Source organism: Pipistrellus hanaki, assembly GCF_964339955.1.
Source record: "Pipistrellus hanaki genome assembly, chromosome: 11".
NCBI lineage: Eukaryota > Metazoa > Chordata > Mammalia > Chiroptera > Vespertilionidae > Pipistrellus > Pipistrellus hanaki.
The window spans coordinates 25,282,673-25,534,567 of record NC_140513.1 but is presented as its reverse complement, the minus strand read 5'-3'; the positions used below and the strand labels follow the sequence as shown (position 1 = coordinate 25,534,567).

At 51.8% G+C, this 251,895-nt stretch overlaps 1 protein-coding gene across 4 annotated transcripts; it reads right to left on the bottom strand.

The window, feature by feature from the left end:
* Nucleotides 1-100,985: 100,985 nt before the first annotated feature.
* PAX5 (paired box 5) lies at nucleotides 100,986-245,607 on the bottom strand. 4 transcript variants are annotated; one of them, XM_084898762.1, is made up of 10 exons: nucleotides 245,425-245,607; nucleotides 231,893-232,058; nucleotides 226,326-226,523; nucleotides 220,148-220,212; nucleotides 215,939-216,067; nucleotides 186,152-186,327; nucleotides 156,295-156,424; nucleotides 127,817-127,918; nucleotides 104,639-104,725; nucleotides 100,986-103,270 (listed from the first exon to the last, which is right to left on the bottom strand). In XM_084898762.1, exons 1-10 carry the CDS (start codon nucleotides 245,468-245,470, stop codon nucleotides 103,194-103,196), a joined length of 1,176 nt encoding a protein of 391 aa, XP_084754888.1. In that variant the 5' UTR covers nucleotides 245,471-245,607; the 3' UTR covers nucleotides 100,986-103,193. The 4 variants fall into 4 exon arrangements, with proteins under 4 accessions (XP_084754888.1, XP_084754889.1, XP_084754890.1 ...); XM_084898763.1 differs by lacking the exon at nucleotides 245,425-245,607 and adding an exon at nucleotides 238,090-239,433; XM_084898764.1 differs by lacking the exon at nucleotides 245,425-245,607 and adding an exon at nucleotides 238,120-239,433.
* Nucleotides 245,608-251,895: the final 6,288 nt, after the last annotated feature.

Below are 251,895 nucleotides of genomic sequence, written 5' to 3'. Positions count from 1 at the left end.
TGTTAATGCCACCACCACCCACATTGGTGGGAGAATCATTAAGTGGAAGAGAACTCAGGGTTGTTAGCCGATTTTTAGAAATTTAAGGTGTTTGAAAGGGCGGTTGTTAAAAAACTCTGTTACATCCTACCTGGGAGACCTTGAGCAATTGCTTGGCTTCTAAAACCTTCAGGTTGTCAACTGTATAACAGAATCAATATGCCCTCCTCAGAGAGTGGTTATAAGAATTGCCAGAATACGTGTGCAGCTCACAGCACAGGATCTGCCCAGAGTAAGCCCCGAAAGATGAGCTTCACAATATTCTCCTAACCAGTCTGCACATGGAGTCATCTTGTCAAAACAAATGCTATCTGATTGGTACGCCTGCCCACTCCTAGTCCTTCCACTGCCAAACTCAATGCCCCCTAATGATTACCCAGTTGACCCAATGCCATTTGTTGAATATTTAGTCATTCTTGTCTCATTTTTAGCTTCATTGAGTTCAGTTACTCAACATTTACTGAATTTGAACTTCATAGTTGGTGTGAGGTGGGATATGGGTAAGAATACATGTTATGATCCTGCCATCAAGATGTTAAGGCCTTCAACCAGAAACACTGGCCAGCAATAAGATTTATAGAAGTTTACTCCTGGGTGTTTGTTTATTTATTTATTTATTTATTTTGGTGGGAGTGGCTGTCTCCTTTCTCTAAGTCAACTTTCATAGGCATCTGAGGAGATAGTTTGAGGTAGGACTTTTTTTTTTTTTTTTTTAATATGTTTTATTGATTTTATTTTACAGAGAGAAAGGGAGAGGGATAGAGAGTTAGAAACATCAATGAGAAAGGAAACATTGATCAGCTGCCTCCAGCACACCCCCTACTGGGGATGTGCCCGCAACCAATGTACATGCCCTTAACCGGAATCGAACCCGGGACCCGCCAGCCTGCAGGCTGACACTCTATCCATTGAGCCAAACCAGTCAGGCTGGGGTAGGACTTCTTAATCCTGGTTTGAGGCGTTAGAAAGACGCCCCTAAGACCAGCTATGCCATCTTGTGTCACTGCCAATGAGACTGCATTTTAGTAGAAAGAGCCCTGGGTTCTGGGACTCAGACACTTGGACTCAAGACCTAGTCCTGCTGTCTGATCTTGGGTCATTGCCTGTCTCCAGGCTTGTTTCTATAAACATGATACACATGGGACAACATACTAACCTTATTTAGGGTCCCTTCTAGCCGACACCACAAATGACATCAAAGTTTGATGTATAATTTGGTTGATGGATTCAAGTGTCAGCCAGGGTAAGTAGCTCCAACATTGTAGCTACAAACACCTCACCATGTAATGTAAGTCTACACCCGAAACACAGGGCGCCCTGGCCTGGAAAACTCAACTTCTGCATTTAGATGTCCATTCTGCTGACCTGCTTGGTGTTTTAAAGTTCCACTGGTTTATACATTGAAAAGCTTCAGGCATTTGTTTGATGGAGAGAAATAATATTTTGAATTACCAAGCAGGAAGGTATAATTCTACAGGAGACACTTTCAAAGAGGTTTTGTGGCTGATGGGAAATTTCTTACATTTGTCCTAAGAGATGTAAACCGTACAGAAGGCCAGGGTGTACCCAGAGGCAGGAGTGGTGTACTTGGCTATTTTAGAGTCAGGGGAAGAAAAACAGGTCTTTGGGGAAGGGAGTGTCTCTCATGATTTCACATTTGTATTTTATTTTTATATTTTAATGTATTTTTAAAATAAAATTTGATTTTATTTGGGGCTAGATATTTGAATTAGGAAACATTGATTTGTAGAATTTCAGAGTCCAAAGGGGTCCTTGAGATAAAAGTCTACTTCCCTTCCCCCCACCCCCTCCCGTCCCCATCCCTGCTATGTCCTTAGCTGAGAGGAGGATCTTTTTTTAGAGAGAGAGAGAGAGAGAGAGAGAGATGGAAAGAAATCATAGGGGACAAGTCCAGGGTGACAAGATCCACCATCCATCATGGCTCCTGACTACGAACAGTTGGAGCCTTTCTCTTTACTCTGTGGGTTTTTTTTTTAATTAACCTTTTTTCATTTTTCCTACTTTAGAAGTTCACATTATAGTCCTTTGTTCATTCTCCTCTTTTCTCTCGATAATGAAAATGGATATAATATGAACTTAAACTCACTTGCCCTGGGTCATTGCCAGTGCTTAATAAAAGTGTATTAGTATTTGTAGTAATGATAATAACCCGCAGATAATGATGTCGCTAAAGACCAAAGGGTCCCCTTGCATGAGAAGCCCCCCCCGTCCCCATCCCTCCAGTTGCCTAGCTTTGCTGGATTTAACGGAGACCTTGACTGCTTCAGATAGTCATTGTCCTTTTTAAATTATCAAGGTTTCATGGAGACAAGCATTCTTCACTTAAGGGTTTTCCAGACTGTCTGATGTGCTGGGCTCTGGATAACCTTGTTCCTATGTCATCATATGTCATGCTGCCTCTCGGAAATTGTTTCCTGATGTTTGCAAAAATGAGCTACTTAAAGGAAAACTAAAAGAAATTCCCTTTGTTCATTTCACTCACATACACACACACACACACTTCACTATTGTAAATGGTTACACTCAAATAAGGTCAAGGTCATGAGGGGATTTGAAGCTGTGTGATGTGAGGAGAGGAGGAAGGAATGGAGGTGACCAGGCTTTCCAGAGATGAGGCTGAGGAGGACATGTGACAGGCATCTTAACAAATCTGATGTTATGTGGAAGAGGGATTTGACCTTTTTTGGAGGACCCATTGGCTATAAGGAAAACGGGGATGAGAAGCTGGGTGTGGTTTGAAACAAGGTAGGACTTTCTTCTCAGATGTCTGGGAAGGGACGATGCTTGTCCAGGAAGTGGCCAGTTCCTTGTCCCTGGAGTGGTCCAGCAGAGGCAGGGGAGTCCCTCAGCAGGGACCGTTGGGAAGTGGTGATGAGGATTAGGTGAGGTTTGAGTTGAATCACATGAGGTTCCTTTGTAATCCTGTAAGCAATCATTCTATCAGGTTCTGGACATGAGAATCTATTGATAGTATCTGAATTCTGCCTTGCAAAGTGGAAGCCCCAGGGGTTTCTTGATGGAAAACTCAAGTGTAGCACCTGGCTTTAGAAAGAGGGAAATGGCCCGGTCAGTGCGGCTCAGTGGCTGAGCGTGGACCTATGAACCAAGAGGTCACGGTTTGATTCCCAGTCAGGGCACATGCCTGGATTATGGGCTCGATCCCCATCGTGGGGCATGCAGGAGGCAGCCAAATAATGATTCTCTCTCATCATTGATGTTTCTATCTCTCTTTTCCTCTCCCTTCCTCTCTGAAATCAATAAAATATGTACTAGTATATGTTTTGAAAAGGAAGGTTGAAAATGAGTTTTTAACCTACGGATCAGGTGCTGGGAAACACCCTCAGCACTGCAGGAGGCCATGACATCATTTATTGCTCGGTCTTATGCCATGTTGGTAGACACAGGGATTCTGGAAAAGAGGGTGTCTGGCTGCCTTTAGTAGAATCCTCCCCTTCCTCTGTTAGTTCACTTCGGAGTCTTCTCTTAGCCTGATCTTGGCCACTAACATCATTTGGTTTTAAAAAAATTCATTCCATTTTCTGAACTTTGTGTTCCTCTTTTGTAAAATGAGTAGGTTAGACTAATAGTCCAGTGTTTCCCAAACTTTTGGCATATGTGTACCCCTTCTATAATTTTCATAACGCTGAGTACCCCTCATACTCATGAGAACGTAGGATTAGGCGCAGCTAAACATGGTGCAGTGCATATCCCCACCAAACTGGTGCAACGCGTACCCCCACCAAACTCCTCCCGTACCCTTGGGGTACACGTACCACACTTTGGGAAGCACTGGGCTAGATCCTCTCAGAGTGGCAGCCAGCCCTGATTTCCAGCATGCGGAAGCCTCCTCTACCCGTGGCTGGAGCAGACAGACGTTCACATCTACCATCGATATCAAAATCTGTGTCTGTGCCTTGTTCATGGCCAGGCTGAGTATCTCTCCTACTCTTACACTTGATACTTATACTCATCATCCCTTAAATGTCTAATTCTCTTTCTTTTCCAAACACTCTAATAAGCTACATTAAAGTTTAATTATGAAGTTGTTAACCATAGAAAATTATTAAATAAGTGAGTTTGGGATGAGCGTGGAACAGCTGAAACACAATGAGTGACTATTTCAGAATGAGCACTTTGGAAAAGAAATTTATGCATAGAAAACAATGGAGAATTACAATTAAGAGCTCTGGGGATCTCACACTGATTTGTCCAGCTATTACATAGTCATTTCAATTTAAATTAAAATTGTAACTATTTTCTAGTCTACTCAAAATATGAGGTGTCACATTAAGAGTTTTAATGGTGCGTTCTCTGGGGAATGCAAAAATGCGAGGTTGTAGCACATAAATAACTATATAGCGAAGAGTGAATAAATCCTCTGCCAAAACTGAATATGATAAAAACAGAAATGACAGTGGATTATTTTATTCCCTCTAGTGAAGCGCAGCTCACATATTAGAGCAAAGAAACAGTTCACAGGGTGTCTAATTCCATATCACTTTGTCAGAGTTGATGAAAAGAACAACACAAAAAATTTTAACTGGTTGATGAACTCTGGCATCAATGAGGCCACATATTTTGTTCCCAAAGTAAAAAAAAAAAAATTTTCTTTAGTCACAGAAAGTTGGTTGATATTAAGATTTGATAGCCCCGATTCGTAGAAAATTGGATTAGTCAAGGTTTTAACCACTGAAGAACATGCTTAAGGCAATCAAGCTTCTGGAGGAGGAGGAAAGATTAAGTCAAAAGCAGGAGGTGTGGCTTACAGGAGTAGGCTAAACCCTGTGTGTGTGTTTGTCATGTATACTAGAATGATTGGTTAGAATGGGTAAAAGGTCTGATGATAGCACACAAAGATTTGGAATTTTATCGTCATACAAGTGAATTAAGATTTTATCAAAGCAGCATTTGGACACCGGAAGAAATAAAAGAATTAAGTACCAGGCACAGAAGGGTTACCATAACTAACTGGCTGAGCTTCCTGGTAGCCAAGAAGAACAGGAAACTCGTAGTAGATTTCATAATTCTTGGAGGTATCAATGTTTTCCCTACTCCTAAGTTCTTGGAGAAAGTTGTTGTTCAGAGAAGTGGTCTCAAATTTGAGTACACTTTAGAATTATCTGGGGAGCCCTAGCCAGTTTGGCTCAGTGAATAGAGCATTGGCCTATGGACTGAAGGGTCCTGGGTCTGGGCTCAATTCCAGTCAAGGGCACATACCCGGATTGCAGATTTGATCCCCGGTCGGGGCCTTGCAGGAGGCAGCTGACCAGTTATTATCTCTCCTCATTTGGTGTTTCCATCTCTCTCTTCTTCTCCCTTCCTCTCTGGGGGGGGAATATATATATATATATATATATATATATATATATATATATATATATATATATATATTTAAAAAAGAATAAGAATTATCTGGGGAATTAAAAAAAATACTGCTGCATGAATCCTGCCTCTAGAGAGTCTCTTGAATTTGTCTGGAGTAGGACATACACATCTATATATTTTATTATATATTTTTATTGATTTCAGAGAGGAAGGGAGAGGGAGAGAGATAGAGAAACATCAATGATGAGAGAGAATCATCAATCAGCTGCCTACTGGGGATCAAGCCTGAAACCCAGGCATGTGCCCTGACTGGAAAGGGAACCGTGACCTCCTAGTTCATAGGTCCAAGCTCAATCACTGAGCCACACTCGCCAGGCTACATCTATATATTTTAAAACCTCAGGTGGGTTTGATGCACAGCCAGGCTTGTGGCTCAGTGGTATAGAACCTTATGGGAAATAAATGAGTAATCATTGCTTTCCAGAAGATGAAAAAACTCTTAATACAACCAATTATATTGGTCCTTAAAACAAGAGGAGTATTGATTTGTAGATTAGTGAAGGCATTTCTAAAACAATTTAAATTCAGTTTTCCTGCCACATAAAACAATAGGCATCTGTACTTTCAGTAATCAATTCCTGACATTTTGCACATGAATTGGGAGCCAATTTTCCATTCTTTTAAATAGAAAAAAATAATTCAGTGTGTTACATGTCAACCCCAAACCCTCTACCAGGTCTTACTAAAACATAAGCAAAATTAAACGCCTTTTATTTAAGTTACAAGTTATCATAACAGGATGTAAAAAGGCTTACAACATTCTTTCCTGTCATTAAACAATAAACTGGTTTTTAACAGTTGTTTGTACCCAGTGACAGCTACGTTTAGTGTCAGCCCCTCCAGAGACACGCCTCCCTATGGTATTTCTGTGTACCTTTCAGATTTTTCCATGTGATGCTGATGGTTTACCAATTATAGTTGCATCCAATGTTCTACAGAACTCTTCAGGAAACACAGCTGTTCCATTGACATTTCTTGAAAACAGGGTCTTCCTCTTTGAACAGAGTTTCCAAATAACTGCTACTCATCCTTCAGCCATAGCTTCAGACTTCTTCAGGGAAGACATCTGATCCTCCCAAACCACATCAGAGGATTCACATATATCCTGCCCTCCTCCCTTATCACACCCCAATTGCAATAAATTACAGAGTATAATTATGTATTGCCTATCTTGCCAGATAGTCTTTAAACTCCCCGAGAACGAGGTATGTCTTGTTCCAGTGCCTATCACAGTGGCTAGCACATGGTAGGGGCTCAATACATGTTTTGAATGAATGAGGGCCTCACACATGACAGAGTACAGAGGCATTTGTGTGATGGACACCTTGTGTGATGGACCCCTTGTGATTAGTTTCCCAGCACTAATCCCCTCACTATATTCTAGGATTGACCTCTCCACTGCATTCTATTCATATGGTGGTTCCAACGAGTCCAGAAGTAGTGGGTACCTGGGCCAGTAGGCCCCTCTTGAGGTTTTTAAAATTCAGGATAGAAGGAAGGCCAGTTTCTTTATATATATATATTTTCTTCTCTTTGAACCAGAGAACTGGCGAAGATTGATCTCGGAAGAGAGAGAGGGGGAGAACCACAGGAACTCAGCCAGAGAAGGAGGTGAAGGCTGTGGTCATCAGGACTGGGCTCCGAGGTTGTGCACCTGGGACCCAGCCACATTCCTGTTCTTGGGTTTCATGAGATTCTCTTTGATCCTCACAATAACTTCCTCTTTCTTGCTTAAGGGCATTTGAGTTGGTTTTCTGCTTCTTGTGAATCCTAACTAATACGATCTGCTAAATGAATTAATGATTGAGCATGGGTCAGATGGGAAAAGAAAGGGGACATAGGGCATTTGGGTTCATAATCGTATGTAAAACAGTGAGCAGAGGGGCCGCGTTGTATTCAGACTCGGTAACTTAGGACACAGAGTGTGCTAGGTTCAATGGAAGGAAACAGTTAAGCTATTTATGTACAAGGTGGTTTTGAGGATCAAAAGAGTTAAGAAGTGTAACTGTGCTTTAAAAACTGAAATAGAAGGAACCTTTTCGGTAAACCCCAAATATGCATTCTGGTGAGGTAACAGAACACAAAACCCTAAACCACAGCATTACCGTGAAAATGCAGCCACTCCCCTCCTCCCCTCTAACACGCAGACCTCTCCCGCCTTCCCGCAAAGAGCACTCAGCCCCACGCTGCCACAGCACCTGGCTCATCTGCACGCTGTAGGTGTGTTCAAAGTCACTCCGCTTCTTGTTCCTTGTCTGCCCCACCTGGAGACGGCCTCAGACTGTGTGAAGGACACCATCAGGGCCACTGTGAGGTGACGCTAGTGACTGAATAATGCATGAAACCAGCAGTGGCCCAGGAGGAGCCTCTTTAAGTGGGTGGTGGGTTGAGGACAGGTGCTGGTCTCCATCTGTGGGGACCTGACTTTCCCATCCACGGGGCCTTTCAGATTGATGGCTCAGTCCATATGGATGAGGTGCCTTTAGTAGGATTCCTGACATGTTTCTTAGCAGAGCTGGAAGCTGGGATGAATTGACAAATTAGGTAACAGTGCTTAATAGTTTATAAAGGATGCTCACATCCCATTCATCTCGTGTGGGCCTCACCATAGCTCTCAGAGGTAGAGGGGCCGGGAGTTAGTCTGTCAGCCAGTAAAACAGACCACAAGAAAGCATGACTTGCCCAGGGAAGATCAATCTTTTGGGAATAAGATGTTTTGTTCTTTTTTTAAAAAAATATATTTTATTGATTTTTTACAGAGAGGAAGAGAGAGGGATAGAGAGTTAGAAACATCGATGAGAGAGAATCATCGATCAGCTGCCTCTTGCACACCCCCCACTGGGGATGTGCCCACAACCAAGGTACATGCCCTTGACCGGAATCGAACTCGGGACCTTTCAGTCCATAGGCCGACGCTCTATCCGCTGAGCCAAACCGGTTTCGGCAAGATCAGAATGATTTCTCTAGAAAAAAGCGTGGTATTCTGGTTCCCAAAACTGTATTTGAAACAGAATAAACTAAGGACATTTTAAAAAACATAGATGCTGGGCTCCACTTTCAAGAGATTCTGATTTAATCAGATTGGGGCAGGCTCTGGAAGCTGTATTGCTAGAAGTCTCCCCAGGTGTTTCTGATGAGCAAGCGGCAAGCTGTGGGAACCACTGGTAGGCTGAGGGAGGCAGGGTGTGTGGATTATGCCCCTCTGTTCTAGTCTCGGCTTCACCAGTCCTTGGTGGCCTTGGGCCTTACCTTCCATACAATAAAGGGATTGGCTTAGAACAGATGAACTCAAAAGTCTCTTCCAGTCCTTACCTTCCACATGTCCTTTAAAAAAATTGCCCACAAAGGGCTGGGCTTGCCAGAGTTCTGGCCCTTAGTAGCTGTAGAATGAAGAGAAACTTGTTAGAAGTGTGAGATCAGATGGTGGTTCCATTCCCGACATCTGCTTCTCCTCTTATCTAACAAACTTCCGATTTTATTCAGACAGCCCTTCCTCCAGTGTGGAGCCACATGCTTGGGGGAAAATGGACTCACGTTGGTTATGTAAGTCAATCAGAATAACTCCTTTCCCCAGTCATGGTGATTGATGTGACCCATTCCTGACCAATGAAACATGAAGGGAGGTTCACTGGGGGATTCTGGGAAAGGAGGGTGCTCTCGTCATTCTTAGAGAGCTTCTGGAAGTGACCCTCTCTTTCCCAATGGATGTAAAAGAGGAAGCAGACACCCCTGATTCTCTTGGCATCCATCTTTCATCCAGCCTTAGGACGACGCTCACTACTAACTGCTGAACAGACCAGCAGGGAAATTATCTTTCCCTATTAAATAAACAGCCCCCCTCATCCCAGTGCCTTAACACAACAGACATTTATTTCTTGATCATGTGAACTTCTATCGGCTTCTGGAAATGGCTTTTCACATGCTGTTATGGGCTTAATTGTGTATCCCCTCCCTCAATTCATTCACTGAAGCCTTAACCCCCAATATATCAGAATGTGAATGGTATTTGGTGATAGGGCCTTTAAAGAGATGATGAAGTTAGAATGAGCTTGTTAGGGTGAGTCCTATCCAATCTGACTTGTACCCTCCTAAGAAATTTGGATACACAGAGGCACCAGGGTGTGAGTGCACGAGGGAAAGCCCACGTGAGAACACAGAGGAGGTGGTCATCTGCAAGCAAGGAGAGAAGCCTCAGGAGAAACCAAACTTGATGACAGTTTCATCCTGGACTTCCAGCCTCCACACTGAGAAAGTAAGTCTCTGCTGTTTAAGCCCCTCACTTTGTGATATCCTGTTATGTCAGCCCTTAAAACGGATGCACATGGCGATTCAGGGACTCACGCTCCCTCCTCCAGGTGGTGCTGCCAGGCCCTTGGACTTCGGGTCCTCCAGTTCTGGTTGGCAGATGAGAAGAGACACAATGGAGAATTGTGTGTGGAAGGTTTCTATGCTTCAGGCTTGGAGGTGGTACACACTTGCACCCACATTCTATTGGCTAGAAGTTATTCACATGGCCATACCCAACTGCAAGGGAGGCCGGGAAATATCGTCTAGATTGGACACTCTGTGTGCTCTGGAAAAGGAGAAAATGGGGCAGTGAATATCTAGTCTCTACTACGGACAGAAAGGTCTTGGATATGTGCTGGCATGGGCAGGCCTCCAGATCAGCCAACCCAGGAGTATGTTCTACCTCTGACTGTCCTGTGAGCCAATCCATCTCCTGACTGTGTGGGCTGACTTGAGCCAGTCTCCCTGTTCATTGCTGCTGAAAGCATCCTGACTGCTGCTGTGCCATCTCCTCTCCCCTCCTCCTCCCTGCTGGCCATAGTTGGTTTTATTGGGGGTGGAGGGGTAGGGATAAGGGTACAGGTGCTGCTTTTACTTGGAGTGAAAAGCATAAGTTAGAATTCAAGGTAAAGTGGTCTTGGGCCTTTCTTTCCCAATGGCGTGGGGGGTGGGGGCAGAATGTGGTGTCTTAGAAATTGATTCTTAAATCTGATATTATAAAGCTAAGTAAGCAGAAATGACTGACAAATTAAAATTTTAATGTTCTATACCCATATCTCTCTTCCACAGACCCCAGTATCTAGCATATCATAATAATTAACAAATGTTTATAGAATGAATGAACAACAAATGAATGAAGGCTTTCCTTGACTACCTCCAACCTCATTTTCCACATCATCTTCCATTCCTTCCCTTCACGTGCCCTCCTCTCCAGCTAAATAGGTGTGCCCTGTGTCTTTCCCTTTCTCTGTATTCTTCCGTCTGCCTGGAGAACCTTCACTGTCTGTCCTTCAGCCAGATCTTGCCTGTTCTCTGCACTCCAGCTCAAGGGCTTTCCTATGATCAGTGTCTTTGCTGCTCTATTGGGTCCCATCTCTCCTTCCTTGGGGTGCCAAGGACACCTTGCTCCTCTCTCTGCCACTTCCCAAATTCTGCTGGGTCTTTGTGCATGTGTCTGTCCCCTCCATGGGGACAGCACAGGCTGGCGAGTGTACATGCTACCGAGCCTAGGACTTTGTTCTACGCAGAGGAGGGTGGTGGCTGCTTCTTGGCATTGAAGGAAGCAGATGGTTTGCAAAACCTTATCTTGCAGGAAATAACCAAACAGCTCCTACCCGCTGAGTGCAGTGTTTGCCATTTGAGCAGATTCTGAATGTTTTGCTTGCTCTCTCGTTTCTATTTAAAATTAAAAAAAAAATTGTGGCAAAATATACATAACATAATATTTACCATTTTAACCATTTGTAAGTGTACAATTAATTCAAGGGCTGAAGTACATTCACAGTGTTTACAACCATCACCTCTATCTAATTCCAGAACTTTTTCATTATCCCACATAGAAACTCTTTAAAGTAAACAATAGCTCCCCTATTCCGCTGTCCCTCCAGCCCCGGCTAGCCACCATTCTACTTTCTGTCTGTACAAATTTACCTATTCTAAGTACCTCACTCAAATGGAATCATCCAATATTTGTCCTTTTGTATCTAGCTTATTTGTCTTAGCATAATATCCTCCGGGTTCATCCCTGGGTAAGAATATCCTTCCTTTTTAAGGTCGACTTTTTAAAATATTCTATTGCAGGTATATATCACCTTTTGTTTATCCATCCACTCACTGATGGACCCTTGGGTTGCTTCCACTTTTGGGCTACTGTGAATAATGCTTCTATGAATATTGGTGTCTAAGTATCTGTTTGAGTCTCTACTTTCAATTCTTTTGGGGATCTCCCAGGAGTGGAATTGCTGGATCATGTAGCCATTCTATGCTTCACCTTCGGAGGGACCTCCGTACTGTTTTTTTTTCACAGCAGCTCTATGGCATGTTACACTCCCACCGTCCCTTCCTATTTTTAAGCTGGAATTCATCCTCTGCCACCGCTCCCCGGCATCTCCCATTCATCTTCACTTCCCAAACACCCACCCTGTGTGCCGAGTGGATGTGCCTGTCTCACTTATTAGAGGAGGGGGGGAAAAAAGTTGCATTAATAGTTAAAAGTATGGTATCACGGCCGGGAATGGCAGCAGGTGATTGATGGCCTCCATTACACCCCATTAGATATTTTATTCTTGTTAAATGAAGAGCAGCCAACTTTGTCAAGTATTTTTAGTTCCCTCTGGTCTTATTGGTCCAGGCTATTCTTCAGGACGGCCTGTAAATGGCCACATATGGCGGAGTGTCTGCAGGACGGATGGCCGTGCAGCTGGCGTTCATTGGCCACCAATTTACCTCGGCCCCCTTCATTGTGAGCCTGACAGCGCCGGGGAGCCTTGTAGATCTAACCAAATATATCTATTTTCTAATTGTCTATTTATCACCTTCTGGGGATTTGTGGGCCTCCTCTCTGACGGCGAAGGGGAGGATGGCCTTGAACAATGACCCTTGTCAAGGCGCTTGCTCGCTCTAAATTAGGGCCTAGTTGCTAAATAACTAATTTAGCCCTGCTATCAAGCTGAAAAAGTGGGTATTCAGCGCAAAGTGCCAGCTGGGGAATTGATTATGTCTTCTCTCAGCGAGTGTGATAAACCTGCCGCCACGCCACCGTGGAAGGCCGGGGACGGCTCCCCGGGGGCGGTGGCATTTCATCACGGAGAACTGGCAGAGGTGCCCGGTCCACTCCCCGCGTGGCAGCTGAAGGCTGGGGGCACCGGGCCTGCCCACCGGGGTGCCCACGGGGAGTCTGGCCTCTGCGACACCCTCCTGGTCTGTGTCTTCTGCTTGGAACCTTGGGGACATGGCATCTGTCAGACACAGGATCAAGTGGAGAATTGGGGAGAGGGGAGGAAGGTCCGTCTGACAGCCCCAATTCCCAATTAGAGTGAGATTATTGAAGGTATCTCAGGCCTGGGGCCGGGGAGGTGGGTGGAAATAAATAAATGGGAACCGGAGGTTCTTAGGAAAATGTATTAATAACAGCCACCAGATTTTGAGTAGAGAAGAGGGCCGGGTAGCTGAAAATAGAGAGTTACGGTTTACTGCTTGAGAAATCTAACCACAAAACAACAGCAGCCATCAATTATTCAGCTCCCTGCTATCAAGCTCCCACCTTGCCCTCTGCCAGAAACTGTGCCAGGGTCTTCAGATCTGTGACCTCTTTGAATCTCTTCAACGTCCAGGCAGACCAGGGTTCCTACACCAATTAGTACTTGGAGAAAAAGATTTTCAGAAAGGTTTGAGTTATGAAGGCTGAATCTTCCCATAAATATTTCCCCCACCCAAATTTTTCTACAATGTCTGGAATGCCTCCATCATTCCTTCATTCAATTGGTCTTTACTGAGTACTCTTCTGGGTGCTAGGGCCTGAAGGGGGGACTCGGTCAGACCAGGCCCTGCCTCCATGGAGTGGATCTCCTGATGGGGGGACAGACCACATGAGTGGCTCTCCACACAGTGGGGCCCAAAGGCCCCTTCATAACTCAAATCTTTTGAATGGCTCCTTTATCATTCTGAAATTGAGTTCACAGATAATAAGCTCTACCTGTTCACAGAATTTAAACAATCAATATAGCATTTTCACTGAATTATAATAGAAAAATAAAAGGAAAGTGCTTTAAGAAAATAATGTGTATTTTAATGTTCAAATGTTCACTCATAAGTATACCAGAAAGCATCATAAAATATTCAGATGCTTATGTTTACTTTTAATGAATACTTAAATTTAAGAAAAATGATATAATAGCCAACTGAATGTTGATGACATTTTATCTTGCCAATTTGAAATAGGGTTAAAAAAAGATATTGATAAATATACTTAGAATTTCGTTGAAGGTGACAGCTATAAATGCAGACTGATACAAGAGTAGTAATGATGACTAAAATACCAGGAACTGTGTTGGCTCTGATGATATCATTTTCTGAAATGTGAACACTCCAAACTGAAGAAAGTAAAATAATCTCTCAATTTCCATGGTGATTGTATTTCTGGAAAAGTCAGTGTGAATTACACCTATTATACTTTCCCTTTGTGCCCATGTACAAGATGAAGTTCGCATCTGGATTGAAATAATTATAAATGGCTTTGACCTACATGGATATGTGGTTAAAATTCAGGTGATGTAGGGATGTGAGACAGCACAGGCCTTCCCTCCAATCACTAGGGGTTGGTTCTGCCCCACTGAGAATCCTTGAACTATATGAAAGACAAGTAAGTAAACAAGAAAATAACAAGTAACGATAACTACAATGATCAAAATAAAACTAGGTGATGGGCTAGAGTAGTGGTGGGCAAACTCATTAGTCAACAGAGCTAAATATCAAAAGTATGACTGAAAATTCTTTTGAGAGCCGAAAACCGACTTCTGCGCACGGGCCACGAAGTTTCAATCCCACTGTCCATGCGCGCCCGCGCATGGTATTTTGTGGAAGAGCCACAGTCAAGGGGCCAAAGAGCCGCAAGTGGCTGGAGAGCCGCAGTTTGCCGACCACTGGGCTAGAGAACCTGTGGTTAGCTACTTTGGATTGGGAGTCAGGGTTTCTGGTTTGGACTAAGTGGTCTCTTTAAGGCCAGACGCTCCTGGGCAGGAAGAAGCAGAAGGAGCACAAACATCCTTTGGAGGATTCACTGTTCTATGAAGCAAAGAAACATGGAAGGGCAGGAAGTTGGCCAGCCTGGCAGCCCAAACGGCTCAGGCTGGGAGCTGCACTACCGACTGCTGACCTGGGGCAAGCCCGTTCCTTCTTCAGGAGCCTCGGTTTTCTCATCTGTCTAATTGGGAGAATGGTGATCCCATTTCCCTCCTTCCAAGTTAATGAGAAGATTCAAAGTGATGGGAGCAAGGGCTTCGCACACTGCGAAGTTCTGGCAGGCCTCATTTGTAACGGGGAAAATTAGGGACAAACCAAAAGCCTCCACAAAGGGTCTGGTTTAGAAAAAGAATGGCACCGTCACTGACTGGAGCATTGCATATTTATCCCAATGGTGGGAAATGATAGTTAATGCTGTAGAGAGATGTTCACAGGCTTAGCTAAGTGGGAAAAGCAAGTTACAAATAAAACAGAGAGTATGGCCCTATGCTCGCCATTAAAAGAGGGACAGCAAGCAAACAACAGGAACTGGAAGGATGCATGCCGAAATAACTGAGGCTATCCCTGGGAATTAGAGTTCATTGTAATTTTTCTTTGTACCTCTGTATGATGGCTTCAATAAGAGACAGAAGCCATGAACAGGATTTTTAAGATGCTTGTCGCACACATCACTGGTACTCGTTTGGGTGGGTGGCCAGTTCACTGTAATTTTCCTTGCATTTCACGTGTGCAAAGAGAAGCGGTGTGGCCACTTGTCCAGGAGAAGCTATCTGACGCTCAGGAGCAGCTGGTTCTTTTTTCACATCATGTTCTCAGAGACGGAGTCTGGTGAGTTCAGGTTCTTACAGGCAGCGCCTACCATGTACCTGGTTCTGGACTAGGTGCCATTATTTTAACCCTCATGACGCTATTACTCCCATTTTATAGGTAATAAAAGTGAAGTCCAGAAAGATTAAGTGACTCACTACTGGACATAGGTCTTCTCAGTGGAAGAACAAGGGTTTAAACCCATGGTGTCTAACTCCAAAGCCAGCTCTGAGCCTCTGGGCATAAGTTTGCAACTCTTGCAGAATAGTTTTTGGCCAGGTGTTCATGCCTCTGTAAATGAAGTTGGAAAGTGCCCAGAGCTTCCGTTTCCTCTCAGCTGAACACCCACCTCACAGCCGGGCTGGGCGACAGTCAGGTAGCAGAGAAGAAGGCGCTGATGTTACAGAGGAGCCCATAGCAAACATGACTCCCTTCCTCTGGCTTGGGTCTGGGGTGGGGTCACAGCACTGCCACCAGCCTCTGCCCAAATGGAAACTCATCAGGCAGGTGGGTCAGTCTTGGGGGAGATTCCAAAGAGGGATCTGGGGGGCAGCCCCCAGGGAGCCCCAACCTGGGAAGGAGGGTCTAGAATTTAGCCAGACTTGACTATCCAACTATTCCTCCACCAGCCACTCACCCATTATTTCTCAGAAAGGAGAGATTTACCTTCTATTCAAGGCCTTTCTAAGTCTCTCATGTTATAAGGCTCACTCTCAGTCACTTAATTTTGACCCACACAGCACTCTTTGGGGATGACATATTAGCCTCCCGATAACCTCAATCAACGCTGCGCTGCGAGCGCGTATAAAGGTCACTCACTGGAGCAAAAATGGAGACAAAAGCACTAGGCACAGATTTAGTTATTTTTCCTTATAATTGCAAGTGTTGGATGTTGTAAACAAGCCTTTTAAAGATCCCTTTAAAAAACAATGCAGTAAGTGGCTGCTTTGCAGAACTCATGAATAGAGAATGGGAACTCGGGGCTGGGAGTATAATTTCCAGTGACAGCATCATCCTGGGAAGCAAAGCATCCCGTGTCTGAAATAGCTGAGACGGGAGTGGAGATGATGCTCTCCGGGAAGCTGTGTGAGATGACTCCAGCGGTGGCTCTGGTGGTGTCAGAGACGCCAAAGTCAGAGATGCATGCGAAGAGAATGAATATGATTGCTTCATGAATTAAACGCGGGCATGGAAAGAAAGCCATGTTCCTAAATGCACTTGTAATTCACCAGACTATAGTATTCGGTTACCGTTCAACACACACATTCCAGTGAACATTATCTATAATTACTAAATCAGTATATTAACATGTTTTATTTTATTTTATTTATTTTTTAAAAAACAATATATTTTATTGATTTTTCACAGAGAGGAAGAGAGAATGATAGAGAGTTAGAAACATCGATGAGAGAGAATCATTGATCAGCTGCCTCTTGCACACCCCCTACTGGGGATGTGCCGGCAACCAAGGTACATGCCCTTGACCAGAATCGAACCCGGGACCTTTCAGTCCGCAGGCTGACGCTCTATCCACTGAGCCAAACCGGTCCCGGCTTAACATGTTTTCTATACATTGCTTTACATAGATGTGAAGCTGAGTGTTTACATTTTATGGAGTAGCTAGACCTCTGACTATCTCATCTCTATTCCTCAAAGTTTATATAGGCAAGTTGGTCAGAGGCTTTGCCCGCAGCGAAGCAGCCGTGGTGGAGGAGTAACAGGAGAACCAAAGGACCCCCTGAGTGCCAGGGTCTGTGCGGGGAGAGGTCAGATTGACCCTGCAGCTTTCTGATAGTCAGCCTGCTGGGCCCAAAGGGGAGTGAGCACTTGCCCAAGGTCACCCAGAATGAAGCCCAAGTTCTGTGGCGAGGAGAGGAATGACAAGAGACAGGCAGGCGAATCCCCTCTGGCAGCCAAAGACCTCCCTTCGGACCACCCTTCACAGCACGGTCCCTGCTCAGAGCGGAGCCCAGCCTAAAGCAAAGCAGAGAGCAAACACGCCCCACTGCGGATGCGTGCACTGCGGCGGAGAGCATGTATCCACCTGCTGGCACAGGCTGCTGGCTCAAATGGTGCTGGCTTCAGTGGGGTTAACCATTTTAAAAATATATTTTTATTGTGTGTTTTATTTCTTAGAGAGAGAGGAAGGGAGAGAGGGAAAGAAGGAAAAACATCCATGTGAGGGCGAAACGTCAAATGGCTGCTTCCTACGTGCTCCTTCCAGGGATCGAACCCACAGCCAGGCATGTGCCCTGACTCGGTGGGAACTAAACTGGCAACCCTTCAGCACACAGGACATCATCCAACCACCTGAGCCACATCCGCCAGGGCTGGGGTTAACCATTTTTGCTCAATGTTTCCTAAAGTAATTTTGAAAATCTACGTTATTTCTTGAACATTTTAAAGTTGACATCTAGAATATCTTAAACAATTTTAAATAATTGGAAAGCCTGTAATGTCTGGTGTATTATAAATACAGAAATTGTAAGATAAAGCTCTCACATCGCCGTTTTTAAATGTGTCCAATAAAACACAACTATCAGAGCAATTTGATAACTGCCACCATCCTTTTAAAAAATACACGAATGAGCTCTTATTTAACAGTAGGAAATTGTATTTCCAATCCACTTCTCCCGCAGAATTTAATTCTAATATAATGTATTTTTATGCTTGAAAGTCTTTTATTGATTTTCCTATCATACTTCTCTGCAACAAAAAGATGTATATAAATTGAAATTTTTTTTTAGATTTCTTGTGACCATAAGTCTCTAAAAAGAACAACAACAACAAAAAAAAGCCCTTCTAAATGGAGTTATTTCAAGTGTTAGTAGTACAAATTTGATAAAAGTAACAGGAATGCACTGCAAATGGTTGACAGATAATTATTAAATAGTTAAAATTGTTCGGAAATGTTTCTCTTACTGAAATGGGCAGGGCCACGACCCCTCACACAGCCAGGCGGGGGTGCCCCGGGGAACTCCAGGGAGCGCCGTTCCCCGAGGATGGTGTCCATGGCGGCCCTGGGATGCCGCCGTGAGCACCCTGCACAGCTGTGTGTGTCAGCCCTGGACCGGGGAGCGGGCGTGATAGTGCCTCAATGAAAAGTGACATGAGAATGCCATCTGTTGAATTGCCCCTTTATTTGATGCCCCAGAAGTTTGTACTCAACAGGACACTGCCCTAAGATTCAGGGTGAAAAGAAGGGGACCGTGTGAGAGAAGGTGAGGATGGAAAACGGAAAGGATGCTTTCCGCACCGGCAGGCCAGCTGTAGGAGGGAATTCTCATGGAAGCTGAGAACCGGGGAGTGTATTCCCTTGAAGCACCTGTTCTGGGCATCCCCTGGGAAGTCTTTCTTCCCCCAGTCCAGCCCACAGTGCCCCGGGGCTGACCAGGTCAGAGGCTTTCTGCCCCATCCTCTGCCCTTTGGTCTTGGCAGGCCCTCTCAGTAGGACCAGCCTGATGGCGGGCCTGGCAGATGCTTCATACCAGCGTAAGAAAGAGCAAAATAAGAGTGATCACTTGTTTAGAATTGACTATGTTTCAGGCAATTCTTGTTTTTTTGTTAATCTCATTTAATCTTCCCTCAAATCCAATAAAGTGGGTACTATTTTCATTTCACAGATGAGAAGACAGACCTGAGTAGATTAGGTAACTTGCTCAAAGACACAAGTGCATGTGGAGAAGGCAGCTTTCACACATGGTCCCGGTCAGCCAAACTCTAAAGCCCAAGCCCTTTCCTATCCCAGGTCTCTTTGAGACATGACAGCAGAATGGAAAGATTGTACTCATGGGCCTGCTCTGAGCCAGGCGCTTTGCACATAATTGCATTTAAATCTAACTACTATCCTGGCAGGTAAGCACTATCATCTTCTTGTTACAGATGAGGAAAACGAAGCCCCAGGTAGTAAACAGTAAGAGCTGGAGTTGGATCCCGGGTCCATCCACTTTCAAAGAATAGCCTCCTTCGTCCCCATGAGGCATCCCCCTGGGCTGGGATGCCGGCTCTCCAGCCACTGCCAAGTTCTTGGACACAGAGTCCATTACTTCTTACTCTAAGTTATTTGGTATAAACTATCTTGGGTTTCCTTACAAATAACACAGGCTATGAAAACAATAAAACCACTGTTGGGAAGTTTGGCTTATGAGTCCATGTGGCCCTGCCCCTAATTTCCCACAATCATTTCATTTAATATAATTCCAAGAATGCTCTGAGCCATGTCTCTGTGGCAGGTGCCCAGCTAGGTGCTGCCAAAAGCGTTGGAAATAAAGGAAAAGGTGGTTTCTGACCATAGTTGCTGCCACATGGCATGCAGTCTTGTCCAGAAATATGGGGGCCAGCATGGAGTCACAAGAGCCAGAGGAGGAAGTTGATTCAATAGGGGGATTGGGAAGGCATTATGAACAAGGCGGAATTTGAGCTAGGATGGCGTTACTGTTTAGTTAATTGGGTCAAAAAAGGGAGTGTAAGCTGAAGGATTTACAGAGCGGTGGCTGCGTGGTCTTAGTTTGGAGTGTCTGGGCCTGTCTGGTCTGTGCAGAGCTCCTCATAGGATATTCTGTGAAAATCATTCTAGCTAAGGACACTTCGGCTTCTCATAGGAATACAACAAGAATTACTCTGTAACCAGGCCCCTCTCCTCTTTTCCCTTGCACGTGGGATTGGTACTTGGAACTGCTTAAGTGGAATCACCTCAGGGCTCTGCAGATTTCAGAAATCACATGGACCTCCATAGAATTCTTAGCCAGACAGCTCCTGTGGATTGTTCCAGGGACAGCCCAGGAGGCAGTGCCTTCCTGGTGGCCCCTCATGGAGGGAAGTAGAGCTTCCTCCCAGGGCCCTTCTGGTCCCTTTTCCCTGAACCACACGGAGACAAGTAATGGGTGGGGAAAGGGGGCTGCCAGAACCCACTCCTCTGTAGAGAGGGCACTATTAATTTTGGGGCCAGTGTTCTGTAGAGGGACCCTCCTGGGCATTGCTAATCTTCAAGAGCAGGTGGAGAACCAAACTGGGCAAGAGGTGCCAGCACTTCCCAGCCAGCACCCTCTGCCCGAGTTTAATTTTCTCTGTAATCCTGGGCCAGCTGACTTCTCCGAGGAAAGATAAGAAGCATTGGGGCCACACTCCATTCCTAATTTCTGTCTGACAAACCTCGCATTTTGTCATGACGTTTTGTTTTCCTTTTATTGTCATTAACTTTTTTTTTTCCTTTTTGAATAAGATTAAAATTTCAAGGCAATGAATTCTGGTCATGCCTGTAACATTAGCATCATTTATCTAGTTCCTACCATGTACTGGGAGATCGCATTTCATTCTGTAGGAAATGTTGGCCCCGTTTTACTGATGAGGAGACCGAGGCCCACCTGCAAGATCACAGCTGGCAAGTGGTGCAGTCAGGATTCGAACCCAGGTTTCTCTGATCCTACAAAGTTTGCTCTCGGCATGGAGACTCTTGAGCTCCTGTAGCCTGTCCCCTAGTTATCAGCACCTCTAAGGTATGGTGTCTGCCACTAAACACAGCTGAGAGGAGAGGGAAGCACAACTTCTCTAGGTCCACACGTGGCATTGATGCCGCCGGCAGCCTGGTACCCACTTCGCTGTGTGCCTTGGGGCAAGTCACTCGGTCTCTCTAGACCCGAGGCTCCTCCTCTGGAGAAGAAGAGCTTGGAGTGGGTGATTTCTTGGGGACTCTGTACTCCCAAAGTCCCGTGCTTCAAATGCCACAGTAAATTCAGGGGCGTTGTGGAGCTGCAGCCCATCAGATATTCTCCCCAACTTGACCTTTTCTTAAATTCATTTCATTAATTCCCTTATTCATAGGAATGCGTTTTCATTTCATGGTTCCTATGTTTAGTGCTTTCTCCTGATGATGCTTTCTCTTCCTCGGCATAATTTTTTGTTCCATTAATTTCCAAGGACCATTTTGCCAGATCAGAGTGTTAAGAATCGTTCACACCTCTTCCATTTATCTAACCAACCGCTCATCCATTTCTCTCCGGAAATAATTGTATATGGTTCAATAAGTTTATTGTTCAAATCTGTTTACACTTTAGGATGCATCTCATCAGGATTTTCTATAAAGGGTAGAAGCAGGTTTCCAATTATCATTATTATATCTGTTTCTCCACGTTTCCCAAATAATTCTTTTTCTTCATCTGTAGGAACTGTTTTTTTTTTGTTGTTGTTTTTTTTTTAATGTATCTTTCCTTTATATTGAAGAAAGACTTTAAAAGAAAAAAACACACCACTAATTCTTTTCTATATTTATTTACCTCTGTCTCCCCACCTCACCTGGGCTAGAGAATCACCTGGGCATGATGCTGTTTTTTTTTTTTTTTTCTGTCGCCAGCACAATTCAATCTTTATTTTGAGACGTTCCCTTTAAGGCTCACTGGTCTTTGTGACTCGGATAGTCCGTGCCAGTCCCCAGGTGAACTCTCTGAGCCTGAGGTGTAGACCCAGCTCTGAGGCCCTTCAAGGCCCCATCGGTTACAGAGCAGCTAGGCCTCCTCCCCCAAGTCTAGGAATCCTTCCCACCACACGGATGGGCTGAGGAGGGAATGCAGCCTTCACGCACTGCCTGGGGGTTGGGGGGTGGGAGGTGGGGGTGGGGAAGCTGCAGGGGTTCGAGAGCTCCACTGGGATTGGGTGGGAACTAGTGACAGCATCCTACTGCCTTCACCTCTCTGTTCCCACCGCTGTTTTCTTGAAAGAAACCCAGGGTTTTCCCTCATTGTTTGTCCCCTGTATGGGGAAATCCCTCTGCCGGGTTCAGGAATTGATCTACAAACTCTAGCAGCCCCACCGCAGTACGCTCGGTCACCGCAGTATGCTTGGGCATCTTCCAGAGGACGCTTCTGGAAGGCCAGGTGTGGGTATTTCTGCGCTGCCGTGGGGGAGATTGGTCAGCCTCACCCGGGGGAAGGTGCCAGTGTCTACCCTGTACCCAAGCAGCACTGAGGGGGAGGGCACAGCCTGAGAATGCTGTTTGCCGGGAGTGTGGCCCATGGGGGGTGGGGGGACCTCAGGGGCAGCTTGAAGTATCTTGTTAAGGGACACGGATGCCAGCAAGGGGGGACAGCACTCAGGGTGAGCTTGGGGTCCTTCCTGCTGGAAATCTGGGTATTTGTGGGAGCAAAGGGTCCGAATCAGAAACCTGGGCCTGGCCGGCGTGGCTCAGTGGTTGAGCATCAACCTATGAACCAGGAGGTTATGGTTCGATTCCCAGTCAGGGCACATGCCCGGGTTGCAGGCTTGTTAACCAGTGTGGGGCGTGTAGGTGGCAGCCAATCAATGTTTCTCTCCCATCATTGGTGTTTCTATCTCTGGCTCCCTCTACCTTCCTCTCTGATCAATAAAAATATATTTAAAAAACCTGTCACAAGACCCTGGTTGAGATGGGATTGGAGAGCTGACCTGGTAAAGATGCAACACTTGAAAATATACACTTAATGGTGGTGGTGGTGGTGGTGGTGGTGGTGGTGGTGTGTGTGTGTGTGTGTTTTCTAAGTAGATATATTTTTCATTGTAGAAAATCTGGAAAAATACAAGGGAAAAGTAAAAGAATAAAAATTTTAAAAAGCATGGCAATTTCACAATCTAGAGTCCACCTTCTTTAAAATTTTGGTATATTTTTCTCTCTGAATCTTTTTCTGAACACAGGCCTAACCCTTAGATTTGAGAGGCCCAGGACAAGAGTTCAACTGGAGTCCCACAGGCCACAGGTTTAAATATTTGACACTGAAGTAATTTTTTTTTCTGTAAAAGTCACTTTCTTCTAAAATATTAAAAATTGTTAAGATAAAAAGGCAAAATTCAAATTATAATTAGTAAATAATAAAACTTGGATTAAAGTGTTCCCAATAAAGCTGAAAGTTTTAATTTAACTTTAAACAAAATTAAACATTTAAAATAGTAAAATTCTATGCTAGTCTCATGGCTAATGTACATCCAGTTGCCAGTTGAGCATCTTTTGTCTCGCTGTACACATATACATATTTAAGAATAAAATAAATTATTGGCTGTTGCAAGGTATTCCTCAGCTGCTATGTGCAGCTGTTGTGCTAATTAGTGCCTCTGGAACCATGAATGAGGACAGGGAGAAAAGCAAGGACGCGGACACTTGGCACTACTGGGAGATGGCGTTTTGTTATGCAAGAAGAGGCTGCATTTCATGCTCTCGGAGAGGAAGTATTTGACAAATTAATTTGTCTTTTCTCGTGCTGAAGCAGGTCCACTGCTCACATCTCCCCCGTCCCCTGAAGCAGTGTCTGTCTCTGATGGCGGCGGCGGGACAGCCATGCAGTGCGGTGGCATGGGGATCAGCCCGCCTTTGTCTCACAGACAGAGGGCAAGCGATGGAGCCGTGTTTCTTGGGGCTTGAAGGCTGTTAGCTGCAAAGTGATGTTTAGGGCTCTGCAAGGCAGTAATCACCAGATCTCAAGGAACCGAAGTGCCCGTGTCTGCTTCTGTAATATACGGTGTGTGTGTGTGTGTGTGTGTGTGTGTGTGTGTGTGTGTGTATGAAATGCAGACCACCCTAAATTGTGGACCCAAGGCAGGGGTCACCTTGCACAAGCATAAAGTCTAACTAATGCAGTGGTTCTCAACCTTCCTAATGCCGCGACCCTTTAACACAGTTCCTCATGTTGTGGTGACCCCCAACCATATAATTATCCTGCACTGGCCCTCTGGCGCTGAGATGGGTACATTTTATGTCAAATGATTGAGGGCAACAATCCAGAAGTGAGTCACTTTCTTTACTTGACAGGAAGGTCTGTTTAACCCTCTAGGTTTACAAGCATGGCGTCACAGAACTTCCCCTTGGACTCAGAGGGGGCTCTGAGTTTCTTGTGGCTGCGGTAACAACTTACCACAGATTTGGTGGCTTCAAACAAAGTTTTAGTTTCTCACAGTTCTGGAGGCCAGAAGTCCAAAATCTGGTTTTGTGAATGGTTTTGGACAACTACATGTTAACTTGGGTACAAAATATTTGCCAGATGGTTGTGTCATACTTTAACCACTCCCTAGAATAACATGCTTTAAATTCTTACATCTTTGTTCACGCAGTTAATTATTTTCCCGGGATAAGTTCCTGGGTTTGGAGTGGCAGTGTCAGAAGGTAAGCTCATTTGAACAGTCAAATTTGCCCTCCTCAAAGGTCGTTTTGATTTGTATTCTCAGCAACAGTATTAGAAAGTGTCCGTATCTCTCCACATTTACCAATGCTGGCTTTTATCATCTGGTGATCTTTGTTAGCTTGATAGTCAAAAGGTGTTCTCCAGCAGGCTTACCCTGGATCTCTCCGATGATTTAGGGATTTTGAGCATTTTTCTTTTGTTTTCAGGCAGTGTGTGTATCTTTCCTGGTAAAATGTCAGCTTTGTGTTTCCCTGATGTATTTGTGAGATCATTTGATGTACCGGGACAGAAGATAACCCCCCCCCCCCCCCCCGCCCTTTACTGATGAGGAAGCAGGGGTTCCGGGAGGGTAAGTGACTTGCCCAAGGTCACTTGGGCAAATAAGTGCTGGAACTGAGACCTCTGCTTGGGCTCTGCAGTCACTCTCCAGTCCTTCGCCCGCTGCGTCATGCTGATAGATTACCCTCTCCTATGGTTCTGAGTGTGTGTGTGTGTGTGTGTGTGTGTGTGTGTGTGTGTATGGGGGGGAATCAAGCCTGCCTTGTTTCAATTTAGCCTTGATTCTTAAAATAATCTATCCTATAACATACAGTGTGTTAGCAGAGAAAATATGTTCCTCCACTTACTGCTAACGGAGCTGGAGATCCTCTGTGGGCTGTCACCCTGTGCGCGCGTGCCCTCCATTCTGGTAAATCAGGTCCCGGGAGGCCGTGTGGGAGGTGAGCGCTGACATGTGTGCGGACAGTTAGCACGATTACTAACTAACAGGACACGGTGGCTGCAGACAGCGGGTGGAGTGCGCCTTCGAGCTCTGGAGATCCAAGTCACAGCTGGACTCTGAGAGTAGTCTGGACGGGGAGATAGTCCATCCATCCAGCCACACCCCACGGATGGCTCTTCAGTGCCCATCATTCCCCTACTCTGGCTGTTGGACTTGTGGTCACTTGCAATGCAGGGGGTTAGAAAGAGCAAATCCCAAGCCTGTCCTGCCATGAGCTCAACTGTGACCCTAAGCACGTCCTTGCTCCTCTCTGCCTTAGTTTCCCCACCTGTCCAGCTTGAGTGTTGGTCACAATAGTCTCCAAGGGCTCTTCTGAGTCTAGGTTGGCCTGCCCACCCCTGGCCTTTTCTGCCTCTTGGCTGTCTCAACACCTGAGAAGATGCAGACCCACAGGATGTGGTGCTCAGTGGGACCTTACCAACCTCTCATATAATCTCAGGCCACACCCTTGAGTTTGTAAGAAAGAAGACTTTATATTGTCTTTTGAGCTATTATTCAATGAATTCCAAGTGGTCTCATTACGTTAGGGTCTTTCCCTGCTTTTCATCAGCCCGATTGTGTCTAAATAGTCAGTGGGAGCTCACTTGGTACCATGAAAAAATAAGTGGGGGGATATCTGCATTCTGGGAGAGACCCACCCTGGCTGTCAGCCCTGGGACACCTCAGCCCTCGGGCCCTCCCTCTCTAGAAGTGGCGCAGTCTCAGCTACAGGAGAGGCTGCCTGGGACATGGGACAGCCCAGCTGCTCTCTCCTGGGGCAGGAAGCTACATGAGGCTCAAGCACATCACACACAGCTGTTCCTATCCTTCCGCTCCTGCCCATACTTACACATGAGAACTCTTCCAGCTGTGCCTCCCTGCCCCAGCCCTCAGCCCTCAGCCCCCGAGGAGGCCCAGCTACCCCTCACTTTCAGATCTCTCCAAACCCACCTGAGACTTCTGTTATCCCTGTCACTCCAGGCTGAACCTGAGGAAGAGCAGGGTTCCAGGCCCTTCCTAAGAACCTCTCCACAGTCTCATCTCTGACCCTCTCTCTCTCCCCCAGCAGAGGGAGTAGTCAATGTCCTTTGGGATAGAAAACAATGACTTTGACAAATGATGCATTGTTCCCAATCCTTTTGTCATATACCTTTCCTCCTGTTCTTCTTTTTAAAAAAATCCTCATGCAAAAATATGTTTAGTGTATATATATATATATATATATATATATATATATATAATTAAAATATATTTTAATGACTTTTTACAGAGAGGAAAGGAGAGGGATAGAGAGTTAGAAACATTGATGAGAGAGAATCGTCAATCAGCTGCCTCTTGCACACCCCCTACTGGGGATGTGCCTGCAACCAAGGAACATGCCCTTGACCGGAATCAAACCTGGGACATTTCAGTCCGCAGGCTGACACTCTATCCACTGAGATATATATATATATATATATATATATATATATATATATATATATATATATATATATATATTTATTTATTTTTAAATTATATTTTATTGATTTTTTACAGAGAGCAAGGGAGAGAGATAGAGAGCTAGAAACGTTGATGAGCCAAACTTTATATTGTTATTGTATTTTTAAACTCTTTATTATTATACTAGAAATACATATTTGATAATAGAAATCAGAAAGTACAGATAAACAAAAGAATAAGAAAAAAAGATCATGCCAACCCTTTTTTAACTTCTTGGGATCTACCCTTATCTCTGCATATTTATTTTTCATTTTTATAGAAAAGGGATTTGACTGGATGCATTATTTTTCATTTAAAACAATTCCGAAATTGTTACATTATACCCAGTATACTTCGGGAACATCATTTCCAACAGCTCCATAATATTCCAATAGGCACTGAAATGCAGCCAACCACCCCTACCAATGGGCATTTAGGGGTTTCATTCATATATATATATATATATATATATATATATATATATATAAAATTATTATTATTATTAAACTGAACAGCATGATATTTGGCTATTCTTGACCTAAGAAATGGCCATTTCATATGGTTTGACCTAATGTAAATAACACCATGATGAATTATCATTAAGACTCAACTTGGCACATTTTTTTCAATGACTTAATTGCGTTCCTAGAATGTGTGAGTCAGAAGGGATGCATGCTTTTAAGCAGACCTACACTTTATTACACTGACCTCGGGCGGGTGTCCCAGCAGACCACGAGGACGGAGGGATGGCACGGAGCAGCTTTAGGCTGTTGGGTATCCCTTAAAGAGGCCTGCCTGGCCTCAGAGGTTGGGGCAGAAGTCCCAGCTGCTCCCCTCACTCAGGCTGACCCCGGCCCGCACTGAGGTGGGACTCACTCTGCAGAGCAGTCAGCAGGGTTTTCCTAACAGGACAGCCGGTGCCTGGTTTCAGAGTTACTTGGTGTTTTGGCCGAGGCCTGGGCGATCCGAACCCTGTCTGACTTCGATCACCCTTGGAAACGCTGCCTGAGCTCAGGAGCCTCCAAGAAACCCTTCTCCTGGGAAAGGGGACTCAGAGAGGAAGGCTTTTACAGCCACTCACAACTGCCTCCGCGGTGTTGTACTTTAAGAACGCGGCTTGGCATTGAGGACGGCCCCGGCCTGGCTGTGGGGACGCTCTGACGGGTTCTGTGGCAGCAGACCTCCCAAACCATCGAAGCGTGCAGGCTGGGATTTTAAGAAATAATTGTCCTTTTTAATGATGTAAAACATGTCATCTAGATTAAAAAATAAATAAACACTTTATTACTTCCCCAGTCCTTTCTTCCTGCCTCCCAGGGCCAGATGGGGATGGCTTGAAGATTTCTGGCGCATTTCACACAGTTAATAACGCCCTTGGAGGTTCTTCCAGATCTGATGGAAATGTGGGATTGAACTCTACCCATAGACTGCTCACAGAGAGGAGAGCTGGCGGTGAGTGCGTGCGTGCGTGCTTGTGTGTGTGTGTGTGAGAGAGAGTGTGGGGTGTGTGTGTGGGGTGTGTGTGTGTGTGTGTGTGTGTCTTTGTGTGTGTGTTTGTGTGTGTGAGTGTGTGTGTGTGTGTTTGTGTGTGTGAGTGTGTGTGTGCTGGGGATGGGGATGCATTCTGCTTTGGAAGCTGCTGGGTCTGCAAGTCAAAAGGCCTGTACTTTTTTTTTAATCTTGAGCAACAAAGGACATTGTTTCTCTGTCCCCACCCCCACGCACACCCATGCTGCTTGCGGGAGAGAGAGAAAAAAAGGAGAAAAAAAAGAAAAAAGAAACCACCACAGCGAAGCCAGCTAGAGCAGCTCCTGGAGGGGCTCGGGCCTTCCCCGAGACGGCTTCCCGCCAGCTCTCTTGAGTTGCAGCGAATCCAAGAAAATAATTACAGCTTTAATTTATGTATACATCTCCTTTACAGATAGTATAGACCCAGCCATGGCCGCCTCCTCATATATGCATCGGAGGTCTCCTGGAGCGGCCTGGGCGGCCGCCCGGAGGAGGGAGAGAGCGGGAACTCCGGTCCGCCCCGCGGCGGCAGAGGCAGAACAATGGGCGGTGCGGGGTGCGGGGTGCGGGTGCGGGTGCGGAGCGCCGGGCGGCGGGCAGCGGGGCACGGGCGCACCTGGACGATGGGGCGATGGGGCGATGGGGCGATGGGCGATGGGGTGATGGGGTGATGGACGATGGGGAGATGGGGTGATGGGCGAAGAGGTGATGGGCGATGGGCGATGGGTGATGGGGTGATGGGCACCTCCCGGGGCGCCCGGGCTGCCGGCCTGACAGGCGGCGGCGGCTGCGGCTCCTTAATGGACTGGCGAGCGCTCTCCGCAGCGGCCCGCGCGGTCCCCGAGGAGAGATCATCAGGCGGAGCGGTCCCCGGAGCAGGATTTATTAGCAGACAGGATGGGGAAGTTGATTAGCCTCCGCGGCTGAACGGACACCCTGTCAGACAGGCCTCTTAATCCAATCACTTACCTGTCGAGAGAGAGGGAGCCTCCCGCCGGCGCTGGGCACCCGGCCTCCCCCCCCCCCCCCCCCCCCCCCCCGCCCGCCGCCGCCCCAGAGCCCGAGGCTGCGGGCCTGGGCTCATCCCGCACCGCACAGGCTCGTGTCTGGGACCAGGGGACTCATGAGCAAGTCTCTCCACCCCTCCTCGGCTCTCTGAGTCTGTCTTGTTAGTGAGACAGCCCCCAGGTTGCTTCTGCACCGCCACCTTCCCTTCCCTGCTCCCTACTCCCCACTCAGGAAAACGCCTGCTCTGGGGTGTTGTCTCGTTTGGCCCCGCACCACCTTTCCCGGCACCCCTGCTGGTCCCGCTCCCTGAGGCCTCTGCTGTAGGCAAGCCCAGCTTTCCCGTTTCTCCAGCTGCTCCTGCCTGCCTCCCCAGCCCTTGCTCCAGGAATAGGGTCTGGCTAGCATGCTCCCACCCCCACCAGGCCCCAAGTCCAACAGTCCGTGGGGGTCTTGCCACAAGCCTAAACTTCCCTGATTACCGCCCTCCTTCCACACCTGGGGAGTCTCTCTCTTCTGTGAAACGTTATCTGAGTGAGGGTGAGGACTCCCCCCCAACCCTCCTCAGTCCTGTGTCCACCACTTCCTAGCTCTGTGACCTTGGCAGATGACCTCATCGGGGCCTCCTCCTGCTGTGAAACAGGATGATAGCAAGAAGTTCGTTCCTCGTAGGGGTGTTGAGGGCAAATGAGAGATGTGTGCAGAGAGCTGGGGCTGCTGCCTGGTGCATAGCTCAGCATCTGTCTGACCCTGCGACAGGAAGGATGGGCGCGCTCCTTCACTGTGCCAAACGCCTTACGACAGGGGCCAGGCCTTCACTGTCACCCTCCACCTCTGCTGTCTCTGCCCGGCTCCCAACACCAAGGACACAGGGTCTTACAGGTGAGACAGCTAAATGTTCGTTGAGTGAATGAAAGATCAAGTATGATGTGCCACCTCCCGAGGCCCCATTTCTGGCTGACCGGATCGTGGGAGAAGCAAGAAGGTGAGGGACAGGGCCCCCGTCTGCTTCTGTGTGGCAGGCATTGAGATGTGTGTTCTCTCCAGCTCTTGTCAAGAGTTTAGGAATTCAGACTCTATTGATCCGCTGCATCTTCAAAGCCATCAATCATCATTAAGAAACAGGACCTGAGCCCCTGGATAGGGCGGCTGGTATTGGGTAATTTACAGGATTTTACACACACACACACACACACACACACACACACACACGGATGTGACTAAAAGAAGTTAGCAGGCAGGGAGGGGGAAAACCCAGGAAACTTAGACACCAAAGGTAACTGACCAGGGAATACCTCAGATCCCACTTCCTGGTGGAATCACACGTTTTTGTGGCTGGCTGCAACTGTCTGGTGAGCATTTCAGTTTGGTAAGTGTGGAGGCTGAGGTCTCACCCAGGCCCTGCCACCTCCTACTAATGTCTGCTCTTCTCACAGCTCGTCAGGTTTGCCTGGATCCATGTCAAGGTCACTGGTCTTTGGCTTGGGCCATCTTCCTTTCTTTAAAAAACAGAAACAGCCAAAACCGGTTTGGCTCACTGGTAGAGCGTCGGTCTGTGGACTGAAAGGTCCCGGGTTCGATTCCGGTCAAGGGCATGTACGTTGGTTGCGGGCACATCCCCGGTAGGTGGGTGTGCAAGAGGCAGCTGGTCGATGTTTCTCTCTCATCGATGTTTCTAACTCTCTATCTATCTCCCTTCCTCTCTGTAAAAAATCAATAAAAATATATTTAAAAACAAAAACAAAAACAAAACAGAATAGCTTTTTCTTGGCCACAGTCATCAGGCGAGGTCCCCAGGCCTCAGTGGTTGTCAGACATTTCTAACAGGCCTGGGTGATCTCGGTGTAGCAGAGCCCACTGTTGGCCTGGGCTTCCGAACATGTGGAGCCTGGTCAAGCCCTGCTCCTGATTTAATTGTGTGATGTTGGGGAGGCTGGAGGCGGAGAAGGACATTTAACCTTACTGAACTTTAGTTTCTTGATCCATCAAATGGCAATGATATTTAGCTCACCATCATGGGAGGGGACATTTAAGGGTAAAATGAGGTTAATAGATAGGAATGTGCTTTTAGAAATACAGCAGGACACAAAATTAAGGCAGAAATTACATAATGAAATTGTTTATAAATATTGATTGCCTTCAATGCCGGGTGCTGGGGAGTAGAGATGGCCAAGCCTCAGACTGCCCCTAGTAGATTTAAAATAGGGGAGAGAGACAGACGTGGGGACACTGGCTAAGGAACCAGGCAGGAGGAAGTAAGTCTTGAGACAAGAGGATGGCAACGAAACCTCCCCTTCCCTAGCCCTGGGGCTGGCAAGGCTTCAAGGAGGAAGCGGTTGGAAAAGTTGGAAAAGCGGGTGGCAGGGGGAGGGAACAGCAAGGGGAAAGGCCCAGGGAGGAGGAAGTAGATTGTGTGGTGGACAGGGAAAGATGAGGTGGGAAAAGCCGATGGGCTCAGCATGTAGGGCCTCATGGCTGATGAGCACAGCTCACATGGAAGGGCTCTTGGCAGGGAAGGGACAAAGCCAGGTGCATGCTGGGACTTTGGGAAGATGGTGGATGTGCATGGAGCATGGGCTGGAGGGGAGGCAGGGGGCAGAGAGGAAGCTCCTGCAATATCCAGACAAAGCCTGGGAGCAGAGGCAGGGGTGAGGTGACTGGGCGAGCCTTCTGGAACAGAATTGAAGAAACCCTGGTCTATGTTATAATCTAAGTGGATAATAGTTCATTTGCATAGAGGCCTCTCTGTCTATTCAGAGGTCAGGGACTCCACTCTGGTTCCAAAGTGAACATTCATAAATGCCCGTGTGTCTGGGAAGAGGACTTTTTTAATAACATGACTGTCTCAGAACTCTGCCATCAAACCAGGGTACAAGAAAGAACTTGTATCCTCAGAACCATCAGTACAGCTTAGAGGGTTCCTCCACTTCCTATGGAACCCCACACAAGGGGTGTGACTTTCAGCATCCCAACTTTTACAACGGGGATGATAATAATAACAAAAAATGTATTAAGTACTTACATGAGTCCCAGCCCTTCCCATTCCGAGGTTCCCTCAGCCCAGACTGTGGGCGCCTCCTTGGGTAGGCAGAAGTAGGTAGGATGTGACACCAATGAGGAGAATAAATGTGCTCAGGTTAAAATCCCATTGTTGTGGAAACTTCACAAGTTTCTAAGATGATTATGGCTTTGAACTCCTCCTGGAGTTCCAGCAGCAGTCTTCCAGGATGTATGCGGGCTGCACTTGAATGCCTCTGGAGTCAGGGTGCTCACCTTCCACTGGAATTCCTTTGTATCTTAGAGCATCCCTGGCTGTGAAAAAAGGAACTTCTTAAGCAAGTGGATATTGGTTCTTCTAGTCTAAACCAAGCACTGATTCTTTTAGTGGCCTCTACTGCTCCTCAAACTGCCTGCCTCTCTGGTGCAACATTGCCGAGAGCCTTGAGGTCCAGGCCCAGGGGTTTGGTCTTTAGTAGGCGTGCAGAGGGAGTCCTGGGAGGCCCCTAGGTAGGACTATGAACAGGCAGAACTCTGCTTGGGGCAATGACTCTGCTGACTGGGCTGGGTTTTTGGGTCCTCATGCCAAGGCAATCTGACAGCTGTCTCTGCATTTACCAATGGACTTGAGGGCAGATACTCAGTGATAACCATTTTTCTTCCCAGGCAGGTCCAAGGCCAGTGGCCATGGATATGGACTGAAAGGAGGCACATGTACAAGTTCTATCTTAGGGTCATCCCAAGTCTGGGTACTATGAAAGCCAGTGTCTCCCAAACCTTGTTGGCCCTCTGGAGTCTGTCTTTCTACAGAACCAAAGATCACAGGCAGATGCAGGAACCCAAAGGAAGTCTCCAGCTCTCCTTTGGACCAGAAGCAGCCGGAGGGCTGTAGCAGATGGCCATGGCAAGCACTGGTGCTCAGAGTGAGAGATGGTCAGCTCTCTGCCCTGAGATCAGGGCTTCATTTGCCCCAGGATTCCTTCGACCTTTGCATTCTCCAAAAAAAGTCAAGGTGATGACAAGACACATCTATCGCATCTAAGCTATCATTGCAGTTGAAAGATGGGCCCGGAGCAGGTGGACTGCTTCAATTATGATGGATGAGGACAGTGACAGCTCTCGGGAGAGCCGCGGGAACCTGGCAAGTGCTCACTCAGCTATGACTCCTCTAGTAGCAATTTGACAAGATCAGAGCACTTTATGGAAGTGGAAAGTTTGGGGACCTCAGGGTTTGCTTGGCTCAGGGACTCTGTCTGATGATGCCCTCTTCCAGCAATACCAGGTGGGCAGCTACCCTAGGAGGCCCAATGTTGGAGGCAGGAGCAGTCTTAGGGAGGGGCTCTGCCTCATGAGGCCTCTTGGCCCTGAGCCCCAGGGCGTGGGACTTGCCTGCTTCACTCTCTGCCAGTTGCTGATCAAGCGACACCAGCATAGGTATAGCCACAACCTCATGGCCAACTGGGTATCTCTTCTGAGCCAGGTCCTGTGCTGGGCACTGGGAGATAACAGTGGACAAGAGAGTCACATCCTTCTGTGCAGACTTTGAGTTAAGAGAGGGTCTGGGACCAAAAAGCCCCCTCTGTCTTTGGCTGTGAAGCTCCTCTTTGAGCTTTGGTTGTGTCATCTCTTTTTGGGCAACATGGTCGGGGGTTAAGTGAAATAACCTATGAAGAGTGCTCAGCTTGTCACAGGTAGTCCATCAATGCTGGTTTTCTTCTTTTACCAATTCTGTTGTCCTTCAGTGCATTTCTTCATTCAAGCAGCAAATGCGGTGGAGTACTTCCTGTGCTTGGCCCTAGAAATTAGATGTGGTTCAGTAGATGAGGGGCTCACAGCTTCATCCACTCAGAGAATGAGATGCAGTTGGATCAGGCAGTATCTTGGCCTCACTGTCCCTTGCAGAATGATGGCCAGCATGGCTCTTACCATAGTGCTCCTGGACCCCTGTGCTTTCCAGTCATGAAGCTTCTATCAGGTCAACAGAGTTCAGCAGGGAGACCTACCCTACAGCTTATCACAGGCCAGATCCCATGGAGCTCAGAGGAGCCTGCAGAATCAAGGCTTTACTTGGGCTTTTGCCTTTTCTCTTTTCACCTAGTCTCCACCCTAACAATTCTTTCCGGACAAATAGAGAAGACCCAATCCAGTTGCTGCAGGCCAGGCTTGTGGACTGAGAGGACTCTAGTCTCACTTTCACAACCTCATCCTGTCACCTACTCTTCTTGTCTATGAGCCTAACTGCCTAAGGCTAAGGAGGTTTTATGAAGTCTCTTTCCACTTCATGTTTCATAAGTGGAGGTAAATAAAGAGTACGTGCTTTAGGATCCAGCTGACCTATAGTTGATCCCTGGCTTTTCTAATTTCTAGCTGGGTGACTTCGGACAAATCACCTGATCTTCCTGAGCCTCAATTTCCTCATCTGCAAATGGGATTGGAATAGTGCCCATTTCATGGGGTGGTTGTAAGGGAAAATGAGACAATGTGTGTGACATTTGAAGGACCTTTATGTTTCTGGCCGGGGAAGCATCCCTTTCCTCTGGGAAGTGCTCCCTGTTGTTTCCTAGAGCAGGTGACCAAGTGTAGCTAATCAGAGTCCGTCCTTGGGATGTTAGACTGGCTGGGGCAAGAAGGCTCTTTCTCTCTGTTGTAAAGATGTAAGATGGAAGCTTGAAGTTACTGGCAGATACAGTTCTGGCCTTGGGGGACAGCTGACTCATTAGGAAAACCAACCTGGAGAGAAGCAGAGAGAGAGAGAGAGAGAGAGAGAGAGAGAGAGAGAGAGAGAGAGAGAGAGAGAGAGAGAGAGAGAGAGAGAGAGAGAGAGCCCTGATTGTACTTGAATCCTTAGTCCAGTGTCATCCCTGTCCTTTCTGTGTCTTTACTATTTGAGCGACTGCCTATACCATTTACCTTTTGGATGAAGCTGGTTGGAGCTGGGTTTCTGACACCTGGGAACCAAAGGATTCCAACTCATCTAAATACACTTAATATAGATCCCGACTCACTACGTGATCGCTGTCAGGATTATTAACTCAAGGCAGGCTCTCTGTAGCTTGACATTAGTGCGGCATTTCCATCTCTTTTTACCCCTGGCCACCTTGTCATGAGAACTTGTGTATCCTCCCTGCCACCCAGCCCAGACTCTAAGGCTGTCTGCATGAGGCCAGGGAGCCGAGGCTGGCATGAGGTCCGAGCCTGGCTGCTGATGAAGACAGCAGCGCCAGCCCACGTAAAACAGCACCATGGACAGTGGCAGCCCAGCACGCAAACGCCTGCCACAGGACACAGACACAATCAAGCAGCCAACATCCTTAGCCCATGTCCGGGCTTGATAATGAACAAGTAATTTATGTCGAGAAGTCAGTGGAGCCTGTCGCAGGCTGGGACTGAAATGTTACTACGAGGGATTCCTATGAAGGTCATTGCCCTGCTTGTCGCTGTTCAGGGTTGACTGTAAATGGCGTCCTCTTAAAGACGGCCCGGTGCTCTCTGGGCTCCTTTGTGGGGAGAGAGGTACACCTCTGAAAAGCTGAGTGCGGACAAGTGCTGGGCTTCTTCTGAGCCGTGCCCTTGAAGTGGCCCTGGAATCTTTGCAAAGTCTGGCCTCCGGTTGCTCATGGGTAAGAAGGGGAGATTCGGGGTGGACTGGTGCTTCAGTGGCTGTGCAGGGTCTCTGAGTGGGGAGAGCAGGATTGGGCATCCCTCTGGGGACAAAAAAGGACTCCAAAGACCTCTGTGTGAATTAATTTGACTCCAAAGCCAGATGTGACAGGAACAGTGTTCTGGAGAGAAGGTAACGGAGTATGTTTTACGTTCACGGAAAGAGAAGAGATAAAGGAGAAGGTGCTGGGCTAGTGAGTAGGTGAACCATCCAAATCCTTCCTGTGGGCCTAGCTTCCTTACCTGTTACTGGACTACATAGTCTTCACCATTCTGGATGTAGACAGAGCATGTTTTAGTTGTCCCATTTCATGGATGAGGAAACTGAGTCGAAGAGGTTAAGTCACACAGCCTCTCTGTTCCAGAATTGGGCCTTTGGACAACCAGTGCTCCATCCATTGCCCAGCTTTTCCTGCTATTCACAGAAATTGCTGGACAAGCAGTCTCATGGGGCCCTCCCCTGCAGAGACCCAGGCCCCTTCTGTTCCTCCATCATGTCCAGGGTTCCTTGGGAAGTAGTCAGGCTGACTTCTGTTGGAAGGGGGAAGGCACCCCTAGAGAAAGGGTCTGTCTCCCAGCAGAGATTTGGCTGTTTATGTGCGTGTGTGTGTGTGTGTGTGTGTGTGTGTTGTCTCAGCTCAGCTGGTCCAGCATCCATGGAGGGTCTGCAAGTGGGATCCTCGCCCCCTTCCTGAACCAAAGGGTCCCTTGTCAATAGTCTCCTTGCAGCTCCATTTCTCCTTTCCACATAGGATGCTGGGGTTTCCGGCCTGAAACATGATTGATTAATACAGCCTGAGCTAAGTGCTGCTGTTTTCTTTTCCTTCGAGGAAAAGAAATTTTAAATTTGCTTGAAAGTCCTAGGAGGGGAACATATGAAAAATAAAGAATGGAGCAGGAACATTCTACTAAAGAGAGAACATGCCAACTCAAGCCAATGAATCCTGCTGGCTGCTCACCTCACAGTTGTGAGTCTCGCCTGCTCTGAGCACAGGGGTCCTGGGTGACCACATCACAGGCGCTGGGCAATGCCCACTGGGTAGAGAGGAGTGAGTGACAGCTTGGTTAGCCCTGTGGCCTGGGCTTGTAGAAAATATTCCTAAACCCAGATTTCCCCCTCAGATACTGTTGTCGGAACTCTGGAAGGCAAGCAGGACTTGGATCACCCCACCCGTTTTACAGGTGAGGAGATGTAGCTCAGAGGGAGAGTGGAGGGAACCAGAAGCTGGGCTGCCAGACCCGGATGCAAGCCCTTTCTGCTGTGTCTCTGCCCACCGAGCTCCCAGCAGCCAGTGCAGAGGGGACTGCCCAGGAGCTCAGGGCTTTGGGGCACCGGGTCAGAGCCTCCCTGAGCAGGGCTGGGGCGGCACCATCCTTCTAACAAGCACTCTTCTTGACAGCAAGAGCATCCCCATTACAAATTGGGTATATTTTTACGGAGATATCTGTAAAATATTTGCATGTTTGCTTTAAGGTATTGGGAAAATAAAGCTGAAAGGGAGCAGGATCTGACCCCTGCTTCTGTGTCTGGCAGACCAGGTCCAACTCTCAGCCTCACCACATTCTAGCTGTGTGACCTGGGGAAGTTCTCTAACCTCCCTTAGCCTCCATACCTTTATCTATAAAAGGAGAATAATAATTAAGGTGACTATTGAGGCCATCCAGACTGGGACACTACGTGGGGACGGCAGGCACAACCCGGGACTGTCCTGGCAAACCAGGATACGTGGGCACGCAGTGGGAGAGGAGTACCGATTCTGGGCTGTTGTAAGAACGAGATGATAAAATGCATGGAGTAACTAGCATGGAGCCAAGTCCTCGCTATGACAGCTTTACTCTTATTACTGCACATTCTCTTCATCCCAGGACACTCTGTGACCTTCCTTTGAGACGGAGGGACGATAAACGAGCTGTGATTTCTTACCTCGTGCACATGTATCATTCCGCACAATGTTGGTGCTTGACGTCTCTTGTAAGGCTGGGCTTTGGGAGTGATCCTGAGGGCTCTGAAGTGTCCCGGCCCGGAGGCCTCTGACCTTGAAGGAGTGCGGTCATATGTGGGGTACAAAGTCACTGGCCAAGAAACGGGAAGGCAAATATCTCTGAATTGGGGGTGAAGGTCACATTTGTAGGTTTAGCCCTCTAGCTTCGTCTGCTAATACTCCCTTTTGCTTATTATAGGGTGTAGGTTATTGGGGTGATGGGTGGGTAGCAGGAAAGGTGGTGCTGCTCAGAGAGAGTTGAGCCCAGACAACCCTTCTTGAAAGCTCACTTCTGGGAGGTGGCCCTGACATCATACTCTGGAGAATGAGAAGCTCTTGAGGGGTTCCGATAACTCAGAAAAACACACAGAAGAATATTAAAACAAGTAGGAACTCTGCCATCCCTGGGTGCTGTTAACCACGCGACCACTCAGGCCAGGACTCCCATCTGGTGTGAATGTGTATGTGCGCTCCACAGAAAGGCGTTCCTTAGGTAGATGCACCCAAATGTACATTTATTTTTTTATGAGTGGGCTTTCCTTCTATTTTGTGTCCCTGTTGTGCCTAATGCAGGAAAACCAATCTAGTGACTTCTTACTGAAGCCATTATCATTCAGGGACTTCTGTCAGTCACTCTCAGGATTGCTCCCCGCTCAGGGTGTTCTTTCCGGTAGACCCTAACGGGTGGGGAACGCACTGTTACTGTGCCTTAATATCCCTCGTTTTGTGCCCTTATCCCTTCCATTTTCATGTTTCTTGTTCCATTAAAATGGAAGGCAGAGCATGGCGGGAAAACGAGGAGCCAGGCACCATTGAGTGGGTGTAACAGGGTCACCAACCTGCTATCCCAGCGCCAGGGCTCGGGGGCTCATCTTCACCTTAAAGGACAGTGTGGAAGCCCTTCCTCACTCTGTGCTTGGGCTCCTGCGGCAGGGTGGGGAGGTGCCCTCCAGGGGACCCTGGCAGAGAGTTGGGCAAAGGCTGCCCCTCACTCAGTTAGAAAATGCATGTGCCATCAATCAGAACAAGTGGTAATCTGAAGGAGCAAAGTCTGGTGAATACAGCAGTGGGTTAATACTTCCCAGGCAAGATCTTTTATCGTGTCTTTCACTGGTTTTGAAGTGTGTGACGGTGTGTCATCATGAAGCAAAATTACTTTGCCGTGTCTTCTGACCCATTATAGTTGTTTCACGATCAAAGCATGGTTCAAATTGGTTATTTGTTGTCTGTAGTGATCAGTATTAACGGTTTCACCTGGTTTTAGAAGCTCATAATACACCACACCTTTCTGATCCCACCAAACGCAGAGCATTGTCTTCTTTCCGAAGTGATTTGGCCTTGCAGTCTATGTTGATGGTTGACCTGGATAAACCCATGATTTTGTGCATTTGGGATTCTCAAAATAAATCCACTTTGCATCGCCAGTCACAATTCGATGCAAAAAAAAGGCTTTCTTTCGTACTGTTGAAGCAACATTTTACTGATGACTTTTTGGTTTTCTATTTGTCTTTTGTTCAGTTGATGTGGCACCCGTTTTCCTTCCTTTAAAATCTTTCCCATTGCTTGTAAATGATCGGAAAGTGTTTGCTGAGCAATGCTTAATCTTCCTGCAAGATTTGAGTTTGACACACACCTTCATTCAATAATGTTTGTAATTGTTGGCTTTCAAACTTTTTCAGTTCATCTGGACGTTCTTTGTCTTTCCCATTGAAATAATCACTTTTAAAGCATTTCAACCAGCGTTCACAAGTATCTTGAGATGGAGCATGTTCACCATAAGCTTCCCGAGGTATATGATAACTTTCAGCAGCATTTTTCTTCAAAATAAAGTAATGAATTAAAACTTCCTGTAAATACTCTTTTTTTGGCACAAAATTCAACATTTAAAAAATATATATACTTTATTGATTTTTTATAAGAGAGGAAGGAGGAGGGATAGAGAGTTTGAAACATGGATGAGAGAGAAACATCAATTAGCTGCCTCCTGCACACTCCCCACTGGGGATGTGCCTGCAACCAAGGTACATGCCCTTGACCGGAATCGAACTTGGGACCCTTCAGTCCACAGGCCAACGCTCTATCCACTGAGCCAAACCAGTTTCGGCAAAATTCAACATTTTTAAGTATAAAAATATCTCAGCAAATTTGACATGAAGTTTTGAAGCTTGTTGTCAACACAAAATAGCATACATATCAAATCGCATATAAATCAACATATATAACTCCATCTATTGAGAAAAATCCTCATTATTAACTGGTACAACTAGTACTTTACATAAACATTTGAGGACCTCCACTCCTCATCCCGAAACAAGATCTTGTGCACACAACACATGCAGAAACATACAGAGACACACACAGACTTGAGACTGTGTCTGGCAGAGAGCTTGGCACAGAACAGCTGCTCCAAGGAAAGTGATCAGTGACCTAGGAGTGTGGCGGGCACCAGGCAGTAGAAGGTCAGAGGAAAGAGGAATCCATTGGCGGGGAAGCTTAGCTGGTTTGTGGCCTGGGAACTTGGCTTTGAAGGAAGAGGGAGGATAGGAAATAAACAGACAGAAGAAAGGATGAACCAGGCAGTAGAAATGGTGTGGGCAGAGGCCTGGGGGAAAGTAGGAGTCTTGTTACGGAAAGGTAGGATGGGTGCAGATGTCAGAGAAAGGCAGGCTGGAATCTGGCCAAGGAGGGAGGTGCCTGCAGTGCTTGTCTGACTTTGAAAACTTTCTAGGTGGGCATGACCCAGTTGCATCAGGAGGACAGGTGCGTAAAGTTGGCAGATAAAATACAGGACACCCCGTTGAACTTGAATTTCAGATAAATTGGAGTAGTTATTTTCATGTAAGTATGTCCCAAATAAGTGTGGGGCATATTTACATTAAAAAAAATAATTCATTATTTACCTGTAATTCAAACGTGACTAGGAGACCTGTGTTTTTATTTGCTAAACCGGGCAACCCCATATGTAAAGAATGCAGTAATGCTGCAGCGTCAGAGGCCTCATTACCATTTTTTGGGCCATTGCTTCATGAGCAAAGACGGATCGAAGTGTGCGAATCCCCACCGCACCAAAGTGCAGATAAACATGACGAACGGTAATGGCTCCAGAGGCGCCGACGGGAGCGTTTCCAGGAGCAGGTGAGTGATGGGCTGCTGGAAATGAGCATCTGGGCCCTGATGCCTCACCTGCCATCCCTGGAATTCGAGGCTCACGGGGGCGTCGCTTCTGAAGGAGTGAGACTCAGCCTGGAGAAACAGGGCTGGAAGTAGGGATTGGGTTCCGAGGCCAGCCCACTTAAAGCCCGGCCTGCTAAGGAGAGGCAGAGTTGTAGCAATATTATGAGAGAGGCTGGGGAGGGGGCTGGTCTGGAGCCCAACTTCTGTTTCCGTGGTGATGGGAGCTCTGTGGTCATGGGCTGGGAGAAAGGCGGGGGCATCAGAAACATACCTTCTTCAGCCTGGCTGCAGTGATCTCCGGGCCATGGGGCCTGGGGGGAAGGAAGGAGAGAGAACCTGCATATTTTTTTATTTTATTTTATTTTATATTTTATTGATTTTTTACAGAGAGGAAGGGAGTGAGATAGAGAGCTAGAAACGTCGATGAGAGAGAAACATCGACCAGCTGCCTCTTGCACACCCCCCACCGGGGATGTGCCCGCAACCAATGTACATGCCCTTGACCGTAATTGAACCTGGGACCTTTCAGTTCCGCAGACCGACGCTCTATCCACTGAGCCAAACCGGTTTCGGCGAGAACCGGCATATTAATGGGGAGTGATAAAGAAGATGAGCTTCCCCTCACCTCTGTTTTCCCAACCGACAGACCCTGAGGGGAGGAAGTATCATTTGCTATGTACCAACCAGGAGTTTTGGGTACATTATCTCAGGTGATTTCACAGCGCTTGTTGGGTGCGATGCCATTTTATAGAACGGAAATGGAGAGTCAGAGAGGTAAAATAACCTGCCGAGGCGCACACAATTAAAAAGCAGCAAAGCTAGGGCTTGACTAGTCTATGTGACTCCAAAAACTTTGTTCTTTTTTTTTTTTTTTTTCTGGGCCACATTGGAAATAACTCCCTGGGAGGACCCCACTTCAGGATTCCACATTCCTGAATCTCTGAGCTGCACACAGCTCCTGATCCAGACAGTTCCAGCATGGACTGACCAGCCATTTATTACCCACCAAGGCTCGCTCTCAGTAGGTGCCAGGGCTGGTGGGTATGGTCATTTTCCCAGGAGGGGCTCAGTGTTGCTGCTACTTCTCCCCGAAGCCTTCCTGCACAGAGGAGAACCAGACCCACAAAGTCAGCGTGGCAACAAGCCTGGAGTCATCCGCCAGGTGGAGTATTTATCTGAGAAGGTTTCCCCTGGTCCACGTGCATCAGGGACTCCTGTCTGGGGCCTGTGGGGAAGGGGGTTGCGATGGGTAAACATGGAAAGGCCTGCCCTGATCAAACCTCTGCAAACCATTGGGACACGAACCTCCCTGCAGCACCAACGTGAGAGAGAGGCTGCGGGCCACCCGGAGCTCTGGAACACCAGGGTGGAGGTGACGCTGTCTGTTGGAAGGTGGCCTCAAGGTGGCCCCACGGCAGTGGTGGGGTGTCTTCCCATGACTTGCAGGAGCTGAAGGAGGAGGAGGAGGAGAAGTGGTGGCTGACAGGGCTTGCTGGGAAAAATACACGAGCTCCCCAGAACTAATTATGGAGCCTCGAGTGCTGGAAGCCCCTAGAAATTCAGAAGTATCACGTGGAGGGAAGCACAGTGGAAGTGAAACACTGGTTACCAGGAATGAAGTGAATCTGTTTTAAACCCGGAGTTGGTGTAACTGGGGCAACCCAGGTTAAATCATCTGATTGAAGAATAGCTCCCCCGACTAAATATGATTCCTTTTTTGCATGGTGTGTCCCCTGAATTCCCCATCCCCTGAGTTGGTTTGCCTTCCCTTTGTGGGAGAGGGAGTTCCTTTTAGTGGAACGTGGTTTGCCGCCCTTGATTCCGACTCAGCCTCTCCGTTCTCTCCCTGCCTGCGTCCCACACCCCTCCGATTAGGGAGAGATTGTCTTCTGGTCTCTGAATCATTAATTTCGGTTGTGTGGCTCTTGCCCGGCAGAGGTTTTTTCTGCTCTGAAAAACTCCGATTATAAATAGTTCAATAATGCATGTCCTCCTGAGTTTAAGACTCGGGCTTATGTAATTGGAAATCTGGATGGGAAGCAAGTTAAAGTTGATGCCACAAAGACAGTAAAATAATTAATCACTTTGCTCTGTTTAATAGATTCAAGGGCACCGGAACAGCCTCACGGCCAGGGGGAGTCCTCAGGAGCGGCGTTGGCTGTCACGGTGATCTTGGCAGGCACCGGGGGGGAAGGGCTCCAGAAGTCAGCATCGAGGCTCAGAGGATGGAGCTTCCCCAGGGTGTGCCCCCAAAGCTCACCGAGGCCCTGCTTGAAAGGATGTCAGGTGTCTGTCACCCTCTGCTCACCATCCCCTCCCCACCTGGCGGTGGCTTCCAGTCCCTGGGTTCCGGGGTAGTGAGTTCGTCCGCACGCACACCGGAGCCTGGTCCAGCCCTCCCAGCTGACCCCCCGGGTGCAGTGCTCTGACTGGAATAATCCCTCTGCAGCCCACAAAGGCCTCTCACACCCACTGTCTTGTTTTATCCTCACAATGCTCCGTGAAGCAGGCAGAGCAGTCGTTCTTCCCTTCTACCTGTCCTAGGGGAAAACAGAGGCTCGGCTGGGTTCTGGGGAAATGGTCCGTTTCACATGCATCTTTCTCGAAGTCACACAGATTCACGGAGCAGTGGAGTCAGGTCTCGCCTTCCCATCGGGGGGACTCCTCCGCCTGCACTCTCTTGGCTCTGCCTCCCTGGCTCCCCGAGGGGCCAGGAGCACGAGGGTATGTATGGGCGTCCTTCTGGGGCAGGCTGCCCCAGGCCAGAGACCAGCCACGAGCAGGGAGAGCTGACATGACTTGCTCTTGTGTAATGTGCCAGGCACTATTCTAACCGCTGTCACACAGCGCTTCATTTGTTTTCCAAATCACCCTCTGAGACGGTGGCTGTTACTGTCCCGTTTTATAAATGCAACAACTGAGGCACAGAAAGGATGGGGAACTCGTGCCAGGTCACAGAGCTAATAGGTGGTGGAGATGGAGTTTGAACCTCTGCTCTTAACCACTGTGCCCTATGGGCTCCTTAGAAGCCTGCGAGGAACCTGGAGGCAGAGCTGTTCTCACACTTGACTTTTGCCTCCGTATCGAGCTCAGGGTCTGGCACAGAGACGGGGTTTATGAGTTGTTTGTTGAAGGACTGGAAAGCCTAGCCGGGTGGGGTCAGCTCCTAACTGTCATCATTCAGTTGATTCCTATCACACGTGTTTGCTGACTGGGACCGGGCCCTGTCCCTGTCCGAGCCCTGGGGCTACCGTGGTGGGCCTGCCAGTCCCTGCCTCCGTGGAGGCAGGTGGAGTGTGGTGGGCAGATAACACTAAAGGCTCTACTCTGACTTTGTGTGTAGCATGAACTGGGAAAGAGCAAGAAGCCTCTTACTGGGGTGGCCTGGTTTTCCTCTCCATGGTAACGGGAAACTAAAGGCGGCATGAGACAAAGCGATGTTCACAACTTTGAGTCCTCATGCCCTCCAGAAATATATGAACTCGCCATGTGGCCTTGAGCAAGCAACTTTGAGGACAGCCCAGGGGAGGAGGGAAGAGAGAAAGGACATGGAGTGTGTCACAGGCCTCCGCCCAGGTGTTCCCCCCCCTGCCCCCCCCCTCTCCCCCGACCACACACACTCCCTGGGGCATCTCTTATCTCCTGTGGAAGCCATTTTCCCTTTCCTACTGTAATCTTGTCCCCCATGTTCCCAGCTGGGCTCTTCTCCCCTCCTGGATGCCTGTGAGACAGAACTCAAATTCCTGAATTCCTCTATTCCCTGCTGTAAGCCCCAGCCTCCGGCTCTGATGTTCTGGTTTTTGAGAGGCATTTGCCTGCCAGCAATCTGGCTACCCGAACCTATAGTTGCAACAGGATTCTAACAGCCCACAGCGAATGAAAAGGGTCGGTGGCCAGCCGTGGTTGCACAGGAGATGGTGGGGACCGCTGGAGCAGGGATTGGCTAGTTCCTAGTCATCACTGCAGTCCCGGCACCTTGCCAGGAATGTAGTAGGTGCTCACTAAATATTTGTTGTATGGATGATGATACTCTTACCATGTCTTCTCAAACCTAAGGTGCCATCACCTTTAACAAAACACTGTCCATTCATAACTTTTCAGGAAAGACAAAAGGCAGACATGACATTAAATATGCACATCCACTGTAGGATACATCCTGGTGATAGGAATGCTAAAATGTGAACAAACAGGACATGCAGTTGAGACTCTAGGCCTTTGTGTGAGAACAGCCACCCAAGGGATTCCAGGTTGCAGACGGACTCTTGTGGCCCATTCAGCTGTGAGGGGCCCGTTGTTTTTCATTCTCTTGCCTGTGCTGCTTTTCTGTAGACACATCCCCAGGCCTGTGGATTTCTCCAGCCCAGTTTTCCTTTCCTCAAGCAAGTAGCCAGGACTCGCGCCCCCCCCCCCCCCCCCCCCCGCCCCAGCTGCTGCACTCGGATGAGCTCCTCACGCCACCTCGCCATGACTTTGTAAATGACCAACATATTTTCTTTGGCGTTTATAGGAATAATGGGAGTGACACGAAACCGTGCAGCCAGACTCAAATGAAAGGACAAACGTAGTTGGCCAAAATGAACAATTATAGGAAACAAAGGGAAAATAACGATTAAAGATCTTTCATTACAGCCAGCTAATTATCATGAGTTCTGGACTTAACTGTTCAGGCATAGAATTAAAAACCTTAATTATATTGTCACCTTTGTCTCTCAGCTCCCATTGCCACAAATGAATCCATTTACTGTAAGTGCCGCTGATGAGCAGAAATTGATGGCAGTCCCAGCGAGGTGGGAGAGGGGGCTCTCGGGTGGGGGCGGGGGGCGCCCCGGGCGGCAGGACCAGGCCCGCACAGCTGGGCGGCATCGTCATTCCGGGACGTTATAAATTAGAGACACTTTTAATGAGACAAATGCAGGTTTGATGGATTTTGTGATTTCTTCCCCCCTTCAAACCTCTAACAACGCTCCTCCTCTTTCTCCCTCTCTGTGAGAGCTGGCTCCTGGTTAAGCGATTGCGTTAATGGTCTTTGGGGACAGGCTGAGTGTGAGAGGACGAGGGGACTTCCCCGGTGAGGGGCCTGGAAAGCTCCTCTCTCCAAAGGAAGACAATTCCTGGCTGTTCCAAATGGGGGCCCTTCAGAGCCCAGAGCAGAGAGTGGAAACGTGAGATTACTTTGCGAGAGGGAGGGGGAAATTGGAGAAGAAAGCTGCAGGAGGGTTAGGGAGATAAAACCCTCAAAACCAGCCCGTTGCTGTGTGTGAGAGGCCGGCCAGTGCAGTGAGGGAAGCAGGCGTGGCCACTGGTGGTGGTGGTGGTGTGTGTGGGGGGGCAAGTGGTTAAGTTCTTGACTTCAGGGTGGGGTGGAAGTGTGGCTGGAAGTGAGGAGCCCTAGAATTATATAATCGAACATCGCAGTCAGTGGTTATGGACACCAACTCATGAGCCAGACTGCCGGGACTTGAATCCAGGCTCCACCTCTTTCTGTGTGACTCTGGGCAAGTTACCTAACCTCTCTGGGCCTTGATACCCTCGTCTGTAAGGTGGAGCTATTGAGAGTATCCACCCCATAGGGCTGTCATGCGGATGAAAAGAGTGAACACGCATAAAGCCTGTGCTGTGAGAACCACGTGAATGTCAAGTAAGCCAAGTAAAAAAACTGCCCCGAATTCAAATGTCGTCTCCCGCTGAATGTCGGCGTGACCTTGGGCGTGTTACTTAACCTCTCTGAGCTTTGACTTCCTTCCTGTTACATGGGAGGAACCGCCATATATTCGATGGAAGTTTACACTAAAAAGTCAATGAGAAAATGTGAGCCAGCTCAGATTTCCGTGCCGTGGCGAGAAAAGGCAAGTACATAGTCAGGGAGGAACTTAACCTAACATTGGTGACAGCCGTCTGCTAACTCAGTCAGTGGCTGAGGGTGTCGTGGTTTGGGGATTTTCTGGAAGCAAGACCTGGGTGCATAGTAGGAGCGCAGGCACTGGGGCTAAGCTGTCCGGCCCTCCTGCATGTCTGGGGAGAGGGAACCCCTGGTCTTGGTACTGCCATCTCCTTTCTCTGGGAGAGTGGGAGCCCGTGTTGCCATGGTGATGTGTAGGAGTTAATGGGATGGAACTCCTCGCCGGCTGGCAGCGGGACAGCAGGAGCCACTGCCCAGTGTTAAGATGCCCAACACAGAAGGGTGAGCGCCTCGGCTGCACAGGGGCCCAGCCCAGCCCGCGCGTGTGGACATTTCTGGTTCTGCTGCCCGGAGAGCAGGAATGAGAGCTGATGCCAAAGACCTTCCCTCCATATCTGCCTGCCTCTGCCCCCAGGGCAAAGACAAGGACCGGGAGGTGGCACAGAGGCTGGGCAGAGAGGGGAAAAGCGGTACCGATGAGAGAGAGGAAACAAGGGGCGAGAGAGAGAAAGGCCCCTCCTGAGTGTGTGGAAGGGCCTCCCCCCACCCTCCCCATTCCTCAAGTCAGCACTCCAGGCAGATGGGTCTCCTGGGTGACCTCTAAGCCTCTGCGCTGTCACCAGTGCAACTGCCTTCCTAACAGCGCTGCTGCCAGGGTCGTGGTGAGGATTAAGAGAGACACAGTCCATGCCAAGTGCTTGGCACAGTACCTAGTACTCAGTACAGGCTCCACAAACATCAGCTCCACTGCCATCCCTGTCTGTGCTTCCAACCAGTGTCCCTGTGGGTGTGTCACCCGGCGTGCCACCACCCCTCTGCCTCTCCTTGCGAGGGCCGCTCCTGAGCTTACCACATCAGCCATGTGCTAGCCACTTAGAGCCTGACCAGGAGCTGCCCACGGGGTCTGAGGAAAGGAATGGCCAAGTGCACAAACTGGGCTGGAGCTTCTCGGGCCTGGCGGCACACTGAGACATACTGGTGCCAGCTCTGTCGGCAGAGATGGCGTGTCATTAGTCCCGCCTGGGGCCACGGCATCATGCTGTGTTTATTTTTCATCTTACGGCTCCTCAGAGATGCTGACGTGCAATGGGGGCTGGGACACACTGGACCAGGTGTCCTGCTGCGATCTGATTGGTCAGGACAGAATGAGGGCCCTTCCACGCTACCAGTGCCTATCCTAGGTGGCTTCTCTGAACCTTTGCAGGATGGGAATTAAGATCCCCTCTTGATGGATGAGGAAACAAAGGCGTGTGGGTTTGGGCAACCCTGACCCAGGCGTCTGGACGGACAACGAGGAGGTGGAAGAAGATAACTTCGTGGTCTTGCTTTGTCAACATTCCCAGGAAGAATTCCCAGCAACAGAATCTCTCTTATGGCCCATGGAGCTCTTCGGGAGCTGAGGGTCTGGACGGTCTGGCAGGGGGCAGGCTTGCCTGTCCGGCCTTGCTCTGATCCCAGCTAGCTCTTGCCTCTTGCGGCAGGGGACCTGGATGGGGCCCTGCCACTCTCTGAGGGAGCCTTCAGCTCGTGCGGCCCAGGAGCTGCCCCTGGGGTCCGGAGTGGGGAGGAAAGAATTCCCCCTTGGAACTGAGTGCAGGTCTTTCCAGGGGCCCCATCCCGTGTGGTGGCTTCCTGACCGCAGCGTGCCTGCGAGCAGGTTGTCCCGGGGGCTTGGCCTACGATGGGCCCGTGGGACCTCCCAGGGAGGATTTCACCGCTCACCTCCTAACTGGGGCACATCCATCACCCGGAGTGTCTCCAGCATCGAGAGAGATGGGATTATAGACGGCGCCGGGAGAAAAATGGAGATGGAGCTCCCGCGTAAATGAATTTATCTATTCCCAGGCCCAGGTCAGACAACGACGGCCGGGGAGAGTCATTTATCTCTTTGAGAGATGATGTTAGAAATACAGTCGTGGATGTGTCAGATCCGTGCTCTCCGACGTCAGGGCGAGACGGAGGGGTCCCTGCCGGTGGACGACAGCAGGAGGCCCGCGGTGGCCAGCGCGCTGCCTGACAGCGGGAGCGGGCGCCGGGCGCCAATTACCGCGTCCTCCTCCGGATGGGAGTCCGTGCTGTTCCCCTCCACTTCCTTTTGATTATCTCAGGGTGATTCCGAGAGAGCTGGGGACGAATTTAAGCAGAGCCAGTGCGCACATTATGATGGCTTCTCCCTGGGCTTCAATGGCCCGCTCGAAATGGGCCTTTTTATTTATCTTCTCTTTGCCTCTCTTTAAATCTCGGCCCAGCCCTGAAGGCGTGGATTGATGGTGCGTTTCCTTTGCCTTGTAAAGAGCCTATTTATGGGGGAGGGGGTGGGAATGCTGGAGACACAGCTCCTCACACTGACCTCCCCTGCTCGTTCAGACCAAAGGCAGCTCTGCCTCCAGCTCTGATCTTGAAAAAAGCCACTAGGGCACTTGGGTAATACTTGTAACAATAAAGATTTAAAAAAAAACAAAAACATTTCAGTGCCAAGGGAAAAAAAAGTGGAACAGAAATATTCATGAGAATCTTGTAATAAAGGAAATTAAAAAAATAAATAATATATATTATTTTATTTATTTATATATATATGGGGGGGGGGGAAGCCACTTACAGTTTGCATTAGGGACTGGTTGGTGCAGGTGTGTGTGGCGGCAGTCTGTGTGTATTTCCTTGCAGGAGGATGAATCTGGGCTCCAGGACAGGTGCTGTTACAGGTCGGTTTAGATGAGGGAAGCCGCAGCCATTAACCTCCTGGCCACGGGCTGATGGCACTGTCAGAATGAATGGGTCCCACACCCGGGGAGGAGGCTGGCCCGGGGCCCTATCATCAGCCGGGACCTAGGGATTTCGTTCCAGGACAGTGATGTTGCCCCTGACGTCTGATCTGAGCGTTAATGGCAAAGCTGGGAGGAGAGGCTGGGTAACTACCCCTTCCAGAGCATTCTTCCATCTCTCCTTGATCTTCACGTTGTCACTCCTTGACAACTTGGGGGCTAGGACGCAGGGTCAGAGAGAGCAGAGGCCACACGGCGCCTCGGCCTGTGTCCTTCCTGATACCGGGGGTCCTACAGGCCCAGGCCTGGCTCAGGGCACCGTGGGTGGACTTCGGGTCAGAGGGAGCAATGCCTGCTGGGTCTGGGGGATGTTTTCTGGACGGCCCTCTGCCATTGCCCTGGGGTTGGCCAACCTATTTCTCATTTGCCCACATTCCGGCCTCTCCACGAATACCAGCCTGTAATGTAGCCCATCGAACTGCCCTTCACTGCAGCCTGCAGGGCCCATCCTCAAACAGCTTTCCTCCACACCACTCCCCTTGGAGCCTCCCAGCCCCTTTTCCTGCTCCCAGGCACCGGATCCCGGGGCCTCCTGGTCCCTCTTGTCTGGCCTCCCACCATACCTCTCACAGATCCTAAGCAACCAAACAGAAGTATCCGCCATCTTTTCCATGCACGTTTTCCTGTCTCCACCCTCTAGCCGAGCACTTCCTCCTGCCTCTAATTCCTATTCTCTTCCCCCATCTGGTTCTCTCCTCCATCGCACCTTCTCAGGCTCCAAAAATGGCAGGTACTCACCAACTGGGTGCTGTGTGTGAATGCTGCTTTCTTTGTAAAGGAAGTTTTATTTTTTTTAATCTTAAAATGAGTAGCCTTTATGTACTGGAATTTAAGTACATTTTAGAAAATTTGGAAATATAGACAACCTCTCAGGACAAAATAAAGAATAACCTGGAATCCTACATCTGCTGTCAATAGTTTGGTGTATATCTTTTCAATCTTTTTCTTTCATTATTTTTTACTGTGAAATCTTTCAAATGCCCACCCATCAAAATGAGGTACTACTACCCCACACCATCAAAGCACCATCTTTTCTCCTCTTTGTAGCACTTCCCTCCGTGCATGATTACTTAGCCATTTGATTGACACAGAATAAAGAATAAATTCAACATTCTCCTATGTACCCACCCCCTCTTTTATCAATTTCGTAGTTTTTCTATTTTTGCAAATTTAGATTTAAATATTTAGGGATGAGATTATATAAATTCTCCACACTGTTTTTAAAACTGCTCCCCCTTATCCTCCACTTAATAAGTCGCAGTTCCTTTTCTTTCTTTCTTTCTTTCTTTCTTTCTTTCTTTCTTTTCTTTTCTTTTTTTTTTTTTAAATATATTTTATTGATTTTCTTACAGAGAGGAAGGGAGAGAGATAGAGAACTAGAAACATTGATGAGAGAGAAACATCAACCAGCTGCGTCTTGCACACCTCCTACCGGGGATGTGCCCGCAACCAATGTATATGCCCTTGACTGGAATCGAACCTGGGACCTTTCAGTCCGCAGACCGACACTCTACCACTGAGCCAAACTGGTTTTGGCTCGCAGGTCCTTTTCTATGGCTGAAGAGTATTCTTTGTAAAAATGTAAAATAGCTTATTCAGTTAACCTAGTGGTCAGCATACTTAGCCAAATATCAACAGTACAACAATTGAAATTTCTTTTGAGTCAAATTTTTAAAACTTAAACTTCTTCTAATGCCACTTCTTCAAAATAGACTTGCCCAGGCCGTGGTATTTTGTGGAAGAGCCACATTCAAGGGGCCGAAGAGCCGCATGTGGCTCGCGAGCTGCAGTTTGCCGATCACAGAGTTAACCAACCTCCTATTTTTGGACTTTTATACTTATTATAAACATCCATAACTATTACTAAGAAAAATTCAGAGAAGTGGAATTATAGGGTCAGAGAATATGGACATTGATATGTCCCTTCTAGTTGGCTTTTCAAATGATTAAGCTCATTTACTTTTCCATAGCAGCCTATGAGAACATCGATTGTAATGCATCTCAGCGAGCATTGAGTATTTTCGTTTTTAGAAGACATTGTCAGTTATGAATGAATGAAGGAATGAATGATGAGAGCCCTTTTAGGCAGTGATAAGGCCTCTTTGAGATGCTGCCATCACACACCTTGTGTCTAGCTGAGATCCCACTTCCTGTGTGAGTGTGCGTGGGAGGGGGTGGGTTGGAGGGCGGGCAGAGGGCTCCCTTCCAGACCATCTCAGTGTGGCTTTTAGACTTCAGCCAAGTCTGCGAAGTGACCATGCAGCCAAAGTAATCACCCTTCTGTGGGCCGGGCTAATGTGCGCCTCCCTTGCTGCTCGGATCAATACCGTACTTACTGCAGATTCGCTAAATGAGCCAGCGCAGCTGGGAATGAGCTTCTAGAGACAATTACTTTGGGAAATGCAGCCATATTTTAGTGGGCACCACATGCATGAAGCTCTTTGCAAATATCAATATATATTTGCTTGCCTGACAAAAACAGATCAAACCCAAGTCAAGAGATTAATCCAAATGATTGGACTGTAAATGATTCTTATTGTGCAAAGTGGGCTGAAGCCTTGACCTTTCCCATGGTTGCCATTGTGCAAGCGGTGCTGGAAATAACCAGCCTGGCAACACTGGCTGGTGGCTGGCTCATGCTGTCTTCTGCAGGTTTATGGCAGGTGGAAACAGTTGATGCTGTTGATGACAACCGTTCATATTTGCATGGCGTTACCTCACTTGATCTTTAATCATGACCTGTGACAGTCAATAAATGCTTAGTTAATCAATCAATTCATCCATTGAACAAATAAGTATCGAGTAGCCTTTATGTACTGGCATTGTTCTAGAACTCGGAGCCTAGCGGAGCAAGACTTATAATAAACAAGAGAACAATCCGATGGCTCAGTAATCATGCACGGAGGGGAATGCTACAGAGAGGAGGAAAATGGTGCTTTGATGTTGTGGGGTGGTGGGACTTCATTTTGATGGGTGGGCGGAAAAGGCTTCTGTGAGGAGGTGACATTTCATTTGAAATTTGGAGGATGAGAAGAAGCGGGCCTTGGCCAGGGGAGCTGGGTGTTCTAGGCGGAGGGACCAGTGTGTACAAGGGGGTCTGAGCTGGGAATGAGAAGGCTGCCATGTAGGGCTGGAGTGGAGTGGTGAGAAAGGGAAGAACAGCACATTACCGGATGGGAGAAGCAGCCAGCAGCCAGACCACACAGGGTCCTGTGGGGCACGGTAAGGAATTTAGATTTTATTTTATGGGGGACCAGGAGCCATCAAAGGGTTTTATAAAGGGGAGGGCATGACCCAATTTACATTTTGAAGAGATCATTCTAGATCCTTGGTAGGGAATGAAAAATACTCTGTTCATTTTGATGGCTGGTTGGGGAAGAATAGCACGTGTGAGCAGGCAGGCTGGCAAGGTGGGGAGTCTTGGGTAGAGCCCCTGACGGGCTCTCGGGGTGCGAGGACCTGCCTAGGCTGGAGGCTCTGGTTCTGAATTTTTTCTGATTTCACATTTCATCTCCTACTTCCTCTCTCCCTTAAGGGGGCTTGTCACTGGCATGATTCTTGTCCTATGAAAATGGAAGGCAAAGCGTGGCAGGAAAACGAGGGAGCCAGGCACCGCTGAGTGGGTGTAACAGGGTCATCAACCTGCTAGCCCAGCCCGGGGGCTCAGGGGCTCCTCTTCACCCTAAAGGACAGTGTGGGAGCCCTTCCTCACTCTGTGCTTGGGCCCCTGCGGCAGGGTGGGGAGGTGCCCTCCAGGGGACCCTGGCAGAGAGTTGGGCAAAGGCTGCCCCTCACTCAGTCATGGGCTGTTGGTGGACGGGCTCAGGGAGCAGGTGGACGCATCTTTCTCCTCCTCCTTCTACACCTCTCTCTTTCTCCATCTCCTTTTGTCTTCTCTTTGGCATTTCCCCTGGGGAGTATAAGAAACTCAAGGGCTTCTATTGCATTCTCTCTGTTCGCAGAGCCCGGAGGGACCACGTGAGACCTGTGCCACCCCAGAGCTCCCCTGACGATGGCAATGCCCATCGCTCTCGGAGCCTTAGCGAGGCATCACGGAGCCGGCTCCCACCCGGGTGACCTCCAGCCAGGCAGGCCGGCGGGCGGCGGGCTCATGCTCTGGGCTGGAAAGTGCGTCCGCTCATCACCCGACCTTCGCTAAGTACACCAACTAATGGAGCGAGAGACAGGAGGGAGCCGGCAGGCCATGTGGAAAGGTAATTCAAGCCCAGCCCGAGGAGGTCAGTCAGCGAGATTAATCTCCAGCTGCCTCTCCTTCCAGAGCTAACCTCTGCCTCACAGGAAAGTTCTCTGAAAGGGAGCAGGCAGTGTTTCCCCAGCATGTGAAGGCGTATCCATCCCAGCAACCCTGTGGGAAGGGTCCCCATTTCCTCGGGATCCAGCCCAGGAAACTCTTTATTGACCTTTGACACCAGAAATGGTCATTCTCGGTTGGAAATCTGTCAAGTACCGGAAATTCAAACAAAGCTGTGTGTGAAGTCCTGTTTAATGAGGGTTATTCTGGGAGAGAGTCGTTCGTTAGTCGGCCTCCTACCCTCGCGCTGCCACCTCCCCCGGGGCCGAGGCCTCTCTCCATGTGCCCCTCGAGGCAGCTGGCTGACCCGTTCTTTCTCTGGGCATCTCTGCCCTCAGAACGGGTGGCACATGCCAGCCCCCGCCTGTTCTGTTTCCTTCCGACCCTCCCGTGTCTAACCCTCCCTGTGCATTCTCCATGGTCTCTCCTGGCCTCTCTCTCGCCCTCCTGTCTCATCTCCTCTGCCTCCTCCTTCCTCCCTCCCAGCTCCTGCCTCTTCCTTGCTTTGCTTCTGCCTTGGGAGGCGGGAGCACCTAGTCCCGGAACTGGGAATTGAGCGAGGGCTGCACAGCAGGTCACAGTGCAGGAGGAGTGGACGAATCAGCGACGTTCAAATATTTTCTACTGTGGCCCATGGAAATGGATTTATGTTTTGAACACACAAACACACACACACACACACACACACACACACACACACACAGACACGAAACAAAAGTTTCTCAAAGCAATTTTACCTTTACCACAGCACTGCGCTCCCACGCTACACTTCTCATTTATTTCATTTTTAAAACACTCTCAACTCAGTAAATGGATTTCCCAGCCCGGAGCTTGGGAATCTGGACTGGCTGACCTCGGAGGTCCCTGGCAGCTCAGTGACTCTGGGATTCGATGACAGGCTCCGCTGGGCCAACAGGGAGGAAATGTGGTTTGGTATTCTCAGCATCTCCTGGGCCGTGAGCGGTGACGGTGGGGCTGCGGCCCAGCTCTCTGTACACTCAGGTTAGTGCTCCCTTCACACACACACACACACACACACACACACACACACACACACCAGCACTCAGGTTAGTGCTCCCTTCACACACACACACACACACACACACACACACACACACACACACACATACCCGCCCAGCCTCTGATGTCCCTTCTGGCTCCTCTCCTCCGTCTTTGGATGTCCGCTCTGTCAACGCATGGCCACATCAGTCCTTTGCCCAGACACCTTCGGGGGTCCCCCATTGTCCACAGGGCAGAGGTTCAGGGTGATCATCTGCTCACTCCGCTGACTAATCCTGGAATCTCTCCCCACGTTGCCCCAAACTCTGTCCTCTGTGAGCTGCCCTTCCCTGGATGGCCAGGTGCTGCGGGGACGTGGGCCTCACCCCCAGAATGCCACAGTGTCTGACTGCGGGGAGCCCCTGTCCCTGAGCTGGGGGTTTGATATGGGGAGCAAGGAGGCTGGACCGGTTGCCTCTAAAGCCCCTTCTCGCTGTGATTTGGGGTCTTTCTCAACACGGGGTCCTCGCCCTGCCGCCCTCTGGGTTCACACCCCTCGCCCTTGCCCACTTTGTGCCAGTTTGCTCTGATCTGGAGCCGCTCCTGGAACGTCTCTCATTATGCGCTCACTCTCCTCACACGTTAGAGAGACATTAGCAGCGCGCACCCTGAAGAGGAGGGGCTGCTGACGGGATGAATGCTGACACGAGTAATTGCGGGACCCTCTGTAGCCCGGCTCTGAAGATGCCTCCTCGCTGTCAGCTTTTATTTTGTTCAAACCCTGGCGTGGACGTCCGCCTGCAGGTGAGGGGTGAGGAGGATGGGAGAGGACCTTCCCCCTGCCGCGGGAGCCTTCTGCGGACAGGGGCACGGCGCCCTGTCCCAGAGCTGCCTTCGGCCCGGGGACCCGACCGGCTCCGGGATGGGCGGGCAGACAGGCACGGGAAGGGCTTAGGGGACCGCCACGCTGGCACCGCCCGCCAGGCCGGGAACCGCAGCCTTAATGAACGCTGAGTTTCCTGATGAGGCAGGCACAGGCCTGTCCCCCCGGGTGCGAAGAGGGACCCCGGCAGGAGGGAAGGGGCACAGTGACCTTGCAGACTTGCACTGCAGCTGGCTCTCCTCAGGAGTCTTCGCCTCCACAGCTGACAGAGGTCTCTGGGCCACCGCTGCCTCCAAAGCACGCCTCTCGCGCCCAAACGCTCACTCCAAACCTCCTCCGCTGTCCTCATTGGGCTCTCAGGGCGATTGCTGTGGGCGTTCCCCCGCGGCCGGGCCCTTTGCCTGGACTCACCTTCCCCAATTTTCACTCTGAAATCCCAGTCACTCAGCAGCTCTTAGTCTGGACCTCCGAATCCTTCTCAATACGGGCTCCATGCAACTGCCACCAAACAATGAGCATTGGAAGATAAATGAAACTTATTTACCACCCCTGATCGAGCAAAGGGGACCAAAATATAACCGGCATTCGTATTTTACTGATATTGGGATTTAGTTAACGCGTCACACGTGCCATGGGTATCAGAAGTTGGTCTGGCCTCTGTAATGACAAACTTTTTCATAATTGTTTGGTAATGAGTATTGGGTTATTGTGTGCTATGTTCTTAGCCAGGAGAGCTTGGACTTAAGAAGCGACAAGACCTCATCCTCTTGGAGGTCATGCCCAACCAACCCTTTGCTGCTTACTACTGTTTTTTCCCTAAAATAAGACATCCTCCGAAAATAAGACCTAGCGCATGGAAAGATAAGACATCCCCTGAAAATAAGACCTATCGCAACTTTGGGAGAAAAAATTAATATAAGACATTTTCTTATTTTCGGGGAAACAGGGTAGGTTTACTGGTTAATAATGCGGATTAACTGTTAACCAGTTAATATTGTGGATTTTGTAATCAAAGAAAACACGATAATTTCAAGAGAAACATCAGAAGTGCTTTATTCAATGTAATGTCCATTGCTAGCTATACATTCCCCCCATCTTTCAGGTAATTTGTGGATACCGTCCCAATAGAACTTTTTTTTTCTTTTGAGGCAAACCATTCAGAGACCCAATTTTTCACTTCTTTGTACATTTTGAAGTGCTGCTCAGAAAATGCATGTGCCATCTATTGTTGGTGACAAGTGGTCATCTGAAGGAGCAAGATCTGGTGAACATAGCCAGTTGGTTAATACTTCCCAGGCAAGATCTTTTAATGTGTCTTTCACTGGTTTTGAAGTGTGTGATGGTGCGACATCCTGAAGCAAATTTACTTTGCTGTGTCTTCTGGCCCATTCTGGTCGTTTCACGATGAAACGTGGTTAAAATTGATTATTTGTTGTCGGTAGCAATTAGTATTAACAGTTTCCCATGGTTTTAGTTTCTTCCAAAGTGATTTGGTCTTGCAGTCGTTGTTGATGGTTGACCTGAATCAACCTATGATTTTGTGTGTTTGGGATTCTCAAAATAAATCACAATTTGATGCAAAAAAGACTTTCTTTTTTGCTGTTGAAGCAACATTTTACTGATGACTTTTTGGTTTTCCATTTGTCTTTTGTTCAGTTGATGTAGCACCCGTTTTCCTTCCTTTAAAATCTTTCCCATTGCTTGTAAACTATCAGAAATTGTTTGCTGAGCAACGTTTAATATTTCTGCAAGTTGTTTTTGAGTTTGACACCCATCTTCATCTAATGATGCTTGTAATTGTTGGTTTTCAAACTTTTACAGTTGACCTGGACGTTCTTGGTCTTTCACATTGAAATCACTTATAAAGCATTTAAGCCAGTGTTCACAAGTATCTTGAGATGGAGTGTGTTCACTATAAGCTTCCCGAAGTATATGGTAACTTTCAGCAGCACTTTTCTTCAAAATAAAGTAATGAATTAAAACTTCTCACAAATGCTCTGCTTTATTGGCATGAAATTCGACATTTTTAAGAGTAAAAATATCTGTGATGTTAACACCTTCAGAAAATTTGACTTATGAAGTTTTGAAGCTTGTTGTCAATACAACAAAATAGCATACATATCAAATCTCCTATATATCAACATTTGTGTAACTCCATCTACTGAAAAAAAAAATCTGCATTATTAACAGTTATACCCTGAGAAAATGCATATGAAATATTGAATTCCTCACATCAGCGGTCCAAACATGGAGGTAATTATGTCCTATCAATCACTTCAGTGGGCACATCAGTCAAACCAGTGAAACTGGCCAAACTAGCCTCACCGGGCACTCTTTGTGGACCCTGCCTCCCAGAACTAACTGGGCCTTCTCTTTACTTCTATTTGGGATGATCCTCCCCCTCATCCCTCCCACCACCATTGCTCAGAATAATATCTCAAAGAGCGAGGGGTGGGTTAGAATGGGGGAAATGTTAACTACAATGGAGGGCCCCTGAGATGGCTTTCTGGAGAAGTCAGAGTAGTCAGACTGGGAAGGCAGGACATGAAGGTGCATCATCAGTTACTTCTCTCAGCCACAGCGTCTTCTTTTGTAAAATCAAGAATTGTGCCCCATTGCACTCCAGAGCATTCTGAGGACCTGGATTTTGACTCTACAGCTTTGTATGAGCACACTTGAGAGGTTAGACATGTTGAAGACCAAAAATATGGTCTAACTGTCTACCTAGTAATCCAACCCAAACTAGTAATCACCTGCTGGGTGCTGGGCATTGGGCAGGTGAGTTAGGTGAGCAGGAGCCAGCTTCTGCCGCCAGGGACCTCACAAATTATAATAGTAAGGGACTAGCCCAGGATGTTAAAACTATAACACAGGCAGAAAGTAGGACTGTCCAAATAGAGCTGCAGAGACTGTCTATCCCACAGGAGTCTGGGAGAGGGAGAGTGTGTGTGTGTGTGTGTGTGTGTGTGTGTGTGTAGATCTAGGAAGGCTTCAAGGAAGTGGTGGCACGAAGCAGAGCCCTGTTAGGATTTAGAAATGGAAGGGAAGGCTTGGCACATTAGAGAAACCCAGGAAATGCTTGCTAACCAACTGCTGAGTCCCTGCCCGTCAGTTTTCTCCTTTGGGTTCTTCAGACCGTCCTACGGCATTGACAAAAATTAATCCTGGGAGCGGGATGGCAAAGACAAGCACAATTCATCACGTTGTTAGAGCTCTGCTTTGAGACGCTGAGAGCCTGGTTAGGAAGCATCTGAGGCAAGGGCCAGAAATCCGCTTGGAGCTCAGGTAGGACGAGGGAGTCACGAAGGCAGTGAAGACCGTCAAGACGGCCAGTTACAAAACACGCAGGTGGGCCCCACGGCCTGGAAGGACCTCAGGCATCTATTTTTTCCACTTTGCCACCCACCCCTCAGCCCTCGCCACCGAATGTTTGATTTCTTATGTTATGTCTCTAGGACATCCATTTCACTCTGTGGGCTCTGCACACTGACTTTTCTGCACATTCGTCTGCTCATAGATGACTCATCAAAGCCTCCACAGAATGGTAGCTTCAGGCCTCAAGGCTCCAAGGTCTCCCGACTCCATTCCCTGTGGCTATTGGCCAGGGTCAGAGGGTTTTGATTCCAAAGTCTCAGGGGAGAGACTCTGCCAGGTCAGCTTACCTAAGTTCTGCCCCAGCCCCAGGAGCTGGGGGCCAGGGCAGGGTGGGCCCTCACACACTGTGACTGTCCCCTTCTCAGCTCATTTTCCAAGAAGAGAGGTGGCGAGGGGGAAAGAAGGGCTCCTCCAGCAGGAAGCATCCATCTGCTGGGCTGCCGCATGCAGTGTGGGCACCTGCCCAGCCTTTTGAGGACTTGAACTACACGGAGGATGGACCCTGTTCCGCCATAATCCGTGTGATGGATATAACAGACCACGGACAGTTTAACGAGCAAAGAAGCAGTTGCTTTTGTCTAACATAGTCTACCTGGCTCCCTTTCTCTCTAGAGTTGGTCTGGCAATTTAAAAAGAACGTTTTATGTTGAAAGAAGGAACGGGGGCAGGTTTTATCACACCCTCCTCCCCGCCTGGCCAAGCCCTTAATCGTCATCAGCAGCTCTCCTAGGCTCCTGGGGCGAGAGCTGGCCTCTAGCTACTGACTGCTCCTAGGGGGCCATGACCAGAGTTTGAACCTCAGAGATCAGCTTCCAATAGAAATGGATGTTAAATGGTCATTTGCTCCTGGGCCAGCCCACAAAGGCTATGTATGTACTTTATGGACTTCAATGGCCATTTCAGACAAGCTTCTCCATGTTCATGTGAGGGAAAGACAAATCTAGAAGCCAACGTTCTCTTACAGCTAGAAGGAGACTCTCAGGAATCCGCTGCCACCTCTCCTCACGCGGGGGCCCAGGGGAGTAAGGAAAGTGTTCGAAGTTACACAGCTACGGAGAGGCTGGATGGCAGCTGAGCTAACAACACAGCTGCTGCACTGGTAACTAAACAAAATTCCAAGTGTACAGGACGATGTAAAAAATAGGTTAATCTTAAATATTTACGCTTGAGAAAAAAGCAGGTTGAATTACATGGTAGATGACCTGCATACATTTCCAAAGGGCTTTTGAATACCAAGTACCTTTAAATTGGTTCAAGGCTATAATGCATGGACCCCTCCAAATAAATATTATATAAAATATATACAAATACAGATAGGTAGATAACTGCACCTAACATTGTGTATATGAATATGTATATGTATATGTATAAGCATATGCATATGCATATGCATATATACATTTGATCCTTGAACAATGCAGGAGTTAGGGTCACTGACCTTCTTCAAAGTCAAAAATTCACATAAAACTTTTGACTCTACAAAAACTTAACTATTAATATCCTACTTTGACCAGAACCTTACTGCTAACATAAACAATTGATTATGACACATATTTTGTATATTATATGCTAGGTTCTTATAAGAAAGTAAGCTAGAGAAAAAATTTTATTAAGGAGATACTTTTACAGCATTTCTTAAAAAAAAAAATGCATATGAGTGGACCTGCACAGATCAAGCTCATGTTGTTCAAGGATCATATATATATAAAATATATATGTGTGTGTGCATGACAGTGTTATGTATATCATAGATAGATATAGATATAGATTTACAGATAAAGATACAACCATTCTTTATTATTTCAGTTCTTTTCAGAAGTTGAAATTATGTTTCTCTCTTATTTAGAAGAATGTGGAGTAGTGCTGTTTAATAGAACTTTCTACAAATGATGGAAATGTTCTATAACCAAAATAGTAGCCACTAGCTACATGTAGCCATTGAACACTGGAAGTGTGGGCAATGCAACAGAGGAACTGAATTTTTAATGTTATTTGAGTTTAATGAAACTAAATTAAATGTAAATAGCTACTCGTGGTTCATGGCTAGCACATGGGCAGTGCAGCATGACATCACTATTAACCTTAGCAGCCAGAACACATTTGGGGCTCTCATGTGGAACAAAATAGGGTGGGCTGGAGATAAAAAGGAGATAATAGAGACAAAGGAAGAAGTTTAATTAAAAGCAACTGGACAAAAGTTAGAGAGGGTGCCTGTTTATGTAGGAGAAGGCATCTGAAGTGGTGTCAACTGAGTTATGAACAGCAAAAGGCAAGGAAAATACTGACATGTCAAGTCTTCTCACCTGGGGTTAAACACAGATGGAGGTGGTGAAGCTGCAACGATGAGACAGTTCCAGGTCTCAACCACCAGGGGTCCTCGAGGCCCAGTACAGCTTGGTTGCTGAGACGAGAGACCAGCTGTAGGTGGTGGGAGAGGGAGGTTGAGGCAAAGAAAAGCCAGCCTTGACTGTCGGAGGAGAGTGGAGGTAAAGGCTCATCACACCATGCTAAGCCCACTTTAAGTTTCCAAGTAACAACAATCCCATGAGGTATGGAAGTGCTATTTCATCACCCTCATTTGACAGGTGGGCAACTAAGGCACAGAGAAGGTAGATAGCGTGGCCAAAGCCACAGAGCTGCTGAGCTCGTGGTTAGGAAATACACTAAACAGTCTGGCTCTGGAGTCTGGGTTAACTAGTTTGCTCTGCGCCTCCCACAGGGAGCCTGCCTCCGCATGGCTCTAGATCCCCGCCTGGAAATGTAAGTATATTGACACTAAGCTCAGCGATCATCATTCATCTCTGAGTGTGAAGCTGTTGGGAAGGTTTACATGAACTATTGCATTCTTTTCACTTTCCCTACGGGCACTTCTCATTCATGTGTGTGTTCCTGCAGTCAACCAGCAAACGGGGAGCACGCTGTGCGGAGGCTGGGAGTACAGAGTCAAAGGAGGCTGCCCTTGGGGCCTTGGAGCTCAGCAGGGGAGACAGGAAATGCATGGAAACACCTGCTTCACCGGGTATGAAGGGCAGACAATTTGGGGATAGAAACAGACCCAGAGGAGAGAGAGGGTCCTGACCGGCTGGAATGTCTTAGCCAGCTTTTTGTCCTCATCCCCCCATTCCCATCCCAAACCCCTTTCCCCATATGGCCCCACCCCTCTGTTGTTTGTGACCACTGGTTAGGCTTATATGCATGCACACAAGTCCTTTGGTTGATCTCTCCCCCTTACCCCACCCTCCCCTACCTTCCCTCTGAGGTTTGAGAGTCTGATCAATGCTTCTCTGACTCCGGCCAGCTTTTGGGGGGAGAGTCCTGGAGCTGAACCTTGAGAACCAGGCAGCACCAAACATGCCCACGTCCCCACTTTGGGTTTCAGTGCCTACCTGCCACAGGCTGACAAGATCCATTGCTACCAGGAGGAGGAGCCTTTACAGGAAATTCAGAACTCCCATTGTCCAATGTCGGTCTACTTCCTTGGTGCTGAGTCCCTCAGGGGTCACGAGCTGGGGAGAAGCAGGCCGTTTAGGCGCCCCCTGCCTCCTCCACACACTGACCTTCAGACTTGCACGGACAGAGAGAACTTCTCTCCGAGGCCCAGCCTTTGGCACAGGCCTCGCCCACACTCCGAGCGCCTGGATTCCCGGGAAGCCGGCTCCCAGGGCCTGTCCAGCAAGGCTCGGAAGCCCAGGTCCCTGCAGACCTGCCGGGTAATGAGTTCTGCAAAAATGAGGCCTGTCTGTAATCGAAATGGGAGTACCAGGCTCGCGATGTCCCCGAATTAATTCAGTCCTGATAGAAAAGGAGCAAGGCAGTGCAGTGTCTGCGGCTGCCGGCAGGATGCACGGGGAGGTTCCGGGCGCCATCGCTTACATTTGGGGACCAGCTGTTCTTCATCACTGCAGCTCCGAGTGGAAGACAGTCTCCAGCCTGTCCTGACCCCGGACCCCTCCTCCATTTAAACGCCAGTCCACTGAGCACATAGCGCCTTCAATGACTGCTCCAGACTGAAACGTTGCTATTATTTTATCCCCTTCTTACTCTCACACAGTTCCCTTCTGGATGGGGACCGGACCGGTGGGTGTAAAATAGACGAAGCTGGAATTACAGCGGCAAGAAGACAGGTCTGGACGGAGTGGGGACATTGGATGCGGCTGCAAAATGTGTCCAGGTCCTGATGTGTGTGTCCCCTGAGAGTTCTCGGGCCACCACTACTATCACCTCCAGCCCGGCGGTCCTCCCAGTGGCCTGGGAATGGGCAATCAGAGTGACCAAAACTTCCCCTCCCCGTGGAGAGGGCCGAGCACCCTGCCTTAGCACAGGGGATCTTATCGTGGCAGCTTCCAAGAGGCACAGGCAGTGCCATCCTCAAGCTCCACTGGTCACCACCCCTTGGACTCCCTGTGGAATAACAGCACATCGCCTTTGCACCATTCTTCTGGGATTTCCTCCCTCTCCTGTCTGTATTCAAATGTCATCTCCTCTGGGAAGCCTTCCTTGATTACCCCTACTCTCTGCTCATTAAGTGTGTTATTGGTCTGTGGTACCCTTCTGCACACTGGCCCGTTTCCACTTTCCGGGGCTGGTGACTTCCTGTCCAGAGGAGGCGCTGGCGACATGCATGCTCCACAATGGCTCTTCTTCTCGCACACGTGCTTTACATCTCTGGTCCTCCGCAAGTCCCTCTGCTACATGGGATGATAAGGCCCACCTTACAAGGCTGCCCTGAGGAGGGAATGAGATCCCGACTCCTTTTTTCTCGGCCTTGCAACCTTTCGTATCCACTGCTATGAGGGCACTGGGCTCCTGGAGCCAGACCAACCTGGATATGAATCATGGCTCCATCATTGTCCAGTTGTATCTTCAGCCGTGTTACAATCTTTACATGCCTTAGTGTCTTCAGCTGTCAGGAAATGGTGATAACCCGAGCCCTCACTCACACACCTGTGGGGAGGATAAGCTGGGAGAACGCTTGTAAAGGGCCTAGCATAGGCCTGGCACAGAATAAACATTCAAAAGGTTGGCTGGCATCATTGCTGTTGTTACTAAAACTGTGAGTTGCTGGGGGAAGCAATATCAGCCTGGCACAGTGGCCAGTGAATGTTTAGTACATAAAGAAAAGGGAAACATTTTCATGCTAAACTAGGGAGCATTGTACAAATGTAACCCTCAATAATGCTACCCTTTGTCTGTCAGGAATGATCAGGACACGCTGCAGGTGATCGGAGAACAAATGTGGGCCTGGGAATGTGCCCAAGGGTGCCTGCCCCTGTCACAGCCCCTCTCAGCCTCCCAGCTTTCCTGAGCTCTGCCAGGTGACAGGCACTCACCCACTGATAGCCAGAAACTTAACCCAGAAGGAAAGAAAATCCATGGCTGCCAGCTCACAGGCATCCCAGAGCGATTGCTAGTGAGTCAAGGTCGATGGCCAGACAGATCTGAAGAACCAAGGGAAGGGTTGGCATTTGCTGAGGTGGCTAATTTCCAAGCCCTTCCCTGAGGTGGAGCAGCAGAAATGTGCTTGTGGGGACCTGGGCCTTCCCTCTGGGTTATGATGGCCCAGGGCTGCCCTGAGCTGTACCCTGGAAAGACTTACTGGCCCAGAGCAGTGTCCATGTTCATACCTATGTCTTTGTCTGTATGTGTCATACTAGCACTTAGTAAGAGCTTATTGTGTGCCAGGTTACATGGACCAGCCTCTGCAACATCCTGTCTTACCCATGACATAGATACTGCAGTTTCCTTACTATGGAATGAGGACAGTAACAGGTCCCATGGGCATCAGTCAGGATCGGCTAAGTTATGCTGCAGTAATGAGCACCTCCCAGATCTCAGTGGCCTAAAGTGGCTTCAATCACATTGCAAAGTCCCTCTTGGATCAGTCAAGGGCACTGGTCTGTGCTGTTGTCATTGTCATTCTGGGGCTCAGATTGACAGAACAACCATTATGTGGAACACTTTAGTCTCTCGACAGAGGAAGAGAAAGAATAGTAGAGTGCCTGAAGGGGGATCTGGAAACACTTGGTCAACAGCAAAAGGTTCGAATGTCTCCTACTGGTGTGGTTTTGGGGATTGAATGAGTTCATGTACGTTATGCACTTAAAACAGTTCCTGGCACCCAGGAACTCCTGCATGGACTACCACTGCAATTTCTATTATTTGTTTTAAAGATGAGTAAACAGAGCACAGAGAAGCCAAATAACCCACCCAAGGTCACACAGGTAGGGAGTGGGAATTCCTTGGAGGTTGTACTCCTAACCAGTGCACTGTCTGACCCCACTCATGGAGCACCAGGCCCACTCTTTGAGCTGAGGCTGGTTAGTTGAATACGATGAACCCTTGAGGAATACCCAGTCTACTGGGGGAAGAAACGGAAGCTATCATTTAGTGACTGATGCAGCTACGGTCTCATTGAATTCTCACAACAGCCCCGTAGTAGGGATTATTCCCATGGCCCAATGGCTGAAACGGAAGTGCAGGGACAGCAGGGGCAGCATGGTGAGGTCTTCTGTCTTTTGTCAAGACTCCCGGCACCAGCAGCATCCCTGTGAGTGTGTTGTGCCGAGGTGAGCTGAATTCTGCAAGCTGGGGCAGGAGAGGCTGGGACTCAGGACGGTGGTAATGGTGACCCGCAGGTGCTTGTCCCTCACTGCTCTCACCTGCAGGTTTCCCCTTAGATAGCTATCAGAGTGTGTGCCCCTCGAAGGAAGGCCTGCTGGGCCTGTCCCAGCTCTGTCTCTGTGGGCATAGCCGGGTGGGGGCGGACAGGGAGTGGCTGGTGAAGTGGCCCACGCTGGGTTGTGCTGGCTTGAGTTGACCTGAAAACCACTTTTCGGGTGGACCCCTAGTTTCCTCCGGAAGGTGCACCATATTATGGAGATGTCTGACTTAAAAGGATTTTAGAAAGCGCCATTTTATTATTTCAAAAGGTGCAGCAAGTAATCAAGAACATTCCTCCTGAATCCAGTGCTATTTCCTCTCCAGTTCACTGCCCCTCAAGCCAAATCCCAAGTCTGGCTTAATGAATACAGAAAATTCACTTGTCGTTAGCTGGACAAAAGCTAATGGGCTGGAGTCCTTGAGGACAGTGGGTCTCTTGAGCAAATTAAACACTCCCCTGGCAATCTTGAAGTCTATGTTAAATGTTTATCAAACCCTTCCTTCCCAGGTAGCATTAGGTGAGATTTCCCGAGTTCTGGCCATTAGGTCAGAAAATCTTACTGAGACATGAAGAAGGAGGTAATTAAAAAAACAAAACAAAACAAAACAAAACAAAAAACCCCCACAAAAAACAGTTTTGTTTTGAAGAGGAAAAGGTATACTAGTGAGAGTCTGGGGAAGGATTCATAAATACTTTCCCTCTGTGTCACGCTTACTTTTGCTCATAGCAGACATTACTAATCAATCATAGACTTTTTCCTATTAACTCAAAACAAAACCCACTTGCAAACCAGAGTCTAGGATAGGTGGGCCTCCATGACTGTGGTAGTCAGAAGAGATGTGTTGTGGGGCAGGGGAATGAGAACAGGGCTGGGCTCCAGGAAACCTGGCCCTGGCTCTGCGGTGACCTCCCCTTTGAGTCTGGTTCCCTCTTTGCTCAATGGGGACTCCTCCCTAGCCTGGCAGCTGAGGCCACTGTGAGCCTGGTCAAGGTCATGGCTACAGGAAGTTGCCAGGGCTGTGGAACGCTGCCATTCCGGCTGACTGCCACAGCTGTCGGGGTCACTCCCGTTCCACACACGCAGAAATGAGCTCTTTGGGGAGTTCAGATGGTTCTTCAGAGGTTTCCTCCTCCTGGGGCACTAGATGTTTGGGCCCTGCGTGCTTCATAACCACCTGGGCTGTGGGGTGAGGGATGTGACTTGGGAGGATGTCTTGGGTCTATGTCTCTCAGGGCAGGGCAGGGAAGCAGGAGGATGAAGCACAGAAGAGAGGATGTGGGAACCTTGTCCTGAGTGGCAGGGATTCACTCAATTGTTCGTTCATTCATTCATGCATTCATTCATTAACGTTTTCTGCAGGACCCAGCCTCTGCTCAGGTTGGAGCTGGTAACACCCTAAATGGCCTTGCACTGTCATGAGTGACAATGACTGTAGGAGAGAACATAGCTTTGGAGGCAGGTCCTCCATTGACCAGCTGTGTGTTCATTTCACCTCTGAGTCTCAGCTTCCTCATCTGTGAAGTGGGGGTAATACCCCCTCAGAGAACTCCCACGGGGGATAATTGAGATGTACCTGCAAAGATGGTTGGCAAATAGTAAGCACTCAAGGAAGCGTTAGCCAACTGCTGGGTATCGGGACCGAATACGCCTCAGCAAACGCTGCCAGAAATGAAATTCAGTGCAAACACCCAAAAGAGGGGCTTTCAGCGTGCCGGAAGCATTTTTATATTTACTCAGGGAGAAAGCAAATATTATTGGTGCTGAAACTGTGAGGAGCATGCTAAAGGCTCAGAACGAGGCTTGAAAATTGAATAACTTCACTTCAGACGTTGCATCCATTTCATTCAATTTGGAAGCACTTGTCTCTGTATTCAGCAGAAAAAATGAACCCAGCTCAATCAATCAGCCTGCTCCTGGGTGGGCTGGGGAAAGACACCCCCTCTCAAAGGCCCAGGAGGCTCCATGCTGCCTGGAGCAGAGTAACTGGGACTTGGTTGTTTCTGTGGTGAGTTGGGAATAGCACCTGCGTGATCAGTGCCTTGCAAATCAGGTCCTGTACTCACAAATCAGGTCCTAAGACAGCTTTGAGAAGATGTCTTAGTCCGATGTTTGGGGGAACGGGGCACTTATAGAGGGTCACTGAGGGCATCTGAGGGCTACTGTTAGGGCCGCAGCTCAATGGCTCGGGAAAAACACCCAAATAGAATGGGGGCATGTCCACTCAAAAAAGGCAAACGGGAGCCTTAGCCAGTTGGATAGAGCATCAGCCTGCAAACTGAAGGGTCCTGGGTTTGATTCCAGTCAAGGGCACATGCGTAGGTTGCAGGCTCAATCCCCAGTGGGGGGCGTGCAGGAGGCAGTTGATCAACGATTCTCTCTCATTGTTGATGTTTCTATCTCTTTCTCCCTCTCCATTTCTCTCTGGAAAAAAAAAAAAAAAAAAAAAAAAAAAAAAAAAAAAAAAGGCACAGGGGAGTTGGAGATTCCAGGAAGCAGCCACTATTTCTCTTGGTCCTTCCTTCTTACCTCTGTTTCACAACACTTAGCCTTTGCCCCTGACCATGCACCTGGCCCTGGGCAAGTACAGAAATACCATTTCTTTGGACGTTGCTGTAGAGCAGTGTTTCCCAAAGTGTGGCACGCGTACCCCCAGGGGCACGGGAAGAGTTTGGTGGGGGTACCGTTGCACCGGAGTTTGGTGGGGATATGCACTGCACCGTGCTTAGCTGCGCCTAATTCTACGTTCTCATGAGTACGAGGGGTACTCAGCGTTACGAAAATTATAGAAGGGGTACACATGTCAAAAGTTTGGGAAACACTGCAGAGGAATCTAGACCTGGATCTCCAATATCCACCTTGTCCTTCCTGCTCTGGCCCATAGGTAAAGGTTTGAAACCAGAAACTTGAAAGAAAAGGGGATTCTAAACCCAGATGCCATTGAAAGTTATATGTACTGTCTATTTTTAACCTCCTTTCTCCTTCTCCCCTTTCCCAGGTGTGCCGGGCCATCTGAAGTTCCAGTGGCAGCCTTTACGGTAGGATTTTCCGCCGTGAGCTACACTTCTATCAATGGCGTGTTTGGGTACAACAGTTGCTGCCAGAGGCAGGAAGGAGTGTCAGTGACCTATATTCCCCGGTCTCTGGCCACACACTGCTGGGTGGTGATGGACAGATAAGAACATTTAAATGAGGCTGAGACATACTGCCAGGGCAGGGAGGTGAGCGCTAGGATGGGGCCAAGGTTTGCCTTTGTCCTGTCCCACCGCCCGATGAAAGGAGGATAGGGAAGGGGGAATGAGGAGGGGGTGTCTCAGGAGAGAACCCCTCGTCTGTAGGCCTTTGTGCTCAGCGAGAAGACAAGTGCTCAGCCCCGCCAGCCTCCCGCCCCAGCTCCCCCACAACGGAGCCAGCTCTGACCGTGTTAAATGTTGACTATTCTCGGGCCACAGCCCCTTGGGGACAGATTCTGGCGAAGATGATAGATAGACCTCGGAGGGGTGAGCAGATGATGTTTGAAAGCACAGCAGCGCCGGGGGAGCGCCGGTCTGGGGCTGAGAGGAGAGAACACGCTTGTTTGTTTTTGTTTGTCTCAGCTGGGTCTTGTTCTAGGGTAGGGGTGTCGAACTCAATCAGAGAAGGGGCCAAAATCTAAAATCCAGCCTAAATCGCGGGCCGAATGGTTTACTGAACAGTCATAAACTGACAATGTCATAAACTGACAGCGGAGTGCAGTGATGACAGCGCGGTGCGGGCCACATTGCAAGGCCTGGCAGGCTGGATTTGGCCCGCGGGCCTTGTGTTTGACACATGTGTTCTAGGGGATGCTGCAGAAGGCCCTCTTTGGGGCAGCTGTGGAAGCTCAGGCCTGAGGTATTGCCCGTTAGCATGCTGGGCCGCAATGTCAGAAGCCCTGGCTCCAGGTCAGGCCTTGTGGGGTCTCTGGGGGTTGGAGGGTGGGGCAGAAAAAATCAGATGGGGTCTCTGTCCTGACACCTCAGCCTGGGCGGAGACAGAGCAGGGAAAGACAGGATGATGCAGCTGAGATGGAGGGAGCCCAGGGGTGACAGGGGCCGGGGGCAACATGTATGTGTGCATGATGTCTGCATGTGTATGTGTTTACATATGTGTGTGTGACTGGCAGAAGAAGATAGAAAGGATCAGAATGGAGGGGATTCCTATATGCTTGTGCCTGGGCAGTCTATGTCCGTGGTCGGCAAACTGCAGCTCGCCAGCCACATGCGGCTCTTTGGCCTCTTGAGTGTGGCTCTTCCACAAAATACTACAGCCTGGGCAAGTCTGTTTTGAAGAAGTGGTGTTACAAGAAGTTTAAGTTTAAAAAATTTGGCTCTCAAAAGAAATCTCAATGGTTGTACTGTTGATATTTGGCTCTGTTAACTAATGAGTTTGCCGATCACTGGTGATAGACTCTAGGTGATAGGTGTTTCTTGTTGCGGGTGCAAGGGTTTTATGCAGAGGAAAGATAGGAATGAAAGCTGCAAAGGAACCCTAGCTAGTTTGGCTCAGTGGATAGAGCGTTGGCCTGCGGACTGAGGGGTCCCGGGTTCGATTCCGGTCAAGGGCACATGCCAATAGGGGGCGTGCAGGAGGCAGCTGATCAATAATTCTCTCTCATCATTGATGTTTCTATCTCTCTCTCCCTTCCTCTCTGAGATCAATTATATCAGAGAGATCACGTGTGTGTGTGTGTGTGTGTGTGTGTGTGTGTGTGTGTGTGTGTGTTTGTGCTGGAAAGGAAACAGGCAGTAGCTCATGGTGAGCCTTGATGTGAGGCCTCTCATCTGAGGGCCATGAAATGGTTTTAATAAAGTGAGCCCCCAGTGACTATGGAGTTCTAGAGAAATGGTCCCTCAGGATGGGCGGGAAGGTGATGGGCATGGAGGATGGGCAGAAAACTGTGAGAGAGAGGGCTCCATGCACTTCCTGCCTTGCCCTTGAGGCCCAGGCTAACTTTGTGAAAACAACAACAACAACAATAACATACAAACAAACAAAACAACCCATGGGGAGCCCAGAATTTCCAGGGATGAAGGAAGCACTTCCTGCTAGACAGATCGGAGTGGCCCCATTTTACCCTCGGAGCATCACTGTCCTCTGTGCAGGCTGGGGCGGGGAAGGCAGCAGGCTGGAGAACCAGGAAACAGGAAGAAAGGAGGCGGGGTAATCATGTGGTGTTTGGAGCGTGAGCTCTGAAATTGGACATTCCTGGTGTCCAATGACAACTCCCCAGCTGTGCAACTTTACACCCATTATTTAACATATCTGTATCAGCCAGGAGAGTCTAGGTTATGCTGCAGTAACAAACAGCTCCGAAATCAAAGGGGCTTTACACGACAGAAGCTTATCTCTTGCTCACACAACGTGATCTTCAAGGTTTGCTGGAGGCCCTACTCCTTATAGGAATTCCAGAACCCAGGTGTAGGGAGGCTTCTTCTCATCACTGCTCTGCAATGACTACGGCAGCGTGGACAGAACATGGCGACTCACTGATTCCTAAAACGAGCCACCTCACTTCCACTCTCGTTTCATTGGCTAAAACCTGCCTGGCTGTGCCCATCTCCACAGGGCATGGGGAACAGATTACACACACACACACACACACACACACACACACACACACACAGCCTCAATATCATTCCCTGTGAAATGGGAAGAAAACCACCCACTGCCATGGCTGGGCATTGTGAGTCTAAATGAGAGAATGCACGTGGAGGTCTAGGTCAAACAAACAATAGAAGCTGGGTGCGGGGAGGTGTGGGTGAAAAAGAGGAATAAAATGGAGTACTTATTGGTTTTGGGGTTTTCTAGATAGCATGTTTGATTTGCCCAGAAGAAGCCGCTGTGCCTGGAGCTCTTGCTCTGCTTGTGACCCCAGGAGTCCCTGGTGCTCCTGGAACTCCTGCTCGTGAGAGGCCTTCCCCGGCCTCCATGCGTCTCAGGGCTGAGGCTGGGGTATCTTCCAAGGCAGCCTCAGGCCTCCCCTCCAAGACTGTGCATTTCAAACACCAGCCTCACGCCTTCGCTGCTGCTGCCGCCGTCGCCGCAGAGGCCCCGTGCAAATGGCACTTCTCTGCCAAGAATCCGTTCCCATTCATCACCGTGAAGCGCGACACCTGGGGGGAACCGGTAACTGAGACTGCGCGAGTCTCCAAAGACGGGACTGTGTCTGCTCAGGCTGAGTAATTAGAGCAGTTTTCTGCACACATGCCTAATCTTTATTTAAGACATTTCACTTAGGTACACAGCGAAGTTACTCAAAAGTCTGTTGGATTTGAGACATGTATATCACCCAACCATTTCTCTTCTCGATTTTAGAATTGTTGAATAAGCACCCATGACCATAATTGCAAATATTTATTGAGGCTGCGTGCTAAGCAACTGTACTCTGCACTTTACTGGATATAACTTATTTCGTTTTCCATAACAACCCTATTATTCTTTCTTGTACCTGGTCTGAGAAACTCGTAGGATGCCCACGTTGTTTCCATGGGAAGGAGACATCAGTAATCTTTAAGGGGAAAGTGGTGAATAAATGGAGAGTATTTGCTCCGTGAGACTAAGAAAATAATGGTAGCACCGAAACCGGTTTGGCTCAGTGGATAGAGCGTCGGTCTGCGGACTGAAAGGTCCTGGGTTCGATTCCGGTCAAGGGCATGTACATTGGTTGCGGGCACATCCCCGTTGGGGGCGGGGGGTGGTGCAAGAGGCAGCTGGTTGATATTTTTCTCTCATCGACGTTTCTAGCTCTCTATCTCTCTCCCTTCCTCTCTGTAAAAAATCAATAAAATATATTAAAAAAGAAAATAATGTTTGCTAACATGCCTATAGAGCTAAGTACGCACCAGGCACTCTCATGCATTAGCTCATTAATCCTCTCAATAGCCCTAGGAAATAGCTATTATTAATCCCCATTTTACAGCTGAGGAAACTGAGGTATAGCGAGACTACGTAACTCCCTCAACATAACAATAGCCAATAGGTGGTAGAACCAGTACTTTAACCCAAACCACAATACCATATTGCCTCTTGGGGTCCAGCAATCTCAATGTCTTAAACTATCGCAAGGACTATCATGTGGAAGGTGATGGCAGAAAGGTTAATTTCTAGATCAAGAGAAGCGGGACTATGGGCATAAACCACAAAGAGGCAGATTTAGACTCCACCTAAGAAAGAACTTGCCCCAAGTAGTGTTACTCGAAGACCAAACAGAGTTCCTTGCAGTAGTAAGCTCCCCCTCAGCAGAAGACCTCAAGAACAGACTGGATGACCTCGCCCTGAGAGGCATGGCTGGGATTCCTCCCTTGGACTCGAGGTTGCATTAGATGGCTTCTGTAATCGCCTTTGACATGGTGATTTTATGAACATTAACTGTCATGACATCTGAATATGGCAAAAAGTCTTTAAGCTCTATCCTCTCCCTCCTTAAAATTGGGAGCAGACGACATAGCTACTTGAGTGGCCAACATGAAGGCCAGGACACCATTCCAGAGCTCAGCGATATCATAAAATTAAACTCATAGCAAAGCTACTCTGACACCTGACAATGATGCAAATAATTGTTACCTGGATGAGCAATTAACCTAATTCATTCCATCGACTCTAGGTAGCATAGTATTCATTAGTCAAACCTCATTTGTATGCTTTTCTTTTCTAGCTTTATTAACTTACCCGCCTTTTAAAGCAATGCTGAATTTGGTAGCTACTATTGATCCAATGCAGGGTTTTATCCTTCTTGGTGCAGCCATTAGAGAATGAGAAGCTGGGGGTGGGGATGAGCCAGTCATTCATTGGGCCAAAAAGCCAGGCAAGGATGGGGAGACCTGACAGGAACACAGGTCAGATGAGCTCGGGCATCTGGAGGGAGTGGACACCTGGCCAAAAAAACTGCAGTGACCCCACAAAAGGACCCTCGCCCTCCAGGCCATAGCCCAGGACCAGGGCAGGAACTGGTCAGGGGTTTTAAAGGAGAGAAACACAGGAGGCACAGTATGGATGAGAGGAGGCCCTGCCTTAATTTCTGGGCTTTTTGTCTGTGTGCCCTGGGGCAGGGAGCAGTTGCAGGTGGGTGGACAGGGACAAGAAATTGTTGGTGATTGATGGTGAAAAATACCCAGCATTGGGGTCTCAGGAGCTCCTGGTAGCAAGTTCAGATCAGTGTTCACAGAAAACCTTCTCCTACCCCATCTCCTACCCCCGGGAGAACTGGTCTAGATATTTCCTAAGGATCTTATAAAACACTAGAGGCCTGGTGCACAAAATTTGTGCATGGGAGGGGCGTCTCTCAGCCCAGCCTACACCCTCTCCAATCTGGGACATCCCTCTCACAATCCAGGACTGCTGGCTCTCAACCTCTTGCCTGCCTGCCTGCCTAATCACCCCCTAAACACTCCCCTGCCAATCTGATCAATTCCTAACTGCTCCCCTGCTGGCCTGATTACCCCCAACTGCTCTCCCCTGCAGGTCTGGTCCCCCACAAATGCCCTTCCCTTCAGGACTGGTCACCCCCAACTGACCTCCCTTGTAGGCCATCTTGTGGTGGTCATCTTGTGTCCACATGGGGGCAGCCATATTGTGTTGAGTGATGGTCAATTTGCATATTACTATTTTATTAGGTAGGATGGGGCGGTGGGGGAGGGGATGCGTGTGGCTCTCAAACACCTCCTTCCCCTTCAAAAAGCTGGCGGGGAGCTTAAAACCAACTGAGTCTCCCTCCTCTGCTTGAGCCGAGGATTGCTAGGAAGTGGACTTTTTGATTTACAGTCCCAAGGGCGAAGTGGTGCAGGAGGGAATAATAAGCTCTTTAGACTTGGAAGCTCCTGCAAGAAGTGATAGATGTCCCCAAGGGAAGGTGCATCCAGGAAGGTGTCCCCAGCCCCCCAGCAGGAATCAATCTCCCCGTCCCATGAACGCCCAGCTCCTCCCTCAGCATTCTCTGCCCGGGATTTCCAGCAGCTGCGCCTGGGTCTCATATTCCCCAAGCAGATCCAAAGGCCCCCGAAATCAGTGACTGTGTACCTCAGGCTCTCAAGTGAGAATCGTGGTATGGCTGCTGGCTGGCTGGCTCTGATTTTCAATCTAGTGTTCCGCCCCATCTCGCGGGGGAGATATGCTAGGATGTGTGCTGCTTAAATGCACAGAGGCATTGCTAGTTTAGAGTTTTTGCAAATAGAGAAAAGACGATGGCAAGGGTGTGGACATGGCTTAGCCATCCTCTGCAATGCAGACCGCTGGGTGCTGTTTCTCCACCGATGGCCCTGACTCTTGACACTACAAAGTAGACCCCTGAGGGACAGGTCCTATGCTGTCCTGAGAGCCTCCAGTTTCTGACTGCCCACATGTGGCAGCACATCTAAGAGTCTGGTTCTGCAGGGGCTGCATCGACCGAGCCTAGGAGGCCCCGGGTCCCCCAGTCTAACCAGGGAGGATAGCTAAGGGATACGGATCTTTGGCTGTGTGTTGAAGCATTCAGCCTTGTAGATACTTCCTCCTAAAGAGGAAGGCAGAAAGGAGAAGAGAGACAAAGGGAAGAGAATAAAAGCAAATTGCTCACTGTGCTTCTCTTCAGCAAACTAAATGCTTATTGAAATGAAGATAAGCTTGACAGACTTTTGTGAGCAGTTTTGGGGCCTTGCTGAGACTATCTTGCCTGGAGAGACTCCCGTTAGAACTGACTCCTCCACAACTAATAATGTGGTCTCTGTCACTTAACTCGAAAGTCCCTCCTGGACCCGCACAGTGAAGCGTTAAGGAAATGAAATCTTTTTTTTTTTTTTTTTGAACATATACAGCTAAGTTTGATTTGTTGAGAACATTTCTTCAACTGACAAGTTACAAGCCATGTCTGAGGGGCCCACTGGGAACTTTCAAAATTTGAGCAGCAGTTTCTAATCACTGGCGATCATTAGCATTTTAGTGAATAGATTTTTGATAAGAAAAATCTTTGCCCTGTGGGAAGGAAAAAAAAAAAAAGCGTGACATTTGATAATGCAAACAGAGTAGCAATTTTAATTAGGCCTCCGATCCGCCTTGGCACCGCAAGCATCGCACAGGATCCAGATGTTTTCCTTCTTATAAGGTGTGACCTTAAGGCTGTGCCAAGCCATTGGTGCTGGGCACTGTGCCACTGGTTGGATCTCCAGGGCGAACAATAATAACCACTATGTATTGAACATTTACTACCGTATGTGCCAGATATTGTACTGTGTCTCAGGCATCATCTCAATTAGTCCTCAAATCAATCTGATGAGATAGTTGTTATTATTATTATTATTATCATTATCATTATCATTCCCATTTTACAGATGAGAAAACTGAAGTGCAGAAAAGTTCACTCTCCCAAAGTCCCCCAGATCTGGGTGGGTCTCACTCTGGCTCTGTCAGTGTGTGTGGGAGGAGTTAGGTGACCTCTCCTGGCCTCAGTCTCCAAGTCCATGGAATGGGGATAGGATCAGTCACATCTCCTTCACTGGGCTCTGGAGGGGCTCTGAGGAAGGGGTGGCTGTGCCTAGGAGGAGAACATGTTTTCCTCTCATGGAACTAGACCCTGACACTTTGTATCTTCTTTCTATTGATCTTAGCCTAACCCTTTGGGGTTACCCGGAAAAACTTTGATCTCCTTTGGCTGTGATACTCAGAAATTTGTAATCAGCTCTTGGGCTTTCTCAATTTTCTATTCTCCAGACTAAACAACCAGTTTCCATATGCCATGATACTAAGTTTTAATACTTCCTATAGAAGAGATGTCATCTTCAAAATGGGGATAATAATGGTCATTGTGAGAATTCTCTGAGATCAAGTCTGGCACATTGTGTGTGTGTGTGTGTGTGTGTGTGTGTGTGTTGTCACCTGCCCAATTCTCATTCTTCCCTTTTACTTAGTGACAGAGCCATGATTTAATTTGGAGCACCAGGGACAACATTTCTCAGCTTTTCTTGTAGATAGGGGGTGGCCCATCCTATATAATAAAAGGGTAACATGCAAATAGCCTGAATGGCAGAAAGACCAGAATGCCTGTGGCTGCTTGCCCTGCCCAGCCCTGCCCCTCCAACAGGCCTCCCTCACCAATTAGGGGTGCGGCCAGCTGGCAAACTGACCATGGCCCCTCACCCTGGCTGGCCCTGCCCCTAATTTGCTACCCCACAGTCCCCCACCTCAGCCAGCCTGCCCACAATAGTCCCCATTGGATCAGGCCAGCTGGACCCCAACAGTGCACAAATGGCTAGGTGGTTTCAGCCAGTAAGTGAATGCTGAGATGATATGTGTCACTTCTGCACCAGGACATTGAATTGCCATTAGTGTGATAGTCTCCCGAACTCTCCTTTTCCTCTAGCACATTAACCAACAATGTTTGAGATAAAAACTACCGCCAACTTCCTGGATGCAATGAGCAGAGGGCTGTTGACCCACAATGGACATATGACTTGAGGGGAAATAAAATCTTGTTATTTTAAGGCACTGAGATTTGGGGATTGTTTGTTACAGCAGCATTACACTTCACATCCTGACTGATACATCTTGCATGAAGTTTTAAAAGAGAGGTAGCTAAGCAAGATAGGGAGGGGCAATGTAAGAAAACAGTGTTTTCTTCTCTGAGTGAGACAAAGCACATATCTCTCCGGAGAAACCAGCAGTGAGCCAGAGCCCAGAATCTTATGCAGGGCTTATATATAACCAGATTCCCAGTGTCAAACATATACTAGGGAAAAAATGTTAAGTGCTTGCTTACATTCAATTAAGCCAGCGTTCTCCTTCCAGACTGTGCTTTGCAAAGTGGAAGCACAGCATTTCCTTCCGTTTCCCACACTACCTTCTCATTGCCTGCAAATGGGAATGACAAAAACGACTTGTCCTCAGGAATTGTTGGGAGAATTTGTGCTGATTACAAAACACTTTGCAAAATGTGAAACCCTCGCTAAGTGGTAATTTTCTCCATTGCTCTGCCAATTGTAATAAATAAATATTGTTTTTAAAGCTGGCTCCTGGCTTGCTTTCCCATGGCCGTCCCATCAAACACTCCACTATGCCTGGGGTTATTGTCCACTCCGGATCTGCATGTGTGTGCATGGCGCTCAAGTAATGTTGTTTACTGAGGAGTTGATGGAGCCCATCTTGTGGCAATAAAACTCGAGAACGATGTCATACCCCATTGGAGAGGTGATGGGTCAGAACAACTCACTCGGGACAACTGTACGCTCTGCCTCTCCAGGGGCAGCCCTCTTGTGTTTGGATTAGGGAATGTTCTCTGTGGTTATTAAATCTTTTCAGTTCTTCGCCCAGCTTGGATTGAGGCCCTAGGTTCCTGGCTCATGTTATCATGATGGGTAGAGTCCATGTACCTGCTGATGGTTAAGTTCATGTTTACGGACTACTTACTTTGACCGCATGCTGGGAACTATAAGGAATGTAAAGATCACTGACATAGTCCCTAACCCAAGTAAGCTCCCAGTTAGCCAAGGGCGAAGGAAGAAATTCATTCATTCATTCATTCATTCATTCACCTTTCAGTCATTGATTCTATTCATACGAATTCCACTAAGATTGATGGATGTTGCATTTACCATTCTGGCTACAAAACAACGACTCAGCTCTAGTAGGACCATATGTTCTCATAGGGGGATACAGGCATTAATCAAATAATTATAGTAATGAAGTTTTTATTATAAACTGATACACACTGAAGAAGAGTCTAGAGTGCTGTGAGCACAAGAAAACAAAGGATCAGGGGGACGAAGCCAAGGAAGCCTTCTTTGAGCAAGTGGCCTTCAAGTGGAGATTTTTTTTTTAAAGAGGTATACACTTACTATTTTTTAAATATATTTTATTGATTTTCTACAGAGAGGAAGGTTGAAGGATAGAGAGTCAGAAACATCGATGAGAGAGAATCATCCATCAGCTGTCTCTTGTACACCCCCTACTGGGGATGTGCCCGCAACCAAGGTACATGCCCTTGACCGGAATCGAACCCGGGATCCTTCAGTCCGCAGGCTGACTCTCTATTCACTGAGCCAAACCAGTTTTGGCATTAAGTGGAGATTTAAAGAATGAATTAAGAGTTACCCAGCCTGGGGTGGAGAGGGACAGTTAGGGAGATGAAACAGTACATTTAATATAAGACACACTATACGGTGGCCACAGAGGAGGTGCATGTAACATGTTAGAAGAGGTCCCAGAACAAGTTCCATTATTAGCAAGGGAATAAGAAAGGCTGCCTAAAAGAGGCGGTGCTTAGGTTGGGCCTAGAAGGACAGGAAAGACTCTCCAGAACAGAGGTTCTCAACCTTCCTAACGCCGCAACCCTTTAATACAGTTCCTCGTGTTGTGGTGACCCCCAACCATACAATTATTTTCGTTGCTTCTTCATAACTGTAATTTTGCTACCATTAATGAATCGTAATGTGAATATCTGTGCTTTCCAATGGTCTTAGGTGACCCTGATAGCGGTTCTCAACCTTGTGGTCAGCTCTTCTTCACCCACAAGAGAAGCCCCAAGGTTTTGAGGAAACAATGCAGGAGAGGAAGGAGGGGGAGGGAAACAGAGAGCCACAGCTGAGGCTTCTTCCCCAGTGACAAGAGAATGTATGCGTGAGCCCTGTACCCTAAGCGGCCAGAGCAGAGGACTGTGTATGTGCCAACTGTTGCGTGAAACAGGCTGACATGAGAAAGCGCTTCCTATGAGTTTTAGGCCTCTCTAAGGCACAAGGAAAAGAATACCGGCTCAATCCCTAAAATAAAGACTAGAGAGAATTAATTGAGGCAGGGGCCAGCTACCTCCAGAACATGGCTGAATCCAGGGCTTAAACCAAGACATCAGGATTCTCTTTCTCCATCTCTTGGGTTTGCTTCCATCTATATATTGACCTTGTTGTTTCCCATTGCAGTTGGGCTTCCCCTGAGCAGGTGAAGAAGAGCTGCCGACAGCTCCAGCCTTACCTTGCAGCAGAAAGAGGGAGTTTCTGTGTGTCAGTATATAAATCCCAGGGAAGCACTGTGATTGGCCCTGATGTGTCACATGCCCATCTCTTGGACGAATCACTGCTGTCAAAGGGAAGAGATGCTAGAGTTGGTCAGGCCTATCCTGAGACTGACTGGCGGCCCCAGGTGAGTCACACACAGCGGAGGAGAATAGAGCTCCAATGGAAGCAATGCTGAGCTAACACAACTAACCCGGAGACACCAGGGTCCTTTTCTCATGCTCTCTACTCTAGGGCAATGACTCATGAAGAGTGCTTGTATTCATCGTAGGAATCTGGGGGAATGGGTCATTTAAGCAGAGAATAATAACAATATATAATTTTTCATAAGCTTTGGAAGACAGATATGATCAACAATTTTCACATGACAAGATTAATTAATGCTGTGGAGTTCTGTTTCTGGGGGTGATCTGGTTGCTCCCTCAAGGTCTTTTGATGCAGAAGGGTCCATGGCTGTGATATTTTGGGGTTAGAGCCTTAGAAGGGGAGCAGGTAACCTGGGCTCTGGCTCTGGGCCTGCCCTCAGTTCACTCTGCAACCTTAGAGAAGCCCTCTCTCTGGACCTCAGTTTGCCCATCTTTACAGGTGATGTCTGCGGGGCCAGAAGGCTGACCGAGTGGTGTTTGGTGAGCAGTGGAAATGGGATTACACCCAAGCCGGACGGACGACAGAGGCAGCAGCTGCCCTGGGCTGGGACGGGACCCTGGGAGGAAGCTTTGGGGACGGAGTTAAGCTCATTTGTAGAAGTGGAGCATGTGAAACTCGGGGAGAGTTGGGAGATTTCAGGAATAATAACGGAGGTGGGAGGTTCCGACCAATGGCCCAGACTCACGCCAGCCCTCGGAGGAGTCACACCGCCAGCTGAAGCCACTGCTCTGGGCAGGCTGTCTGCATGGAACAGGTCTCCACTGCTTTTGTTCCTTCGGGGAGCTCTTGGTCACTGGTTCCTGAGGGGTCGGGAGACAGGGAGGTGCCCCTGCAGTTGGAGGCATTCCCGGCCAGCTTAGAAGGCGTGTGGGTGTGGGGAGGCAGGGGGAGGAGAGGGGAGGCCAGGCAGGTGCACGGTGTGCAGGGGCAGGGCCTGCGCTAACATGGTGTGGAGTGTGTGTTCTTGTCTCACTCAGCATTCCTGGTGAGACGTGTCTCATCAGCAGGGGGCCGCCCAGGAGGACGTGGGCGCTCCCCTCTGCTTAAATGACTGGCTCCTTGGGCCTGAATGTAAGGAAGCTCGGGGTCAAGGCCATGTTAAAAGGCTTTGGATCTGCTGAGAGAGGAAAACAGTGGACCAGACGTCTGTAAAAAAGGAGTTTAAATAAAAGGAAAAAAAGGACACAGAGTCATCATGCAAGCGATGGGGCTGGTGGGGGCTGAGGACAGGGGCTGGCCCTGGCTCTCCCTCCCCCCTGCCCTCCCTTGGTCCGAGAGTCCTAGAGGTCCTGCCTGTGGGGCGTGGGGAGGTGGGGGCAGGGAGTGGAGCCCTGGCCTGCCCCCCCTCCCTGGCCTTGGCAGCCTCCTCTGGAAAATGGGGCGAGGGCCTGCGGGCCGCCAGCCGGGGCCGCGCTGCCCGCGGGCTGGAGGCTGGCCGGAGGGAGCCGGAGCCGCTGGAAGCCGGTAATTAATAAATGAGCCGCCCGGGGACTCCCGGCCGCCTCCGATGACATATCTGTCGCGGGCTCGGCAAACCATTAAATGACCATTTTCTGACAGAGCGACTTCCCCCGCTGCCTCGCCGCCCAGCGGCCTTGACTTTGGGGGCACATTTCCTCTGCTCACCCTGTCTGTCCTCGGCCGCCCTCCCCGCCGCTCCCCACCGGGGGTCTCTCCGCTGTCTCCCACCTCTGTCCTCGGGAGCCCGTCTGCTTCTGCCTCGGCTCCTCAGGGGGCTCTCTCCCTCCATCGCTGCTGCTCTGCCTCCCTCCTTCCCCCCCAACCCTCTCCCCTGGCTTCATCTCTTCTCTTTGTGGCCACCTCTCTCTTTCCCTGCCTCTGGCTTCTCATCTCCCTGGCCTGCCTCTCTCTCTCTCTCTCTCTCTCTCTCTCTCTCTCTCTCTCTCTTTCTGTCTCTCTCTCCCTCTCTCTCTCCCTCTCCCTCTCCTCTCTCCCCCCAACTCCGCCCTCCCGCTCTCTCTGTTTCTGCCGTCTGTGTGAGGTTTGACTACCCCCCCTTGTCTGGCCCAGCCTCCCCCGCCTCCCGCCCGCGCTGACGGCTCCAGTTCATTTCTGCCTGTTTAATTGGGCCCCGGATGGGTTTGGTCGACAGGGCCATTCATCATGTGGCCACGGCTGGCGGCGGGGCCCGGGGGAGCGTGCTGACAGCTCCGGCAGGCTGGGAAGCGGCCTGCGCCGGGAAGTTCACATATTTGGGCATTAGTGCAGCTATTAGTTTAACAAGCTTCGTTTATCCTTGTCACTACCACTTCAGCTTCCCATGTAATCATTTGAAATGTAGATTACAGCCAGACAAATGGGACAGCGCGAGACGCGGGCGCAGGCGGTGACACGCCGCCGCGGCTCCTTAGGGCGCCCTCCCGCCCGGCCCGGCCCGGCCTCCCCGGGAAGGCTCTCGTTAGCTTAATGTGCCCGTGAGGTCCGCGGGGAGCCCCCGCCCGGGTGCCCGGGGGCCCTCCGGCGGCGAGGGTGCGGGTCCTGCCGGGGTGGGTCCCTCTGTTCCAAAGACCACCCAGCCCTGAGGGAGGCGTGGGGGTGGCCAGGCCTCAGACCTGCCCCAACGCCTCTCCCAGAGGAGTGTCCCCACAAAGGAGTGTCCCTCCCAGAGGAGTGTCCCCCCAGAGGAGTCTCCCTCCCAGAGGAGTGTCCCCCCAGAGGAGTGTCCGCCCAGAGGAGTGTCCCCCCAGAGGAGTGTCCCCCCAGAGGAGTGTCCGCCCAGAGGAGTGTCCCCCCCAGAGGAGTGTCCCCCCAGAGGAGTGTCCCCCCAGAGGAGTGTCCCTCCCAGAGGAGTGTCCCCCCGAAGGAGTGTCCCCCCAAAGGAGTCTCCCTCCCAGAGGAGTGTCCCCACAAAGGAGTGTCCCTCCCAGAGGAGTGTCCCCACAAAGGAGTGTCCCTCCCAGAGGAGTGTCCCCCCAGAGGAGTGTCCCCCCAGAGGAGTGTCCCCCCAAAAGAGTGTCCCCCCAAAGGAGTGTCCCCCCAGAGGAGTGTCCCTCCCAGAGGAGTGTCCCCCCAGAGGAGTGTCCCCCCAGAGGAGTGTCCCCCCAAAGGAGTGTCCCCCCAAAGGAGTCTCCCCCCCAGAGGAGTGTCCCTCCCAGAGGAGTGTCCCTCCCAGAGGAGTGTCCCCCCAAAGGAGTGTCCCCACAAAGGAGTGTCCCTCCCAGAGGAGTGTCCCCACAAAGGAGTGTCCCTCCCAGAGGAGTGTTCCCCCAGAGGAGTGTCCCCCCAGAGGAGTGTCCCCACAAAGGAGTGTCCCCCCAAAGGAGTGTCCCCCCAAAGGAGTGTCCACCCAGAGGAGTGTCCCCCCAGAGGAGTGTCCGCCCAGAGGAGTGTCCCCCCAAAGGAGTGTCCCCCCAGAGGAGTGTCCCTCCCAGAGGAGTGTCCCCCCAAAGGAGTGTCCCTCCCAGAGGAGTGTCCCCCCAGAGGAGTGTCCCCCCAAAGGAGTGTCCCTCCCAGAGGAGTGTCCCTCCCAGAGGAGTGTCCGCCCAGAGGAGTGTCCCCCCAAAGGAGTGTCCCCCCAAAGGAGTCTCCCTCCCAGAGGAGTCTCCCTCCCAGAGGAGTGTCCCCCCAGAGGAGTGTCCCCCCAAAGGAGTGTCCCCCCAGAGGAGTGTCCGCCCAGAGGAGTGTCCGCCCAGAGGAGTGTCCCCCCAGAGGAGTGTCCCCCCAAAGGAGTGTCCCCCCTGAGGAGTGTCCCCCCAGAGGAGTGTCCCTCCCAAAGGAGTGTCCCCCCAGAGGAGTGTCCTCCCAGAGGAGTGTCCCTCCCAAAGGAGTGTCCCCCCAAAGGAGTGTCCGCCCAGAGGAGTGTCCCCCCAGAGGAGTGTCCCTCCCAGAGGAGTGTCCGCCCAGAGGAGTGTCCCCCCCAGAGGAGTGTCCCTCCCAGAGGAGTGTCCCCCCAGAGGAGTGTCCCCCCCAGAGGAGTGTCCCCCCCAGAGGAGTGTCCCCCCAAAGGAGTGTCCCCCCAAAGGAGTGTCCCCCCAGAGGAGTGTCCCCCCAGAGGAGTGTCCGCCCAGAGGAGTGTCCCCCCCAGAGGAGTGTCCCTCCCAGAGGAGTGTCCGCCCAGAGGAGTGTCCCCCCCAGAGGAGTGTCCCCCCCAGAGGAGTGTCCCCCCAGAGGAGTGTCCCCTCAAAGGAGTGTCCCTCCCAGAGGAGTCTCCCTCCCAGAGGAGTCTCCCTCCCAGAGGAGTCTCCCTCCCAGGATGAGGCGCCTTCCGGACCTTGCAGCTCCAGCTCAGATCCCCAAGCCTGGCCCCCAGGCGCTGCCTCCCTGTGGCCTGAGGAAGAAGGTCTGGCCTTCTCCGGCCTCCTGTCTCGTCTGGAAAGGGGAGGGGGGTTTCAGATGAGGTCATGTGAGCCCGCTTTTCGCCGTTCCCCTGCCAAGACCGCCCACATCCTGGTTCCTCTGATGGAGTCACCCACCTACCAGTCATTTCTACCCTCCACCTGGTAGACTGAGGCCTCTTTTCTTTTTAAAAAAAAATGTATTTTATTGATTTTTTTTTTTTTTTACAGAGAGGAAGAGAGAGGGACAGAGAGTTAGAAACATCGATGAGAGAGAATCATCAATCAGCTGCCTCTTGCACACCCCCAACTGGGGATGTGCCCACAACCAAGGTACATGCCCTTGACTGGAATCGAACCTAGAACCCCTCAGTCCGAAGGCCGACGCTCTATCGACTGAGCCAAACCGGTCTCGGCAGACTGAGGCCTCTTTTCAAAATGCAACCTTGGCCCTGTCTACGCCCCGCTCCAGAGGCCCACGTGACCCTCCGAACAAAGCCAGGACCCTGGGGCGGGCATGGCCGGGCCAGGGCGGGGCCCTGCCTCAGCCCCCTCCACTGTACCTCTGGCCGCCCCTCCTCAGCGCCTCACACCCCTGGCCCTTGTCAAGTGCCCACGTCCACTTCTGGCTTTTGTGCACCGTTTTCTCAGCCCGGAATACCGCTCCCCTGTGCCCTCCCCATGTCCTCCCCTCGGGCACCTTTCTCATCCTCCCGGTCCCAGTTTAGATTTTCCCTCCTCCAGGCACTCTTCCCTCCCCTGCCCTTTTGCCCAGCGCCTCCCCTTTGTGGGTCCCAGAACCCTGAGTGCCCGCCCCCACCCCGGGCCTCCCCCTCCCCGCCCCGCATTCACACAGAGGATCCCACACTGGACTGTGAACCCCACCAGGGCAGGGGCTCCCTAGCATAGAACCCGGGCCCTGGGAGCAGCCGATGTTGTTGAGAGAGAGGATGGAGGGCAAGCAGTGCTTCTCACAGAACAACCGCGTATTCCCCGGCTCCTTCCCGGCTCCCTTCTCCCTTCTCCTGCCGACTCCCCCTGAGCCCTTCCTTCCACCTCCCGCCTCCCACACACAGAGCTTCCGGAGGACCAGAATCTGGACCAGAACCTGGTTCTTCCTGGGAAGCCAGCTCGGAAACAGTCAGGGACCCAGGGGAAAGGGTTGGCCACGCACACAGGTCAACTGAGACGTTTGCAGAGGTGTGAGTAGTGCTTCACCAGCGGTCGGCAAACTCATGAGTCAACAGAGGCAAATATCAACAGTACAACGACTGAGATTTCTTTGGAGAGCCAAGTTTTTAAAACTTAAACTTCTTCTAATGCCACGTCTTCAAAATAGACCCACCCAGGCCGTGGTATTTTGTGGAACAGCCACACTCAAGGGGCCAAAATGCCGCAGGTGGCTCTTGAGCTGCGGTTTGCCGACCACTGTGCTAGGAGGACCCACACGGGATGGTAAGGGGAGCCCTGACTTAGGCTGAGGAGCAAAGGGGCGGGAATGAGGCTGCCAACCTGGAGGAAGAACAGGAGCCAATGAAGAGGGACTGTAAGATGGCCTCCCCTCTGAAAGGCCGCCCTCACAGACTAGGGGTGAGGCACGGAGGGAGTGGGCTATGAACCACTGGCCTCTCCCTCCTGTCTCTGGCTGGTGTCTCCAGAGGGCAAGGGGTTCAGGGTGGTGAGGTCCACCTCCTGGGATACAGAGCAGGGCAGAGAGAAGGGATGGCCCCCCCCCACCCCCCACCCACTTTGCCTCAGGCTGACCCCTCTGCAGGGGCCGGGACCACCCCAGAAAACATATCTGCAGGGTGTGTGCGTGGTTGTCAGTGACCTTATACATCATCTTCTCCCTGTCACATCTCCCTGCCCGGCCCAGCTGGGCCCCGGCCTCCCAAACTCCGCTCCTTCCCGCCTCTCCCCCTGCCAGGAGCTTGTCCGCGCCTTGCGCCTTCATCCTGACACCTCCTGAGTAATGACACCCGAACCCAGAGCCAGCGAGTCGTGAATCAAAGTGGCTTCTCAATATCATAAAAGAGATGTTCCAAACCCCAAACATAAAGATCGTTTTATCTTTATTAATAGTTTAATGCATCCGAGAAAGCTGTTTGACATTTTTTACACCTCCAACTCTTTCCTTCATGCATTGCTGGTCAGATTACACCAGGGTTCATCCACTTACATCCACTTAATAACTGACTAAATTCTACACCGAATTTACATTGAGCTACAAGCTGATTCTGGGATACAGATGAATTTCCTAGTGGGGAAAAAAAAACACGAAGGAAAAGAAAACACCCTCACTAATGCCCTGACTTCCAAGCTGTAAATCTGCTTCGATAATGAAAAAGGAATTAGAAGAAGGATTGGGATTGATGTCATGTCTAACAGCGCAGCTCGGGGTGAAGGAATGCACCTTGATTAATAATTGGGAGTATTTTCTTCACATATTTAATTAAAGTTCCACACTGACAGACACACATGTGAGGCTAATTGGAAACACATGGAATCGGGGACAGGGAAAGCAACGCAACTCGTCCTGACTGTGGGCAGGGCCGGCGTGTTTCCGGGCGGGAGATGTCGGGGAGAAGTCGCTCATTAGTGACATCTGAGGTGGAGTAACAGCTCATTGGAGAATTGTAGCTATTGCAGATACACACACACCACCACACATGTGACCGCATTTAATATAGACACTTACACATGCTAGAGCCCGGCACACACACACACACACACAGACACACACACACAGACACACACAGACACACACACAGACACACACACACACAGACACACACACACAGACACACACAAACACAGACACACACACAGACACACACACAGAGACACACACACACACAGACACACACACACACAGACACAGACACACACAGACACAGACACACACACACAGACACACACACACATTCTGGGCACCTTCATGCAAAAATTCTCTCCACAACAGACACACATGCTTAGGACCACAACTTGAACACGGATACTCCCAAGCTAGGCTCCGTGGAGAAGGGGGAAAAACTGTTCTCCGTCTCTCCTTTAACTTTCCAGAAAGAGAAAAAAAATAATGTAACTGTCAGGAATGTGATAGGACTGTCGAAGACATATGGAAAAATCTCAAACAACCCGTAAGTTGTACAACATAAATCCCATTTCTATTTGTTCTGCGACAGTGTGTAAACCACACATTTTTCATCAAGATAGGAAATTAAAATCCTCGCCGGGGTTAGAATCGCCGGGGAAGTTGGACAGCACCCCGGGTATCCCGGCAGAAGGAGCCGCAGCTGCTGGCTGGCCTGGGCCTGAAGGAGGCTGGGCCTTCCCGTCCCCTCCAGCGGGAGCTGGTGTGACTGTCCGCGCACCAGCACTGGGATGGGCCGGGCATTCCAGAGGCGTGTTCCTCATTTAAAACATTCCTTCGGCCATAAAAAAGAAGGAATTCTCATCATTTGCAGCAACCTGGATGGAATTGGAGAACATCATGCTGAGTGAAATAAGCCAATCAATGAAAGAGAAACACCACATGACCTCACTCATTTATGGATAATAAAGAACATTATAAACTGATGAACCAAAAGATAGATATAGAGACAGTAAAGCAACAAGCAGACTGTCAAATTACAGCGGGGAGGGGAGGGAGATCTGGGGGAGATAATAGATCAACCGAAGAACTTGTGTACATGCATATAAGTACAACCAATGGACATAAAACTCTGGGGAGGGAGGGTAAGTATGGGAGGGAGGAGGGCAAAACATAAAACAAACAAACAAACAAACAAACAAACAAAACAAACATTCCTTGGTGAAGCATCCAACTAAAACCAGTTCATCCCAGTCCCTGGAGTAGATAGCGTTATATATTCCATTCACTGAAGTGTCTATTTCCTGATATCTGTTTCCCGACCCCCCCAACCCCACCCCCAAGCCAGTTTGTTAATCATAAGGAAATGTCTCAAGAATTCTTGAAAAGCTCAGCATTTTGGGGTGGGCTTGCTGTGGAAGGTGCCCACAGCTGTTTGAAGACTAAATAATAACATGTTTTTTTTTTTTATTATTCTCATCTGAATATCGTTCTTCCTTAAAAAAAAAAAAAGCCTCCTAGATCGGGCTGGGAGGCTTCTTTTTGCCGAAGCCCCCCTCCTGCCTCCCCATGGCTTGTCCCATGTGGACTCCCCAAGCCACTGTTCTTAACAGTGCCCCCTCCCCTACACCCCTCCCCTCTGTGACAGCAGTCTACCGCCAGGGGAAGCCGGGCACTTCTTGGACTTTGGGGCATTTCCAATGACAGGTGCCTCACTGTGGTCAGAGTCCTGCGTTTTCATCCTCTTCCTTCCCAGCCTTTGGGCGGATGCCGGTGCTGACTGAAATCCAGCGCATTGGTCAAGCAGGATCGAGCGCCCGCGTGTGCTTCAGGGGGTTTCTCCTAGCGACGAGGACCACCCCAGGAAGGCCAGACCCAAGGAGCTCTCGGTATCTCTGACCTCTCATCTTTGACCCGAGTCCTCGGGGCCACTGTTGGGCCTCTCGCCTTTGGTTCATTCCGAACCACAGACTCACTGAGCCTTTGAGATAGAAGGACTGGAGAGCATGCAGTTCGAACGTCTGCCTCCTCCCCCCCCCCCCCAGGGGGCAGATGGAGAGACTGGGCGCGGGTGGAGCTCTTCGGAGGGGGGGGCGGGGCGGATTATGTTCTTTCTGGGAGATGGTGGTCTCAGCTGGCGCCTCTTGAGCTTCTGAAGCAGAAGCTCTGGGTCCTCTGCCATCAGCCACGCAAACCTGGGCCCCATCCCCCACCTCCTTTCAACTGAATTCAACAAGCGTTTATCCTGGGACCATTGGTTGGCTAAATAATGGATCGAGTCTATACTCCGAACCAGGCGGTGAGCTACTGGCCACGGAGACGTGGCAGCGTGGCAGGAAGTGTGGCTCGTGTCCCAGGATCCGCTCTCCCCTCTTCCCGGAGTAATGGGGTCTGTAGCTGGACAAAGAGGGCCACTTCGCACAGACGCCACCTCCCCCGTCCCCCTCGCAGCTCCATGTGGCCATGGGCTTCCGTCCTGGCCAGTGGGATGCAAGCAGAACGCCAAGGGCCAGCTTCTTGGAACCTCACTCCAGAGACAGCTGTGGTCTCTCCTTTGTCTCCTTGGAATCCTGCTGCTTCGCCTGAGACCTGAGGCTGAGGGGCGCAGCCTCTGGAGGGCCAAGGACGACTGAAAACATCTGGTTCCCGCCGGCCTCCTGGGGCTACGTTGCCATTTCAAACCCGACCACCGACCTCCAAACTCCACGTGAGAGAAAGGGTAATGTTCTCTCCGTTTAAGCCATTGTTGTTCTGTTTTGGGTGGTGGTTGTTGTTTTTGTCATTCCTAGTTGATCTATTTTATTACAGGCGGTGAAATAAATACTTGACAAGGGCTTGGAAAAAAATTCCCATTCTTTCTAGCTTTGCCAAGAACCTAGATTCTCGGACTTAAAATATTTTAAATAAAGAGATGTGTGTGTGTGTATACACATACATATGTATAATCTTTCTGTATACATATATGCTTCTATAACATATGCATAAATGATCCTTCAGAGAATAAGAAGAGACAGGTCCTGGAAAAGAGAACTGGGGTGGGAAAGAGACTCACTGCCTACTTTTCTGTTCGGTTTTAATTTTTCAACCACGTGTATGTGTTACCGTTTTTTGTTTTTTTTTTTTAAATGGCAACATTTTTAAATGAATGAAAATCCATTTTGCACCTTAGAGCCCCCCAGTCCAGTCCCTATCATACGAGCCTTTTCCATGTGGCCAGGTGGACGTCTCGTCCCACCCTGGCTGCTCAGGGATGGGAGACCCGCCTCCTCCCCGGACAGCTTAACCTCTCCGCTGGAAACAGAGAAAAATGACAGACCTCTCTGAAGCTCTCTTCATCGGGGGAAAACAGACACCCTCCTCACAGGGCTGTGGCTACTGCCCCTTGCGAGCTGGCCCGTCCTAACGGCTCTGCAAAAGCACTGGTTACTGTTGTCACAGCCCTGGGCCTGCCCGCTCTCCCCACCTGCCTCATAGCACCTCCTCGGTGCTGCTTGCTGACTCGCTCACTCTCATAGTAAGTCCTCACTTAACGTCGTTGATAGGTCCTGTGACTTTAAGCAAAACGACATATTAGCAAACCCCTCTATAATAATGAAACGGTGATATTCTAATTAGACTGGGGCTGCTGCTGCGCGGACCAGGACTGCTGCCCCGGCCCTCAGGGCCCCTTGCACCAGTTTCGTGCACCGGGCCTCTCGTGTTACCATAAGCAACGGTTAAGTTCCTAAGGCATCTCATTCCGTTATAAAGCACCAGTGCTTTTCAAGGATCTGCTGTATAGCTATTGTCCTGACGGGCTTGACTCCCCTGTCAGCAGACGTCCCTCCTCCCCTGAGGGCAGGGACCAGGCTCAATGCAACCTGGTATCTCCAGCCCCAGTGCCCAGCCCGGGCCCCGGCATGGAGCACAGGTCAAGGACCATGGACTGGCTGAAAAAAGGAGGAAACAACTGGCTTAATTTAGAAATGCAGATTCCCGACAACAGTGCCCAGTTGATGGACGATTTTTATTGGAATCTGCGTTGTTCCGGATTGCAGCTTTCAACTGCATCGGAGAGTGCCAAGGTGAGGCCTGAGGAGAGAAGGGCCCTGGGAACTCTGTCTGAAGGTATTTCCCAGCAAGTGCTTTCCGTGTGAGGAGTAAGGAAACCCCCTGGGCACCTCCACCAGAACGTCTCTCCCGGATGCTGGGCCGGGAATGGAGCACACAGCCAGGGTACAGGGACACCGGGGACTCTGCTCTGTGATCACACCGCCTGGCTTCCCATCCCGGCCCCACTGCACGTCCTGGAAGCTCATCGGCTGTGTGAGCCGGGGCAAGGTATCGGAGCTCTCCAGGCTTCGTCTCCTCGTCCGTAGACGTGAGGATGATAATCAAGTACTTCTCTCACTGGGCTCGTGTGAAGATTTAATGAGATAACACATTTGAAATCCACGTGCTAAGGGCTCACAGCTCTTTGAGGTATCAACATGATCTCCTGTCCCCGAAGCTCCTCCAGCCGTGGCTGAAGAACGCTCCCTTCTCCTGTGCAGGTAGGGGGCAGCACCGTCATCGGCATCTTGGGTATATCTAGAACTTGGCCATAAATCCCAATTACAGGAATGCCTATTTTTAACTGTCGTATGAGCGGAAAAACAGACTTCTACTGTGTTCGCCCATGGACGTTACAGACAATGTTGGTTACATCGGCTGGCATCGCCTTCTCCGATGCACAGGTCCACGGGGGAAATGAGATTAGTCTTCGCCCACATTGTCCATGCTTTAAGGACTTCTAGGACTGTTAGGCGTTCATCTGCCATGCTCTAGAAAGTAGGCGCAATGTTTTCATTCCACTTTACGGAAAGGTTCTGCTTTCAATCCCTCTTCAGGGGCCTTCCCTTTTAAAAAGGCCCACTTAGAGAAACTACCACTTAGCATTTTTGGGAACTTGTTATCCTATTCAGCAGAGTCGAAGTCAGGAGGCTCTGAACTCGGACAATTACCGCTCTTGATTAACAACAAGAACTGATGAGCTGGCCTTTCTCGTGCGCTCAGCAAACCCAGCCAAGCAGAAAATATCACTGAAAGGGAAACAACGGGAAGTGATTTTCTCGGTTACATTACCGGCCGTCGAGATATTTACACATGTTTGTGGATAATGTGGGAACCTCTGCTGCTTGCGTGCTCTGCCAGGTGACACGGCGGGGCTGGAGACACCGTGTTTCCCGCTTGACCTGGGCTGTGCGTGTCATTCTGTGACTGCAGGCAGCCAGCCTCGTGGGAAAAACACACAGGCCCCGGAGCAGGCAGGCCTGGGGGCAGCAGCCCCAGCTCCCTGGCCTGGGGACACCTGGGCAGCCGTGGCCTCCTGTGGTCAGCCAGCAACATAGAAGAGTGCCCACTTCCTCACACCCTCGCCAGAACTGGCTATTTTCTTTTCTTTCTTTCTTTTCTTTTTTTTTTTTTTTTTATTGATTTTTCACAGAGAGGAAGAGAGAGGGATAGAGAGTTAGAGACATTGATGAGAGAGAATCATCAATCAGCTGCCTCTTGCACACCCCCTACTGGGGGTGTGCCCACAACTAAGGTACATGCCCTTGATCGGAATCGAACCTGGGACCTTTTAGTCCGCAGGCTGACGCTCTAACTATTGAGCCAAACCGGTTTCGGCCAGAACTGGCTATTTTCAAAAAAATGTCTTCATGAAGTTGAGTCGTGTTGTTTTCAGTCGTGGGAAAAGTAATTAAGTTAAAATGCGATCGTGAGGGTGGGCCCTAATCCAATAGGGCGGGCGTCCTTAGAAGAGGAGACGAGACCAGGGCAGAGGGACGTTCATGTGAAGACCCGGGAGAAGGTGGCCATGGACAAGCCAAGCACAGAGGCCTCAGAAGAATTCAGATTGGCCAGCACCTTGATCTTGGACATCCAGTTTCCACAACTGTGAGAACATAGGTTTCTGCTGTGTAAGCCACCCGTGCTGTGGAGGGTTGCTATGGCAGCCCTGGCAAATGGGGGTGGGCTCTCGGGTGCCCCCAGAGCGGGTCTGAAGTGGGGCTCCCCTCACCGTCTGCAGCTGAGACAAGTCCATGTTAATCTTTTAAAGGTTTTTCAATTGTGTCTAATGCACGTTCACTGAAGAAAGACCAGAACAGGCAGATCAGACAAATATCACCTGGGGTGCTAATGCCTCCGGTGGTGCAAACTCACAGTCGCTGTGTGTCCTGCAGAGGGGCCTGTCCCTGTGAGGGACACCTCCTGGCTGGGGGTGCAGAACTCAAGTCTCTCCCAGAGACGCTGTCAGGCATGTGTTGGGGCAGGCAGACTAGTCTCCTTACCCCAGCCCCACGCAGCTAGCCTGGAGGTCCAGAAACTGCTTGGTCTGTGGGGCTGGGAATCCATACACTCCCACCTCTTTCAGGGTCTCCAAGGAGGGTCTTCAGCTTCTGTTTGCACTTGCCACTGCCCCCTCCTCCTTGAGCAACACCCATTTGCTAGGAAATGACTCGAGCCCAGGCCAGCCCTCTCCTTTGACCCAGAGCCCAGGTGAGCCCTGACTTTGCTCCAGTGGCACCCACACAGCCTCAGAAGGCAGGCTTAAGGAAAAGGCCACCGTATCTGATCACCTCCCGACACAAACCTTTTCCCATCCCTGGAGCTTTGTGTGCACTGTCCCCTCTGCATGGGGTGCCTCCCCTTCCTCCTTTCCCTAGAATGTCCTGATAGCATCCTGGCCATCCTTCATTGCTCAGCTCAAAAGCCACTTCTTCAGGAAGCCTTCCTGAGTCATTCCTCCCCAGCTGAATGGAATCCCCTCTGTGAGCCCACACCTCTCTGTCTGCCCCACCAGTAGGTGGCACTGGTTATGTGTTGCCTAGAATTAAAATATGTACCTCATCTACCCCAGATGTAGACTCCTTGCTGGTTCATTTCTGTATCCCAGCCCTGTTTTTGTCTGTTTGGGCTGCTACAACAAAAATACCATAATCTGAGGGGCTTAAACAACAGACATGTATCCTCACAGTTCTGGAGGCTGACAAGTCCAAGATCGAGGCACCTGCAAACTCAGTGTTTGGTGAGATCCTATTTCCTCGTTCCTTTTGGTGGAAGGTACGAGGGAGCTCCCTGGAGTCCTCTCATGAGGGCACTAATCCCACTCGTGAGGGCTCCACCCTCATGACCTAAGCTCCTCCCAACGCTCCACCGGCAAATAGCACATTGGGGGAATGAGTTTCAATATAGGAATTCTGGGGGAACACAAACATTTGATCTAAAGCAATCTTCTTCCAGCACCTACCCCTGAGCTTAGCTCAGAGGAGGGTCTGACCAGAGTCAACTTGTGGATGTAAAATTTTTACTGTCTTACAGCAGGGAGAAAAAAAAATATCTTGGCAAAACTCACATTTGTTGTTTGCAAAAACTTTCACACAATGCATGGCATTGCTCCTCATAACACCCTCTAAGTGAATGCATGCGGTTTACACCCATGGCACAGTGAAGGAACCACGGCTCCCGGAAGTTATCAGCTTACATCAGCACACACTGCCCAGCAAGAGCTGGAGGTGAGACTCCCAGCCAAGGCTCTTAGGAACCTTTATCCTTCTCCATTTCCACCGCCCTGGTACAGCTCTGTACCCACCACCTTGCGTGCGGACCTGGCTGCAGCAGCAGTGTGAGGAATGAATGGGCCTGAAGCGAAAGCCTACCATGACAGACCTCAGGTGTCCCGTTCTGTCCCCCTTCGTGATGGTCACTGAGGGCAGAGGTGCTGCTGGAGCAGCTGCCTCAGCATCTTCAGGCTTGGCATCTCCACCCTCTACTGGAGGCCTTGCCCATGGCCTCTGTTCTGCTGTCAGGTGCGGGCTGCACACGCCCTGGTTACTGGTGCCCATCTCGGAGGAAGGCAGGCATGAGGCCCCTGTCCCAGGAGACCCAGGGACAAGAGCTGCAACATCGGGGGCAGAGGTACCTGTTCTGTCTCACCAGGTCCAAGTGCTGCTGCTTCTCTTTGAAATGTGTGCTTCTCAGTCATCAGCACTGGAAACAGGGCTCCGTAGCAGCATGTCTCTCTCTCTCCCTCAGGAATCACCTTCGTCGCCATCCATTGCTGAAATGAATGGAGGCCGTACAGCCAACTTTATTAAATATGAATGAGTCGCAGCCCATGGCCCCCACGCGGTCACTCGCCTACTCCATCTCTGGCAATTACTGCGACGCACACACTGTGCCAAGGGGCACAGCGGTCCCTGCCTGCCCTTGCAGGCTGACACCACCCAGCAGGGGCAGGGCTCGGGGCTGCAGCTGTCCTGGCCCTGCTGGAAAGCCACCTCTGGGCTCCCCAGCAGCCAGAATGCTCAGCTCTGAAGGCACAGGGACAGTGTGCTTCCCACAGAAGAATTGCTGGGCTCCACGCTCTGGTCAGAGATGGCCTGCAGTCCTGGAGCCCAAAGACACGGTCTCTAGGCTCCTGAGCTCTGTTTGCGTGCTAGAGCCCTGTGGGAGCACCCAGTTTCAAGACCCAGCCTAGATCAAGATCAAGAGCACGTGTGCGTGCACACACTGTTACTGAGCACAGATTTGATGTGTTAACATGAACCTCATCAGAAGCCCCTAGATTGTAAGCTTCCTGTCAGCAGGGTCCTTGTTAGCCCTGCTCATGTCTGTGTCTCCAGTGCCGGGGACAGAGTGGATGCTCCATCACTATTTGTTGAATAAATGAATGAGGTGGATGCCACCGACCATTTTAGAGCTAACGAAGTTAAGGTTACAGAACTTAAGCAGCAGAGCCAGGAGTTTAATCCAGGATGGGAGCGCAACCACTGCTCCACTTGGCCAAGACTCTGGCTCTGCCCCTGCTCAGGCCACAGTCCTCCATTCTAGTTGTTCAGATTTGCTTTGACCCAATCTCATCGGGAGAGCCAATACAAGTCCCCACAGCTCCACGCGGCTTTGCCAAAGTTACCAAAGACCACCGACGAGGCGGTCAACACAAATGAGATCACATTCTTATTCTGAACTTAAAAAATTACTTTTATTTTAGGAACCAATAAAATTATGGCAAATATTTACAAATAATTATCTCACATAAAGGTTACATAAAATCAATTCTTCACAAGTTAACAGTCACTCATGAGAAGACACACAGATATTAAAATCTACGCCAATCTTATTGCAAATTTCTCCAACTAATCTAAAATAAAAGTCTTGCAGTCAACCATTTAACTTAAAATAAAACCACCAATTCCAGGTTTGACCAGAAAAAAAAAAAAGTTGAAAAATGAAAACAAAACCCCACCCCTGTTTTTCCCCCACCAAATCCCACCCCCAGCCCCTGCCCTCCACCCAGCAAAAGAAAAATATGTCCAACATCTTTGGCAAATTGGCACTGCTGTAATTACATTCAAATATTATTACACACAAAAGCAACACACGCCACTAAGGAAAAAACACAACCATGTTTCCAGTCAGTTATTTTCTACTAGAAAAAAAAGAAAAAAAGAATACAAAACATACACATTTCTTAAGAAGCTTTTTTTTTTTTTTTTTCCAACCTGTTGGAGATGGAACATCTCCCACTTCAAAGGCAATTCAATTGTGGGTGGTTTTTTTTTTGTTGTTGTTGTTGGTTTTTATTTATAATTTTTTTTATTTTTTTTTATTTTTTTTTACAAGTAAGCATCTATGCAGGCATCACAAACTTTGGTGGATACGTATTTCTTTGATGCTGGAGGGTCAGTCCCTAAGACAGAGTCAACTGTCAAAGAAGGAAAAGCAAAAATCAGTGTGTCTTCCGGGCAGAGAGTTCCGTTTGCAATGTGGTCAGCATTTCTACAAAGACTCAATGTCCAAAGGCCACGAGAGAGTGAAAAACCTGGGTAGCATCTGCCAGTGAGAGTCCGGGCAAAGCCCCGAATCAGATCTCCACCCTCAGCCCGAACATGGCGGAGGCCCAGTAGCTGGGGCCAAGAAGGGGGGCCCTCAGCATCCATCACCCCACACTGTGCTGGCAGCTTGGGGTCCGGGGATGGGCCTGCCTCTTCCCGAGCCCCAGGACGGCTGCTGCCAGGTCTGTTCGCCTTCTCTAACCAGCGGCCAGGACGGCAGGCGAGGACTGGCATGAGGAGACTCTGTGCCTTCTCTGAGTTTCAAGTACAGCTGTGGGGGGAGGAGGGGGGTACGCTTGTGTGCACGTATGGAGGGGGAAGGCCAGATGTGGAGGCTCAGAGCTTTGCAGGGAGTTCCAAATAGATTCGGGATTTATTTCTTTTCTTTTTTTTTTTTAGTTTCATAGCAATGAATTGGCTATTGATTGGTTGGAATGTTCAACTCTCCATTTCCTCGAATACAATAAAATAATTTCATTAAAATGTATCCATGCTTGAAAACAAGGGAGCCATTAAACGGTTCCCTTTCTGTTTCGCTCCAAGGGAAATGCACCATGTGTAAATCAAAAACCCATCATCCGCATCACCCGCTCTTAAAGGTGCCTTTGGAGACAATGAGGGATGCGGGAACAAGTGTTGTGATTTGTGGGGGGAGGGGGGGAAGAGAAGGGGTAGGGCAGGGTCCACAGCTGCGAACGGAGTGGGCCTAGGATTGGGGTGTGAGGCTGTGGCTTGGTCTCCTCCAGCCTGACCTGAGACTCAGGAAGGGGCACAAAACTCCCCTGCTGTTCCCCATGCTCCCCTCCCCGGGCCTTGCTCAGAGCTGCTCCAGTCGGAAGGGCTAAGCACACTTCCTGAGACCCACTCCATTTCAGAATTCGTGGAGATTCCCTCGGGAAATAGAGACACAGCCCAATTTTCTCCTTGAGCCTCTCAGGTTCTAAGATGCGGGAAGAAGAATACTTAGACCCACTGAATGGTGGTGGTTTTTACCCCCTTCTCGAGATGGGCTACACAGGACCTTTGGGAACACCTGAACTGAAACTCCAGAACCCCGAGGCCCCCTTTGAATATGGGAGGTCTAGAAACTGAACTCTAATACTGAGAAATGCTAGCGATGAAGGGAAGACTGGTGCCTGCCTGCTCCCAGCAAGCAGCCAAGTCGGAGAAGCTTAGCCCCCTGGTCAGGAGAGCAGGAGGGCACGGGCCTTGCTTCCAATCCCCAGCCGAGCCCCCTGGCACCTGGGCACCGCTCTGGAGGCCTGAGCTGACAGCGGGGAAGTGCAGATCAACACTGTGGCTCCACCATGAATATGCAAGAGGGAATCCTGAGGAACGGGGGCAGAAGGGGGCAGAAGGGGGCAGAAGGGGACAAGGGGCTGAAGGGGCTGCTGGGAGGTGGACAGACTGCCGCCCAGGAGTCACGGCCTGACTGTCCAGCTTCCCAGTCACGTTCGTTGTTACCTTTCAAGAGAAGCATTGGCCTTGGACCTCTCTGAGGCCAAAAGAACTAAGGGAATAACTTCTCCAGGAGCACTGGTGTGCTGCCCGGAAGCCGTCAGTCAGGCTCCTGGGTGGGGGACAAGCCCAAGACTGCAGAGCCGGCCTCTCTGCAGGCCCCCAGGAGCTGGTCCAGCTCAGAGTGTGGTGGGACCTCCCCCCCTCCCCCCAGCCTGGGCCTGGCTTGTTCATGGGCCTGGATTCTACCCTCGGGGCAGCTGTGTCTCACACATAGCTTGTTTCCAGGTACAGCCAGACCTCTGTTCTCAAATGTCTCCCATCTTAAACAATTCATTTCTCGACCAAGTTGCTCACGGAAAAAAAATGTCTCGGTTGTTGAACAAAATTTCAGTTCTCAACCCCACAACCCTTTCGTGCTGATACCTGGATGAGCAGTCACACATCTCTCAGGCAACAAACAAAGGAGAGAGTGCACGAGTGTGAGTCAGTTTACCACCAAACCTCGTGTTGTTAACATCTCAGGAAATTGTGCTGTGAGTATTTTTGTGGGTTTTTTTTTTGTTTTTTGTTGCTGCTTGTGGTTCCTAAATATGTACAGCAAGTCACCAGGGTTCTAAGAAGGCAGTGAAAGCGGCAAAGTGAAAAAGGAAAGTTGTGAAAACAACGATAGAGCTTTCAAAAGAAATAACTGCAAAGCATGATAAAGGTGTTTGCACGTCTGATCTGGCTACTGAGTATGGCGTGGCGAAATCAACGCTTAGCACACCTTTCAAACACCTCTGAGTTGTAAACAAACAGGTTAACACAGAGAGCCATTCGGGGGTCTGGAGCGGATTGATTCCATTTACATTACCCCTAATGGGGGGAAACGATTCGGTTTTTGAACAAATCGCTTCCCCAACAGCCTTCTGAAATGAATTAAGTTCGAGCACCGAGGCTCCACTGTATTTGTCAGGAGTGCTCCGCTTGTTTTTAAGATTTGCCCTCCATGGCTGGGAGCTAAATTCTCGCCGAAATGTCATCCAGAAGGGGTGGCTGCTGCCAGGGGCTGCCAGGGGCTGCCAGAGGCAGGGCAGTTACTCTGGGGTGTGACTGCTCATAAAGGGATTTCACCCCTCAGCGCCCTGTGGTCACAGCTGGGGCTGTGCCCTGCACGCGGGAAAGGCCCCGCAGCACCGATCCACTCCCCACGCCAGCAGCGCCCTCACCGCTCCAGCTCCGACGGGCAAGCTCACGACTTTCAAAGCCAAACCGTGGGCAAGAGCCCGGGATGGGGAGGAGGGGGGGCAGGGCACAGGAGCTAGGGAACCTGAAGTTCATCAATCTGGGGTCCCATCTCCCCCAAATTTACAATGAAGGGCAAGGAGGTGGAGCAGAAAGGGAGCATTGGACCAAGATTGGGCGCGGGTCACAGCAGAAAGAATAAAGAAAAGAGTGAGGGGACATCTCATGATACTGCAGCCCTAGACCCTGGGAGGCAGAGCTGGGCCCGTGTCCAGGCCCTGTCCGGCCTCGTGGCGTGGCCTTGGACAAGCTCCAGTCCGTCCCCCGGGGGCCTCAGGGTTCAGCGAGAAAGGAGTCTGGGTGAGTCAGAGGGTTGGTGTGAATCTAGGCAGACTTTTGGGTTGGTTTTGGCGTTAATGAGAATCTAGTTGGACCATCACCACCACCACCACCAATACCTAGGCTTCTTGGTCCAGCCAGACTCTGGCTTCCTGTTCTTCCTTTCCCCATGGGGCTGAAGAGCGTCTCTAAGACACACTCTCCCAGGACAGGACCACGCTAGGGAGAGAGGAGGCCCAGGGATATCTAATACACGTCACCACTCTCTTGCCCCGTGAACCCCGAATCCTAAACTTCCCATCTGTCAAGTGAGCACTGCGATGGCCCCGGGGGATGGTCAGAGATGGCAAAGCACCATGGGAACATCGGTTACGGAAGGGCCAACCCCGACGAAGGCGCCTTGGGACAGCGATGCTGGGTTTGATAGGTCATCATATTTTTCTAGGGTGGAGTCAGACTAAGGTAAAAAACACACACACAAATGTTCATAAAACCCACCGTGTCCTTTTCAGAAAGCCAGAGCCGGACCGCGGAGCTGAAGGCCCCCAGAGGAGCCCGAGGCCTCTTGCCACCCAGCTCTGGTGGGAGCTCTGGCCGTGGGTTTTCCCTTCAGAATTCTCCGGCATCAGCGAGGTGTCCTGGGAGCCCTCCCCTCCCAGCTCCCGGGCAGCTCCCGGGCAGCTCCGCAGAGCCGTGGGGGCGCAGCGGGGAGGGCCGCTCTGAGTGTGAGAACAGGTGTGCTTCGGGTGCTCTTGTGCTTCTGCCTGGCAGCCCCATCATCAAGTGGCTGCCTCCTAAGTACAAATGCATCTGAGGACCTCGGAGCCTCAGGGGAGAGAGGAAAGGCGTGGAGGGAGCGCACCGTAGGGCTGAGGGAGAACAGGGTGGGGAGAGGGGTGCCTGTGGGGCCAGGTGGGCTTTGGGAGGAAGGATGGTTGTGCCTTAGGCAGCCATTTCTGGGAAGGCTGACCTCCTACCAACAGCCTGAGACCAGGATCGAAGGGTGCAGGAGGCCTGTGCAGCAGACTCCTGGCCCCACCACTTCCCAACACACCCTCTTCTCCCTTGCCTGGCAGGTGGAGGAGGGACTGTTTCAGCCAGCAGATGGCAGGGGAGCGGGTGTGCCTGCAGGGAGCTCATGGGAAGTTCTAACAGCACTGGGACTTCCATGTGGGGCAGTGGGCTGAGAACCATCTATTGCCCTCACCGCACCACCAACTTCCCTCCCCAGGTTTGGGAGGGTCACCATGTGCCAGGGGTCCGGGGCCGAGTCCCAGCCTCCCCCTGCCAGGCACTGCCTGGCGACTGCACTTTGCTGAGCCTCAGTTTCCTGTCTGTCCCACCACCTGGCAGGGGTATTGGGGGCAAAGATGCCTAGTCGTGGCCAAAGGAGGTCTGCTCTCTCTCCCTGCATGTTCAGGGCTTCCCCCAGCTGGGCTTCCGTTTCCCTGAGGGGAGCTGGACTAGGTCTCCCTCAAGGCTGATTCCCACCCCTCTGGGTGTTCTTATTTCCCACGTGGTCTGAATATTAGCCGGGCTCAGGCGCCCCCCTCTGCATGCTCTCTCCGCAGCGGAGGGCCTGACCCCACTTCCTGGGAGAGAAGAAGGAAGGAGAGGGCTGTCAGATGACCCTGCAGTACCAAGGCAACTGAGGCTCAGAGAGGGGAAGGGTCTTGTCTGAGGTCCCACAGCAAGGCAGAGGTACGGCCAGGGCCCGGAACCTCAGGTGCGGGCTCTCTCTTTCCCGGCTCTCTGCCAACCTGGTGACATGCAGACACGGGGGACACGGTCACATGGAATGGCAAAGCCCACTGTCCTCGCTATAATTCAGCCCAGAGTTGGACAGAGCTTCCACCTGGCTGATCTGAGTCGGCAAGAGAGGCTAGGCAAGGAATCGAGGCCGAAGGCAAAGACACGGTGGTTCCCGGCAACCCCACCTCAAAACCATTCCCAGTTCACCAGCAGCTCCTCCCTGCCTGTCCTGTCCCTCTCAGGAGGCCTCCCGCTGTCCCCCAAACCCTCCCAGCTGGCTTTTGCTGGCGACTCCAGCCCAAAGTGAATTCTACAAGTCCCTCTCCGAGCTCCCGTAGCCCTTGGCCATGGCCCTGACCATGACGGCCCCTCCTATCAACAGGGAGGAACCTACTATAGGAAGTCGGGCATCTGCCCCACCTGGCACCTCCATTCCCAGCGGCATGCTGGGCTCCACCAGGACCAGAGGGCGGCTCGGGACATGCTGGAGATGCTGCAGGTGCGTGTGGTCTTCCGTGCAGGCAGAGTCCTTTTTGTTACCCACTGTCTGCATGGCAGAACAGAATCCACTCACGGGCTCCTGGAGGGCGAGGGCAGTGTCTGTGGTGGGTGTCCATAGAGCTCGGAGCCTGGGAATGCCTCAGAAGACACATCCTCATTCCGGTCAGCAGTTCCTGGGGCTGGCGGGTCAGGAGGGCCCCAGGCCCCGCCGTGGACCATGATCTCCTGGGTCCCATCCGGCCGTCATGTCCCAAGTCCACAATGCAATCAGCACCCGGGACACTGTACTTTAGAGCGGTAATCGGCGGTTCTTGGAGTCCTTTGATATACGGAAAAGAGGTGTTGGCACTGCATTGGGCCCAGGGGGATGGGGGCAGGAAGCCAGGGTGTCTCCCCAAATTTGTGTTTCTCTTGGGGGAGAGTCTCAGCATGGGAGGCGTGGAGCGTAACCAGTTTAGTGAGACTCCTAGTCCAGTCGCTAAAGAAGTAGCCAGGACCAGGAGGCCGGGGCCTGAGTCAGGCATCCTCAGTACCATGGACAGCTCCTCACTGAGGGAGGGCAGGTGGGGGGGTGTGAGGGGGTATGGGGCAGAGAGGATTCTCTGCACTCAGGTCTGTGATGCACTGGGAGTGCTGAATGCATAACGGCTGGCAGTCTGCTCAGTCGGGCCTTTGGGCCCACAAGACAAGCAAGAAGGTATTTACACAGGTGCTGCTGAGATGCCCAAAGCAAGCTCTCCTCCCCGGGCCTGGGGCCTGATGACCGGGGCAGGTGGTCAGACAGACAGGGGCTGGCAGGCTGGGCTGGGGCTGCAGCTCCCTGCGGGACAGTCTGGTGATGTGGGGAGACCCCGTCACCGCTGGGAGGAGCTCAGCGATGGACTCTCAGAAACGGGCAGGTGTCCAGAAGCCCGGCAGCCGGGCCATGGAACCCCAGAGTCCCTGACAGGAAACGGGGGGCAGAGTTTCGGGTGAGGGGGCAGGGCGCTGGGGGATGCTCCGTGGGGCCCCTCCGGCGGTCTCTGGAGGCGCGGGGAGCCATCGCCCTCAGTGATATGCGTCGTAAGTGCTGGCGTCCGCCTGGCTCCGAGGGTCAGTGGCGGTCGTAGGCAGTGGCGGCCGCAGGTGGGGCTGCTCCTCGGGCCGCGGCGCTGTAATAGTAGGGGGAGCCTGGGGGGGAGAGAAGACGGCACGGGGGTTGGAGGGCGCCGTGGTGCCTGCAGCCCCTTCCCAGCCCCTTACCTCAGGCCAATGGCCAGAGGGCGGGAGGGGCTCGGAGCTCTGAGCAAAGAGCTCTGGGAACACCGTTGTTCGGGCAGGGCCGGGCTTCCTGGAGGAAGCGGGTCAGGCTGGGGGGCGAGGAGCCTTGGGCATGGGGAGACTGGGTGTGTGAGTCCATGGAGCAGAGCAGGGAACAGCCTGCCTCCTGTGACCTGCAGACAGCTTTCTGAATAAAGCTGCTGGTGGGATTACCCTCATGTCACACCCGAGGCCCTACGTGCTTGGTGACCTGGCCGTGGTGCCCCAGGTTATGGACATGGGCAGCACAGAGACCGTTTCTCATGTTTCTAACTGCCCAGCATTGTTTCAACGTTTCCTGTTTGTCCCGGAGCATGAGGCCCGCCTCTCTGGGTTGGAAGCCAGAATTCGTCCTCCCAGCCTCCCTGGCTGCTAGCTCACAGGCGTATCATACGCCTGTCAGATAGGCTGTCTTGCCTGTGACCTCAACTGGGCAGGAGCAACCTGGGGAAATGGGCTGAGAGACCCCAAGCTGGAAGTGGGCGGTAGAGGCACCGGGCTCCGGGCAGTTGGCAGGACAGAGCTCCCAAGCACGCTGGCTGCAGCAGCAGCGTAGAGCGGGCAGCTTGGGGTGCCCACGGGCAGCAGCAGGAGTGTTGGCGCTAGAGCAGCCGCGGTGGCGTGGCTGGGCGTTGTTCCTGGCTGTGCCTACCATGCCCGTGCCATGGGTCCTCCCAGAGGTTCCAGGAGCCCCCCCAAACCCCTTAGTACCATGGTGGGCAAACTGCGGCTCGCGAGCCACATGCGGCTCTTTGGCCCCTTGAGTGTGGCTCTTCCACAAAATACCACGGCCTGGGCGAGTCTATTTTGAAGAAGTGGCGTTAGAAAAAGTTTAAGTTTAAAAAATGTCGCTCTCCAAAGAAATGTCGATCGTTGTACTGTTGCTATTTGGCTCTGTTGACTAAGGAGTTTGCCAGCCACTGCCTTAGTAGATTTGTTTTCTGCTTAAACCAGCCAAAGTGGATTCTGTTGTTTGCCACTGACAGCCTGGCACACCATCACCTGGCTTTCAAAAAAAAAAAAAACAGGCCAGAGCTGTTCTCATCACCTGCGTGGTCTGAGCGTTTAGAATTCCCAAGGCTCCTTCCTGTGGAGAGAGGGGGCCTCTCTTCCTGTTCGAAGTGACTGGGCCGGGGAGAGGACCACAGCGCACATGGTTATGAATATGCGTCAGGGTGACCTGAGCGTGGGACCGCCTTCCGCCCTCTGCCTGCGGCCGTGACCCCCGCCGGTACTCACCGAGCAGCCCCGGGTTGGGGAACCTCCAGGAGTCGTTGTAGGAGGGGTACTGAGGGTGGCTGTAGGGGCTCCCGGAAAACTCGCTCCCTGCGGGAGACGGGAGGGAGGGAGACAGGAACCAGGTGTCAAAGCAGGTTCGGAACATGCCGATGGCATTTGCCTCTTACGTCAATCGCAGGTTCTCTCGTCACCAACAGAGTCAAGGCCAGTGCACACCCTTACTAAGTGGACAGCTGTCGCTGGCATTATCTGGATCCCCCCCTTTTCTGCCAGTGTAAGGAATGCCAGCCTCTCACATGTGTGCCGTGAAGCTAGCCTGTGCCGCTGCTCCCTGAGGTGACCGGCCCATGGTGCAGGTGAGGAGACTGAGGCCTAGACTCTCTCACAGAATGGCCTCAGCACACCCACCACATCCGAAGCCCGGTTCTCAGCCGCTCCAGGACGCCAGCGTGGACTGAGTTCCACGTCCCACGTGTGGCCTGCGTGGCTCTGCACGGAGAAGGCAAAGGGGACCTCAACTCTGGTCTGGCCTTCCGTGCTGAGAACCCAGAGGCGGCTGCACCCCGGCCTCCGCCAACGGGGAAGGTGATATGTGAAGTGGAGCCTTCGGCCAGGAGAAGGCAGAGGGCACTTCGCTGCGAGGAGAGAGACGCCGAAGTCCAGGGAGCACGGAAGAGGCAGCAGGTGGGCCCCTGGGCACGGGGTAGGGGACAGCTGCCTGCTGCTCTGGGCACGCTCAGGCAGGCGGACACCATGGGGAGGGTGAGGAGGACGGGGGGACTCGAGGATGCTCCCTCTCGCCCCGCGGCCCACGGAGCAGGCATCTTGTGTCTGCATTTCCCGGGCTCTGCATCCAGCCCCAGGAGAGCCTCTTCGCCGCCAGGCGTCATGAGGAGGGGGGCTCAGAATTCCTCCCCTTACAACCTGCCGCCTGTCTGCTCCCTGAGGCCCGCTGGGGGCTCCCCGGGGGCAGGGTTTGGGCCTGACGTGTAGCAGAGTCCCCCGGTGCCCGGCCCACGTTGTGTGGGAAGCTGGTGGCCGAGAGGCTTCTTACGCCCCTGGTGACAGAGCACGTGGGCCCTTCCCTGGCAGTGGTGACAGGAGTTACACGGCCCCAGGGACCACCCTCGGCCCAAACAAGCTCCCACAGATGCTTCTCTAAGGACGCCAAAGGGCCAAAGGGCAGGAGTCCTCAGAAGGACCAGCCGGATGTCAGCACGGGAGCCCTGCTCTGCCCCCGCCCGCCGAGGCCCAAATGCAGGGCCCGTGGGACTTGGCCAGGAGTGGCCAGAACAATGAGGCAGGCCTGAGGGGCCAGTGCCCCCACCTGAGCCCAGCCGGCTTCCTCTCCACCTCCCACTTCCACAGGCAACCGCAGGCGTGTGCGCACGTGCACACACACATACATACACGCACAACACACACACACACACACACACACACACACACACACACGCACACACACACGCACCACGTGCACTCCTCCCCAGACCTCTCTGGGGGCCACTCCCAGCCTGACAGGCTGAGCCTTCCAATTCTCTGTTTTTTATGCCTCAGTGGTCAGGGTGTCAGGCTGCGGCGTGCTGAGGGAGAGCCTGGTGACAGTGCGGGCTGCAGCCGCCCGGCCTCGGCACATCCATCAGCGCCGCGGCCCCTCCCCCCCCCTGGGGGGCCGGGCGGGGAGCAGAGAGACCGAGCCGCCCGGAGAAGGGGGACAACTGCCCTCTCCTCCAGGCTCCGGCGCCCTGAAGCTGCCCCATCAGAGGCACTTCCTGACAGTGCTCACTGGGCCCCGCCCCGGCCACACGCACAGGCCCGCCCTCCGTCTTCACCTGGCACATCACGCCCGCCTGCCGGGCCAGCTCGGGGCCACCTCTGCCAGGAGCTGGTGGCCTAGAGGTGCAGCTGACCCAACACCAAGATCACACCGTGAGCACCTTCTCTGATGACTGCCCAGCTCAGAGGACACCCGGGCCCTCACCTCCTCCTCCCACCGCCCAGACCTTAGTAGAACCTGCTCCCCCAGAAGGCATTGCACAGCTGGGAGGGGGGGGGGTGCTTTCCCCACATGGAAATCGAGGGGAGGGGCCAGGGGCCGCGTTGGGGGTCAGTGGGGCTGGGATGAAAGAATGGCCCCAAAGCAGCACAGACCAGGGATGCCGAGGCGTCAGGCACCAGGAGCCGGGGAGCAGCCAGTGCTCCCGTTCCCCCGGAAACGTCCTGGAAGGCCTGGCAGGACACGGGCTCTTCCCGGGCGGGAGTGAGGGTTTGAGACAAGCTCGTCTTGTGCAGGTGCCAGGAGATGCCAGCCAACGCTGTTGTACCTTTGCCCTGAGTAAAGGGGTGGTGGGTGGGAGGGGCACTGAGTGAGGGTAAACGAATAGGGGGTCAGAGAGCACAGAGTGAGGGTAAAGGGGTCGGGGTCGGAGGGCACTGAGTGAGGATAAAGGGGTCGGAGGGCACTGAGTGAGTGTAAAGGGGTCGGGGGTCAGAGGACGCTGAGTGAGGGTAAAGGGGTGGGGGTGGGAGGGGCAATGCATGAGTAAAAGCAGGAGGTGGGGCTAGGCAGATGGTACAGGATGGGACCCCAGGACACTGGGGACTGACTCCCTGTCTCCAGCTGCCTCCACAGGACCAAGGCCAGAGGGTTGGCCCCCTCTCAGGCTCATGGCCAGAATCACACCCACAGGTGTGCTCTATCCCCACTCCTGCCCACAGCTGCCTCCCCCGCAGGAGACGACAGAAAATGGCTGCAAATGGAGATGAGCTAGCTGTCCAAGCCGTGCCCGGCCGGTGTGGCTCAGTTGCTTGAGCATCGACCCTGCACCGAAAGGTCACTGTTTCAATTCCCAGTCCAGGCACATGCCCACATACCCAGGTTTTGTGTGTGTGTGTGTGTGTGTGTGTGTGTGTGCCGGATGCAATGATTGATGTTCCTCCCTCTCTCTCTCTCTCTCTCTCTCTCTCTCCCCAAAATCAATAAAAACATATAAAAAGGCCAGCGAGGTAACCAGAAAGGACTGGTTAGAATGGAGGCGGATAGGGGGCCACAAAGGATGCACTGACGTGGCAGTCCCGGAGGATGCGGAGTCAGAGGTTCTCCCCGTCTCCCCTTCACTAACCGCTCAGAGACGGTGAGAAAGCCGAAGGTTCCTGAAACTCTCAGAAGTGACAGGTAAACGGCGCAGCGTAGCTCTTAATTAACCCGACACAACACCTGCCAGATGACGGGGATTTGCAGAGCACGCCGGGGGCCAGCCCCGTCTGCAGACCGGGGCTCCCACCTCCGCCGGAGACCCTGCCCGGCTGTGATTAACAGGCGGAAAGTCTTTCAAAGTGACTTCCCAGCCAGGCCCCCTTTCCGAGGGGTGGACCTGGGCTTTGAGAGAAACTGTTTGCAGAGGAGGAGGAGGAGGAAGAGGAGGAGGACGAAAAGATTAGAAAGGGACCATGAGCTCTCTCCAGCTCCTCCCTGGGGTTTTGTAGAACTGCCCCGTGCTTTCCAAATATGAATATTGTATATATATCATATATAATAGCATATGTGAATGTATAGTATAATAATTTGCATCACACGTGCATATATCTATATACTCATGTATACAGGGCAGGGCAAAAGTAGGTTCACAGTTGTTCAGATGGGAAATAGCACAAGAATTAATAAATAATAATACAAGAATCAACTGTTCCACATACAACGGTAAACCTACTTTTGCCCCGCCCTGTATATGGATATGCGTACACACCACACACACACACACACACACACCACACACCCTGGACTCTGAGGCTCTGCCAGAGCTCTCTGAGTGACCTTGGTCAAGTCCCTTCCCCCCGCGCCTCGGGGTTCCCGCCTGTGAACGCGGTGCGTGTGGGAGAGATTTCAATAACTGACCTCAGAGCGCTCTCAGCGCTCAGACTCCCCCTGCTCTGTCTGCACCGCCCCCAGCCCTGGCCCGGCCCCTGGAGGCCCCGGCTCCCCACCCCCTCTCTCCGGAGCGAGGCCTGCGGGCTCCCGGCGGCGAGAGGAGAGCCGGAGCGGACCCGGTAAAGGTCAGGCCTGTCAGCGCGGGCCGCCCGCACACGGAGCATCGATCGGCTCCCGGGAAAAACCTCTTCTCCCACCCGCGCGGGCCGGCCTCGGAGGCCTTCAGAAAAACAGCCAAGAGAAAAACCGAGCGAGAGGGCCAGAGGGCTGGGAGAATGCAGAAGGGCCTCGTGTCTGTCTCCCCGGGAGAGACTCAGGCCTGGCAGTCGGAGGGCGGCGCAGCGAGCCGCGGCTGGAGGCCAGGCTGAGGCCAGCGCTGCACGGAGCAGCCCTGGGGCGGCTGCCTGCCGGCTCTGGGCCTCCGTGTGGTCCTCTGACGAGAGGAGGCTGTGGTGCCTTCAGCCCCCTTCCTGCTGCTGCACACAAAGACCCGAACGCAAGGCCCGTCAGGGAACTCAAGGGAAACCACCTCACCGTCACCGCACAGCTCCCTGCGACACGCCTGCTTGAGGACAGGCCTGTTAATACTGCCTGAAGCCCGTGGTGGCATTCAAGGCCTTGCAGGGTCTGGTCCCTGGGATTCCCCAGCCATGCTGCCCAGGGCCCCCATCGCCCCCTCTCCAGGCCATTCCTCTCATGCCCTGTGGGCCCATCTCCACCTGCACACGCTGGATCCTTCCTCTGAGATGCCGCCTTCCTCCCCTGCCTCGGGTCTAATCCCCTGGCTGGTCAGGACCCAGCTCCGATACCGCCTCCTCTAGGAAGCCCTTCTGGATTGATTGCTCCAGCTGAGAAAGAGCACTCTCTCTCTCTCTCTCTCACTGCCCCCGAGCCCAAGTCCCCCTCCACCCCTGCCCAGACTCAGGTGGTTGTGACTGGCTCCCTTCCCTTTCCCCTTCCCCTTTTGGTGAGTCTGTGGGAAGAACCAGGACCCATCACGTGTGCTTGACAAGTGCCAGCAGACCCTGACCCCCACCCCCCAACCCAGTGTCCTGCCACAGCACAAATGCCACTGAGTGAGCGCTGCCTGTGCTGACAGGTGCTCCCTGAGCCAGCCCCTCTCGTTGTCAGACGGAAACAGGTGTGAGAAAGTAGTCCGAACCCTGGTCCTGGATCTCTGAAAGAAGCACGAGACAGAGAGACAGAGGAAGGCGGCAAAACACATGGGAAAGAGAAATGGACTGCGCTCCCTGCAGAGCCCAGGGTGCGGCCCCCCCGGGTGGAGAGAGACCCTGAATGGGTGCTCGCCCCAGGGACCAGGGCCCCCACGGCTCTCTGGCCTCCTGTAATGTAACGACCGCAGCAAGGTCAGCGCACTCCAAAGGAGCAAGGAGGCTGTTCTGTTTTTTAAAGCAAACACCGCCGATAACTCGAGCTCAAAGAGAGTAGGTCCAGGCGGCATCCCATGGGCTGCAGCCGGGCTGAAACCCTGGGGGCCTTCTCCTCAGTACCCGCTTGGCCCCGGGAAGATGCTCCGTCCAGAAACCCAAAGACTTTCTCCAAGTGACCAGAGTGTGGCCGGACGCCGCCAGCCTGCGGTCTAAGCTGCCGGGAGGCAGGTCCCGAGATTTCCGTTAAAGTAACACTGAACTTTATTCCAGGGAACATCCAACTCCCACCTCTGTGATGGATGTTAACAAATCACCTCCCTTATGCAGAGCTCAGTACTAGCACCCCCGCCCCAGCCTCAGGAAACTCCCTGCATCTACGGGGATTCTTAGACCCGGAGCGAGGCATCTGGTAGCAGCAAAGGGCAAGGCAGGTGCGTGAACAGACCCGAAGTTGTCCTTTGCCCTGGCGGGGGTATCCAGGAAGGCTTCCTGTAGGAAGGGGCTGTGACCTGGGCCTCAAAGGGCATTGAAGCTGTATCCTTTAGCGGGTGACTGCAGTCCGTCCCCACGCACCTGTCACCGGTCCCGGCTGCATTCTGAGGCGTCAAAGGGCACTGTCCCCGTCCCCACGGAGAGGAGCCTGGGGGCGAGGCCAGTCTCCGGCCCCTCAAGAACAGGAGGCCGTTCTGTAGGACACAGTGTGCCCGAGAGCAGAATGAGCCACCGAGGCCCGGCTCTCCTCGTCCAACTCCCCGACGCGGAGTTGGGGACACTGGCCGATAACCCCCTGGACAGCCTCCGAGCCGCACATGGTTTTTATAAGCACTTGTGAAAAGGCTGATATCCCGCACAGGCACTGAGGGCGGCCGTGGCCGCCACTCTGTGCTGATCACTGAGGTGGTAGGAGAGGGTAGGCCAGTCCCTGTCAAAGCCCCTCGACCATTTAGCTGAGTGACCGTGAGACCTCGCTTCACTCCTGAGCCTGAGTCACTGTTTGCAGGGTGGCGGGCCAGCACGCACAGGGCTGAGCCATCCCACGACATTCCAGAGTCTCTTGTGAATCGTAAAGTGTGAGTGAATCGTAAAAGTGTGAATCGTAAAGTGTGAATCATAAAGTGTTGGATGCTTCACTCAGACCTTGGCACGCAGTACGTGCTCTGCGTGACTGTTGAAAAAAAAAAAATGGATGCACTGGGGCTTGTTGTTGTTTCTTTCTTTAAAGTCCTCGCCTGAAGACACGCTTATTTGTTTTAGAGAGAAGAGAAGGGGGGGGGGGAGAGAAAGAGAGAGGGGAGAGAGAGAGAAACATCAATCAGTTGCCCCCTTCCCCCTCCCCCCCACCCCCCGACCCAAGTGGGGATCGAACCTGCATCCTTTCAGTGCACAGATTGACACCCCGACCAACTGAGCCCAGACAGGGCTGGGGCTTGTTTGTTAATGAAAATTATCCCCCCCCCCTTTTTTTTTCCAACAAGTTCTCCAACTTCTTGATTGCAGGGAATGTCTTAAACTGCCTGCCCCTGTAACGGTGATCGCAAGCCTGTCCCTCCGGGCGGGGTGGGAAGTAGACGGGATCGGGTTCCCATCTTTCTGCCGCTGGGAATTCCCTTTCCCCTTCCCTCCCGCCCGAGCGACCCCTGGCTGGCTCACGTGAGACCGGCCCAGCACCCCTTTACCATGTTCCATGAGGCCTTTGTGGGCAAACGGACGATTCCCACCCGGCTGCCCATAAAGCTGAAACAAGCCCCCAGCTCCCATTCCCAGCTCCCGCCCAAAACACGGCCCAGCCCCCTCCAGCGCCGAGGCCCTCCAAACCTCCCGCCGGCTCCCTGAGCCTCGGGGCCTCCTCTCAGCCTCAGGTTACTTTTCTGTGGCCTAGACCTTGGCCTGTCCCTCCGAGCAGCCAGGGGTCCCTTCTCTGAAGAAATCACCTCCCCCCGGCTGGGCCCGGCGGCTCGGCCAGGAGTCCGGAGCGTCCCTCCGCTGACTAATGAAAGGGAGGTGGTGGTGTCGCACCTTGCTGGGAAGTCACGGAGCTAGCCTGTGCCGCCTGCCATCAAATTTTAATGCCGCTGCTGACATGTTTATGGAACGCCTCACCCAGCGTGTGTGAGAGGACCGGACAAGATTTACCTCCACAATTACCACCTGGGTGCACGGGCTCTGCTGTGCGCCGGGAGCTCAGCCCCGAGCCCCGGTGCAGCCAGAGGAACGCACTCCATCCCACACACCCCTCCGTGGGCCCCCCCCTCCCCCCTCTGCCACATACCGGGCCGGGGAGCGGAGATGAATCAGACACGGTTCCTGCCCGCCGAGAGCCCGCAGTCTGCGGGAGGGGACGGCACACACATACATTACCGATCCCCGGCGGCGGGGGGCCAGGCCGGATCCAGGTAGGAGAGTCAGCCCGGGCAGAGGAGGGCTGGGGACCTTGTTTCTCCGTCAAAGCCAGAGGGTCAAGAACGAGGCCACAGAGGCTGCTCTGCTGGGCCATCTGGCAGCGCCAGCGCTGCTGCCCGCTCCCCGGCCTGGAAGGGCTCCGAGGGCTCACCCCCCCCTGCTGCTGGCCTCAGGGTCTCAGCGGCCCCCTCTCCTTCAGGACCTGCACCCCCGTCAGTCCTTGGGGTGCCCTCTCCGGAGGCTGCCTTGGAGGAGATGCAGCCTCCCGGCTCCTCACCCTCCGTCACCAGGTCAACAGCCCCTTCCTCTTTCCGTGGTGCTGCTCTCCCACAGCGGGGCCTCCCGGAGTGGCCCAGGCCGGCGGCTCTCAGCCCTTGCTGCCCATGAGGATCCTCTTAAAACCCCCCAGAGGACCAGGCCACACCTCTGGGAGTCAAAACGTGTGAGGGCTGTCTGGTGCTTAACTCAGTCCTTGGCACACAGCACAAGATCTGTGTGAGACTGCTGGAAACGCACTGGAGCTCATTGCTTTCCCAAATCCTCACCTGAGGACATGCATATTGATCTTAGAGAAAGGGAAAAGGAGAGAGAAAGAGAGAGAGAGAGAGAAAGAGAGAGGGGGGAGAGAGAGAGAGAGAGAGAGAGAGAGAGAGAGAGAGAGAGAGAGAGAGAGAGAGAAACATCTGTCAGTTGCCTCCCATACACACCCGGACGAGGGATGGAACCTGCAGCCATTTAGTGCACGACTGAAGCCCAGCTCACTGAGCCGCACAGGCAGGGCTGGGGCTTGTTTTGCAATGAAGATTATTTCATTAAAAAAACGAGTAAAATCAGCACCTCTGTCTGGGGGCAGGGGGCAGGATTTGCCCAAACTTCTGAGCTGCTCCCCCGGGCAGCCGCCAGCATTACTCCGCGAGCTTGAGAAGGCGCCTGTTCTGTGGAGGGAGCTGAGCCAGAACCCCCCAATCTCCCAAGCCTGGTCCTCACAGCTGCCAAGGCCGAACCCGGAGGCAGGGGCCCCGATGAAGTCCCACCTGCACCACAAAGTTATGGGGACAAGGCCCTTCCCCAGGCCAGGCCTCAGTTTCCCCCTGATGATGGCTATGCTGATGGAGATCTCTCCTCTCCTAAACCGAACGCCCACCTGTGTTTTCTGGGACCGGCCCCGTGATCTGGCTGAGAGGTGGCTTTGTAGGGGGGGACCTGGGAGGAGAGAGGGTGTGATATTTTGGGGGGCCAAGAAAGGAAGAGTGGAGAAGCCTCCTACAGGAGCAAATGCAGGGCCAGGTGGGGGTGAGTCCACAGGGGTGTGTGTCCGTCTCCAGGCCAGGCACACCGCAGTCACTATTTCACCCACCCGTTCATCTCCCAGGATATTCACTGAGGGCCAGGCACTGTTACAGACACAAACCAGACAAGGTTCCTGCCCTCGTGGGGCTTGTATGTTAATGGTACAGATGACAGACGAGACGCATACATAAAAATAAAGCAGACAGTGTGTGGTAAGGAGAAAACATAGAGCAGGAAAACGTTAGGTAGAGGGGTTAGGGGTGGCTTCACTGAAAAGGTGACGTTTGAACACAGAGATGGAGGAAGTGAGAGTGAGTATGTGAATATCTGTCAGAAGGGCACTCTAAACAGAGGGGGCAGCACGTGCCAAGGCCCTGAGGCAGGAGTGGGTGGTGTGCTGGGGGAACGAGGGGGTGGATAAGGCGGTCTGTTGGATGGAGAGGAGGGAGAGGTAGAAGATGAGGCCAAGGAGAGGAGAATAAAGGCGGAGATCACGTATTGGCCTCTCCTCTGAGTGAGCAAAGAGGGACATGACCTGGCTCAGGTTTTAACAGGCTCCCCTGGCTGCTAGGCTGAGAATGTGCTAAAAGGGACAGGAGTGGCAGTCGGGAGACCAGTAAGGAAGCTGCTGCAAACATTTATTGAAAGACTGACCTACCCACAGAGCGAGCACCTCTGGCCATGGAGCCTAATGCCTCGAGGCTGGGAAGGGTCAGCTGTGTGGCCTTGCAAGCAGGTGGTCCGCTGGTCAAAGCCAAGGACTCTCACGGAGGGAGGCCAGCTGGGGCTGTTGGGTGGAGGGGAAAGTGCCTTGGGGTCTAGTCCTGGCTCCGCATGACCTCGGGACAGGCCCTTCTTCCCCTGAGCCTGTCACAGAAGTGATCACCAAGGTGCCTCCGGGATGTGGTGAGGATTCTGACAGCATGGATGCACCTACTGTGTGTAAACTGAGGAGGGGGTGGCAGCAGGAAGTGGTCCTGCCTGGTTCTGCCACACACCAGGAATGCCGGAGGGAGAGGCAACCCATCTCTCCACTAGGGGGAGCCAGGGCGATTCTTCCTGGAGCGGAAATGCAGTTTGCAGGCCCCAGCCAGCCGGGCCTCGTCCAGGGAATGTCAGGAGTCCCCTGCACGGCCCCCTGGGGTGGGAATGGACGTGTCCCTGAGCTGTCCTCAGAGTGTCTGCCTGGATGCGGTGTTGGCAGGCCCTGCCCGACGGCAGCTGTGGAGAGGGTGGTACATGGAGACCTAAAGTTCCACCAGGCAAGTGCCAGGGTCCCAAACAAACCAACCAAAGAGCAGGTGAGAAGGAAAAGCCACACGGAAATGAAAGTCACCCCTGGCTCAAGGCGTTTGGTCTGAAGCAGGCAAGCTGGGTGGCTTTTAGTTCATTCCTGCACATCTGTGTGTGAGTGTGTGTGTGTCTTTGTGTGTGTATATCTCTGTGTGTGTGTGTCTGTGTCTATGTGTGTGTATCTGTGCTTGTATGTATCTGTGCTTGTGTGTATCTGTGCCTATCTATGTGTGTCTGTGTGTGTGAATGTGTGTGTGTGTCTTTGTGTGTGTATATCTCTGTGTGTGTGTGTCTGTGTCTATGTGTGTGTATCTGTGCTTGTGTGTATCTGTGCCTATCTATGTGTGTCTGTGTGTGTGAATGTATGTGTGTGTGTGTCTTTGTGTGTGTATATCTCTGTGTGTGTGTCTGTGTCTATGTGTGTATCTGTGCTTGTGTGTGTCTGTGTCTATCTATATGTGTCTGTGTGTCTGTGTGTGTGAATGTGTGTGTGTCAGTGTCTATGTATGTTTGTCTGTGTATGTCTCTGTGTGTATGTTTGTCTGAATGTGTGTGTATGTGTGTGTGTCTGTGTATGTCTCTGTGTGTGTTGTGTGTGTCTGTGTCTATCTATGTGTGTGTGTGTGGGGGGGGTGTTTATTTTCCCTCCTGGTCCACACGTTATTCTGTGTGGCTTCTCCAGCCGTCACGGAGCATCTGCCCGGTGCCCGGCTCTGTGCTGGGGCAGGTGGTACATGGAGGCTCAGACTCAGGAGCCCCCTCTGCTCCCCAGGCAGCCAGGAGCCAGCGGGTCTCTCATCTCTCCCCTTATCTGAAAGCCAAAGAGACCCAGAAAGGCTCCCTTAACACAGGCAGAGGGGGCAGGGCAGCCGCACAGGGCGGGCAGGCTGTTCACCGCAGAAGGACCACCAGCCGTGGGCGTGCCGGGCTGAGATCCAGCCTGGCCCCCACTCCCCAGCCCTGAGTCCGGTGTGGCTGCGTCCCCCCCTGGGGGGAGGAGCCAGGTCCCGAGGGAGAGCCCGGGAAACCTCAGGGAAGCCCCGTGGCTTTGCCTTTCTCCCATGTCCTCTTCCCTTCGCTGGCACACGTCCGGGGGACGTAAGGATGGCTACAGAGCATCCCCTCAGGCAGGCACACCTGGCCCCCGGGGCTCCCATTCCTGGGCACGGACAGAGGCACAGCCTGCCTGTCAGGCGGCATCGCTGTGCCCGTCCCGGGCAGGGAGGAAGCGGGGACTGGCTGGCTCTCGGGCGCCTGCATCTTTGGTGTTGGAAGGGCTCTGGGGCGAGCAAGTCTGACTCTGTTACCCTGTGTGAGCCTCCGGCTCTGTGAAACGGGGTAACACCCTCTCTCACTCGGTGGGGTTCCTGCGAAGAGCAAGCAGCTTGGGAAACGAAAGGCGTTGGCACAGGGCCTGCCTTACGGAAGTTCCCACTAAGGTGACCAGACGTCCGGCTTTTGGCGGGACAGTCCCGATTTTTAATAATTTGTCCCGCATACTGTGGCATTTTAAAAAAGTCCCGATTTTTGGAAAGACCAAAAATCTTTCCAAAAATCGGGACTTTTTAAAAAATATATATTTTATTGATTTTGTACAGAGAGGAAGGGAGAGAGATAGAGAGCTAGAAACGTCAATGAGAGAGAAACATCGACCAGCTGCCTCTTGCACACCCCCTACCGAGGATGTGCCTGCAACCAACGTACATGCCCTTGACCAGAATCGAACCTGGGACCTTTCAATCCGCAGACTGACGCTCTACCGCTGAGCCAAACCGGTTTCAGCAAAAATCGGGACTTTTTTAAAACGCCGAGGGATGCGGGACAAACTGTTAAAAATTGGGACTGTCCCACAAAAGCGGGCTATCTGGTCACCTCACACCAGACGTCAGTTCCGGCCTCCTCCTCCCTCCCCTTCTGGCCACCCTGGAGGAAGGCCCCGAGGATGCCTCCGCCATAAACACTCAGAGCCTGAGGTCCACAGGGGGCGAGGTGCCTTCCCCAGAGGCTAGCAAACCTGGAGGAAGACCGACCCAAACCGAGGGGCTGAGTCCCGGTCCCAGGGGCCCTGCCTGCAGCACACAGCCCCGCCTCCCCAGGTCTCCCTCACAGCGGGAGGGCTCCTGGAGGACTTGGCAGCGATGGTCCAGGTCCTCGGGGAGGAGAGCAGGGGGTATGTTAGAGTCAACCCTGGAATACAAAGCAGGGGAGCAAGGCAGGCTTTGACCTTGCTCCTTATGGACGTGCAAGTGGGAGAAGGTACCCCAGAGTCCCCACAGGGACACTCAGCACCCACCGCCCACAGGACCCCTGTGCCCCAGCCAGGCCCTGAGGTGGAGGCCAGCCCTCCACCCTCTCTGCCCCATTGCCTCGGTCCGGCCTGGGCTGGTGGACCTGGGCCCCGGCCAGCCTCCCGCACCAGCCCGCGCGCCCGCCTGCCTCCTCAGCCTGGCCGGCGTGGTGGCAGGCCCTGCCGGCTCCCCGGGGAGGCCACCGCGGGCCTGATGGCGCTGACGAGGGAGGGAGGCCGCCAAGCTGTCAGTCTGGAGGTGCCCCTCGGAGCCCCTCCTGGCTGGAGCGAGGAGGGTGGGCCGGTGCCGGCGCTGGGCTGTCAGGGCCTTCACGGAGACAAGGCCAGGGAGGCGCTGCCTGACAGCTCGCCCACCGAATTAGGACCATTTGCATGCTAATTTCCAGCGCTCCGACGGGCTGGCATGCCGGCTGGGTGTGCGGGGTGTGCAGAGAGAGGCGCGGTGGCCTCCCCACCCGCGACGGAACAATGCCTGACTGATCTAGCTGCGTTAACGAGCAAATTATGGTAATTTTGTTATTACAAATGCATAGAAATTTCCAAAGCAGGCAGCCATTCCGGGCAGCTCCCCGCTCCTCCCCGCTCCTAAATGCCGAGCCCCCTGTTTGTGCACGGGGCCCGGCGCCCACTCCGGGGATGGCGATTCGCGGGGGCCAGGCTTCCCTGGGAGCCTCCGGGGAGACCCAGGGCGAGCTGGATGCAGGCCAGAGCATCCCTTCCGGTCAGCAATCGGACTCCTGTCTCCTGCACCCCACAAACCTCACCCTCTGCTGCTCCCCCCGCCTCCCGCCGCCCCCCGGAGTCCTGGGCCTAGAAATCCCACAAGCCACCACATCCAAGCTGGTTTCTTTCCATTCTGAGCAGGTAACCTGGGCGATTCTCCCCATAGATACTCCTGGGTCTTGCGAAATTCAATTATTTCTGTGCTCAGCTCTCAGGAGGAGCTCAGCGACTGTCTGATGACTGACTGAATGAACGAGTGAAGGAAGAAGAGAGGGAGGAAGGGGAGATGTGAATAAGGGAGGGAGGGGCAGAGTCCTAAAGAGGGAGAGTGGGAAGAAAGAAAAGAAAGAGAGAGGAAGGGAGGGAGGGAGGAGGAAGGGAGGCCAGAACCCATCCCACAAATGAGGACAATTAAGAGGCACCACTCGGTCAGCCCTCTGGTGGTGACACTGATCCAAGACCTAACCGGAGGAGTTCGTTTGGCCCCAGGCAAAGCCCTATGGAGTCTGTCACTGTCCTCTGTCAGAAATCACAATGTCTCCCAGCTTTTCTGGTGGCCTTTTTGATTAAAAGTATGACTTTGGAAGTGTGCTCTGGAACACACCCGGACAGAAACTATTTCCAGGAATGTGAGCTGCCCTCTCCGAGCCTGGGGTGGGTGCTGGGAGCCTGTTCGCAGCCAGGCCCCTCGTGGTTGGGGCCAGCAGCTCCCCCGGGCCTCTCAGTGTGACCCAGCGGCGGGCCTCCTGTTCGATGACAGGGTTTCAGGTTGGGGCTGATGTTATTAAAAAGCCAGGAAGCGGCCTCAAAGCATTTTGGAAGTCGGTGGGGAATGAACCACCAATTGCAGAGAAGCACCACGCCAGGGAGGGTCTACGCCAGGGAGGGTCTGCTCCAGGTGATGAAGGAAGCTGAGCTCCCAGACAGGCGTGGGGAGCAGAGACCTGAGCGCCAGCCGAGGCTTCAGAACCTCCGCCAGGCCATGGCCGGATTTTCCTATTGGTCTGATGTTCCAACTGGGCCACACCTTCCAGAGGGGAACTGAACCCAGGGAGAGAAAACTCTCATCCCTTCCTGCCCAGCTGCCTGACCCTGGGGAGCAGCAGAGAGCGGAGGGCCTGGGCCTTGGCATGGCCTGCGGGTCCCGGGCAGAACCTCTGGGGGGCGCTGGGGTAGACCCTCCTGCACCCCAGGAGATGCTTTGCAGCTGGCGAGGTCCCAGAAGCACGAGAGAGAGAGAGAGAGAGAGAGAGAGAGAGAGAGAGAGAGAGAGAGAGAGAGAGAGAGAGAGAGAGAAAGAGAGAGAGAGAGAGAGAGCGCTGGGGTGGGGGCGGGGGTGGGGGCGTTGATATTTCCCACTAGCCCAGAGGGGACCACAGGGCAGGCTGCTACCACAGCAAGAGGCCCAGCCTGGCTCTTCCTCTGACACGCCGTGCGACCTTTTCCTCGACCTCATCCGTACGCTCCCAGGCTGAGTGCTAAACAGCGGTAGTGTCCAGCCTGGTCCACCCAGGACGGGAGGAGGAGTGGCTGTGGGGTCTCCTGTGAGGTGCGAGTTAGAACAGACCCCTCCGCACACCACACTGATGCACCCCGAGCTAGGTCTCCCGTGCTTCTCCTTCAGGCAGATTCCCCCAAAGCCAAGGGCAAGGCCCTCCGCTGGACCTCTGCTGGGTCCCTGCCTCAGCTACTGTCCCATTACCTGCTCTACATCCCCCCAGAAAACGTCAAAACGTCCTGTGCTGTGGGTGGCCCCTGTCTGGTCTCCAGCTTCCAATGCCCTTGCAGCCTTTTTATTTTATTATTATTATTTTTTTTTGTCTCTGGCTCCTTGTTGGGGAGTTCTCTTCCCAGGAGTTCCCCACCCAAAGTGTTCCCAGAAAGCCTGCCTGTTCACAAAGCCCTGAGGGAAAGGAAGTTGCAGGGACCGAGGGGATCGGCTGCGATCTGAGACTCCCCTGTGCAGACCCGGGGCCTCCCTGGCCTCCGCGCTGCCCGGGCGGCCGCTTCTCCTGTGCCACACCGAGGAAGCGATCTCTAGACGTTAGAACGGCGTTCCTGAGAGCCACGCTCCAAGTTGGCAAAGCCCTCCACGTGCCATCTGCGCCCGACCACTCGCTGGCTGTGTGACCTCCCCCAAATCGCTCCTCCTCAGCCTCCGCTCCCACCTCCGGGAAGTGGGACACATAGCCATGCCCTCCGAGCACTGCAGCGGGGACCCTCTGAGGTCCTACCCCGAAGAGGCAGGACCTCAGCATGGCCATCGCCGTCGAGCATCCTGCCCGGGCAGGGCCGTGCCCACAGCACCCGTGACCCGAGCCCGCTCTTTGGATGAGAGGACTGGATAGCACGGCTGTCATTTTCACATGTCCTTCCCTCCCTCTCGTATCCCTCCTGCTTCTTTGGACTCCACGCCTTCCCTCTTCCCTCCTCTCTTTCTTCCACCCCGGATCCGCGTCCCCCCGACCCGGGTCCTTTATCTGTGCCGCGGCACATAGACTCCTTATAAAGAAAATTCATTTGTTCAGGGTCACCGCGTGGTTTTTCATTAAAAACAAATTACCCGCATTCAGGGAGGACATCTGGGCTTCGCGGGGCCCGCTAATGACTATATTTCCAGCCTCCCGGCCCGGTTGGGCTCCCCGTGCCTGTCACCCCGCGTTCCCGGCCCCCGGAGGACAATGAGAATGACAGTCGAGTGAAAGGGAAAACATGAGGGATGAGGGCGAGAGGCGAGTCCCCCGGGAGGGGAAGGAGGGAAAAGTGAAAAAAATAAATAACTCAAACGGAGGGTAACAAGGGCCATTGTCTCGGCGTCTTCCAGAGGAGCCCGAGCAAATATTGGAGGAGCGAGAGGGGGCGTGGAAGCCGGCTGCAGCCTGTTTATTGCACAGCTGGACTCTGGGCCTGGGCTCTGCACTGGACGGGGAGGGTGGGGGCACCCTCGCATTCAAATAAAAGCCACCTACATGCACTGAGCACCTGCTGCTTGCTGCTGGGCAGGTGATCTGAGCCCTGGACCCTGCAGGGTGCTGTCTCCTCCCAGGGCGCTAACCAGGACTCAACCCCATAACCAGGGAGAAAGGCCACCCAGCAGGCTAGGAAGACCCTCTGGCAAGAAGTGGTACTCAGAAGGGAGCCCCTAAACCCTGGGGTTTTGGGGTCAGGCTGCTCCGCTGTGTTCTGTGTGGCCGGTGCTGAGGACAGCGCCCCTGCAGCTGCTCTGGAAGGCAGTGCACACCTGGGCTGCAGCCTGTGGCCAGACCTGAGGGCTTATCTCCTGGAAGCTGGCTTGGCTGTCAGGACTTAGGGCCCGATATCCAGCAAGGTCACCCGTTCTCCTCAGGACACCCACACTCCGCACCTGCACCCTTCTCCCTGCCCCGGGCCAGCCTGCCCCCGCTTCACTGCCCATGTCACAGCCCGGAAGTGAAGGGAACCGGAAACCACTTGCTGAATAGAGGTGACAGGGAGCCCTCCACTCTGCCAGGAGGTGACACCCGCAGGCAGAGATGTCACAGACTGAGAGGCCCTCGGATGCCAGGACCAGAAGGCCCCCTGCGGGGCATCTAATCCCATCTCCCAAGCTCCTGCCTCCTGTTTTAAGAGAGAGCAGGAGGTTCCAAGGCCATGTCCCCCGGCAACACTCCAGTGGAACCTTCACGCTTCCGGCATGCTTTCCATCTCCAAGTCGTTGCTTTTGCAACTGTTTTCTTCCCAACGCAGCAAACGTCTCATCCGAGTCCCTCCAGTCCCAGAGTCACATAGACCGTCCAGGCCCTCATGCTCCATCCTGGGAGGCACAGCAGCTTCACCTCTGACCCCATCCAGAACCGCAGCAGAGCCTGCGACCTGTCAAGGCTGCAGTTTGTACCACCTCAGGCCCCAGAGGTTTCCAGGGGTGAGGCTTCAGTGCTGGAGGAGGCCCAGCCTGCCCTTCCCACTGGTCCCTGTCACCACCCCAAGGCTTTGGTCACACCCTGATGCCCATGTAAGGTTGATTTTTTTTTATATGTTTCCCCAATTAGACTGTGAGCTCCCTGAGGGCAGGAGCTGTGTCTGTAACACCACTCCTAGCTCAGAACTAGCACCCGGTGTCTCTTAGGAAATATTTGAAGGATGAATGAATGAACAAATGAACAGCCACCTGCCCTTTCATCCTAGCCTGGCCTGGCATTCCTGGGGTCATTTCCATGTTCCTGATGTGGCAGAGTGACTGGAGGCCACTAGAGGGCAGCAAAGAGTCAGAAACGATCAACAGGTAGGCGACCTCTGTACCATCCCTGGTCCACCCGCCCAAGGAGGCTCAGAGTGCAAACGACAAGCCAGATCATACATTGGGGTTCTGGCTGAGCTCGGCCACAATCCAGGCTTTCACTTCCCAGCCTGGTGCTGAGGCCCCAGCCCCCAAGCCTGCTGCTCAAAGTGGGGAGGGGCTTAAGGTGGGCAAAAGAAATCCACATCTCCTCCTCTCCAGACCTCAGGGCCTGCCCTGCCTCACAGGGCAGGGCCTCAGTTACCGCAGGCAAGGCAGGCTCAGAGAGGTCTTGGAGCTTGTGCAAAGTCACGCAGCTAAGCGGTGGTGAAGCCACAGGCCTTCCACGGAACCCCCCACTTCTCCTGGGGCAACTCCACAGCTCTCCCTCTCTCTGGGCCAGACCCTTCCCTGCACCCCCTACCTGCTTTGCCATTGTCTGCAGAGGGACCTCACCCGGATGTCTGCTTGGCCTCCACAAGGTGACAAGTCCCAAACCTAATCGTGCTGGCCACCAGCCTCCTCCTCAATCAGGCCCCCTTCCGGCCAACCCCATTCACCAGGCCTGGGCTGGCGACCCTGCCCCCACCTGTGCGAGCCCACTCCAGCCATTGCCTCCCTTCAGATGGCCTAGGACACCTGTCACAGCCCAGCGTAAGGCCCCCCCTCCCCTTCTCCAAGAGACCTTTCTCAATCAGACCACCCCAGGTGCCTCTCGGCTTTCTCAGGCCTGCAGTTTGTACCACCTCAGGCCCCAGAGGTTTCCAGGGGTGAGGCATTCAACGTCTGCCCCGTTCCTGCCTGGAAACACTCTTGTTTGTGCCTGGGTTCTCTAACTGCCACTCCCACTGATCCATGGGGTATGAGCTCCACGGGGCAGCCCTCGATTCAATGCCAACTCGGCCCGGCCAGCTTTAGGCATGCCAGCTCAGTTTGTCTTCTCACCACTACACCCAGCTCAATCTCCGATATACACAGTCAGCAGCAGCATTATAAGGAACACCTACATGGCACTTAATGTGTGCCAGGCAACGTTCTAAGGCTTCTTACAGATTTTTACATCACTGCATGCTCACTCTTTTTTTTTTTTTTTTAATTGATTTTTTACAGAGAGGATGAGAGAGGGACAGAGAGAAACATCGATGAGAGAGAATCATTGATCAGCTGCCTCTTGCACACCCCCTACTGGAGGTGTGCCCGCAGCCAAGGTACATGACCTTGATGGGAATCGAACCTGGGACCTTTCAGTCCTCAGGCCGACGCTTTATCCACGGAGCCAAACCGGTTTCGGCTGCATGCTCACGCTGATTACCATCGCCCCATTTCATCAATGAGGAGGAAACTACTAGGGCGCAGAGAAGTGATATAACGTGCCCACGTCACACAGCCAGGGAGGAGCAGGCGGTGACTCAGAACCAGGCAGAGCCCATGCTCCCGGTCCCCTAGCCTCCGTTTCACCAGGCCGCGGCCCAGCACCCTCGCTGCTGCACCAGCATTGGGCTGAGCTCTGGCTGCAGCCCCGCCCAAAGCCCTCCTTCTTATTTCTACTGGGCCGGGCACTCTGCCAGGAGCGGGGGCATGGAGGTGAACAGGCAGACACAGCCTGTGACTGTGCAGCCCCGTGGCCTGCACAGACCCGAGGGGAAGGCACACACGGACGGAGTCACGCACCCATTGGGATTCCTTCCCTTGTGCTTAGGATCACGAGTGGGAAGAACGGGACACGGGAGGAGAGGCGGGGGGGGGGGGGGTCCCGGCCGAATAACAGCCCCCCACACAGCTGTCTGCGTCCTCACCCTGGGACCCGTGAGCGTGGGAGGGCAAAGGGGAATTAAGGTTACTAATGAGCGGACCTGGAGATAAGGAGATTATCCTGGGTTACCCAGGTGGGTCCAATAAAACCCCAAGGATCCTTAGGAGTGGAAGAGGGAGGCAGGAGAGAGAACCAGCGGCAACACAGGGCTGAGGATAAAGACTCAGCCCAATGACAATGAAGACGGGGCACGAAGCAAGCCACCTGGGCAGTGTCTACCCGCTGGAGGAGGAGCACAGCCCGGCCTGCACCAGGGCCTTCGCCCTGTGAGACCCTGACCTCCAGGACTGAAAGGCAGTCGATTTATCTCATTTTAAGTCGCTTGTTTGTGGCAACTCACTTCAGCAGCGACAGGAAAGGGATACATGTTGGGTCAAAGGGAAGACCCCTCTGAAGGAGGAGAAGCCCACAGGGAGGAGGGGGGCACGGCAGGCTGGGCCAATCACATGGGGACAGCGGGGCGGGGACGCGCCCTGGAAGCAGAGGGACTCACACCTGTCTCTCCTTCCTCCCGCCAGGGTGCTGCGGGCCTGTCTCTGCTCTCCTCGTGCTGCTGTTCCAGACCTCCTCACTGGCCCAAGCTCCTGCTCCACCCTCACCCTCACCTCCTACTGTCAAGAAAATAAAAGTTGTCAGTTTATTAAGCAATGTAATTGAAAGGCACCTAGAAATGATGTGCTCCAATCCATGGCAAGTAGAGTGCCAGGACTGGAGGGACCCACCATACTCCCGTCAAATAGCATCTTGTCAGTTACAGCCCTGGGGGGCCTCCCTCCCTTAGCAAACACCCACAAAAGGACCTACTCTGTGCTAAAGGTCCACGAAGGGTGCAGAAGACAAGGAAGGCAGAGGGCCTGGTCCTCAGAGAGGTCACCTCCCAGCAGCATAGCTAGCTGGACCGCAAGCACACTGGGCCATGTGGCACCACAGAGCCAGTGGAAGGCTCTGTCCCCAGAGGAGGCCATGCCGGAAGGCTTCCTGGGGGCGGTCAGAGGCACGGTCAGCCCTGAGGAGGGACACTGGGTCCTCACAGGCTGCAGCAGGAAGTGGTCTAAGCGGAGGGCACGGAAGCGAGAGGGACGCGGACCGGGAAGAGCCAGCTGTGCTGGGAACCAGGAGCGGTCGGGGCTGGGGACAGGTGGGAAAGGGGGCCGGAAAGGCAAGCTGAGGCCAGACCACAGAGATGCCCGAATGGCAGGCCAGGCACCCGCGCTGCTGGAAGGCGGCCATCTTTGCTGCGAGCCAACCCTGGGGCAGTTCCCACAACGACCGTGCGTACGAGCCCGCGTTGTCCCTGATGCCATCCAAGAGGCACGTTTGGAAATCATGTTAGAGACAGTCCCAAAGCCGTGACAGGGATTCGGACACCGAGGGACAGGAACCAAGCGCCGTGCCCACCACGTATGGACTGCCGGCCCTGACAGCGCTGGGTTTGTGAGAAGAGAAGACGAGAAAAGGAGAACAGAGACAGGGAGGGGAGAGACATGCACAAGAGGACGCTGTGTCCTCACCCTGCCTCCACTTTGGAAACCATCTCAGGGACCACGCCCCGGGCCAACCCTGGGCAGCCCCTGCCTGGCTGCTGCCACCCTACATGGGCGAGGAGCTGCCCTCAGCTCCCGCCGGGGCTCGGCCGGGCCCAGGGCCATGTGTACTTTGCGCCTGGTCATTAGGGCGGGAGTGATGATGGGGGCCGGGGGACAGGCTCTGTTTGGATCAGCTCGGTGAAGTCCGGCTGCTCCCTGAGCGAGGCCTCTTTGGGGCTGGCAGAGGGGAGGCTGCAGGGCAGCTGGTGGCCTCCGCTGCCAATATGCTGCCGCCTACCCTCTGGCGTCACTGAGAAGCTTGCCTTGATGAGCCAGAGCACGCACAGCAGCGCTGACTGGTGAAGACCCAGGCACTAGCTGTGCAGCCTTGGAAAAAACCCCCTAACTGCTCTGGGCCTCAGCTTCTCCTGCTGGAAAGCGGGGGGCTACACCCCAGGCCGGCCCACCTCGCGGGGTGGCAACACCCCAGGAAAGCACTTGGCCTTCATTCAAATGCTGCATCAATTCGAGGGGCCGCGGGGATGGCTAAGAGCCGTCTCCCCAGGCAGCCCCCACTGGCCCACGGCTGGGAAGAGTCGGGGTGGGGTGTGTCCCACCACCAGTCTGCCTCACGCCTGTGCACTCCCTGAGCTCTGCACGGGTCCGTTCTTGCAGCAGAAAAGGCAAAGGCTTTGCAGGTGTGACCTTGGCAGGCCTCCCCGGCATTGGCACGGCCCAGGGCGGGAGCACACGCGGAGGCCACTTCCCATATGTCTCCTATCTAAAAGCCATAAATCAAGCTAACAAACCATTAAATGAAACATGCTCCGTCCTCCTACCTTGTTAAACACATCTCTGTAATAACCTGGAAAGCAGGAGCGCGTTTAGAATCCCGGGACCCCCCCCGCCCGGGCCCCTGAGCCAGGGCCTGGCTGCGTGGGAGAGCCCCCTGAGCTGGGACCGGCCCTGCTTCCCTTCCCTTCCCTTCCCTTCCCTTCCCCAAACCCACTCCCACCCAGGCTCGGTCCACACCCCTGTCCTCAGTCCTGGGGTGCACACGCCTGTGATGTAAGTCAGGGAGGTGCTGGAAGGGTCTTGATGCTATCTGGTCAGGGCCCCGAGGGTGGGCTAGAAGGAGGGATTCGGGTACCAGGTGGACAGACCCCCTCGGCCCTGCAGACGCCCCACGGTCCATCAGGGGGAGGGGCCCACAGGGCCAGAGTAGGTTCCTCTTGCCTGGGTCTAAGGGGGTTCACACTGCTCAGGACTCCTACTTGCTGGTTGACTTGGGCCTGTCCCGACCCACTTCTGGGCTGTTTGCTCAGCAAGAAAGCAGGTGAACGATCCGCCCGCCTGCTGCTCAGAGCCGGTGTGAGGCTCCGAAGAGAAGCCCATGGCGTGGGAAATGGAGAAACACCGGCTGGCTTTTCCCACGCCCCGAGAGAGCCAGCAGTGTGTGCGGGGAGAGGAGCGCCCCCTGGAGCCCCAGTACGGAGTCGAAAATGACTCAAAACAAGGGACCACATGAACCCTGAGAGGGAGTGTACCAACTCTTCAAAACGTCTTTCCCCGATCATTTCTTTACACATCTTTTAAGAAATGGATACTTGGGGTACCCCTGCTGCGCTCATGCCCTTAGCACCGGGACACACCGGGTGCTGTGCTGTGCACGGAAGGGCAAGGGGTGGCCTCCCTCCCGCTGTCTTGAAAGAAACGGACCCGTTGCTGGCCCGAGGGGAGCAGGTTTCAAGGGCCTCAGGATGTTCGGTTTAGAATCACGTGACAAACCCACCGGGCAGCCTTCTGTCTGTCCCGAGCACCCGATCCCCAATCCCAAAGCGTGAGGCCAGGGCAGCTCCTCGGGGTTCTCCTGTGTCCGTGTCACATGGATCGGGTGGGGAAGGGGGATGAGAGGAGAGGGTGGGGGAGGGCCCTCGCTCCTCAGGCTGGGCGACCTGCCACCAGGTCCTGCCCCCCTCTGTGTTCAGACTTCCCAGCAGCCAGTGAGGGCTGTCTGAGTGACCGCCAACAGCCCCCCTCTCTCTGACATTCTCCCGAGTGCTGCCCTGGCTGGGCCCAGCCCCTCCGCATGCCCGGCTGCTGAGGAAGCTGAGGGTGCAGACCTCCGCCTGATTTATTCAGGTCCGCTTCTCAGAAGCACAGAGGTCACCGGGGCTGTTCCCGGAGATGCCCCCCACCCCTGAAGCCCCGTCTGCTGCCTGCTGTGGAGACGCCAACGATGCAAACTCACCAGGCACCATCCCTGTCAGCGTCGGCGCTGAGTAGCTGCCCTGTCCGGCGGGGGGGACGTGCGGAGGGTACCCGGGGAGGGTCGTGCTCGCCAAGTCTCGGCCTGAGGAATCAAAGCAACAAATCACAGGGTGAGCGTCTCCGCAGCCGGCTGCTCGTGTCCACGGCTCCCCGGACATCTGCACATTTGTCACGTCTGGGCGCGGACACCGACATGCCCCCAGCTCCTCACGTCACCCGCATGGACACATACACACACACACACACACACACACACACACACACACACACGCACCTCCAGCCACCCTGGCTCCATGCAGCAGGAACAGGTGGCTCTGCGTGTCCCCGGGAAGCTGGAGCTCCGCGGCTCCCCTTGCTCTCTGCCCCCGGTAGAACCTGGGCTTCGGCACCGCCACCCCTTTGCCCTGTTGTGCCCTCTGCTCCGGCTGCTCTGGCCCAGCGTCACCGCCTTCAGAGACCCGCTGAGACGCCTCCCTCCGCCTCCACCCCCCCAGCTCTGGTCCTCACGGAGTCCTTCTGCCTTTGGCCTGAGCCGGCCACTCATTCAGTGAAGGCACGGGGAGTGCCTCCTGATACCAGACACGGTGCTGGGCGCTGGGGCCGGGCGGCTGGCACCGGCAAAGCGTGTCCGCCTCTGCAGGCTGTGAGGTTCCGGAGAGCAGGGTGACCCTCCTTCGCCGCCCACACAGCCTGCCTCCATGCTGCTAATGACAACGACAAACCAAAAAAACTCTAACATAGAAGTAACAAGATGCCCTGGCCGGTTTGGCTCAGTGGATAGAGCATCAGCCTGCAGACTGAAGGGTCCCAGGTTCGATTCTGGTCAAGGGCGTGTACCTTGGTTGAGGGCACATCCCCTGTAGAAGGCATGCAGGAGGCAGCTGATGGATGTTTCTCTGTCATCCATGTTTCTAACTCTCTCTCGCTTTCTCTGTAAAAAATCAATAAAGTATATACTTTAAAAAAATAAAATAAATAAATAAAAGAAGTAACAAGACATCAGGTCTGTTCTTAGTATTTTAAATTATTCACTCAATTAACCCTCAGCAGCTCTATGAGGGAAGGTACTGATGCTGCCCCATTTTACAGGATGCTGGACATGGATAGGCCAAAGGCCACATGGTTAGCCACTCCCCTCCGCTGCCTTGCACATACACCTGACCGTGCCTCTGACCCCGGGTCCAGAGGCCCCATGTGTCTCAGCTGGGACACCCAGGCTGAGCCTGGCCTTCCAGCCACACTGTCCCCCCTGCTCATCGGCTCCATCATGAGAAGGAAATTCAACTGTGCAGCTTTTGTGGCTGTGTGTGCTGGGAGGAGAGCCAGGAGCACGCCAGAGGAAGCCACCTCTGCCTCCTGGAGTACGGGGGGTATTGTCCTGAGAGGAGGCGGCCTGGTGCAGGGGAGCTGGCCTGGCTGCCTGAGAGGGATGAGAGGGTCCTGGCAGAGGAAGGTCGTGCCTAAAGACACTCAGTGACTTGAGGCTGGGCTGGTACTGGGATCCAGCTCTCCAGCTTCTGGGATGGGGTTCTTTCTTCAATGGGGACTGAACCCCAATAATTTCTGCCACTGTTGCACATACTTTAAAACCTTGACTCCAAAAGCAAGGATTGAAAAATCAGTGCCTCATCAAAGCCTCACTCAACTCAAGAAGCCGGCTAAAAAAAGCAATAAAATGACCCTAAGGAAAGGAGGAAGAAGGAATGGATCAGGAAAAAGCAGGAAGTAACAAATTAGGAAACAGAAAAGCAGACATAACAATACATACAACCAAGAATTGTTATTTGAAAAGACCAATAAGATAGATGGTCTAACTGAGGAATCAGGAAGAGATACAACCAGAGATATGGAAGAGATGATGCTTAAAAACCACTTAAAAATGCATGGCTGCTCCGCACTAATAAATGTGGAAGTCTCAACTGAAGTAGAATTTTCTAGAAAGACATGAATGATCAAAATTAACTCAAGAAGAGGTAGAAAACATGAATAGCCTAATAACCTTAGAAGAAACATTGAAAGTTTTAAAAAATTATATTTAAAAATAAGATGCCTCATTCATTTAGCTTCTTGAACAAGTTGTTGTTTTTTTGTGTTTTTTTTTTTAGCAAGATCTTTTTAAGTTTTATTTTATTGTTTAAAGTATTGCATATCTTCAAGGGACACATATTTCTGTTACTAAACTGTTAATTTATTAATATTCATGCAAAAAACATCAGTCTCATCGGTCAAGTAATATTAGAAAAAGAATAGTATACCATGACCAAAATAAGGCTTATTTGGGGTATGCAAGGATGATCAATATTAAAGCATTGGTTGGGAAAGCATATTAATGTATCGAAAGAGGAGAAACATATGATTATATCAAAGCTATGAAAAAGGCATTGGCTGAAACTCAATACTAATTCCTCACAATACCTCTTAGTAAATAAGAATTGGAGTATACTGCCTTGATCTGATATTGATCTTAGAGTCAACATTATACCTAATTGGTGAAATACTTGAAGCCTTCTTACTAAAGTCAAGAACATGTCAAGGAAACCTGTCATTACTGAAAAATGTTCTGAAAGTTTTAGCCAGTACAAGAAGGCAAGATAGAGACATAAACATTGTGGGGTGGGGAACATCAAAATTATCATTAGTTGGCCATACCTTCCATCTGGAAAACCACAAGCAAATCAGCTCATCTATGAGAACCAATAAAAACATTTGCTGAGCCCTGGTTGGTTTGGCGCAATGGATAGAGTGTCAGCCTGCGGACTGAAGGGTCCCAGGTATGATTCCAGCCAAAGGCACATGCCTGGGTTTGTGGGCTCAATCCCCAGTTGGGGGCTTGCAGGAGGCAGCCAATCAATGATTCTCTCTCATCATTGATGTTTCTATCTCTATCTCCTTCTCCCTTCCTCTCTAAAATCAATACAAATATATATATTTTTAAAAAGTTAGCTGAGACAGCCAGGTCACGGGTGCCTAGAATCAGCACCGTTCTAGATTCACTAGCTCCCTGCTGCCTATTCAATTAGGTACAGATTTTCCAGATTGGCTTCCTCCTCCTGTGTCCCCACCTATGACCTTTCCAGCCTCACCCACTCTGACTTCCCCAGCCATTCCCCAAACTGCCCCATACCTCTTTCCTGTCCCCACCTGCTGCTCATGCTCTTTCTTTTTACCTGCTCTTCTTTCATTCCCACCAACTAAGCCTTCATCCAGGCTTCAAACGCCACCCTCAAGAGCCAGCTCCTCTGAAGTTTTCCAAGGCCCTTTAAGTATTTGCCTCTGCTGAAGGCCCCCCTGCTCTCCACCCCAATCCTCCCAGGGCAAAGGGGGTACCATCACTAACAGATGGAGGTGATGGTGTCAGTAACGATAAGACAGCACTGACTGGTGCCAGGCACTAGTGCTTACTCCTTTCTACACACTAACTCACGTTATCACCCTAACCACTCTATGGGGGCTGAGCAATGATCATGTCCACTTTATATAAAAGGGAACTTCGGAAGGAAGGCGTGGAGTCACTAAGGTAGGAAAGAGGGCGGAGATTTGACCTAGGTTGGGGAGCTCCTGCCTGAGCTTCTTGGGTGGGGGTGGGGTGGGGTGTAGGGCTGGGAGAAATGTCAATAAAGAAGGCTGAGAACTAGAGGTTAGCTGGAAAGGGTGAGCAGATTAAAGCAGGAAAGAGGGTGTGGTCAAAGATGGGCTGTCAGAAGCCAGAACAGAAGGTGGGTGTCCACTGGGAATGAACTCATCAGTATTTGGCCTCCGAGGGGGTGGGGCTGCACAACCCTGGGCACACAGCAAATGCTCATAACTTCGCCATCCAAGGCCTTTTCACTGATCCGAGCCCCAGTTCTGCTACTGAACTGCTGTGGGACTCTGGGCCAGCCTTTTACGCTGGCCATCAGCCTTCCCCAATTTTCAAAAAGAGCTCTTAGCTCAGTGATAGCCAGGAGCCCACGCTGGTCTGTGTGTGCATACACAGGAAGGGTAATTGGACTGTGAGTAGATTTTTCTACCTTAAAGTTCGACTGTGCCCGCCCGCAGCTCTGGAGCCTCCACAATCAGCCCTGTTCTGTGAGCTGCTGCCTGCAGTGCTCCTACGTCTCCTGGGACAGGGGCAGGCTGTGCTCCAGCTTCTGGCCTCGGCGGGGCCTAGTGTCGGCTCCAGCAGCGGTTCGGGACTTGGCTGTCACGCTGGGAGCACATTCCATCCCCCGTCCCTCCTCCCTGCGCACAGCGAGGACCTGACAATCGGCCGCATGAATCTGACAAATAACTCTGCTTCCAAGTCCCCTGTCACTGGGGACTCCTCTGTCCTGTCCACGGCTCCACTTCCACTCAGCGTATGTCCCCAGACCCAGAGGCTGCCACCTGAGGCTGCACGTGCCTTCCTTAGACTGGCCACAAAAGCAGAGCCTGTGTTATCACGTGTGGTGTGCTGTAGTGGGCAAAGAAGGGAGCAACTGGCATCTGTGAGGTCTCCAGGTGCCCGAGGCCCTCCCACCTCTGTCCATAGACATTATTCCACTTAATCCTCTCCGCTTGTAAAATTCCCAGTCAACTTCATGAGCCCGGGAGGGGAAGTCACAGGGCGCTGACCGCAGCTCAGAACCGACAGGAAGGCAGCCGGGCACAGCGATGAAGAGCGTCCCCTCTGCCAGGCTCCGCTCCTGGCTCTACCACGTATGGCTGCGTGGTCCTGAGAGAGTCCCTCACTCATTCTGAGCCTCGCTTTCCTCGCCTGTAAAATGAGGCTAATCATAGCCAACATCAATCGAGCAAACAACAGCTACCACGGAGAGAAAACTATTATCCATTGACTCCTTCCATAGCCCTATGAGAGAGCTACTGTTATCCCTATTCTTGCTGTGGGGAAACTAAGGCACAGGAAGTTTAAGTAACCCGCTCACAGTCACACAGATGGTAAGGAAGAAAGGCAGGTTTCAAACCCAGTCAGTCTGGCTGGCCAATCTGCACGCTGCACCCCGTGCTGTGCCATGTTGGCAGCAAGAATAAAACATGCCTCTTCCGTGGGGCATTCTGGGGGTCAGCGAGAAGCATGTAAACACGTGGCACAGTGCCAGCCCTGAGCCTTGTGGGAGATTGGCTTATTGGCTGGAACCCTTAACCCCACCCTCATAACCACCATCTTGAAAAATAAGTGGTATTTTGACTTAAAAACATGTAGGGAAAGTATAATATTAAACTTTCAAAAACCAGATAAATTAAAAATAATAATTTTTAAAAATAAGTAAAACCAAATTAACTTAGTTTTATAAAAACCTAAAAAAGAAGCCCTTTGCAGTTCCTCCTCCCGGAGGCAGCTTGCTTCTCCGCCCCTTCCCTTTGGGCTCGGCCATGTGGTGGCTTTGGCCCGTGGGACGTGAGCAGGCATTTGGCGAGCAGAAGCTTGTCATAGGCTTGTGCTACTGGGTGTGCCCCTCTGAACCTCTGCCCTCGCCATGACAGCAGGCCCTGGCCAGCCACTACAAGGAGGAAGGGCGACACCTGGAGCAGAGATGGACCCAATCTACAACGGCCATCAAGCCTAGCCCAGATCAGCCAACCCCCAGGAGCAGGAGCTGGAAGGGACCATGGTGGCGTTAAGCCCTGAGCTTTGGGGTGGTCTGCTTAAGCATCGGTGTTGTGGCAATAACGGATTGACACAGGACGTCCTAAATGCCACCCGTCCTTGTTTTCATCATGCTGCCTGGGACTTCCCAAGGACACCTATCCAAATCTGATTCGAGGCTGGGCACCCAGTGTGGAGTGAAGCCTCAAATTCATTCTGATGGCCTGTGAGGACTCTCCCTGCAATGAGCTGGGGATTCCATGACCTTGGTGTGTATGGGCACGTTCACCTTCTCAGTCCTTTTTCTAACATGTCTCACGCACGTCACCAAAACTGGAGATGCTCAATGATCAGTCAACACAAGGCCCCTGCCGGGGCCGGCACACAGGAGGTGGTCAGAAATACCTGCCGGGATGAAACTGGAGGAGAAGGGACACGTTTCAGGGCGGTATGGCTGAGGTGGGATCAGACGTTGGTTCTATCATCTGAAAGCAACTTTGGTTCCTGCCTCACCAACATCTCAGAAGGCCCTTTGTCACGAACGCCACAAAATAAACAGGCCTGATTTATCTGATTCTGCTTTAGATGCAACTTTTTTCTTTTTTCATGCAGCCCGTGTCTAGGTAGGCTCTCTCTATGTGCACTAATGGGGGGAAATGTGAATCCAATTAACTTCGCATTTAGCTCATAATGAACTTATCTCATTTTGCTACCAGCTCGGTTCTCATCGTGTGGCAGTAATTAACCACTGGGGGTTGTCACTCCCAGACACATGACATGGAGATCCTCCCAGCCCCTCTTCAAACCCTCACAGAATTCATTACCCTGACAGTGTGAAAGCCCTTCACTTTGAATACCACAGGGCACCAGCCCAGCTCCCCCCTCCGCCTACCTGCCCGTGTGTGAGTGAGGGGGAGAAGAGAGAAAGCCACCGAGGAGCCACGAGTTATTGTGAACAACATGGGGGAGGGGGGAGCAGGATGCGGGCGGTGGCTGGATGCCCAGTGAGGGTGTGCCGGCCTCGACAGCCCTGGGCTGGAGGTTCTGCCCAGCGGAGGGCCATCTCCACAGACAAGGCCCGGGCGGAGCTGGCTGGCAGAGGCAAACGCTCTCACAAAATGGCGATCAAATCCTCGGATGACTTTTAATGCCCAGGAAGCCTGCACGTTCCAGGAAGAGGCCTCGGGAACGTGCTGTGTGGCCTCAGGTAAGCTGCACCTCTCTCTGGGCCTTGGTTTTTCCCACCGGAGTGCTCAAGGAGTGCTCAAGCAGAGAGAACAGATGGTCTCTCAGGGTTTTTCTGCTCCAATGTCCCCTAAGTCGGAGGCATCACTTGACTGCCGAGTTGATGGCACTGGAGGCTGGTGCTGGCTGCTGTAGAGCTGGGTAGTGCCTGCCCACCTTGCCTCTCCTCAGCTCTGGCTCGTTTGCAAAAGAAGCTAGAACTCAGGTTTCCTTTCACTTGGGAATCTCCTGTCTGTGTGGATGCTGAGGCGAATCCAGTTTTTGAAATACACACCGAGGGCCAAAGAGAACTTGAACAGAGGCCATGGTTAGCCCTCAGACTGTCAGTGTTCAGCCTTTATCCATCCCCCACAGCCCTCAAGTCTTGCCATCTCCCTTGTTTTTGTGGGCAACAGCACCAGCCTCCCCACCCTGCCAGCCTCAAGACACCCTCCTCCCTCCTGTCCAGTCAGTCCCCGAGCCCCTCCCGTCTCGCCATTCCCCAGTGCCCTCTCTGTGGCCCAGGTCAGTGGCTCTTCCCTTTCCCCTGTTTCCTTCCAACCTCCCCCCAGGCTCCAGGCTCCACGCTCTGGACTGGACTGCCTGTCAGGGCCTCTCCCAGCGCCCGGCCTCGGAACCAGTCAGCCCTCCCTGCAGGACAGACTGGAGCCGCACAGCAACTCAGTGGGGGCTCCAAAGCCAAAGCTCCAATTCTGTTCCAGTGCACCCATTCCACCCGGACCTGCAGGCACTTCTAGGATATTTTCCCAGAAAGCCTTTCCTCAGAGTCACATAGCCATGAGAAACTTTTCTGGGTGTAAAGAAACATTATTAAAACTTTCAGAAACAGGTCCTAAAGGTGGGAAGCACAGCCTTCGATGTCACAGGCACAGCCAAGACTCATGCCTCTAAGACACATGTGTCAAACACAAGGCCCGCGGGCCAAATCCAGCCCGCCAGGCCTTTCAATGTGGCCCGCACCGCGCTGTCATCACTGCACTCTGCTGTCAGTTTATGACATTGTCAGTTTATGACTGTTCAGTAAACCATTCGGCCCGCGATTTAGGCTGGATTTTAGATTTTGGCCCCTTCTCTGATTGAGTTCGACACCCCTACTCTAAGAGAATGTACCTGTGTTTGACGATTCTTTACTATTTGATTAAAGCCCAGACACGGGGAAGTTAGAAGATTTCTATCAGGCAGAAAAGATAACCCAAAAGTTAACCCATAGGATATTATCCAAGTTTGTATCTAATCTAGCAATTTTATTGAACTTTTTTTTTTTTCAAATGCCATTCCTGCTGGACAATATAAACCCCTGGTTTCTGAAATGCTCTTGGAATCACTTTTATCTTTTTATAGGTTCCCTCTTTAACTTATCCTATATAATAAAAGGCTAACATGCAAATTGACCAAATGGCAGAATGACTGGTTGCTATTATGTACACTGACCACCAGGGGGCAGACACTCAATGAAGGAGCTGCTCCCTGGTGGTCAGTGCACTCCCACAGGGGAAGCACTGCTCAGAAGCCGGGCTCATGGCTGGCAAGCACAGTGGCAGTGGCAGGAGCCTCTTCTGCCTCTGTGGCAGTGTGAAAGATGGTCCAACTGCTGGCTTAAGCCCCCATCTCCCCGCTCTCCCCCCCCCCCCCAGTGCATGAATTTCGTGCACTGGGCCTCTAGTGAGCTGAATAAAATCTTCACGGGTGTTCCCTCTACATAACACATGAGTTATGTTCTTAACTTTTACACTTGATCTTAACCAAAAGGCCGAGAAGCGATGTGTGTTCTTAACTTTTAAAAACTATACTTTTGATGCTTGTTATAGAAAAAAAGTCAACCCGTGCTTGAGTGACATGCGCTGAGATTTTCAACCAACACCAAAGCAGATGACAGGGTCCTGTCACCTGAGGGGAGAGGGAAAGAAACAGTCCAGCACAGGGGACACAGGGAGGGGTCGGTCCTGCCACAAAAACCCTGGTGTATGTGTGCACGTAGTGTGTACACCACCGGGCTCCTGCCTCCCAGCTGGTGTTTGAAATGTGTGACAATTGGAAAGGGCTGCTCTGACGTCTCCCTTTGTCCAGATCTGCCATGAGTGAAGAGTGGGCTGCGCCCTGACCGGTTTGGCTCAGCCTGAGGACTGAAGGGTTCCAGGTTCGATTCTGGTCAAAGGCATGTACCTTGGTTGTGGGCACATCCCCAGTAGGGGGTGTTGCGGGAGGCAGCTGATCGATGTTTCTAATTTTCTATCCCTCTCCCTTCCTCTCTGTAAAAAAATCAATGAAATATATATATATATATATTTTTTTTTTTTTTTTTTTTTTCTTCTTCTTCTTCTTCTTTCTTTCTTAAAGAGTAGGCTGAGCTGGGAGGTACACGGTGGGTATCACACTTGGAGGGACAGACTGGCAGTGATGTTACACCCCAACTCGCCTGTGCACAATGGACATGCTAACTGCCGGTGAGCCGTATGGTGTCATTACAGCGGACCAGGCTGGCTGCTGATGGCAGGTATATGAGCCATTAGTAGAGGTGGTGTTATTTACTTAGAAACAATAACCCTACATTTATTTCCTCAAAATTACTCCATCCCCACCTGGAGCTAACTCTGACTGGCCTCCCTTTAACTGTCCTGGCTAAAGATCTAACCGGGAACTGGAGAGCGGGGAAGGCAACGCTGACGAGTCGTTCACCCGGCACTGTTCACTTTGCAGTCTCTGCGCTCCGAGTCCTTCATTTAGACCAACCTCGGCCACCTCCCTGGTGTCACCGAAAACTTCCAGGCTCCGACCCCGTATTTCAGGTCCGGGGGCGTTTGAGTTTCACCTGCCCGGCGTTTTAGAGCACACACCGGGGCCCAGCCAGCATTTCCATGCACCGTTATGACATGTTCGTCCTCGAACTGGCGATGTTGGCTCGACCTACTAAACCGACAAAGGCAGGGCTCTAACGAGCAAGGCCGCAGAGCACGGCCTCTCCTGGCTGCGGCCTCCTGCCGGGGCAGGCACTGCTCCAGAGGCGAGGGGAGCTGGTGCTTCAGTCAGGAACGCTGGGGGCTGCTGGAGGCTAGCTCACATCTTCACTCACACACGCATGCATTGTCTGGTACCCGCCACTAAGTTCTATACTCTTCCTGAGTGCTCCCGAGGACCTGGGAGAGGAGGATGATAGGAACAGTGATGCCCACAACAGTAACAATTAGCATTTGCTCAGCTCTTGCCATGTGCCAGGCGCCATTCTAAGTGTTGTGTGTGCACCATCTCATTGAAGTATCATGGCCACCCTGGGAGAGATAAATCTTTATAATCCCCAGTTTGCAGATAAGATGCCCAGCTAGAAAGAGGTGGCGCTGGATGCAAACTGAGGCCGCCTGATGCCAGAGTCGTGCCTTTACCACCCACCTCCCTGCACCATTCTGCTTTAGTGGGTTAACTTCAAAGTACAGAACACACCTCCCCTTTGACCAGCAATTCTAATTCTAGGAGTTTACCTATGGAAATGCACAGAAAACTACACCAAGATTTACATTTTATGGGAGGGAGGGAGGGAGGGAAGGAGGGAGGGAAAAAGGAAGAGAGAGAGGGAGGGAGGGATAGAGGGAGGGAGGGAGGGAGGGAGGGAGGGAGGGAGGGAGGGAAGAAGGAAGGAAGGAAGGAAGAAGGGAAGGAAGAAAGGAGGGAAGAAAGGAAGGAGTGGGAAGAGACAATCCAAGAGTCTATCATAATGGCAGGGTTAAACAAATTATGCCATTTCCCTGTGATGGAATAACACACAGCTTGAAAGACAGCGAGGTTGGTTTAAGTGTGTGGGTTATGGAAAGAGCACCAAGACCCATTACTGCATGAATAAAACAAAGGGCAGAATCCACTATGCAGAGCAGGATTCCCCTTGTGCTACTAAAAGACAGATAAACTCTGTGCACTGATAGATGTCTAAAGACGTGACTGAAAGGACACCCAGACATTGTTCCCTTTGGGGTGAGGGACTGGGAATGGCGGGACTGAGGTTGGGGGAAGGAGGGTTATTCTCCGCTGCCTATTTTTCTGTATGGTTTGAATATTTAACTACATGCATGCATTACTTTTTATTTGAAATTAACTTTTTGATTTAAAATTAACTTTATCTTAAGAACCAGACGGTGTCTGTGCCCCCGAGGGGCTCACGCACAGGCTCAGAGGGGAGATAATAATGAATCTGAGATGCTCCGAGAGCACGGCTCCCCCTGCCCCCTGCTCCCACCTTTGCGGCTCTCGGGCTGGAGCTGTCACCGTGGGGACTGCTTGCTTTCAAGGGCAGCATCCTGACGCCAGGAGCACCTTGGTCAAGTCACAGACTCACGGCCCGGGGTCCCCTCCGCCACGTCAGCATCCGGCCCTGACAAGGGCAGTGAGTACAGTGCCATCCCGCCGATCCCAAATGCGCCATCGGGCCATCGCAGCCCCGGCAATCTGGCTGCGATTGGCAAAAGGCGGGCACAAGGCCTGCCCTATAGCCCCTCGGGGCACCAGCTCTGGGGTCCCACTCACTCAACGTATGCACACGGTCCCAGTGAGCTCAGCGGCTTGGTGTTCCAGCCCCAGCAGCTTGAAAACAATACAATAAGAAGGAGAGAGCTTTCTGGAGCCAGGCAACTTGACATGAGGAGAAGTGACAGATGACAGGTGAGCAGCAAGGAGGGAGACAGGGGAACAATATAATCAGACTTAAGGTATCCAAACCTCAGCAGTCTGGGGTGGAAGGGCGAGCAGCCTGCGTACAGACCTCTGTATCGGGCCAGGCTCGGTGATGCCAGGGAGATGGTGCTGGGTGCTGCCACAGGAGGAGGCGGCTTGATGATGTGTGTCTGTTATGGGAGAGACTGACAGGACAAACTGGGCAGAATGGCCAGTACAGTGAGTCCCTCACACCAGTCGACGACCTCGGCCTTGGCCTAAGCTTCCTCCGCCCCTGGCCGAGGTTGGGGTGAGGCAGGCGGGACCCTGGGGTGTAAGCTGTCAGAACTGGGATGTCAGAGGTGGGAACTGAGAGCCAGGCTGAGCCGAGGACATACCTGTTCTGTGAGCGGGCTTCCCAGTGGCCTGAAAACCACCTTCGAATCGGGGAGCACCGGAGCCCTGAGGACACTCAAGGTGAGCCGGGGCAAGGTTTCCAGCTGTGTTCCTCTGGGCCTCCTGGGGGACTGGCACCTCCAAAACCAATGAACCTCTATCTGACTGGTTTCCATAAATAAAGGGCTGCCCAGGAAGGTCTTATCTGAATAAAAGTTTTCTTGACAGCCAAGACCAGTTTGGTTCAGTGGATAGAGCGTCGGTCTGCGGACTGATGGGTCCCGGGTTCGATTCCGGTCAGGGGCATATACCTTGGTTGCAGGCACATCCCCAGAAGGGGGTGTGCAAGAGGCAGCTGATTGATGTTTCTCTCTTATCGATGTTTCTAACTTTCTATCCCTCTCCCTTCCTCTCTGTAAAAAATCAATAATATATATATATATATATATATATATATATATATATATATATATATTATTTATTTATTTTCTTTTAAAGTTTCCTTGACAAAATAAGTGTAACCAACGACGAACCTCGGCTTGAAAAACTGAGCAACTGTTGGAAAACCTCCACTTGTCCAGACTGCCAGTGAGTGAAGAAGCCCCTGCAAGGGCCAGGCCTCGCCCAGAGAGCGTGCCCAGCCGGGCCTGGGCCTAGGACCACCATGGCTCTCAGACCAAATGCCCTTTCCTCGCTTTTCTATTCCTTCCCTGCCTCCACAGAGCACCCCTCAAGTTCAAGAAACTGACTCTCGGTGTGTTTTTTTTCTTCCAATAGCCCAGGGTTCGGGTGTCCCCGATGAAGCAGTAAGAGCAGAGTCCTCTGTGAGCCCACCTAAGGGTGCAGCTTCGCACCCTCGGGCCCCGCAGGCCTGGCTGAGGTCCGCAGGGGCTCTGGGGCCGGGAGAGGGCTGAGCCCTTGTCAGGGAGCAGGTGCCAGAGAGACCTGGAGCCGGGGGGGCGAGGGCACTGGTGAGGCCAGTGGGTTCCTGCCCGGAGCCAGTTCCAAACTTGCCTGTGTGTGTGTGTGTGTGTGTGTGTGTGTGTGAGAGAGAGAGAGAGAGAGAGAGAGAGAGAGAGAGAGAGAGAGAGAGCGGGAGGCTGATTGATTGATTTGGTCACATCTTTGTATTTATTGTCCTGCTGGTCTAGGAAGGTAGGTGGACCACACGCAAGAATCAGATTCCACAGAATTTGCCACTGGCTTCCAGCTACCATGCTACCAACACGTGACAGTACCTCCCTCAGCCTCACTTCCCAAATCTACAGAATGCACTGCCTCCCAGGGCTCCTGGGCTTTGGAAAGGGAGGAAGGAGAGAAGGAGAGAAGGAGACGGAGAAGAAGGAAAAAGGCAGAGCCTTCTGGTTAAAGGGTGGAAACATTCAAATGTGCATCAGCTTGAGTTTTAAAGTCCGACAGGCCAGTGTTTGCCACCCCAGCCAACTGCCTACTATTCATGTGACCCTGACAGGTTACCACGTGATTTGTGCCCTTAGTTTCTACAAAACGGGAACAATAGCACCCTCTTCACAGGGCATCTGAGGTCTGAACCAGGCCCCCCAGGAGACGGAGCCACATGGAGCCTGGACTCATGGCTGTGGCGCAGTCAAGACCTCTTGTCTCCCCGCGGGCCCGGCCCCAGGTCCCCTCCCACCACCTTCTGCTCAAGCCATCCCCACCACAATGAGCCTACCGGGCAGGACGGCTCAGAGAATTAAAGCACGCAATCAAACAGCTTCTTGACGGGAAATGCTTTGGAAATTTTCGGCTTCATTTACTTCTCAATCTAATTTTGTCCTCGGATGCACATTATGCGCAAGATGGGATCTCATGTGGTTTGCACTCCGCACACCAGCAGGAGGCGTCTCAATTGCTGCCCGCGTCTCTCCTCGCCCATGAGTGGCATAATGAGGGCGCCCAGCAGGCTCCAGGGTGCCCCTGGGCAAGAAGGCCTGGCCTGGACATCCTGGCACCCACAGGCCCAGCTTCTCCCACCAACGCCCCTGGAGTGGAGGTTAGGGGTATCATCAGGTTACAGCCAACGCTGGCCACAGCTCAGACTGCCATCGCCACCCCCCTCCCCTGTCTCCCCAGATGGGCCCAGCCTCCTCCAGTAGGCAGTCCCGCTGCAGAAGGACCTGCACTCCTCGGCTCCCTCCCTGAATGGCTCCCACGGCCTCTGATCTAGTCCGAACCTCTCGCTGACCTCCATTCCTCCAGGCCCCCACCCGACTCTGCTGCCTTAACCTTGCCCCAGGCTTGAACAAATGTTGCTGCCGTGCCGGACAGCACCCAGAAAACTCCATCCATGTCACCTCCTGGGGAGAACATCCCCAAGAGGCCCCACCCTGCCCCGCCCGCCCACAGCTCTGGTGCTCTCAGAGCCCCTGGGCCCAGCTCCACGGCACAGCGCTTGCTGGCTGTTGGTAGAGACACTAGATCGGACCCTTTTGTGGCCGGGACCGAGTCCCGTTGATCCGTTTCGCTGTGGTGCCGGCACAATGCTTGGCATACAGCGGGGGCCAAATAAATGCTTCCTGGTTGGTTCGTTCATTTGCTCAGAAAACCTTTCCCGATCCACTCCTGTGCCCATTGTTGGGCATTCTGTGCCCTTAAGAACAGGAGCCCAGCATCTGTTTATATCTTTCTCTATCTCTCTTTTCAGAGTCCTGTAGTTTCCCATGTATAGGTGTTTTACCTCCTTAGTTAAGTTTATTCCTAGGTATCTTAATTGTTTTGGTGCAATGGTAAATGGGATTGCTTTTTTAGACTGGACTTGTATGCATGCATATAAGCCTAACCAAAGGACACAGACAACAGGGGGGTGAGGGCATGAGTGGGAGGGATGGGAGGCTAATGGGGGAGGATAAGGACACATATTATACCTTAATTCATCAATAATAAAAAATTAAAAAAAAAAAGAACAGGTGCCCAATAGGCAGCACTTCCTACCCAACCCGCTGGAGAAAAGCCTCCAGCCAAAGCTCAGCAGCCACCCCAAGTTCTAGCAAAGGGGAAAGGCTCCCCGACACCCCCCCCCCCCCAGCCTCCCAAGGTGGGACTTTGCCACAGGATCCCCGCTTGCTCCTTCCCCCAGGCCAGTCGCGCACTAAAAGTCACCCAGATCCTAAGAACACAGCACAACCACGGAGGCTTCTGGTCCAGAGTCCTCCCCACGCAGGCCTCCCCGGAGTCCAGTGCCGTCCTCTCCCCCTTCCTCACAGCGGGGCCTGGCTGGGCGGCTGTCCTTGGGTTTGGATTTAATGACGCTTCAAATCCTCTGGGAAGGACTTGACTCTAGTTGGTGAGTGACTCGATAAACAAGGCCCCCTTAACAGCCAAAACCAACCGATTCTTCAGCCCTTGTTGTCTTGGCTCTCTTCACTCACTCCTTAATTATTCAAACATTTTTGGTCACCCTACAGTACACCATTGGACACCTTTTTTGTTTGTTTTGGGAAATTTCCACCGTGAGCATTTAGGCTCCTCAAGGCAGAGGCCAGGAGCTTGAGCTCCCAGACTCTTTTGCAGCTAGGATGCAGGCACCTGCTGGCTCCACCAAGCACACACACATACATATGTGAGCTGTTAGCTCAGAAGGTAGTGACACAAGAAGTGGACACCTGTGAGCCCAGAGGCTCTAGTGGTGCCCCCTAGTGCCCAGGGAGAGCAGCACAAGCTGGGGGCTCCGTGTCCATGGGCCCATGTGGCATCTCTATGTGGCGTCTCCATGGGAGCAGTCCTGCTGTGTGGGTCAGGGGTTTGGGTGGGGCTTAGCTGTGGTTCAGGTGTAGTTCCTGGCTGGGACGTCTCCAAGCCTGGCTCTGTGGTCCTCTTGAGGGTCCTGATACACTTTAGAAAATTTCTTTTCTCCTTTGGCAGCAGAGAGAATTCTGTGGTTCTCAACCCAGAGCTGTGACAGCTACAGGCTCCAAGGCGGTGGTGTGCTTTGTCCTTCGTCCATCCGCTCTTCCTGGATTTCTGCATGGCTTCCTCTCTCCACCCACCTTTGTCCCCCAGAGTCCCTTCCTAGATCTCTGCTCCTCTCAACTCTGTTGTCTCTACATCTTCACTGAGTGACCCATCTCCTCCATGCCCATGACTTTCAAGTTCATAACCTCTCCCCTCACTGCCCTCTGGACATTTCCACTTGGGCATCCCTGGGGCACCATGAAGTCCAAGTCTCCAAGCCAACTCCTCTTCCTGTTGTATCTGTCTCATCTGGTGGTTCCATTTTCTACCCAGGGCCCCAAACTCCAGCCAAGGGCGCCATCCCTGACTTCTGCATCTCACCTCATCCTGTATTTCAGATGTTTCCCATCGGTACCCCCAGGGTACGTGTGGGGTTCACTTTGCACCGGAGTTTGGTGGGGATATGCACTGCACCGTGCTTAGCTGCACCTAATTCTACAATACGTTCTCATGAGTACAAGGGGTACTCAGCGTTACGAAAATTATAGAAGGGGTACACATATGTCAAAACTTTGGGAAACACTGCTTTGGTCAATTCTATTCCTCTATCCTAATCCCCGCTGCCTGGGTCCAGGTCCTCCTTCTTTCCCTCTTGGACTTTTTCCAGCCACCTTCAGTACACTGGGTCTTCCCGCTGAGACTCATCCTCCTTACATCCGCCCTATGTCAACACCCCGGAGAGATGATGCGGAAGGTGCCACTCTCCACTCACCGCTCTCCAAGGCTCCCAGCACCTGGAGAGTGTGATCCTAGGTCCCCGGGGGCCTCCTCAGTCTGACCCCTCCCTCATCTCTGGCTGCACATCTCCCTGCTCCTGGGGTTGTTTGTGTTTCCTCGCTCGGCCTGTGCTGTTTGCCTTTATCCTGTCGTTCCCTCCGCCTGGTATGTCCTTTCTCACCCGTTCCTACTCGTTCCACTCAGCAGTGTCACCAGCTGCAGGAAGCTGTCCTGGGCCACCTCCCCCACCCAACCTCGGGAAGGCACGGTGGCCCTCCTCTTGCTCCCGTGACATCAGCCACCTGCTTCTCTCAGTTTAAGAACATTTATCAAGCACTCTTGATGGGGCGGGAACCCTGCTAGGAATTTACGTGCATTATCGCATTTAATCCTCATGACAGCCCTCTGAGGAGAGTGGTATTCCCATTCCTGGATGAGAAAATCGAGGTTCAGAAAATTGCAGTCACCCTCCCGAGATCCACAGCCAGACAGCGAGGAGTCCAGGATGGGACCCAGGGCTGTCTGACTCCACACCCCAAACTCCTCATAGCGAGGCCATGGCTGCCGGAGAAGTCACCTCTGCAGGCGCCCCTGTGTGGCATGACCTTGGCCAGCCCACTTCGCCAAGTTTCCTCACCTGTAAAAAGGGGGCCAAGTCTCTCCCTGCCACTCTCCCTCACAGGAAGGGAAGGGAGATCTGGAAACAACAGATATAAAACCACTCGATAAACTGTAAAGGGAGGTACACAGGCAAGACGGTTCAGGATCGGTTTCACAGAACGCTTTCCTCGCCCACCTTAGGCTCAGAGGCCCGCCGTCTGCTCTTCTCCTCGGCATGGGGAGGGCTCCCACATCCTTCCTTAGCCCAGGCTGCCCCTGGGGTTTTTAAAGTCACCATCCAGCTGTTCTATCCCCCCTCCCCAAACACAACTGTGACAGCCAAGCCAAGGAAGGCGAGTTGGGGGGGATAATCCATAAAGGCTCGGCACCGCGGGGGCTGGAGGACTTCTCCGGCTCCTGGCCACCAGTCAGTGACGTCAGGATTTATAACTGTATTAAATGGCGTGACAGGCAGCCTTGATATATCAGTTCCCCCTTCTTCCCAAATCACAGACAATAAAAGCTTTGTCAGTGAAAGTCATTCATCATCATAAAGACCTGAGACATCCCAGTCATCAATTTCACTCACATCCTTAATACACTGGAGAGAGTGCAGGAGTCGAGCACCTCGCAAAGGGGAGAGGAGAAAAACACGAAGGAAGATTGAACAGGAATAATTACAAAGGTCAAAGCAGGGATTCCTCGGGGGTGGGGGTGGGGGGCGGGGGTGCCACGGGCAGGGCCGGTCGCCAGCGGTGTGCTCAGCCCCCGGGGAAAGCAGGCAGTTGTGGGGTGTGCTCCAGGCAGCCCAGACCAGCACAGGCCCTGTGAGCCTGGGGTAAGAGCGGAGATGGGCTGTGGGACCAGAGGAGGGAGTGTGGGAGGGCAGAGAGCTCCACCCTGGGCCCTGTGGCCCAGATTGGGTTCTGTAGGAGTCTTTCACTTCACCAGCCTCCTTAGTACAAAAGAGATTTAAAGAAAATAAGAAAACCACAGGGGTCCTTTTGGAATGTACACCTGTATTGGCATAGATGGCTATTGGTGCCATCAGACACACTACGGGTTGTGAAAAGTATTGCAGGACTGCTGGGCCACCTGGGAAAGAGTCCCTGCCCAGAGCCGGTAAGTACACCGTCTGCCACCCTTGCCCACCCCGGGGCCCTCTGGATGCTCTCCACCCACCTTGACTATAGCGGAAGCCAGGGATCCATTATAGGAGGAGGAGACACGCCCCAAGGCTCCCTTTGATCAGGCGAGTTCTCCCGCCCCAGCCCGCCCCCATGCGAGTGTCCTCCCCGGCCTGCCCAAGTGCCTGCCAAAGCTCCCCCCCTTTACTGCCTGGAGGGTTGCTTGGCATCTTTTCCTCCCTCTCAAGCGAGCAGGGGGAGAAAGAATGAGAAAGCAGGCAGCTGACTGGCTGGCAGCTGACTGGCTGTGGTGGGAAGAGCGGGGGACTTCAGCTGACTTTCCTGCAGAGAACCAGGACTTAAATGGCAATGCCCTTCCACCTGTGCTTGACGAGAGAAAGTATAAGGAAGTGACAATTCTTTTTCTTTTGCTTTCTTTCCTGGCAACAAAACAACTAAAGAGAGCTCTGCTCTCGGTGGGAAGGTGCTGGTAGTGCTGGGCCTCCCCTCCTCTGAGAGGGAATGGCCTGGGAGGGGTGTGCCACAGGGGCTGAGAGCGCTAGGGTTGCCAAGGAGTTGCCAGGTGGCCTCAACCAGGTAGGAACCTGGCAGAAGGTGCAAAGTATTAAGTTTCCCAAGAAAGAAAGAACAAGGCTACCGGTGGTTGTCTGCCCTTCCTGAAGAAGGCCTACTGAGTGTTGAGGTCCTACTGAGTGCTGAGGTCCATCGAGGCTGGGCACGTCTGCCTGGCACAGGCTGACTTAAGAGGTGCCAGCTGTTGGAGAGTGAGTCAACCCAATGCCTTTTAACCAGATACCACCCACGTTGAAGACAGAAGCCTTCTCAGAAGAGGAACCAGCAGAAACAAAGGCTTGGGGTCAGGCCCGGGCATGGCTGGGTTGGGAGGTGCTAAAAAGACAGGCCTGGGTCAGCTCCCACAGACCCCAGTCACCATCAGCCTCGCTGTGCTGCAGGTGCACGTGAGAGAACTCTGCTGGGATCCCTCTGGTGACAGGAAGCTCACTACCAACCAGACAATAACACCACAGGGGTTAGGAGAAAACCAGCTCTGCTGCTCCTCACTGCGCGAACTCAGGCAGGCCTTTTAAGTGTTCGTTGGGACAAAAATAGTACCTATGTTTCACAGAGAAAAGGATTAAATGAACCAGAGCTCATAACAAATGCTCAATAAACATGAGCTAATCCTTGTTATGATCTCCTGAGGCAGCCTATTCCAGCCTCCAGGAGCTCACATTGTTGGGAAGTTCTTCTTTGGCTCCTCTAAAGCTTGCCTCCCTGTGGCTTCCCCTGAGGCTCCCCTCCTTCCCCCAGGGCCCTGAGCGCAGGGGAGGAGCAGCCGGGCCCCAGGTCAGCTGTCTTTATGCCAACAGCCCTGGAGGACAAGGTTCATGCCCTCCGCCCTTCCTGGACCCAGCCCTTCTCTGCCTGCAGCCCCGGGTGCCAAATACTGCTTCACCTCTTAGCGCCGAGGACACGGACTCTCGGGCCCATCTGGCTTGAGAACAGTCCCGGATGGCTCATCCAGGAGATTGGAGAGGGTGGGAGTTCTGTACCTACCTACATGCTGGGTGTCCATAAAACATGCAATACACATTTAAAAATGGGACGATAGTATGAAGAGTAAAAAACCTACATTTTTGTCATAGAAAAGATTCTGGAAGGACACACTATCAAACTGTAAACTCTAACGATCTCCGCAGAATGGGTTAGGAGTGGAGTGAGGAGGTACAGTCCTGGGTTGCTGTACATATTTCCCAATCATTTGAATCTATTTTACAACTAGAGGCCCAACGCATGAAATTTGTGCAAAAATAAGCCTTCCTTCTCCCAGCTGCCAACACCAGCTTCCCTCTGGCACCCGGGAACCAGGCTTCCATCCAGCTGCTGGCAGGCACCCACTGGGCTTCCCTCGCAGCCCCGGCTTCATCCGGAAGGTCATCCAGAAGGGCTAATTAGCATATGATGCTTTTATTATTATAAATGAGCCTGTATTACTTTTCGATTAAAAGGGAATGCTAAAAGGCAGGTTGAGTGAGGCGGAAGCAAGCTTCAGAGCAGAGAAGCCACGAGAGTGTGTCTCCCCCAGAGCAGCTCGGACATGGCACCCTCCACACAGTGTTCCCCAACCCCTACAGCCTAAGAGAAGCCATCGCTCCCGCCTCCATGCCTTCAAAGCACTTGGCTTCTCGCAGGATTTTTATCTTTCTTTTTCTTATTTGTTTTTTGTTTTGCTTTGTACATTTACCCACTTTTGCCTCCCCCTTCAGATTATGAGTGTGTTGAGGACAGAAGCCTAGAGTCCTCAAGATCCAGCCTAGGCTATGGTTTGGCATGAAGGAGGAGTTGGGTTTTGAGTGAGTGAATGAATGAATGAATAAATGATGAATGGCGGCAGCTCTGCTCTCTGCCAGGCACCACAGTTTGGTGCATTTTCTATTCTTGATGATGGCAAGGCAGTGGGGATCTCTGACTAGGAGAGCGAGCCATTCCCCAATAATGAGATAGCTATTTTAGGAAGATGGGTCGCAGCAGGGTGGGCTGGGGAGCTGGAGGCCCAGGAACCTGCCCGCAGGCTATCGGGAGAGGTCGGCTTCGGAGCTGCCCACCGGTGTAAAAATCTATGAGAGCGTTACCAGGACGGCCGTCCAGCTTTGTTTATTTTCACCCTACAAAATACAAGGTCAGAAACAACCCGCTCAAGTACTTTCTGCTGAAATTATTTCTTTTAATTGACACTGCACTTTGCACAGACATTAATTCACATATTCCGCAAACAGTTCTTGGGAACAACACTGTGCTAACCTGAAAGCGAATCACCCTTCCCTTTGATGTGCATTTTCATTACCGAGATGCTTGAAGTCCATTTGGCTTTCAGCTTCTCTGACCCTCTGAGTATCTTCCCAAACACCAAGATTTCCAAATTCTAGGTTTCTATCGAACCCATAACTGTGAGTCTATTCAATGATCCAAAACCAAATGCTTGGCGCCCCAATCAGATTCCCCTTGAATCTCTCTGGTGCGCCAATAGCCTTCTCTATCTGGGAAAGCTCCAATCTCAGATATTATGTCTCCTCTCTGGGTGGAGGTCCCATGAAGCAGGCCAACAACATTCAGTTTGGAGAGGCTGTGACATCACGGCACTGGAGTAAGATGCTGCGTTCTTCTGGAGAGCTTGGCACTCGGTGCCCCAGGTCCTCCCCGCTGCCTAGCGTACACCCTGAGCTGATCCTGGGGGAAAGCTGTTCCAAGCGTGTGGAACAGCCTGAGCAAAGACCTGGAGTCAGGGGCAGGCAAGGCCAGTGGCACAGCCTGAAGGCAGCCTGTCCTGGCCTCCCTTGGGGGGTTTCTGTTGGGCAGGAGTGGAAATAAGAGGAGCCAGGAGGATGAGGCTGGAGCAGGGTCAAGAACTCACATGCTTTCCTCCCCCCTCAAATCTTCAGAGGCTTCTCAATGGTGGGGGTCATATATCAAATGATACCTTTCTTTCTTTCTTTATTTTTTTTAATATATTTTATTGGTTTTTTTTTACAGAGAGGAAGAGAGAGGGATAGAGAGTTAGAAACATCGATGAGAGAGAGTCATCGATCAGCTGCCTCTTGCACACCCCCTACTGGGGATGTGCCCCCAACCAAGGTACATGCCCTTGACCAGAATCGAACCTGGGACCTTTCAGTCCACAGGCCGACGCTCTATCCACTGAGCCAAACCAGTTTGGCTACCTTTCTTTCTTTAAAAACATTTTAAAAATTGATTTCAGAGAGGAAGGGAGAAGGATAGAAACATCAATGATGAGAGAGAATCATTGATTAGCTGCCTCAGCATGCTCCCCCACTGGGGATTGAACCCACAACCTGGGCATGTTATCTGACCGAGAATTGAACTATGACCTCCTGGCACATAGGTCGATGCTCAACCACTGAGCCATGAGGGCCTGGCAAATGCCACCTGTCTACAGAGGTTCTGCTTCAGTGCCTCATCCCACTCGCCACCACCCCTCAACCCAAGTCTCTCTACTTTCTCCCCAATTTGTTTTCTTCAGAGCACGCACCACCATAAGATGACAATGCCCGCTGTTCCCGTGTTTGCTGGGAGCTGTCCGGCTCTCCCCAGCAGGGAAGCCAGGGAGGGCAGAGACTGGCCACCACAGCCACCACCACCTCCCAGCCGGGCACCGAGGGACGGTCCACTGAACAGTAACTATTGATACTCTGCTTCCTTCCCGATGGGTGCACACAACAGCGCTGACAACCAGCCCCCTCCCCGGGGCTCCTGGGAAAGCTGCCTGACGGAGCATGGGTCCGGGGTGTTCCGCTGATGATAGCATTCCTGTCCTTTCCCCTGCACCTTTTGGCTGCCTGGATGCATAGGGCATTTCTTATCTTTTTGTTTTATTATTCATCATGATTTCACTCTGAGGGGAGCGTTATTTATTTGGGTCTGACGGAGCCTCAAAAAGGGTCATAAAGACAGGTCAGAGGAACTGTCCCCAGGTAAAGGTGAACAAACAGCCGTCGGGGGCACCAGGCACCTGGCCAGACTCTGGTCTAAGATAAGGTGACCAGATGTCCCGCTTTTGGCGGGACAGTCCCGATTTTTAACAATTTGTCCCGCGTCCCGCGGCATTTTAAAAAAGTTCCGATTTGTGGACTTTTCTAAAACGCCCCGGGACGCGGGACAAATTGTTAAAAATCAGGACTGTCCCACCAAAAGCAGGACGTCTGGTCACCTTAGTAAGAGTGCAGAGCACAGCACTGACTGCCATTTGTTAAGGGTTTACCAAGTGCCAGGCTCTGTGCTCACACCAGCATGGACCACGCATGTCATCTTCGGAGGCAGTCTGGGAGGATGTTGGGCTGTGGGCCCCGTTTTGCAAATGGGGGACTTGGGCCTGGAGGCTAGTGTTGCCCATGGTGGCCAGCTAGACTGTGGTGAGGCTCGTTTCCAGCCAGACAGCCTAGAGTTCCTGTGGACACCCTCAGTGACGTGCTGGAAGAAATGCCTTCTGGACATTTATTTCATCGGGAATGTCCCGGTCCCTCCGACCACATAACAGCCGCAGGCTGTGAGGGCCGGAGCCCAGGCAGGGCTCGCCCCAGTTCCAGCTCTCACTCCCTGACGCGGCCTGGAGGTCACCTGCCCTCTCGGGGCCTGGGTTTCTCCACCTGTGAAGTGAGCTATGGATCCCATGACCCTCCTATCCTGCCTGTCTGTGATCGCAGGTGCCAACACTGAGGTCCTGGACCCTCTGCTGATTTCCTTCTCCCATAACTGCCCACACACTCAGGTGCCCCCTTGGCAGCTCTAATCCCTCTCCCCTACTACCTCAGTACAGCCTCGAAATGACCAAAAGAGTCCGGAAGGGTAGAAATTGCCATGCCCACTTCATGGTTCGGAAAACTGAGACTCAGAGAGGACAATCTATCTGCTGAAGGGTAGAACAGTTCGGGTGGTGGGGAACAGCCTTAAACCCTTTCTTCTAACTCCTGGTCTAGAGCCCTATCCTCCAGCCCTCAGCAATTGCTCAGACGAAAAAGCTGAAGAGGATGGAGTTTTCCAAATATCCAAATTGGTGGTCATGAGGCTCCAAACATCGAACCTCAGAGAGACAGCAAATCAGAGCTGGTGGTCTTAGAGACCTGGCAGTCATTCTGTCTGTCTTTGTGGGTATTCACTTGCTGCCCATGTATGGTCTCTGCTGCTTAGAGCGGACATTGCCCAGGGGGCGTCTCAGACCCCAGGGCCTGGGGCATCCACCAGGCAAGGGCTTCCCAAACTGTTTGACCAGTCTCCTCCCGCCATTCCAACCTGCTGATGCGGAGAAGGGCCTCAGGGGAGAGGCCTGCAAGGACATGGGCTGCCCTTTCCTTTGTTTCCTCAGGCAAAGGGTCAGGTGGGCACAGCTGGGGGCAAGACTGCCAGGCTCTTCACATCCTCCCTGGGAGGCAGGGCACACCTGCAGGTGATCAGTCCCAATCAGGAGGGCCCGAACTGCTGACAATGCAGGCACCGCTGGCCATGTCACCGCTTTGCAAATGGTGAGCCGTTTCCGAACCGTTGCCCCTGCTGGTTGAGCAAGGGTTTCACTTAATATTTAATGTGGCATATCAACGGTGGAGAGAAATAAACTCGTTCCCTAATGAGATCCTCCCTCATCAGCTCCGAGCGTGAGGGCTGGGATGGAGTAGTGCCTGCCCAACCGCCTCCCCAAGACCCAGGGCTGGCACACCCCAGCTAGAGCCCTGGGCTGGGAGAAGGTGAGGCCAGGAAGACTCATGCTCTCCCCTGAAGAGTTCAGAACTGGGTCGGCACATCCACTAACACAGGTGGAATTCAGTGAAGGCCCCATGGTGACATGGAGGTCCACTCTACCCTCACAGCTCGTGGGGGCACTCCTTTAAGACTTTCTAACATTTTGCATTGCGGTCAGCAGCTGCCCCCTACAAGGTGTTTTGAAAGTTTGTGGGGGCTTTTACATGAGGGAGGGGCATTGCTGGTTCACAGTGGAAGACTCCCACACAATAGTTTTTCTTCGTTCCACACTATTGTCGTGTCTTGCCAAACATTCATGTAGGTGGGAAACCTTTTTGTAATTATTTAAATCCAGAACTGAGATTCATTTACATATAAATGTGAACTTGCAATTTCCATGGTCTTACTGTATACTGAATTTTCTAGGAGGGCAACTACGGTGTAAGCCGGCCAGAACGGGTACCCTGTTTGACCTGGAGCTTTGCCAAAGGCTGCTCACCTCTGGGCAAAGTCAGGTTTGCAGTATGAGTCAGTATGGGTCCCTACATCCACACTCCCCCTAAGTCTCCATTCCTGGTGATTCTGGGCATGCAGCAAGAGGATCAGGAGAGCCTGGCCAGCATGGCTCCGTGGCTGGGTGTCAACCTATGATCCAGGAGGGCACCGTTCAATTCCTGGTCAGGGTATGTGCCTGGATTGTGGGCTTGGTCCCCAGTGAGGAGCGTGCAGGAGGCAGCCGATCGATGATTCTCTCTCATTGTTGATGTTTCTATCTCTATCTCTCTCTCTCCCTTCCTCTCTGAAATCAATAAAAACATATTTCTTTTAAAGAGAGGGGGGAAATAGGAGGACCCAGACATTGTTAATGTGTCCATATTGTTGAAGGTATTAGAGATGGCCCCCTTTTTTCCCCATTGACCCCTTCTACCCCATACCCCACATAGTTCTTTTTAATGGTTTCGTAGTATTTTGTTCTGTTAAAGCACCATCATTTATTTAATCAGCTCCTATTGATAGACATTGCGTTGTTTTCCATTATAAATAAATGTAATTAATAAACAGATGTAGGTATCACTGTGCATCTGTGCAAATAAATCTGTCAGATAAAGCCCTAAATGTACATATAAAAGTTCTAGATAAGAGGGTAGGAATTTTAAATTTTGATAGATATTGCCAAATTTCCCTCCATGACAGTGTATGAAAATATCTATTCCTCATACTCTCTCTAATACTAGACCTCAAGAAACATTTCAAATTTGGATAAGCTCATAAATTTTAAAAAATGTCTCATGATTGTCTTAATTTGCAGTTTTATTGTTATTTTTTGTTAATCCTTACTCGAGGATATTTTTTCCATTGATTTTTCAAAAGTGTAGAAGGGAGGGAGGGTGGGACGGGAGGAAGGAAGGAGAGAGGAAATGAGGGAGGGAGGGAGAACAACATGGATGTAAGAGAGATGGATGGATTGGTTGCCTCCTGCACAAGCCCTGACTGGGGTCGGGGATCAAACCTGCAACCTAGGTATGTGACCTTGACGAGAAATCAAACCGATGGACCATTTGGTGCCTGGGTTGGTGCTCTAACCACTGATCACACTGGCTAGGGCTGCAGTTTTAAAATTATGAGTCAGGTGCATATCCTATCTAATAAAGAGGTAATATGCAAATTGACCATCACTCCAACACACAAGATGGCCACCCCATGTGGTCAAAGATGGCTGCCTCTATGTGGACACAAGATGGCACCACAAGATAGCCAACAGGGGAGGACAGTTGGGAGATACCAGGCCTGCAAGGGATGGCAGTTAGGGGTGACCAGGCCTGTAGGAGAGGACAGCTGGGGGGGCCAGGCATGTAGGGGAGGGAAGTTGGGGGCAATAGGCCTGCAGGGGAGGGCAGTTAGGGGTGACCAGGACTTCAGGGGAGGGCAGTTATGGACAATCAGGCCTGCAGGGGAGGGCAGTTGTGGGCAACCAGACCTGCAGGGGAGGGCAGATAGAGGTGATGGGGCCTGCAGGGGAGGGCAGTTGGGGGCAATCAGGCCTGCAGGGGAGGGCAGGTGTGGGCGACCAGGCTGACAGGGGAGTGGTTAGGGGGTGAAGAGGCTGGCAGGCAGAAGTGATTAAGGGCAATTAGGCAGTCAGGCAAGCAAGCAGTTCAGGCCTAAATGGGCAGTTAGACATCCTTCAAGGGGTCCCAGATTGGAGAGTGCAGGCTGGGCTGAGGGAGGACCCCACCCGCCGTACACGAATTTCATGCACAGGGCCTCTAGTCTATATTATAAAAAGCCAGTGGCTGGAGGGACCAAACAGCTGGTCGCCAGGAGGTGCGTTGATGGGTCCCATGGCGGTGGTGGGACTCTGAGTCTCATGCGATTTCGTGCACTGGGCCCTCTGATCTTCCCATATGCTGTTGGGCATCCACACTTTTCCAATGAACTTTGTATTTATATTCTTTATCTGTTTTTCCACTGATTTTTCTCTTAGTCATATCTAAAAATCCCTTTAGAGATTAAGGAAATTGGTGTTTTTTCATCTGTGTTTCACTTTTCCCCCTACAATTCTGTTCTTTGTCTTTTTCCAAACATACAAAAGACATTTATTTAAACAACCATTTATATTATTTTTCTTTATCTCATATTTGAAAGAGATTTTAAAAAGCCTTCCCCACCCTAAGATTTCAAAAATATTTCCCTTTTTTTATCCTTTAGTTTTATTATGGATTTGTTGTTTTACATTTAAAATTTTATCAACTTGGAATTTATTTTGATATAAAAAGTGTGGTATGGATCCAACAGGCTCACTTGTCCCAACGCCATTAACAGAATCATTTATTTTTTTCTTGGCTGTCTCTGTTCCTAGCTCAGGCCTGCCTACCAGCCTACAGGGGCATCCTGCTTCCTCTGCTGGACCCAAAGGCTCTGGCCCAAGCACCACCGCCAGCCCCCACTGTCTGTCTGTACAGCATCCGAGACTGCCTCCTGCCTGCCGGGTTGGACAACCTCCCAGCGCTGGCAGCTGGGTCCGACCCCGTGCTGCAGAGGCGTGTGTCTGGGTCCCTCCTATCCAGCCCCTTTGAGCAGGAATCCCAGCAGTGACCAGCCACCATGAGAAATAATAATAGCGACATGTATGCTAGATAAAGTCTAAGCACCTTGTATGTATTAATTCATTAATCCTCACAACACTATGGGGTAGCTACTGTCACCATTTTAGAGATTTAAAACACACACACACACACACACACACAGCCCATAATTCTTATATAATTTACACAACATTACACAGCTAGTCAATGACAAGTTCAACCCCAGCCGTGGGCCTCCAGGGCCCACGCTCTTCATCTTTACGCTGACAGCTAGAGAGGCTGGCCCGGGGCCTGCCAGAGAGGCAGCTGCTTTGCATACACCAGGCACCTTCAGCCTACACCTCCTGCCCTTCCTGACTCGACCTCTGCCTGGAAATCTGAAATGCCAGCAACGATCTGCCAGGAGGCCTGCTCATCCCCAAGACTGGGGCCGACCAGGGCTGCCCGGCGCACGAGGGGGATAAATCCCAGGCCTCTGAACACTCGGCCCCACACACACTGGGGGTCCTGAAATCACCAGGCCCCATGACACGAGGCTTCCCTGCCACCCCTCCCAGCCCCGCCCCGTCCAGGAGGCATTTTCTCTCCCCCGGCTTCATCCGAGCGGTCTACAGCCATGTCTCATCACAGCCATGACCCTGGCCCCACCAGTCCCCTGCCTGACCTTTTCCAGGACCTCATACCCTCATTAAAACAAAAGTGACCAGTCAAGTCCAACAGCACCAAGCAGCCATTCTTCCCACCACACAGGCATTCTCAGTCTCTCCCTTTCTCTCTCTCTTTCTCCCCACCATTTACCCCACCCGCTCCCCCTCCCCACCTCACACACCCCGCATGCCCTCACCTGTCACGATGGGGTAGGTCTGCGGCCCAGGCACGCTGCTCCCGATGTCGGCAGGGGTGGGGCTGGCCAGGTTGGCCTTCATGTCGTCCAGCCCTCCAGCCAGGGAGGCCATGGCTGAGTACTCAGGGGTCTGAAAGAGATGACAAAACAGAGGCGACTCAGCATCGAGACTCCAAGCGCCCCAGCCAAATGCCACTGCCACCTCCTGGGCTCAGCCGCCTCGCTGGGCTGCTGTGCCAGTGCCACGGCCTCCAGGGGACTCACGAACGCCCGGGGTGTTGAGAGGGCGAGTTCGGCTCAACAGAAAAAGACCGCATCCAGAACCAGCAATCCTACCCAGCTGACGAGGTGGGCAGGACTCAGTGCAGCTTCATAAGAATTCGAACCCAGCTCCTCTGCGGCCTGCGGCCTTCCCTCGCCCAGCCCCAGCCGCCAGAGACCACCACCTTTGATGTGGAGAGGGAGAGAAACATCGGCAACACGAACAAGGCAGAGACAAGAGCCTTGTTGCCCAGAGGCTGGAAGGAGCAGTTTGCTCTTAGACACAGAGTCTCAGGAGAAAGGTTCACAAATCTGGGGCATCTTCCCATCCAAGCCCTCACTTCACACGCGTAAACCGAGGCCCAAGGGGAGGAGGGCTCTGCCCCAGGGCAACAGGGCAGAGACCCGGGGCAGGGGCTGGTTCACCAGAACCTCTCATCCCCAATTCAACGCTTCACACCCCTGATAGTTTGGTGCGTGTTTTGGAGTTCTGTGAGCCTTGTCAACACCTGTAAGCTGAAAACGGCGAGGCGCATGCAATCTGGTTTGTCAAGTCCGGGCCAACCGTGTGCCTCTGGCCCACGGGTCACGCTCCTGCCTTTAAGCCATGTCACGGGAGGCAAGCTGGCATGAGTCATTTCCTTGGCATCCGAGCTGCCGTCAGAACGGTCTCCAGAGGCGGCGGCGAGGACGCCACCCGGGTCTTCCCGTTCCAGAGCGGACTGGATCATAAGCATGAGTGGCAGGTCTCTCCCGCCCAGCCCCCGGCCCGTTCTCGGGTCAAGCAAACATTTGCAAACACCTAAGCCAAGGAATCTAGCCGTACACGCCAAGCCCTGGCGCGGGGAGTTCCCTCCAGGACGCTGGCATTGTCCGTGGAAGACACATCCCTGTTGTCCGGAATGATGTCCTTGGCAGACAGGGGCAGGGAAGCAAGCAGCTCTGAAAGGACCCTGTTAGGATGACGAGACTGAGCCACAGGGCGGGAAACGGAGGAGCCTCTCGGCAGCGGGGATCCGGACTCGGGCACATTCCCGGCGCTTTTCTCTGCAAATAAATTAGAAAGTGCCGAAACCGGTTTAGCTCAATAGATAGAGCGTCGGTCTGTGGACTGAAAGGTCCCAGGTTTGATTCCGGTCAAGGGCATGTACATTGGTTGTGGGCACATCCTTGGGGGGGGGGCGGGGTGCAGGAGACAGGTGGTCAATGTTTCTCTCTCATCGATGTTTCTAGCTCTCTGTCTCTCTTTCTCTCCCTTCCTCTCTGTAAAAAAATCAATAAAATATATATTTTTTTTAAAAATCAGAAAGTGCTTCATGGGTTGCTTCCAGGCCAAGCAGGGAGGATGGCAGCTGTGAGTGCTGGAGGCGCTGCAGGCACAGCCCCTGAGGAGGAGTCTCGCTGAGGACAGCTCGTGCTCCCAGGTCCGGGGGTCATCTCCCACGCAGGCTGACTCTGACACGCAGAGAGGAGCAGAGGCCTGAAGCCGGCCCGCGTGCTTCTAAGGGGAGAAGGACACGCGTCCCCAACATCAGGAATCACTAGAAAGCTGCGGTAATTAAGACCGTGGGGGACTGGCACGGGGACAGCTGAACAGACCAATGACCCAGAGGCGAGTCCAGAAACTGATCCGTGCACAGGCGGAACCCTGATATATGAGAGCCGAGAGGCACAAATCAGCGAGAGGATGCTCTGTCTGGTAAACAGTGCGGGGTAGCCGCCATCCATTCAGAAACGAGGAGGGGGAAAGAAATTGGATCTTTACTTCACACCAGACACAAAAATCAATGCCGGGTGGATTAGAGAGCTGAATGTGGGAGGCAAAAAGCCTCGAACGTGGCCAGCTCTAGGTCCAGCCAAAAACCTTCGGACCAAGTCTGTCCTTCATGAAAAAGGAAACAGGTGGCCCGGGGATGCTCACACAGTGTCCTCGGTCACTGTGAGGACAGCAGTGGCTCCCGATCATCTCGCTGCTCTACTCCAATGCCTCCTCTGCCAGGAAGTCCTCCCTGACTGCCATTCCCCAAGAGGCGGGAGCCCTGTTGACCCCGACAAGTGGTGTCAGGGCATAATCTTCACAGCCATATAAAAAGCTCACATTTATCAACCACTTACTCTGTGTGGGATCTTGACCTGTGTCGTCCCATTCAATCCTTGCAGTTACTCCATGTAGTAGTTTCTATGTCACACCCATTTTACAAACAAAGACACTGAGACTTCTGTTACAGAGGGGAAAGGGGCTTGCCTAAAGTCACACAGCTTCCTGGTGTCAGAGACAGGATTCAAACGCAGGTCCACCTGACTCTAAGGTCCTGACCATTACCCTAATCATTTTCACACTACAATAAGGCCCTGGCCCCTTTAACAGATATGGAATCAACTTGCTAATACCAACAGCTTAACCCACGGAATCAGAATGGACTGGACCTGGGACTATCCAAGGGTCTCACACACAGATTCTGTTTGTGAATCTTTGTTCCGCACAGAAGTGGATGTGTATGGACCAGGTTGAGGTGAAAATATAGTTCTTGCTCTATAGGGCACAACCAGCACAGTCTTCACGCCATGCAGCGGGGAGCTGCTGGGGAAAGGTTGCTGTGGTTCCACATAGGATGGGACTTGGTCTCGGCGTGAGCCCTCCCATTTGCTAAGGTGAATCTTGGAAATAAAGCTCGCCGGAAGCAGCTCTTCCAGTTCATTGCTGTGTGCAAAGACGGGAGATCAAAATGCCTCTGAAAAGGGTCTTTTCCTCGATGGTGTCTTTGGAGGACCAGGCAGCATCTCAGCCAAGTCAGCAACCCTGCACCCTCCCCAGTGGCACAACTCTATATGTTACCCCTCTGCCGAGTTTTCCCCTTCCTGACTACCGGCCGAACATCTGGGTCCACAAGAGAAAGCTATTTTCCCCCCAAAAAGCAGAGCCATCCCGGGTTTGAGAAGATCACAGAGATTGGCCATTAGAGACATCCTGCCTTTCATTTCTTTAATGTCCACATGGAAGGGCCTTTGCGCTGTTCAGTAATTTTGTTTTCGTCAACAACCTCACTATCAAAGTTTTTCCGGGAGTTTGGATCATCTTTTCAAGATACAGTCTTCAACTTGTGCTACACAGGAGGCGGGAGGTCCGACAATCCTATCGGCTGCCGGAAGGTAAGGTGGGCTTCCCTGAGAGCCGGGGCTCGGGGCTCAGCAGGACCTGGAAGCCAGCCCTCGCTGCCCTTTTCTGTCCGCGGCTCCCACTGCCATCCCCTCGCAGGGCTGCCCAGAGCCCAGCCTGAGCGGCAGTTTCTTTGGTGGGACCCACAGCTCTTCCTCGGCTCCTGCAGGCGTCAGGAGACGCTGTCATTTAATTTTTGGCCTGTGATTATTCCCTAAGTCCTCATCAGTGTCTATCCCGCTGAGCTGCTTGGGACTGTTAAAGGCAACTGCATTCTCCCCAGTCTCTGGGCTCCCTGAAACTTCGCTACACAGGCTGCTGCTCAGCCGCCCGGGCACAGTCCTACCTCTGCCCGAGGGGCCATCGGACACCGAACTCCTACACCGTCCACAAGACCCAGCTCAAACGCCACTTCCTCCACGAAGCCATTTCCGGGCCCCACACCCCCACAAAGAAACCCTGACTCCCTTGTCTGTGCTTCCAGACTTGCCTGTGTTCTGCCCAGATCTCCATTATCCCACCAAATATATTTGTCTATCCTCCTCTGGGGTGCCTGGAGGAACATGAAACATCCCTAGAGCCTGCTAAGAGCCTGTTGAATGAGTGAGCGTGTGGTCCATTAGCATGCCATTAGCCACAGCAGTGAAACATTAACTAGGGAGTGTTTCCACAGCAGCTCCAGTGACACAGAAACCTTCTACCTCTACTTCTCCTCAAGTCAGGTGACCGGAAAGCAATGGCCCTTGTATAGCATTAGTGAAAGTCCAGGCAAAGTACCTTCACTGAACATCAGCCATTCAACATTAGTCAGAGGTAATGAAAGGAAACAGCCATACAAAACACTTCTTCTTTTTTTTTTTAAGTCCCCCCCCTGCCATATGCTCATTCGAATATTCAAATTCTTTATCAATTCCCCTCTTATAGTTCATTACCAGGAAAAACTTTTTTCCTCCCGATGAATGATTAACTTGTCTCTGATTGAAAAATAGGAACTTTGAAAACCACTACATAATCCCTCGTTGCCTTGGCTGCTGGGAAGCTCGCTCAGATCCGGTGCTCTCAATTGCACCCCCTTTCCTCTACAAAATTTCTTAACTTTTTTTCACCCTTAACTTAAACACCTGTAATTGTTTATTTTTGCAAGACACCTCAAGTCCTTTGTGAAAGTGGAGGGTGGGAGAGGTAAAAAAGAATAACAGAACAGAAAGATAAAAAGATTAGGAGAGAGAAAGAGAAGAGACAAGGCATTATTGGCGCCTTTTTTCCTGGTTACAGGAAGTTAAGGGCTGGACAGTGGGGTGCAGAAAACCCAGGATGCACATGGGCACACATGCGTGTGTTGGTGCACCCATGCACTTGTAAAAAAATCTTCCTTCTCCCCCACCTTTGACAGTCACAGGCAATAGCTATGTTCCACATCCTACTTCTCTGAGCTCTTGGAGTTCTTTCTTAGGATGTCATTTTGGGATTCTGCTCCCTTCCCATCAGGGCCCCCTGTTGCTGTCCTTGACTATGACCCAGGAAGAGAAACAAACTGAGGTTGCAATTAATACACTGCTCCAATTGGGATAAAACTTCTGCCTACGGAAGACTCCTGTGAGACTCCTGTGAGACCTCAAGGTCAAGACCACCAGGTAGGCACTCCCTTCTCACAGGCACCGTGTTCCAGATGTCTGAGCTAGAAGGATACTCAGGTGTCATCTTTCCCAACCAAGAAAAACTGAGGTACAAGGGGAGAAAAGACTTCCTTAGCTCATTTCATCTGTAGCCTTTATGCCCTTTGACCCCATGGTAGAAAGAACAGTAAACTAGGAGTGATACCGGGGCAGGGCAGGGCGGGGAGGGGGGGGGGGTGTTCTCGCCTCAGCTATACCTCTTTGTCACCGGTGTGACCTTACGCAAGCCAGGTGAGCTCTCTGAGCCTCAATTTCCTCGTTTACAAAAAAAAGAAATGAGATTTAAGTCTAACCCCTTGCTGCCTGCTTGCCAGGGTGACTGTGAGGATCTGAAGGAGGAAAAGAAGGATAGCACCTTGGAAACGAAGCAACATTAAAGCTCACAGAATCCTAGGAGGGACTCCAGGAGGCCCGGGGCCTCGGGAAAGTGTACGCTGGAGGTCATTTGGGTCCCTAGGAAATTACCTGGAAAAGGACTGCCTGGGGCTGCACCAAGTATTGTCTCATCAGCACGGGGCACCACTGCCATAGCATGGAGGAGAAAAGAAACACAGACACGTGAGAAGGAGGGCAGTATGAGGAGGGCAGCGCAGGGGGACACGGCTGCAGGGCTGCCTACCGCAGGCGGCCACCTTGGGCCCTGAGGCTTCCCCATCACCTGCTGAGTTCCTCCAAGCTCACTGCTGGGCCTCAGGTAGTCAGTCCTCGGGAGCTGGGCCAGAGCCAGGCCAACACTCCCATCCGGAGAGACCAGACACCTGTCTTGTCTGCACACCTGCCCAGAGGAGGATAGAAGCTGCAGTAGGAGAGGCATGTGCCCGGGCCTGGCCTGCGGACCTGAGATTGAGGAGGCAGAGGGGTCTGGATGTCCGAGGCAGCCAGGGTGGACAAGGGTCTGTGGGCAGGTCTCTCCCATCACTGGCCTCTGCTTCCCCATCTGTCTGAGGACTTGCACTTGACCTCTCAGTCTCCTGCCATTGTTGATGCTGTCTGCCTCTGTAATGGGCCATATGACAAAGTAGAGATCCCCTCTCAAACAGATGAGTACCCAGGCAAGGAAAGAGAGATAGAGAAGTCCTATAGGTTAGAGAAAACTTGGAGACACATCAGTCCATCACAATATGGACCCTGATTCCAACAAACAAACTGTAAAAAATACAACCATAAAAATATATTTTATGGTATAATGAAACACTTCGAAATGTAAACATCGTTTGGGTACCTGATGGCCTTATAGGGTTTGGTTATACTTCTGAAGGCCTCGTCTTTTAAAGAGTCATTTTGAAATAGTTGCAGATGAAGCGTTATGATGTCTGGAGTTGGCTTCACAATAAAGTGGGGTTAACAGAAGTGGCTTATCAGCCTGGCTGGTGTGGCTCAGTTGATTAGAGCATTGTCCTGTGCACCGGGCAGGGCACAAACCCAGATTTCAGGTTTGATCCCCCGTCGGGGCATGTACAGAAAGCAACTGGTATTTCTCTCTCTTTTTCTCAAATGAATTTTTAAAACTGGTATATCCATGCCATGGAATACTAGTCAACAATAAAAAGGGACAAGGTACATGTTACATCCTGGGTGAACCTCAGAAGCATGTTAAGTGGAAGAAGTCAGATAGAAGCAAAATGTCCAGAAATGGCAAATCCACAGACACAGAAAGTGATTAGGGGTCGGCTGGAGCTGGGAGGGAGCAGGGCCAGCTATAAACCCACATGAGGGATCTCTGGGAGGGATGGAACTGGGCTAAAACTAGACTGTGGTGTTGGTGGTGGCACAGCTCTGTACGTTACTAAAAATCACTGACTTGTGAGCTTCAAATGAATGAAGTTTATGTTATAAAAATTAGACTTTAATGAAACTGTTAAGATAAAGCGGAATGTGGGGAGAGTAGGAGTATCAATGAAACAATATTAGTGTGAGTCAATAATTGTAAGGGTGCTTAGAAGGTGATGAGACTATTCTGTCTACTTTTGAAATTCTCCATAATTAAAGTCACAAAATCCAAAATCTGGCTCCTGGCACCACTTGCCAGCAGCATCCGTCAGCTGCCCAGCAAACGCCTGTGGAATAATGAGAGGACCCAGGAGGCTGAGGACAGCCGGGCATTTACACTGTCCCTCCATCTCAGGGACTCCCGGTTCCAAACACGAGAAGCATAACTCGGTCTGCTGAATGCTTTCCAGTCTGCAAAGCCCTTGCAGGCCCATTACCTCCTTGGGGATCCTGGGGTGTGGCAGTCACAGAGGCAGAGCTCAGAGAGGGGTGCCTCGGTGTGTCAGGCCGTTGCCCCAGAGGTGAACTTGGAGACGTCTTCCCCACCAAGCCTGAGCGTAAAGCTCAGACACTTACCGGGGGAGACATCCTCTCCAGGAAGCTCTCTGGCCACAGACCGAACTCCGCTCCCCAGCGAGGGAGAGAGCGCTGAATCTAAAGCAAGAAGGAAGGAGTGTCCACACTTTTTAAACCCGGCTACACAATAATGCCCCTGCCAAGCGTATGTTAAGGGGGAGTTCTGACTGGAGGACAATGGGTAGTACCGATTGGCAGGGAGTCTGGAGACTCCTTCTGTCAAATAAGGGAGATGGACCAGAATCGTCCTCCTGGTTCCGAGGCTTCCCCAGGTCCTCACCGTGTGGAACCGGTTTCTGCCTGATGTGGCTGAGGCCGGCCTCAGGCGACCCTCTGTGGTTGGGGAGGATGGTGCCCATTTTACCCAGGCCCCTGAGCCCAAGCACCTGTAGCCGTCAGAGGAGGCGTGTGGCTGAGGAAGCTCACCAGCCCTGGGCCAGGAGGACAGGGTTCAAGTGTGATACTGTACGATAATTTCGAAAGATGTTATCCTTGGGGGAAACTGGATAAGGGTCTATGGGACTCCTCTGTATTATTTCTTACAACTGCGTGTGAATCTACAATTCTCTCGAAATGAAAAGTTTTATTTTTAAAAAGAGTAAAAAAATAAAATAAATAAAAGGTTTTAGCATTCCATCCCCACTAAACCTAATACAGATGAACTTGGGGGGGGAAATGTTGAATGGAGACTATGAATGATGCTTGCAAAAGTTCTCCATAATCTACAAAGTGCTGCTGTTAGTATTAGCTGGACAGAAAGACTGCCAAGGATTCTGAATGGCCTCCCACGTCCAGAAAGCCTTCCCTGGTTTCCTCTCCTCTGAGCTCCCAGAACACCTAAGAGGATGTTTTATCTACCACTGCACCTGGCACTGCGTATTGTACACTTGATGGTTTAGGGCCCCTCATCCCCCAACTAGAGTTTGAACTTCATGAGGACAGGGCTGTGTCTCCCTCATCTTTGTGGCGGCAGCTCCTGGCCCAGTGCTCAGCTCTGAACAAATCTGACATAAATGCCTGCGGCACCAAGTGAACTGGGGCAGGTACGACGGCCTGGCTCTGCCAGCAGCACCCGAGGTGCTTCCCGGGGTCACTGAGAGGATGAGTGGTCTCCGGGTGCTTTGATTCAGCAGAAAGCACCCTCAGCAGGAAAGACATCCCCTTTCCTCATCTGGCTCTCCGGAGCTGCGCCCGTGCCTGAGTCAAACGGTTCACAGTGGAATCCGGGGGCTTCCAAGAAGAGACTGGCAACGTTTAACTGACTCATCTCTCCCGGTTCTGTTTACGGCCTGGCAGGCTCCCCTCCAGCACAGCCCCAGTCACACTCCCCGGTGGTGGGCGATGGCAGGGGAAGCCCGGGGAGGAAACTGAAATCAGGTACTGTGGCTTCTGTCTGGGAGAAACTTTCCCAGCAATGACTAACTAGGAGCCCTCCCTCTCCCCACCATGCCCCTGGCCACTTAGAGAATCTCTGTGAGCCCCAATCTCAGGGCCCACAGGAGCTCAGGGGTGATGGAGGCTGATCTTTATAGGATGCATCTTGAAACCCACCCATGATGGGGAGCTCCTACTACCTGAGGCAGCCACCCCGCGGCCACACAGCTGTGGCCGTGAGAAAGTGCTGAACCTGCCTCTTTAGGCCTCTGCTGCTAGTCTTGGGTGTGCTCTCTGGGATCCAATTCCAGCCAGTGTCCTCCTGAGCCATGGAGTCAGTGCTGTCCCCACCCGAACCCAAGGCAAGGGCTCAGTCCCCCACTCCTCACTCTGCACTCCCTGCTGGGGCATGAAACGCCTGCTTCTGCTTTTGCGCCTCATCACCTGGCTGACTCATGCTGTTCCCACGGCCAACGCAGAGCTCACGGCAAGTTCATTAGAAATGGAAAGTGGTTTTGCATAGGACTTTTTTTTTTGGTAAATATATATTTATTTCAGAGAGGAAGAGAGAAAGAGAGAGAAACATCAATGATGAAAGAGAATCATTGATTGGCTGCCTCTTGCACACTCCATACTGTGGGCATGTGCCCTGACCAGAAATCAAACCGTGACCTTCTGGTTCATTGGTCGATGCTCAACCTCTTGAGACACACCGGCTAGACACATGATTTTTTCAAGCATTCATTTTCTCCCACCCCTAACCAGTGTGCTATTTGCAAACCAGAATGCTCTGTGCCTTTGGGTAATGTCAACCGGAGCCACACAGGCCCCAGTCCAAACCCCAACCTGTTTTTCCCACTTCAACTCGGATCTACCTTACCTGCAAACACTGCCCTCTACTGTAACCACACACACACACACACACACACACACACACACACACACACGTTCCTCCACGCAAAGCCTTTGCTCACACTGTTTTCCCAGCCTCACCCCTGTCTAAATCCCTGTCCTCGAAGGCCCAGTTCAAACACCATCTCTTCCTGGATGTTTTCTTGGTTTGAAATATATCATTTCCTTCTTGGAGTTCCCATGGCACTTCCCCCACGCTGGTGAGGACCTCTGTCCCATGCACTATATTCTGCTCATTTGCCACTGTGCCGGCTCTCCCTCTGAGGTGACCAGGCTCCCATGGGCAGCATCCCCACCGGGTTTGAAGCCGGGTCCCACCAGCAAGCCTGGGCAGGCCCTATTGGCAGGGAGCTGGGCGAAGGAGAGAGGAACGGAACCGAGGACTCTGGGCCGCTCTGAACCTTGAGAAGAGAAGAAGGCCCTGGGCTCAGAGCTTTCCCGCGCTTGCGTCTGTTTCCCCAAATATAAGAGAAGAAATGGCAAGGCTTGGAATGTAAAACTCCGCGTCTGGAAGAGGAGAGCCGGACCGCCAAGGCTCCTGAAGGGTAAGAAGACGCAGTGGGGGAGGCACTGCCTTTCCCTTCCCTAGAGTAAATCGGAGTCAGAAAGAGGGTGTGGGCATGAAAACAGGTAGTGAAAGTGCATTGTGGGAAGTGCTGGGTGCACAGGGACCTGGGAGCTCAGAGAAGGAACATCTGACCCGAGGTCGTGTTGGGGAGGGAGGAGGGCTCCCTGTGTGGGAGTTCGGGGTCTGCTCAGGCTCCACCTGCTTGTGTGATGAGCAGCTGCAGACCCTGATGTGGAGAAGAGGCGGGGAGGAGTTCCAAAACAAAGCAACGTCTCTGGCAGCCAAATGCCACAGGCTTCTTCCAGGAGGTCCATGGTGTGGCCTGGCTGTCCCTGCTACAGGGCTAGGAAGGGATCCCAGTGGGATGAGGACACAGAGGGCAGCACAGCTGAGGGGGCTGTGGAGAGGGCTGTTAGATTCAGGGATCAGCTGATCCCAAAGGCTGTGCTCTTCACTGTGATCCTAACGGGTCCCACAGGCCCAGGGAGAGGACTGGCAGCCGCTAGGCCAGGGGCACCTTCTCGTGTTTCATGATCTCTTCAGCCACCGGCCTGCTCTGACCCGTGACAAGGCCGATCCCCGGCTCTCAGTGCCCTCTCCCTTCCTTGTCTACCCACCCCTGGCTCAGGAACAACTTCCTGTAGGAGATGTTTACAGAAGGTTCAGTCACAGAGGTCAACTTTATCCTTTATTCTCCACACGCCCACCCACCCCCCTCCCCCCGCTTAGACTCAGAGGATGGCCTGTATGACCAATTCAGAGGACAGCTGTGCCCACATTTTTGTCAACATTGGTAATTAATCTTAACATTCCTGGGAAATAATAGAAAAAAAATATATGAAAACATGTGAGATCGTTAAGGAAAATTCAGGCATCAGACTGTTTGCTCGGGTCAGGCACTGTGCTCTATACTGAAAATAGCACGCTGGCTTTTGAAAAGATCAGAAATGAGCCGGGACCGGTTTGGCTCAGTGGATAGAGCGTCGACCTGTGGACTGAAAGGTCCAGGGTTCGATTCCGGGCAAGGGCATGTACCTTGGTTGCGGGCACATCCCCAGTAGGGGGTGTGCAAGAGGCAGCTGAGCAATGATTCTCTCTCATCGATGTTTCTATCTCTCTATCCCTCTCTCTTCCTCTCTGTGAAAAATCAATAAAATATATTTTTTTTAAAAAAAAAAGAAAAAAAAGAAAGAAAAGATCAGAAATGAAAAGAAGGAGACCTTAGGCTTGGATTTTAGCTATTATCTGTAAGCTCCCGTTTTAGCTAATGCAAATAGCGAGAAACCTAACACAGTAACAATGATGTTTCTGTTTAACCACCATTTTATCAAGTTTAACTTAAGAGCCCTTGCTTTTAATTACTGGAAATCCATTTGTGTTTTTGCAGTTAATGTGTCAATTCCATGAATCTTGCATTTTGTGCCTATCAACAAAGCATAATAATCATTCTTTGTGCTAACACTTATAATTTACTTAAACAAGCCATTGGGCCTTAAGATTGGACATGTAGACAAACACCTGAGTTTTAATAATTCCCTTTTCTCTCCCATCCACACACGGTAAATTGAGCCTCCTGGTGTTATTTCCTTCACCTCCCTCCCACAAATCAAACCTCAAATAATATAAACCTGCTGGACAGAGGCTCCACACAAATAAACAAAAGCTTTCAACCCGAAGGCAGAGGAGTTCCTACTCCCCATCCAACCACCTCCACTGCCTCCGCCTGCTCCGACAATATAGCCTCTTTCTGCCCAACTGTCCAGAACACCCCGGAATATCTCATTTTCATCTCCAGGAGAGGAAGCGATATGATCCCCAAATAAAAGTTCAGTACTCATCGTAAGCTGGAAAAACCCAAGCAGGCTGCTCCTTGCCACCCGTGTCAAGCTCACAAAGAGAAAAAACCGTCCCATCCGACATGGTTGGGAGAGTTTAATCCAAAGCAGTGCTAATTAATATCCCCGGCTTTCCAGAAGCCAGAGCCTCTCGCAGCTGCGAGGGCAGCGAGGCTGCTCTCCCTGCCGTTTTACGGGGAGGAAGTTTTCATTACAGAGCCTCCTCCCGGACCCTCCTCGCCCAGCCAGGACAGCCTGGAGAGGGAAGCGGGTGATCCGCGTATCAGAACTCCTTCTCTCCCCGTTCATTATATTATTTACGTCCCATGTTAAACGTTTACTGGTACAACTCTCTGTGCCCCTGATTTGGAACCGGGAGTCCCTGAGATGGAGGGACAGTGCCCCTGGTCAGAGCCCTCGGACAAGCCATGGTACCCTCCCACACCCCCTCCTCAGGGGCAGTTCAGGCACGGGTCCCCAGAAGGTGTCAACTTTTTTAAATGTGCACTGGAGAGAGAGCTGACTCCAGTGGCGTTTTCTGCTTCCCTGACACACATTAAAAAAAAAAAAAAAAAAAAAAAATGATGAAGGTTCTAAATGAATTCGTTTGTGAAATATGCCTGGACTTAAGGGTTTAGCGTGGTTTAGCACCCCAGAGACCCCTAAACCCTGGGAGATGCCTGACATGCCCCCACCCAAATCAAGCACCCCTACCCCCCTTCCTCCCCCAGCGGTTACAGCAGAATTGACCCTTTTTTAACCCAAACTGCCAGGCCTGGTGGGACCATGTGTCTTACCATTCTACTCTGAAACCCGCATGCTCAAGGTCGTCTCTTTCCAGCCTCCTCCTAAAGGGACCCCAAATCCAATCTAAACGTTTCGAATTTACCTGTTTGTCTTTTATACATATAAATAGCTGCATTTCCATTCCCTCTTTGTTTCTCATTTTCATTTGGTTCTAATATCTGCATGTAAATGTCGGAAAATAGCATCTGTAATTGGAGATTATGAAGTATGGCCAGCTCCTGACAGGCCGCTAAGGAAGATGGATTATCCTCATTTTTCTGTAAATTTTGTCAATTTTGGAATTCATAAGCTATCAACACTGATCAAAATGGGACTTCACAGCTGTGTCAAAAAAAACACACACACACAACAACACGAGAGAGCAAAGGAGAGAGAGATGGGGAGCGAGGGCAAGAGAGCAGGCTGGTGGCTTCGCACAGGGGCCCCAGTGGGTGGCCGGGGTGTGGGCACAGCAGACTGGATGCCCAGTGTCACCAGTGGCCACCCCCTCTCCTCTAGGCCCTTCCCTCCCGGCTGGCAGCTCCCTCTCCATGGGGCATCCTGTAATTTAGGGTGGGACTGCTTAGTCCCCAGACTAAATCAAAAACAGCTAAATCACACGCTGGAAGGCCGCAAATCCTCCCAGGCACACACTCAAACCCGAGGCTTAATTTATCGCCCGGCGCTGCCTCCCTTATTTATCCAGAGGCGTCGGCAGGCGCCCTCCGCACAGGCCTCCGAGATGTGCTCCTCCTTCCAGACCCTCACGGCCCACTTGAGGCAATTGTGCGGGTCTCCCTCTCTCCATTTTCCCATTACTGGGAGTAAGTACTGTTGGGACTCTGTAATAGCCCAACTGCAGCCCATATCAATAACAGATGAGGTTTAATCGTCCAACACAAAAATTATTTAGGCGCGGTAAGGACATTCAATGTCATTTGCATAATGGCATTTCTATCGCACGCACCTAACCCGTCTTGCATAAACAAGGCCCTGGGACCATAAATAATAATAAATCATGACGTCCGCACGCCTCTCGCGGTAATAGGAGCCACTCTTTGTGGAAATTATTTCCGCGGGAAATGGGCACTGTAATTTTGAAGACATGTGGCATGGCGAGGCGTGGTAAATCACGCCGGCGGGGGTTCCCCGGGGGCCGCCAGGGGGCCTGCCCCGAGCCCACAGAGACATCCCCGGGCCACCACCGCAGGAGGAGGGCCCGCCTAGAGGGGGGAGCAATGCAGACATCGGTATTGGCCGAGCGAACAAGAGGGCAGGACGGTCAGAGCCAGCGCAGGGAGAGGCAGAACTGGACCTGGAGAAGCAGCCAGGCCTCAGCCAGAAACCATCTTTGTCCCAGGAGAATGGAAGCTCCCAAGGGACAGCCATCATCCGTGTCTGTCCGCTCCGTCCCCGGCTATACCGAGAGCAGTGCCTGGCACCCAGCAGAAAGAGCCCACGAGCTCAAGAAATATCCTAAAAGTGAGAGCGAGGAGAAGAACCTGGGGAGGAGGGGGGGCGGGCAGGTGATGAGTACATGAGAGGGGCCTGAAGGAAGGATCCAGTGAGCCAGACAGAAGCACGGACCCGGAGGATTGAGGCAAGAACTGGCGCAGAAGCGCTGATGCCGCCGCACAGAGTGACAGTGGAAGTGCCCAGTACGCTCTACCTCTGGCTGCACCCTGAAAAGCGTGTGCTTCCTTGAAAACGGCCTGGCAGCCCCAGTGCTGCCCCTGGGCGGGAGAAGAGACTGGCATTGGAATTGTTAGCGTAAGACATATCTGTCACACCGAAACTGGTTTGGCTCAGTGGTAGAGCGTCGGCCTGCCGACTGAAAGGTCCCGGGTTCCATTCCGGTCAAGGGCATGTACCTTGGTTGCGGGCACATCCCCGGTAGGGGGTATGCAAGAGGCAGCTGATCGATGATTCTCTCTCATCGATGTTTCTAACTCTCTATCCCTCCCTCTTCCCTCTGTAAAAAAATCAATAAAATACATGTTTTTTAAAAAGACGTATCTGTCACATGTTAATTTTACTAGAAGAGAAGTACTACTTGCGCCACCAAGATTTCTAAAGTTGGCGAGGCTTCATACCTCTGTGCCTGGGCACATGCTCTTCCTCCTACTGGAAAACCAAAAGCTGGGGAAATGCTGCTGAATCAGCAACAAAGGGCCTGTACGTGATCCAGCAACAATGGCGTTTCTCTCCCAGAGAAACTAAGGGAAACGGCAACCACCGGTCCCTCAGGACTGTGCTGTGCTGGGAAGGAGGGAAACCACAGGCCCGCACAACCTCGCGGGAGGGAGGCTGGGGCACCCACAATGCCGCCTTCAGCTTACACGTGACCTCACTTTCCCCAAGATGTGGAAACTTGGCTCAAAAGCCAAACACAGTCTGCCATTTAGTTGTTAGTACTGTACCAACGTCACTTCCTTAGTATTGGCAAATGGACAGTGCTTCCATAAGACATTAGTTAGCGACTGAGTGAGAGGTATGGAGGAACGCTGTACTATCTTTACAACGTTTCTGCAAATTTAACATTATTCCCAAATAAAAAATGTATGTTAAAAAAAAAAAAAAAAAAAGCCAGACCTCACGCATATAAGAGAAAAGCAAATTAAAGCCATCTTGTATTGTTTTTCATCTATCAGATCAGCAACGAGTCAAGAGATTAATAACACACTATGTGGGCAGACTGGGGAACTAGGTCTTCCCATGTCCTGAGATGAATCTCAGTGGAGAACAAGGGGTCTACCTTTCAAAATTCATAATGCATATACCCTGGTCTAGCCACACCATTCCTGAGAATTTATCCTGCATGTATAACTCCATGGGCAAGGATGCTCACTGCAGCCTTTTTTGAAAAATAAAAAGATTGGAAGCAACTAGTAGGTGACTTGAGCCCCTATTCTGAAACCCCATATAATGGAATGCTATGCAGCTGTTAAAAAGGATTACCAGTATATGGAACAATCACCAAGAAATATCTATTAATGGGAAAGAGCAAAAATAGAACAACGCATATAGTATGCTACCATTTGTGTCCCAAAGAGGGGAGATATATAGAGAAATACATATTCTCACACAGAAATACATATCCTTACCCTCGCCAAAGCATTGTGTGTGAATCTCTAAAGAATACCGACGAAACTCGTCATGCCGTTTGCCTCCTGGGAGGGGAACTGGGTGGCTGAGAGAAAGGAGTAAGGAGGAGACTTACTTTTCACTGTATATAATTGGTATTGTCTAAGGTTTTTACCATTTGCATGTACTAGTTATTAAAATTTTTTAAATAAAAAATAAGAGTGTCACTCAGGTAAGTGGCAATGAGCGTATGCTGCCTGAATTTGGACAGGGCTATCGCTGTGCCCAGGGGCCCTCAGGACCCCTATGTTTTGAGAGGTGCCCTGTGTACTAGTAGTTCTGCATCACCCACCATCTCTGGCATGAATAGCCCAGGCAATGTGCTCAGCGGCTGGATGCATGAATTCATTGAACCGCCTGTCTAGGACCCTGCCCCACGCCTCAGCTCAGGCGAAGGGCTGAGACCCTCTTACGCCCGACCCACAGCTCCAGGCAGAGCTCAGGACTCAGAAAAAGTGACACTTGGCATTTGAACGGAGAAATGGGACAGGCTCCATTTCTGACTCAACTGCTTTATGACTTTGTACTGCACAGAGACACTCAAATCTCAAGCAACCATGTAAGGCAAACACTCATTACCTCCATGTTGTCCATGAAGGAACTGAGGCTTAGCAGAGCCCAGTGACCAGCCCAAGCCCACGCAGCTGGTAGGCAGTAGAACTGGGACCTAGCCCAGGCAATCTGGCTGCAGAGCCCACACTCTCAAATCCATGTTCTCCACACCCTCAAAGCCAAGGTCAGGGCTAGAGGCCTATGAAGCTTATGAGTTCACTACAAGCTGGAGAAGAGAAACCTGATGCATTACTTCAGAACCCGTGAGACGCAGACTGTCCCTTCCTCATGGGCTCTCCCACCGGCTCTCGGACCAGGCAAGGTTCTCCTAGGCCCTCCCTAACGAGCAAGCTGAGAATCATGACTGTCCTCCAGACCCAGGGATGACCGCCACAGTCTTAGGGTGGCCCTCGTGCAGGTTCAGGCATAAGCCCCAAAGTGCAACTCAGAGAAAATAACTCAAGGAGCCTATATGGTGGTTACCCAATAAACAGCCTCAGTTCACAGAGCTTGGAAAATAAACTTCCCCTGAGCCAGCCCGGGCCTGCATTCACCAGGGTGAAACAGCTAGAGATTATGACCCCAAATCTGCCGTAATTATGACCCTATAGGTGATCCAATGGCAAGGACAGGTCCTCCCATAAGATTTTTTGCTATAACTGAGCTTCTCCAAGGCAAGGAGGATTCATCTTTCAAGGTTGTATGTGAACATGTCTGAGCTATTCTGCCTTCCTCTCACCCACCCCAGGGCAGATGCAGGTTCCTGCCTACTGGGTAATGGGAGACGAAGCCAGGTGCTGGTGATAGGTCACAGGCTGGCCCGGGCCCTTTGCGGGTAAAGCCCGTTGTAGGGCATTGGGATTCAATGGTGAGCTGTCAGGCATCCCCAAGAGACACTTAAGGCAACTTATTTACCAACAGGCAGGTCCCCAACAGAATCTGAAAGCACCATGGCCCACTTTCTGATTCTTAGCTCCAAACTTCCCAAAGCACAGGTCCTAAAAATAGGAACTTTTAAAAAAAAGTTTTAGAATACGTGGCCCAGGGCCATTCTTTCCAGCAAATTGGAACAGCTGGCTAGATCTTGAATGGGATAAGAGGAGCCAAAATAGGAGGGAGGTGGCTACTTTTTCCAAATCCCAAAAATCTGTTCTAAAGAGGATCAGAGGAAGGCCAGTAGCAGGAGAATCTATAGCGTAGCCCCCAGGGCACAGAGAGCAAAGGCCGTCCCAGTCATAAGCTATAATTTGACACCCAGTTCTCTGTTATTAAATGAATTTGTAAGAACCATCTGTATAAATTACTACACCTGTTCCTGAGAGTGTCCCACGGGGAAGCCATGCTCCCCTGCCCATAGCTCCAGGCGCAATCCTCACACTCCAACAACCAAACGTGAAGAGCACTGAGGTCTAAGAGATGATGACGATCCCACGGTTTAACAAACCTACTGCATGTGTCTTTCCAGCCAAATGTAATGTAAAAAATTTTCAACCCGGCCAAGTAGCTGAGTGGGTTAGAGTCATCCCGATACCTCAAAGTTGCAGGTTTGATCCCCCATCAGGGCATATGCAAGAATCACATAATCCTACACAATATCCGTCATATTAGCATAATAAAATCAGTCGAATGGAGGAACAACTGGTCCGCGGGAGGTGGGGCCAGCGAGCAGGCGGCACCAGACCAGCCAAGGCATGTGACAGCAGGCAGAGGGAGGAGATGAGGATGGGGTGCAGTGGGGGTGGGGGTGGGGGGAGGCAGGGCTGTCAGAAAGAGGCCAGACTGCAGTTTAGGACATCCCCTGAGGACTGCCAGACAGCGAGAGGGCACAGGTCAGGCTGAGGGACCCCCTTGAGTACACAAATTTTTATCACCCAATCTCTAGTCCTATACAATAAAAGCCTAATATGCTAAGTGTCTGGTCGACCAGTCAGCCATTCAACCAATCAAAGCATGATATGCTAATGGTATACTAAGGCCATTGAACCACTTGTTATGATGTGCACTGACATCACCGGGCAGATAGTCACTGGTGGATCAGTCGCTATGACGTGCACTGACCACAAGGGGGCAGATGCTCTGACCGGTAGGTTAGCTTGCTGCTGAGGTTTGGCCGATTGGGACTGAGTGAGACAGGCTGGACATGCCCTGGAGCCCTCCCGAGAGCCCTCCCTGGCTGGCCAACCTCCCACATCTCTCTCTGGCCCCAGTCATGCACTGGTGGGGTCCCTCGGCCTGGCCTGCACCCTCTCGCAATCTGGGACCCATCAGGGGATGTCAGAGAGCCAGTTCTGGCCCAATCCCACAGGGAGTGTGCTGCTCAGCCAGAAGCCGGACTCACAGTTGGCGAGCACAGCAGCGGTGGTGGGAGCCTCTCCTGCTTCCAAGGCAGCACTAAGGATATCCAACTGACGGCTCTGCAGGGGGAGCAGGCCTACGCCAGCAGTCAGACCTCCCCCAAGGGCTCCTGGACTGTGAGAGGGCGCAGGCCACGCTGAGGGACACCACCCCCAAGTGCACAAATTTTGTGCACCGGACCTCTAGTGAATGCATAAATAAGTGGAGCAATAAATCAATGTTTCTTTCTCTTTCTCTCTCCCTTCCTCTCTCTCTAAAATCAATACAAAAATATTTAAACCTTGTTTGGTATCAACTATCATCCCCTCAGTTTCTTCATCTTTTTTAAAATATATATTTTTACTGATTTGAGAGAGAGAGGAAGGGAAAGGGAGAGTGAGGAGAATTGAGCCTGCAACTTGAGCATGTGCCCTGAACAGGAATTGAACCTATGACTTCTTGGTGCACAGGACAATGTTCAATCCACCAAGCCACACTGGCCAGACTCATCTCTCTATCTATCTATCTATCTATCTATCTATCTCTATCTCTATCTCTATCTCTGTTAATCCTCACCTGAGGATATTTTTTCCATTGATTTTTAGAAAGTGTGGAGGAAGAGAGAGAGACATTGATGTGAGAGGGACACATCGATTGGTTGCCTCTCACAGGTTGCCCTGATGAGGGCTGGGTATTGAACCTGTAATCCAAGTACCAGCCCTTGACCGGAAATGGAACCCTGTGACCCTTTGGTGCGTGGGCTGACACTCTAACCACTGAGCAACCAGACAGGTCTGGGCTCCTCATCTTTCAATGAGAATAATAAACACCAACCTGGACGAGTTTGTAATGAGGAGTAAACGAATAATACAAATAAAATACTTAACTGTATGCACTGCCTATATATTCTATCATTATATTATATGTTGTTATGTTACATTGCATCGTATTTAGTGTGTGTGTGTGTGTGTGTGTGTGTGTGTATGTATTTAAACAGGTTTTCCAGAGTCATCAACCCTCACACTCTGGCCACCTGAAACTTCTCCCCCTTCCCAGATCATACATGCTTTTGCTCTTCCTCTTCTCCACCTGCCACCTCCTTATTCATCCTCCTCCTTGTCCACTTCCTGTACAGCCCCCAGAGCCTAAGCTCTGTGGGGGCAGGAGCCTTGTCTGCACCACTCAGGCATACTAACATCCCCATCTTCCCACTGAGGATGGGGAAACCGAGGCTCAGTGAGGCTGGGCAACTTGATCAGACCACAGAGCCGACAGGTGCAAGCACCAGGTGCCAGCCCTCGCTCTGAACCACCGTCCATATGACCAACATGAGTGACCTTGGTGGTGCCGCCTGAGTCCCCAGACGGGCTGGGTCAGAGAGGGAGTGGCAGGAGTCCCTGAGAGCACAGTCACCGGCTCTGGCTGTCCCAGACATTCACAGGCTCAGGAGTCTGGGAGTCTAGGTTTGAATACCCGCTTCTTCCTTCGAGGCAGATCTAGGAGACCAGAGGATACCTCTCCTGTGTGCACCGACATGGAGATATTAACTTGCTTGTTTGTAGGGGGAAATTCTAGTAATACAACCCAGAATAAATAATTGATTGCGAAGATTTCTTAGCTCCTCAGGCACAAGTTCTAAAAGCGGTTCAAATTGTTGTTTTGACTTCGTAATGGAATTTCCCCCTCTGGCCTGAGCTCATCTGCCTGTGTACTCTGTAGGCAGGCAGACAGTAAAATCGGAGAATGTTCCCAGCAACTCCACAGCTCAAACGTTCCACCACTACAGGTCAGACAGCCCCTCTGGTCCATCTCTCTGCCCTCCCTCCGTCAATGCCAGCTTCCCTGCCTCCTCTCAGATCCCCGTCCTGCCCAGCCAGCCCTAGCCTTTCCCACCACAACCTCCTCTCGCCACTCTGTGGGAGCTCTGCTGTGGCAAAAATGCTCCTTGGTGATAATAATATTAATAACAAGAGAAGTAACAGTTATCAGTTGTCTGATGTTTACCTCATTGAATCTGTAAAATGACACAACTGTCATCAACCCATTTTACATCGGAGAAAATGAGGTGAAAGCAGTGGGAAAGCCAAGTAGGTTTAAAATAATAACCTTGCATCCAAAGGCAGGAAAGCGAATGCCTGTTTGGGAAGTGATGGAGACTGGCATGCTCAGCCCTAGGAAAGCGGGTGGAAGCGCACAGACTCTGAGGTAAGCCTGCGATCGTTTATTATCATATTCTCCCAAGAGGCTCAAAAGTAGCAAAACAGGGCTCTAGCCCGTTTGGCTCAGTGGATAGAGCGTCAGCCTGCAGGCTGAAGGGTCCCGAGTTTACTTCCAGTCAAGGGCACATGCCCGGATTGCAGCTTGATCCCCAGTAGGGGCCATGCAAGAGGCAGCCAATTGATGGTTCTCTCTCATCAATGATGTTTCTCTCTCTCTCTCTCTCTCTCTCTCTCTCTCTCTCTCTCTCTCTCTCTCATCAACTCAACTTTTAAAAAGCAGCATAACAGCCAAAACCGGTTTGGCTCAGTGGATAGAGCGTCGGTCTGCAAACTGAAAGGTCCCAGGTTCGATTCCGGTCAGGGGCATGTACATTGGTTGCGGGCACATCCCCGGTGGGGGGTGTGCAGGAGGCAGCTGGTCAATGTATCCCTCTCATCGATGTTTCTGGCTCTCTATCCCTCTCCCTTCTTCTCTGTGAAAAATCAATAAAAATATATATATTTTTTTTAAAAAAGCAGCAAACAGGAATCAAAGTCACAAGAGGCTGCTTTGGAAGCCTGTGCTCCTAACCATGATGCTGCCCAGCCTCCAGGAGTCCATTAGACGTTGGTCCCTAACGATGGCTCCAATGGAAAGCACACCATCCTCTCCTCCCTGTGGCTCTCGGTGTAGACAGGAGGGTCTGTGTACTCACTGTCCCCAGCACCAGTTCCAGGCACTGTCAGCCACACCATTCTGCCACGATGTCTCCTCCTAAGAACTCCATACTGTTAGTAATTACCCTCTCCCTCCCGACAGACGCCCACTCCCTGGGGACTTCCGCTGTCATCTTCCCCTGCCCTGGACCTCCCGGAGCACACCTCCTTGACTCTATCTATTGGTGTTCATCTCCATTTCCAAGCAAACCTGTCTTGCAAAAAAATGTTTGAAAATATAGTTCCCCATGCATGGCCACACGTAGGATCTTACCCTGTCATTTGGAACGGGTCCACCGCCAGGACCTCCAGCCCTATGATCCTTCTGAGCACAACTTCTCATCCTTCTCCTTCCACGATTTCATGATCCTCAGAAACAATCTATGTTTTTCTTTTTCTTTTTCTTTTTAATTTACAAAATAATAAGGGCTTGGAGTTTTTAAAGAGCTTTGTGAATAGCCAAATTTCTTAAGCCAAACTTCCAGTGCAGTCTCAAAACAAACAAGCTGTAAAACTGAAATTACCTGTTCTATTGTCTTTTGTTTATTGGATAAAAAAACTGGTTAACCTTGTTCTGGGGGAAATATCTCTACTCAAAAGTCAAATTTCACATGAGACTTTCAGCTGTATCTGTTGCTCTTACTTTATACCACATGGCACAGCACAGGTGGGCAATGTCACTGATATAACATATCTGTAAAAAATATCTTGGGTGAATGAATGAATAAATGAATGAAAGAACATCCAAGCAAAGCACAGGCAGCTCTTTGACAACTCGCTCGTAATCTTTAAATCTCACATACACAGGATTTGCCTGTCATCTAAAGGAGTAGAACAGACAGGAGGAAAAATTGTAAACACGTCAAAATAAAAACAAGAGATGGAGTTCCGATTTGTTTTCTCTCTTACAGAATGTGTGCTCTGGAATGGATCTCAAGGATGACCCAGTCTCATCTCCTATCCCAAAAGCAGAAACCATGACCCGGAGAAAAAACAGCAATCCCACGAGCCATCACGAAAGCCTAAGAGTCCATCCCGTGCTTTTATTTATTTATTTTAATATATTTTATTGATTGTTTTATAGAGATGAAGAGAGAGGGATAGAGAGTTAGAAACATCGATGAGAGAGAAACATTGATCAGCTGCCTCCTGCACACCCCCTACCGGAGATATGCCCACAACCAAGGTACATGCCCTTGACTGGAATCGAACCCGGGACCTTTCAGTCTGCAGGTCGACACTCTACCCACTGAGCCAAACCGGTTTCAGCTTTTTTTTTTTTTTTTTACCATCCCGTGCTTTTAAACTATGAAAGAACTTGCTCGGTGTTCCCTTAAATAGTCCCCAGTCTTCCAAATCTGGCACAGTGATTTTTTTCGGAAAGACAAAAATACTCAGAATATCCAGCTGCTTAGAAAAACTTGTAAAGCTCTTTAAGAAGAAGTAAGCACCCCAGGTAAGACTCTGGTCAGCAGAGAAAGTAGAGAAGGCCGAGGCCTCACAGAGTCAGGTAATTTTCAGCCTTGGTCACTTTGAGATGATGACAGTAGAAGCATAGGGAAGAGTATGGCTGGTCTAGAGAGCCAGCACCTCTAGAGATCTAGGGAGCAGGAATTCCAGCATTGCCATTATCTCCTTCCGAAGGCAAGATGCCATCCAAGTTCAATGTTGTCTAAGCATCCCAGCTCAGAAAGAGGGGGCTCCACCTCCTCTCCTCAGGCTGGGGAGAACTGGAAAAAGAACTCCTACCTTATCCCTGCTACCGTCACCTCCTTCCGTGGGAGAAGTCACTCATCTGCCTGGGCAGAGGCCAGGACCTTCCCTGGGCCATGCTCACCTCCGGGCTGCACCGCTGCGCCTCGGGATCAGAAGCCCCCCTCCAGGTTATTAGGCTTCCAGCTGGCAATGAGGTCAGACCGTGCCTGCTTCCCAGGAAAGGCCCAGCCATGGCCCCGCTCAGTTCCATTTTCTCCGTCTGCAACTGGGTGGGTGAGCCACCTGCTTCTTTAATCTCTAAAACATTTGACTCTTCTTCCCTTCAATACCCAAGTTCCTGCACACCACGCCCTCATCGGAGAAGTCAAATGCAAACCATCAAATTCTCTTCACCAGAGTTGAGCTGATGGAATTGAGTTGGTGGTAAAGTATATGCCTATAGATAGAAGCTTCTCCAACTGGGGCAGGGGGAGCGTTTTCCCACAGGAACCTTAGGTGGCAAGTGGTCACAAATCCCCTAAGTAGTAGCATAGGTTTCTGGAGCTACTGAAAAATCTAGGAATGGCCACCCCAGAGGACCTGTGATGTTTATGATGTAAGCTGGGCTATCAGAAAGGCTGCATTCTTGCTGTGTGAGTGTGTGTGCGCGCTATGTGCGTGCCAGCTCACAGCCTGTGGCCCCTCAAACAAAGGAGAAGCCCAGTCCACATAGAGCAGGGAGAGGTCAAGTCTGGCTGCAGCTAGAGCATCTTGTGGGCAGGCAGAGGGACGTGAAGGGTAGTGGTGGGGATAAAGAGCTGAGGTTGGGTTTCAACTTGGAGGAAACCCTGGGGGGCTCTTATGTGGGGAGCAGAGATCCCACAGCAGCAGCAGAGATAGGACAAGAGGCAGGAGGCCCCAGTGAAGGCTGCTTCCAGGTGAGCAGAGTCGTCCCATCTAGAGACTTAGGACTATGGGGCACACTGTTCCCAGAGCACAGCCAAACCTCCTCACCCGCCTAGTCCAGCCCTCTGGGATTTAAGTCGCCTGCTGCTTCTCCAGCCCCTGTCCCCGACGTCCTTTCACTCACCTGCCTTCCAACCGCCGAGGCCAGCTGCTGGTTCCCTGCCACACCTGCATTTCCTCAAGACTTGGCCCTCACTGTTCCTTCCACCTAGAACACCCTCCCCGGCCAACTCTACAATCCACAGATCTGGATTCTGCCCCCTCTCAAGGCCCAGCACTAATGACACCTCCTCCAGGGAGCCTTCCCGTTCTCAGCCTGCATGCCTGTCTCCTCACATCTCCCCCCAACTCTCCTGGTGGGCACAGACCCAGTACACAGGAGCATGAGCTCCTTAAAGAAAGAAACCATGCCTGGCACCTCATCTTTTCACCCACAGTTCCAGCCCTTTTTCCGACTCAGGTAGGTAGGCGCTCGAGGCCATCCCCAAGGACCAAACTCATCATCATGTTCAAAAGCACAACCCAGCCCTTTCCTGGGAGCAGGAAGCCCACGGGAGTCAGCAATGCTCGCCCAAGCCTCCAGGCCCAGGGAGACCCCACTGTTCAGAGGGCAAAGCAGCATGTGCGAGCAGGAGGCAATTCTGGTGGCTTTCTCTGCCAGACAAGGGACAGGCCATCTCCCGATTTAACCCCCCGTGACCTTTGAACTTCCCGGGAGGTCAGCAGCATGTCCCCGCTTCCCCAGCTGTCTTTCTGTCTCTGGCCCAATGGGAGGGAGGGGCCCTGGGCCCCGTTCCATTTTGTGCCCGTATTGATCTGTTGGCAGCAATGGGCTGGATAATTAGCCAGGAATTAGGGTTTCTATTACAGCCAGGAGGCTGCTCCAGCTGATTTATCACCTGAATAATTTACTGTGATTGAAAGGAAATTAAAATGAACTCCATTTGACAACTGTGAGCTTTTATGGGCTTTAGTGAAGGCTCAAAAGCCAGATTAATAGCCTGGTGTTGGTTAATAGTCTGCCGAGAGTAAATACGGCAGGCTGCGCTCCGTGGCAGCTTTCCTGCGAGGCCGGAGGAGGGACCGGCTCCCTCCAGGAGCGCAGCGCCCACGGCGGCGTCAACTCGAGTTTTCCTGAAACAGATCTCACCGTGCGACACAGAAACAGGCACGCACAGGCATGACGCCACCAGGAGCTGTTAGTTTCCCCCTCTCTTCTCCTCCAATGTGATTTTCACTCACTCCCCATGTAGGGAGAACAGAATTGCTTTTTCAATAACCATTTTGAAAAGGAAGTGTTTCGTTGCCCCAGGAGTGCGTACGCGTTAACCCCTTCCAGCCGGGGCCAAGGGTTTACTAAGTTCCCCTGTAAAAGTGAGAAGCCTGGGCCCACCCACCAGGGAGAGATCTTGGTGGGAAAAGCAGCAACATGGGGGTGGGCTCTGAGCTCATGGAAGTGACTGGCAGGACCCCAACCTGGGCATTTGGGTGGGTGACTAAGAGGATTTGACCACCCAAGCCTATGGCAAGTCTCTGAAGGTTCTGGAATAACAGGTGAACTCTGAGTGTAAAAGGCCAATGCTGAAAACCAGCCAATCAGAAAGCCGGCTTCTAAAAACCTTTGGGGAACGTGAAGACAGAAGGCCAGATGCCTAACACAGGATGAAAACTGAAGCCTGAGGTCAAGTTCTAGCTCTGTGGCCTCAACAAGTCCCAGAAGCCTCCTGTAAAACGGGGCTCACCAATCTTGTCCAGCCTGCTTATCGGACACTTCCATTGAGAGTCCAGCGAGAGAAGGGACGTGAAACGTCTTTGAAAACTGCACAGTGTCACCGAGACCAGTTTGGCTCCGTGGATAGAGCGTCGGCCTGCGGACTGAGGGGTTCCGGGTTTGACCCAGTAGGGCATGTGCATTGGTTACAAGCATATCCCTGGTGGAGGGTGTGCAGGAGGCAGCTGGTCAATGTTTCTCTCCCATCGATGTTTCTGACTCTCTATCCCGCTCCCTTCCTCTCTGTAAAAAAAATCAATAAAATATATATTTTTTTAAAACTGCACAGTATCAGGCCTCAGTGAGGAAGATCACTGGTGTTATTGTTATTGCTGCCGCTGCCGCTGCTCTTGTTACCAAAATCACAATTACTGCGGCTGCAGATACGGACACTGAATTCCAGAGGAAAAACGACCTGCCCGCTAGGCCAGAGCCAGGACTCCAGTCAAACTCCAACCCCAAGGCCGGCAAGTGCTCTTTCTTCCCCACCAGGCCGCTCAGTGGGTGGAGCTGACCCCACGGCCCCCACCTAGGCCACTGGCCCTGGGAGCCGCGGTTCCGCTCACTATTGAAGGGGCCAGCTTCAGCGGCCAGAGCCCAGGCCCCCTTCCTCGCCTGCTCAGGGGCTCACAAGGCAAGGCAAAAGCAGGCAGGAGGGGGCTCAAGGAACCTGTACCCTTGACATGCTGGCCTTCCCAGCCTGCAGCCCCTCGCTCGGACCATCATTTGTCCAAAGTGATTGGGACTCGGGAGCGAGGGTATGTCATTCATAGTCCAGTGCCTGTGTGTGTGCCCGGCAGCCCCGCCGCCTCACCTTCCATCTCTCCTCATTACCGCCCATTACCGGGAGGTGAAGCAGATTAGCCAGAAAGCCCTGAGTCAGTCATTATCCCACCCCCGGGTTCACCTGCAGGCCCCGCCTCAGCCTGCCCAGAGACAGGCCTGCCGCCGTATCCGCCTCCTGAAGGACACCGCACAGCCAGGCCGCTAGAAACAGCCCTCACAGTGTTTGTCATTCAGGTCTCCTTTCCCACGGACCCCATCTCTGCCTGGGCCCGGACACCTGTCCCCCAACACCCCCTCCGTCACATCCCCCAGGGTGCTCCTCGCCGAGGGACCGTCTCCGTCCATCCGTCCAGGGCTACAGAACCTTCTCCCTTGCCTTGCAGAGTTTGGATCCATCCTATTGCCCCCAGGGAGCTGGCACCTGCTTCATCCTCCCTCCCTTGGGTGCTGACACCGTGCCAGGCTCACAGCCCAGCCTGCAAGAGCTTTGTTGGTGAAATGAGCACACGAGTGTCTGAGCAAGGGAGTGAGTGAATGGATACATGGGCGGACTCCTCCCAATTGTGAAGCCCTGTCGTCTCTGCCCAGTCTTTCCGGGCATTCTAAACCAAATGAACTACGATTCCCACTCTGAGTGTCCGTGAGGATCATGGGAAACACAGAGGGAAGCAGTGGCTGAGACTGAATGTCTTCCCTGAGAAAATAAGGGCCACGCGACGGCTGGTGCGGGCACCTAGGGGCTTTGCACCTGGGCCCTGGCTCCTCACCACTCACTGGCTGGATGGCCTCACACAAACCCTGTGCCCGCCCTGCACCTCTTAAGTGGAGGCTGAAAGCTTTCAGGCGCTAAAACTATGTGCCCTTATCAACGGTTGGAAGGTAAGTTTCCTCCCAGATTCTGGAGGGAAAGGTAGGCTTCATCTAAAGAAATTTTCCTGACTAAACCCCTCTTCTTTCTCCTCCTGGGTCAGATGAGATGTGGCTTTGGCCGCCATATTTCAGGGGGGCTCTGGGCAGTGGGAGAGGCTGTTTGTGATGGAAACAGACTCTTTTCCCTACAACCCAGCAGCTAAACTGTGGGGCTCAGATCCGTCCAGCCCACACAACGGTCCTTCCCAGAGGGGAAGGGGGAGACTTCACTCCACCTGTAGGAGAAAGACCAAAGCCCTGACCGCAGCCTCCCTGAATAGACCCATCTCTCCAACACCACCTCCCACCCCTCCGGGCAGTGCGGCGCCTAAAGCAGAGCCTCTTGATTTCTTTCTGTTCTTGACTCCTTCCCCTCTCTCTCTTACCCCAGGACCTTGGCACTTGCTCTTCCTTCTGCCAGACACAATCTCCCACACCCAGGTCCCTTCTCCTGATTCAGCCCAACCCCTTCAGGGCTCAGCATACATGCAAATTTCCCCTTCAGGCCAGCTCAGCCTCTGCTTTATGCTTTTGAAGAACCTCAGACATCTCCTCCTCGGCACCTAGCACATCTATAATCCACAACTCCTTGGGTTATTCTTATTGGGATCCTTCCACACATCTGCAGACTCCCTGAGGGCAGGCCCAAGCCTGCCTCATTCATGAATGTACCACTAGCATTTGGTGTTGTGCCATGCACATGGTAGACACTCTTCAATGTTTGGGAAGTGAATATACGACTTGCTGTGTGGTCTTAGGCAAGTCTCTTTGCCTCTCTGGGCTTTGGCTTCCCCATCTGAAAACAAAGTTTATAGATGGTCTGTGAGAGCCCTGAGCCCTCAGAGGAAATGCTGAGAGGTGGCCAGGCTGTCATAGGATGGTGGCCCTGAGGCCTTGCACACTCCTCATCACCAAGGTCTCCTCAGCACCACGGACAGAGCTCGTGCACACAGCCTATGTGACTTTGAATGGCTCCTTCAGAAAATTTTAGAAGCATCATCTAATCAGCAGGTAGAGGAAGCTCAGCACGGCCATCCTTACCACCAGTACCAGATGGAAAGGTTCGGAGAACGCCATTGCTCAGAGGTCTCTCTGACTGGCCCACCATGAAGGAGCTCTCGGCCGGCCGGGGTCATGTCTGAACGGCGTGTGCCATCAAGGAAACCAGCCCAGGGCCTGGCATAGCCTGGGCATCAGGAACTAGTCTCCTGAATTGAATCTGGACCTTATCCAGGCCCAAGAGCCTCTCACTGGGCAGACCCTTTCTGGCCCCATCTCTGTGACCTTAAACAGAGACTGCTGCCCTCCAGGGCAGAGCAGGGGACTGCTCAGCAAGGGGCCTACTCCTGCTTCCTTCCCTCTCTTGCAAATGACTCAGCTGGGTCATTGTCCACGGAGACACTTCTTCACTTCCAGACTCTTGGATCCAGCCTCTAAAAGCATGGCAGGGCCACCTGATGAGAGGGCTGACAGCGGGCACCCACCAGGACCACCATATGTGGCTGTAGGATGCTTACCCTGACAGGATAATGACCCGAGACCACCTCACGTGGCCCTAAAGATCATCACACCCCCTGGGAAAGGCCACCATTCAGCAATGGCAGAGCAGCTGGACAAGCCACGTCCCCTCCTGGCCGGCAGGAAAGACAGAGGCACCAGGGCAAGAAGAAGTTGCCAGAGCCTCGAACACGTCCTCCTGACCTCGTGCGTGGGATGCTGTGAACGGCCAAGTTTGGCCGAGAACAAGGAGAAGCCGCCTCTGCGTAGAACTTGACGTTCCCACCCACACGCAGCCAGGCGCCTGGGGAGGATACCCAGGCAGGCCCGCGTTGGGGCAGAGGCGTGGCGGGCGGTGAGTCGCGGAGCGTACCTGCTCGGGCTTGATGGGCTCCGTGGTGGTGAAGATGTCCGAGTAGTGCTGCCTCTCGAACACGCGGTCCAGCACCTCCAGCTGCTGCTGCGTGAACAGGTCTCCCCGCATCTGCTTCCGGAGGAAGTCTCTGCCCGGCAGCGAGTGACCGTTGGGCACCGGAGACTCCTGAATACCTTTGGTGGGCATGAGAGAGGAAGGATGAGTGCGGCTTACACACGTTGCAGAAGAAAGACGTGGCAGACCCTGAGAACGGGAAGAGGCCCTGAGAGACCCGTGAGCTCAGAAGCAGACAAAGGGGTCCTGGCCAGAGTCAACCTGCTGGTTAGTCACCGCCAGCCTTCCACAGCCGCGGGCCAGGCACTGTGCAGAGCTCTTTTTACGTGCATCATCCCATCTAATCCCCACTAGGACCCCAGGAAGACAGTATTATTTTCCCATTTTTCAGATGAGAAAATTGAGGTCTAGAAAGATCGAGTGATTTGCCTAGGGACTGGATCTCAGGTTGATCAGAGGCTTAATCAGCAGGTGCCACTGTCTCTCTGGCACTGACATTCTCCTGGGAGGTACCATTTTGTCCCAGAGTTCACAGCCCCTTCCTGGATCATTTGCCGCTACATCATGTGGCCAGTCAATAAAACACTGTTAGAAAGGCTGTTAGGGAAACAGATGCTCCCATACATTCTGGTGGAAGCTTATTGGCCACACACCTAGGACAGACAATCTGACAAAAACCTCTCGAGACCACAAGTGCACATTCCCTTTGACAGAGCATCGGCACCTCTGGGAACTTATCTTGTAGTTAGACTTACACATATGGAAAGAGACATAGATTCAGATTCTAATAGCAAAAGACTGGAAACAACCCAAAGGTTTATGTTGTAGGCTGGTTAAGTAAGTCACGGTGTGGCCACACCATTGGATACCGTGTGGCTACAAAGAGGAAAGAGGATGTCCTTTGTGAGTTGATATGGAAAGAACTTCAGCCCTAACCAGTTTGGCTCAGTGGATAGAGTGTCAGCCTGTGGACTCAAGGGTCCCAGATTCAATTCTGGTCAAGGGCATGTACCTTGGTTGTGGGCACATACCCAGTAGGGAATGTGCAGGAGGCAGCTGATCAATGTTTCTCTCTCATCAATGTTTCTAACTCTCTATCCCTGTCCTTCCTCTCTGTAAAAAAAAATCAATAAAATATATTTTTTAAAAGAACTTCAAGATACATTATTATAGGAAAAATAAATAAGCACAGAAAAGCACAGCATGTGCTTTCTTTACAACCTATTGAGTAAAATTGGAGAAAACAAGATTTTATATGCATTTTATATAATGGATTATAAACATATATAATGTACATATATTAATATATATCATATATCTATTATTACATAATTATGTAATTATACGATATATATTAATATAATATACATATACAATATAGTCTACATAATACATATACATATTAAAATGCATATAAAATACACACACACACATACACAAAGGAACTCTGGAAGGAAACAGGAGAAACATTCAGAGTGGTTACCCACTCAGAAGGAGAAACTAAGTGGGGGTGAACAAAGGGGAGGGCGAGTTTTTCATAGCATGTTTGGTTTGTTTTATTTTGTTTTGTTGCAGAATTTTAAATGCATTGTCTATTCAAAAATGCAAATTAAGAAGAAAGTACAGGATTAAATTCTCTGCGTGTTCTTTATTGCTGTTAGCTCTTCACACTGTAATAGTCTCTGGTGATGATGCCTACATATCAATGAAAATATTATGAATTATCAACAAAAAAAACAAAAAAAAAAAGGAAATGGGATGGAATATCTTTTGTGAGCCTGGGACTTGAACTGTTCAAAATAAGAGAAAATAAGGAAGCCACCATTTCCAGGAGGAAATGGCCTCAGGCCCATCATTCCTCTAGGACCATGTTGCTCATGCTGGGCTGAGTGGAGATGCTGTGGGAGCTAGGCCCGGAGGAACAGCCTCTGCCTCTGCCTCTGCCCCTGAGGGAGGCGGCATGCGTCAGAGCTCTCCCTGACTGGTGCCCTTCTTACACACAGCCTCGTTCGCCCTGCTGCCCCCTCGCCACTCCCTGCCAGCACACTGCTGACCTAGACTTCATTCATCTTGTCAAAACCCACCCACGTGAGGAATGAGGCCAAACCAAGGGATACTGTGTCACTGAGATGCTGCCCAAAGTTGGCATTTCCCCCAGCTGTCCTATGTGGGGACAAGTGCAACGTAGGGTCTGACATTTGAACAAAGACACCAGCTTTGGGGTTCACATGAGTGTTGGCCTTTCAGAGTCCCTGGATAGGCTGGTAGCTCAGAGCACCCTAAGAAGAGCCTTCACAGGTGGCTCATGAGCACCCTGAGAAAATGGACCCCAGATTAACTATGACCAAGGAGGATACCACAGGCTGGGTCCCTGCCCTGCCCACAGGACATCATCCTTGTCAATATCATGACACCCCTTCTATAATGGCCCATCCCCATGAGCACCGAGACTAGCAGGATATGGGAGCTCATGGCCCAGTCTGTGTCTGCGCAGCATGTCCTCCTATTAGTTGGCCCTATTGTCAAAGGTGCTGTGCAAGTGTACACATGTAGACACACTCATACATACACACACAAACACTCATATGCACACACTCATATGCACACACTCATACACACACACACACACACACACACGCGTGCGCGCGCAATGGAAGAAGACTCCACATGCTCCTCCTAAGCTATTGCTCTGGCCAGTCATCCTGGCCCCAGCCACCCCTGCCAAAGCTTGACCTTGGCCTTAGTCCAACAGTGTTGCCACCAAATTTCTCCATGTCATAGAGGCCACATCTACTCGCAAGACTTCTCTCTGTCCACCAACTTCCCTTACACTCCCCTCTCTCCAATCCCAACCTGCCAGCCAGGGCTAAAACTCCTAATGAAGGCTCCTTCCCTTCAGCCAGCTCCTGGCAACTCCCACCAAGGCCTCACCTGCCCCAGCTGGGCAGCGCCCACCTCTTCTCTTCCCATCAGACGTGCCCCAACTCTGCCCCTCCAGGAGGCTCTCCCTGTCCACCAGACCATCCTCCCACACATGTCTGCAAGCTCGACCCCTCTCCCATGGTGTCCACAGCCTAGTTCTTTCAAAGCTCAGAGTCTAGGAAAGGTGGAGCTTTGCCTCCACTGAGGAGGCTCAGAAAGGGTGGCTCAGCTGAGGGCTCCTGTGTGCAAGGTCACTGTCTGGTCACCGAGTAGAGCCCAACACAGAGTAAAGACTCAGCAGAGGCCAACTCAAGGGCCTGCCCTGGGGGTCCTGGGAGCCCATTCCCCGAGGACACCGCACACACTCCAAGAAGATGCAGCCTCACTGGGACCAGCCCCGAACCTTCCAGGAAGAAGACTTGCTGTGTCCTGCTCTGGCTTTCTGGACGTCAGCCACCAGGGCTGGGAGAGTGATGGACAAAACCAGGCCCAGCCCTGGTCCCCATGGAGGTATGTCCGGTAGAAGAGGCAACTGTCCATTGGAAAATAATCAGACCAGCAAAGGTAAATGTGCCAACCACCATAAACACTCACAAATACCAACAAAAAGACTCATGGTTCCCAGGCCAGGGGCACAGCTGGCGGGCCTCTGGGTGCTGCACACAGTGGGTGCACAAACAGAGCGTGCTCAGAGACAGCTACAAAAATGAACACAAGAAAATCGTCCCCAGCACGAAGGCAGGACCGCACCTCCCGGCCTGCAGGGGAAGCTGGCGTCGTGGTTCTCATCTGGGCCACAGAGATGCTGTCTGACCTCCCTGGGGAACGTGGTCCTGGAGGCAGGCTACAGAAACGCCAGACCCATTTTGTTCTGGGAGAAAACTCTGAACGCCCCATGTGAACGCTGTGCTTCAATACATGGACAGACATAGGCCGAAGTACAAAGGTATAGAAGGGGTGCGGTATCTTTAAATCTTTTTTTTTTTCCTACTCCAAATCAAATAATATGTAATAGACCCAGTGCTGGGCTTAGTCAACCATGGCTGTCAGAATTAACATTCTGGAAGCTAGCTTCGGGGGAGCAAGGGGCAGGAAAACCCGTCTCGGGGAGCGGAGAAACGCTGGCTTTAAATTTCAGGTTAAACCAATGTTATTCACAACCCAGCTTCGGAGCTAAACGCTTTACAACAATCGGGTCCGGTCACAAAAAGGGGGAGGAAGCAAAATAGCCTCCGATTCCCATCTGTCAAAGGAAAGCTGTCTCCGGTGTGTCTTAAAAGATCATCAACCCATCGCGTTTTCTTCAGAGCACAGCAGATTCCGGGGTTTTGCATTTTTCTTCGAGGGTTCTGGTTTGTTTCTTTAAAAACCATCATGTACTTTATGTCTGCAGATGCTCGCTGGGGGGTGAGGGGGCGGGAGGAGAATAAAAACAAACAGGAACCTCCATAATCCCTTCTGGCATCGTGGTCACCGGGATGCAACCCCTGTCGGAGGCCTAGGAGCCCCAGGAAAGGAGGCTGTACCTCAGGCAGCCCCCCATCTGTCTCTGAGAACCATTTCTCCACACAGCCCAGCCGAAGCTGGAGCCGGAGCCGTCTCAGAGCCTCCTTCATCCTCGCAGTCACTCCTCAGCACAGCAGGGCAGGGGCAGGGCCCAGTGGGAAAAGGGTTGGGAGCCAGTAGCCCTGGGTTCTAGCCCTTGCTCTGCCCTTACTTGCTGGGTGAGCCCAAGCAAGTTCCTCTCCCTCTCTGGGCCTCAGGAGCCGCATCCGTAGACTAAGGAAGCTGAGTCAGTCATTTCTGTTTCTCCTCCAACATGAGCCTAGATTTGTCTACTAAATAGGCATTCCCTATTTTCCCATTGTGGTAGTTTGTGCCGTCTTTGTAGGGGACCCTCCCTCCCCATGCTCACTCTACCCTTAAACGACTGCCCAGCCCTACCTTTGCTTAACACTTGCTTTGGGAATGGGCCTGTGAAGAGAGTGGGGCTGTCGGGGGGCTTCTGGGAGGGCATCGGAGACAGGAAGAAAACTCTTTTCTTCACGGGATGCATTTGCCCTTAATCGTTTTTGAAGCTGTGAAAATGACTCCCAGGTCCCACCATGATCGCTTTTAGGCACTACACCATCCCCGTGCCCTTAGCCCAGGGTCCAAGGTCCTCTCCAGCTCTGGCCTTCAGGTTCCATCCAGAGTACCTGACATTAAGCCTGTTCTCTGCTTCCCCCCCACAGGACTCTGGCATCCACCCTGCCCTCCCAATTGCAAATGAGGAGACAGAGCCAGGTCTTGGCAGGCCATCTGCCACTGCCGTCTAGAGCCAGTGTGGTTGGGAAGACTGAACTGGTGTGGCCCTGGGACATCCCCAGCTTGAGTCAAGGGAGCCAGGGAGCTTAGGGTTGATCTCCTCAGGTGGCAGCAGTGGCTTAAAAGCAGGTTATAAAGCAGAGACCATCCAAGTTCAGACCAGGATAATTTGCAGCTCTAAGGAATTGTTTCAGCCCTGGCTGGTTGCTCAGTGGTTAGAGCGTCAGCCCACAGACCAGAGGGTCACAGGTCCCATTCCTGGTCAAGGGCACATACTTCAGTTGCGGATTTGGTCCCCAGTCCCAGTTGGGGCACATGCAAGAGGCGACCAATCTACCGTATTTTTCGGACCATAAGACGCACCGGACCATAAGACGCACCAGTTTTTAGAGAAGGGAAATGAAGAAAAAAAGATTCTGAAACAAATAGTGTCCTAAAATATTTTATGTGCATTAAAACCCAACATCACAGTCATAAACACATGTAATCAACCCTGTAAAGTAAACAGCAGCATTTAGAACCATTTTAGAGCCGGGCAAGCACACAGAGACCACACAGAGCCGGGCAAGTAAAAAAACTTTTTTTTTTTTAAGTGTATGTGTAGGCTATATTTGGACCATAAGACGCAAGGACTTTTTCCCCCCACTTCTGAGGGGGAAAAAGTGCGTCTTATGGTCCGAAAAATACGGTATGTGTCTCTCTCAGGTCGATGTTTCTCTCTCTCTCCCTCCTCCCTCCCTTCCACTCTCTCTAAAAATCAATGGGAAAAAATATCTTCAGGTGAGGGTTAATTAAAAAAAAAGAGAAAGAAATTGTTTCAGATGCAATAGAAGCTTGCTGAGGGCAATAGTGGCTCCAGAATTTCTCCATAGGAGGGACTAGTCATGACTATGGGTTAGAAAAGGAAGGAAATGGGGTGTTTATTCTGGGGCTGTATTAGCAAAATGCCCTGCGTACAATTGTGAGAATATCCTCTGTCTCAGCACAGAATGAAGAGGCACTGCCAGAGATGCTGAGGACACGGGATTCCCCGAGCACCCCTGACCTTACTCTGCATGGAGTGCTGCTCAGCGCCAGGCACTGAACCAAGTTATTTCTGCTTCTTTAAATCTCACTGATCCTCAGAACAACTGTGTGAGATGTGAATTCTTAACCCATTTTACAGCTGAGAAAACTGAGGCTCAGAGACGCTGAGTAACTGAGCCTCTGCTGAGACTTGTACCTAGGTCTCTTGCCTGAAGATCCAGTGATCTCTCTCTGCTTCCCTTTACTTTCAGGTCAAGTACTAACACCAAAGTCCTGTGTTTCCTCCACTGTAAATCGGGAGCCATGGTATGCGGGACAATCCCTGAGGCTTTTGTAAGGATTAAGTGAGATAATCCCTGAAAGATGCTTGGCAGGGTACCTGGCACCAAGGTCGTGTCCAAAGAGTGTTCGCTGTTGTCATCGTTTTCACCAGAAAAACCCTTCCGAGGCTTCCCCAGGACACAGCCCAAGCATTCTGGGCCCCCAAGATCTGCCCTTCCAGCTAGGGTCACCTTTCCAGTCACCCCCACAATACCATCCCAGTAGGGCTACTCTTCGTTCCTCAGCTGTCCCTTCCTCCCCGGTCCTCTCAGAATCCCCATTTAATAGCTGAGGATACTGACAAGAGATAATAATTAACTTGTTCAAGGTCACAGCAAATACATGGCAGAGCATTTGCACACCTCTTAGCATGTTTCAGAGTAAAGCTGTGCTGTGATGGACGTACAGCACACTGCGGGAGCCTGGGCACCCCGAACGCAGATAGGCCCAGGTTCAAATCCTTGCTCTGTCTCTTACAAGCCTGTGATACTTGAGAAACTTCCTTAACCTCTCTAATCCTCAACTTTTTCACCTATAAAATGGAGCGATAATGATACCTGCAGTTGATGAAAGAACTGAACAAAGATAATGTAAAATGCTTAGCATAGTACCTGGCACATAGTAAGTGTTCAATAAACACGAGTTGTTTATAGTTGATTCTCTCCTTCCCTGCTGACAGTATGAGCTCCCTGCGAACAGAGCTCATGTCTGACTCCCCTCAAACACAGGAGATGCTAACCATCGGTGCTGACTGAATGAGTGACCTCGAGGGGCTGCAGATCCGAATGATTCAAAGGAGCTCAGCAGTAGGATGGTCTTTGGCATCATCAGAGAACCCGGCAGAAAACTTGGGGGGGCGGGGAAGTGACCTCTATTATATCAGTGACCCCAGAAGAGGAAACAATTAAGGGTTTATCTACTTCTAAGAAAGATTGGAGGCAGTTCTTAACATTTTAAACGAGAGGATGATAAACTGCCAACGCGCAATTGAACTCTCAAAAGGAAAAATTGCTCTGAGTCCAACAAGAACAACAAAATGCCGTTCATTCTTTCTACTCAAAATAATTCACGGAGCTTCTGATCTTGGCAAGGTGGCGTTTAGATGCTTAGGGTGACCTAGAGATGATTCACAATAGGGGGTAGGAGGGATGGGGGGCAGGAAGTGGCTGAAGGAGGGACTATCCAAGCTAGAATTGAGATAAGGGGAAGGGACAAGGTGCAGAGAAAAGGAGCCAGGATTCCAGGCACAGACAACAAAAGTCCGTCAACAAAATTTCCAGAGCATCTACCGTGCGCCAGGCCCTGTGCTGGGGGCCGGGGCGGCAGGGCTAGCAACGTCCCGTGGCAGCAGCCCGGAACCAAAGTCGATGTCCCGGGTGGTGTTTATAAATCCCATCCTAAACTGGAACCGCAGACTGAGGAAAATCAGAGTGGCATGGAGGAAAATCCCATCGGAACGGCCATTATTCCGCCATTAGTTTCACTCCATCCTTCTTCTTAGAGAAGGGAAACGCGAAACAGTAAAATTGCCCAATACGTGCAGGTCCGGCCAGAGGGGACCTGATTGTGTTGTGTGTTACCCAGTGAATCGCAGGCTGTCAGGGAGCGAGAGGCCCCAAGGGGCCTGTGACTACACACTCAGGGATCTGACCGGGTCCAGAAGGCGGGTCTGAGGCAAGGTGGGTCTAGGAAAACACCAGGCCCCAGAGTCCTGTCCAAGCCGCCTGGGTCTGTTCATTCCTGAGCATCAAGCACCAAACTCCTGCTGGGTGTCTGGCCCTTGAGCTACAGAGAGGCTTACGTTCTCACCCCTGCCCTCGAGCAGAGGAGGGAGACAAGCGAATAACCCCAGCATAGGAAAGTCAGTGCTGGGAGTCTGAGAAGCAGACACCGCCTGGGAGCCACACCGGAGCAGCCAACCCTCACCTGTGCTTCCTCTAAGCCAGGCACTTCCTCTAAGCACCTTAATCCTCACAGCAACCCAGTCAAGTCTGTACTTGTCCCCTCCCATTTTGCAGATGAAGAAACTGAGGCACAGAGAGGTCAAGGGACACGCCCAAGGTCACAGAGAGCAGAGAGATGAAGGAGCTGGAATCCAAACCCAAGCACTCTGGCTCCAGTGTCTGCTCCTAGCCCTACACTAAACCCCTCCGCTAAATCCAGACTGGGGTCGGGTGACCCGGAAGAGGAAGAGGAAGCCCCCGTTTGAAGGATGAGCCGCGAGGAGTTAGCCCAAGAAAGCGACGGAGGAGAGGAAGAGCATTTCAACCAGAGGGAACAGCATATGCAAAGGCCCAGCAGCAGAAGAAAGCGTGGTGCATGGGGAAGGGCTAACGTGCAGTAGGACCAGTAGGACCAGAATGCAGGGAGAGGGGTAGTGGGAGCGTAGTGGCCTGTGCAAGGCTCTTTCCTCTCTCTGGCTGCTCGGCACCATTTCCCATTACCCAGAGCCTACGGTGTACTCCGATATACCAACAGAGCAAGTGCATTATTGAAGAGCTGGGATTTCTCTAGGCTGAAAGGAATGAAGATGACCTCAGCGAGCAGGCAGGAAGGAAGGAATACCTCGTGCATTGCCACAGGACAAGTCTGTTCTCCCTAATCCACACTGTCCAAGTCCATTACCTCACATGGTGGGACCTAATTACTCCACCTCGAAGAGAGAGAGGCACACTAATTAGGAAGGATGTTAACCACCACAGTGAAACTCTTCCAAAAGCAAATGAAATATTACTCGGAGCAAAAGGGTGATTTGTTTCTGCGAGTTGTGCTTTTTAAATGAGATCAAAGAATGCTAAAGGCTCCGTTTTAATTATACCTGGAAGGACTTCTCCTGTGTGCATCCCTTTCTCAGCTTTCACACACACAGCAGTCTGTCTCCCACGCCAGCTACGCAGAAATAAATAAATGACTGGGTTTTAAAATAATTCTTACTCTGATACCTTTGCATTACCCCCACTTGAGTTTTTAAATTACTCTTTATTTTTTTCCAAGGACAATATAACTAAAAAAAAAAAAAAAAAAAAGGTTCATATTTTGAAGTGTATCTATCTGATCATTGCGCAAATGTTTTCAGGAGAAATCACTATATTTCTCCAAAATGGGCATGGGTTTTGTCATAGATCAAAGTGAGTGGGAGGGGAAAAAAAAAAAAGATAAATCATCAGAGATCCAAAAATACTTTTCATTTGGAGCAGATATCAGGCCATTTCGATGGCACTGATGGAGTCCCTGTTCTGTCTCCATTACCCTGGGCAGGCTGCCCCAGCCAGGAGCCAGCCACCGAGATTATATTCCCTATAAGATGGTCCTCAATATATATATATATATATGATCTTCAACCTCTATTGATTGACCAATTTCACAAGCAAAGACTGGTGAAATGAAGCTGAAATGAACATCATGCTTTAACTCATTGAACCTATCAGGCCTGAGTTAATCTCACTGTCCACTGTCTCTGATAGAATTCAATTGATCAATCATGTTTCGGTGATAGTACCATTTCACTGGCTTATTGCTTCTTCATTTCAGAGCTTGACCTGTTAGATATACTCAGACTGGCTCGACTCCTCTTGGATACACAGAGATCAGACTCTGCCTGCCAATGTGTGTCATCCGCTGTCCCCGATGAAAAGAACTGCAGAGGCTTTTGTGTGTATCTGTGGTGTGATTCTCCACCACACACACACACACACACACACACACACACACCCCAAGGGTGTGCTTATGATGGCGTGGAATGGAGCCAGCACAAATTAAGGGGGCTCTTCGTTCTGAATAGAGGCACCAGACCAGCTTGGGCTCTGTACTCAGGAGGGGCAGATTCTTGAATTATTCTGGCAAGTGTGTGTGCCTAGACAGGGTAAGGCTCATGTGAAAATGGTAACGATGGCAACAATAAGAACCGCCACTCCCACCATCCTCAAGTACCTATTCACACGGACAGTTCACATTCATCAGTTAATCTGAGTCTCACGTAACCTCAGAACCAGGACTCGGGCACTCAATTATCATTTCCATTTAACAAATGAGAAAATGGGCTCAGAGAGGGGGAAGTGACATGCCCAAGGTCACACAGCAAAACCATCAGGCCAGGTGACACTGAGAGCCCGGCACCTCAGTTCCTGCGTGCCTCTTACTCCACTGAGCCTGACCTCCAGGCAATTTTAGAATTTTAGAGCCATCCTGAACACCCTATTCTGTCTCCGACTACATTTTCAAAATCCAATTCAGAAAATTTCAGAGCTTAGGATGAATTCTAAGACTGACTGAGCTCCTTGTTCAGCTTAGAAACTGAGGCCCAGAGGACAGTGCAACGTCACCAAGACCCTCTGCAGTGCAACGGGGACTCGAACCTGTATCCTAGGCCCAGGACATTTTTCGCTTTCTCTCAACACCTCCCCTGATGTCTGCTAAGCCACTAAGCTCCTATCAACAGAAAGAACTTCTGTCTCCACTGTCAACATGGCCCAATGTGCCATTGTGGTTCCTTCGTGGCACTTAATTTAATTTTCCCAACTGCAAGCGACGACGCTGCACTTTGGGAAATCGGGGGCCGGGCTCTGCCTGGCTGTCTGCCTGGGGGAGGTGGCTCTTGCAGCTGCAAGGCTGAGCCCAGCATGCAGGTCTCTGGAGGAAGCCAGGGCAATGACAGTTTGCAAATAAGCCCTGCATCTGCTCAGAGCTGGCTGTCTGCAAACACACTAATGGACTTGCCTCTGCCCGCAGGGAGCCGGGGAGAAGCAATAAATAAAGCAGACGCCTCTGGGGGGAGCCATTGCTGAAGCCAGAGCCTGGCTGAGGTTAGGGGCTTGGGGGGGCCGGGGCGGGGGGGGGGGGGGGGGGAGGTGGGGCAGGGGCGGGGAGAGAAGGGGCGGGGTAGGGCTTCTGGGCCTCCCACTACAGCATGCTGCCTCTCTTACCCCAGTATTTAAATGACAAAGATTGTAGCACAAAATGACAGCCCACCTTCCAGTTACCCCAGTCTTCACATCCCAGATCCCCCAGTGGGGCCCTTGAGTGGTCACATTGGTGCATTTTTAATCCACTCCCGACATGGAAGGGATGTGGGGTGTTGAGGCTCCTATGATCCAATCTGGCCACAGTGTAGAGAGCCCACGGGAAGGAGGAGAGACAGAGGACCCAGGCTGGACGCAGGCCTAGCCCAGGAGAGAGCTGGTGACGGGAATGACTATCGGGTTCAGGAGATCATTCCGGGGGAAAGTCTGCAGAAGTCGGTGACTCACGCGCTGGCAGTAGGAGACAGAACAGCCCTCTAACGTTCCCTGTTAGACATTCTGGGCCACCATCCACTGGTGCCTCATCTCCAGGGGACCAGGCCCTACTGCATCGGGGTCCCCTGCCCTGCAGCGCCCCCTTCCTGACTTCTCTCCTTCTGCTATGCTGCTCCAGTCACACTTGCCTCAGCCCTTTGCATGTGCTGTTCCTTTTTTCTGGAACATTCCTCCCCAGATTTCTCTTTGGCTCCCTCCTCCCTCCTTCAAGTCTCTCTGCTCAAAGGTCATCTCATCCTTATGACCACCCTCCATACACCAGCGTATATACCCACATACTTCTGCCCCTGCTTCAGGTCCCAATCTCCTTACTTAGCTTTGTTATCCCCAGAGCGCTTCATGAGCCGTTTCTTTTCCTTATTTATTCATTCTCTCTTCCCTCATTAGAATGTCACTCACGAGGGTAGATGTTTGTCTTTCTTGTTCATCGCTGGGTCCCTAGCACCTACAACGACTCCTGGCTCATAGCAGGCACACAATAAACACTCGTGGGACAAATGGATAACAAGTGGACATTCCATTCAAAGTGCAACCAACATGGCACACAGGAGACAGCCAATCCTGGGTGACTTCCTGCTGGGAAAGAGTGGCCCCTCCTCCCCTGGTGGCATCTGATTCTCTCCTTCTGAGCCTGGTCGGGGGCTGCAGGACAGAATTTCCTAGGGAGCCACCAGGCTTTGCCCACTCCTGAGGTCTTAGGGCCCAACATTGAGTCAGAAGCCAGGAAATGGATGAACAACTCCTCAGGGGAGAGAAGTATTGACAAAGATGGTGGCACACAGAGTGCCAGCTCTGGCTCTGCCACTTGCCAGCTGTGTGGTCTTACTCAGCCCAACTCATCTGTGCAGTGACATCAATAAGTCCTGCCAAACCTGCGGCCCTGGGTCAGAGCTAGCAAGCGGGTGGAGCCCACAGGAGGTAGTACTGTCTGCACAGCAGGCGTCTGGTGTCAGCCCCTGAGGACGGGGAATCAGGATAGGGAAAGAGGAAACCATGTGCTTCATTAAAAAGAACAAGGTGTGTACAGAGAGGGCCCCTGGCTAAGCTTGGTTCAAGCATTCATTCCTCTTTTGCTGGTGCTCTGACTCCAAGCCTAGCTCCATAAGAGAACCCCATCTCAGCCCTCAGGGGGTGCCTGCTCTCTGTCAGGGAGACAAGACAAGGCCTGGAGATGGAGTTATGATTCAAGCTTGGAAAAGCTCCCCAGTGAGCCCCCAAAGAGCAGGCTACGGGGGCCCAGAGACAGAGAGAACCTACCTGGTGTTGGAGGTGAAAGGTTGGGGGTGGGGGGGTGCAGAAAGGCTTCCTGGAGGGAGGAGGTGGTATTTGAGCCAGGACTTGGATTTGGTGGTATTAGGAAGGAGGCAGAGGGTGTCCTAGACAGGGTATAAGTTGTGGATGGAGTTATATTCACCAACTGAGGACCCTGGGAGCTTGGCACTCATGGACTAGGGTGAGATAGCTTTCACAGGCCCAGATAAAAGTCTGGTTGCACGCCTCTGTCCAGCACCAGGTCTTGCTTGCACACAGTAGGTACACAGTGTACGCAGACTTTGCTTTTTAACAGAGTTACAGAACTTCCCAAAGGCAGGGACCCCAGAGAGGAAACCCATTTATTTTCATGGATCTCAACAAGGGTAGTCAGATCAGAGCCGATTTTAGAAATCTGTAAGGTATTGTTTTTGGGAAAGGCCTTCTGCGGATGGAGTCAGGGATACGACCTACCCCCACCCCGGGAGCCCAATGCGGGGTCACCCTGCATCCCCACATCCTTGGAATGCCCATCATACATTCAGTTTGGTGAAACCTCTCTTTGTAAATAGAGAGTTTGAGCCATGAACCTAGCTCATACACACAAACTCCGTGTTTTAATTTACTCTGTCTTTCCCAAGAAGGCAGTTTCACATAAACAGGGAAGATTATTATGCTTTGCTTTGGTTGGAATTTTACCAAGACATGTTCACAATTTCAGAAAACCAGTCTGCTGATGGCAACACCACCAGAGGTATTTGTATTGCCAAAAAACACAGCTGTCCACATTTGTAGCTGCTGCATTCATGGCAATCATCGTGCGTGTAAGCGCAAGCAAGTGACTTATTTTGTTCCATCTTCTGGTGTAGTCGTGCCTGAGCCTTTACATAATGAAACACATCATTTTATTATCATTTTACTTCTCTTTCCCCTTTTTGTTACAATCAGGGCATCGTATTGACTCTTCAAATGATGTATGTGGGCAGGTTATATTTTCTCTAAATTCCACGTTAGGATAGCAAATGAAGGGCCGAGAAGGATTTGTCTTAGACAGGAGACATCGCACTGACAGAATTACAAGCACCGTGTATGATTCCCAAAGCCCCTTCGGTTTTGCCAGTTAGGACTATCCCATGGGCCAGGCTATCTTCCTAATCTGCCTTCCAGAAAAAGGGTATCACCCTGCAGAGAGAGTTCCCCCGGCCCATTTTGAGAGACGGGAAGACGAGTGCCAAAAACTGCTCTCAAATAAATGTGCTTCCTTAAGCCGTGAATAGTGAGAGCTTGTCCTACAGGACAGCACCTGGACTCCCCTCCCCTTTACAGAAACCTATTTCCCAAAGACAGTAATCCAGCGAGGGCTGAACCAGGAAGGAACCCACGTTGCTTTTTCTCAGATGGACAGAATCAAGGTCCAGAGCAAAAGGCCAAGGAAGAATCCTTGGATAAATCGGCGCTCCTGCTGCCCTGCAAACCATACAGAAGGAGCTTTGGAGCTCATAGAACAAGGGAGGTGAGACTAAGACTGGGGTGAGACAGAAGAGCCGGAAAGGGGGTGGTGGGGGTCTCCATGCTACCTCTGCCGCTAGCAGAGTCCAGACATCCCTTGCTTGGTTGTGCTTTGCTTTTATTGTGCTTCAAAGCAATGACAGACAGACAGATAAGCCCTCAGCAAGCCCTTATTAAGCCTTTGCCAGACATACAAGAGATGCCTGCCATTAGTGAGCACACAGTAGGTGCTGACACACATTTATCACATGAGTTGCATTGTCATCTCTCAGTGGCGGGTGGATTCCCTTAGGGCAGGGCCTGTTGTATCAGAGGACCTGACATGGTGGGTTCTCGGTCAATATTTGTTGAATGAATGAAAGAGAGCAAGCTTGAAAACAGAACTGAAAAGGGAAAAGGACCTCTGGTGTCTGTAGCCAGAGGGAAAGCACGAGACTGCAAAGAAGGAAAAAGTCCACTCCCTCACCCACTCCTTCCACATCTGTGCCCTCGGTCAGGCTCCGTGCCGGGCGCAAGGGGAGCCGCCGAGATGCGTCAGAGGCAGCCCCTGCCTTGGGAACCCATGGTCTGATGAAGGAAAGCAGGAGGCAGCCATGTGGCTGGCAGCATCCTCGGTGGGAACAAGGAGAGCTTCCTACGGGAGGTGCCTTGCCAAAAAGCACGGGGACACAGACAGGGGACGGAGGTGGAAGGTCAGAGGGCACAGAGATACTGCCAACACATACGGGTGTGGGCTGAAACGCAGCCCTGAACTGGTCAAGCCCCGGCACGCCAAGCAGGGATGCTTTTGTGCCTTTTTCTACTTTCCACTGGTGCAAGAGACAGAAAGCTGATGTCAGGGCAGCACTCAGCAAGGCCAGATGCTCCTAACCCCTACCAGGCCTGGGGGGCAGAGGGAATAAGAGTCTGCAGGGACACCCACGAGGACTGGCCAGTCCAACAAGCAAGCAGGAAGTTGGCGAACCCCCGTCCGTCCCAATTCCTCACTGTGGTCCAAGGGGAGAGCTGTGTGGATCAGCCAACACCTCGGTCCACGGGGGCCTGGCCACGGGCCTCTCCCCCGAAGGCTGGGGGCGCAGAGTGTCCCTCCGGTCCCTGATCCCGGTGATCCGGCTCCCGGCCGCCAGCGCCCTCGCCTCGGTGCGCATTCTCTGCTCAGCTGCCCGGCTCCCGGCCTCCGCCGCGCGCGGAGCTCCCCGGGGCCCGGGAAGCTGGCATCCGTCGTCACCATAACAAACTCGATTGTTCTCAGCAGGGCCCCGGCAAATAAAGCCATTCATTACGGGCTGCTCCGGGCCGCCGTGGGCTGCGCGGCAATCAGCGGGCCGCCGGCTGCCCCCTCGCGGGCCGAGGCGCGCGCCCGGGCCATTACCTGCCGGCGCCGCGGCCGCCACGCTGCGCCCCGCGGCCCCGCCAGCCGCGCCGGCGGGGACAGCGGCGGCCTGCGATTAGTTTTATCTCGGGGAACGTCAATTGACTTATACTGATTGGCTTCCTGCCGCCAAATGTCAATTAAATTGCAAATGCTCGGGCGGACGCCGAGCGGGAGGGCCGCCGCCTCCTTCCCGAGGGCGCCGCGCGCTCCCTTCCTTTTGCGGCACGTTCCGATGGGTACACATTTATTTCTCCTCCCATATCGCGCAGGAAAAGCTTGGTACCACCCTGGTGCCAATCTGGAAGGCGCTAAGGGAGCAGAGCCGAAGAGGAGGGTCTGGCCCCTCGGAGGGGCTTTGTCTGCAAGGCAGAAGTACGGTGGGATCCCTGGAAATTCCTCCGAGACCTTGGCCTAGGAGCCCTGGTGCGACCTAGAGCAAATCCCTCTCCCCGCTGGCTTTCTCCACCGGCCCTGGGGGCTTGGAGGGGCTGGCGGCTGGTGTCCCGTGTTTGGGGGTGTGGAGGGAAACAAGATCTGGGGCAGTCACTAACATTCACCTGGCCCTGGCGCTGTGTCCAGTCCTTTATGGGCACGGTCTGACCTGCTGGACAACCCTCTCAAACCAGATAGTGCTCTCCTATCACAGGCCAGGGAAGGAGTGAATGGGAGCATGGGTTGGGCAAATTGCCTCCGATCCCCACAGGCAAGAAGTGGCCCGTTGGATTTCAGGCTGGGTAACTAGCCTTCGGAAGCCTGTGGCTTGATTAGTGTGCCCTGTACCCCCAGGGAGATCGGGGTTTGAAGAAATAAGAAAGGGAAAGGGACAAGGCCCTAACCGAGCCCCAGGCACCTGCCACGGCCAAGAACTGTTGTACATTCATTATGAAAGTCTCACAGGAACTGTATGATCTAAGGGTTATGTCCCCGTTTTACAGATGGAAGAACGGACCCTTGGCGAAGCTAAAATTCCAAAGTTACAGAGCAGGCGCGTGAAGCGAACTACAAGGACGCCTCCATGGAGCCTTACCGTTTCCAAAGCACTCTCTCGGGCATTGCTCCTCACTGGATTTGGACAAGGCTTTGAGGAAGGCTTTCTGCTTTCTTTTTGCCAATAAGAAACCAAGGCCCAGGATGTATTGCCCAAGAACACCAGCATGGGGTGCAAAGCCATCACTCAAAACCAGGGACTTGGGACTCCAAGTCCAGTGCTTTAAGCCCTGTATCCAAGGTCTTGAGACAAGCATGACTCAGCCATGGGCTCTGCTCTTGCCCCCTCCCCCTTCTATGGCGAATTAAGAGGGACACGAGTCATAACTGGAGTCAGGCTGAAAAATGCTTCGGGTCATGGGAAGAGGGGAGAAAGGGGACTCCCGGGAAAGAAGGCATTTCTGGAGGGACCATCCATACATCAGGCCCCCTGAGAGATTTTGTTGCTTTTCCTCCACCATCTCCCATTAACCTTCCCCTTTGCTGCTTCTGTCGGTCTCCTTAAGGCTACGGGAGAGAGGTATGCAGGTTCTTAACTGATAAAACGTGCTAGCATTTAAAAGACACAAACCTGACTGATCCTTCCTTTCAGAAAAGAGATGTTAGCGGAACAAAAGTACCATTCACAAGTGCTGGATGGCATTTGTGTCTCAGACAGAAAGGAAATGAAGAGAGAGAAGATGGAGGAGGAGGGAGGGGGAACAGCAGGGAGCAGGGAGGAGGGAGGGAGGAAGGAGGAGGATCGGGAGCTGGAAGGGTTGCCTGGGCTCATTGCATCCGCATCAAGGACCCAGAGGGCAGAACCTGACTGATCACACAGCAAGATAGAGGCTGAACTGGGACCAGGAACCCGGGCCTCGCCACTCCGTGTCCAGCTCGTCCTGCCTCTGCAAGCTGCCCTCGTGTGTAACGGAATGATTAGCTTCTGAAACGTGGAGCTAAAATTCTGCTAGTCTAAATTCTGGTGGGTACGTCTTTTTTGTTCTGACCGTAGCCTGAATAATCTTCTCACTAGACCTAGCAGTATAAATAAAATTATCATTAAAAAAAACAGAGAAAGAGAAATTAGAAAGTTCTTAACAAGGCCCCCTTGAGGAATCCAGCCTCAGGGTAAAATCTCTGTTGTGCTGGTGGCAATAATGGTAGCTGATATTTTTACAACTTGCCACGTGCCAGTCCTGATCAAAATATTTTAGGGCCTTGGCAGGTTTGCTCAGTGGTTACAGCACCAGCCCTCGGACCGAAGGAATAGTAAGAGTATTCACCGGACACAGTGGTGGTGAGTATTAAATGGGTAATAATTAAAAATGTATATAGTAAAACACTCATTTAGTCCTAGCCATTATAGTTATAGTTTCTGTGTGGGGCCATGATCTATGTACATCTGGAACATGTACTCAGGCAAGGCAGGCAGAACAAGGCCCATAGGCCCCAGCATGCATGCGTGTGTGTGTGTGTGTGTGTGTGTGTGTGTGTGTGTTTAGACCATGGGAGGGCTCCCTCTCCCTCTAGAATGGCTGTCATGAGATCCTTTCAACGAGGCCAGACGCAGCCAGAGAATAGACTCTGAGGTCAGGCAGGAGGGGGAGAATTTTTAAAAATATTTTTTCATTGCTTTCAGAGAGGAAAGGAGAGGGAGAGAGAGATAGAAACATCAATGATGAGAGAGAATCATTGATTGGCTGCCTTCTGCACGCCCCACTCTGGCGATCAAGCCCACACCCAGGCACATGCCCTGATCAGAAATTAAACTCAACCACTGGGCCACACCGCCGGGCAGAAGAGGGTTTTTGATGTGCAAGACTCTGGGTTTGACTCAGCAATCTGCACCCACCAGATGTCCTCCAGAGGGCTATTCTGTACATATTTGCTACCGTGAATCTGGCCCCGGGCTGGGCATCAGGGGAAAATGGTGACCACTACAGACACTGCTCTGGCCCCTGTGGGGCTCACAGTCTCACGAGGAAGAGAGTCAAGTAACAAATGTGATACCTTTGCCAACAGGTAGGTTGTGGGTGCTGCAGACTGGGCCAGGGAAGCTAACAGAGCATCAAGGAAGCCTCCGCCTAGGAAGTGGCATTTCAGCTGGATCCTGCAGTTTGGGCAGGCCGGCTGGTAAAAATGGGGGGGGTGGGGAGGGCAATTTTTCAGGCCGTGGGAACAGCACCAGGATAAAAGGCACCCTTTACTGAGCACGCATCAGGGGTCATCCTGGACACTTTACATGAATTACCTCATTCAGTCCACATAACAAACCAATCGTAGGCACAACTGGCACCCTGCTTTACATATAGGGACACTGAGGCTGGAGGAAGTCAAATAACTCGCCCAAAGTCACATGAGCAGACATTGGTGGAGTTAGCATCAGAACCCCAGGTGCCCGGCCCTACAACCCCCATGCAAGTAACCCTTAGGCTACAACAAAGGAAGAACAAGTGATACTCAAGGCACGGGAAGAGGTCTGGTGTGACTGGCGTGAGCATGAAAAGTGGAGGGTGGGGAGCGATGTGGCTTGTGGGATGGGCCGGGGTCTGACCACGGAAGGCCCTGCAGCCTTGGGGGAAAGTGTGGCTGGCTTCTGAGAACAACGGGCAGATCTGAATGCTGAAAACCCTTCAAGCAAGTCACTGTTTAGGACTGTTTTGTTTTGTTTTGTTTTGTTTTTTTCAAGAAGTGCCACTGGGGCTGCTATGTGGAAGGCGAGCTGTTTGGAGAAGTCAGGGGCACTGGAGGTGAGGACCCACGAGGAGGCCTTAGCCATAGTCCAAACGAGAGGAGAGAGTGCTTGGCCAAGGTAGCAGTCCTGGGGATGGAGAAAATTGAACAGATTCCAAAGATATTTGGGGCAGAGATGCAGTGCTCTTAAGCAAGCACCTGCCATAAATGCTTTTTTTTTTTTTTTGTGGCCACAGGCAGACACACAAACTTTCTGAGCTGTGAGGATGGCAGAGTGCCTGCTTCTGGCTAACTGAAATTCCAGGGGGAAGTGATAGATGGCAACCCCTCCCTCTCCCACAGCACCAGAAAAGACTTCCACACATTTCCCAACCTGGTATTTTATACTAAAGTCTGTACGGGAGATGTTAGTATAATCCCAACAGATGGGAAGTGAGCTGCCCAAGGTCACACAGCTGAGAGAGCAAGACCCTGAAATCAACTCCAACCCCAGGGCTCTGTCAGCACACCACAAATGCCAGAGCCCAAAGACGCTTAAAATCATCTGTTCAAATCTCCACACTTTAACGTGAGGAAAACAAGACAGAGAGGAGTGACTTACCCAAGGTCACACAGCAAGAAAAGGCTTAGAACAGAACCAAGGGCTGGACTCCCAGGACATCTGCACACGGAGGGGAGGAAGAACTGGATTGATCGCCAGTGTTGATGGTCCCGCCTCCCTCCACCTTGACTAAACTCTGGCACATGGTCAGCCTCTCTGGCCCGCACCCCTACTGAGTTGCAAGCATACCACAAATGGCCAGTACACTGCCCTGTTACCCTCTTGTCCCTAACCCTGAATGGCAACTAAGCTGTCTTGGGTCAATGGTGCCACCTGGTGGCTGGTGCTGTGAACTGTCTGACCCCTTTGTCACTTCTCATCCTCTTTTGTCGTCTCTCTAACCTAGTCTAGCTTCTCCAGCCACGCCTTCCTCTCTGTTTCCTCCCACAGCTCAGTTCGTTTCACTACAAGCAAACCCCTTCTCACACATATCTTCTCTGGCACCTTTTAGTCTCCCCCTCTCAATGCTTCTCAAATGACCTTAGCACAGTCTCTTTTTCTCCCCCCATCTCCATTGTAGTCCATTAGTCCCAGGAAAGACGAATGCGAACGATAAACTTGTACCAATGAAAATGAAAACTGGACATTTCAAAGTGAAATTACACAAACACACACACACACATACATGAGTGACCAACCACTGGCATTCCAGAAAAAAACAGACACCCCTATGGAATCAGAACAAAAATCCCTCTTTTCCCAAATGCCTTTCAGACCTGCTTCTCCTCAAATGCCAGGAGTGGAGATAAATACCAATCCCACTTCTTTATTTCATTTTATTTTGTTTCATTCCTAATCAGTATCATTTGCTGATTTCCCCCGCCTCCATCACCACCAAAACGAAGCCCAGAGAGGGGTTTCGGGGGTCTGCAGACTAAGGCAGAGCTAAGCTGAGAAGGGGAGACATGGTTGGGTCCCAAACGCCCACTCCCCAGGCTCTGAGGGGGCACTAGGTGCTGTTGTCGGCCCCCAAAGGAAGCCCACTGGAGGGAGATCAAACCTCAAACCCTACAGATAAGCCCCTGAAGCTGAAAGGAACCTCAGAAGCTGTGCCTTTCTTGTGTAAGCGCAAGCTCAGGAGTGAGAGGACTGGGAAGCACTGAAGCCCTAGCCAGGCAGCTTAGCTGATTAGAGCATCATCCCAACATACCGAGGTTGTGGGTTCGATCCCCGGTCAGGGCACATACAAGAATCAAGCAATGAATGCATAAATAAACAGAACAGCAAATCAACGTTTCCCTCTCCCTTCCTCTCTCTTTAAAATCAATAAAAACAAACAATGAAACAACAACAAAAAATGCCATTGTTTAACTGAAGAAGAGGAGGAGGGAAAGGAGGAAGAGAATGAGAAGAAGGAGGAGAACGGGGGAGGAGAAGGGGGAGGAGAAGGGGGAGGGGAGAAACGAAGAAGACCTGCATACCCCAATCTGCTAGAAGACAAGCCAGAGTGTTTTGTTACTCCCTCTCTTTCCTCCCCACCCCCCACCCCTGCCCAAGCTCAAAGACCTGTCATGGCTCTCACTGCCTTCAAGAGCTAAGAACAGGATTTAAAAAACTAAAACCACTTAGCTTCTGTTCCTACCAAGCAGCCTGAAGCAGAGATTCTCAGGGTCTAATCCAGGAAGCCCTATGGGAATCCCCAAGAGCCTTTTAAGGGGTCTGTGAGGTCAAAACTCTTTTCATTGTAACACCAAGATGATATTGGATTTCTTCCCTCTCCCTCACTCATAAGTACACAGCGGAGTTTCCCAGAGGCTCCGGGGTGGGTGATGTCACAGCACAGCAGATGCAGAAGACGCGAGGATCCAGCTGTCTCCCTTTAAGTCAGACACTAAGGAGATTTGCAAAATCATAAAGCAATACCACTCAAGGTTTTTTGTTTGTTTGTTTGTTTGTTTTTTGTTTTGTTTTTGATTTGGAAAATAGTTTTCTCTTATCTCAAAAATATTACTTATGCTCCTTGTTTATTACTGTTATTTTTAATAAGTTAATAAATAAAGGTTTACATTTTGTCCATTTTATTTAACCCACATATACTAAAAAGGTTCTTGCATGGTTTTTTTTTTTTAATAATTTTTAATAGTTTTAATGGGCCCCAATACAAAAAGTTTGAGAACCCCTGACTTAAAATAGAGCCCAAGGACTTGACATGAGACCAGGAGAAGCCCAAAATCTTGGTACCAAAAAGAGCCTTGGGAGCTTACTAATCCTGCGTTATCGATGAGAAGACGGAGGCCCAGAAACAGGAAGGGGTTTCCCTATGGCCACCAGCAAGTCGGCCACAGGGTCAGGGTGGAACCCAGAGCCCCTGGCGCCCCCGCCCAGGCTCCTTCCCCTGACCACAAGCCTCTAGTAACCTGGGAGCACTGCCGAGTCCCTGAGCCACAGACTCTGCGGCTGAGGGCTCAGCCATATTCCAAAGCCAGAGAGAAAGGACTGGGGGACACCCTGCCTCACAAGGCAGCAGGGCATACGGGGTGCGAAGAAAGCCACTCCATTCCAACGGCTGGCTCACTGAGGGGAGACTCTGTCCCCTCAGACCCCACAGCTCTTGTTCTGGGCCCAGAACTGACTCTCTGAGCTGAGATCCTCACATTGTGCCTCCTGGCCCCTCACACCCCCCAGACACCAGTGCACAGTCCCATGGGGAAAGGAGTGTGTGGGGGGAGGGGAGAGGGGCCCTCGGCAAAGCAGGTGGGCAGAGAGGTGGGGGTTGGGGTGGAGAGGGTGTTCGGTGGCTTTGGCTCTCATACAGGCTCCCGCTCCGTGAATCAAAGTGAAACTCAGAGACCCAGGGGCTGAGAGGAACCGAAACCTGACCCACCACCCAAGGGACAGGCCCTTGGCACCAGGGAGAGGCCCGAGGAGCCCCTCCGATTGACCACCTGGCCTCGGGTCCCCTGCTTTACCAAGGAGGCCTCTGAGCCTGCCTGCCTGGGGCTCAGCGGCGGGCCAGTGACTGCGAGGCTGGCTGGAGGGGCCGGCCGGGCACGGAGACGGAAATCCAGTCCTATTATCTCTGTCCCTCACTGCGCCCTGCTCTCCCTGGGCAAGCCAGCCTGTGCCCACTGTACCCGGACTAGTCTGGAGGGTGTGGACTGAATGACCTCAAGCTCACTGTTCCTCTGGGCTGTCAAGAGGGGTGCCTCCTTCTCCCTGCCCCTCCTGCCTCTCCTCCTCCACCCACCTCCGGCCTGAGAGCTGGACTGCCTTCCTCCCTGAACACACACACACACACACACACACACACAGCTTCATTGGGTTAGGACCCTGATGAAGGCTTCAGCTGCCACAGGCTGGGCTCGATGAAACATGTTGTGTGTCCTCACTAAGACTCAGAAACTCAATGGTATCTGGTAGAGCAAAACAGAGCATCCAAGCTGTGAGCATGGTGAGCAGGAAGCCGTCTGAAGCATAGCCCAGAGGCCCTAGCCGACTGTGGCCATGTAAGGAAGCCCGCCACGTAATGCTAGATCTGATGGGCTTTTTCCCAAGAAAAGCCAGACATCCCCATGTGAAATCTGGTTTTTAAACGCTGGTGACTAACTCAAGTCACTTTCAATACAGGGCAAGCCAAGGAAAGCATGACTGCCAGGCTGCGATTGCCACCTGGGTTCTAAGGGATGCCCTCCTGGCAAGCAGCTCGGACTGGTCAGTGTACCTGCACACAGGACCTTGGACCTGCATGGCCAGCCTGGGGCCACATCCAGGGGACACCTAATGGAGGACCAAGGCGTGAGTGGGAGGTGGCCAGAGACAGGAGAGCTCAGAGACTGCACGGGGACAGGAAGCATGGACGGGCTGAGGAGGAATGGGAGGGAGGCCGGGGTGGGAAAGTCAAGACTCCTTGTCAAGAGTTGAAGTTAACCCTGGGGGATTCGTGGGTCAGCTGCCACCGTCCCCCCAGGGTCTGATCAGGGTAGGGCCAGGCTAAGGGTCCCTGGTAGCTTTCAACCAGGGACACAAGATGAACTTAGGAGAATGGAAGAAACAAGGGGAGAGGAAAAAAAAAAAAGTGAGATCTGCCCCATCAAATGCAGCAGGAGACCAAGGATGTTCTGAGGAGTCCTCTGTCTCCCTCTGGTTTTTCTGGGTTTTTACTGTGTGACCTGGTGACTACCCCTTTCTCTTCACCAAGCCTGCTTTCCCACCTGGCTGATGAATGACTGGGTGACATGTCCTGGATGCTCTCCAAGACCCTTCTGGCTCTGACAGGGGAGTCCAGGGGTCCAAACTGGTGACCTCAACTCCCAGATGCTCAGCCCACCCAGGCCAGGCGCTCTGCCTTCCACCCTCCGTCCTGGAGGCCTCCCCTGCCCGGTGTGCCCAGGGCCTTCTTCGCAGGAAGCTGGGGCTTTATCCTTTCATTCTTCCATCAGGGGGCTGGGAAACCAAGACGGCCAGAGTGGCCCTTGGTTTTGCGGCTGACACCTGGGGGCACTGTTGTTCAGTCCTGATGCCCACAGCAGGAGGCTGTTACAAACAGGAAGTCGGGGGTGGGCAGATGAGCCAGTTTCAGCTGCCAAATAGAACTCTAGCTGGAAACTGCTTGCCCTCAGCCAGGGGACTAGCCTCACAGTCTCCTTCCGTGGCCATTTATTACGTGCTTACCACCTGCCAGCAGGCCCTAGGGCTAACCCCTTCCTGGGAGTGACGCTATGTTATCCTCACAGGAACCCATAAAACCGGTGCCACCTCTGTTTTCCCAGACAAAAGGGAGGGAGGCTCGGGAAGATGAAGTGACACGCCAAAGGTTTCATCACAGCAAGTCCTCAAACCAGTTCATCCCTGGCCTGTGAGCCGAGTCTCGTCCCGGTACCTCAGCACCTTGCTCTGGGCTCTCCAGAAAGCAGAGGCCTATGGACCCCTGCTGCCACGTGGGCTGCTCACAGTTCCTGGCGCAGGCAGGCGCGGGTGGCAGGGGGGAAAGACAAGTGGGCAGAGCCCCTTCCAGGCAGAGGGCAGTTTGGAAGCGCCGCCCTCAGAAGTCACGGAGCCCCACCCTGAATGCCTCCCGCGCTCTCCTGCCCCCGCCCCCTCACACCTCCAATGATGGGAGCTTCCCCACTCCCCTCCCTCTGGGGAACCGAGAAGGGTCTCTGCACTAGCCTTCGGCCCAGAGCCCAGAGCCCAGAGCAGCAGACAAGGCCTGAGTGTCCAGCAAAGAGGACTAAGAGAGGAAGGCCAGGCCTGCCCACAGTCAGGAGAGCCTGGACCCTGACTGGACCTCTTCCCTCCCCCACGATGGCTCCGTGGAGGTCCGCAGGGCAGGGCTGAGGTGGGCTCCCAGCCTGGAAGAAGGGAGGTGGTAAGAGAGAGCAAGAGTGAATACAAAGAGAAAGAGATAGTGAATGAGAGAGAGAGAGAGAAAGAGAGAGAGAGAGAGAGAGAGAGAGAGAGAGAGAGAGAGAGAGAGAGAACACTAGATCAGGAGACAGAAGCAGATACAGAGGAAGTCTCAACACACAAATCATAAACAGAGGCAGATAACACTGGAGGAGGTGCACCCCCAAACAAAAGACGTGAGAAGACAGACACCCCCACAAAGAGGGATGCAGGGTCACGACAGGAGCCCGTTAAATGCCCCCAAGCCTCCCCAGGAGGGCCTCACGGGACTTGGCTTCGCTTGTCAAGGACAGGCCATTCTGGGTCTGGGCTGCCTTCCTGTGCCCCGTCAGGCAGAGGGCAGCCCGGGGCCCGGGAGGCGGGAAACGCCACCTGCCAGCACCCTCCATCGCCAACAGGAAGCTCCCATCTCCCAGCCCACACGGCTGCTGGGCCTGCGGCTTTCTGAGCTCCTGAAAGGGATTCGCACTCCGCTGACCTCGGTGTGTCCGAGGCCTTTCAAACTCGGGAGAGATGAGGGGAGGGGAGGTTCAGGGGAGCTGAATGGGGGCCCCGGAGACAGGCAGAAGGAGGCCCCACCAGAGATCAAAGGCCCAGGAAGAAACAGAGGGTCTGGGGCTGCCCTTTCACCCATGGCTGCTCTGCCAAGTCCAGCCCCACCTCCTCCTCCTCCTCCTCCTCCTCCTCCTCCTCCTCCTCCTCCTCCTCCTCCTCCTCTTCCTTCTCCTCCGGGCCTTCCGGGGAGGGAGGCCCCGCCTCTGGCTCGGACCCCCTAGCCCATCTGGATCCCTGAGCCCCTCCCCCCACCGCCTTCCCCACCAAAGCTCTCTGTTCAGCCCAACTAAGAGACGGAAGCTGTCCTTGCACTGAGCCGTTCTCTGCCTCCCTGTAGCTGCCTTTAGCCCTCTACAGACATGTGGCTGGTCCACTGCATCAAGGAGCATCTACGACATGTCCCACATGTGTAGTCCAGCCATGTTGTCCAATACAGCAGCCACCGGCTACAGGGGGCGACTGAGCATTTAGCATGTGGCTAGTGCAACTGGGAAACTACATTTCCAGTTTTACTGGACTTTAATTCATTTATATTTAACAACAGAAGCAGTGGAAACTATTATTTTCTCAGTCAAGTGCCACTTCCTCTAAAGAGCATTTCCAGATCCTTTTGGTCAAAATTGGCCCCTCCCCGCCTTGCTCTCCGGGTGTCATCTCCCCCCTCACCCCATCGCACATTACCCACACACTGAAGGGGCTTTGGGTTTGCCAGCCTTCTGTACCAGCCTGCGAGCTCTAGAGCACAGGCCTTCCGTGACTGGACTCTATTACCATCCACCCATGCCCTGTGGCCTGGGCAGAGAGTGGCACCAGGAAATGCCCCCAGGGCAACACCCAAGTCCAAGTTGGAGAGGCCTGCGAACCAGAGCTGAACTACTGACTCCATCTTGCGGAACCCCAGGCACCTCCTTTGAGAAATGGGGGTGAGGACACTCAGTAGTCTTCCTCTTGCTCCTTAATGTCTCTTTTGCCCCATGGCCCTTCCCCCAGGCGGCTGAGGTCTCCTGAGAAAAATGGTGCCATGGTCTGCTGTCCCAGTGGGCCAGCCCTCCAGTGCACCTGGCAATCCCCCCTGTGCTTCCCCAATGGCTGGTTCTTACTTTCTCACCACACTGACCATGCCCTTCTGCTGGAAACTCCTCCTGGAGGCAAAGCGCCTCTCTGGAGGGGGGAGGGGCAGCAGGTGGCCAGACAATACCTGGGGCTGAGGCCTCATGGCTCTCCAGCTCCTCCTAACCCCCGAGCTCATGTGAGCCGATGGCTTTGCCAACTTCAAGAAACTCCCTGGGCCTCAGTTTCCTCCCCTATAAAATGTGACCAGCAATCTCTGCTTCTTCAACTCTCCCTGCAATCAATGCAAGGATCCAGGAGGTGCAGAGCGAATTGGGGAGAGAGCCGTGGGGAGCACTAGGCAGTACTCCTTCCAGACGGCTTGCTGATGTGAACAAGGGCACTCCTGTCCCACCTCTCTGCTCAACCATAAACACTTTCCCTGATGCAGGGCAGGGGTAGGGGGCCGGTGTGCCGGTCCGCTTTCCTATAAGGTTCCAAGACCGACATATCACTCTCCCTCAGCCCCCCAGAGCACTGACCCCCAAGTCCTCCTGGGCATCAGGGCTCAATCATAAATTTCAAAACCGGGAGGAGCTCAAAGATCATCCAATCCTGCACCCGGTTCCTAATACTATTGAACAGCAGCCCGGTGAGTGGCCACCCAGGCTCTACTTACATTATTCTGGTGACAAGGAGCTCACTACCTCCCAAGGCAGCCCCTTCTTGCCCTAGACCATTCTCATATTTGCAAAGTCCTTTTTAATACAAAGCCGAAATCTCTGCATCTGCCACACGCTGGCCTTTGAGACCACACAGCGAAGTCTCATTGCTCTTGCCTTTCGTGTCAGCCCTCCAAATTCTGAAGGAAACAATCCAATTCAGTTCATTCTTCTCTTCTTTGCGCCAAAACATCCCTAGAGCTTTGAGGAGTCTCCGGATCCCCCTCCATCCAGGTTGTACCCCTCTGGACATCCTAATTTGTCACTATCCCCATTAAAGGACAATACCTCAAATGGTCCCAGTCCTTAAGAATGATGTGACCAGCACAGAGCAGTCTACACTAACAATGCCCAAATTCCGGTCATTCTACACCCTTTAAAGCAGTTTTCAAGGCTAAACAGTGACCTCTGATCAGAGACTAGAATCCAGCACAACTCTCCACACACACACACAGTAAGACAATTCCCCCAAAATCAGGACATCAAACTAGATTTTTTTTTTCTTCCTCCAAAAATCTCTGCCTGGCTCCCTCAGCCTCTGAGAGAGCTGCACCCAGCTGGCCCATCCACCTCGATCAAACACAGCCCGGCCCCAGCGTGGGCACATCTGCTCCGAGTCCAGGTGACAATAGGAGAGAAGATGGCACCTTTAACCCCATAAACCAGCAGAGATGGTGGGCCCGCCGGCTCCTGCAATGACACGGCACAGCCACCCACCGAGCTGAGGACATGGGCTCTGAGGGACAGGAGCAGGAAAGAGGGGGGCAGCTTCCCAGAGCCGGGACTCACCCCCCGACACACACACACACACACACACACACACACCCCGCAGCTCCGAACAGCAGCCACAGACTCGCTCCTGGGACACGCAGACCACAGGCCAATCCACTGCCGGGCCGACTCAATTTTCTAGTTACAGATCTTAAGTACTGAGGCATGTGCTCGCCGGAACACACATCCCTTACAGGGAGCTGCGAATGGGAATCGTGCCGAGGAACAGAATAATTGAATCAAGATTTCTGTCACTCTGCTCCCAGGTCCCAGACCAAGGCCCGTTTTGTTTGTTTGTTTGTTTGTTTGTTTTGTTTTTTCCCTTTCCTGAATAAGGTTTTACAGACTCCCAGAGGGTCACTTTTCCTCTCAAACCCATGATGTCAGCGGTGCTGGCAGCCCATCCAGGGCAAAGGAGAGCCGGGTGAGGGTGGACCAGCGTCCAGGACGGGGCAGCCCTAGAAGCCCAGCTGGCAGCACTGAGGGGCTGAGGAAACCAGTGGGAAGATGGTCCTCTTTGTATCCCCGGGAGGCCCCTGCACGCCTTCCTCCCGGCCCTGGGCAGAGATGAGATGATCATTCACTTCCTCAGCCCCCACCATCACCACCCCCCGGGCCGCAGCTGACCTCTGTGTGCCCCTCTCATTGCAGGACACCAGCCCCTCCCTCTCCTCCAGGGCTCCCTCACCAAGGGGACCCGTGCTGTGCTCAGACCCTCCACACCCTGCTTCGTATGTGGACACTCCAGGTCTTCCTAAAGGCTCAAAGCTCAGCTCACAGGGCTCTGCCAGACACACCTCTCTCCATGCAACGGGTAAAGATGGGGGGAGGCCAGCGAGAAATCCACAGCCCCAAGCCTGCCCTCCCTGTGTCTCCATGTCCAGGGAAGGGCCTGGGCCTGGGTGGGGGGACTTGGGTGCTCAGCGGGCATCTCTGCTTCCACCTTGGGACTGAGAGCCCTGGAGCAGATCCCGGCCGGACGGCTGTCCCAGTCAGGGCTGTGCCCACATCTCTTACCTTCATCTCTCTTACGCTTGTTGGTGTCGGCGCTGGGGGACGTGATGCCCAGGATGCCGCTGATGGAGTACGAGGAGCCAGCGGAGTCCGTGCTCACCGAGGACACCTGCGTCACGGAGCCCGTGGACACTGTGCAGAGGGAGAGGGGCGGTCAGGGCCCGGCAGGAGAGGGAGCAGAGGCTGAGGGCGGAAACAAAGGCACTCCCCCTGCACGGGGCGGGAGTGACTGCTGAGCAAGGACAGGGACAGGGAAGAGGGGGTGTGCAGGGCATGGCCACACGTGAGTGAGGAGGGCACCATCAGCCCAGGTTCTCTCTGCTGCTGGGGAAGATGCTGGGGCGGGGGGGGGGGGGGGCAGTGAAGAGGACGGACAGTGTAGAGAGGAACAAGGGGTGGTGTAAGAAGGGCACCTGCTCCAATCCCAGCCTGTCCGAGGTTACAGGAAGCAGGGAGATGGAGAAGAGAAAGACGGGAGCTGGGGCCTACCACCAGCCAGTGATAAAAAGGCCTAGACCCGTGGTCGGCAAACTCATTGGTCAACAGAGCCGAATATCAACAGTGCGACGATGGAAATTTCTTTTGAGAGCCACATTTTTTAAACTTAAACTTCTTCTAATGCCACTTCGTCGAAATAGACTCGCCCAGGCCGTGGTATTTTGTGGAAGAGCCACCCTCAAGGGGCCAAAGAGCCACATGTGGCTCGCGAGCTGCAGTTTGCTGACCACAGACCTAGACTCACTCAATAGGCAGGTTCGCTCCCTGTTTACACGCCCACCCATCCATGCGGACCACATTCCTGCGCCCTCGCACACACAGCCAACAAAATCCCAAACGGCAGACTGTCCCTTCTTTTTACAGTTCCTCGCTGTCTTTTTTCCTTCCCATTTACATAGATTTTAATATGAAACCCATAATACTGATACAGTAATATATGTAACATATAGTTATATTGATATATATATATATATATATATATATATATATATATATATCCATAATAACAATAACTAACATTTTCTGATATAACTAACTCTCGGGCCAGGCATTGAGGCATGATCTCATTTAATTCTGCAAACAACCTTATAAGCTGGCTCATGTTACTATCCCACTGAAAAGGTCAAAGGACAAAAGGCTCAGAGAAGGTAAGTGACCTGCCCAAGGTCACAGAGCTAATGAGAGGGAGAGTGGTGACTGGAGCCCAGAAACAGGAGAACCCCTATAGTAACCTGTGCTTCCCCAATTAGTAATGAAAACCAGTAAGAGGCTTCACACAATGCAGTGCCTTTCATTTGATGCCTGCTGTTATTTATTCCCATTTATTTTTATTTATATTATTTATTCCATTTACCGGGGTCAGCCCTTGGAGAATAATCAAATGAAGAAACTGAGGCTTCACCAAGGTGAAGTGGTTGGCTCCAAGCCAGCCAGTAAACAGTAGCATCAGGGCTTGGCCATGGGTCTAACCGTCTGTCTGAAAGTCCGCACGTCCCCTGCCCAGAAATGGAGGCAGAGGCCAGTGACGTGTGACTGAAGCCAGATCTCTGAGTTCTGAAGGATGAGACTGGGGGAGGGGAGGCTTTTGTGGGAGGCCGGGCCTCAGAGTCCACCGGAGGGGCCGGCCAGTCGGTCGTCAGGGTTCCCCTCGAGCTGTACGGCTGAATTTCCACTCCTGGGCCCGTGGGGATCCTTTCTTGGTTCATTAAAACCTACAAGCCAATCTCAGATACATTTCCTTGGGCTATAACTAGCTGGAGGCAGGTAGGGCCGCCTTGGACCGGGCCATGCCTAGGAAATGACTAGAGTCGGCGGCGGTGGTGGTTGCGTGAGAAGCTGCTGGTTGCTTTCCTTGGAGCGGGGCCAGCCCTCGCCTCGACGGACCTAGCAGGAACGGCGCCTTTCTTCTCGCATCTGAGTTTGATTTTAGCTCTTCCTTAGGAGGCGCAGAAGTAGAAATCGTTAACTTCTCTTTTCTTTCAACAGAAGAAGCCACTCAAAATAGATTTATGCAAATCTCACAACCTTTTCTGTATTAAGGTGCCAAGAACAGAGGAAGAAGGAAGATCACAAGTCATCGGAACTTTAAACAACAACCACCACAGACAGACCAAGGCTCGCCATGTTGCTGACAGAGCCGATGTGCTGACAGAGCCGACGAGATTAGGTCTGATATTTTGTGATATATACACTAAACTCAAAAGGCCCAGGTTCCAACTCTGGCTCCACACTTAACTGGCATTGGGACCTTGGGATAGTTATTGAATCCCTCTAAGCCTCCCTTTCCTCACCCCTCACTAAGCTTGTAAACTGTAAGGGGCTGCACACATAGAAGATAATGGTTTTCATAAGAATTTCAGACACAAAACAAAGCATTCTGCTACCCACGAGTAGAAGGAACTGAAAGAATACTACCAGCTACTCTCGGTGTGATAGTCATTGCTAAGTGACCAGAAGTAATGAAAAAGCTGTCCACGTGAAGTCTCAGCCGCACACATCTCCCCGCGAGCCTTCTTCAACCCTCTAGGCCCCAGCTCAACAGTGCCCTGAACTGTGTCTTCTTGAGCTTCATCTCTGTGTTCGGCACACTTCCTTTGTTACATTGCCCCCTTAGACCAAGGAGCCCTTGCGAATGGGAAGTTTGTCCTGCCTCCGAATTAAAACACGCGTCTCCAACGCCAAGGTCTGCATAGCAGGGGCTTGGCAAACACTTTTTGAGTTGATTATGAAAGGAAGAATGAGTTCACAGCAGGGAAGAGTGTTGTCTTACCGTTATCCAAAGAGGCAACCGTGGAGGCTCAGAGAACTCAGAGAGCACCGGGGTTGTGCCCCTACGTTCACAAAGGGGGAAACTGAGGCTCTGAACGGTGAAGGGACTGACACAGTTTACTAGGGGAGTCTCTGCCTGTCCCCCATCGCCACGGGGAGTTCAAGTTTTCCACTGAAGGAATGATAAGGTGTGGAAACGGTACAGAATCGAAGGCACGATTACATGGAATCGACGGGGACTGTGGCAACCAGAACTGTCAGAATGGTCGCCTACTTTCTTACAGTAGAATAACCTGCCCCCAGCTAACCAGGGGGTCTCCTTTATCCCAGGTGGAGAAATAATATGCCTTACATAGACTCATATCGTTTTTTCTCACAGTCGTTGCAGAGAAGGGAAGGGCAAGGGAAACATCTGAGCTCTTGAGTGTAGCTGACCCTTGAACAGCACAGGTTTGAAGTGTGCAGGTCCAAGGAAACATGGATTTTTTTTTTCCCATTAAATACACAGGCAGGCCTCTGTATCCCTTAGTTTCGCATCCGCAGATTCTACCAACTAACCTCAGATCAAAAATACTGTTTTTGATCCGCAGTTGGGAGTTTGCAGATGCAGAGAGCCTCCTAGATGCATTGCTCTGCGCCATTTTGTAGAAGGGGCGTGAGCATCATAGATTTTGGTATCTGTGGAGGGTCTTGGAACCAATCCACTGCAGATACGGAGGGACAGTGAAGTGTGGGGGGCAGTCCAAAGTTACACTCAGATGTTTGACATGTGAGAGAGAGTGGGGGGTGCCTCCTCTAACCCTCATGTTGTTCAAAGGTCAACTGGTAGGGAAGATGGCTCCCCTTCTTAGAAGTCATGGTCCCTCTCCAACTTCACCCGTGAGTGTCAGAAACTCCACTGGCAGCCTTTGGCAGCTCAGGGTACATGAGATCGAAGCAAGGGAGAGAAAGAGAGAAAGTTTGAGAGAAGTTTTGCCACATCTTCACTCAAGACTGCAAGTGCACAAAGAATGGTAGAAGGGCTGGTTGATATAGGGAAAAAAACACATTCAAAACTACTTACTGACTAATGATGCAGAAAATGTTATGAATAAGTACCCCTTTCTTGATTTATTACTTTAATTATCTGACATTCTATAGACCCCCATTAGTGGAATTTTTTATTTTTTTTTGGCTTAGATTTCAATTTTCTGTCTCATGCTGAAAGCTATTTATCATAATAATCAGTAAAATTCAAAACCTTTTAGCAGTATTTATAAAATTCATTTACCGGGTTCAGCCCTTGGAGAATGACAAAGAAAGCGCATTAGTACGTGTGCCGAAGTGTTTTATGCAGAATTATCTGTCCATAAGAATGATTAAAAGTTCTTTAGAATATTTGGAGCCCATTCGATTTAAAAAAAAAAAAAAAAAAAAAAAAAAAATTTTTTTTTTTGAAGTTCTTACCAATGCTGTGACTGGAAGCTGGGACCGGCTGGTTGGGCGGCTGCTGTACTTTTGTCCGGATGATCCTGTGGGCAGTGGGGGGAAAAATGAATGGCTATTTACCATCTGAGAAAAGAGATCTCAACCAGCTGTGGACGGACAACCAGAAAACCCACATCAAGATGGGGCACAGGTCAAGTTGTGGCAGAGGGGAGGGGAGATTATGAACCCAGGTCAGGAGTTAGGGGCTTGGAAAAGTGACGGACGAGTCCCAACGCAGCCCCTACTCCCCTGGCTGTCTTTGAGTAACTTGCACCCTTCTCTGGGCCTCAAGTGCCTCCTATATAGAAAACGATGCTGTGTTCATTTTAGGAAGACATCCCTTTCTCAGGAGCAGCTCTGGCTCCATGAAGTCACTGAGTGACATTAGGGAGTTTCTTCCCTTCACTGGACCTCCCCCCTCTCCCCTTCTGTGGAACGAAGACTGGCCAAGGGACCTCTCTGTCCCCTGAAAGCCCTCAAGCTCGTGATTCTCCTTGGACAGCCACAGGAGGAGTAACCTCCCCAGCTATCACAAGAGGATGCATGAATTACTTTGAAACTAGAAAGGGTTAAAGTGCTGCCAAGAGAGGCTTAGCTTGGCTTTGCTAAGAAAAGTCTACAGCTGAAACCGATTTGGCTCAATGGATAGAGCGTCAGACTGCGGACTGAAAGGTCCCGGGTTCGATTCCGGTCAAGGGCATGTACCTTGGTTGCGAGCACATCCCCAGTAGGGGATGTGCAAGAGGCAGCTGATCAATGATTCTCTCTCATCGATGTTTCTAACTCTCTATCCCTCTCTCTCTTCCTCTCTGTAAAAAATCAATAAGATATATTTTTAAAAAAGAAAAAAAGAAAAGAAAAGTCTACAAAAGCTTCACGGAAAAGCTTCCTGGGGCTGGGACCAGGGCTGGTCTGGCTTGTCTTTCCAGGGACCTTGCTTTAGTTCTAATGGGAACCTGCTAGTGACCCTGGGCAAATCGGTTCCATCCTCAATTCAGTGACAGTTGGAATAGGGCACTCTTTGCTGACTTGAAGTAACTGAATGAGGTCCTTCAGCAGAACCTTCTCCATGAGACCCTACACCCCGTATGTCAACCTGGGCCAAGCCAAAGTCCCTTTGAGGTCTGCAAGGAAGTTCCTTCTCTTCACTGGGGACAGGGTGGGCAATAATAAGATGTTCAGCTCCTTTGGGACAGTTCTATTCCAATCTCCAATTTTTCTCTTTTAAAAGAACACTTATTAGAGTTTTCCCTCATCATAGAAGGACTTTGTGCTCATTGTAGACTATCTGGCCAACAGCTTTAAAGGAGACATCTAAAACCACTTTGGGAAAAGAACAAAGAGCACCACCTCCACTGAGTGCACCACCCCCTCTCTGGTGCAGTTGACTCTTAAACAGCACAGGTTTGAACTGCGTGTGTCCACTTACACAGAATTGTTTTCAATAAATACAGTTGACCCTCAGTAACCCAAGGTTTCACATTCACAGATTCAACCAACTGCAAATCAAAAACAGTACTTCCTTTTTAATTTTTATTGTTGACAGTATTATAGGTTCCCCCCATTTTTCTCCCTTCCCCCAAAACAGTATTTTTAATCTGAGGTTGAGAATCACAGGTGTAGAGTGCCAACCGTGTGCATTGTTCTATACCATTTTATATAAGGGACTCGAACTTTCAGGAGGTTGGTATCCACAGAGGTCCTGGGACCAATCTCCAGTGGATACCGAGGGACTATAGTGAAGGGATTGGGTACCCTGGCCCGGTGGCTCAGCTGGGTGGAGCGTCATCCTGTACACCAAAAGGCTGCAGGTTTAATTCCCAGTCAGGTGCATACATAAGCAACCTATCAATGTTTCTCTCTCTCTCTCTCTCTCTCTCTCTCTCTCTCTCCCCCTTCCTCGCTCTCTAAAAATCAATAAAAACATATTCTTAGGTGAGGATTAGAAAGAGAGAGAGAGAGAGAGAGAGAGAGAGAGAGAGAGAGAGAGAGAGAAAGGAAGGAAGGAAGGAAGGAAGGAAGGAAGGAAGGAAGGAAAGAAAGAAAGAAAGAAAGAAAGAAAGAAAGAAAGAAAGAAAGAAAGAAAGAAAGAAAGAAAGAAACGAAAGAAAGGAACGAAAGAAAGAAAGAAGAAAGAGAGAGGGAGGGAGGGAGGGAGGAAAAGAAAGAAAGAAAGAAAGAAAGAAAGAAAGAAAGAAAGAAAGAAAGAAAGAAAGAAAGAAAGAAAGAGGAAGTAGGTAAGCAGTCTCAAAGGCTTGCTTCCCAAGTTAGGATGAAGAGCAGACTTCACAAACTGTCACCCTCAGGCCACATCCATCACTGGACAATTTGTGTTTGGCTTACACAGTATATTTATTTGTATTTGAATTAGTTCTAAGTAAGGAGCTCTTACATAAATAAATGGATTTCTAGCTTCTCTTGGGGGGAAAAAAAAATAGAACACCTGGCAATTCTGACCCCACCTTCTCACAAGGCAACGGCCAGTGGGTGCTCATGGAGCTGCCACCCCAGGTTCCATACCACTGGGCCCTGATCTGGGGCCACGGGACTGATAGAGAAGGACGCCTCCATTTCTCCCAACGTTTGGGCCAGCTCTGGGCCAGTCACCTCCACCTGACACTCAGGCTGGAGTCCGAGGCTCCATCGTGCAGGCTGTGCAGCAGCCCAGCATGTGTTTGTCCTGAAGAAGCCACAGCACCATGATGGTGTGTGTCCCAGGAAGTCTCCCACAAGCCACGCAGACCTGGTGCCACGCTGTTTAACCCCAGGCCAGTCACGGTTTCCCAGGCTGGTCCCCCAGACGACAGAGGGAAACCACACGCTTCTAGGGGTGGACAGTGAAGATGACCCTGTGGCCACCACAACAGCTACAAATCCAGCCACCACTCCCTCCCTGACGGAAGTTTGGGAAACGTGAGGTGTTGCCTCCAAGGGAGGCAGGGGCTGGGAGAGGGCGCTGTGCACCCTTTTACACAATGACATTTGCAAGGCGGTTCTTTAGAAGCTGCCTGCATTGGAGGGCAGTGGGAGCTTTGCTGTCATATCGCAAACTATGCCGGGGCGGCTCAGGCTTTCCTGGGGGAGGAGGAATGGCATGCAGCAACGTGAGACTGCTCCACCCTTAGTTTGTCTGCATTGCAGAGTCAGTTGTTAAAGGCACCAAGGAGCTCTCACTGAAGAATGTGGTGAGGAGCCAGAGAGCACTCCCAGAGAGAAGCCCCAGGGAGGAGCATGGGAGAAGGCCACGGACCACAGAGGAGCCTGCAGACGGGCTGCAGCACCTGCAGGCTGCCAGGCTCAGAAATGCAGAGGGAATGACTGTCCTACTCCTTGCCTGTCTTCTCAGGGACCCTCAGTCTGTCATTGGCTGAGTCCTACAGGGCGGTGGTAGAAAGAGCCCAACCATCCTCTTACCATCAGGGGACCCAGACCCTACTCCCTACTCCCTTCTCTATCTCAAAATCACTCTGCACTTCCCCTCTGGGCCCTGGTTTCTACATCTGTCACAGGATAGAGTTAGCTTTGGGGGCCTGTAGGACACATTAAAGCACCTTAGAGGCACAGCCAACGGGGTCACCAGTATGGCCCCAGCAACCAGCAGTCAGAGCCACCCCCCCCAACTCCGGCCCAGCACAGCTGAAGGCCCAAAGCACCAGCTGATCCACAATTCCCCTCGACACTCCTCCAAATGCCCCCTATTACTCTCCTCCACAGCTGTGATCACGGCTCTCTATTTCGTACGTTTCTTTCAAATAACTCACTTTTTCACTTTAATAGGCAACCTTCGTTCTTTACTATAGGTGGGGTGGGAGAGTTCATGAAGTTCACACGCACTGGTTTGGAGCACCAGTTACCTGTTTCTAAAATACATTCAAACAGATTCATCACAAAACCGTTTTCATCCTTGTGTTCCAGAGGATAGAAGCTGGAGCCCTAAATAAGTGATGCTTGTCCTGCAAGGCATTTTTTTTTTTTCATGGAAATTAGTTACCAGCGTTTAAAAATAGAGATTTCGTGTGTACAAGTATACCAGTACATACACACACGCACACACGAAGTCCTAGTTTCCAGCTTCTCGTAAGGAGGGAAAAAGCCTGGCAAACACGGGGCTCACGGTCTGCTGAGAAGCAACTGCCCTTTCTACAGGGCTTGTCCTGTCTAGTTTGCCACAGACCCAACCTTTCCCTGTCGTCTTGTGCCTGCCCTGCTTCATTTGTTACATTATCTGTCTGGCCCACTTAGGTGTTAAAGTTTGGGACCCTCCCACGCAACCTAAAGTTATTTTATTTTATTTTTTTAATATATATATTTTATTGGTTTTTTTTTTTGTTTTTTTTTTACAGAGAGGAAGGGAGAGGGATAGAGATAGAAACATCAATCAGCTGCCCCCTGTGCACCCCCTACTGGGGATGTGCCTGCAACCAAGGTACATGCCCTTGGCCAGAATCGAACCTGGGATCTTCCAGTCCGCAAGCCGACGCTCTATCCACTGAGCCAAACCGGTCAGGGCTAACGTTATGTTTTGATCCGCCAATTCCAGGTATAACCTACACTGGGAACTCTGTGGGCCCCAAAGCCTGATCACGGGGTTGGTGGCGGCTCCTCTGCAAAGCAAGCTGACTGCTCCTTCACTGCTCTGTGCAGCCTGTGCCCGCTCCACGTTAGGGCTTTGGGACACCTGGGAAAAATATGCTGCTTTTGTCATGGAAATCCTGCAACACACCAAAAGCAGGGGACCCACACAGCACACTGGAGCCCCTCATCATCCAGAAAAAAAAAAAAAAAAAAAAAAACAGGCGTCATTCCTCTGGAGCCCACCACAATAGTTGTCATTTTGTGCATAATTCGGGCTGTCCGGGCTTCTACATGCATGCCAGAATCCCAGCCCGGACTAGGAGCCCCTCTGGGACAGAGACTACGAGACGAATTCCCCTCTCTCTTCTCAGCACCTTGCCCAAGGTAAAGGTTTACTGAGAAAAGAAAAACAGGCTAGTGGTTTATGAAATAGCAGGACTCAAAACGTTAGCACCTATTCACACATCACACTGAGTCACAGTGGGAGGAATGACTGTCGGACCTGAGGGAGTCTGAGAGACACTCTAGTGTGACCACCTTTCCGGGGGGCGTGAGGGTTCCTGAGCCCAGACAGGCTCTGCACTGACAAGAGCATGGTATGACCTTGACAAAATGGGAACTGCTCACGTTTTCAGTGTGCTGGTTTCTCTTTTCTCTGTGGAATTTATAGAGCAGTCATTTCTGTTCATCTCAATACCTCAGTCCCTGACTCGGTGGGTTTAAGTGGAGTTGAGGCTGCACCATTCACAGTGGAAACCCTGCTTCCAGGAATCTGTGTGTAAAGCTCTGAGAGCTCTGTTGGCTGTATCCTGGATTAGACGGGAGAGGAGAAGGAGCCCTGGTGGCTCCTGGGAAGATCCCGAGCCTGGCACTCACGGTATTTCTCTGGCACTCACGGTATTTCAAGCCTGGCACTCACGGTATTTCTTTGTGTCCATGGGTAAGATTTGGGGCTGACGGGGAGAGGGCAACTCCCTAAGTCCACAGCACCTTAGCATCCCGAACATTTTTCTTGGAGATCACAGACCCGCCAAGGCCCTGGGCTCAGTGACAGGAGGGGTTCTCTGTCAAGGTCACCCTTTGTGCTTGTGGCAGACCTGAGACAAGGAGCTAAATCTCCCAACCCCAAGTCAGGGCCTTGTTCCCCACACTCAATGGCTCAACCTCTGCTCCAGCTGAAGGCAGGGCTCTTCCTCCTGGGAGGGTCTGAAATGGGCCAGTGCTAAGACTCGGAGCCTGGGCTTGTGAAGCAGTGACACTTGAAGGCCTAATCAGGACAATTCACTGTTAAGTGCTCCACCCACAGAATAGGGGAGAGAGAGTGATGCAAATCAGAAGACTCTCAAGCAGCCATGGTGTTGGCATGGCCTCCTCTCCCTGGGGCTAGACCTCCTGCCCACTTTGGAGAGAAGAGAATGGCAACAGAGAGACCCATCTGGCCCCACAAGCAGTCCTCCTGTCCAATGTCCCCTAAGGGGCCTTGGTGAACGGGGAGACCAGATCTTCTGAAAAGGCACCCACAGAGATTCTAGGATCCCCCACTCCACCCAGATCCCCGGCCCCACAGGCAGCAGCCTCTCACCTGTTGATGGAACTGACGCTGGGCACTGTGTCATTATCACACACTCGCTCCGCCAGCAGCCGGTCCCTGATCTCCCAGGCAAACATGGTGGGGTTTTGGCGTTTATACTCGGCAATTTTTTCCACCACTTTGGGCGTGGCAACCTTTGGTTTGGATCCTCCAATTACTCCAGGCTTGATGCTCCCCGTCTCATAATACCTAGGACCAAGGAGAAAGGAGCTTAGCCATGAGGAACCAGCAAAATGGATTCTGACAACAAAATAATAGGCCACTCTGTCCAGGAAATGTACAGATCTGCCGCTGTCCAATCAAGTGGCCACTAGCCATATGTGGCTTCTGAATATTTAAAATGTGGCTCATTTGAACTGTACATACTGTAAGCTTAACACGCGCCAGATTTTCAAAACTTAGTACCAAAAGAATTTAAAATATCTCATTAATAATTTTTATATTGGCTATATGTTGAAATAATAATAATTATATATCTATATATCTATATATATATTTAGATATATATATGTATGTATATTTGAAATTCACTGTACCTGGGGTTTTTTTTCCTTTTTAATGTGTTATTAGAAAATTTTAAATTGCATAGGTGACTCACATTTTATTTCTGTTGGTCAGGATACTACGCATTTACTTATTCCTTTATATTGATCTACCATTTTACAGTTTACAGAACTCTTTCAAGTCAGTTTTCCCATTTGGTCCCCACACCAGTTCTGAAGCACACAAATGTTTTGAATGAGTGAATGAATACATGAACGAGTCCCCACCTACAGCTCTAAAACAGAGATCCAGAGAGGTTAAACGGCTTGCTCGTGGTCACACAAGACCCACCGGCCAAACCAGGATCGTGGCCCAGCCTCCTGAGCTACGATTTCCCCAGACAGTTGGCTTGTGCCTTTAATTTGCCAGCTCTCTCATCTGCCTTCCGTAACACTGTCCCCTAAAGCACAACTTATTTTTCCATAAGAAACAATCAAACAATAACCCTGGTGTAAACGTAAAGGGAGTATTAGATTCCAGAAGTCATTGAAACTGTAAGTCCAAACCCAAGCAATCAAAAAACCAGCCACGAGTCACGGCAGCTCTTCCAAGGACCTCCCCTGAGGTAAACGGCTGTTTCTAAGGGCATTTCCATGCTATCAGCTCGTCCTCGTTAATGCAAATAGGATGTCAGGGTTTTACAGTAAAACCGAGACCAGGGAGAAGAGTGCCATGAAAGATCGTTTCAGAGGGAAAATGGCTTGATTCCTTTTCTGAATCTGAGCTTCGCTGGATGTCTCTCTCAGCATTGACGGAGGAATTCTTGACTTCCTCTTGCAAAGGGGAGATTACCTTGCCGTTGAAATTTCTTTGGAAACAGAAAGACATCTTAGAAACGACTGGTAACTTTCAAATCTGACAACAGTTTGTAATTGGTAAAGGAAAGAGGTGATCCGCTCGTGGGATGGGTAGGAAAAGTTACCCAGAATAATGGCTGGTTACCTTTAAAGAGAGGTTGAAATGCTCAGCCTGGGTAAGTCTGGTTAGGGCCAGGTCTGTGAATATTCTAGAAACAGATCAGATAATCTGGGAGCAGTGACGTGGAAGTGGAAATTCTATTTTTCTCTGAGAAGAGTGGGTCATGTACAAATTTGGACCGTAAGGCAAAATCCAGCCTGTCCTCCCTCTTTTTGTAATTGCTCAAAAATTATTAGTCACAAACACGTTTTTAGAAATAGTGAAGAAAATACTTTTTTTGCTGGAAGTCTAAAGAGGTACCTAAATCAAGGCACAAGGCAATTTCTGCAGCCTCCAATTATCCTTTCAATTTTACAGTAGAAACCCATGTGCTACTATCAACACAATAGCTTCTTATTTAGACACAGTGCTCTAAGGTTTAAGAGCTCTTCCTTGAATGATCTTGATCCTCACACCAATCCTGAGAGGCCAGTAGGGACTGATAGAAAGGAAACCAATGATCAGAAGACTACGTGACTTAATCCCGTTTCCTTCTGGAAGTTAGGGGCAGCCCCACCTTGTAAACCTGACTTTGAATCTGGAGTTCCCCCCCATGAGGGCACACTGCTGCTTTGGTTATAAAAATGTAAATAATAGTGATAGTAATAATAATCCCTTGCCATTGCCGAAAGCTTCACTGTTTACCAGGAATTTTATCACGGTTTTTTTGTTTTGTTTTGTTTTTTTCCCCTTTATTCACCCAGTCATTCAATAGTTACCCTCATGGGGCAAGGAGTACAGACACACGGACAACCTTGTGCTGGATACTCAACATACATTAGTTAAGTGGAGCTGCAGTATTCAGGCAGCACCTCTGAAAAGGAGGCCGGATGAAGCTCCCCCACCCTCAGCACTTGTCCTGCTTGCATGGCTGGGGTGGCAGAGCTCGGGCTCTCCGCTCATCCCACCCAAGAAGGCTATGCTCTTGACACGAGAAGTCACCCGGCTACATGCAACAGATGAGCAGCGCCAACAGCACATGGCAACCAACAGCAAGGAGCATCCGTGTGAGAGCCAAGGGGTGTCGATGCTAGTCGGCGGCTCTGACGCTACTGTGCTGTGTGACCCTGACCAACTCACTTAGACTCTCTGGGCCCCAGGCATCCCATTTGTAGACTACGGGGAGGATGTTGGCCCTGCTTGCTTCGCAGGGCTGTGGTGAAGACAGAAATGCAGCATGGTTAAGGAAAAAACTTTGGCCGAAACCGGTTTGGCTCAGTGGATAGAGCGTCAGCCTGCGGAATCAAAGGTCTCAGGTTTGATTCCGGTCAAGGGCATGTACCTTGGTTGCGGGCACATCCCCAGTAGGGGGTGTGCAAGAGGCAGCTGATCGATGTTTTTCTGTCATCGATCTTTCTAACTCTCTACCCCTCTCTCTTCCTCTCTGTAAAAAAATCAATAAAAATTTTTTTTTTTAAAGAAAAGAAAAAAAACTTTGCAAAACATAAAGAGCACGTGCTGCTGCGGATTAAAATCCTTGGAGCGTTTATTCCTATGGAACACGCCACCCAGTTCCCAGTTGCCTGACCCTCCCAGGCGGGCCCTCGTGAAAGAAGACAACAGCCAGGCTTTCGGGCTGGATTTGAATGGGCCTCGCATGCCATCAGGCTGTGCCTCTCAAGCCCGCCTGGCGCTGGAGCTCTGCGGACTGAATGCCCACACTCCTGGCACACCGCCACCTTCCCGAGATGGCGGGGGTCTCTGCCAGCCCCGGGGTCTCTGCCTGTCTTGCCAGGCAGCCTCGAAAACCACGGCCACTGCACGCCACACGCCACACGCCACACGCTCTTTACAATCTGTCGCCCGGTGTGCCACCCGTCAAATCCTTTAGTGACCAAAAATAAATAAGTAATAACTCAGTGGATGGAACAGCCCTCGTTCAGAAATTCCCAGTCACACTGTTTTAGGGGCTGAACTTGTTTCTTAAAAAGGCAGTTCTAATTAGAGTGACATTTTGTCCACTGTGGTTCTTAGTTATGAAAATAATGAGCTATGAAATTCCAATTTATTGTTGACAACTTAAACGGCCAGGCACCGGAGCGGCGCGTAACTTCCAAGTTGCCACTCTACCTAGTGACAAGTCTATTCGGGGGTCGCGGAAGGCTGCCAGCTGAGCCTGGGGAGGTCCCTGTCCCCTTCCGTCTCGAGGGGAGATGTGGAGGGCTCCCGGGCACCGGAATAGGAGGACCCGGCAGCAAGAGGCCCCCTCTGAGAAGGGTTCAGCATCTTGCCCTGAGAAGATTTCAAATCGCAAGTAAAATGTCGGCTCAACAAAGATGTCTCAGCAAAAAAACAAAGGAAAGGCCTTCTTTCACTCCTCTCCCTCTCTCTCGCTCTCTCGCTCTCTGTCTCTCTGTCTCTGTCTCTCTCTCTCTCTCTCTCTCTCTCTCTCTCTCTCTCCTCCCCTCTGTACAATGAAGAGGCTTCCCGAGAAGATAGCTAAGATCCATTTGGCACTCGGAGTCTGATGCTGAGATCATCTAAAAATATTTTCTGTCCTCCTCCTATTTTTGTCTTCATTTCTCTTCCTGTTTCTCTTTTTTAAATTAATCACTCTCTTTTCGCTTTGTTTTGGGCTGTGTTTTGTTTTTCTCTTTCTCTTTCCTCTACCTCCTCTCTATTTTCTTCTACTCTCACTCTCGTCGTCTATTCAGGAAAACCACCTTCTGATACGAATACCAAGGCCGATGTGCTGCCTTCCTCCTTGAATTCTGTCTGGTGCTTGTTTGCTACCGCGTGCTAAACAGCCTCCATGGCTGAAGTGACCTTAGATGGGCAGGCGAATGAGGAATAAACTCAGGGATCAAGGTCCCTAAAGGGGCTTCCTTTCAGACCTCTGGCCTAAAACTTTCTCTTGGTCTCCAGCAAGCCCCGCCCCCCCCCCCCCCCCCTCGGCCCAAGGTTAGCAACTGTCCTTCCCCTTTCATTTGAAATAATTTTTTTTAATTCCAGCAGATGGGAGGGAAAGGGCAAGCAAAAAGTCCCAATGTCACTGACATACTTCAAAATATGTATTTCCTATCCAGGCATCTGTTCTCAAACCATAGTGCAAGCTACAGGACAAAGGTTGTTCTCTGACCCGGGAGAGAAATCCTGAGAGAGCACAGAACAGCCATACCCGGAGACTGCTCCTCGTTGTCAGGGCAAACCTCTAACAACTTCACGTGGCTGGCAACAGACCTGTGGCTCTGGTCTGGGGGTATGGCGAAATGCCCACGATCTGGGAATCCTTAGTATGCTCTCTTCCCAGCCTGGGTACTGGCTGGCTGGCTACATCTGAGCCAGTCACTCTAGGTTTGCTTCCTCATCTCAAAGCTGCTTCCCGGGATGGGGCTGAGTCTCGCTCGCCACAGAAAATCAACACGAAGGCTAAAGGCTGTACCGCCCTCTGGGAGAATCAGTGTTGTTAGTATTTGGCTTGCAGCAAATCGCTGGGTCAAGTGGCAACTTTCAAATGTCAGACTTGAGCGTTGGTGTCTGTTTGGGGTTGTTTTTTTTTTCCTCCTCTAATTGAATATATACTTAGGATGCCTGTCGCTATGCAAGAAACACAACATAGGGAAGAAGAAAAAAAAATACTGTAGCCCAACATGAGGTTGATGTTATCAGTCCAAAACCGAAAAATGACAGACGGCTTTGTAAAAATGGAATGTGTTTTTTGAAAACATTAAAATGAAAAACTGAACTCTGGTCATTCTGGTGATTTTAACTTGTGGATTTTCCACCCAGCCCTGCCCAGGTCCTGAGCTTACCTAAAATGCGCAGGGGAAGTTTTCAAGAACCTCTTACTCTTGGGGTTGTCTGGAATGATTTACCAGGCGTTCAGAAAACATGCCATCCCTCCTGACGGAGTCCCCATCCCCCATGTCACTGGGGTTTTCCAGCACCACTCTAAACTGAGTGGCCTCGAAAGGGCTTTGCAAACTCTTAAGGGCTGTGCGTGTGGGTGACGCGCCACAATGATTCTCACTGCGGCACTGGCACACTGGACAGCGGCTGGGTCACGTTTTGGGTCATTATTTTAAAGATCAAGGGAAACCTGGAGCTCCTGCCTTTACCTGCCAAGGATTTTGCTGACACAACCATGGCTGACCCGAAGCTGCCTGGAGATGTCGCAGGGCCTGACCCCTTGATGAGCAAGTTCCACTATCCTCTGGCGGACTACATCCGGGAGGGGCCGTCCATTCACAAAAACTCCCCCAAGCTGATTCACTCCTCCATGTCCTGGAACAGATTAGAAACAGAAAGTGAGGGAGAGGGCGGTTAGAACCAGTCACATAGACGGAGAAGTCCTGCCGGGAACATCCAGAGCCCCTCAGATCAGAAATGGCTGCAAGCTGGACATCTTGAGCCTGGAGTCTGATCATGCAGACTACATTAATACCTCAGATTGCTTTGTAAAATTAGCCTCAGCCTTTGTCAATCTTCAGCCAGTCAATTGGGCTAATGAAGGCAAGCATCGGCATACTATGCTTCCTTTAGTTATTAGGATTTTCTGTGCAATTCTTTTTTTTTTAACAGTGGAATATGTGAAAGACCTCAGTCTATACTAGGGACACAACTTACTATGTACATGATACTGAGGTCTAAGAAAAAGCCCCCGGGAGAAAATACATTTTAAAAATACATCAAATTTAAAGACATTGTTAAAAATAAAACTCTTCCTTTTAACAAATACTGTATCTTCAAAAGTGAAAGGGACTGTCCCAATAAACCTGGATCTCAGGGGTGGGAATTTTTTTTTTTAATCAACAATCTGATTAAGGGCTACGTACTTTTTAAATTTTTTAATAGTATCTGCGTGGTGCTGAGACAAAACCCAACCACTGCCTTGATAAAAATACTTTCTTTAATTATATACCCAATAAAACTGAGGTGGGGGGAAATAAACAAACAAAGATGAAGCTGATGTGCAGATTTGACCACTGTACCTTCTCCGAGCACACAAAAGAAATGGATCGGAGGATCACATTCATTTCACCCTATTGCTCTACGATTTACTAAGAAGAAGTTTCCCTAAAATTTGTGGGGTGTTTTGCAATTGACAAGCAGCTATGGGCTAGTTCAGGGGACATAAAGAAGGCTTCTGGATTCAGGTTTTACAAAGGCTCTGGGACAAATTTCAAGTAGAGTCTGGGAAAGTATCTTCCCCCACCCATAAGCTTCCTTACATCCGGGTCCGTCTGGAGGGAAACAAGGATACAAGTAACTGAAGCGCCATCCCAATAAACACAGAGGGTAGCAACATTATTGACCTTGTAGTTATTAACCAGCCACTGACATCTCTGAAGCCAAAAGCCAAAAGCGAAGTTCAAGCATTTGCCAATGCTTCTGGCAGCTCAGAGGCCTGGAAGGGGAATAAACTAAACTGAGACTTGCCTGGGACTGGGCTATACCAGGGAAGCCAGGGCATCTTGGAGGTCACACACACACACACACACACACACACCAACTCTGAAACACAAAATAGCCACCTCATCTCAGCTCTCAATCCCCTCCCTAGCATTCAACTACTATTCAGATTCATGAACAACATCTGAAATGGACGGGGGAAGGGAATCCATAACATAACCTTTTTTTTTTTTTTTTTTTTTTTTAAATGCCAAACCAATTCACTGAAGTTTCTCAGGAAGAGTCTGAATTGGATATTTCCCCAAATTTCCAACCTCAGGCTGATTTCAAGGAAAAAAATACAATTTTATAGATAACAACAGTACTAAATTCTAGTTTTAAGCTGAATTTCTCTCTGATTTTCAAAATGAATTTTAGTTGGTATTGACTGTTCTAAAACACCCCAGACACAAGAAAAGGAAAAGCTATCTCATACAGGATATTTGCCGTTAGGAATATGATTGCTTCGTTCATCTAAAATCGGAAGACGTAGCCACCGCTGGTCAAGGGTCTTAAGAAAGCTTTGTTCTGGGGTTGGGAGCATCTAATAAAAAAAAAGGTTGTATGGATCTTTCAAGAACAGGCTGGATTTAAGAAGAAAGTAAATTCAAAATTGGTACAAGCTCATCAGAAAGGACAAAAAAGGAAGCTAAAAGCCCTCAGCACACTTTTAAGATAACCTGTCAGTCTAGGCATTGTGGCCCATCTGCAATAGCCTGTTCCCTATACCGCTGGTAATTTAAACTTTCTGCCCAAAACACAATGCCAACCTTCAGGGCAGTTCAAGAGCAGCTCTGTAAGACATTTGTGAGCTTTGGGGGCCGCTTGTATCATGGAAACTCTAAGTGACAGCAAGCCCTATGCTCCTGACCGCAAAGACTAGGCTACCGATACTTGTCCAGAGTCTGATCCACATGTCCGCAGCTGACACCAGACCCGGGTAATCTGGGATCCCTGGGAAAAAAACCCAAACTCACTTAGCTCTCTCTGCCTCTGTCATAGTCCTATCCAATAAAGCAGGGGTGGGGAATGAATGTCTGGGCCCCCGGCCGTATAAGGCCAGAAAAATCATTTGGTCTGGCCCTGCTAAGACGTTAGGGGGTGAATTAATTAAATGTTTGTCCAAGTAACAAGCTAATTTTTAAGTTTATAATTTTGTATGGCCTGCACATGGTGTTATAGATATCCAAATGGCTCTTGGCAGAATAAAAGGTTTCCCACCCCTGCTATATAGAGCATTTCAAGGGTGGTAGGGGGGTGATTTACAACTGTGATCTGAGAAGGCAATGTCTCCCGCTTACCCTGAGATTAGAAAGAAATAAAACTAGATGCCTGAGAGAGAGGAGGCAGGATGGGAAAAGAAAAGAGGAAAAGTGAGCTATTAAGGGAAAAGGTGCAAAGAGTGGGAACAAACAGCAAGATACGAGAGACTGGAAAGGAAGCCTCAAGTTAGGAAGGCAGAGGAGGAGAAAATGGAATGGATTAGCCAAAACAGGTGAAGAAAAGAAAGGTGAGTATGGCGCACAGAGGGAAGCAAGGAGACCAGAAGGAAAAGGGGAGGACAGATTCCCCAGTGAAGGGGAATGGAGGGCTGGGTACTTCTGTGAAGGGGAAGGGTGGGGGGGGGACCGTTATTTTCTGGAACCCTAGGTTCAGCCCTGCATCTGACAGAACACAAGTCCAGCCTCTACTTCCTATGGACTCCAGCTGGGAGAGAGTTCATCCCATAGAGGGTGCATTCATTCCCCACACGGACTCAGCTACTCTTTTTGGGGCCAAGTAGAATTTACAGAGGGACTGACACAAAGATAGATGGAAACAACTCAAGGCAAAGACCAGGAAACAGACACAGATACAAGGGAAACAGCCCTGCCCCCACAGGACTGGCAGAAAAGAGTTCAAAGGAAGGGGCTCCGGGAGAGAAAAATGGTTGAATTGCAGATGCCCCCGGGGCCTTTGTGGCTCTGGTCTGGAAGGGCCGGCCCCCACAGATGCTCCTCAGGCCCAGATAAGAACATGCTTCCCACCAGGGCCCTGTCCACACCCTAGACTGGGCATGGGGTCTTTGAGAGAGGGCCTCTGCTGTCTCAGTCCCAGCTTTCACTCCAAGACTTAGAGAGCTAATGAAATTTCTCTTAGGGGTACCTGAGGGAATGAATGAAGGGACACACAAACATGCCAAGAGGAACACAGGGAAGAGCAGGGATGACATTTCATGAATGGACTCTTAAATGACAGGCAGATGCTGACACACATTGACAGTCAAGCCATAGATACAGAAATTTTCAAACCAGACACAGCACCTTGCACATGTGTGTACCCACCCAGACATTCCACTCTTCTCTTTCTGGAACCTAAGCCCCTCACCCTCCTCTTCGGTTAATCCTTGAAGGCCCAAAAAACCAGCTCCAGGTTTGCCCTTGTGAACTTCCTATCAGTCCTTTTGTCTCTCTGGCCTCAGTATCATACTCTATAAAATGGGTGTGCCTAAAGGTTTAGACAAATCTCAAGTAGGAGACTGGTTATAAAAGTGCTTTATAGCTAGTAAGCATACCTGGGGGAGGGAAACATCTGGGGAGGGTTGCGCTGATGAGAGTGATGAGTCTGGAATAAGGGGTGGGGGCAGGGGAACTCTGAAGCCCATTTCCAGGCAGTGCCTGCCCCTGCCCCACACACCATCTAATCTCTCCCACACAAAGCTGTCCTGTTCTGATGGAGCAGGGAGAGAGGGTAGGAGTGTGAAACTGACCAGGGCCAAGAAGGGAGGTGAGGAGATCAGACTTGGTCTGAGCCCCTACTAACTCAGGGATCTCTAAGGGGTCTACTGCATACCCCACTCCCCACCTCCAATCACCCACAAACTGAGGCCCTGGAGGGTATGTATACATTGTGCAAGCAAAGAGCTTTGGACATCTGAATCCAGCAGGCCCTGGAAGCTAGGCTGTCTGGGGCCCAGCCCCCACCCATGCTGCCAGGGAGTTGAAGATGGGAGGAGGGAGCACTCACTCTCCAGGGGGCAAATGAAGGCCAGGACCAGGAGGGACAGATACGCAGCATTAGCGGTTGGCTAACAACATCTGGAAGTAGCTGCCTTTTCCACCCTCAAGATCACCGAGTCTGACGCTCTCTCCCAGGGCTTGTGCAAGATCTCTGGGGCACCCCTCTGGGCAGAAGGAGGCTGTGAGGGTCTGTTGATCTCCCCCCTCTCCCATCCCCAAGGAGAGAAGTGCAGGGGTCAGCCCTCCCCATTTTGTCTCGGCTGAGCTAAGAGCTTGCCTACCAGAGAGCATTGACCCCCCAACTCGTTTGTTTTCTGGCTCCCTCTGTGAGATCAGAGCCTCTCCCGAGCCCAGCTCAAGTGTGCTCAGGAGAGGGCTGTGGGGGGCGCTGGGGTCACCACGGACTGGAAACTGTTTTGGCACAGGCCCCAGAGGAAGAGGAATCGTTCGGGCTGGGACCGGAGCAAATGGCTTCGCTGCGCAAGCCTCCTCCCCACGCAAGGCTCCGGTGGATTACTCCGACTGGGGAGCCGGACACAAAGAGAAACACCTGCGGGCAGTCAGCCCCTATGGCCTCCATCAGCCTTTCTCTGCCTACCGGGCCACTCGGCCGCCCTCCGGGAGAAAAAGGACGAATTCGCCCAGGGAAGCTCGCCTTCTCTCCAGCCGGGTCTCTGCCTGCCTTTTGTTAAACAGGGGACCCACGGCTGGTTAAGCAGGATTTGGGGCTGTCTGGAGGAGAAGCTGGCTTGCTGGAGGACTCCCAGCCGGGGAGCAACCCTATGACCTGCGGGCCCGTGGGGAACCCAAGCTGGGCACCGGCTGGATGCCGCCCAAGCCCGGCGCCTGGTTCCGGCCCAGCTCTGCAGCGCGCAGAAGAAGAAGGGAAACGCGATTCGTTCCACTTGGTATTTCCTTGAAATCTCCGAATCTAATCCGGCGCTAACTCGCCGTGAGAGAAGCGCATCCCACAGGGAGGCTATGCTAAAGGGACTGGCAGATCCCGGCGGGTCTGGCAACGGGCCACCCGCCTCGCCCGCGCCCCAAAATGACCCTTCCCGTCTCCTACACGCTCGGCGGCGTCTTTGGAAAGCGGAGGAGCGCCTGGATGGTGACTAATTGGCTGCTTCTTCATTTTTGTTATTTTTTTTAAGGGGAGAAGTCATCGTAAGGCAAGCGTCCTGCAGAGGAGGACTGGATGGTGTCTTTAAAGGTCTGTGGATGGGCTGGCGGCTTCTAAGCAGAAGCTCAGCTCAGGGACCTCTACTTGGTTGATTTTTTTTTTTTTTTTCAAATCCCACTCAACTCCAGAACGCCTTTGGAGCTCTGGAACGGAGGTCCCGCTTGTCTCTCAACCTCTTCCTTCACACCTAGAAGCACACAGGCACTGGTTGGGGTCCCCCTTTTCCCTCCAAGCCCTGTTTGAAAAAAAGGCGCTATCCGGGTTTGGGTGTGTGGGGCGCTGTCTGAGAGTCAGCCTGACCGACCTTTCGCTACAACTTGGTACCCTCCAGCTGGTCCAGCCGGAGGCCTCTCCAGGTGCCGGCCAGGATTCTCCCCCCAGCACTCTGAGAATTCGCTGCCAGGGCCCCCGGAAGGCTGCAGAAAAAGCTGCTGCTCGCTGCTGCCTACGTTAGGCGTTGGTGGAGACGGGACTCCCGGTGCCAGGTGCTCCGGGCCCAGGCGGCCAGGCACTTTTTTCCACATCCCTTGCCTGGAAAGCCCTGCACTTTGCAAACTTGTCTGCGCGGCTAACACAAGTCCTGGGTCCTACCGGCCTTAGCACCTGCCCCCGTCGTCCGGCACCCCAACCCCGCCCCGGGCCGGAGAGTGAGAGGAGAGAAGCGAGCTCGCCGCCTACTTACTATGCATGGATGCAAACGGGTCGTGCTTACAGTGTATTTCCATCGGGGCGCTCCAGACTGCAGGCCGGCCCACGCCGCCGCCTCCCCGGCGCCAAGGGGCTGCCCAAAGCGGCTACCAAGCCGCGCCGCCGCCGCCGGGCCAGGCACTGTGGAGCTGGAGCTCAGAAAGCACTGCTGTGGGCCGCCCGGCCGGCCGGAGATCGGAGACGGCCGAGAGCTGCTCCTAGAGGCGGGAAAGCGCGCTCGTGCACTCCGGCTGGAAGTGGGGCGCCCACCTCCTGGTGGCTTCCTTCCCCGGGCTGGCTCAGGCGGCGGCTCCGGACCCGAATAGGGGTAGCTGCAGCCGAGGCGCCCGCAGCCTCGGGGGCATGGCGTAGGGACCCCCCGTCTCCGGGGCGGCCGGCCGGCGCCCCTGGCCTCCGGTCGGAGCGGCGCTGAGGAGGCCTGCGGGGCGCACGGCACTTGGTTTTACTCAAGGAGCAGCGAAGCCCGGGGGCTGCCAGGCTGGTTCCGCGGCCTCGCCGCCTCCGGAGCCTCCCCTCGGCCCCTCGGTATTCGGTGTATTCTTGTCTCTCTGCTTCTCTAGGTCTCGGGGGCTCCTACTTGCAGCCTCAGCCTCTCTCCGCCCGCCTCTCCGACGTCTCCCACGAAGTTGCAAAGAACTTCCTCTCCGGCGGTGCAAGGGGCCCAGCGGGGTTCGCAGACGTTTCCGCTGCTGACGTTGGGGACGAGACTCCGGAGTCCCGGCGAGCTTGCAGCCCGCATTACCCTGGGACCCGCTGCCTTCAAAGTTCCCGCGGCTCCCGCTTTCCCCCCATCGCTGGGACCAGGAGAAGGGACCACAGCGACAATCTCCGCCTCGCCTCACGCCCTCCTCTTGCAGCCCCGCCGCCCTCTCTCGGAGGGTCTCGTTCTACTGTCTTTCGGTTGCCTCTTCCGGGACGGCTGCCGCGCCTGCCCCAGGCGTGGAGCAAGGGACCGAGGAGCGAGCGGAAGGTCCCCTCCGCCGCCAGGGCCTCCGGGACTCCTGGTGCTGAGGTGGAGCCGCTGTCGGCTTTGCCCGCGCTGCTGCCGCCGCCGCCGCCGCCGCCGCCGCGGGCGCTAGCCCTCGCCTGCTCGGCGCGCACAGTGCGCCACTGCGCCGCCCCGGAGCCGCTTTCAGGACCCGCTGCGTGTGGACAGCGCCGCCCGGGGCTCAGCCTCCCTCCGGGCGGGGGCGGGGCGGGCGCTCACATGCCAATCACGCTTCACCGAGCCAATCAGAGCGGGGGCAGCCGGCCCTGGCCCGAGACGCCGCTCCATTGGCTGAGCACCCGGGAGGCTCCGCCTAGTTAGCGGGTGCTTGGGCAATGGGAGAGAATGGGAGGCGGGGCCAAGGCAGCGGCGCCACGTTCATTGACAAACGCGCGCAGCGCGAAGGCCTAGTGAAGCCGGGATGGAGGGAGGGAGGGGGAGGGAACCCACCTAGTGCCTGGAGAGTCCCCGTGGCACATCCTCAGGGAGCCTGCCCTCCACGGTGCGGCATTGAGACCCTGAAGTACCCTGAAGGCCTGGGGGCAGCCAAGGCAGGGGAAATAGTCTCCAGAAAACACACACGCACACACACACACACACACACACACACACAAAACGGATGTTGGAGAAAGACGAGTACAATAGAGAACCGGCTTTCAATCTAAGCACCAACAGACTCGCGTGGGCACATCTGCCCCGTTCTCAGTTTTTTCACCTGCAAAATGGGCAGAACTGGCTTACGTGGTCTTTAATGAAACTCCTGCCGGTGGAAATATTTCATAATTGTATCAAGTAGTGCCTACTAAGCCGCTACCTCCTCGTCCACCCCTCTCCTTCTTTTTACCCCAGGCGCTCCCAAATCTGAGATAACCAAAAGGCAGAGACATGGAGTTGGGGGAAAAATTGTCACATTCCTTTAAAGTTGATAATCAGGGTGCTCCTGTAGAAGAGGCTATCTGAGGCTTTGGATTGGGTTGCCCAAACACCTGAGCCCTGAGAACCTCTTTTCAACTCCAGGCCAGGAGCTGCCGGATGCTTTGGGGTCTAGTTATCCGAGCAGCTGGAGCCTTCTGTCCACAGGGGCAATTCCACATCTGGCGCAGGGCCTCTTGGGAACTGAATGAACCCACACCGGTCCAGTGCTAATGAGGGTCCCTGAAGCTGGTGGGTGGGTGGGTTCATTCTATCTGCAAGGTCCCTGCCAAGCCACACTAGGCATGCTACCTTGCTGCAGTTTTCAGCTGTTGAAAAGACCTGACCTTCCCTCTCCAGGGGAATTTATAACAAAACCTTCCTGGTCTAGAAAGGCGGGGTTTTTGACCAAGGAGTCCCAGTTTCTCAAGGGGGTGTGAGAACCTGGGGCCACAACCAACGGAGCTGTTCTTTGAAAAGGAAGCATGGGGCAGGCTGTCTATACCCAGGAGGCAATAGTTCTGTGAGCGCTTACCTATGCCAGGGTCCTGGCAGAAACACTGAAGATTCTCCTGGGCCAGCAGCTCACGGGAAGAGTCCCAAGTCCCACCATTGTGCATTCAAAAGCACTGATCCTCTCATATTAAACATAAATCCAACAACACAGGGGCTCTGGGATGCCCACGCCAGACCTGGACTGGTAAGGAGGACAGAGCACAGGTTGACTCTGAGAAAACTCCCAGGTCATTCGGTCTCCCCTCTCTCTACCTCTGCCCCCTTTCTCACACCCCTACACTGGGTCAGTCCCCTAGCCCACCTTCCGTTCCTGTCCCAGACCCAGCTGCCCCTGAACCGCAGTTAAGTTTCCTGCGCTGACCGTCCCCACCCCCTTCCAGGCACAGCTGCAGGAAACAGTCTCAGGCGAGCCTCTTGGGGGTCAGAAGATTTCAGGTGCAGGGAAGTGGGGTGGTGGCATTATCTCTTCTTTGTCTGGAGCCCGGCCTGTCTGGATCTTCACACACACACACACACACACACACACACACACACACAAAGATCATAACAGCGCAGAGATACCAGGATGAGTTAAGGATTCTGCTTTCGCGACACGATGGTGGATTGAAAGTGACTAGATTTCTTCAAAGGGGCGACTCTGCGTTCCCACAAGAGAGGCAGGGGCCAGGGGTGGGGTGAGGATGCCTTGAGGGATGCAGCAAATGACATCTCCACCTCCATCCTCCTCCCCCGGACCCCCACTCCCCGCTCATTTCAGGCCTGGAAACCCAGGTTTTAAAAAGCATTTGAGCTAATAGGGCCCTGAGGCTAAACTGTCCCTATTTTACAGATGCGGGACCTGAGGCTGAGGCGGGATGCGACTTGTCCAAGGTCACACAGGGCTGGAGGAAAGGCTGTGAGCCGGGCACCTTTTCTCATAAGGGTCCCTCCAGAGCCACTCTCAGGATGGCAGGATGGCGGGCGTTCGGGAAGGGGCACAAGGATACGGTACCAAATCAAAGCACCCAGCTAGGCGGCTTTCCTTCCCACTGGGGAGGCCTGGACAGAGTCCTTGGAGCGCTGCCGCGGTGGGACGGAACAGAAATAGCTCCGATTCCCATTTCGCAGAGGAGGACAGAGTCAGGCTGCCTAACCTCTTTGGCCAGGGCAGCTCCTATCGCGCCGAGCGCGCTGAGGTCAGAGGAAGCCTCCCTCTGGGTCGGAGGTAGTGCACGGCCTCCGGGAACTTCTAACGCCAGGAGGCATCACCAGACCTGGCATCCTGGCCACCTTGCCCAACCTTACACCACCGAACGACGGCTCAGAGCGACCCCATGGCCAAGCCAGGCTTCCGCGCCCCGGCCCAGCCTCCGGAAGCTCGTGAGCCTGCGAGTCTGGGTCCTGGAGGAGCGAGGAACGGGTCTCCACGCCGCCACCCTGAAGGCGGCCGGGCCTCGCTCTGCGCAGCAGTCTCGTGGTTTCATCCTCCGTCCCCGCCCCCCCCCCCCGCCCCCAAATCTCCCACCCCTGCACCCCGCTTCCCCGCAGCAGGACTTTGGGCTGGACCCTGAGCTAACGAAGCGCTGGAGGCAGGAGACCTGGGACGAATCCTTCCGGGAAGAAACCCAATTTATGTAAATGGAATTGCCGTTGGAAGTTTGCTATTGAAAGAAAGCCCATGGAAAACAATGTTTGAGAAGCCAAAACGCCTTCAGAGAAACGACCCCCTCAGTCCTCAGCCACTCAACCTGGCTTCACTCGGACACATTCCCTCCCGCTTCCCCGCTGACCGGGGCGCAGCCCCTCCTCCTGCGCCCCGCGGCGCCGGCTGCCACAGCTCTGCAGGCCTGAGATCACCTCCCGCAGCCGAGGCCAGCCCGTTTCCCTGCTCCTGCTTCAGGCAAAGCGAGGCGCCCAGGGCTCAGACTGGCTGCTCCGTTCAGTTCAGGCAGAGGTGACAGCCATCGCTGTCCTAACTGGGCGGGTCCTCCCTAATCCTCATTTCAAAAACGTCAAAAAGAAACAACAACGGACGCCAGGGGTCAGAGCTGATGCCTGCTCCTGGGTCAGGGGTCTGCTATGCCTGGCCCAGGTCCATCTGTAAGAATCTTGGGAGTGAGTGACAAAAGGGAAGAGTTGAACCAGATTTCTCGAGAACCATGCCAATGGTCTCTGTGAGGATTTTTTTTTTTTTTTTTTTTTTTTTTTTCGTTACCAGCGCACACCAAAGGCCAGGCGCTGCCGGGCACCTCTGGGACTGCCTTTCTCTGGCTAAAGACTTTAGGCGGTGGGGCCCTTCTCCTAGAGCTCAGTTTCCCCATGAATCTAATGGGGAGAAGAACCCCTGAAATGAGGCCTCTCAAGGTTCTGAAAGATGAAGATGGGGTGGGGGGTAGAGAATATTGTCGTCATTCATAGCCTCATTCTAGACTGGAGGGCTTGGTGCCATTACCTATCCTGGTCTCTCTGGCCTTGGGGAGCCTTAACTAGCACAGCAGCTGGCTTGCCCAATTATAGTTTTTCTCCAAGGATGCCCATGGAGGCAAGAGGCGGGGGGGGGGGGGGGCGGGTATTGGGGAGGTAGGTGTTGTACCTCCAGCAGAAATGAGAGGTCAGAGGTCAGAAAAGTCCTCCACAAGTCCTTACCCCTCTCTGGACCTGATTTTCCTTTTTGGTATCACAAGAAAAAAAACTAGACAAGGAAATCTTTAAGTGGCTCCCTGCTCAAGGTTGACCTCAGCCGATCTTGTGCTTAAAGCTAGAAGGGCATGGATTCCTTCCCCCTTGTATAGGACGGGGAACTGAGATCGAGCGACAGAATGGAATATGGTTCTGAAGGAAGGAAAGGGAGGTCAAGAGGCCCATAAAAGGCCTCAAAGTTAGGAGCGGGAGGAAGTCCACGTAAAAACCCCAAAACAAGACCTGGATGCCCCCAGCCTGTACTGCTTCTTGGCTCTCCTCTTCCCTAGTGAGGCCCAGGCTGGGGCAGACAAGCTGAAGGGCAGTGTCACCTGAGATGTTCCCAGCTACCTGGGACAGGGGCCCTTTCTCCAACCCGTCAGTGAAGAGGGGGCGTGGCTCTTAGAACTTTCAACTCTGGCCAGCCTAACTGCCCCTCCCCAGGCCCACCCAGACCCATCTCCATGAGGAATGAAATGCTTTATTGATTAAACGATTATTCAGGCGATTGAACTAATCAAAGATCCCATCGACTGCCATGAATTACATTCTTTGTAGACAGCTCCTTGGAAAAGGCAGCAGGGGCCAGCCCCCCCCCCCCCCCCCCCCCCCCCCCCCCCCCCCGCACACTCACCCATTCCCAACACAAACAAACCCTTGTCCCAGCACAGGCACCTCTGGGAGTCCCACCTCCTCAGGGACTGGGGGAAAGAGGGAAAAGTGGGGATAGAGCAGAGAGCGTCTCCCTTCCTGCACTCTCAACCTGGGGGGTCCTCTTCCATTCTGCCTCTTCCATTTCCGCCCCAACTTCTCGTCACTCACAGTTTTGGAAACGCATCTAAGCCCTGGGAATTGTCCTGGGTTTGGGCTATGAGATCACCAATCTCCTGCTTTCTGACCTATGTTTAGGGCTGAGGAACAGATGGGAGCTCATCGATCCACAGGAATGGGGGAAAGGGAGTTCTTGCCCAGGGCATGCGTTAGCACGCTTGGCCTACGGAGAAGAAGAGGCTCCTATACCCAGCTTTTACCTCAGGGCAAACAGAGGCTTCCCGCTGCCTGCCACCTCCTCTCAGATATAAACACATCTTGCTCCTCACTGCCTGGGCCTGTGGGAGGCACACCTGGGTCTGTCAGAAAGGCCTGTCTGCGTACCAGCACCAGAACTGGATGCCCAGAGGAGGCACACATGTCCACCCTCCTTCTGCTCCCCTCCTTTGGAGGGGCACCCACAGAGGAAACCTGGGCACACCACACACACACACACACACACACACACACACACTGGTGTTAGAGGCTGGTCTAGGTGAAAGCAAAGGCAGGTGGGGGTCCCTAGAAATGTCTCAACTAACATATAGGCTTGCCTGCTCTCTCACCTGCCCATGCTGTGCCTGCCGCTGGAGACCTTTTTCTACAAATGGTAGGCTCAACGGTGCCCACAGAGAGAAGCAGTGCACACAACACACTGAGGGTCTGCCCCGAGGACTTTTCCTGAATTCACACTTTTACTCCTGGTTCTCCTAATAGAACGGGGCCTGAGCCTGTTCACAGGCTTAGCCCAACAGAACCCCACAGGCCCTAGACCCATCCCTGTGCCCAGAGGTTGGCACTTTTGTGTATATGGCATGTACACAGGGAACAGCTGTTGACATATACACATCTTTCTCCACTTCCAAAATTACTTAGAATATGACCGATGAACACAGACCTTTAGAAAGAGTAGATATACACTCAAAGACTTATCCAAATTATATATATGACACACATTTTGGACACAAAAGAACAGTATCCAGGAACAACCAACTCATAAACACACTAACACATGCGTGAATATAAAGACACCCAGGCACATAAACTCATGAGTACACACGCTCAGACATTTGAAAATCTGGTATAGAGGGACACACGCACACACACGCATTGTCACTCCTGCACACTCTGAAACCCATATGTAAACACACAGACCCAACCAAACTTTCAGACCCCCAGACGGACACCTAACATAAATACTCAGAAATGGAAGAAAAATAGGCAAATTCTCTGACACTTGGAATGGTGCAGAAGTCCGTGCATAGACTGGTGAAAAGACACACAAACGTGCCACAGACAGACAGGCAGTCCATCCTGCCAAAAAGAATGAGGCCCCCTCCCCCAGGGCCGAAGCTCGGGAGGACCCGCACCCAGCTGGGACCCGAAGTTCAGTTAGCGCGCCTGGAGCGGGGATCGCGGTCCTACCTGTCCTGCCGGTCCGAGGAGCTGGGTAATTTTTCTCTAAATCCATTTTGATTTTTTTCAGAACTTGATGGAATGGACAGGGGAGGGAAAAGTTTCCACTTTTTTTTTTGTGCTCCTTTTTTTTTTTTTTTTCTTTCCTTGGTGTCAGGGGCCGCTCACAGGTCGGAATAATTCAAGCCTTCCGCTCCCCCGCCGAGCTGGGGCAGCTGATCACTGAGCTGAAACTAAACGTTTTAGGTGGAAAAAAAAAAAAGCGTCCGAAGGCACCGTGAAATGATTAAGGAACTAAAGAGCTTCTCGCCATGTGAGATCATGTCCTGTTCTCGCCAACATCACAAGATGTCCCCAGACACGCCGCGCCCCCAGCGTGCGGCCCCGCGCTTACCGGCCCCGGAGCCGGGCGAGGGGTCCGCGCTGCGCACAGGGGCTGCTCCGCGGGCCGGACGGGGCGGGCCGGGGCCGGAGCAGCGCTGAAGGCCCGGAGAGCAACAGTGTCGCAGCCACGCCGCCCCGGACTTTTTATAAGGGGTTGTGGGGGAGGAGAGAAGGAAGGTTTCAGAAAGCCGGGAGCTAGCTAGCCCGCGCACTTACGGGAAGGGGCCGACCGACCCGAGGCGAGCCTGGAGCCCCGGCCTCCTCCAGGCAGCACCTTCTGCAGACAAACCCCTGCGACTTGACTTCGCGGCCCTCTCCACCGGTGACCCCTCTGGGTGCAGCCCCGGCTGCGAAGGCGGCGTGTGCAGGCCTGGTTTTTGTTTTTAAAGAAATTAACCAATCTGCCAGGCAGGTGCTTTGGAAGGGGGGTGGGGGGGTGCAAAAGCAGGCGATGTTGCCAGGCGTTCAGTTTCCTCAGGTTCACCCCTAGGGCGGCGCCCGCCCCCCAGGGCTCCCAGCTCCCCACCCCCACCCTCACTGGCAGCTGCTATGGCTATTGCTGGGTCCCTAACTCTAGAGAAGCCTGAAGCCTCCAGGTCCCCCTCAGCCCCCTGGCCGCAGCTGTGCCCACACCACGTCTCATCCTGGCCCGTTAGCACAGAGGCTAAGATGTGCAATGCTGGAGATAAAACCCGGCCCTCCGCTGTGGGGCACCCGGGCTGAGCAGAACCATCTCGGGAGGTCCTGGAGATGATGGACAGGCGTCCCGGACACCTTACCCCGGCCCATGCATGGGATCCCTCTGCCCTCAAGCCCCGAGACGTGGCTGGCGTGGTCCCGGCGCCCCTGGACTTGGCTCTAGAGGGGAAACCAGCCCGAGAGAGGCCGGGCAGAGGTGTGGCATGTCCAGCCCGCTCTCTTGGGCCCAGGCTCAAGCCTTCCCTCCCCTTAGCCCCCCAACCCTCGGCATGGTCCCGCGGCTGCGGGGTGGTCAGAGGGGCACGGCTCTCCAGGGCGGAGGAGCGCTCCATAGAAGGCGCTTGGCCCGCCGGACAATGGCAGTTTCGGGAAAGTGAATCGTCTTCAGCGAGGGTGTTTGTTTTTTTGGGGGGTTGTTGTTGTTTTTTGTTTTGTTTTGTTTTGTTTTGGAGGGGGTGGTCTCGAGGCTGGGCCGCGCAACCTAGTTGGGGGAGGGGAGGGAGGAGGAGAAGAGCCCAGAGCCCGAGGACAGGGGTGGGGGCGCGGCGGGCACCGGACATCGCTTAGCGGATTTTCGCCACCATCGGAAACGTGGCCGTGGACTCCCCGGGAGCCCCCCCCCCCCTCTAGTCTGCGCAGTCACCCTCCGCCGCCTCCTTTCTGCAGCCTGCGGGCCGGGGTCCCTGCCCGGCGGTTTGATTTGGGGGCATCTCGGAGCGCCGCGCTCTTCCCCTCTTCCCACCGCAGGCCGGCCTCTGCTTCCCGCCCGCCCGCGCCGGGGGCTGCGCGGGGAGAGGCCTGCCCGCACCCAGAGATCAAAAGCCCTTCCGGACCTGACAGTTCACCCGGGGGTGGGGGTGGGGGTCGGTGGGGTTTCCTTTTGTTTTGTTTTTTTTTTCTATTTGGAGGGTTTGTTTGGTTTTATTTTCTGGGAGTTGTTTTTTTTTTTTTTTTAATTATGTGTGAGTCTTTTGTTTGGTGTTTTGCGTGTTGTTTTTTTCGTGGATTTCATTTTATTGGGCTTTGCTCTGTGAGTCTTGATCGTTTGGGTGGGTTTTGATTTTGGGTGTGGGTTTTAAACTTTGTTTCTTATAGGTTGTCTTGTTGTGTGTCGTTTGAAGCCTGTTCCTTCTACTTTGATAGGTTCTGATGTTTACACCAGTGGGTGTCGTTTGTGTGTGTTGTGTTAGGTGAATTTTGTGTGTGTGTGTGTGTGTGTGTGTGTTGTTTCTTTCGATTTCGATTTTTTTTTTTTTTTTTTTTAACGAGCCGTGCGTTTGGATGGGGATTCGGGTTTATGTTTTCCTGCGCTGGCTTTTTAGTGTTTGTGTTTGCCGGGAGCTCCGGTGAGTGTGGCGTGTGCGTTTTGGCTTTGCGGGGCTTTGAGGTGAGGGAGAGAACACCGGACATTCCTCCGTTCCCGTTCCGAGCCCAGGAAGGGCGAAGGATTATGCCAAGCATCACGAATGGTGGGTTTGCCTGGTTCCCAAATACCTAACCCCCGTGCCGCCGCCTTGTCGCATCCTACTCGCGAGCTCCAGACCAAAGCAAAACAAGTGTGCGTTCCCAAAGGGGCGCCCGCCCGCCCTTACACTCCTGCCGGGGTCCCGTGGTTCCAGGTCAGAATTCCCAGAGCCCGCTCCCTCCTCTCGGGATACCCAGGCCCAGCCGGGGTCTGCTGCCCGCCCTGTCTGCTGTGGGTTCATCTCCTCTTGCTTCTGTGCTCCTGACCTCCCCGTCTCCCGCTGCGTGAGACCGAGGCCGGCGCCGCGCCGCGGAGCAGGTGGCACACCTCTTCGGAGCACACGGAATGGACGCTGCGGCTCCAGAGCCACTGGGCAGGCGCCAGGGGTGCGTGGACTCTAGGAGCAGAGAGGCGGCGGGGACCCCAGGAAAAGCCCCACCCCCACCCCCCATTTCGCTCGTCCGCAGCCCTAGGATGCTAGAAACCCAACTCCGCTCAGCTTTCCGTTTGGAGAGCCTTTGCCCCGGTTTGCAACCAGAGACAGAGAGATCCACTCCCCGGTTTGGAGAGCCTTGCCCTGGTTTGCAACCATATAGACAGAGGGATCCACTCCCCGAGCCGAGCCGACGCACACAGCCAGCGAATGAGAGAGAGGGGGAGCCGGCGCGTTGGCAGCCGCGGCCTGGCTGGCACCAGGTCCAGGGGAAGCCAAACCAGAGTGCCCCCTCTGTGTGTTCCACAGGCAGCGGAGGCACTCTCTCTGTCCACACTGCCGGAACCTGAACCTCCATACACGTGGGTTTGTTTAATGCTGCACCAGGGAGAGAAGAGACACATTCAGAGGCAGAAAGACATGCTGGCTAAACCGGCCAGAGAATGCGGGGGTGGGGAGGGGAGGGGGAATCTATAGGGGAGGGACATGGGGAGAGTGGAGGACAGCACTGAGGAGGGACAGCACCGAGGCAGGCTGGAGGCGCAGGGAAGGGGCCGGTGCGGAGCTCCCCTGGTCCCCCGCACGCTCTGGCCTTCTCTGAGCGGGAGAAGGCAGAGACCCTGAGCAGAGTGACAGGAAGAGAAAAGAGTCGCAGAAGGGGTTGGCCTGGGCAGGACTCGAGCTTCCCTCCGGCCTCGGCCGCTGCAATCTGGGGAGAGGGAGGCTGCAGTCTCGAAGCCAGAAGCCTAGGTCGGGGGCTCTTGGACTCGGCCAGGAGACACCCGAGGACTCCAGGACGCAGGGACCCTGGACCCCCAGTTCTGGCCAGGCTCCCAACCCCCGCCCTCACCCCATCCCGAAACACCCCGCCTGGAATCCAGCAAAGGTTGGGCCACCGCGGTCCTGGGAGAAGCCACGGTGAACATGAACGACCCTGGCCTGGGGGCTCCGGGCTGACAGTGGGGTGGGAGCCGACGTCCAGGCGGCGGGCGAGAAGGAGGCCCCGCCCTAAAGCTGGGAGCCCGCTTCTGCGAGCGGCTGAGGCCGCAGCTGGACACGCGGGGTTCGGGGTCCGCGCAGGGAGGGCCACGTGGCACGCACCTTGGGCAGGTGGCGCCCCTAAAGCCCGGCCCCGCCCCGCCCCGCTTCCTGTGCTGGATCTGAACCGGTCAGGATTGAGGGTGGACACCGAGTCCCGGCGAGTAGGTCCCTCTCTGTACAAGCTTGGGGTGTGCTGAGGGCTGGCGCCCAGGTGGATGGGGGAGCCGCTTCACTCACATCTCCCCGGGCGCAGAGCGCAAAAAAAGCGCGCAACCCAGGCTGGTCGCCGGCCTGGGCAGAAAGGGGCTGAGGAATGGTTTGGCTCAAAGCATCCATCTCTGCTGCCAGTAGGGTCCTCTGCGCATACAGGGCTTCGAGCACTGGCTCGCTGGAGCACCATGTGCTAGCGGCAGGCCCTCCGGAAATATCCGGGCACCGCTGGAACATTCGGTGGGGCTATGTTCGGGAACCTGGTGTTTGTTCATGGTGGGTGATTGTTGTTTTACCTTCTTGCCTTTCTTGCTTTAATTACAAGTCATTGAGAGAAGCCACAAAAAGCGCAGACCTGGGTCTCTTAGATGGATTCATTTAAACTCAAATCCAGTAATTCAATTCAGTTCCATGACCGGCCTCCAGCACACCGGTACCTATGTGGGGGACATCAAGGGTATGCCGTAAACATATGCACAGAGATGATTTGAAGAAAGCTCTTGAAGAATTTTGAGATAAAATTCACTCTCTTGGAGTTACATTAAAATATATGAATATGGGAAATAGGCAGTCGGTTATATTTAAAATTTGCCAACACATCCCAGCCATCCACTATTACCTAAGAATCCAAAAGGAAGCATTGAAAAGATTCAAGGGCCCTCTGGTTGTTTAACATTGAAAACAAGTGTAAATGAGTTTATTTCTTATATTTTCTTTGAAATTTAACAATGTCATAATTTCTGTCAAAGTCATAAAATCATATGCTGCTCAAGAAAATTACATGTAGGATGCTTTATGTCTAGCCATATTTATACGAAGAACTGTTAGCTCTCCCCGCCCTTTTTCTTCTGATATTTCTGTGTAATGTGAGCTTTAAATATTTATGCACCAGCCTAGACTTGCGTTTATCTAATATGTCTCCAACTAATAACATTTTAATGTGATATAATTTGATTCCATGAAGTATTGGGATGTGGAGGAAGCTACTTTCGAGCGATTTTGAGTAAGTGCACAGGTTAAGTTCTTTAAGTTTTTGGACGCAGATCAGAAAGCTGAACAGAAGGGAAGCCAGCCTATAAGTAGGCCCTTTAATGTTCTCACTTACTTCCTTCTCCATTTTTCTGTAATAACGTCAGTCAGAGCCTTAGCAGAGGATCACAGCAGGATTGGGGCACTTCCCCTGGAGCCTGCAGATACCTCAATCTGCTGGACTGCTTTTTATGGCTTTTTTTTTTTTTTTTTTTTTTTTTTTTTTGAGGTGAAGTTTTATAGGGAGGAGATGGAACTGTGGAATAGAAAGCCTGGTTTTGAAAACATGCCTGAAATAAAACTGTGCTCTAATAGGCGTTCAGATTTGCTGCTGATTACCTAATTTTAGCAACTGGACGAGCTCTCTGCTGCTGGCTTCCTCCAGGACTCAGCCCAGGGTAAGATGGAAAAGAGAATCCGGGCTGGGGTCCAAAAGGCCTTTGGGGTGAGCCCTGCAGCCAGTGCCAGTGTCTAGTGATAACCAGAGACACCTCCCAACATGCTAAACTTTGTACTGGAGGTCGGGGCCAGACCTTCAGACACTAAATGCCAATAGACTAAAAAAAAAAAAAAAAAAAAGTCTCCAAAAGAAGAAAAAGAAAAGATGTCCCTGATTTATTTTTAGTCAGATGAAAGCCACTTGGCATACCCAGTTGATATGAGGAGCTTATGAGCATAGACAAGAAAATAATTTCCCTCTTAAATGATTAAAATATTTCTAGTGGGAAATCATGACGCGGAAGTCTCCTTATAAATCTATGTGTCTACCTACCACACAAGGAAACTAACAGTCTGCTATTACTTAAGAATCCAAAATGGGGCATTGAAAAGATGGGAGGTCTAACACAAAATATACTAAAAGTATCACACTAAATTGCTTATACTAAAATGCTGCTGTAAGTCTCAAGGAAGGCACTTTTTAGGACAAATGTTGGTAATTTTCTGGAGAGATCTTTATAAATTCTCCCAGAAAAAAAAAAGTTAAAGAATATCTATTCAGCTTCAGTATTTTATATGGTTCTGTGCATAGGCGGGCTGAGAGCTCTCACATGGGCTTCCTGTTAGGCACAAATTCTTACAAATAAGGTATGAGCTGGAAACAGTTTGGTGAATTGAACTAGGGCGATTTTTCCCCACTTTGGTATAGCAGTTGGTGTCTCATTTTTTTTCATGCAATTTGCACGTAGACTCGTGTACTCCATGAAGTGACAAAAGAGAA

What these genes read in the sequence shown, in the direction of transcription:
- PAX5 (XM_084898762.1), bottom strand. Translation starts at nt 245,470, where the DNA reads ATGGATTTAGAGAAAAATTACCCAGCTCCTCGGACCGGCAGGACAG. An exon ending in AGCGTCAGTTCCATCAACAG is followed by an intron (nt 220,213 to 226,325) that starts GTGAGAGGCTGC and finishes CACTGCCCACAG; the next exon opens with GATCATCCGGACAAAAGTAC. An exon ending in AGCTTCCAGTCACAGCATTG is followed by an intron (nt 216,068 to 220,147) that starts GTAAGAACTTCA and finishes CCCTCTGCACAG; the next exon opens with TGTCCACGGGCTCCGTGACG.